We start from the raw sequence: 210,763 nt of genomic DNA on the forward strand, positions 1-210,763 counted from the left end.
TTTATTTATTCCTCAGTTGTTCCCTTTTAAAGTTGAGTTTAGAATAGATCTTTCTGCTATTCAAAGAGATCCTGGAATATGTCTTTTTCCAAAAGGCCTTATTCATGCTGATACTCAGCTTCCATGCTTCTGTCTTTAGTCACCTTAATAGTAAAGTTACCTACCACTGTGCTTGCATTTATTTTTATTAATTATTATTTTATCAAAACGTAAATTAATTTACATTTTGTTTTCTGTCCCTTTACACCTCTGTAGTCCATTTTAGATGAGAATCTCCTGCTAATAAATACTGACACAAACTCACTTTTACCCAGTGCTTGATATATATAAGGTGTTGTAAATTATACAAAGGAATAATTTCTTTGTTCTGAAAGAAAAGAATGAAATACTTTCATCTGGTCCATCTTTTTTTCTTATAATGTCTCTAAAAGTTGAGAAGTGTAGATATTTTTCACATCTTTTAGCTGAGAAAAATTGGTACAGAAAGACAGAAATTACATGGTGGTAAAAATTGGTCTAAAAAACAGGATTATTGTCAGTTTCAAGTCTACTCAGTAGACAATGTGATTTTATATGAAGGACTCAAATATTCCAGCTATAACAGCTGTCAAAATATTACTTAGGTGTGCTTCAGTTCAGGAATATTAAAATATTTTTTATCTTTATTATAAAAGAATAATGCAATAAAAAATTCTCCATTTCCAGGTGGTTTCCAAATATAGATTACCCTTCATGTTGTCGCTATACAGCTGTGTAATTACAGTTTTCTAAAAGTATCTTGGGCCACTATGCCATTTTAATTGCTGTTCCCTCAGCTTGAAATTACTTTCCATTATTGCTTTTCTCATACCCATTTTCCTTCCAACACCTGCCCAGTTGCTATTTATTCTTGAAGACTCAGTTAGGATAATGAACTTGATATCCTGCTCTGCTCTCCCCAAAAAATGACTTATATACCCTCCTCTGCATTCCCCAGATTATGGGTAGCACTATATTATATGTTTGTACTATATTATGTCATATTATATGGTAGTATTTTTCATACTACACTATACATTTTGGCTTATTTGTTTCCAATCATCCTCTTCAACACTCTCCTAAACAGACTATGAGTTCCTTGAGAGCAAGTACTCTACTTTTTTATATCCTTTTCTTTGTTACTTAACACAATGCCTGGCAGGGAGTAGGTATTCAATAAGTATCTGTTATGCATAGGATGGTATTGTGTCACTATGTATAAACTGGCGTATCATTTACCTCTTTCATTTAGAAAGCCAGTAATGAGAAAAGCTTTGCCATCTAATACCAGAGTTAGAACAAGAATCTACTCTATTTTTAGAGGGTAAGCAAATTTACTTCACCTCACCAATAGTAATAACTTGTGGGAACCTATACTTAAGTGCAAAGTATTAACTATAACCTTTCAATATTACCATTCATACTGCTATACACATTGTCAGAAGTGAGAATGTGTCATCCATTCAGATGACTAAATATTCTTAAACGCTTGTAAATGCCCATTATTTACCAGGGGATTTCATTGGGAAAGGACAGATGTGAAGCAGATAAGGTCAGGTATTGGAGATACGCTCTGCTTCTCTCAGGAAGGATCGTGGGATAATCTGTTTAATCATATGCACACATGCTTTCTGCTCTAGGGCTTTGTGACTAAGCAACAGACCTTTTTTTTCCTACACAAACTTTGTTAGTGTGACACTGTCAGACTATGGGATCCCCTAAGCTAAAGGGAAAAATACATTGTTGTTTTTTCCATGAGACCTTAGCATCTGTTGCTGATTATAAGCAAGCAGTTAGACAATTCACTTATACAATTTCTCATTCTATCTTCTAAAATTTGGTACATGTGAGTAACTATGTCCCAATCTATGCAGGATTAGGTTAAGATAAGAAGAATTATATTTTTGATTTAATATACTATTTTTTTATTTTTTGAAAATATTTACTTGAACTTACATTAAATTTTTGCTGTTTGTTTAGCATTATTTAATGCTAACACAATAAGATAGGAAACATGCATAGACGATATGTCTAAGTCTAGAGGGTGTAATCCTTTATAAGCTTGTTTTGTAAGATATATTTTTATTTAGTTTATCTGTTTTAAGAAGTGAATTTAGCTGAAAAAAATAACTCCTCGCAGTTTGAAAGTTCACTTTATTAGTGGGGAAAAGAAACTAGAGTTATTTTTTAGTCAAACTAATCACAATTGAAATTATTGTGTTTATATTTCAGAAAATAACTAAGTTTACAAAGATAAATAGGTTAATGAAACTTTCCAATGTGCTGTGGGCAGAAAGAAGGGTCACTGAAAACAATGTGAAGGTCAGGGGGTGTGGGAGGAACTGGGAGATGCTCATGAAGGAGAAACTGCAAAGGAAGCAAGGAGCTGCATTCTTAAGGTACTCCATCTACTAGAAAGAAGCCAAGAGGAAAGGCAGGGAGAAAAATGACGTGTTATTGTTGTAAATCTGGGAAAAAGATGATGATATGCATAAGTCAATAGAAGTGGAGATAGATAAAAGTATACAGATTTGAAATATATTATAAAACTTACATTGTATATATGAATCTTAGTCTATATGCAGGTGTATGAAAACCTAAATTGATAGTAATTTCAACTTCAGTAAGTAATTACTAAGGCACCTCCACTAATCAAAATTCCAGACTCTTGTATAGGATCAAGGCAGAAGGTAGAGGTGAAGAGTTCAAGGATTCATTTATTCAACAATATTACTGAGCATCTGCTGTTTGCCAGGAAATGTTCTTGAAACATATCAATCAGTAAACAAAATGAAGATCTCCACTTCATGAAGCTTATATTTTTAGCCATGGAGAAGATATAGGCATTAAACAATTATCATAACAAATTAGTAAATTATAATATGTTAGAAGATGATTAGTGCTAAGTAAAGTAGTTAAAATTAAAATACAGCAGAAAGGATTAAAATGTTGATAGGGTGGTTGCTTGTAGTTTTGAGTTGGGTGTTTTCTCAGAGTCCCTTGTACATCCTCTTCTTTCTCTAGCCTGATGTTTACCTGGGCCAGGTTTCCCTCCTTTGGACTTAGAAGCAAACACCACAATATTCAAGGTGTGGGAATCTACTTTCCTGAATGGCTGCTGAGTGGCTAGATGATGCAACCCAGAAATGCAGGGAGTTAGCTCTCCATGGCATCAACCTTGACTATATGAGTAAGTCTAATTGAGAGTCCACAACCTAGGCAACCTAGGCATTCAGGAAATACCACATTTCCTTACATTCTACAAACCTATTTAGATTTTGATGCCCCATCCCACTGAAGTGGCAGGAAATTCAAACTCTTATTTTCAGGACTTATTTCCTCCTTCCCCCATCACCAGAACTGAAGTTTCCAAGGTCTTACCCAACATTATTAGTCTTCTATCCAAACAGTTTACTTCTCAGTTTTTCATTGGTTTGTCTATCTGTCCTTTCACCTCTCTGATATTTTGGCATACAAATATATAACCATAAAAATGTAATGGCTTATATTTAGTGGGCACAGTAATTGTTACTATATTAAGTGCTTCACATGGATTTTTTTTCATTTGGTTCTCACAACTTTATGAGTTAAGCGTTGGTGTTGTCCTCATTTTAAAGATGTAGAAATTGAGGTTTCAAGAGGTCCAGTAACTCGACCAAGATCATATATCTGGTGAATTTAGGATGGGAATGTCAGTGGTTACTGAGCTTTTATTCTTACAGTAGAGGATTTAGTGGAAGAGCTGATTTGCTCTCTTTTTAGCACTTATTATGTGTAAACATGTAGCATGATTGTTAAATATCTTAGATCACCTAGTAGATTGTAGGTTTCATGAAAGCTTAAATATTTTGCTTATCCTTGTAATCTCTAAATTTTCTGATGTGGTCTTTTGTACACAATAGTTTATGTTTGAAATAACTATGGAAAAAATTGGACAAAACCATATAATAAATTACAATAAAATATCTCAGAGAAATGATTATCTCTTTGGTAACAAAAGAGGCAATGCATTTTGTAATGCTGCAGCATTTCTAATCTGAGACCTAATTAAGCAACTTGAAAAAAAGTGCTTAAATTAAGAACCACAGACAGCAGGAGTGCTCATATCAGAAATTTTTAATTGCTAAGTGTGGAGACAAATAATAAACAAAATGGTGGATACACACTTATGAATAATGATTCTCAAAATTGACCCAAATGAAAAAGGGAGGAATGGTACAATTGTTGAGAGTACAAGTCCCATAGGGAAATGCTAATTGTGATATAGTGTTTAAGTCTAGAGAATGGAAAAACAGAGAGGTAACTTTAAGCATACAGAGTTTGGTTCTGTGTAAGAAAACTATAATTTACCATAGATCTACTCAGTTGTATGGATGTATCTAAACAATTTTTATCTTGCCCTTGCTAAGTACCATTAAGCATCCTTTTAAAAAAAATTTTATTGAGGTATAGTTGATACACAATATTATATGTTTCAAGTGTACAACATAGTGATTCACAATTTTTAAAGGTTATATTCCATTTATAGTTATTATAAAATTTTGGCTATATTCCCTGTATTGTACAATATATCCTTGTAGCTTATTTTTAAAAATTTCTTTATTTTATTTTTGACTGCATTGGGTCTTCGTTGCTGCTCACGGGCTTTCTCTAGTTGTGGCGAGCAGGGGCTACTCTTTGTTGCTGTGAGTGGACTTCTCATTGCGGTGGCTTCTCTTGTTGCGGAGCATGGGCTCTAGGTGCTGGGATTCAGTAGTGTGGCATGTGGCCTCAGTAGTTGTGGCCCACGGGCTCTAGAGCACAGGCTCAGTAGTTGTGGCACACGGGCTTAGTTGCTCCATGGCATGTGGGATCTTCCCGGACCAGGGCCTAAACCTGTGTGCCCCCTGCATTGGCAGGCAGATTCTTAACCACTGCACCACCAGGGAAGCCCTGTAGCTTATTTTATACACAGTAGTTTGTACCTCTTAACCCCTCACCCCTATCTTGCCTCTCCCCCCTCCCTCTCCCCACTGGTAACCACAAGTTTCTCTCTATATCTGTGAGTCTGTTTCTTTTTTGTTACATTCACCAGTTTGTTTTATTTTTTTTAGATTCCACATATAAGTGATATCTTTCTCTGTTTGACTTATTTCACTTAGCATAATATCCTTCAAGTCCATCTACATTGTTGCAAATGGCAAAATTTCATTCATTTTTATGGCCGAATATTATCCCACTGTATATATATGCCACATCTTCTTTATCCATTCATCTGTTGATAGACACTTAGGTTGCTTCCCTATCTTGGCAAGTGTAAATAATGCTGTTTTATTTTTAGTTTTTTGGGAACCTCTGTACTGTTTTCCACATTGGCTGTACCACTTTACATTTCCACCAACAGTGTTCCTTTTTCTCCACATCCTAGTCAAAAATTTGTTATTTGTGGTCTTTTTGATGTTAGCCATTCTGACAGGTGTGAAGGGATATCTCATTGTGATTTTGATTTGTGTTTCTCTGTTGATTAACAATGTTGAGCATCATTTCATGTGCTGTTGGCCTTCTGTATGTCTTCTTTGGAAAAATGTCTCTTCAGGTCTTCTGAGCATTTTTTATTCAGGTTGTTTGTTTTTTTGCTGTTGAGTTGTAGGAGCTGTTTATATATTTTGGATATTAACCCCTTATTGGTCATATCATTTGCAAATATTTTCTCCCATATTAGTAGGTTGTCTTTGCATTTTGTTGGTGGTTTCCTTTGCTTTGCAAAAGCATTTAAGTTTAATTAGATCCCATTTATTTATTGTTGCTTTTATTGCCTTTGCTTTAGGAGACAGGTCCAAAAAATATTGCTACAATTTATGTCAAAGAGTGTTCTACCTATGTTTTCTTCTAGGAGTTTTATAGTTTCTGGTCTTACATTTAGGTCTTTAATCCATTTTGAGTTCATTTTTGTATATGGTGGTTAACTAACACTAAGTATCTTTTAAAGTCTTTTGGAGGGCAACTGCATTCTTATTTTTCTTGCAATAGGTTATCTCTAGCAACACAAGTTGTTGTTGTTGTTATCTCTATCTGGGAAAGAATAGTACCTTTACTTCCCTTGCAAAATGTTCCTCCAGCTAGAGATGTTAATTTGCCCCAAACTGGCAATGTGTAGTCTTGTAGAAAAATCTTTCCCTCTGGGCTTCCCTGGTGGCGCAGTGGTTGAGAGTCCGCCTGCCGATGCAGGGGACACGGGTTCGTGCCCCGGTCTGGGAAGATCCCACATGTCGCGGAGGGGCTGGGCCCGTGAGCCATGGCCGCTGAGCCTGCGCCTCCAGAGCCTGTGCTCCACAACGGGAGAGGCCATAACAGTGAGAGGCCCGCGTACCGCAACAACAACAAAAAAAATCTTTCCCTCTGCTAACCAGCAAAACAGGTGGCCTTGGCTTTGTTCCCTGTTGCTGTGGGTCACTGCACACCTGGACCCATTTGTTCAGCTTCAAGTGGAGCAGGTGTGATGAGAATTGGCTATCCTGTGGGACAAAAATGGACTCTGCACAGTGCTTTGCTCCTGTGACAGGCAGCCTTGCTGAGTGAGTGGGCTGGAACGGGCTATGGTAGGCTCAGGAGGGAGCCGAATAGAAGGGCTGATAATGCAAACACTGACTTTAGAATCTAAAATAATTTGTAGCAGTAAGTAGAGCCTGGCAGCTGTTCACACAGAAGTTAAATGCTGGTTAACACCATGGCAGGTGCTCTGCATGGGCTGGACAATTGTAAGCACTTGGATAAATATTGGCTGTTGATTTATTCTCACTGTTTCAAGAGTGTCAGTTTCCCAGCCTTCAGATAGATACTACTAATTTACTTCATCTAGCCCCTTTATTTATTATTTAATTTATATTTAAGAACACAGCAGAGGAAGTCACAGTCATGTTAGAGCAAGGCTGCAAGTCCCTTGGTCTGGGTAGGTTTGTAAACATAAATAAATAAAAGTGTACAGCCTGATTAGCTCTATCTCTTAGAGGTAGAAGCTTCAAGGTAAGAATTATGTCATTCATCTTGGTAACTGATTATTATGATGGATCAGAGACATGCTCAGTGTGTTTTATGTGAAAATCATGTAATATCACTGTTAAAGGAACATTGAGATGGGGAAACTCACCTTCAAAGTTCAAGGAATTATTTGTGACAGTAATTTTGATGTATTTAAATATTGAAGTTTGAGTTATTCGTTTGCTTAACAAGTGTTCATTGAAAAGTGGTTGGCGGGACATGAGTAAATAAAACACAGTCCCTGACCTCAAGGAGTTTATGGACTAGGGAGGGAAACTGACAACACAACAGTTTCAACACGATGCACATCTACAGATGGATGTACACATGGGCTGTAGAAAACCTGACTGAAACTGCTCATCAGAGAAAAATTATTCCTCCATTTTTATGTGAAATAGAAAAAAACAGCTTCAAAAATGGGATAGCTGGGTTTACAATGTGTAAATGTTTTGATGTCACTCACCTCACACAGAATGGTCTCAGTGAAGTATATTAACGAGTGTTTCTAGAAAACTATTTCAGAAGAAATCATGTGGCTATATTGACACCATGTGCATTTTAGAGCTCTCTCGATTGTAAGTGGCAGAATCCTGATTCAAAAATACTCAAGACAAAAGGAGCAATAACAGGCTCACAAATCAAAACTTGTGGGAGCTAGAGGTGCTTTGGACACATCTGGGTTCACGTCCTGAAGTAATGGCATCTGGAAGCTTTCCCTCCATCTTTAGTTTTCTTCTCTGTGGCCTTCGTTCTTAGGCAGGCTGTCTGCACATGGTGTACTCCTGCAGGACTGGTTCCATCCAGCCAGGTTCAAGAATAGTGAGAATGAGAACACTTCATTACCAAGTGCATCAGCAAAAATCCCAGGTTCAGCTCTGATGACCTTTGATTGGGTCAGGTGCCCAACCCTGAACAGTCACAGAGACCAAGAGGATAAGTTGCTCCAAAAGGTCAAACTTGGGCCACGTGCCACCTTTAGAGAAGGGGATAGAGGCAGCTCACCCAAATCAGGTGGGCTGAGAGCAGGTGAGAGGTAGTTACCTGTGGAAAATTGAGGAGTTCTTATTAGAAGTGAGACTGGTTAGGCAAATCAGCCACCAAAACCCATGGATTTCTGTTTAATTAAACTTTTTATTTTGAGACAATTGTAGACCCACATGTTTTTAAGTGTTAAACATTTAAAGATTAAAAAAAAATAATGTCTATTTGCTCAAACTTCCTAAGCTACTCTTTCAAAACCCTTTGTTTTAATAAGTTATTAAAGAAAATTTCCAATTTGCATTTGTAATCAACATCTCTATTTTAGAACAGGGAAAGAACCCTAGGTTCCAGGCCTAGCTTTGCTAATAAAAATCTCTGTGGTATTAGGCAAAACACCTGAACTTTTTCAGGCTCCATGTTCTCAACTGTAAATGTAGTAATTTTTGTGGCCTCACTTCCCTCACGGGATTGTTGGCAAGATAAATAAAATGACAATATGGTTTTAAACTGTAAAATATTACTATATTTCTTCACAAAGTTTATTTTTGAAACACATATTTTTACTTGATTTTGTATACAGATTTCTTTCCACTGTATTATTTCTATCTCCTATATACACATGAAAACTTTAGAAAAATTAATGTCTAACGTGATAATTTAGCTTCCTATATTTTCCAGAAAATTAAGACTTGGATTTTTTTCATACTTCTCTAGATTCTTCCAGTGGCTTTTTAGTGCTTGTTTGTTAGTCATCTATAAGTTAGCCATACTTATTTGATTGTTTGGAAGCCTTTGAAATAAGGTAATCTTTCTGTTCGTAGCTAAGTGGCTACTAAAATGCCTGAACAAATTAGATGCAACAACTCTCATTCAGGAGCTTTAGAAATAAGTATCCTCATAGGAATTGTGACCATGTAAATACTGGGCCATCAATTTGTGTACAGACTATTCACAGTCAAATAATACATTGAACTGGCCTGGGCTCACAGAGTATGATATCAAAGGCAACTCTATTTTTATCTTCACTGTTTTCAAAAAGGAATACAGTGGAAGAATTTCTTCTTCTGCTCATGGTTAAAACCTTGGGCATGCTCAGTATTTTTTCTTGTCACTCTTAAGTAATACAAAGTCTTACAGTCTCATTTTGTCACAAACTTAATCTCAATTTACTAGCTGTATAAATAACCCATTTAGAAAATAAAAATTTGAACTTGATTTAAACTTAAAATTTTCTCTTTCTGGTGCAAATAAAAATGCAGTCCTCTCTCTCCCCTCCTTAAGATTCTACCTCTCCTCTCCCAGCATGCCACTCTTGGGTCCTGACCCTTGCAGGATTAAAGATGGGAGGAGATGGAAAGTGGAAGAAGGAAAGTTCTTACTTGGCTGGTAAGGCTGTAAGACAACTTCATCATCTTGACGTCTTAGGAACTGCCAAATGTTTAGAGGCAATTCTTCTTTCAATAGTGATTCTTAGAGGGAGTATTTGACTACTTTTCCTTTCACAAGGACAGTGCATTTTTATTCCCCTTGAAAAATGATCCTCCCTAGGCTTATGGTTTTCTGGAGACCCACTTCATCCAGGTTATTTGTCCACATCTTATTGCCTTTTCAGATGGACAATTGAAAAGGTTTAAAACTGGTTCCAGATTGATTCTGTCTTCCATGTGGAAACTTGCATTTTTCTGCCTAAATTTTACCAAAATTTCTGGAGATGGACTCCAATCCCAGTACAGAAACCACCTCTCTTTTGTTTTGCAAAAGCAGCATGTTAGATTTTCTTGTGTCCTATGCCTGATTAAATGCTGGGGACTTTTATTAAGCTCCATGGTTGATGCCTTTGAAAATCTTATTACAATACTTGAGGTGAAGATGGGGCTACCTCCACTCTTCTCTCTTGGTGGAAGGTGTTTTGGGGATTAATTAGTAGAAGTTTCAAAACAATTCCTCTTCAAAAATCCCCTCTAATTTCCACAGACCAAGTTTTGTCCCCTTGAGGTGGGTGCAGGGTTGTGAGAATAATGAAACTTCATTCAGGTATGCATGTCTGGAACCTTCTTTGGAATACAGCATTGCATTTATTAATTCTTGGTTCTTTGGTTGAAATTTCCAATTTAAATATTGTGATTCACCTACTGTTTAATCCACACTCACACTCATTTTCACCTCCCGAAATCCTTTGTAGTATGCTGTTGCATCTGTATAAGGCCCCACTGATTCATTTACTTTCCAACATCTCTGTAATCTACTGAATTTTCTACCAACAGAAATGATCAGGCACTACAATGATTTTGTCCTTGCTGGGTTCTTCTGTTTGAAGAGTGTCCTTGTAGATTAATTGAACTAGCATTGTTAATATCATCATTGACAAGCAACATGATGATAACTGTCAAAAATGTAATTTGGGTTTTTTTTCTTTAAAATTGAGTGGCATGAACAATTCTTCTTCACTATTTAGAAATCTGTTCTACAAATTCCAACACTTTTGATAGTAACTTTAAGAACAATTGAAGATTAAGGAAGTAGCTTTTATTTCTTAAATTAGTTGCTAATTATCAGTACTGCATGGTAAAGAGCCTTGAACAACAAATAGGTAACTCGGCAAGCAAGAAACAGCCATAATAATAAACCAGAGTTCTCATCTCCTAAAGTATCACACCCAGAATCTAGAGTCGGACATAACTAAAACCACATAATCAATTAAACTTTTGATCACCCCTAATGATCTAGACAGAGATGATCTGCCAGAAAAAAATATATCTTCTAATTATGATGGGTTGGTGATGTGGAGAAAGATGAATGATTCAAGGTATAAACAATCTCTGGTCGAATACACATACACAATTTTAACTAGAGAGGAATACTTAAATAATCTCTAGAAACTTCAGTCCTACAGTTCTATGCATCACTACACAATGGCAAGCTAGCTGCTGAAGAAAAAAACATTGAAAAACTCCATTGTATAGGTCATAAATTTGGAGGAAATAAATGAGGTGACAAAGCAAGGTTGCCTGCCATGTCTCTTTTACAAGTTGGAAGCATTGCATTTAGGGAACATGTTATGTCTGTTGGACAACCTTCATGCCATTTTTAATATGGAGGTCAATTGCAGGAAGCATTGATGGTATTTTACTGAGGGTTTAATTCACAGGGAGTGTCCTAAGCATTAGCAAAAGCAAAGCCCAGGGCGTGGTAAGAGCAAATAAAATGAGATTGCCATTTAATAAAACAGGCTTGTAATTGAGTACAAGAATTTCAAGTGCTAGAACTAAAACTGCTTTCTGAGAGCTATCACATACCTGATAATGTTTTCCCTGAGCACTGCAAATGAAAAGGTTTCTTTAATATAGTGCTATTCCATTTATGTTTTATGCAGACTTAGATCAATCACATTAATAATCAACATCATTTGGAAAGAAAAGATGTTTACTAAGCGAGCCTTAATTTATTGATTTATTCTTATGTAGGGCCCTTAGCTGCCTATGAAAAAGACTGCCCAGTTGTGTTTTGCCTGCCACGAAGCAGGCATTTTAGAAGCAGCGATGTAAAAATTAGTTGGGATTATTTGACTTCAAGTGACAGAATATTCAACCATAATTGGCTTAAGCGGAAAGAGAGTGTATTGGCTTATAGGATTGGGAAGTCCAGAATGTGATATGGCTTCGGACAAGCCTGCACCTGGAGATCAAATGAAATCATCTGGACCTGATCTCTCTTCCAGCTGTCGCCTTTTCTTTTCTCACTATTTGCTTTATTCATAGATATTCTCTCCTCTCTTATGCCAAGATAGCCTCTAGGAATTAAATGTTTATATGCTCACAATTCTAGTCCAGTTCCAAAGTTTTGATATTTTGATCCGTTGGTTCTAATTGAGACTAATGTCCAATCTTGGACCAGGCTTGGTGGCCAGAGAAATACAGAAGCCAACGGCAGTGACAGAGTTACATGGACTACAGGTACCAACAGTTTGATCAAGAAGGATCTCTAAAGAGAAATTGGGGTGTGAGTATAAGCAGATGAGGAGAGTGTGCAGAGTTGCAAGTACAGCAAGTATCCACTATAGATTTCTCCCGCTGGTCACTTCTAGAAGAGATTAGTGAAGCAAAAGGATAGTGTCTTGTGGTGACATCTAAAGGCCACTAAAATTGCTTTCCCCAGAAATGGTTCCTTTAAAGATTCTGTCTTGTAAGGAATATGTCTGTGGCAACTGAACACCCAAATAAGTGGACAACCCTTCTTTCTAGCCCAAATTCAGATAAATGTTTAGTTAACAGTCACTCAAAGACAATCTCACTGTTGGGCAGTGTCTTCTTAAGTCTTGCTCTACCTCTGATTAAAAACAATAAAACTTAACTTGCAATTTTAAGGTGTTTTCCTATTTATCATGTCATTTGAAATATCCCCCAAGTGTTTTATATTTCATTAGCTAAACTAAATTTGCTTTGCAGAAAAGTGATATACAGAGAGCCAAAGAGAATGATCTCTACAGCGTTTTAGTTTAAAATTTATTCTAAGCAGCCAGAACTCTACATTTTTATTTTTCAGATACAGTTTTATTAAGCCTGATTCACCTTATCCTAAACTTATACTTTTTATATCCAAACCAGAGCTTTATATTTATCTCTATTAACCATTCTGTTTTTGTAATATTTAACTTATTTTTCCAACATACTGAGATAGTTTGTGGTCTAATTTCTCATGTAATAAACTCATTATAACCTCTTCATTCTCCTCTCCTTATTTCTCTGCCCATCCCATCTTCCATGGCTTGGGGTTAAAGAGAAGCTTCAATGGTTTCTTCATCCTATGCCATAGTCCTCTCTACTCTGTTGGTTTCCCCAATGCCAGACTTGAGTGGCATGTACCCCAGCAATTCTGGAGCCAAGATTTATGATCCAGTTTTAAGTTGAAGATGGTGAGTGCAAACTGGGAAAGAACATAGGAAAAAGGCCTGTAAATATTTAACATCTGGGTACAGTGTGACAGAGGAAGGGAAACAAAGATATTAAGTTTGGATAAGAAGGGAAGAAGATTAAGGGTCATCTATATGTTGCACTTGGCCTGTGTATAGTCTACTACCAGAGACAGTAAAAAAAAAAAAAAAAGTGATAAATTCCTTGTTTAATCCTTGACTACTGCAGTTTGAGGCTACTGCTACTATCCCTCAGAAATCAATTTCCCTGCGGTTACCAGTGTCCTAAAATTACCAGATACAAGGACTGTTCTTCCATTACTTGATGTCTCTGTATTGTTTTGTACTCTTGACTTCTCTTGCCACATAATTCTACTCACTGTTGTCTTTGGTGAGATCATTCATCTTAAAGACGATTCTTCTACTTTGGTAGTCTTTGGTTTCAGTCGTTAGTCATCCAAGCCAGAAACTGATAGACTAAACTTAGACCTCATGTATATTCCTTTCCCAAAGCATTTAATTTAACTTTTAAACAACTTTATTGAGAAATAATTTGAATGTTATACAATTCATCCATTTAAAGTATACAGTGCTATGAGTTTTAGTATATTAACAGAACTGTGCAAGTATCATCACTATCAGTTTCAGAACATTTAATCATCCCAAAAAGAAATCCCATATTCATCAATAGTCACTTTCCATTTCCCCTACCTCTTCATCCCTGCATCCCCAGCCCTAGGTAACCACTAATCTATCTCTGTCTCTATCGATCTACCTATTCTGGATGTTTCATGTAATACAGTCATACATTATGTGGTCTTTTGTGACTGACTTCTTTCACTTGGCATAATGATTTCAAGATTCATCCATCCTGTGGCATGTGTCAATATTTCATTCATTTTAGTTGTCAAATACCATTTCCTTGTAGAGATAAACTACATTTTATTTATTTAACAGCTGATAGACTGGTTTGTTTCCACTTTTTGGCAATTCTGAATAATCTTGCTGTGAGCATTCATGTACAACGTTTTGTGTGAATGTATTGCTTTTTTCTTCTCTTTAGCATATATGTAGGAGTGAAATTACTGTGTCATATGGTAACTCTCCGTTTAACTTTTTGCGGAACTGCCAGATTGTTTTCCAAGATGGCTGAACCAGTTTACACTCCCATCAACATGCAAAAGGTTACAATTTCTCCATATCCTCAACAACACTTGTCTTTTTAACCTGTTGCTATTGTTGTTATTATAATTATTATCATTGCCTTCCTAGTGAATGTGAAGTGATATCTCATTGTGGTTTTGATTTGCATATACCTAATGATTAATGATGTTAAGCATCTTTTCCAGCACTTATTGGCTATTTGTATATTTTCTTTGAAGAAATGTCTATTGAAATCCTTTGCTGGTTTTTAAATTACGTTATTTGTTTTTTAGTTATTTACGTGTGAAAGTTCTTTTCCTTTTTTTAACATCTTTATTGGAGTATAATTGCTTTACAATGGTGTGTTAGTTTCTGCTGTATAACAAAGTGAATCAGCTGTAAGTGTACATATACCCCCATATCCCTTCCCTCTTACATCTCCCTCACTCACTCCCTATCCCACACCTCTAGGTGGTCACAAAGCACTGAGCTGATCTCCCTGTGCGATGCAGCTGCTTCGCACTAGCTATCTATTTTACATTTGGTAGCGTATATTTGTCAGTGCCACTCTCTCATTTCTCTCATTTTGTCCCAGCTTACCCTTCCCCCTCCCCGTGTCCTCAAGTCCATTCTCTATGTATGCATCTTTATTCCTGTCAGAACCATTTTCTGTTTTAGATTCCATATATATATGTTAGCATATGGTATTTTTCTCTTTATAACTTACTTCACTCTGTATGACAGACTCTAGGTCCATCCACCTCACTACAAATAACTCAATTTCATTTCTTTTTATGGCTGAGTAATATTCAATTGTATATATGTGCCACATCTTCTTTATCCATCAATCTGTCGATGGACACTTAAGTTGCTTCCATGTCCTGGCTATTGTAAATAGTGCTGCAATGAACATTGTGGTACATGACTATTTTTGAATTATGGTTTTCTCAGGATATACGCCCAGTAGTGGGACTGCTGGGTCATATGGTAGTTCTATTTTTAGTTTTTTAAGGAACCTCCATACAGTTCTCCATAGGGGCTGTATCAATTTACATTCCCACCAACAGTGCAAGAGGGTTCGCTTTTCTCCACACCCTCTCCAGCATTTATAGTTTGTAGATGTTTTGATGATGGCCATTCTGACTGGTGTGAGGTGATACCTCATTGTAGTTTTGCTTTACATTTCTCTAATGATTAGTGATGTTGAGCATCCTTTCATGTGTTTGTTGGCAATCTATATATCTTCTTTACAGAAATGTCTATTTAGGTCATCTGCCCATTTTTGCATTGGGTTGTTTGTTTTTTCGATATTGAGATGCATGAGCTGCTTGTATATTTTGGAGATTATCCTTTGTCAGTTGCTTTGTTTGCAAATATTTTCTCCCATTTTGAGGGTTGTCTTTTCGTCTTGTTTATGGTTCCCTTTGCATGCAAAAGCTTTTAAGTTTCATTAGGTCCCATTTATTTGTTTTTGTTTCCACTTCTCTAGGAGGTGGGTCAAAAAGGATCTTGCTGTGATTTATGTCATAGAGTGTTCTACCTATGTTTTCCTCTAAGAGTTTTACAGTGTCTGGCCTTACATTTAGGTCTTTAATCCATTTTGAGTTTATTTTTGGGTGTAGTATTTGGGAGTGTTCTAATTTCATTCTCTAGCATGTAGCTGTCCTGTTTTCCCAGCACCGCTTATTGAAGAGGCTGTCTTTTCTCCATTGTATATTCTTGCCTCCTTTATCAAAGATAAGGTGACCATATGTGCGCAGGTTTATCTCTGGGCTTTCTATCCGGTTCCATTGATCTATATTTCTGTTTTTGTACCAGTACCATACTGTCTTGATTACTGTAGCTTTGGAGTATAGTCTTTAGTCAGGGAGCCTGATTCCTCCAGCTCCATTTTTCGTTCTCAAGATTGCTTTGGCTATTCGGAATCTCTTGTGTTTCCCTACAAATTGTGAAATTTTTTGGTTCTAGTTCTGTGAAAAATGCCAGTGGTAGTTTGATAGGGATTGCATTGAATCTGTAGATTGCTTTGGGTAGTATAGTCATTTTCACAATGTTGATTCTTCCAATCCAAGAACATGGTTTATCTCTCCATTTGTTTGTATCATCTTTAATTTATTTCATCAGTGTCTTATAATTTTCTGCATACAGGTCTTTTGTCTCCTTAGGTAAGTTTATTCCTAGGTATTTTATTCTTTTTGTTGCAATAGTAAATGGGAATGTTTTCTTAATTTCTCTTTCAGGTTTTTCATCATTAGTGTATAGGAATGCAAGAGATTTCTGTGCATTAATTTTGTATCCTGCTACTTTACCAAATTCATTGATTCACTCTAGTAGTTTTCTGATAGCATCTTTAGGATTCTCAATGTATAGTATCATGTCATCTTCAAACAGTGACACTTTTACTTCTTCTTTTCTGCTTTGGATTCCTTTTATTTCTTTTTCTTCTCTGATTTCTGTGGCTAAAACTTTCAAAACTATGTTGAATAATTATGGTGAGATTGGGCAACCTTGTCTTTTACCTGATCTTAGTGGAAATGGTTTCAGTTTTTCACCATTGAGAATGATTTTGGCTGTGGGTTTGTGATATGTGGCCTTTATTATGTTGAGGTAAGTTCCCTCTATGCCTACTTTCTTGGAAAGTTTTTTATCATAAATTCGTGTTGAATTTTGTCAAAAGACTTTTCTGCATCTATTAAGATTATCATATGGTTTTTATCCTTTAATTTGTTAATATGGTGTATCACGTTGATTGATTTGTGTATATTGAAGAATCCTTGCATTCCTGGGATAAACCCCACTTGGTCATGGTGTATGATTCTTTTAATGTGCTGTTGGATTCTGTTTGCTAGTATTTTGTTGAGGATTTTTGCATCTATGTTCATCAGTGATATTGGCCTGTAGTTTTCTTTTTCTGTGACATCTTTGTCTGGTTTTGGTTTCAAGGTGATGGTGGCCTTGTGGAATGAGTTTGGGAGTGTTCCTCCCTCTGCTGTTTTTTGGAAGAGTTTGAGAAGGATAGGTGTTAGCTCTTCTCTAGATCTTTGATAGAATGTACCTGTGAAGCTGTGTGGTATGGGACTTTTGTTTGTTGGAAGATTTTAAATCACAGTTTCAATTTCAGTGCTTGTGATTGGTCTGTTTTTATTTTCTCTTTCTTCCTGGGTCAGTCTTGGAAGGTTGTGCTTTTCTAACAATTTGTCCATTTCTTCCAGGTTGTCCATTTTATTGGCATGTAGTTGCTTGTGGTAATCTCTCATGATCCTTTGTATTTCTGCAGTGTCACTTTTTACTTCTCCTTTTTCATTTATAATTTGTCGATTTGAGTCATTTCCCTCTTTTTCTTGATGAGTCTGGTTAATGGTTTCTCAATTTTGTTTATCTTCTCTAACAACCATCTTTTAGTTTTATTGATCTTTGCTATTGTGTCCTTCATTTCTTTTTCATTTATTTCTGATCTGATTTTTATGATTTCTGCTAACTTTGGGGATTTTTTTGTTCTTCTTTCTCTAATTGCTTTAGGTTTAAGGTTAGGTTGTTTATTTGAGATTTTCCTTATTTATTGAGGTAGGATTGTATTGCTATAAACTTTCCTCTTAGAACTGCTTTTGCTGTACCCCATAGGGTTTGGGTCTTTGTGTTTTCATTGTGATTTGTTTCTAGGTATTTTCTCATTTCCTCTGATTTCTTCAGTGATCCTTGGTTATTTAGTAGCATATTGTTTAGCCTCCATTTGTTTGTGTGTTTTACAGTTTTTTCCCTTTAATTGATATCTAGTCTCATAGCACTGTGGTTTGAAAAAATATTTGATACGATTTCAATTTTCTTAAATTTACCAAGGCTTGACTTGTGACCAAGATATATCTATCCTGGAGAATGTTCCATGAGCACTTGAGAAGAATGTGTATTCTGTTGTTTTTGTATGGAATGTCCTATAAATACCAATTAAGTCCAACTTGTTTAATGTATCATTTAAAGCTTGTGTTTCCTTATTTATTTTCATTTTTCATGATCTGTCCGTTGGTGAAAGTGGGGTGTTAAAGTCCCCTACTCTGATTGTGTTACTGTTGATTTCCCCTTTTATGGCTGTTAGCATTTGCCTTAGGCACTGAGGTGCTCCTATGTTGGGTGCATAAATATTTACAATTGTTATATCTTCTTCTTGGATTGACCCCTTGATCATTATATAGTGTCCTTCCTTGTCTCTTGTGATAGTCTTTATTTTAAAGTCTATTTTGTCTGATACGAGAATTGCTTCTGCAGCTTTCTTTTCATTTCCATTTGCATAGAATATCTTTTTCCATCCCCTCACTTTCAGTCCCTATGTGTCCCTAGGTCTGAAGTGGGTCTCTTGTACACAGCATATATATGAGTCTTGTTTTTGTATCCATTCAGCCGGTCTATGTCTTTTGGTTGGAGCATTTAATCGATTTATATTTAAGGTAATTAGCAATATGTATGTTCCTATTACCATTTTCTTAGTTGTTTTGGGTTTGTTTTTGTAGGTCTTTTCCTTCTCTTGTGTTTTCTGCCTAGAGAAGTTCCTTTAGCATTTGTTTTAAAGCTGGTTTTGTGGTGCTGAATTCTCTTAACTTTTGCTTGTCTGTAAAGGTTTTAATTTCTCCGTTGAATCTGAATGAGATCGTTACTGGGTAGAGTAGTCTTGGTTGTAGGTTTTTGCCTTTCATCACTTTAAATATGTCCTACCATTCGCTTCTGGCTTGTAGAGTTTCTGCTGAAATATCAGCTGTTAACCTCATGGGGGTTCCCTTGTATGTTATTTGTTGCTTTTCCCTTGCTGCTTTTAATATTTTTTCTTTGAACTTAATTTTTGTTAGTTTGATTAATATGTGTCTTGGTGTGTTTTTCCTAAGGGTTATCCTGTATGGGACTCTCTGTGCTTCCTGGGGTTGGGTGACCCTTTCCCACATTAAGGAAGTTTTCAACTATAATCTCTTCAAATATTTTCTCAGTCCCTTTCTTTTTCTCTTCTTCTGGGACCTCTATAATTTGAATATTGGTTCATTTAATGTTGTCCCAGAGGTCTCTGATACTTTCCTCAATTCTTTTTATTCTTTTTCTTTATTCTGCTCTGCAGTAGTTATTTCCACTATTTTATATTCCAGGTCTCTTATCCATTCTTTGCCTCAGTTATTCTGCTATTGATTGCTTCTAGAGAATTTTTAATTTCATTTATTGTGTTGTTCATCGTTGCTTGTTTCATCTTTAGTTCTTATAGGTCCTTATTAAATGTTTCTTGTATTTTCTCCATTCCATTTCCAAGATTTTGCATCATCTTTACTCTCATTACTCTGATTTCTTTTTCAGGTAGACTGCTTATTTCCTCTTCATTTGTTTGGTCAGGTTGGTTTTTATTTTGCTCCTTCATGTGCTGCATATTCCTCTGTCTTGTCATTTTGCTTAACTTACTATGTTTGTGGTCTCGTTTTTGCAGGCTGCAGCTTCACAGTTCCCATTGTTTTTGGTGTCTGCTCACAGTGGGTAAGGTTGGTTCAGTGGGTTGTGTAGGCTTCCTGGTGGAGGGGACTGGTGCCTGTGTTCTGGTGGATGAGGCTGGATCTTGTCTTTCTGGTGGGCAGGACCACGTCCAGTGGTGTGTTTTGGGGCATCTGTGAACTTATTATGATTTTAGGCAGCCTAAAATCATATGGGGATGGGGTTGTATTCCTTTCTTGCTAGTTTCTTGGCATGGGGTGTCCAGCACTGGAGCTTGCTGGTCGTTGTGTGGAGCTGGGTCTTTGTGCTGAGATGGAGATCTCTGGGAGAGCTCTCGCTAATTGATATTATTTGGGGCCAGGAGGTCTCTGGTGGTCCAATGTCCTGAACTTGGCTCTCCCACCTCAGAGGCTCAGGCCTGACACCTGGCTGGAGCACCAAGTCCCTGTCAGCCACACAGCTCAGAAGAAAAGGGAGAAAAAAAAAGAAAGAAAAATAAAATAAATAAAGTTATTAAAATAAAAAAATTATTAAAATAAAAAAATTAATTAAAAAAGAAGAGAGCAATAAACAAATCCACCAATGATAACAAGCTCTAAAAACTATACTAAAATAAACATAAAAATCAGAAACTAGTCTGTTGCAGACAGCAAACCCCAAGTCTATAAGTTGCTCCCAAAGTCCACTGCCTCAATTTTAGGATGATTCATTGTCTATTCAGGTATTCCACAGATGCAGGATACATTAAGTTGATTGTGGATATTTAATCTGCTCCTGATGCTGCACGGAGAAGTTTCCTTTTCTCTTCTTTGTTCACACAGCTCCTGGGGTTCAGCTTTGCATTTGGCCCTGCCTCTGCATGTAGGTCACTCTCTGACATCTGCTCTTTGCCCAGACAGGACAGGGTTAAAGGAGCAGCTGATTAGGGGGCTCTGGCTCACTCAGGCTGGGGGGAGGAAGGGGTACGGAATGTGGGGCAAGCCTGCAGCAGCAGAGGCCAACGCGACGTTGCAACAGCTGGAGGCGTGCCGTGTGTTCTGTGGAAGTTGTCTCTGGATCACGGGACCCTGGCAGTGGCGGGCTGCACAGGCTCCCCTGATAGCCACAGCTCGCGCCCCTCTCTGCAGCTCGTTTTGGTGGCGTTTTGAATCTCCTCTCCTGGCACATCCGGAAACAATGGTCTCTTGCCTCTTAGACAGGTCCAGAGTTTTTCCCGGACTCCCTCCCGGCTAGCTGTGGTGCACTATCCCCCTTCAGGCTGTCTTCACGCAGCCAACCCCAGTCCCCTTCCTGGGATCTGACCTCGGAAACCCGAGCCTCAGCTCCCAGCCCCTACCCGCCCCAGCGGGTGAGCAGAGAAGCCTCTCAGGCTAGTGAGTGCTGGTCGGCACCTATCCTCTGTGCGGGAATCTCTACGTTTTGCCCTCTGCACCCCTGTTGCTTCGCTCTCCTCCATGGCTCTGAAACTTCACCCCTGCCCACCCACCGTTTCCACCAGTGAAGGGGCTTCCTGGTGTGTGGAAACTTTCTTCCTTCACAACTCCCTCCCAGAGGTGCAGGTCCCATCCCTATTCTTTTGTCTGTTTTTTCTTTTTTCTTTTGCCCTACCCAGGTACGTGGAGAGTTTCTTGCCTTTTGGGAAGTCTGAGGTCTTCTGCCAGCATTCAGTAGGTGTTCTGTAGGGGTTGTTCCACATGTAGATGTATTTTTGATGTATTTGTGGGGTGGAAGGTGATCTCCACATCTTTCTCCTCTGCCATCTTGAAGGTCCTCCATAAAAATTCTTTACTTATACTAGATACAAATTCCTTGTTAGATCTATGACTTTCAAATATTTTCCATTCTGTGGGTTGTGTTTTCATTTTCTTGATGGTATTCTTTGAAGAACAAAGGTTTTTAACTCTGATAAATTTGAATTTATTTGTATTCCTTTGTCACATGGTTTTTTGTGTCATATCTAAGAAATTATTGCCTAACTCAAGGTAATGAAGGTTTACTTCTATGATTTTTTTCTAAGAGTTTTATAATTTTAGTTCTTAAATTTAGGTTTATAATCCATTTTGACTTAATTCTTCTATGTAGTGTAAGGAAGGGGTCCAACCTCATTCTTGTATGTGGATATCATCATTTTGTATGTGGATAGCATCATTTGTTGAAAAGACCAGTGAATTTTCTTGGCACCCTTACCTTGTTTTTAAATATTGTACATTATAAAATTTTAATGTCTCTTTTCTACTTTTGTTTCCATTCTGTTGCCTCTGCCTTAGTAGGACCTTATTAGTTCTCATTGGGATTACAGAATATATATAGTTTATTTGTGATTGTATGTATGTGTATGTAACTTCATCCATATATATCACCATGTTTTGTGTGTGGTTCCTAAATTTTTTATTCATGAAACAGACAACTTTATTCCATAAAGATTTATCTGTTATAAAAGAAGGCAGTCTGAAGAACAATTCTTCAGTTGTTCACAAACTGTGAGACTGAATTCTTAGAAACCATCTTCTATATTTGTTCTTTAGGAAACAAGTAAATGATTAGGAGAGGACTGAATATCTGAAATGAGGAAAGTGATCTTATTAAAGGGAAAGAGAGAATCTGGGATATGGAAATGAAATTGTATGAAGCAATGAAGAGTGAGGATGTGGCAAACTTTGATTTTCCTGTATGTATTTTGTTTTCGTTTTAAAGCATTAGATAGTCTTTTGAGTAAGAGGCAAGTACAGTTGACCCTTGAATAGCATGGGGTGGGGTGGGGGGCAGTAGGGGTGCCAATCCTCCCTGCAGTCAAAACTTCCCACATAACTTTACAGTCAGTCCTCCTGCCCTCTGTATTCCCAATTCCACATTTGTGGATTCGACCAACCAGGGACTGTGCGGTATTGCAGTACATATTTGTTGAAAAATTCTGTTCCTAAGTGGACCCATGCAGTTCAAACCCGTGTTGTTCAAGGGTCAACTGTAAATGAATCTGTTAATATTTCAGAAGGGTCTATTTGGGAATATTTAGGATGTAGTCTTGCTGGAGAACTCAGAAATGAATAGATTTTGATCCCAGTTTTGCTAAAAATGTATTTCTTTCTCTAGCCAAAAATATAGTTAATGTGAATAGACCTTCTTTATCATAGTCTATGTATCATTTGTATGAATACCATAATAACATTTATAGAATGTCTACACTGTGCTAAGCATACTACTTTTTTTTTTTAGCTAAATACTCACAATCTTACTAGGTAGTTACAGGTGGATATCACAGAGGAGCTAAATGATAGTAGAAAGGTTAAGTAAATATTTGAACTGAGATTTCACCCAAGGCTTGTCTTGCACCAAAGCCCACACTTTTCCTAGCCTAGGCATACATCAAAATATTGACCATATACTTGTTCTACTATTAAGTGTCAGAATCAATGCAAAAAATGCACTGTTTATAAAAAAGAGGCGATGTGGGCTGAGGTAGTCAGGACAGGTTCAGAAAAAGGTAACTGTGGAGTCGACCCTTAGGAGGAGGATGGAAGAGAAAAGATGAAAAGAAAGGATGAAAGAGAGATGGTGAAGGTGTTCTACCATAAAGAATAGCATGGCATAAGAAAATAGTCTCTTAAAACATTCGGTCTGAGCTTTATAAAAAATTTCTTTTTTGATTCATCTCTTTGGGACAAATGTTCTTGCCTGATTTAATAGAAATGGTATTTTCTCTGCAGATACCTTTGAGCCATACTCTGAGATGCAGAGATATTTCTTGTTGGAACCAGCTCTGCCAGCATGCTTGAATAAGCAGAATTATCCCTCTAAGCTATCTGAAATGGAGCTGAGACACCAATAAGCAAATAACAACACACAAGAATGGAAAAGACAAACACTTATTCCATCCAACTAGTGCTTACATTAATCTGACTAATTAAAGCATGAGTTAGAACTATTTACTTGTGCTTGTTATAAAAGAGAAGATATTAAATCAGCTCTTTACCCTTGGAGACACACTGTGATTGTTGGCATTCATTCTGTTTTTAACCTCATTGCTTTCTTCTTTAAAAGCAATGGCTTACTATGTTTTCTCATGTTTCCTACTAGTTGAAGCCAGTCTAGTGCATAGCCAAAGAGGTTTTGTTCATTTCATTGATGACCAAACTCAAACAAAAGCAGGGTTTTAATATTGAAATTAATCATGAAATTTGCTATCAGACAACCTTATATGCATGCACATAAGACAGCTATCCAAATGACAGCAGCAACATGAGGATCATCCTTTACTTTTTTGAGGACTTTTTTCTGGGGATTTTGGTTTCCATTTGGGTTTTATCTAATCAACTTTCCCCTTAAAATTTTCATAAGCATGAGGTTTATTTCCAGTTTCCTATCTGTTTGCTATGGGTTTCAGTGGAGATAAATCATTTTTATCGAATTAGTTCTAAAGAAGGATGCTTCAGGATTCCTTGAAATACATAAGAAGCTTAAGAATCTAGTCAAAATTGCTCATAAAATAGACTTTTGTTCAAGGTCTGATCCTGGCTTAGTTCTGGCTTTGACCTTGCAATGTCTATCTGGAACGGACTTACTGAATTTATGAGTGGGACTTAACATGATCCTCTGTGTTCATAAGTGAGTCTCCAGCCTGTTCAAAGGACTAAAAAGTGTTAATAGTTTTATAGATGCAGAAATGAAAGAAATAGAGTATATAGTAACTTAAAATTGAAATCAGCGTAAAATGAAATTTAACTTGTAAAAAATTGATTATGACATTGAGTGCTATAAAGTTGAAAATGTTTGACTAGAAAAGAAATTCTTAGTAAGAAAACAAATATGCAGAGTAGTAGTTTAAATATAACATCAGGTTATGCTTAAATAAACATCAAGTTTATCGAAAATTCAGACTGGATGGAAAGCAAGAGAGAAAAGTGCTTTAACTGGTAATTTAAAATATAGGTTATAGAAGCTATTTTAATTTAGAAGCTATTTGACCAAGTGATAAATTCATAGAGCGTATACTCTAACGGGCTGGGCAAAAAAACCAAAATAGGTCTTGGTGGAAAGTTGTATAAGTATACTGGTAAATATATTTTGTTGGTTTTTCACCTGAGAAATCTTTCTTGATCTCCTTCTTGCTTCCAACCTGGGAAGATTTATTAGCTATGTCATCTGTTATGCTTGCCTGTATTATGAAATGTATCCCACTCTGTGCTAATTTTGGTTTCATTTTTCTCTCATCTATTAGAAGGTGAGCTACTTGAGGCAGAGTTTTTGCCTTGTTCATCTTTGTGTCCCTAGCACCTAACATGGGGCCTGCTAATAAATGTTTGTCCAATTGAATGGGTCTACACAATGGTCTGGATATGCTCAGACATTTGGTATTACCTTTATTTAAAGAGACAGGGTAGGTCTGAATTTTTTATCCTGTCTTTTTAAGTCCACATGAATAACATACCTAGAGGTGCAAAGGAGGTGGAGGAGAGCCCAGGGAGCTATTTCTAGAAAGAAAGCATTTCTCTGATCCTTTGCTTCTGCCCACAGTGTTAATAACACTTTGTTCAGCACCCACACTGTCAATTTCATTCCAGCTGGGACTCTTCTGATTAGCAGTCTGCCTTTGTGTTCCCAGAGACAGACTAAGGGGAGGGACCGAAATGACAAAATTAAATAAATATGATATTACTGTGTGACAGCACCTTATGGCAGTGCCAAGGGAGAAAAACAAAGAAGCTCAAAGGTTCTCCTGGGATTGTTATCCAGCACTGCCTACTGATAATTTCAAAGTAATTTTGTAGCAGTTTGTTGTTTCAGAAGTAATTTCCCAACTTCATTTGATTGGTCTTTATATATAACAACCATGTGAATTGGGTGATAGAGCTATAATACTGTATCTAAGACAAGGGAGAAGGGAGTGATGAATCTACTTTAGATGGTTGGCCAGGTCTGCACAGAACCTGAGCTTTACAAGATTAGTAGATTACCAGGCAGATGATGGAAAACAAAGAAAGTTCTCAGTGGAGGTAACAATGTGCAGGAGGGAACAGAGACATGAAAATGTATATTGTTATTGGGAATATCCAGTAATATAGAAGCTAATGGTACATGGCAGAGAAGAGGAGGCGGTAAGGCTGCAGAGGTAAGGCAGGCATAAATCCCATCATAAAAAGATCTTGCTTGCCATCCTTAGGGGCTGGAACTTCATCCCTGGACAGTAGTGAGCCACTGAATATTTTCTAGCAAGGGACAGTTATGATTAGTTCTGTGCTTAGTAAAAATTATTGAGAAACACAATTGCTTATGATTAGAACAGAGGCATGCAGTATTTTTCTGCTTCAAAATAATGCTGTTCACACCTGAGGCCCAATCCCATAATTCTATTACCAACATGCTAACTGTAAATCTAACTTTCTTCCCTCTTAAGAAAGGCTCTCTGAATGAAAGTTAATGGGACTCATACTATTATGGAGACAATCTCAGATTCACATTAAATTATATAAAAAAGTAACCATTTGTGGACTTCCCTGGTGGCACAGTGGTTGAGAGTCCGCCTGCCGATGCAGGGGACACGGGTTCGTGCCCCGGTCCGGGAAGATCCCACCTGCCGCGGAGCGGCTGGGCCCGTGAGCCATGGCCGCTGAGCCTGCGCGTCCGGAGCCTGTGCTCCGCAACGGGAGAGGCCACAGCAGTGAGAGGCCCGCGTACCGCAAAAAAAAAAAAAAAAAAGTAACCATTTGCAACTTTTAGCCCATTATCATTATTCACAAATTAACCATAATTCTCTTTACAGTTAAAATACTGTGTCTGATCAGACAGTAGGAGGAAAGCAAAAGAGCAATCAGAGTGCTAGATGGAGAACCAGGAGAGAAACCTGGAATTATTGGCACATGGCAGAAAACCTGAGCTTTGTTGGTGTAGCCACAACTGCCATTAAATTTGTCCCGATAGCAAATCTCCCACTCTTATATTTTAAGCCTTCTTTGCTGGTACTGTGTTCTAAACTTATAAGGCTGGATGACTCCTAGCTAACAAGTGTTAAAAATACAGACTGTAGTCTGTGGATAATTTTTTAATGTGTGGCTAAAACATTTTTCTCCTTCAAAAAATTCAGTTGAAGAAAACCTTTTATGCTATTTCCAAGCACATACACAAATTTGAGAGATGTGAGATAAATTATCTGCAGTTATTCTGATTTGTGTTTTTCTTTCTTTTGGAATCTATGGGTAAAAACTATTATGTTAGGTTCCACATCATTAGTTTATTCCAATAGAACTTTAGAAGTGAGGATGGAGGATTAGAGTAGTAGTCTCTTGCAGAGATCTTTTTATCCCTTCAGGGCAAGTGAGCTAGATTGGTCCCTGCTTTTATAGCTAGAGGAGCTTGATAGGCAAATGTTTCTGATTGTATGTTCTATAGAATACTATCCCCAGAGATGGTCCAAGGAAAAATGGGTTTTGTAGTCCAATGTTATGGCAAATTCTTATTAAAATCTCTATTAAAGAATCATAATGGACATTACTGTTTTAAGTATCTTGAGAAATACTTTAGTAAAGAAATAATTTCTTTAATATTTTTAATCCAGTGTGATAGACTGCTAGTTTCCCCTCCCCCACAAATATGTTCTTGCCTTTTGCCATAATAATAGAGTTTAACCTGGGAATGTGGCCACCCAACACCTTCCATTGAAATTAGACATGGCGATGCAATTGAGTTCTTGCCAGTGGATTGTAACTGAGGGATATATGTACAACTTCTGCATTTGCTCATTCTCCACTTCCTCACTTCTTCCCATGGGCCAGAATGTGGACATGAGTGTCAACCAACCTCAACATGAGGATGAGGACAATACCCTAGGGGAGAACAGAACAGCAGAATGGGTCCCTGATGACCTTACAATGTAGAGCCTGCTTTCATACTCTAGATTCTTATGGGAGAGACAATTTTCTGTCCTGTTTGAACCAGCATATAACTTTGTTATACTATCTCAGCTTATACCTTATTATACTCAACATTACTTAAACTATTTTTGACCCTAGAAACTACCTTCCCTTTTGGGGGGGGAAATCTATTAGCATCTTGAAAAACTAAAATTCTAGGAAACACACTTCAAGCAACACTGGACCATGCCAACAGATTCTTTGATACTGATTTCTTAGTCAATACCACATGCTTTGAGGCATGTCTTGCTCTATGATTTTCCTCACCATTCTCTATTTCCTGATTGGCACTACTCTAATTGATGGCCCAAGACCAAATTCCATCTATCTAATGGCTCTTCAGAATCCTCCACTGGATCCTCTGGACCTGGCCAGGATACAAGGAATAAAAGAGTTTGTCAAGGATCACATGACAAGATTGAGGGGCCAGGCCTGCAAGAGATGAACATCACTCTTGCTTACTTTGTTTTGGTTATAATCACATTGTGCTATAAACTGCCAGGGAACTGAGAACTGTAGCTTAGTTGTGTGTTAAAGAAGAAAATGAAATGGTTTGGTGAACACAGAATTGTCTCTGCTACCCTGGAGTTTGAAAAATGTCAGAGACTCACTTCCTAAATTCAGCTCTTCGTAGTTGCATTCTCTTTTGGAAATACATAGAATGCTTCCACATGGAGCAGCAAAAAGAAATGAGACCACTTTTGCTATAATTCTCATGAGGAACTGCACATCCTTTCCATGGTGAAGGACTGTTTGGTTTAGTGGAAAGGAAACTGGTTGGGGGATGAGGTAGGTGAGAGGGCTTCTAGTTCTCTCTTGAAGTGATATCTTTGTTTAGTCATCTGTCTTTTCTGAAATGTAAATCTGAGGTATAAATTGGTTTCCTGATCTCTAAAACGAGAGGTGTTTAGATATATGCCCTGGTAACAACATCTTGTTATTTAAGAGCCAAAGTGGGTTATAGAAACCAGCTATTCCTACATCAGTACAAAAATCCATTTGACAACATTTCTGACAGATGTTCAAATTCTGTGGAACTCAGAGAAATTCCTGTCTCCAAGAAGCTCTTTCCATTGTCATATAGCTATTATTAAGTTCTCTATTATATTGACCAAAAGCATAATGGTAAAAGCAGGTAGAACTTAGAGATTTGAGTCCTTCCTCTTCACCCGAGTTACTTGTGAATCTATTGACAATTCCTCTGCATTATTCACCTTTCCATATCACCTGCCTTCTTCATAATTGTTTAAATACTATATATCACCACTAGACTCTCTCATCTGCAAGTGTTTGTTCTTCTTTTTGTCCACTTCTCTAATAACCCTGCCCACCATTCCTGGGGAACATAAAGAATCTGAGCATTTGATATCCTCTGACAGCTTTTTCTTCCTCATGTATAGGTTCACTTTGTATCTCCACATTCATATCTTTTACTTTTGGTTCACCATCCTCATCTGCTCCCTTTGTTCATGATAATGTGAATTCAATCTTTGCTATAAAAATGGTTTAATATGCTGTATCTGACAATTTTGCCCCTTCATGTTCATAGCCGTATATGGAAACTTCTCCTTGTTCAGTCCCTATTCGCCTTTTATCTAAGAAGGAGAAGTGTTAAATGTCTCCAAATATGCAGACATTTTTCTCCCACATCTTCTATAGACCTCAGTGGGTGAAAAGGTAATGATCAAGATGAGAATTTCACGCCAATCCTGGCAGTACAATAGGACCCTCTTGTGTACATGACCACAAAACATGGAGAAGGCTAGATGAAGTATTTGCTCTGAAAGATCCTGGTTAAATCAATATATCCTGGTCATTTCTAGGGTTTTCTAGTTACCGATGATGGGTTAACTGCTAATTTTCCCACTGTTTGTCACAATTACTGATCTTAAGAAGCCAGAGTTTCCTATAGCCTTGACTAGAACCAAAACCTTCCTTACCTAAAGATCCTCTTGACTTCTGCTCTACAGGCTGGCTTGGAAGTACTGATGACTCCAATAGGCTAAGAGGATTTTACTCCCCCAGGAAAAATTCTTTCCATTCATGTTTTTCCAGGTAACTGATCCTGCTTAAGTAGTAAGATCAACTAACTGGTGAAACTCCTTTGAAGCCTGAGAACTTTCCTTTGAGATCATTTTCTTGAACGCAGCCTGTGTCACTAACTGACCCTAGCTGGTTTGAAGAACAGTTATGACATTATACCCACGCAGTTGCTGAGCATACCTGACTGGCCTATTCAAGGGCCTCTATACCCCTTCCTCCAACACTGACCTTACACTGTTTATCTCGGATTTTGGTGGTGTTGCTTGACTCCTTCAAAGGACAGTTTAAACTACTACTCTGATTTTAATACTCCTTTCTACTTTAGCATCTGAGTGACAGACTACATGTCTAAAACAATGTTTGTCTTCCCAGAGAACTCTGTTGCCAGTTAATTTTTAGAACAAAGAGATACGCACTGTAGACAAATACAAGGAAAGAACGTGCTGGCTGTCTACTGGGTTTATGTGCATTATCCAATGATGCAGGATGCTGGAGGAACACAATGTGTTGCTTAGGTGTCAAAGTTGTTAATTCTGTAGCGTTTAATTTCTAGATGTTCTTTCTATTCCTGACATCTCTTATCTTCTATGAGTCAGTGATTTGCCTGACTCAAGAAAGCACCTTCCCAGTGAAATACAATGTGATAGAGGTAACTTTAGAAGTAATTGGTACATTACACTGTGATGAGCATGGGTCAAGGGAAAAGATGTGCAGTACATCTCTCATCTCCAGAATCTTACCAGACAGTACTTATCCCCACTGTAAGGTGAACCTGGAAACACTCAGAAATTTCTCCAGACTTCATCATCTTCTGCCCACTCCATCCATAAAACAATTAGCATCTTTTAGGCCCCATCACTCTGAGTTCACTTTTCTTACTTGCCGTGCTGGAATTTTCTTATTTGACTCTGGTCACTGTAACTTGTTGCAGTGTAGTACATTCAGTAAGGGAGAGGGCTGTTTCTAGTAATTAAAGCTTCTCTTGCCTGCCCTTCCCTAGTTGAGTCTTCATGCTTTATACAGATGAGTAGCAGGGCTCTCTGCCCAACGAAGCCTGCAGAATTCTAATCATCTCTGATCTCTCCACTCTGTCCCATCATCCATCCAAGTGAGTTCTTTCTAAAATTTGTTATTGGACTTAATTAATTGTAGTTCTCTACCTTGTGTTATTTGCCCCACTGAGAGGTGAATTTGTCAGAAAATAAAACTAAGAATTTATCAAATGCAGTTTTTAATAAAAATTTTATGCTGATAATTACCATTATTAGTAGTAATAATAATGATAAGCTTGGGGGAAAAAGCACTGTGAAATGGCTACTATAAGAACCACAAAGAAGGATTTGGAGTTTATGGTCAGTCTTCTGCCTATCAGGGCATTTTTGTAGGCGCCAAGTAACCATGCTTTGGCTTAGGGTTTGGAGAGTGTCATCATATCTAAATGGTTCTTCATCGTGTTGGCTGAGTTTTTGCTTCAGGACAAAAGCACACCTTCTGATTAGGGAAGTCAGGACAACCTGATTATACTTTCCTTACTGTCAGCAGGGAGCCACCCACCAGAATTTATGTATTTCTAGTGTCAGTAACAGGATCATGTGAGGCTTTTAGCACATATGAAAACTTCTCGTTCAGTGGATCATGGAAAGCTGCACTCTTTCAGAGAACTATCTTCTAGGAAGAGATGAGTCTTTCACAGAATTCCAGGGGTCCTGTACTTTTCTTCTTTTACCACTCTGCCCTCTTCTCCTGCTCACTAATCTCTTGATGATTTATTTTCTTTATCATTCTTGCTTCTGTTTCTTTTCCTGTCTTTCTGTATTAGTCCTTCCATCTATTATAAACCCATTACTGGCTCTAAAATACAGTAGTAAGGAGAAACACAGCTGAAGATTATCCTTCTTTCCCACTTCCATCTTGCTTTTTTGGCTTGCGTAACTGATGAGACCTAGAGCTGAGAACAAAAAGCACATAAATTCTAAAGGTTGCTGGAATAATTTCCTCAGGGTTTCTATCTCCTGAGTCTCAAGAAGGATTCAAATAGAACCCAAACATTGAGAATTGAGGTCTGAGTTGGAGTTCAAGAAACATCTTTTGCCAGCTGAGAGATTTTTAGCTTTATTTTCTTCATCTTTATTAGGGAAAAAAAGAAAACCTAGTTCACAGGCCTGCTGTGGTAATTTAATGAGATAATCTATGCAAAGTGCTTGGCACACTGCTTGGCACATAAAAAGTACTCAATAAACTTTAGCTATTGCTAAATTATTTGTAATACCCCCTTTTTCAAAAGTTTATGGCAAATATTCTATCAGATTTTGTTTATGGAAATTATACGCTTTTGCTAGCCTAATTTTTATCTCCCCTTTATTTATTCATCTATCATTTGATAACATACTAGTAAATGTCAGTTCACACTAATTGAGATTAGTGTGATAAGCTACCCTTTTCATCAGTATTAGAAGTCTTTGAACATGGTGTGAAAAAGTTTCTACCTTTTCTAGCTTGAAGGTCTGTGATGCCCTAATGGTAATGCTACAAGAGAAACCTTAGATATGGAGCTCAACTTTTTAAAACTGTCCTGACTAAAACTATATAAAGTAAATTGTTTTTTTCAATAGTCTGCTTGGTTGCATTTCTTCAAAGTGGATATTTTACATGGGAAAAAGTGATGGGAGAAAAATATAAAATATTCTGTACAAACTAGACTCTTAGTCTTCTTAGTCTTCCTTTACTTCTTGAATTGGACAGATGTTTAAAAAAATTGAGTGAGTGAGAAGTGGTAAAGAGTGCCAAAATTAAATCTTAATAGATGTCTGCAACTTAACGGAGTGAAATAAGACTTACCTACTGTATTAGGGTTTTTCTGAGAAACAGAACATGTATGTGTACATATATATACGATATTATAACATATTATTAAAACAATATTATATATAGGAGCTACATAATATATCATATATAATACATATAATTATATAGTATAAGTATAATATATAAATATTTTATATACAATGTACTATATATTTAAATATAAAATATATAATATATAAATGTAAAAAATATTATACACACATGTAAAGCTGGAGACCCAGAAAAGCCAGTGAAGTACTTCAGTCTGAGTCCTAAGGCCTAAGAACCAAAGGAGCCAAAAGTGAAAATCTCAGTTGAGAGCAGAAAAAGATGAGAAAAGCTGTCTTAGCTCAAGCAGGGAGGCATTTTTAAAAAAGGGAGGAATTCCTTCTTCCTTCACCTTTTGTTCTATTTAGACTCTCAACAGATTGAATGTTGCCCACCCATTGTCTGAGGAGGACAATCTGCTTTACTGAGTCCACCAATTCAAATGCTAATTTCATCCAGAACCCTAACAGATACACCCATAAATAATGTTCAATCTGGGCTCCTTGTGGCCAGTTAAACTGACACATAAAATTAACCTCCACACTTGTTTTATCCCATAAAATTTAAAGTAATTTTGAACATCAAGCCGCCAAAATAAAACTCTAGATTTTATGATTAAAGCAGTGCCAGAGAGATATATCATTAAGAAATTATGTGTTGTTTCTTTGTTGTTGTTAGCCAAATGAACATCAACTCAAGTTGATTTTAGAATATACATGTGTATATATTCTCTCAGACAGATAGGTATAGATACACACACACACACACACACACACACACACACACACACACACATACACACCATGGGAAACATTGCTTATATTTTTACAACTTATTTTTAAGTAGCTAAAACTATTCTAGATGAGAATAAACATTTTTTAATAAAAAATAAAGTTATAATAGTCTTTTCAAAGTCAGTTCAAGGTCTCCTTCAAAGTCTGGGAAAGCATGCTAACATGAAATGAGTTGTTCAATGATATTTTAGCAAGATTTTTTTCAGAGCTTATGGAAAATAATTCAAAAGCTTAGTGGTCTAATTTCAACATTTATGTAATTAACTCAATTTATTTATTGAATACCCACTATATTTCCAACTTTCTGTTTAGATCCTGGTTGATAGTTTAATCAAAGAACATGCTATTTACCTCATTGATTTCACACTCTGTGACAGACATATTCATAAGAACATAGAAATTCACACATAAATATAAATAACATTTCCATGATGTATTAATAAAAATGCATATTCATTCATTATTTGGGCAGCTTTTATGTTCCAAGTACTGTTTTATGAACCAGGTTTATAGCAGTGAATGAAACAAACATCTCTGCCTTCATGGAGTTTACGTTTTCCATAGAAGAGGCAACAGTAAACAAAATGTATAGTATATCAGCTGCAGGGAAAAATAAAAACAGAAGAAGGGTTAGGGTGTACTGTTAGGGGTCAGGGCTAGCCTCACTGAGGAAGTAGCTCTGAGTCTTGACCCAGAATGAGAGGGAGTGAGCTATGAGGAGCCCATGTAAGAGTATTCCAGGCAAGGAGATCAAAAGATGGGAATTTCCTGAAGAAGGAGAATTGCTGCCATGTTTAACTGCAACAAAACCAGAAAGGTTGGAGTAGAGTGAGTGAAAGCAAGGGTAACTAGAAAATAAATCAGAGTAGTAAAGAGGCCCATTAGACTGTCCTTGGCTTTATTCTGAGGGAGAATGGTGGCCACTGGAAAATTTTGAGAAGAGTACATTGTACGACTTACAGTTTAGTAGGATTACTCTAGTTTCTGTGTTAAGAAGAGATTGTAGCAAAGGCAAAAGAAGAGGTAGAGAAAGAAATAAGTTAAGAAGAATTTCATAAATACAAAATAGAAATGATGCTAACTTATGTCAAGATAAACTAGTGAAGTAGTGAATTAGATTCCGGATACATTTTGAAGTTAACAGTACTCACAAACTGATAACGTGGAATATGAAAGTAAGAGTCAAAGGTGACATAAAGTTTTGGTCTAAGTAATTGAAAAGATGGAATTGCTATTAACTGGAGATGGAGAAGCTCATTTTTGACATGTTAAGTTAAAAGGGCATGAAAATGATGAATGGCATTTGAATATACTAAGTTTGGAGTTCAGGAGCCAAGCTAGAACAATAATTTGGGAGTTGTCAGAGATTGTTTTCTGGAGCCTGTCAATGTTCAGAGCTAGGAAAATGGAGGGAAAATCAGCAAAGGACAAAGAGAAGAAGCAGCCATATATAGATGAACTGCATTATAGGATGCTGCCAAGCAAAAGCAAGGGGAGAAAGTATTTCAAGAAGAAGGAAGTAAGCAAATGTTTCAAATGCTTTTTAATACTATAATTGCAAATGCACCATTGGATTGAACATGAAGAAATTGGATCTAATGCAAACAAACATTTAGTTAGTTCATCATTTTTTTGGTTTGGCTGACCCTGGCTAGACTCAATTGATCTTAGGCTGGATTTGCTAGTTCACTTGCATCAGCTGCCAGGTCAGCTTGGGACTAGCTGTTCTTAGAAATTCACAACTGGGAAACTGTCTCTGCTCCATGTCGTCTCATGTCCTCCGCTAGGCAGGTGCAGACTTGTTCATATGGTGGTCAGAGAGGGCGCCAAGAGAGGAAGCAGAAGTATGAAAGAAATTTCGAAGATTACACTAGAACAATGTCACTTTCATTACATTTTATTGCCAAATCATGAGATCAGCTCAGATAAAAGAAAAAATTTTGGAGATTAATCCTTTGTCAGTTGCAAATATTTTCTCCCACTCTGAGGGTTGTCTTTTCATCTTGTTTATGGTTTCCTTTGCTCTGCAAAAGCTTTTAACTTTCATTAGGTCCCATTTGTTTATTTTTGTTTTTATTTCCATTTCTCTAGGAGGTGGGTCAAAAAGGATCTTGCTGTGATTTATGTCACAGAGTGTTCTGCCTATGTTTTCGGCTAAGAGTTTGATAGTGTCTGGCCTTACATTTAGGTCTTTAATCCATTTTGAGTTTATTTTTGTGTATGGTGTTAGGGAGTGTTCTAATTTCATACTTTTACATGTACCTGTCCAGTTTTCTCAGCCCCACTTATTGAAGAGGCTGTCTTTTCTCCACTGTATATTCTTGCCTCCTTTATCAAAGATAAGGTGACCATATGTCCGTGGGTTTATCTCTGGGCTTTCTATCCTGTTCCATTGATCTATCTTTCTGTTTTTGTGCAAGTACCATACTGCCTTGATTACTGTAGCTTTGTAGTATAGTCTGAAGTCAGGGAGCCTGATTCCTCCATCTCCGTTTTTCTTTCTCAAGATCGCTTTGGCTATTCGAGGTCTTTTGTGTTTCCATATAAATTGTGAAATTTTTTTGTTCTAGTTCTGTGAAAAATGCCATTGGTAGTTTGATAGGGATTGCACTCAATCTGTAGATTGCTTTGGGTAGTATAGTCGTTTTCACAATGTTGATTCTTCCAATCTAAGAACATGGTATATCTCTCTATCTATTTGTATCACCTTTAATTTCTTTCATCAGTGTCTTATAATTTTCTGCATACAGGTCTTTTGTCTCAGGTAGGTTTATTCCTAGATATTTTATTCTTTTTGTTGCAATGGTAAATGGGAGTGTTTCCTTAATTTCACTTTCAGATTTTTCATCATTAGTGTATAGGAATCCAAACATGGGCAGAAGACCTAAATAGACATTTCTCCAAAGACAATACGCAGATTGCCAACAAACACATGAAAGGATGCTCAACATCATTAATCATTAGAGAAATGCAAATCAAAACTACAGTGAGATATCTCACACCGGTCAGAATGGCCATCATCAAAAAATCTACAAGCAATAAATGCTGGAGAGGGTGTGGAGAAGAGGGAACCCTCTTGCACTGTTGGTGGTAATGTAAATTGATACAGCCACTATGGAGAAAGTATGGAGGTTCCTTTAAAAACTAAAAATAGAACTACCATATGACCCAGCAATCCCACTTCTGGGCATATACCCTGAGAAAACCATAATTCAAAAAGAGTCATGTACCACAATGTTCATTGCAGCTCTGTTTACAATAGCCAGGACATGGAAGCAACCTAAGTGTCCATCAACAGATGAATGGATAAAGAAGATGTGGCACATATATACAATGGAATATTACTCAGCTATAAAAAGGAACGAAATTGAGTTATTTGTAGTGAGGTTGATGGACCTGGAGTCTGTCATATGGAGTGAAGTAAGTCAGAAAGAGAGAAACAAATACCGTATGCTAACCCATATATATGGAATCTAAGAGAAAAAAAAAAAAAGGTCATGAAGCACCTAGGGGCAAGATGGGAATAAAGACACAGACCTACTAAAGAATGGACTTGAGGATATGGGGAGGGGGAAGGGTAAGCTGGGACAAAGTGAGAGTGGCATGGACATATATACACTACCAAACGTAAAATAGATAGCTAGTGGGAAGCAGCCGCATAGCACAGGGAGATCGGTTTAGTGCTTTGTGACCACCTAGAGAGGTGGGATAGGGAGGGTGGGAGGGAGGGAGATGCAAGAGGGAAGAGATATGGGAACATATGTATATGTATTAGTGATTCACTTTGTTATAAAGCAGAAACTAACACACCATTGTAAAGCAATTATACTCCAATAAAGATGTTAATAAAAAAAAGATGAAAAAATAGTCTCCATCTCTTAATGGTACTCACATTGCAAAAGACATGAACATGAGGAGGAGAAAAGGATTGTGACAATATTTACAATTTGCCACAGTGACTTTTACAGAGCACACTAAAAATGAAGAATGCAAATATATTTTATAATTTTTTAAGGTATCAATTATTAATATTGAACTCCTAGTTTTGGGATTAGTCAAACCTGAAATTTTATGCTGGAAAGGAATACATGAAAAAAAACTTTTAAGTAATTACCTATTTGCCGAGATAAATTGATTTTATGTCCCATAATCTCATAGTCCTCACACTGGGGGTATTGTGTCCCCAGGAGCATGTGGTGGCATGCCTGGAGGTCCATAAAATCCCGAGATAAGTTAGGCACATCTTCCTAAAGGGTAAAATTTACATTCAAAATAATGGGATAATAATTAATGTTTAAGAAAAGTGTTTAAATGTTACATAAATTATTATAAAGTTTCCATGATTTTAAAGATAAAGTGAAGCTTCAGTGATATTTCATGTTTGTGGCATCTCAGATTCTAATCTTATGAGTTCAATCTTTTTTGACCATTAGTAGTGCTTTGCTGAAAAATTTAAGAGAAATTATCATAACTTATGTGCCCTGAGGGATTATAACAGTATCCTGTTTTTGCAGGAAACTTATGAGTGGGAATAGTTTGAGTGTACATATTTAAATAATTTGATCTGCCAAGTCACTTTAATTTTTTAGTTGTGCAATGTTATTATGTATTTTTAAAATAATACAAATATATCTTAATGATATTATAGAAATAGAAGTAAGGTAAAATTTAGAGAACCAGGTTTGTTCTTCTGACTTGCTTATTAATTAACTCTGAGCGAATTACTGAAGAGTAGACTTAAGTAACTTCATCTATTCAATGTGGGAACTTATGCTGGAACAGTATGCATAATATAACATCATCAAGAATAAAATGAAATATTATGTGGAGGATCCAAAGAAAGTGTGACTTATAATCATATCTTTATTGAATAGATTCATCTGCATTATGGCTTCTGGTCAATATGTATACTATATATTCTGTGGATAAAATATTACTTAGACATTTGTATCTTAGATACTGTCACTTATTCTGAATTATATAGTACTGTTAAAATAAAATTTATGTGAAATATTACAAAGACAACATTTCAGACCAGTTTAAGACCTAGAACCTTTGAGTTCTGAAAGTGGTTTTCAGCACCTCGGACAGCGTCACAGTGTTTCTGCGGTGGCAGCGAGTGAAAGGCTTCGGAATATCAGACTAGTAGGGAGAACTTTAGTTCATACATATGTCTTCAAGTTTAAATGGTATTGTGAAAATGTTGAAGAAGGACAATCTATATGTTTATTTCAAAATTTAACAATTAACCAGGACTTCACAATTAACCATAGAAAAAATAAACGAATACATATCGAGCACATAATATGCTCAGTATAACTGATATTATTTACTAAATGCATTCTTATAATAATTTAATTTTTCTCTTATCCTTCTAATAAGATATAACTACACACTATAGGGTACTACAATTATCAAATTTCATGTAGCATGTAATTTGATATTTGTATATTTTGAAATATCTTAAAAAGCTTGAGTCAACTAAAGATCTTCTAGTTTGCCTTTTATTAATTTCATTGTCCTGCGTTAACTTCAATCCTTTAACACCCCCAAATAACATTAATAACAACAACATAATGCCGAATTTCTCTAGTAGCAAAAATTTATATATCTCCACAAAGTGGTGTTCAAGAAATATAAATTTGACATCCAAAATTATTTTGTAGGAGATATATATTATTTTTTGCAGATGGCAAATAAAGTTAAATAAGTTTTTAGGTAAGCAGTAAATTTTTAATAATGCTATGACAAGGTTCCATTTAATTTAAATACAATGTAAGTAAATTGAAGTAAATCCCAAAGTAGGACTACAAATTAAAAAAAAATCATACGCTAATCCTTCTGAAATGTTTACTTTACAGTTAATTAAGGTAGTTGATTTCAAATACAGTGAAATTATGGGCTATAACCACATCAAACTTACTAGATGTGGCATTGCCAAGGGATCATTAATGAAAATGATTCCACTTTTGGCCAGGAGATGGAGCTGTCATGTAAGATGCCTTATATTTATTTATTTATTTTTTAAATTTAGCATGCTGCTTTCTAACAGACAGTGGGTACCATTGAGTATGTGTCAGAACAGAAAGCTAAGGCAGAAACAGAGAGGATGCTGTGGTCGTTCTTTCTTGTTTTTTCTCCTTCAGTGAGGATGGAACACGTGAGATTTTACTTTCTGCTCTAGTGGGAATTCTGAATAACTGTGTTGGAGAATATTGTATTTAACACATACGTGGATTCTGATCTATGATTTACAATTCCCTTTATTTCAGGTAAGCCAACATGATTCTATCTTTGACCTTTCAATGAATTGTTATTTATGTTAATGATGACATTTAAAATGTGTGCTTTGTGAGCTTAGATTTGGATCTAAGAGATTAAAAAGCTGTAATTCTGGCTGTTCTGCATCCTTAAATCTTCTTAGACTGAAATGAGCTCTGACTCTGACATGCTGTATTTTAATATTTCTTTGGCTTTCTGGCCTTTAGTGTCTATCTGTGGCCATATTTGTATACCTTTTGAAGGTAAAGCTTTCAAAGTGAAGGATAGATCTTCCTTTCACAAGGCAAACACTGCTCCTTAATGGGGTGAACAAATTGTAGAAATGTAATGAAGCAGATTAACATGGCAGTTCCTTTGCCAAAGCCCAGGGCTGAGCCTTCTGATAGCAGCCTCCGAGGCACGCCAACATCTTGAGCCCAAAGGCCTTCTGAACAATTCCTGCCAGTAATGATGGTACAGATTATTTATGCTTTTTTCCCTTTTAGGAAAAATATGTAAGTCATTTCTCCCACATGAGTGGAAGATTTATGTAATGTGCTTAGTAGACTTGGAATGATGGTACAGACCCTGCCTCCTCCCTCCAGTATGGATGTGAGGAGTAAACTGAAAACAAATTAATTGCTGAGAAAATGAATTTTTCTTAGATTGTGGTGGATTTGTGATGATAGGACTGCGGCCATTTAAAATAGTTGATGTTGTATAAGATGCTCACATTTAAAATTATTTTTCATCATGTGACATTAGCTGTGCTAAAGAGTGGAATGACTCAGGAGCTGGAAATTGCATGCAACCGCCTTGCTTTTCTGCTGCTTCTCATGCTTTCCCCTAAATTCTCTTTTTGTTATTATAAAATTAACAGGAAGAAAGCAATATAGAAATCCTGTATTTAAAAGTCCCTACTGTCATTTAGATGAATTTATAATGAAATTTAAAAATATTTAAAAATTATTTTGGTAAGATTGTTTTTAAATATCTCATTCCTTCCTCTTTCGAAAAAGCAGTGTGTCTGTATGGATGTGTGTGGTGCCGGTGGTGGAGGTGGCAGGTGGAGGGTGCAGAAGGATGTTTCTATCTTACTCATCATTTTTTCTGTAAACTGGTAGTTGTGCTGTGTCAGAGGTTGTGAAAGCTATCGAGAATGATTTTACAGAATGGTTCAAACCACCGAGAAAAAAAAAAATCGTTCTTTGACATTTGGAATCTATAAAGAGATTTAAGTTCCATACGATTCTATATACATGAAAAAATTTTAGGAACACAGATTATTAGCATTTATCTATCTCATTATTTAACTAAAAACACTTATGGCCGAGAGATTAAGTGGAATTCCCAGAGCCACATAACTAGAATCATAGGCAAGACTAGAACGCTGATTGGCAGACAGTGTTCAATCTTTCATAGCAGTAACACAATTTACCTCTAGTGTGAACATATCCAAATGGCATATACCAGGTGTGCTGATATTGACTCTGTGTATGTGTGTGTGTGTGTGTGTGTGTCTGGGCAAATTTTGTGCTCAATGGTATATTATATACAGTGTTCAATTTTCTCAGGGCTCTTGACAAGGCATCCAAGAAAACTAAAACAACAACTATGGAGATTCTCTGTTTCTTAGTATTTTTCTTTCCCCATTCAATGAGGTATGTTATTCTACTCTATGCCCATGAATGATATGGGTGGTCACATACTAGCTCCCAACTCTATTCCTCCTACCTAATAGAACAGACTATAAGTATGGTCGACCGACCCCTACAAGAACATCCTCTCATGCCCTCGCCTTCCTTTTTTTTTTTAACCTCCTGTGCACAGGCTGCACCCTACTTCTTCAATATCTTGAGGGGAAAAAAGGAGATTAAAATATGTCACTTTTACATACAACATTTACAGAGTACCACAGACCTGCCAAGAACTGTCCATGGTACAGATTGAGATATAAACAAAGGTACATAGTTTATCTCATGGAGTTTAACATGGAAATGTGCATGTACAGATAGTACTATAGCTCAAAATATTATAAACATCAGAATGAAAATGAAGAAGGGTGGGAAAGTGAATGGGACAGGTATATGAGCACCTATCTGGTGCCAGGCACTGTGTACATCCTTAGATTCAGAATAAGCCAACAGTCACAATTTCTATCCATGAGGAAGTTAGAGCCCAGAGAAAATGATGTTAAGGGGATATGATAGTTAAATTATATCTTTAAGAGTGAGTTGGGTATAATTTAATAAAAATATAAAGTTGTTCTTTCCAGGCACAAAGGTGAGGCAGGCAAATACAAAGAAATAGTGAACTATTGGACATTATATAGGGAAATCATAAAGAATGGTAAATAATCCAATCTGTTGAAGTGTGAGGGTGTTGTATTTTTTTCCCTTGGAGCAGTAAAAGTAAGGATAATGAATCTGGCTTTTGATGTTATGCTTTTACATACTAACACATACTCTCACATAGAGATGTTCTGGAAGAAGGTGAAAATTTTACATCCAAGTGTCAGATTAGAAGGTAAAGCTGAATATATGGATGTATGAAGCTCTGGCAAGAATTAGGTCACACATAAATGAACATCAATAGGGAATAAAAGTGGAGTGAAGATGACTGGGATATAACTTCAAGGGTAGGTGGAGTAAAACAAGTTCAGAGAGAATATTAATTGATTGTAAAAAATAATGGGATAAATTAGAGTAATAACAGTGTCATAGGAGACAAAGCAGTTAAACTGACTACCAATAGCAAACCCATAAAGTGATTAATAAGAGAATAAGGTAGGAGTTGATGGACTTTGTTATTATTAGGTCATGGATGGATTTTAAAAGAAGAGGTTTAGTAGATTTGCATAGACATGGGCTTGGACAGAGGACTAAATGGGAAACAGAAAGCTGAAGAGTGATTTTAGATTTTAAGACATTTATCAGTGAAAGGAAATAAAGATAACATTTTTTAATCTTGAGGGGTAAAGTTCGATTTTAGTTAGGGTTAGAGAAACCTCAGCCCCTTCACAGAGTAAGGATATAAAGTCAGTAGAGAGAAAGTGAAGAAAAAAGAAACAAAAAAATAAAATTCCTACAGGAGACAAGACAGGGAAGGTTCAAGAATGTTTTTTTCTTTGAGACCGGAAGAAGGGGTAGGAGATGATATAAAGGAAAGCTAATATAGCTCACTTTAGATGCCCTGTTCTTGGAAATTAAATCCTTGTCTGTAGGATAAAATATCTCTTCTATTTAAATCAGTTGGTTCCTCAGAAAAGGCTATTTGTGGCATATGGACTTTCTGGAAGAAATAATTAATCCTCAGTATCAAAACACTTTCCATCAGAGAATATTTTAGTCACATTAATTCTTGATTTGGCAACTAATAACATTGTTTCACAGTAAGCTTATTGTACCCGCTTCAGTTATCTGTTTCTTAGTCGGAATGACCTGTTTAAAAACAGGTTCTGGGCTTCCCTGGTGGCGCCTGGTTGAGAGTCCGCCTGCCCATGCAGGGGACACGGGTTCGTGCCCCGGTCCGGGAGGATCTCACATGCCGCGGAGCAGCTGGGCCCGTGAGCCATGGCCGCTGAGCCTGCGTGTCCGGAGCCTGTGCTTCGCAACGGGAGAAGCCACAACAGTGAGAGGCCTGCGTACCGCAAAAACAAAAAAACAAACAAGAAACAACAGGTTCTATTTTGAACATGCATAAGATTATACCAACACATATCTATTATACGTATCTAGTTAGTTTGATTAGTAAGGGCTGGTTTGCCAGCATCTGCATTAAATATTCAAACTCTTGCCTTTTCCTTCCTCCATTTCATAAGTACTCTCACAAGGGTGTGTGTAAAGAGAAAAGAAAGTCAATTTAATTACGTTTCCTTCCCTTAGGGCGAACTAACCTCCTTTATAAAGAAGTTCTTTCTTTCTCCCTTTCTATTGACAGTTCCAGAATCCTCTCACATCTTTCCTAGAGCCCATCTCTTCTAGGCATTCCATTGCAATCACATGCCATGGGACAGGAATGTGAAGCCTTGAAGAAGGCACAGGCATGATGAAGAATCCCATCCTTCACACTGAAGCCTCTGAAAGAGCTGCTTTCTCGGGTCAGATTAATTCAGTTCAGTTTAGAATTGCTTGGGTAGAATATTACTTCCTTGTTTTAAGACCTGACTCTATTGAGTTATATGGTGAGCCTGACAGGCCATACTGAGAACAGAAGCAGACATTTAGGTGGCAGTACAGACACAGATGACTTACCTTCCCTCAGGGCTGACCTTGGGCAACACTGTAAAGCAGATTTCACCCCTGCCCCTCCTGTGTTCTTTTCTTCCCTCCTGTCTTCTTCTTTCAGGGCTCACCTTTAGATATGTTCCTAACTACCTCATTCAGCTTCTAAGCTTTATAAATGAGAGTATCATTGTCTAGCCTCAAATTTGCAATTATTAAAATATTAAGACAGAATTAAATTTTATTTGTGTTTGCTTTTATTCTTTTGTTACTAAAAAAATTGGGGTTACTATTGCCAGCTGTGGAACTCTTAACCCTTATCCATTTCAGAACTTGATGTTTATTTGTCTCCATATTTTCTTGACCAGCAGCATGGGCAGTTTGGGGGGCACAGATGGGATAATTGGTGATTTGAAATGGGAACCCTAATTCAAGTTCAATTCCATTAACACCCATTGTCATGGACAATGCTTGGCAGTAGAGGTTCTGAGGAAAGTGCTAACTATGCAGCAGCAAACCTAGTGTAACCAAACTCAGGTTGGGCTGCTTGTCGCTGAAGAATTCAATACTGAGAGACAAGTATTGGGTAAAATGAAAGATAACTATTGAGGAAACCTTCAATTCTGGGGAGAAGGTGGACTCTTGTCTCAGAAAACCAATTCCCCAACTCCCCAGGTTTTGTTCAGAGATTATATAGGGAAAAGAGGAAAGGGTTACCTCCTGGGAAGGGGGTAATCTCTTATTTGTAGAGATGATTGTCTTGATCATGTGGTTCCAAGTAGCCATCATGTCTTGCTTGTGATCTCAGCCACAAATTTCTGGTCAGCTAGTCCTTCTGGTTCCAACTGGTCTGGGGTCTATGGGGTTGTGGTCAGCAAACAGTCAACTTCTTCCACCTGGTGGGGTTTTCAGTATCTGCAAAACAGCTCAAAGGACATGGCTCGGAATATTATCTCTAGCCCTTGAGGAAGAACTAAAGGTCCTTCCTTGACTTTGTTTAATGGCTAAACTGATATTATTTTGTCTTGCTTGACAGTTTTCCTCTCTTTCTGCATTTTCTTACTTCTCTGATTAAATTTATTCTTTGGCTGAAGTTTTTCTACAGACAAGAGGCAGGTGTAAGACATCATAAGGGGCAGTGGTAGTCTGTCCCGGGAAGGCCCCATAGGATCCTGCACAGTTACACTAGGTCATCACTTCTCAACTCAGTGTACTTTCAAGGGATTGAATTCTCTCTTTTGTTTGTTGTTAATTCCCTTTGAAAAATACTTATTTTATAATGTTGTAATTTTATAATAAGTCATAGGAAACACAAGGCAGGTCTTAGAATAATATTTTTCAGATTTCTGTTCTAAGCAAACATGCTAAAAGGTACACATCAAGATCTTCTAAAATTTCTATTGAAAAAAACTTTTCTAACAAAGTTCACAAATACTTTTAATATCAACTTCATATCACTTTCAGATGCTTCCAATAGAAAAAAAAAGAAAAACCCACTACTTTTCCTATTTGTATCACCTTTTGCTCTATAAATTATTAATGCAATTTGCTCAGTGTGCTTTAAATACTGATGATGGTTACAAACAAGCTTATTTCAAAGGGAAACCAATTTGGAAAATAATTCAAGTGATTTTAATATAAATTTTGTATTTTAAAATACTGTGGATTTGGATTTTGCTGGTACCTACTTCACATGTCTTATGTCTAGAATACAAGTTTAACATGCTTTTCTCTAATGTTTAAATATAACAAAGTAAGATATATGAAAACAATTATTTGCTGTGTTGGGAAAAGTTCTTGCTTTAGGATTCAAAAAAGAAGAAAGGTCATCATTCCAATGAAGGCAACTAAGCTTTTTTTTTTTTTTTTTGCGGTACGCTGGCCCCTCACTGTTGTGGCCTCTCTCGTTGCGGAGCACAGGCTCCGGACGCGCAGGCTCAGCGGCCATGGCTCACGGGCCCAGCCGCTCCGCGGCATGTGGGATCCTCCCAGACCAGGGCACGAACCCGTGTCCCCTGCATCGGCAGGTGGATTCTCAACCACTGCGCCACCAGGGAAGCCCGGCAACTAAGCTTTTAATCATCAAAATGTAATTTCATATTATACTGATTTTAAGAGCATTAGAATTTTATATATATTTTAATGGTAATGATGAATACCGTTAGCTATATAGTAGTGCCTACCAAAATATTATTTCTATGTAGGAAAAGATGGCCTGCATCAAGAACATGAAGTGAAATCATATTAAAACTCAAAAGTAAAAGCTGTTCGCTTATCTCCCTGTAATATTAACATATTAGTGTGTTCTTTGCCTTATTGCATTTGGGTTTAGAGAAATTCGAGTGGGTGGAAGCAGAGGTGGAGGTGACTTTGCAAATCAAAAGTATAAATTTTTCCTGGTGATATTACATTAAACTGTAAACTAGGAATGTATCACAAATGATTAACAATTCCATAGCAATGGATATTTAGGGTTATTAACACTTTTTTTTTCACTATTATAAAGAATGCTGCCCTGAACATCTGGATATATTTGTCTTTATCTACACATGAGTTTGTGTAGGTAGGTCAAACATCCTGTTTGACATTTCCACCCCTTTGATCATATTGGGTTGGCCAAAAAGTTCATTTGGTTAGTGAATACATTGTTCAATAAAGTTCTTGGTGAAAACAAAAAGTGTCTTTTATTTTTACTTAAAACCAAATGAATTTTTTGGCCAACCCAATAGTCCAGATAGTCAGTAGTCCACATTTCTACCACAAACATTGTAATAGCTGTAATCTACTTTCTTTTACAGAAGGTAGACCCACTATAAAATTTTGAAGAAAAGTAAATAGAAAAGTTCTAGCACTAGAACAAGATGTTCCAGGCTCATCTTGTATTCCCTGCCCTAGTCTTATAATCAGCCATATCTGTAAGGAGCACTGTTGCTTTTTATTGGAGAGTGGTGTTGGAAACCAAGATCTGGGCACTGGGTGGATTCAACCTTTTTTACACAATTAGAGTAAACTGAAAATTGGAAAAACACCGAATGTTTTATAATAGAATTGTGGAAGTGGCTTCAAATTTGCTGGGAAGTTTGGTAATTCTTTTCATCTCTCTTTGTTAAAGGCAATTTCCTATAATTTATATGTCTCCAGTGAATCACCTGCTCTTTTCCAGGCAAAGATCTAGAGACTTGAGATATAATGGAGAACTACACAATACTCCTGTCATCAAATTCCAGTTGATACAGAAAATAAATTATTTTAAAATGTAAATGAACAAGGTAATTTCTGAGTAATAAATGCAATGAACACCAGTAAATAGAACAATATGAAAAAAGGACATGGTTGCAAGAGGGGAGGACAATTAGCTTTAGCTGGTTAAGGAAGGCATCAGTGAGGAGGTGGCATTTGAGTTGAAATAAATTTTCAGCCAGGAGAAGATCCAGGGCTGTGTGTTTCAAAGAGAAGGAACTGTGAGTGCAAATACCCTAAGGAAAGAGAGGCCAAACCTTATAGGAATTTGTAAATTATTATAAAGGTTTAATTATTATTTGAAGTGCAACTAGAAGCCATCAGTAGGATTTAAGTAGAAACTGACATAATCTGATTTGTGATCATTCTGGCTCTTTGTGGAGAATGGATTATAGGGAAACAGGAATGAAATTAGAGAAATCCTTAATGAGATAGTTTACTCTCCAGGTGAGAGGCAGTGCTGGTTTAGACTAGCTGGTAGCAGTGATGATGGAGATGTATGAGCAGAGTTCACGGAATCTTGTGAATATACATAGTAAACCTGACTCTGGGTGATGGAGCTAGAGATGAAAGAGCCAGGGTTAAATTTTTCTGTGGGATTTCAGTGAGAGTGGAAGAAGCCTTCAGGGGAAATTCCCATTTCATGAGCAGTCCCAAGTCGACAAAAGACTCAAGGACTCAAACTTTTTGTTTCTTAAAACTATCGATGCAGCACTAATTGCACAGTTTCAGTTTTTGAGTGTGGTTTCAGTGAAACTTCTGCTGGACCACAGTGTCCATTTCTTCCTCCCATTAAATTTAAACTAATTTGAATTTTCCTTTGCCAGTAAGCGAACATATGCTCATTAGAGTCCATTTAGAAAACACACATGAAAAAACTAAAGGACATATATATTCCTACATTTTATACCATAAATATTTTTATTTGTTACTTGGTTAGTTCTTTTATAAACATGTGCTCATGCTGTACTCCCTTTTTAAAAAACTGCTTTTTGTTTTCTTTGTTCTCATATGCAGTCATTTTTATGCCTGCATATTATTCTATCATATGACAACACCAAATTTTCTTTAGCAAAAATCCTGTTGTTGAGCACTTGGATTTTTTCAATATTCCATTGTGACAAATATTTCAACAAGCAGTATGTAAGCTAAAATTTTATATACATTTTTAGTGTGTTCTTGTGATAAATTTTTAGATATTGAACTGCTTGATTAAATGATATGCACATTTTCAAGGTTCTATTTGTGTAATTGCCACATAGAAAATTTGTGTGATTTACATTTTCCATAAGCGTTGCATACAAATGCCAGTTTCTTTGTAAGCATGCTAATACTAGGTTGAAGCATTAATTTTTTTCAAATTTGGTAGTTGAAAATATAATGCCTTTGCTAAATTGAGAGTGAAGTTAAAATTTTTGCCTGATTTTTAAAAAAATGAGACTTTGTGTCTTTCTTTTATGAATTTTCTCATATCTGTCACCCAGTTTGTCTTTCTTTCTTTTTTTTTTTTTTTGGCCATACCACATGACTTGTGGGATTTTAGTTACCCAGCCAGAGATTGAACCCGGGCCCTTGGCAGTGAGAGTGCAAAGTCCTAACCACTGGACTGCCAGGGAATTCCTGTCCAGTTTGTCTTATTGTGATCATATTTACTGATTTATATGAGGATTTTTAATGTGTTTTAAATACAGCGTTTAAAAACAAATTCTCTATCATAGCAATTGTTTTCCAATTCATAGTGCCTTTTATTTATTTTTATTGGGGTATAGTTGCTTTACAATGTTGTGTTAGTTTCTGCTGTACAACGAAGAGAGTCAGCTGTATACATATATCTCTTCTCTCTTGGGCCTCCCTCCCACCACCACCACCCCCATCCCACCCTTCTAGGTCATCAAACAGCACCAAGCTGAGGTCCCTGCACCATACAGCAGGTTCCCACTAGCTATCTGTTTTACACATGGTAGTGTATATATGTCAGTCCCAATCTTCCAATTCATTCTCCTTACCCCCTGTGTCCACATGTCCATTCTCTACGTCTGCATCTCTATTTGTGCCCTGCCAATAGCTTCATCTGTACCGTTTATTCTAGATTCCACATATATGCGTTAATATACAATATTTGTTTTTCTCTTTCTGGCTTACTTCACTCTTATGACAGACTCTAGGTCCATCCACATCTCTATAAATGACCCAATTTCATTCCTTTTTATGGCTGAGTAATATTCCATTGTATTTATGTACCACATCTTTATCCATTCATCGTCGATGGACATTTAGGTTGCTTCCATGCCCTGGCTATTGTAAATACTGCTGCAATGAACATTGTGGCTCATGTATCATTTTGAATTATGGTTTTTCTCAGGGTATATGCCCAGTAGTGGGATTGCTGGGTCATATGGTAGTTCTATTTTTAGTTTTTTAAAGGGCATCCATACTGTTCTGCATAGTGGCTGTATCAATTTACAGTCCCACCAACAGTGCAAGAGGGTTCCCTTTTCTCCACACCCTCTCCAGCACTTACTGTTTGTGGATTTTTTGATGGCCATTCTGACTGGTGTGAGGTGATACCTCATTGTAGTTTTGATTTGCATTTCTCTAATAATTAGTGATGTTGAGCATCTTTTCATGTAACTCTTGGCCATCTGTATGTCTTCTTTGGACAAATGTTTATTTAGGTCTTCTGCCCATTTTTTAATTGGGTCCTTGTTTGTTTGTTTTTGATATTGAGCTGCATGAGCTCCTTGTATATTTTGGAGATTAATCCTTTCTCAGTTGCTTCATTTGCAAATATTTTCTCCCATTCTGAGGGTTGTCTTTTTGTCTTGTTTATGGTTTTCTTTGCTGTGCAGAAGCTTTTAAGTTTCATTAGGTCCCATTTGTTTATGGTTGTTTTTATTTTCATTGTGCTATTAGGTGGATCAAAAAAGAGCTTACTGTGATTTATGTCGAAGAGTGTTCTTCCTATGTTTTCCTCTAAGAGTTTTATAGTGTCCAGTCTTACATTTAGGTCTTTAATCCATTTGGAGCTTATTTTTGGGTATGGTGTTAGCGAGTGTTCTAATTTCATTCTTTTACATGTAGCTGTCCAGTTTTCCCAGCACCGCTTACTGAAGAGACTGTCTTTTCTCCATTGTATATTCTTGCCTCCTTTGTCATAGATTAGGTGACCATAGATGTGTGGGTTTATCTCTGGGCTTTCTATCCTGTACCATTGATCTATATTTCTGTTTTTGTGCCAGTACCATACTGTCTTGACTACTGCAGCTTTGTAGTATAGTCTGAAGACAGGGAGCCTGATTCCTCCATCTCCATTTTTCTTTCTCAAGATTGCATTGGCTATTCGGGGTCTGTTGTGTTTCCATACAAATTGTGAAATTTTTTGTTCTACTTCTGTGAAAAATACCATTGGTAGTTTGATAGGGATTGCATTGAATCTGTAGATTGCTTTGGATAGTATAATCATTTTCACAATGTTGATTCTTCTGATCAAAGAACATGGTATATCTCTCCATCTGTTTGTATCATCTTTGATTTCTTTCATCATTATCTTATAGTTTTCTGCATACAGGTCTTTTGTCTCCTTAGGTAGGATTATTCCTAAGTATTTTATTCTTTTTGTTGCAGTGGTAAATGGGATTGTTTCCTTAATTTCTCTTTCTGATCTTTCATTGTTAGTGTATAGGAATGCAAGAGATTTCTGTGCATTAATCTTGTATCCTGCAACTTTACCAAATTCATTGATTAGCTCTAGTAGTTTTCTGGTAGCATCTTTAGTATTCTCTATGTACAGTATCATGTCATCTGCAAACAGTGACAGTTTTACTTCTTTTCCAATTTGGATTCCTTTTATTTCTTTTTCTTCTCTGATTGCTATGGCTAGGACTTCCAAAACCATGTTGAATAACAGTAGTGAAGGTGGGCATCCTTGTTTTATTCCTGATCTTAGAGGAAATGCTTTCAGTTTTTCACCATTGAGAATGTTTGCTGTGAGTTTGTTGTATATGGCCTTTATTATGTTGAGGTAGGTTCCCTCTATGCCTACTTTCTGGAGAGTTTTTATGATAAATGGCTGTTGAATTTTGTCAAAAGCTTTTTCTGTGTCTATTGAGATGATCATATGGTTTTTCTTCTTTAATTTGTTAATATGGTATATTACATTGATTGATTTGTGTATATTGAAGAATCCTTGCATCCCTGGGATAAAGGCCACTTGATCATGGTGTATGATCCTTTTAATATGTTGTTGGATTCTGTTTGCTAGTATTTTCTTGAGGATTTTTGCGTCTGATGGGTCTGTACTTTTCTTTTTTTGTGATTTCTTTGTCTGGTTTTGGTATCAGGGTGATGGTGGCCTCGTAGAATGAGCCTTGGAAGTGTGCCTTCCTCTGCAATTTTTTGGAAGAGTTTGAGAAGGATAGGTGTTAGTTCTTCTCTAAATGTTTGATAGAATTCACCTGTGAAGCCATCTGGTCCTGTACTCTTGTTTGTTGGAAGATTTTTCATCACAGTTTCAATTGCATTACTTGATAGGTCTGGCTATATTTTCTATTTCTTCCTGGTTCAGTCTTGGAAGGTTGTACCTTTTTAAGAATTTGTCCATTTTTTCCAGGTTGTCCTTTTTATTGGCATGTAGCTGCTTGTAGTAGTCTCTTATGATCCTTTGTATTTCTGCAGTGCCAGTTGTAATTTCTCCTTTTTCATTTGTAATTTTATTGATTTGAATCCTTTCCCTTTTTTTCTTGATGAGTCTGGCTACAGGTTTATCAGTTTTGTTTATCTTCTCAAAGAACCAGCTTTTAGTTTCATTGATTTTTGCTATTGTATTTTTCATTTCTATTTCATTTATTTCTGCTTTGATTTTTATGATTTGCTTCCTTCTAAATTTGGATTTTGTTTGTTCTTCTTTCTCTAGTTGCTTAAGGTGTAAGTTTAGGTTATTTATTTGAGATTTTTCTTGTTTCTTGAGGTACAATTGAATTGCTATAAAATTCCCTCTTTGCACTAATTTTGCTGCATCCCATAGGTTTTGGGTCATCGTGTTTTCGTTGTCATTTATTTCTATGTATTTTTTGATTTCCTCTTTGATTTTTTCAGTAATATTTTGGTTATTTAGTAGCGTATTGTTTAGCCTCTGTGTGTGTGTTTTTTACAGCTTTCTTCCTGTAATTGATTTCTAATCTCATAGCGTTGTGGCTGGAAAAGATGCTTGATACGATTTCAGTTTTCCTAAATTTATCGAGTCTTGATTTGTGACCCCATGTGTGATCTATAATAGAGAATATTCCGTATGTACTTGAGAAGAAAGTGTATTCTGCTGCTTTCAGGTGGAATGTCCTATAAATTAAGTCTATCTGGTGTATTGTGTCATTTAAAGCTGTGTTTCCTTATTTATTTTCTGTCTGGATGATCTGTCCACTAGTGTAAGTGGGGTGTTAAAGCCTCCCACTATTATTGTGTTACTATCAATTTCCCCTTTTATGACTGTTAGCATTCACCTTATGTATTGAGGTGCTCCTATGTTGGGTGCATAAATATTTATAATTGTTATGTCTTCTTCTTGGATTGATCCCTTGATCATTATGTAGTGTCCCTCCTTGTCTCTTGCAACAGTCTTTATTTTAAAGTCTGGTTTATCTGATATGATTATCGCTACTCCAGCTTTCTTTTGATTTCCATTTGCATGGAATATCTTTTTCCATCCCCTCACTTTCAGTCTCTATGTGTCTCTAGGTCTGAAGTGGTCTCTTGTAGATAGCATATATATGGGTCTTTTTGTATCCTTTCAGCCAGTCTGTGCCTTTTAGTTGGAGCATTTAATCCATTTACATTTAAGGTAATTATTGATATGTATGTTACTATTACCATTTTCTTTATTGTTTTGGGTTTGTTATTGTAGGTCTTTCCCTTCTCTTGTGTTTCCTGCCTAGAGAAGTTCATTTATCGTTTGTTGTAAAGCTGGTTTGGTGGTGCTGAATTCTCTTAGCTTTTGCTTGTCTGTAAAGCTTTTGATTTCTCTATTGAATCTGAATGAAATTCTTGCTAGGTAGAGTAATCTTGGTTGTAGGTTTTCCCCTTTCATTATGTTAAATATATCCTGCCACTCGCTTCTGGCCTGTGGAGTTTCTGCTGAAAAATCAGCTGATAACCTTATGGGGATTCCCTTGTATGTTATTTTTTGCTTTTCCCTTGCTGTTTTTAATATTTTTTCTTTGAATTTATTTTTTTGTTAGTTTGATTAATATGTGTCTTTGAATGTTTCTCCTTGGGTTTATCCTGTATGGGACTCTCTGCACTTCCTGGACTTCGGTGACTATTTCCTTTCCCATGTTAGGGAAGTTTTCATCTATAATCTCTTCAAATATTTTCTCAGACCCTTTCTTTTTCTCTTCTTCTTCTGGGACCCCTATAATTTGAATGTTGGTGTGTTTAGTGTTTTCCCAGTGGTCTCTGAGACTGTCCTCATTTCTTTTCATTCTTTATTTTTTATTCTGTTCTGTGGCAGTTATTTCCCCATTCTGTCTTCCAGCTCACTTATTCATTCTTCTGCCTTAGTTATTCTGCTATTGATTCCTTTTAGTGTATTTTTCATTTCAGTTATTGTGTTGTTCATCACTGTTTGTGTGTTCTTTAGTTCTTCTCGATCCTTGTTAAACATTTCTTGTATTTTGTCTGTCCATGCCTCCATTCTATTTCTGAGATTTTGTATCATCTTTACTATCATTACTCTGCATTCTTTTTCAGGAAGGTTGGCTATTTCCTCTTCATATATTTAGTCTTGTAGGTTTTTACCTTGCTCCTTTGCCTGTAACATATTTTTCTGTCATCTAATTTTTTTGATGCGTGGGGCTGTGTTCCTGTCTTGCTGGTTGTTTGGCCTGAGGCATCCAGCACTGGAGTTTTCAGGCAGTTGGGTGAAGCCAGGTCATGGTACTGAGATGAGGAGCTGGTCTCACGGGATTTCTCCCTTCCCCTGAGGTGTCCAAGGTCCCCCACCTGCACCTAGTAGGTGCCCTAGTTGTGAGGAGATGTGAACTCTATGTCCTCATACTCTGCCATCTTGACTCTGCCCCTCTGTAGTGTCTTTTAATATTTTATGTATGCAGAAGTTATACATATGCTTTATTTATATATGTTATATATATACTTACTTATATTACACATTATTTATATATGTGTAAAATTTTGATGCTCTCCCATAGTTGAGTAACAGAAATACTACTTATCTGAAGGTTATGTAAATATTCAGCATTTTAAGTGTTTTATTTTTTTAAGTTTTAGCTTATCTAGTGTCTTATGACAATAAATAGTGTGAGCTAGGGATCCAACTTTTTGTTCTTTCATAATCTTTATATTTTTCTTTCAGTTTTATTGAGATATAATTGACGTACAGCACAGTATAAGTTTAAGGTGTACAGCATAATGATTTGACTTACATACATCATTCAATGATTACCACAGTAAGTTTAAAGAACCTCTATCATCTAATATAGATACAAAATTAAAGAATAGAAATAAAATATTTTCCCTGGGATTAAAATTCTTAGAATTTACTTTCTTAACAACTTTAATCTATAAGGTACATCTGTGTTAATTATATTTATCAGGTTGTACATCACACCTCTAGTACTTATTTATCTTATAACTGGAAGTTCATACCTTTTTTTTTTTCTTTCTGTGGTACGCGGGCCTCTCACTGTTGTGGCCTCTCCCGTTGCAGAGCACGGGCTCCAGATGCACAGGCTCAACGGCCATGGCTCACGGGCCTAGCTGCTCCGCGGCATGTGGGATCTTCCCGGACCAGGCACGAACACGTGTCCCCTGCATCGGCAGGCGGACTCTCAACCACTGCGCCACCAGGGAAGCCCAGAAGTTCATTAATACCTTTTGACTACCTTTATCCACTTTCACTTCCCTCCACCCCCTGCCTCTGGTAGCCACAAATCTGACCTCTTTTTCTCTGAGTTTTCTTGTTTGTTGTTTTGGTTGGTTTTGAAGTATAATTGACCTAGAACACTATTTTCGTTCCTGGTACACAACATAGTGATTTGTTATTTGTGTATATTTCAGAATGATCACCATGATAAATCTAGTTACCATCTGTCAGCATACAAAGATATTACATAATTATTGACTATATTCCCCATGCTGTAGATTTCATACCTGTGACTCATTTATTTTGTAACTGAAAGTTTATACCTCTTAGTCTCCCTTGCCTATTTCTCTCTTCCCCCCAGCCCCTCTGGCAACCACCTGTTTGTTTTCTGTATCTATGACTCTGTTTCTATTTAATTATGTTTTTTCAGTTGTTTTGTTTTTAAGATTTCACATATAAATGAAATCATACAGTATTTGTCTTTCTTTGTCTGACTTATTTCACTAAACATAAACCCCTCTAGGTCCATCCATGTTGTTGCAAATGGCAAGATTTCATTCTTTATATGGCTTAGTAATATATATATATATATATATATATATATATATATATATATATGGCACATATTCTTTATCCATTCATCTATTGAGTGAAACCTAGGTTGCTTCCATATTTTGGCTATTGTGAATTATGCTGTAGTGAACATAGGGGTGCACATATCTTTTCAAGTTAGTGTTTTTGTTTTCTTTGGATAGATTCCCAGGAATGAAATTGCTGGATCATATGGTAGTTTTATTTTTAGTTATTTGAGGAACCTCCATACTGTTTGCTACAGTGGCTATACCAATTTAGATTCTCACCAATGGTGCACAAGTGTTCCCTTTTCTTCACATCCTCACCAACACTTGTTATTTGTTGTATTTTTGATAATAGCCCATCTGATAGGTATGAGATGACATCTTGTTTTGGCTTTGATTTGTATTTTCCTGTTGATTAGTGATGTTGAGCATCTTTTCATGTGCCTGTTGGCCATTTGTATGTCTTCTTGGGAAAAATGTTTATTCAGGTCCTCTGTCCACTTTTTAATTGGGTAGTTTGGGTTTTTTTGATGTTTAGTTGTATGAGTTCTTTGTATATTTTGATATTAACCTCCTACTGAATGTGTCATTTGCAAATATCTTCTTTCATTCAGCAAGTAGCCTTTTCATTTTGTTGATAGTTTTCTTCACTGTGCAACAGCTTTTTAGTCTTATGTTATGCCTCATTTGTTTATTTTTGCTTTTGTTTCCCTTGTCAGAGGAGACATAACCCCCCCAAATATTGCTAAGACTGATGTCAAATAACATACTATGTTTTCTTGTAAAAGTTTTATGGTTTCAAATCCTACATTTAAGTCTTTAATCCATTTTGAGTTTGTTTTCATATATGGTGTGTGAAAGTAGTTCAGTTTTATTCCTTTGCAGGTAGCTGTCCAGTTTTCACAACACCAGTTTTTGAAGAGATTGTCTTTTCCCCCATTGTATATTCTTGTCTTCTTTATCATAGACTAATTGCTCATATAAGTGTAGGTTCATTCCTGGACTCTGTATTCTGTTCCATTGATCTATGTGTCTGTTTTTCTGCCAGTACCATACTGTTTTGATGATTGTAGTTTTGTAGTATAGTTTGAAAACAGGGCACATGATAATTCCAGCTTTGTTCTTCTTTCTCAGGAATGTTTTGACTATTTGGGGTCTTTTGTGTTTCCTAAAAATTTTAGAATTATTTGTTCTAGTTCTGTTAAAAATAACATTGGTATTTTGATAAGGATTGCATTGAATCAATAGATCACCTTTGGGTAGTATGGTCATTTTAACAATATTAATTTTTTCAATCCATGAGCATGGTATATCTTTCCAACTGTTTGTGCTGTCTTCAGTTTCTTTCATCAGTATTGAATAGTTTTCTGAGTACAGGTCTTTTACCTCCTTAGTTTTATTCTTTTTGATGTGATCGTAAATGGGATTGTTTTCTTAATTTCTTTTTCTGATACTTTGTTGTTAGTATATAGAAACACAACAGATTTCTGTGTATTAATTTTGTATCTTGCAGCTTTACTAAATTTATTAATGAGTTCCAGTAGTTTTTTGGTGGCATCTTTAGCATTTTCTATTTATAGTATTATGTCATCTGCAAGCAGTGATAGTTTTACCTTTTCCTTTCCAATTTGGAGTCCATTTATTTGTTTCCTGTCCAATTGCTGTGGCTAGTGGTGAGAGCAGGCATCCTTGTCTTTTTTCTGATCTCAGAGGGAAATGCTTTCAACTTTTCATCCTTGAGTATGATGTTAGTTGTGGGCTAGTCATATATGGTCCTTATTATGTTGAGATATTTTCCCTCTATACCTACTTTGTTGAGAGATTTTATCACAGATGTTGAATTTTGTAAAAGCTTTTTCTGCATCTTTTGAGATGATGATATTATCTTTAGTCTCATTTGTTAATTTGGTGTATGACAATGATTGATTTGTGGATATTGGACCATCTCTGCATCCCTGGGATAAATCCTACTTGATATGGTGTATGGGGATCCTACTTTTTAAATTAATGATTAGTCAGTAGTTCCATGACAATCTTTTCCAGTAAGATAACTTTTATCTTTATTTTAAAAAGCCATTGTTATTTTATGTTAGTTTTTAATATCTAGTCTTGAGCCTTGTCATGGGCATTTGATTCCATATCAATGACTAATTTATTTAATTTTACTTAAATATGAAACTTTAAAATATATTTTAATATATAATGAGAATGGGTCCCCTGTTATACTTTTTTTCTCAAAATAGTCTTTGTAAGAAATCATCTTTTATATTATTATATCAGTAAAGATTATAAAGTTTACTAGTACCCAGTGTTAGTAAGAGTGCAGAGAAATGAGCACTTTTTGGAAGAAAACTTGACAGTATTTACCAACATTTAAAAGATGCTTATCGGGCTTCCCTGGTGGCACAGTGGTTAAGAATCTGCCTGCCAATGCAGGGGACATGGCTTCGAGCCCTGGCCTGGGAAGATCCCACATGCCGCAGAGCAAGTAAGCCCATGCGCCACAACTACTGAAGCCCGCACGCCTAGAGCCCGTGCTCTGCAACAAGAGAAGTCACGACAGTGAGAAGTCTGCGCACTGCAATGAAGAGTAGCCCCTGCTCGCCACAACTAGAGAAAACCCGCGCACAGCAATGAAGACCCAACACAGCCAAAAATAAAAACAAATAAATTTATAAAGAAAAAAAAAAGATCCTTATCTATTTTTTTTTTTTTTTTGCGGTGCACGGGCCTCTCACTGTTGTGGCCTCTCCCCTTGCGGAGCACAGGCTCCGGATGCACAGGCTCAGCGGCCATGGCTCACGGGCCTAGCCGCTCCACGGCATGTAGGATCTTCCTGGACCAGGGCACGAACCCGTGTCCCCTGCATGGCAGGTGGACTCTCAACCACTGCGCCACCAGGGAAGCCCCAGATGCTTATCTTTTGATCCAACATTTCTACTTCTAAGAATTGGTTTTATAGATATTCTCACACATGGTATTCATTACAGCAATGTTTGTAAAAAGCAAAACCTGGGAATGACCTAAATATCCATTAAGAGGAACACAATCAGTTTTAGTGCATCTATATAATAAGTATTCCATAGATATTTAAAATAATTTTAGGGCTTCCCTGGTGGTGCAGTGGTTGAGAGTTCGCCTGCTGGTTATTTTGAGGGAAGACTTGTATGGGAAGATTGGTATGTAGGATATTTATTTTTACTTTATTTTCCTTTATTCAGTTTGCATTTTTAATAGTAATCATGCATTTCTTTTGTAGGTTAAAAATACAAATAAAATATTCTTCACTATTTGCATCTGACAAGAAGATAATATTTCACCTTTGATGTATAAATGTTACAATTCATACAAAAGTATTTTTCGTTGTGCCTCTGTACTGACTGGATATAGATTAATAATCTTTATCCTAAGTGAGGTTCTTCAGAGGTTTTTATTTTGTGTATGCTTTATTCTTTCTCTCTCTTTTTAGCATCATAAATCTATTCAAAACTAAAAGCCAATACAGGATAAAATATTGATTCAAAATATTTCTACATGTGGATATACATCTTCTTAGGAGTTTGCACAAGTATATAATCCTTTGAAAATAGGAAATTAGCTCCATCCTCACTGGCACACTTTCCAGCATGACCTCTGCCTAAAATTTTGGTAATTTCAGTTTGCCTACAGATAGCCTTTCAACACATTATCTAGATGCAAACCTAATTACCAACTTGGGTCTCTAAGCTTCTTAAATTCCTTTCCTCCAATGGTTGTGTTCTTTACCCTCCCTCAGGGCCTCACCACTGTGGTTTTATCTTAGATCTCTTCTTTGCCAGTATCTATGACCTGCCTATAATCTCTACTACATGCATCCTGTACCATTTATCTTTCTGGCTTGTTTCATCTTTAACCCCAGCTTGAACCATCCTTTAACCCAACCGGGACCCCAACTCATTGATCTTATTACACTTTCACTGTTCACTTATTTAATGTCCTCTTTCCTTTTATTAAATAGATTAAATTCCATGGTCATTCATAATAATCACTCCTTACATACACATGTAACAAACTCCCCCTCCCTCTTTTTTTAACTGTCTGGCAAAATCCCCATCCTATTTATATCCAACTCTCCCCTTACTCCATGCTACAACCATGTAGCTGGACACAAGCACCCACTTCAAGGGGGCCTTGATGCTGCCTAGCAATCATACCACAATTCCCTGGACCACTCACTGTCCCAGTTTCCTGGACTTGGATTTCATACCGTCTCTTCTCTCCTCAAACCACCAATACTTCCTACTTCATCTTCACTCTCAGTTGACCATGTTTTTTTTCCTACATTACTAAGAAATTTGAAACAATCAGAAGATATTTTTTCCTTCAAGACTTTCATCACTAAATGCACCTCCCTACCAAGTTCTGCACCCACATACTCTGACTTCTCACCTGTTCCCTTAAATCAGCTATTCCTGCTTCTACCTAAGATAATCCCTGCATCTGTGCGCTAGATCCTATTCCTTCTTACACTACGCAAGGGCATCACTTCAGCAATTTTTTTCTCTCTCCCCTACACCAGTAATTTTAGCTCCTTACTATATCATCATGCAAGCTTTCATTATTGCTCCTATACTAAAAATTTTTTTCTTCATCAGCTACTTCTCTATTTCTGTCCTCCCCTTTGCAAAAGTACTTATCGAAAGTGTTTCTGTATTCTGTGTCCATTTTTCTCCTCCCATTCCCTTCTAAATCCACTTTAGTCAAGTTTTCACTCTCACCATTTTACCAAAACAATTCTTGATAGGAATCCAATAACCATCACATTGTCCAATAGTCCATTCTCAGTCTTTGTCTTAGTTGGTCACATCGCAGTATTGGACACAGTGCATCACTGCATTCCCCTTGATACACTTCTTTCCCTTGGATTCCAGGACACACACGATCTTGGTTCTTCCCGTCTCATTGTTTACTCCTCCACATCACTTTGCTGTTTACTCTGCCTTTCCAAAGTTCATTATTTGCGAGTATCCCTGATTCAGTCACTGATTCTCTCTTTTTCTCTACCTTCCTCACTTTCTTGTGATTCATTGAGTCCCACAGCTTTAAACACTATGTAGATAGTCATAACTTCCAAATGTTTACCTCCAGTTTTCTGCTGAACTAAAAACTTATGTGTCCCACTGCATATTTGACATATAGATTTGGATATTTCTTGGATATCTCAAAGTTAACGTGCCCTAAACTACGTTTCTGAACTTCCCTCTCCTTGACCAACCTGCTCTACCGCCAGCCTTCCCTATCTTACTTCTTAGGGAGGTAATGCCAGTCTTACTTATCCTCAGGTTAAAAACTTTAGGGTTACCTTTGAGTATTCTCTTTCTCTCATATCCCATATCCAGTCCCTAAGGAATTCTTGTTGATTTCATCTTCAGAATATATCCAGAGACTGACTACATCCTGGCATCTCCACTGCTACTACCCTGGTCCAAGCCATCACCATATCTCTCCTGGATTTCTGTCTTACTATCTTCAAACTGGACTTTTTTTTTTAAAGATTTTTATTTTTTTTATTTAAATATTTTAATTTTTTTACATCTTTATTGGAGTATAATTGCTTTACAATGTTGTGTTAGTTTCTGCTGTATAGCAAAGTGAGTCAGCTCTATGTATACATATATCCCCATATCCCCTCCCTCTTGCATCTCCCTCCCAACCCTCCCTATCCCATCCCTCTAGGTGGCCACAAAGCACCGAGCTGATCTCCCTGTGCTATGTGGCTGCTTCCCACTAGCTACCTATTTTACATTTAGTAGTGTATATATGTCAGTGCCACTCTTTCACTTCGTCCCAGCTTACCCTTCCCCCTCCCCGTGTCCTCAAGTCCATTCTCTACATCTGCGTTTTTATTCCTGTCCTGACCTTAGGTTCTTCAGAACATTTTTTTTTTCAAACTGGACTTTATTCTTCTACTCCTTCTACTCCTTCTCCTTCTATTCTCAGCACAGCAGACAGGAGTAAGCTTATGCCACATCTCTGCTCAAAATCCTCTAAGTAATGCCAATTGCTCTCAGACTAAAAACTACCGTATAATTTCCGATTGAATCTGGTCTCCATTCCATTATTTTTCTGACCTCATCTCTAATTTCTCTTCCCCTTATTCACGTTTACTCTTTCTTGAATATTGCAGGAACATTCACATCTTTATTGAAGGCTTTTGCCTCAGATATTTGCATGACTAACTCCCTCACCTGGTTCAGATCTGTGCTCAAATGGCATCTCTAAATGATGCCTATTCTGATTATACAATTTAATATCTCTTCTCCCTTCCCCTACTCCATTCTTCTGATCCTCCATACTCGGCTGCACTTCCTTTTTGCTTTACTTTTTCCTTTCATTTCCTTTCCTTGCTTCCTTTCCCTTCTTAAAACTTACAACTTCTAGCACCCTATATAATTTCTATCTCCTTTGTCAATAATGTAAGCTTCAAATGGGCAAAGATTATTATCTGTTTGGTGCAGTTTATCACAAGTGCTCAGAATGGTTGCTGACATAGAGAAGTAACAAAAATAGTAACTGTTGAGTAAATGAATGAACCTTAGAAACTTAAATTGTATTCCTTTAAGCATGCTGAAAGGGTAGTGTGTTTCCTCTTTTACTTTTATTGAGCTGATTCACACAAATGCCCAGAACAATCTGCCTGATTTTTCATTCAGTATTTATGTCAGTAAGAGTGAAATGTATATTAATGTTATAAAATCAGGCCTTCCAGGAGAGTAAACATACCATAAATACTGGCTGATGGACTTTTCCTGATTTATGTAACATTTAATATGTTTCTCATGGGGCTTTATTCTCTGTTTATTTGCCACTGTTCTAGATTGTGAGCTTCTCAAAGTCAGGAACTTAATCTTCATTTCCATCTCTCAAGCACATAGTCCAGTGCCTGGCACATAAGACATTTTTAAAACATACTAGATTAATCATAGACTGAAAATACTCAAAATTTAATAATGATCCAGTGTATGCTATGTGTCCTGAACTTTCTTCATGTGGATTCCTTTAATTTTTGCAACAATCCTGAAGAGGAAAGTTTAAGTTTCATTTTTACAGATGAGATAAAACTGTTGTTTGTCCCAGGACTCCATTCTTTCTCAACTATTGCAGTATCCTCATTGTGTAATCTTTAGTGACCATATCATAGAAAGTTAAATATATTCCCTTGTTTAGAGATGACTAGAAGTAATGGTTGCAATGTCAAATGTATTGGGAATGTTTTGTTTTTGTTTTCAGTTGGAAACAAATCTGTAGCTTTGGATAACATATAGTTAATTTTATTTTGCTCTTTTAATAAGTTAGGAAAATTGACTTTATATTTTGTCCTTTTAATTCTGTAACCGTTACAAAATTATTTACTATCTTAATTTATATAAACCACCAGGATTTTTTCCCATCTTATTGTGATATAACTGATATATAACATTGTGTAACTTTAAGGTATACAACATGTCGATTTGATACACACATATATTGCAAAATATTACTAATGTAGTGTTAGCTAACACCTCCATCATGCCACATAATTGCCATTATTATTTTGTGGTGAGAACATTTAAGATGTACTCCCTTAACAATTTTTGACTATATAATACCTTATTGTTAACTGTAATTACAATGCTGTACATTAGATCCCCAGAACTTGTTCATCTTCTAAATGGAAGTTTATACTCTTTGACCAACATCTCTCCATTTTCTTCACCCTCCAGGCCCTGGTAACCACCATTCTACTCTCTGTTTCTAAGAATTTGGCTTTTTTAGATTCCACATATAAGTGATATCATACAGTATTTGTCTTCCTCTGTCTGACTTACTTCACTTAACAGAATCCCCCAAGCCATTCATGTTGTCTCAGATGGCTGGATTTCCTTCTTTCTCATGGCTGAATAATATTCAGTTATATATATGATATATGCAACATCTCCTTTATCCATTCATTCACTATGGACACTTAAGTTGTTTCTGTGTCTTGGCTATTGTGAACAGTGCTGCAATAAACAAGAGAATGCACATATCTCTACAATATTCTATTTTCATGTCCTTGGATATATACCCAGAAGTGGGATTGCTAGATTATATAATAGTTCTATTTTTAGTTGTTTGAGGAACCTCCATATTGTTTTCTATTGTGGCTGCACCAATTTACATTCCCATGGATGGTGCATGAGGGTTCCTTTTCTCCACATCCTCACCTATACTTATCTCTTGTCTTTTTGATGATAGCTATTCTAACAGGTGTGAGTGTTATCCCATTGTGGTTTTGATTTACATTTCCCTGACGATCAGTGATGTCAAGCACCTTTTCATGTACCTGTTAGCCATTTGGATGTCTTCCTTGGAAAAATTCCTATTCATGTCCTTTGACATTTTAAAGTCAGATTGTTTGATTTTTCGCTATTGAATTGTATGTGTTCTTTATATTATTTTGAATATTAACCCTTTATCCAATATATGGTTTGCAAATACTTTCTCTCATTCTGAAGGTTCCTGTTTCATTTCGTTGATTGTTTCTCTTGCTATGCAGAAGCTTTTTAGTTTGATGTAGTCCCACTTATTAATGTTTGCTTTTGTTGCTTGTGCTTTTAGTGTCATACTGCCTAAAAATTGTTGCCAAGATGACTATCAGAAAGATTTTTCCTATTTTTTTCTAGGAATTTTACAGTTTCAGATCTTTTTAAAAATTTATTTATTTAATTTATTTATTTTTGGCTGCATTGGGTCTGTGGTGCTGCACACAGTCTTTCTCTAGTTGCAGCAAGCAGGGGCTCCTGTTCATTGCGGTGTGTGGGCTTCTCATTGTGGTGGCTTCTCTTGTTGCAGAGCACGGGCTCTATGCATGCTGGCTTCAGTAGTTGTGGCACACAGGCTGAGTAGTTGTGGCTCGCAGGCTCTAGAGCGCAGGCTCAGTAGTTGTGGCTCACGGGCTAAGTTGCTCTGCGGCATGTGGGACCTTCCCGGACCAGGGCTTGAACTTGTGTCTCCTGCATTGGAAGGTGGATTCTTAACCACTGCACCACCAGGGAAGCCCACAGTTTCAGATCTTATGTTTAACTCTTCAGTCCATTTCAAGTTAATTTTTGTGTGTGGTGTAAGATAGGGGTTCAATATCTTCTTCTGCATCTGATCATCCAGTTTTCCCAGCACCATTTATTGAAGAGACTATCCTTTTCTCACTGAGTGTTCTTGAGTTTTTTGTCAAATATTAGTTGGCCTTATATGTGAAAGCTTATTCCTGGGCTCTCAATTCTGTTACAGTGGTCTGGTGTGTATTTTTATGCCAGTGTCATACTGTTTTGACCATTGTAGCTTTGTAGTATAGTTTGAAATCAGGAGATGTAATTCTTCCAGCTTTATTCTTCTTTCTCAGGGTTGTTTTAGCTATTCTGGGTCTTTGGCATATGATGCTTCCAGAGAGGTACTTTTGTTTTTGGATAGATGCAAAATTATTTTTGTTGTGGGGGAAGGGAAATACAAGGGACATCTTATGCTGACATGTTGCTGATGGGGCTTCATTAAACCAGTAGGATTTAATTGAAATTACCCAGTTTAGCTCTCCTAAAGTGTCTTCATGCATGTATTCTAAATCTCAGCTTAGGTATTTGTTTTTGTTAAATGCCTAGTATATGTCTTTATTACTTTATTTATAGAAAATTCTAACATAAATATGCCAAATTTCTATTAGAAAATGTATGTTTTTCCACTTAATCATACTGAAAAATATTTCCACTGAATATATTTCTGTCCTCAATAGATTCCAGGTTTCCATTGAAAAAAACAAATTTATAATATTCCATGCTTCAGAAGATATATGTGAACTCTTGTCCTAATTAGATCTAACTCAAATGTCACTTCCTTTATAATGCTCTCTCTGATGTTTTCACATACAGCGTCACATTTTCTTCTGTACTTCCACTGCATCCTGCAGCTATCTTTACACTTGTCATAATGTGGACTAGCCAGATATATGTGCACGTGGGTCATCTCTCATGTAAAATTGTTTACTGTTTAAGGACAGACATGTGTATTATTGATCTTCCTCACACCATGAGGGGTTCCTGCTATCAGCATGACTTGTTACTGATGATGGAAACCTTGATCACTTGGATAAGGTTCAGCCAATAAATTTAATCTCTGGTTCCATGTGGTTCATCGTTTTTCCATGAGCTTCTGCTTTCTCAGATTCCTGACCTTGGTTAAGTCTTCAGGAAAATTCTGGTCATTACTAAAGACCAGAAAGAGTTATAAATGAAATAAAATATGATTTAATAAATCAATATAATACATTTTACAACTCGAAACATTCTAAGAAGATTTGAGTTGATTTAGGCTATATTTCAGTAAATACCATCTTAGTTTTTATGACAGTGTTTCTAGCAAATCAAGTGTTCTTTACAACAAGTAACAGAAAAAGACTAACAAAAATGTTAGCGAGGGGAAAAAAGGGAATGTATTGGCTAAGTATAGGGTAGTTCACAGACATAGCATAAGAAAGGACACATACTGGGATGTTCCAATATATAGATGGTAAGAATCAGTGGAACATTAGTAATTCTGGAAGGGGGTAGCAGAAAACAAAATAAAACAAGCTATAACAAGAATAAAAGAAAAAAGCCAATGGGATGTGTATTCTTTTTTTTTTTTTTTTTTTTTTTTTTTTGCGGTACGCAGGCCTCTCACTGTTGTGGCCACTCCCATTGCGGAGCAATGGCTCCGGATGCCCAGGCTTAGCGGCCATGGCTCACGGGCGCAGCCGCTCCGCGGCATGTGGGATCCTCCCGGACCGGGGCACGAACCCGTGTCCCCTGCATCGGCAGGCGGACTCTCAACCACTGCGCCACCAGGGAAGCCCGGGATGTGTATTTTTACATTTAGATTTTCAAAGAAAGCATGACATTTTGTCTCAGGAATTTTATGCAAAGTGCTGCATGTGTTGGAATGTTTGGTGTCTTCCACCCCAGTGATTCTCTTACCTTGCATTGCGTAAATTAATCCATGACCTCATAGCTTAGGAAATGAAAATTGATCTAGATTGAATAGAGAGATTAACTTCTCTAATGCATTTTTTGAGTTATAATATAAATTAATATGTTATTTTTACACTTAGTGGTTCCTGGAGAAAAGAGGGCAGATTAAAAGGAGAGAGAGAGAGACAACTTGAAAAGTCCATGGTTTCTAGTATGTGATTTTCAGTTTGTAAGCTACAAACTTTCATAGCCTTTTATGGTACACTGTATAATGACTCCAAAGGTATCCATGTCCTAATCTCAGGATTCTATAAATGTTACCTTATATGGCAAAAGGGATTGCGGATGTGATTAAATTAAGGATCTTGAGGTGGGAAGATTATCCTGAATTTTCTGGATGGACCCTAAATATAATCACAAGAGTTCTTATAAGAGAGAGGCAAAGGGAGATTTGCGTACAGAAGAAGTAGGAGATGTGGGAATAATGCAAGGTAGAGTTCATAGAACCAGGAATGTAGGTGGCCTCCAGAATCTAGAAAAACCTCTGGAGAAAGTGTGGCCCTCCCAGCACCTTGGTGTCAGCCAGGTAAAACTCATACCTGACTTCTGACCTTTAGAACAGTAAAGGTGTAAATTTATGTTGTTTCAAGCCACCAAGTTTGTGGTAATTTGTTACAGCAGCCATAGAAAACTAATACACTTTGTTATTAAGTATGAAATGACTAGGGCATTCAGTAGATTAGAATCCTTAATGCCAATAACCTGTATTTTTTTTTTTCTATGTGAGTCAATTTTTGATGATTTAAAGGAGGGGAATACATCAAATATTACCAGTGAGCATCTGTTATTTATTCCTTAAGGGCTAATTTGAGACGCATGTTGTCAACTTTATAGACAAAGAAAGACTAATTTTCAACTTTATCAATGGCTATCAGGTGAACTGAAGGCATAGGTTGGGTTATTCATATTCGACTTTCTTATTGTCAGGAAGTAAATTTGGGGCATTTGTGGTTTGCAGTGGCAAATAGACATGGTAATGATAAGTCATAGTCACACTTCTAAACAAAAAAGATTGCTTGAAAAATGATGATGGGATAGTTGCTGTGCTGGATACATATCATTTGTTCCTCTACTCTTCTAAACCATGCTTTGAGACCTGGGAGGTTCTTTGTTGGCACTGTATCAAGAGGCACACTTGCCCTGTGGCTTCTGGCGGGGATGGCCAAAGATGGGCACCAGCAGGTATTGGAGAGTTGGAAGAAAATGAAGTTAGGGTGTTTATTTCTCACATATCTCCCTGTCAGATTGCCATGGTAGAATATGAAGGCCATAGCTCTTGCCAAGAGGCCCCTACTCCCTCTTGATTGCAGGAATCACTTCCTTCTCTTGCTTCCTACTGCCACTAGCCCTGCGGTGGTGACCATTGCTTTGTTGTTTTTCCTTAACCCTAACATGCCTTTGTGAATAGTCATTTTTTGTTTTAATCTCTTCAATTAAATTCTCTTATGCCATCTATTATTCTGTCAAGAACACAGGCATACCTCAGAGATATTGTGACTTCGGTTCCAGACCACCATAATAAAGTGAACATTGCAGTAAGGAAGTCACATGAATTGTTTGGTTTCCCAGTGCACTTAAAAGTTATGTTTACACTACATTGCATTCTACTAAGTCTACAATAGCATTATGTCTAAAAAATGTACATAATTAAAAGCAACTTTATTGCTGAAGAATGCTAACCATCATCTGAGCCTTCAGTGAGTCAAAATGTTTTTGCTGGTTTAGGTCTTGCCTCAGTATTAATGGCTGCTGACTGATCAGGGTGGTTGTTGCTGAAGGCTGGGGTGCCTGTGGCAATTTTTAAAAATAGAGACAAGTTTGCCACAGTGATTGACTCTTCCTTTCACAGCTGACTTCTCTGTAGTAGGCAATGCTGTGTGATAGCTTTTTATTCACAGTAGAACTTCTTTCAAAATGGGAGTCAGTCCTTTCAAACCTTGTTGCTGCTTTATCAATTAAGTTTATGTGATACTCTAAATCCTTTGTTGTCATTGCAACAGTCTTCATAACATCTTTACCAGGAGTAAATTCCATCTCAAGCAACCACTTTCTTTGCTCATCCATAAGAAGCAGCTCCTCGTCCACTAAAGTTTTATCATGAGACTGAAGCAATACAGTCACATCTTCAAGCTCCACTTTTATTTCTAGTTCTCTGGCTATTTTCACCACACCAGCAGTTATTTTCTCCACTGAAGTGTTGAATCTCTCCAAGTCATCATGTGGCGTGAAATCAACTTCTTCCAAACTCTTGGTTATGTTGATATTTTGGCCTCTTCCCATGAATCAGGAATGTTCTTAATGGTATCTAGAATAGTGAATCCTTTCCAGGTTTTCAATTTACTTTGCTCAGATCCATCAAAGGAATCACTATCTATGGAAGCTGTAGCCTTACAAAATGTATTTCTTAAATAATACGACTTGAAAGTCTAAATTACTCCTTGAGCCATAGGCTGCAGAATGGATTTTGTGTTAGCAGCATGAAAACAACATTAATCTTATTGTATATCTCCATCAGAGCTCCTGGGTCACCAGATACATTGTCAAAGAGCAGTAATATTTTGAAAATAATCTTTTTTTCTGAGCAGTAATTCTCAAAAGTGGACTTAAAATATTCAGTAAACCATGTTGTAAGCAGATGTGCTGTCATCCAGGCTTTATTGTTCCATTTCTGGAGCACAGACAGTAAATTTGGCATAATTTTTAAGGGCCCTAGAATTTTTTAAATGGTGAATGAGCATTGGCTTAAAGTCACCAGCTGTATTAGCCCGTAACAAGAGAGTCAGCCTGTCCTTTGAAGCTTTGAAGCCAGGCATTGACTTCTCTTCTCTAACTATGAAAGTCTTAGATGTCCTCTTCTTCCAACAGAAGGCTGTTTCGTCCACTTTGAAAATCTGTTGTTTAGTGTAGCCACCTTCATTAATAATCTTAGCTAGATCTTCGGGATAACTTTCTGCTTCATCTTGTAATTTGATGTTGTGATTATAACTTCTTTCCTTAAACCTCATGAACCAACCTTTGCTACCTTCAGACTTCTCTTCAGCAGCTTTCTCACCTCTCTGAGCCTTCATAGAATTGAAGAGAGTTAGGACCTTGCTCTGGATTAGGCTTTGGTTTAAGGGACTATTGTGACTGGTTTGATCTATTCAGACCACTAAAACTTTCATCATATCAGAAATAAGGCTGTTTCACTTTCTTGTCATTTGTATATTCACTGAAAAAGAAAACCTTTTAATTTCCTTCAAGAACTTTTCTTCTGCATTTGCGACTTGGCTGGTTGGCACAAGAGGCCTAGCTTTTGGCCTGTCCTGGCTATCAACATGCCTTCCTCACTAAGCTTACTTATTTTTAGCTTTTGTTTAAAGTGAGAAACGTGATTCTTCCCTTCACTTGAACACTTAGAAGCCATTGTAGAGTTATGAACTGGCTTCATCTCAATATTGTTCTGTCCCAGGGAATAAGGAGGCCTGAGGAGAGGGAGAGAGACAGGGAACCATCGATTGGTGGAGCAGTCAGAATACACACAACATTTATCGATTTAATTCATCATCCTATATGGGCGTGTTTCTTGGTGCCCCTAAAAAATTACAATAATAACATCAAAGATCTCTCATCACAGATCACCTTAACAAATATAATAATAAGGAGACAATTTGAAATATTGCAAGAATTACCAAAATGTGACACAGTGGCACAAAGTGCTGTTGGAAAAATGGTGTCAATAGACTTGTTCAACACAGGGTTGCCACAAACATTCAATTTTTGTAAAAAATGCAATATTTGTGAAGCTCAACACAGCAAAGCATAATAAAATGGGGTATGCTGTATTTACTATAATATAGGCACTAGTGAAACAATTCACATAAATCAGATTATTTTATTCTCACAATGATCCTGTGAGTTAGGCACTATTATGACCACATTTAAAATATGAGGATTCTGAAAAACATAAGAGTTTAAATAACTTGATGGTCACATAGATAAGAAATGTGTAAATCAAAATTGAATCTAGGAAATTTGACTCCATAGTTGAACTTGGATGTGGTAGTAAATTAGTATGCTTTAAAAGATAATCTCGTATATTTGGTATCTATATAAATCCCATAAACAAGACTAAGTACAGAAAAAAAATAGAATAAGTAGAAACAAGACAGGAGATTTAGTTCATAGCTAATAAAACTAAACACATAAGACACAAAGATATGGATTTAGAAATAGTCTGAACATGCTCTGCATATCTGAATGCTTCAGGATGTTATTCAGTATCTTAATTTTTTTGAAGAATGGAACTGAGAAGGACAGCCTTTTTTACAGTACACAAAGAAAACCTTTTATTAATATAAGTGTATCATAAAATTAATTGAAATAATGTATTTGCTGTCTGATTATTTTTTCAGTGATCAAAAACAGATGAATTAAAGGTGAAAAAAACTACTTAAGTCCCTAAATATTTGTAAATGTAAAATCAGTAAATGCATTTAACTTATTATCTCCCCAAATTCACATTCCCTGTTTATATATACATATACATTTATTTATTTTATTTTATTTTTAATTTTTTTTAATTGACATAGCCTCTGACAGTGCTGTCTGATCCGCATAATACTTATCTGAGTGATTTGTGGTAATACCACTGATAGTCCACTTATAACCTATATCAGGGGTCAGCAAACTATGGCCTTTTATAGCCTCTTTTGTTTAAAACAGTTGGGAAATAAAGAAGAATATTTTGTGATATGTAAAAATGATATGAAATTTGAAGTTTAGTGTCCATTAATAAAATTTTATTGGAATGTCCATGCTTATTTCTTTATATATTTTCCATGGCTGTTTTTCATGCTACAAAGACAGAGTTGCATAGTTGCAGCAGAGACCACATGACCCACAAAGCCTGAAGCATTTACTAAATGGCCCTTATAGGATCTGAGTTGCAGACCTCTTGGCCTATATACTCACATTGCTGTCCAATTGCAAAGTGTAGGAGTTTGATAGTATTTAAACTTTTGGATGAATGATCTTATGCAGTGAAATGTGTTGGTATACCTGTATTACAGATATAACCTACTAATTTTACCATTTTTACAGTTGCTTCTTTTAGCCTAAGTATATAATTTTGTCTGTAAATAATTATGATAATTATATCTACTCTTTTCCAATACTTCTAATCAATGGTTGCTCTATTTAATTCTAAATATTGTTTTCTTCTAATTACTATTGGCAGATTATCCTGGCAAAAATTAATAGTGAAAATTTCTAGCTTTTTCCTTACTTTGAAATAAATATTTATAATATTTCATCACTAAAATATATTGACATCAGTATCCATAGTGATGTAATTGTATTGATGCAATTTTGATTTGAGACAGATAGACATTATCATGTAAGGATGTTTATTTCTCTGACAAAAAGAATTTATAATAATTTACAAGTAAATGTGAGACATTAAATGCCATTTTAGCATCTGGATATAGTTCATATTCTTTATTGATCCCCTGACATAATATATTTCGTGAATATATTTTCTTATATTATTTTTAATTGCTATTTTTGATGTTGTTTTTTGGTGTGTTATTAAGTAGCTGATGAATTTTATTTAAGATTTTTATATCTGTATTCATTAGTGGTGTTGGTTGTAGATTGCATTTTTGGTAAAGTTTTACTATCAAGCTTATATTTGTTTCTTAAATCTTTTGAGTAATTTACTGCTTTTCTATGCTTTGAGTCAATTTAAAAATGTGGAAATAAAATGTTTCTAGATAATGTCAATATTTATTTTCTAGAGGATATCAATAACTCTTCTGTAAAACAACACCTTAATTGTTATTTTACAGTAGTTTTACATATCTGTTCAATTAATTCCTTTACAATTTGCCTGGTCAAGTTTTCTACTTCTTACCTTATACTATTTTGACAATTTCATTTTCACACATGATAAACATTTTATAGAGGATTTTAACTATTTATAAATTTTAAAATAAGTTTTATAAGTTTAATGTACTGTAGTCAAGGAATGTGGGTTAGGTCCACAAATTCTACCTTCTACAGTTTGTTAAGGTCAGATATTTTGGCTTGTATAGTTGCTTGTTTGTTTTTTGTTGCTTTGTTGCTGTGCAACTGATCAGTTTAGGAAATTATAAAAGAAATTTTTCTCTGTACAGTACAAGGTTTGGTACCTAGTTATTAAAATAACAGTAATAATTATTTTATTCAAATCTTCAATGCCTTTATCTTGCTTTTATACTTGATCTCTCAAAAACTGAGAAATGAATTGATGTCTTCTAAAATTGTGTTGAGTTATGTTGAATTTCTAACAGTTCTGCATAATAACGTACTACTATTAACTTTACAAATTTATGACTAGTATAACTTTATTGGAAGATTTACCTTTATAAATATAAAATTACCTTATTTAGCCATTTAAGTTATTTTTGCCTTGAAATATATTTTGTCTCAAATAACATTGTAAAACCTACATTTTTGTTTGTATTTGCCTGATATATTTTTGCCTATTTTTTAGTTTTAATTTTGGCAATTTCTTCTATGCTTCTTTTAAATAAATAGCATCTGTTCAATTTTTGCTTTGTGATCTAATTTTGTTCTTTTTGTTATTTAATATGAATAAAACAATTCACAATTTATTATCAAAAGTTTTAGGTATATTTGGTCTTCTGATAACTTGTTTTGTGATTTCTACTCTTATTCTTTAATATTTTTCCCGATTTGTCTATTGGACTGTATCAGCTATCATTTTTACTTTTTTTCTCCCTCTTGTTTTTTTTCTAGTTATTTCGAATGCATACATGGCCTTGTTTTCATTACATTATTTTAAAAGAAATTGCCAGCATCATGAATGAAACAGTATCTATTAGTTACTTCCCTGTATGATAAAAATATTTATTTTTCCTTCCCTGTACAACTATTTCCTAGTGTTTTTTTTAAAGTTAATCTGGTATTTTATACAAATTTACAGAAACATTTTTAATAAGTGTATTGTTTTATATCCATGTTGACATGGATATACATATAGTGATTTACATATAGCCCTGTGGTTTAACTCTGTGTCCTAACTGAGAGTTCTTTTATACACAATTTTGACATTTTTTTTCACATCATCTTCTGTAGAGCTGAAGTGTATCTTAAAATCATCTTTTCTTGAAGGATACATTGATGATATATTTTCTTACCTCTCGACGTGTGAGACTCTTTCTCATATAGGCATGACAATTTCAGTTGGTATGCAAATATTTTTCCCTATAATATCTTGTTCTTTTATTCTCTGACATCTAATGTGGGGAAGATAAGATACAGCCAGAATTTTGCTAGTGTTTTTCCTCTTCTTGCAAATTAACCATTTTTTCCTACCAGAAATTTGAAAGATTTGTATCTGTATCTTTTAACCTTCTCTAGCCTAACAGAATATGTCTAAATTTGGGTTTATTTTCATTAATGTATATGTTATTTGCTAGTCCCTTTTAATGTTCAGACGCTTTTTGATATAAAATTTTCATTCTTTCTTGAGATTAGAAATTGTTGCAACTACCATGTTTGCTTTAGTTTCTCCTTCTGAATTGCTAGCTTTAATTATATCATCTTCTGGGCTTTTGTCTTATACATTTTTTATATTTTTAATAATCATTTCTATCTCATTTTCTCCTCGCTCTTAAATCTGTGGAAATAATTTGAGTTTGTCTTTTATTTAGTGGATTTAATTTTCAGCATTTTCAAATCTCTTGTTTATTGTTCATATTATACATATAAATTTAGCTATTTTTGGAAGTATCCTTGCAGTCTCCAATTGGACTCTCTTGTGGGCTTTACTTTCATATTTAAATTGTCCTCTTAATTATGGCTAATATTCCATTGTATATATGTACCACATCTTCTTTATCCATTCATCTATTATTGGACATTTAGGTTGTTTCCATGTCCTGGCTATTGTAAATAGTTCTGCAATGAACATTGGGGTACATGTGTCCTTTTGAATTATTGTTTTCTCAGGGTATGTGCCCAGTAGTGGGATTGCTGGGTCATATGTTAATTCTGTTTTTAGTTTTTTAAGGAACCTCCGTACTGTTCTCCATAGTGGCTGTTTCAATTTACATTCCCACCAACAGCGCAAGAGGGTCCCCTTTTCTCCACACCCTCTCCAGCATTTATTGTTTGTAGATTTTTTGGTGATGGCCATTCTGACTGGTGTGAGGTGATACCCCATTGTAGTTTTGATTTGCATTTCTCTAATGATTAGTGATGTTGAGCATCCTTTCATGTGTTTGTTGGCCATCTGTACATCTTCTTTGGAGAAATGTCTATTCATATATTCTGTCCATTTTTAGATTGGGTTGTTTGTTTTTTTGATATTGAGCTGCATGAGCTGCTTGTGTATTTTGGAGATTAACCCTTTGTCAGTTGCTTCATTTGAAAATATTTTCTCCCAGTCTGAGGGTTGTCTTTTCATCTTGTTTACGGTTTCCTTTGCTGTGCAAAAGCTTTTAAATTTCATTAGGTCCCATTTGTTTATTTTTGTTTTTGTTTCCATTTCTCTAGGAGATGGGTTAAAAAGGATCTTGCTGTGATTTATGTCACAGAGTGTTTTTCCTATATTTTCCACTAAGAGTTTTATAGTGTCCGGTCTTACATTTAGGTCTTTAATCCATTTTGAGTTTATTTTTGTGTATGGTGTTAGGAAGGGTTCTAATTTCATTCTTTGACATGTAGCTGTCCATTTCTCCCAGCACCACTTATTGAAGAGGCTCTCTTTTCTCCATTGTACATTCTTGCCTCCTTTATCAAAGATAAGGTAACCATATGTGCGTGGGTTTATCTCTGGGCTTTCTATTCTGTTCCATTGATCTATATTTCTGTTTTTGTGCCTGTACTATACTGTCTTGATTACTGTAGCTTTGTAGTATAGTCTGAAGTCAGGGAACCTGATTCCTCCAGCTCCGTTTTTCTTTCTCAAGATTACATTGGCTATACAGGGTCTTTTGTGTTTCCATACAAATTGTGACATTTTTTGTTCTAGTTCTGTGAAAAATGGCATTGGTAATTTGATAGGGATTGTATTGAATCTATAGATTGCTGTGGGTAGTAGAGTCATTTTCACAATGTTCATTCTTCCAATCCAAGAACATGGTATATCTCTCCATCTATTTGTATCATCTTTAATTTCTTTCATCAGTGTCTTATAGTTTTCTGCATACAGTTCTTTTTTCTTCTTAGGTAGGTTTATTCCTAGGTATTTTATTCTTTTTGTTGCAATGGTAAATGGGAGTGTTTCCTTAATTTCACTTTCAGATTTTTCATCATTAGTGTGTAGGAATGCAAGAGATTTCTGTGCATTAATTTTGTATCCTGCTACTTTACCAGATTCGTTGATTAGCTCTAGTAGTTTTCTGGTGGCATCTTTAGGGTTCTCTATGTACAGTATCATGTCATCTGCCAACAGTGACAGTTTTACTTCTTTTCCAATTTGGATTCCTTTTATTTCTTTGTCTCCTCTGATTGTCATGGCTAGGACTTCCAAAACTGTGCTGAATAAGAGTGGCAAGAATGGGCATCCTTGTCTTGTTCCTGATCTTGATGGAATATTACTCAGCCATGAAAAGGAATGAGCTTGGGTCATTTATAGAGATGTGGATGGACCTAGAGTCTGTCATACAGAGTGAAGTAAGCCAGAAAGAGAAAAACAAATATTGTATATTAACGCACATATGTGGAAACTTGAAAAATGATACAGATGAACTTATTTGTAGGGCAGGAATAGAGACGTAGACATAGAGAACAGACATGTGGACACAGCAGGGGAAGGGGAATGTGGGGCGAATTGGGAGATTAGGTTTGACATAAATACACTACAATGTGTAAAATAGATAGCTAGTGGGAACCTACTGTATGGCACAGGGAGCTCAGCTCGATGCTCTATGATGACCTAGATGGGTGGGATGGGGGTGGGGTGGGAGGGATGTCCAAGAGGGAGGGGATATAGGTTTACATGTAGCTGATTCACTTCATCGTACAGCAGAAACTAACACAACATTGTAAAGCAATTTTACTCCAATAAAAAAAAATTTGTCCTCTTAATCTTAGAGTATATTTCAACATTAGCATATCCTCTTTTGTAGTAATTTTGTTTCATAAGGAGGTATCTGCACCGATTATTACAAACATACACCTTACTTTAAACAATTATATGTCTGGAGATTTTTCTCTGTTCATTCATCCTTACAGAGAAAATTCTATGCTGTATAGTATTGGAATTTGTGATGGTTCTATCAAGTATTATTGGTTTCCTCTAATTATCTAGAGATCCTTTAGGCAGAAGAGAAAGCTTTAAATTCCCAGTTGTTATAACTTTGCCATTTGAACGGTCCAGTGGCCCAAGGAAAACAAGAGCTAATCACAGCAGGGACAGTGTAAGCTTGGCAGCCAGGATCGAATCTTGGGAAATAAAGTATTATTTCCTGAATTCAGTTGTCTTCATGGGGAGTAGTATTTCTGTTATTTGTCTGGCTGGCTGCCTGCACCTGTTGTAAGCTGTGCAGAGACTTTGCCATCCAGTGAACATCCCAGAAATATTGGTGAAATCTGCAGTGTCCTATGATTGCTACAAAACATACTCTTCCTCCAACCTTTGCCACAGGCTCCAGCAGTGATGATGCTGTTCTATGGGCACATTTTTCATTTATTTCTGAGTGAAAACTGATCTATCTTATGCCCGCAGTTCTGCATATGTTTGGCTTTCCTTCAGTCTGCTGCTGGTGGTCTATATCTAGAAAGACACTTATGGCATGTGCAGATCTGTCTTCCTAGTTTCCAGAAATGATACACATTTTCCCTCCTCAACTCGTCTCAGAGTGTGCAACGCTCTTTTCACTTGCATCTGACATTTGAGAGGGTGGTGCATTGAAAGGAGAGGAATTCTTTGTCTGTGATTGAGAGACTGTTTCACCCGAAGTTAGTGCCTTCAAAACCTAAGATTAGTCATGAATAAAGGAAAGAGATATAGTAGAAGTATTCACTGACTCTAATAAATATGTATAGTTTTATTTACTTAACAGAAAACAATTCCCATTTTTATTATTCAGTTCAAATAACTTTTGTTCCTTTTCTTTTTAAAAATCTCATAGCTTGTTTCTCTTCTTTAGAGATAACAAATCATTACCAGTGAAAAGAGGACTGGACTGGGAATCAGAAAAACAGAGCTCTGGGCCAGATCTGATACTAACTACCTATACTCTTAAATTCTATAAGCTTCAATTTTACCAGCATTAAAGTGAAAAAAAAAAGGACTACATTCTCTCTGAAGTGCTCCATAGTTCTTCTAGTTCATATTAATAGAACCATTGATGATGACATGTTTAAAAAACTATAGAGTTATAGGTGGACAAGGTTATTTCTTGTTTAGAAGACACGAGGTTCCTCTCACTCCACGTCTGGAATACTAGTAAAACAGAAGTTATGCAGTAGGTAAACAGAGTGCTGTAAATGATTTATACTTGGCTTTCCCCTACTAACTTTCTTGGTCCTATTGATTTTGTATCACTTGCAAAAATAAAGTATGCTGAATTACCTGAAGTAGGGGTACATCTCTGAGGTGAGAGTGATTCGGGGGATACCTCATATGGACCTTTTTTTTTGGCTGAAAATTATCCTTAATAGAGAATATTGCTATGGTTCCTTCTTCACATGCTTGAGCATCCCATCATTTTATCACTCTACGTCACTGCGTATGATGTTGAATGTGTTTTAGCTGTTTGAAAAAGAAAAAAGTTATGATCTTTCCATCTTACTAAAGTGTTGATTTGTAATAAATTGTAATTTACTATCACTAATACTGTTTCTTTGGGTATTGCTTAATCTGTACAATGAAAAGTGGCTTTTGAGTACTATAGTTATCTCTCAAATGGAATGGCTTCTGTTTTTTTTTTTTGCGGTACGTGGGCCTCTCACTGTTGTGGCCTCTTCCGTTGCGGAGCACAGGCTCCGGACACGCAGGCTCAGCGGCCATGGCTCACGGGCCCAGCCGCTCCACGGCATGTGGGATCTTCCCGGATCGGGGCATGAACCCGTGTCCCCTGCATCGGCAGGCGGACTCTCAACCACTGCACCACCAGGGAACCCCGGCTTCTATTTTTTTTAACTGATAACGAAAAATATTGCAAGCGAAAAAAAAATGTTGCAGTTCAAAGTCTTAAAGTCAACTAGTGTTTTATCCAGATGGCTATCCTGTTTGGAAATGGTAAAAATGTACAGACTACGGTTCACAAAATACTGAGGTCTGGATGTTTTGCTTTTCTGTGTGTATGTCTTTTATGTTCATCTCTAATAATGATTGGTACTCTTTTAGCATGCTCTTCCACCTTATCCCTTAATGATGAAGCTGCATTTTGTTGAATTTTTAAGTATTGGTGGCTTTTTTTTGTTTCATTATTGGCCTCTTTGGTGAAGCTTTAACTCAACTTTCCTTTAAATGAAAATTCCTTTATTCACTTTTTATATTGATTGACTGTTTAAAATATTCTTTCTTAATTCTTTCTTAATATTCTTTCTTAATACTATTTTCATGTTCAGCCAGGCTAACAAAATTCAAATAAAGGAAAAGGTTATTTTTTTACTTTTTTGTTACATTTCATTCTACTATAATATTTTTTTCAATATTTTATATTAGTAAAAGATAAATCTAATTTTTCAACTCCTTTTTCTGGAAGACTATTATTTTTTTCCTTATTATAGAAAAAACAGTCTATGATAATCTAATGAACTGTGGAAATATCCACTTACTCTTAAAAAACATATGTATCTTATATTAATAAAGGTTATGTTTATTAATCATTCAAACTTCACTCAGTTTTTTTTCTTTTATGAAATAATAAGAAATATTCATTCTTCACAGTTCAATATCCAGCTGACTTGGATTTCTTCCTGCAAAAGATTCCGCACTAGTATCCTTGATTTTACTCTTCCTCTTTCTCCAATATCTCAAAGCTGAATAATTTTTCTTTAATAAAGCTTCCATTCTTTTTCCTCTATAAATTTGGGATGGCTTCACGTGCAATTAGACTTTAAAGATGAAGATTAGTGAGGGCTGGGAAAACCAGAGAAGTTGTCTACCTCCTGTGCATCAAGTCCCCTGGACAAGAACCCTGGAGTCATTTTGAGCTTCTGCAGTTCTCCTCCACCAATGTGAAAACTTAAAGCTTTGCTGAAGCAACCTCAGAAATGCTCAGATCATCTCCTCCTGATCCCATCGCTTCTGCCTCATTTTGACATTCGTTTTCTTTCATCTGGGCGCTTACAATAGGCTTTTGTCTTACCTTGCGCCCTAAAAGGCTTCACACTCCAGACCTCTTCCACACTATCAGAATAGTATCTAAGAAACAAACCTGGTTGGGTTGCTTTTCTGAATAATGTTCCCCAAGAATTCCTGTGCCCTTAGTATAAAGTCCAGATTGCTTAACTTGCACTTGAACTCCACCCCATGGACTTTATACTCCAGTCCATATACATCCAGTTCTACTGGATACAAAGCCTGGGGAGATGGCAATGGTCACAGTCTGACCTGGTATAGGAGACCTAAAATAAAATTTTGAAATCTTAACACTGTAGCAGGAAATAGAGCCATGGCTAACATTTTACAGTTTATATAGATGATTTTAGTCAGCGTGCATGGTTAAGAACTTGGACTCAGACATTAGGTTGCCCCAGTCTAAATTCTGACTTTTCTAGTTAGTCATCTGTTCTTGGGCAAGAAATAAACCTCTTTGGACTTCCTTGTGTGAAAGAGTTGTTCCTACCCCATAGGTTATTGTGAAGATTGAATTAAATAATACAGTGAACATGTAAAACATTTAGAACAGTACTTGTCCTTAGTAAGATTTCAACAAGTATTAGCCTTTTTTGACTAATTTTTTTAAATGTTGGTTATTATGATGTTCTATTGTGTTACATTTCTGGAGAAATCAGATAGTAAATTTTTCCTAATTTTAAGCTTAAATTCATCTCACACAAGGACATCATATCCTCTTTTATTCAAATGGGGAAAAATGCTAATATAATAATGACACTATATATGTATGAATTATTATCTAAATTTATGTTTTTTTAAAAGTCTCCTCCATTTCTCTATTTTTATTATTATATCTTATTTCTTTTGTAAACAACCAAAAAATCTGCTTCTTATCAGTGATAATTTAAATGACCTTATTATTCTTCCCTGTATTTTCCAATCCAAATCTTTTCTTCTTTTTTTAAAATCAATATCTGCACAGGACTTTACTCAGAAGATTGAGGTGATCAGATGAATTTGATCTTCTCTGTTGTCAATCTTAATTTAACTGTATTTTCATCCATTTAATTGGACTTTTCCCCATACTTAATGTTATTCTTCTTGATTTCAAAGCTTAATGATTTATTCTTTGTTCTTGACCCTGTCCTATCCTCATATTCCAAGAGAAAGTCCCCTTAAGCAAGTACTCTCTCCATATCTTTAATTTCCTATTCTTCATTAACTCCTTTTGTTCTGCCTTCGAGCAAGCATAGCTCTCTCTTACATTGAAAAATGATGTGCTCTTTGGTTCTATTTTGTCCCTGTTTTTCTTCCCTTGAAAGTGAATTTCTTAAACAAGTTTTGTGTACCAATTTCCTTTATTTCTTTATAACATACTTGTTGCTTATCTACTCTCACTACTGTACTAAAATTGTAATCTTACATGTGTATTAGTTTAGTATTTTCATATTAATATTTTATAATATTTAAGATATTTTATAATACACACTTTTCTTCTTAATATTTCATTTTCCTTCTTAAAAACTTCAGCAAATTGCACTGACCTTTGACATTCTATTTGACACCTTCCCTGCTGTCGCCTCTAATATCCTTCCCTGATTAGATCTGCAATTTGATCTAGGCAAGACCTTCCACTTCAGTTCAATTGATCTTTTCATTTGCTATTGCCCTGACCTGTCTTGTTTTCTCTTGTAGGTCAGAGCCAAGCCCTGCTTAGGGCAGAGCCTTTGATTATGATTTCCCTTCCCATAGGAATGTCCTCTTCTTCTGGTACAGCTTTTAAAGCTTAGCCTAAGTTCCACCTCATCTAAGAAGCTTTTGTTGATCACTTCAGCCCTCAATGTCTTTAACCTCTTATAAACAGAGAGGGATATAAAATGAATTCTTTTGGGGGGAGAGTCAAAATATGTAAGTTGCACTCTTGCATCTGTTGTGTATTTGCTGTGGCCAGTGACATAGCTGACTAAAAACTTTAGCTTCTTCATCTATTAGATGAAGTTATTCATACGTCCCTGATCTACCACCTAGGGTTGTTGTAAGTGATAAATACATAACATATATACAAACATTTTGTTAAATTAAAAAAAATCTGTCACAAACAAATCAACTTGTTAGCTGTATTGTTTTTGTACATTTTTCTCTTATACTGTTACTGTACTCAGTACTGTCATTTAAATTTCCATGTGTTTATTTGGACTAAATTAGGTTTCAAATTCTTTGGGCGGGGCTGGGGGGGCAAGGAAGATTGATAGTGATATGATCAAAGACCAAAAAGAGCCAACTCCCAATGATCTTAGAGCTAATTATCTTAGGTGCATAATTGGCTTGTACTTCCCTTTAAAGTGTGAATCCATGTCAGAGGAGCTTATAGTCTTATCTCGACCACATGGAGAGAGTAAATTGAAGATACCTGATAGAAACACTCTATCAACTGAAAGAGGGTCAACAAGAGAGTGAACAAAGATGGTTAGCTTGCCTCAGCTCACCCAGGTCTGGCTTGGTGTAGTCACACAGACTTACTGGAAAACAGGAGGTAGAAGAAAGGCAGTAGAGCTTGGGCTCATCCCATTTTCTTTAGTTGAAGTATAATTTGCATAAAATAAGATATGAATTAGTTTAAGTCTTGACAGATGTATTCCTTGTGTAACCACCATCTTGATCAAGATGTAGAACATCTCTATGCCCAGAACATCCCCAATGCCCTTTCCTGGTCAATTCCTTCTGCCTCCAGAGACAAACACTGTTCTGATTTCTATCACCATATCTTAGTTTTGCCTGCTCAAAAACTTTACATAAATGAAACCGTGAATTATGTGGTGTTTTTTTCTTGGCTTCTTTCACGCAACACAGTGTTTTTTTTAGATTCAGACGTTTTGTTGCATATATAAGTAGTTCATAACATTTTGTCAAGTGGTACTCCATTGGATAAATACACCTTTATTTTTCATTAACCTATTGATGGACATTTGAGTTGTTTCTTAGTTTTAGCTATTATGAAAAAGGTGCTATGAACATTCCTGTATAGGTTTTTTTCACTTCTCTTGAGATTCTCAGCAGACTGGATAAAAAACAAGATCCAATGATATGCTGTTTTTAAGAGACACATTTTAAGTATAAAAATACAGACGGGTTGAAAGTAAAAGAATGGCAAAAGATATAGCCTTTAAACACTAAGCAAAAGAAAGCTGAAATGCCTATATTAATATCAAATAAAGTAGACTTCAAGACAAGGAATATTAATACAGATAAAAATGGTCATTTCATTGGGATAAAAGGTCAGATTTGTAATGAGACATAGCATTCTTAAATGTGTATGACAAAATCATAACATTCTAAAACAGAAGAAAAAAATGACAGAACTAAAGTGAGAAATAGACAAATGCACAATTATTTTTAGAGATTTTAACAGTCTTCTTTCAGTAGTTGATAAAGCAAGTAGAAAAAAACCTGTAAGGACATAGGAGACAAATAGTATTATCAATTACCAAACATGAGGCTCAAATTGACAGTTATAGAATATTACAGTCAACTACAGAATATACATTCTTTTCAAGTGCACATGGAACTTTCACCAAAGATCATATGCTGGGCCATAAAATAAGTCTCAATCTATTCGATTATTTGGCTACAGTGGAATTAAGTTAGAAACCAATAACAATAAGACATCTAGAAAAAGTCCTTTTTTTTGAAAAATTAATCAACTCACTTTTAAGTCAATCCATGAATCAAAGAAATCATAAGGAAAATTAGGAAGTGTTCTATACTGAATGACAGACTACAACATGTTAAAAGTTGTTAACTATAACTATAACTAACTATTAACTATAATGTTGTCTCAGGAACTGATTAATCAAATTTACATTTTCTTCAGAAGAATTGGGGAAGAGAATGGGCAGAAAAGCAGACTAAAGGCTTAGAATTATAGGGATCAACCCACCATCAGCCAGTGTTTTTTTTTTTACTACAGTTGTTATTGAGTCACTGTACCTTGATTGAACTAATAGGTAATATCCTTTCAATGTCAATAAAAGGAATGCTAAATAAATGTTTTGGCAATTTCACCCTGATAAATCCCATACTGAGATGTGTATGGTGCTTCCATTTCCATCCAATGAAACACTAGCAGAAATAGTCTGGATAGCGTTAATATTAACAGATTATAACTAAAGAGTAAGTTAGATGGTGATTAAAGAGTTGAATAGACAACCAAGGAAAATTGAGAAATCTCTGTTCTGAGATCTGAGACAAAGCCATCTGTCTCTGATTTTAGTTCAATCCTTAATGAATATAAGTAGTCTGACTAAATGATCTCTTGGGAGGCCCCCTTCCAAACACAAAACCTATGATTTTAATTAGCATTGGTTATGGTGTCAATACAAGGAAAAGAATTTGCTCAGTGCCATAAAGAAAGTAGGGGTTTAATTCTAAATATAAATCATATCTTCTAATTTGCAAATTCTTTTATTTGGAAGAACATTTTCTTTATAGAACTCAAACCATTCTCTCTCTCTCTCTCTCTCTCTGTATCTTTTATGAGAAACCAAAAGAACATTCAGTTTGCAATTTGTGATCATGATTCGAACTTTTAAAAAAATGTGTGTCATTTCTTGCCCTTTGATAATTTCCAAGTGATGAGACTGCTTTTACAGATCGGTCCTTGCTTTTAATGATTTCAGTATATTTTGGTTGGGAGTGAGAAAAATAAATGGGAAATGTCATTCATGAATATGAGCCTGGAAGTGAATATGTAGAAGGCAAATGATCACTTTATTGGGGAGAGGCGGTATGTTTTCCTGAGGCTTTTGCCCTTTTCCCTTTTTAAGCCTGCTATTTTTCCTGTTTTAGTTTGCAGATGAAACTGGTACAGCAATATGGTGGGAGGGAAATCATGTGACCTGACATATGTGGGCTTCTGCATCTATGTGCATGGATAGAGAGCTGTTCAAAATCTAACCATCTTATGAGTTCTAACCATACTTTTATAATTCACATACATGGAGTTATGTAGGGAAACTTTTAAACATAGAACGTAAGTGGTCATTTCTTTTTGTTTAAAATACCCTTTCTCCATTCATTTCTACAGGCAAATTTAATGTTTTAATAATATGAAGAAAAATAATAAAATGAGTAAACAATGTTATAGGGCTCTATAGTTCAAAAAATGGTTTACTTTAAATAATCTAATTTCATCCCAACAGCAACCTTATGGATTTGATCAGGACAGGAATTATCCTTGTTCTAAAGAGAGGGGGAAAAGAAAGAAGAAATAGAAATAAAGAAAGAGAGAGAGAGAAGGGAGGGAGGGAGAGAGGCAGGAAGGAGCCCTTAAGGCTTGAGGGAAGAGTGACTAATTCTCTATTTGTTTTCTCTAAAATGTATTAGGAGTGATTAGAAGCCAGGGAATATGCTAGTGAAGATAGCTGCCACCATGTTGAATAGACAAATGCATTAGCAGCACACTTTTCATACATAAAAACAAACAAACAAAAAGTTTTGTAAGCAATACCTGTTTCACAGCTGTGATTTTAATTGGTGCTATATCTTTTCATTGGTCTATTTTAAAACTGCATCACGGTCCCAAAGGAATATCCCTTTTCTAATCTTTTAAAATTTCAACAAATATTTCTAGGCATTAAGGATAGGCAGCATTTTGCTTTGCCTGCTTCTCTGATGTTGAGCTGTTTCTAGCTGCTAAATTTGGCTCCTGTATACTCCGTATCTATCCATAAGGTGGTTCTTGGGTCCACTCTGCAGACGGCCATCCAGGTTTAGATTTTTCTGAGGCACCGGGCGTGGCTATCCTGCTTTTAACATCCCCATTTTGTGCTCAGGCTAAGGACATTGAGTGGCAGTGAGCTTTCCTTCATTTCTGGTATGATTGTTGCTTCTCAGATTCTGGCTTGGGCTCTGATCTTGACATTTATGTCACAGGTGTCCCCGGTGAAACTGCTGGGAAAGCAGATGGCAGGCCTAACTGAGGTTGGCAGCATCTGCTGCTATGTTCACTGTCCCTGCTACCTGCTCCACTTTCTTCTTCCTGTTGATATGTGTTGCTTTGCATGGTCATTTCATTCTTTCAATGTTATTTACCTTTCTTTAGGCCTTTCCAAACCTGAATACCTTTTTGCAACTCTCGATGCGTTTGCTTTGCTTGCGACCCTGTCATCCAGGAAGGCTCATGACATGGCTGGCTTCTGTGAGTCCTTCAGGGATTTTGCTTGAATGTTACTTCCTCAGCAAGACTTTCCTTGACCACTCTATTTCAAGTTACAACACACCCTTCTTCTCCCTCACTCTCTACCCTGTCTTTTTTTTTCTCTCTCTCTCTTTCCTACATTATCTTTTTCCATAGCAATTACCACCACCTGCTATATTCTATAATTAATTTTCTTGTACATAATCTGTAGTACTAGGATACATAAAATATAAGCTTCATGAGGGCAGAGATTTGTCTGTAAGCATCTGGAAGAATGCTGGGTTTTAGTGAGCGCTTAAAAATTTTTTTGGTAAATGATAAACTGGATTGTAAATTGCAAAAGATCAGACTTCTAGCTTTATATTTAGTCTTATTTATTCTGCTTCATATGGTGTTATTTGTAAGAACTTGAAGGGGTCCTAGCGTCTGTCATACAGAGTGAAGTAAGTCAGAAAGAGAAAAACAAATACCATATGCTAACACATACATATGGAATCTAAAAAAAAAAAATGGTTCTGAAGAACATAGGGGTAGGACAGGAATAAGGACGCAGACGTAGGGAATGGACTTGAGGACACGGGGAGGGGAAAGAGTAAGCTGGGACAAAGTGAGAGAGTGGCATGGACATATATACACTACCAAATGTAAAAGAGTTAGCTAGTGGGAAGCAGCAGCATAGCACAGGGAGATCAGCTTCGTGCTTTGTGACCACCTAGAGGGGTGGGATAGGGAGGGTGGGAGGGAGATGCAAGAGGGCAGGGATATGGGGATATATGTACACATATAGCTGATTCACTTTGTTATACAGCAGAAACTAATACAACATTGTAAAGCAATTATACTCCAATAAAGATGCTTAAAAAAAAAAAAGAACTTGAAGCGTATAGGGAAAAAATGGAATAAGTAGCATCTTGTGTGTGTGCTGGGTAATTTACTTATCATCTTCAATCCTCATTATAATTCAAGTACTTTGTTCAAAGAACCACAGCTAGAAAGTAGCAGAGTAAGGATGCAAACTAGTTCTGTCTGGCTCCAAAGTTACTGCCTTTTCTTCAGAAGCCTGGTATACACCAAATAATAGTAAGTCAGTTAGAGCTCCTCAGAATGAGTGATGTTGCATAAATCAAGAAGATGAGTGCCAGAAAAGTTTGGTGGGAAAAAGAAGAACCTGAAATTAGCTCCCTAGAAAATAAGCAACAACCCCAAAAGAAGGAAATCCCAAACTATTTAGAGCCATAACCCTCTTGGCTTAAGTGCCTGGACCTCCAAGGTAACTAATTTTTAAAAGGAAGACATGTATCTGGACACATATTTGCTGAAAATGTATTTTTTACCATGTGAACTCAACAAAGACAAATAGATTCATTCTTTATCCTAAAAAGAGGCAAGAAAAACTTCTACCATTGCTTTTCAGTGTTTTCTTATTGCATTCCAAGAAGCAGTAATTGATTGTATTTTTAAAACAAGCCAGATTTTATGTTAAGATCCTTTTTTACTGTGTCTTCTTTCTGACCTCTTTTGGTCTAGTTATGCAAATGCAAATTAAGTCTCATTTTTAATTCAGTTCCACATATTTATGAAGAAACCACATGATGCAATAAGCACTGGAGAAGAAGGTGGTTAGCAGGTCCAGACAAACTCCCTGCCCTCATGCTGCTCATTACCAAGCAGCGGCAACCACTGATCGGGGAGACAAAATGTTTTTATCACCATCTTCTGGATGTTGTTATCTCTAATCCAGAATTTATGTAAAATACCATAATAACTAATTTAATTTTGTCTCCATTTTTCTTACTTTAGTAAAAGATAATTTGATGCTCTGGTTTTTAGGCAATCATACAATCTGGAGGTTGGAAATATTTTTGGAATTGTTTATTCCAATTATTTGCCCAGACAAGCATCCTTTCTACAGTATGAGCTTGAATATCTCTGGTAACTGAGAATTACTGCTTATTAAAGAGTAGCTGTTTTGCTTTATGCAGGTCTAAGAATTTGAACATTATTATTTATATCGAATCAGTTTTTTTCCTATGACATTCACATGCATCTTAGATCTGTTCTCTTGAGTCACAAGAGCCTGTTGTACATCCAGGCCCCCTTCAACATCACAGCTTGTTCAATACTGTCTCTTTGAGATCTTTTGTTATTCATTTCTTTTATTGGGTATCTACTTTGTGCAAGGTATTGCTTTATGAACTTCAAGAGTTACAAAGAGGAGAACATCATCCACTTATCTCAAGGCAGTTACATAAACTTAACAAATAGTGTGTAAAAACCAAGTGTTATTTAGCTCAAAAAAGTGAAGGACATAACAGGATGGAAGGATGTGGAAGTATTTATGGAAAATGCAGTATCTGAGATTTAAAACTGCTATTGTCTCATCAGGTTGAATTGGTAATATAGTGAATGTCAGGTCGTGAAAACGGCGTAATCAATTGCTTGGAAGTGAAGGTTCAGAGATCACAGTGCAAGTTTAGGAAAACTTGAACAAATTATTTTGTCTTTATGACAGGTAGGGGTAGGGGTTGACAGGATGTAAGACTGGAAAGAAAATTCGGAGCGTCCTTTAAATGTCAGGCAGGGGAATTTGTACTTTATGTGGATGGTAATGGAGAACCCTTGACGATACTTGGATGAGGATGACAAATGTAAGGCTCTAGTTTCATTAAAACTGACCTAGAAATAGTAATTTAGGGACAAATTAAAGCAAAGGAAAATGTATATAGAGGTATGCATTAAGAAGTAAATACCGCACTGTTTTTCTACCATAAATATAATGGAAATTCAGAAAATGAAGAAGAAATTTCTTAACGTTTTCCAGAACAATGGCTCGTGAAGAATTGATAAGATTGTGAAAAGCAAATACATAAATGTTGAACTTCCTGGGCTGATGAAATAAGCTAGAGAAACAGAAACAAACATATCTGTGTATATGTGCACAAGTGTGTGGTGTGTGCATGTGTGATGGAGAGGAGAGGCAGTGACGATAGTAGTCTGACTTTAGGTTAAGGGCACGTATTAGGAAAGGTGAGGTCAGCTCAAACTATAGAGGTGCCATAAATGTATGTGGTCACGTATAAAGTTCTATATAACTGAAACAACGACCACAAAATCAGAAACCTAGAATTAGTTGGTGTCATGACACATGAATTATCCCCAAAAGGAAAGAAAGTGTACTCAGTAAAAAGACCAAGAAAGCTCCTGAATAAATATAGGGTTACAACTGTTAATTCGTCAGTGATTTACTGAACGGTTTATCTCAGGTGAGTACTATGCTGGACACTGGAAACCACAAACAAAAATGGGATAAGATAAGGAAGATGGGATAATGGAGAGAGAAGCTTTACAGAAATAACTTTAATAAAAATTTCAAATGACAAACAACAGCACTAAGGTATCTCTGAAAAAAGGAAAAGAAGCCAGCATTTACTAAGCATCTGCTATGTCCCAGTCATAGTGCTTAGTTTGTTCTTATAAATTTATTTCATAAAACTCAAAATGAGCCTTCATGTCTACTGATGAGAACACTGAGGTTCAGAGTTTAAAGCTTATTCCCGCGGAAGTCAAGCGAACCCCACAATAGCAAGATTATGAAGGGGAAACTGAATTACCCTAGTGGGTCACCGGTTTGTTTAATAGCAGTGAGCTTAGTGTACCCTACAAACATCTTAGCTATAGATGGGGATCCAGTGACTTAAAAAAATCAGACTTATTTCACATTATCCTTTTCAATTTGTGTATCAATGGTACATTTCTCACTCCTGAGGCAAAATGGGACAATGAAGTATATTTGAATTTGAAATCAGACACATGTGAGTTTAAATGCTGGCTCTGTGTGACCATGTCAGGTTACACAGCCTATGTAAGCCTGGATCACCATCACATTAGAAAAGTGACCACAATACTACTTCCTTAACAAAATATTACAAGAATTAAATGTGGCAACTAATAGCAAGAACCAGGTAGAGTGCCAGAATTTAGGTCATGCTAACATGATGTGAAGAAACAAATCCATGGTCTCTTACGCACTCATTCTCATTTCCAGTTCTTTGTCTCTCTGAGGCACACACATGTGCGCGCACACACACACACACACACACACACACAGGCATGCACAAATTTTGTATCTAGGACACTTTGGAATGTAGCTATCTTTTGAGTATCGTTTTTCATTCCAAAGACCTGCTCCTGGATCTGCCTGATTGTTCTCTCCTGGGGAAGATGCCCAGACATTCAGATTTACTATCCCACTTACGAGGTTAGAGGCCACTTTTTTCTCCCCTATAAAAAAGGATGAGGGCTGAGGGGGACAGTTTTAGGTAGCAATCCTCAGTGAAACAGAAGGAAGGAAGAAAACTGAGCTGGAAATATTCAAGCCTATGGAGAACATGGAACTGTCTCACTCTCATGGGGAGGACCATACCTTAGGAAATTTCCTTCCTTAGTTGACTCTTAAGATCCAGAAGTAGAATTCAATGATTCTAGTATGATCGATCCATCAAAAACAAACTAGTATGTAATCAGATTAGAGGTGAACTTCCAGTTGATAAGTCATTTTGGCAGGGTTGAAGTATTTCACGGATGTGAACATGCATTTAATATATGTGAAGATAAAGAAAGGATGTAGAAACAAGTTGCCACCCTACCTGCAATAAAATGAAAATGCTTGTATAAAAATGGAGGCATGTTTTCATATATAATTTATTTTTTCCCAGGAAATTTGATGAAAGTGATTATTGTTACCTTGAATGATATTTCCCAGGGATCACGATAGCACTGGAGTACATCTCTGTTAAAGAAAAACAAAATGTGTTTAAAAAGATAACAGTCATTTAAAGGAATATCTATACTTCTATAAAGAGTGTTGCTCAACAAATATCATATGATTATAAAATATTGAAAATAAGGTTTTTAAAAAGTGTTGTAACTAAAACTAGCATTTAAAGAAAAATGACATTTTATCTGAACAGTACGTACTGAGCATATGTCTTTTATTTTCTGTTATGCTCTTTTTCTAATCTGTAGTGAGAAAACATGTAAGTCTGGTAGTTCAGAACTTTCTCACTCTTACGGAAATTGTTAGTTATGGAAATGAGCTAGTGGATCAAGGTTAAAGGAAGAAGGATATGCAAAAACACAGTAAGTGACAATCAAAAAGTTCATGAGAAAATAGAGTCAAACCTATAGATTAAGGAAACTAGAAAATACAGAAAATTAATCTCCAGGTAATACTTAGCAAATCTTTCCTTAGCTTATGTTTCCAGTATTACTTTAATGTGCTGAAGAAAATTAAAAATTACAATTGTAAAATAGGATTAAAAGATCACTTTCAGAAAAAGATATTCCTTAGTCTTTCTCAACTTTCTTAACTCTTAGGTACAAAATCGTCTAAGGTTTTTGAGCACTTATCCACAATCATCAATTATAAACTATTTTATAGTTATTTCCTTATCCATAAAATGTAATAAGCCACTAATTTTCTTAGTATAAATTTAATTTTAGAGTACTTATTAATATAAATGTGAATCTTTGTGGAAAGGAATTGAGTCATATACTATTATTTCTTTGTTTTGTTATTGCTCTTTCATATCACTGTAATACAACTTTTTGTAGATATCAGCATGTGTAATAATATCGTTAATTTTTCTTTTATATTTTAATTTAGAAAATTAATGTTCCTCTTTTATAAGTGAGACAAATTTTAAAAACAAGACATCGAAAGGAAAACAGAAATGTCATTGGAATTTAGAAATCCAATTCTTAATATTCTTTCTAACCACTTAAAATTATATTGCTTGCCTTTCCCATTATTTATGGGTCTTCCAAATATAGTGTCTGGCCTTAAAAGTTGTAATACAAAATCTTCTGTCTGAAAAGTAGTACAACTGAATGAAATTTAAAAACCATGTAACATATGTCATTTAGCATTCTCATAAAATGTCAGCATGATGTTAACAAGGGTCAGGGCAAATGCAAGAAAAACTAATATGTTGACTTCTGAAAATGTCATCCTGGGAAATCAGAAACAAGAGACCGTGATTCTTATCTATATTTTACAAAAGACATTTTGAGACGGAAAAAATAGTCAGGTGTTGTTCATCGTATGTCTTGGATGTTTTGGTAAAATATTTTGTGTTCACCATTTTAAATATCCTAAGACACATTCACTGGCTAGGATCAATGGGAGAGAAAAGGGTAACCCTACAATTAATGTAAATGCACATAGCTTGGTGTGTTCCTGTTACTGAGTGATTCCATGATTCCAAAACCCTGACTGTTCATAGGTTTCAAGTAGGATTTCCTCCCTAGTCCAGGATGAGGCATTGACTTAGGAGAAGCCAATCAAAGCACAAAGCATTGCATCACCCTGCACAGCCTGATTACTTCAGAATGAGCATGTGACCCAACTGAAGCCAGTGAGATGCGCTGAGAGTTTTTCTGGGTCTTTGTTCCGATTGGATTTAAATCTGGGAGATTGGGAGGCCAGAGATGCTATAGCATCTTACTACAATGAGGAATGAAAAGCTATCACCATAGAAGTCAGAGCCAAAGGATGCAGTATGATTAGGTGCTGGTAACATCAATTGGACATGCCTATAGCTAGCCCTAAACAATAAACCTTGACAATGAATTCCCACGTTGCTTTCCTTTCTTTCTTTTTTTTTTTTCTTCCTCCCTTCCTCCTTTTCTTTTTCTTTCTTTCTTCCTTTCTTTTCTTCCTTTCTTCCTTCCTTCCTTTCTTCCTTCCCTCCTTCCTTCCTTCCTTCCTTCCTTCCTTTCTTTCTTTCTCTCTCTCTCTTTCTTTCTTTCTTTCTTCCTTTCTTCCTTTCTTTCTTTCTCTTACCTAAGCCACTGTGGATCATTCTTTTGCTTCTATAACCAAAACAGACATGCTAGAATGAATTAAAAAATTCTTTTTGGCTATATCTTATTCTTGCTTGTTTCAATCAAATGCCTTTTCTAATGAAAATGGTGAAGCTAGAAAATATGTAATAAATATATTGACTTAATCATTATGACTGTTTCTGATTATAATTGATGCCACTTACTGATTTTTATTTAATCTTTATTTTAGGATTTAGTTCCATGAGGTGTTTTCATTCTTTGTTTTTGTTTTTATTTTGTTTATGGCTGAATAAAGCTCACAGATTTTAAGTTTGAATCCTGCCTGTGTGATCTTAGGTAACTTTTCCTAACCTCAGTGTACTTCCTTTCTTCAGTTTTCAAATAAGGATCGTGAAAGCCTTTATCTGATGGAGTTACAGGGAGGATTAAATGATATAGTGCATACAGACTCAGCCCGGTCAGTGACAGGCACATAGTTAGCCTGCAAATCTTAACTATGTTATTAAACTAAGTATTGGCATCTAGTATCTCACTGGCTTTCATTTTTTTCTGGTTTCTTTTCAGCCGCTTAAATTAGAGATAAAATAATATTGGTGTCCCATTAGTTTAGTTTTATTTCTAGAGAAAGTTAACTTAGATAGCACAAAGGCCACCTCTTTGTTGAACTATCAAAGCCCTTTATTGGATTTCAGATACTCTGGGACTGAGGCTAATGTTAAAGCTCATGTATGTAAGACTTTCATTAATATAATTGCTGTGTTATGAGTTTTTATTTTTAACCCTTCTTTATTTACTTTCTTTTTACTTTGAGTTATTTGTGTCGATTCAATTTGGCTTAGCAAATAAAAAGCATGAATGGAAGCATTATCAGTTAACAAAATTAGTAATTCAAACCAGCTAAGTCTTAATGTTCTGTTCTAAGAAAAGCTTGTAGAAGATTAGAGCTCCATTACTGAGAGCTTTGGGCTGCTTCAAACATGCTTCTGTGTGTACACTGAGGGGTTTCTCTTCACAGTTCCCCGCCCTCTAGTGGTAGTTATAATAATGCCATTTTGTAGTCCCCGCACAGGAAATGCCTGTTCTTACTTCAGTTACCAGAATCCTTTCACAGGAAGTTAGGTGTGGTCTTTGAAGGAGAATTAAAAAAAAATGAAAAAAAGAAAAAAAGCATGATGGAATTTTAGCTGCAGTCTTCATGGTGCCAGCTTATCAATCCTAAACTCTGGGTGTAAAAGATTCTGCAGGGGTAATGTTTTAATATTCTTATTATGCTTATTCTCTGTGATGCTTCTTTACCTTTACAGTAGAATCCTTGGGGGAATCTGCAGAGGACCACTTTCATTTTGAAGCTGCTGTCTGCATGTTTTAGCATGTCTCTTCTATTAGAGCATCCAGGCATGGCAGGTTCCTCCTTGAAATGTGCAGGGACCTTCTTCATGCCTATGCCTGTCACTAGGCCTAAGGGTCTCTGGGGATGGGTGAGGAAAATGAGGGAGGTATTGGAGGCTCTGTGATACTGAGAGGGCAGTCTTCTAGCTGGTGGCTGAAAGGTCCTGGTCTACTTCGAAAAAAAAATGTGGAAATGGTACAATAACATGTTATTTTAGATTTCCCTGTTTGATCTAGCATATCTACAGAAATGATCTGGATGTGAATGAATTTTACTTTTAGAAAATGCACCTCATGTAATTAAATGGTAATTCTCATTCCTGTAGGGTAAGGGTTAAAATGGATTGATATTTTAAAAGAAGGAAAAACAGATAAGTGATTGTATATAGATGGCATTCTGGAGTCAAGATTTTGGTTGTATTATTTCAAAAAGCATAGAAACTCTTGCCACTGATTCAGAGATAACGTTTGAAATGATTGGTGTGCTCTCTTGAGCTATATATGTTAGCCCAGTAAAATATGATTAGAATACAGTAAAACTCCATTTATGTTATCACAAAGACCAGCATAATAGGAGTTCATGTAAAAGATAAACTATCTTAAACTTACTATTTTTTTCAAGTCCAAATCTGCTACGTGGATTCTTAAGAAATGGGCACTGTTTGAGAAAATGAGCTATCTCTACAGTATTTCCTAAGGTACTGCAAATTTGTTAATCTAAGAAGCAATTACACTAGCTAGCAGCAGGTTGCTAAACCAGGGGGTCCAAGCTCCAGACCTCTTGACGTGGGTGACTTCCTGCCTGGTTTGGCAGGAGCTGGGTCCCTTCCTGTGCAGCTTCCGAGCAGTTCCAAATGCAATCCGGCATTCCCTGCTCCTTCCCGCTCCCTTGCTTTCAAGCAGTATCTACCTATGTTTCCACAGCCTGGCATTTCAGGATTTCCAGAGCTCTTTACCAGGTGCGTTGATTTTGAATAAGCTCTTTGAGGTGGAAAAGTAGGCCAAAGGGAACATGGAAAAAAATGGAGAGATACATGCAAGATCTTTGCACAGCCCAGGTTCTGCAATTTTTGATAATTATTCGTCTCTTGTTATGGATCTCGGATATTTTTTTCAGAAGGGATGCTGAAAAAGATGGCTGCCAAAATATTCACACAAGTGAAACAGCAAGCACAAACCAGTATTCTCCATTTCTGAGCTCTGAGTTGGATATTTTCACTTAAAACATTTTGGGAGTGGGAGATTCGATTACCTCATAGACACCTACTGAATGTGAAAGATAGATCTCCATGCAAGCAGATGAATGCATGCAGGAGAATCCCCCGAGTGCCAAGTGCAGCTTCCTTAGTAAAATATTACAGATAGCTTGGTTTATATATTTTATCTCAGTATCATGTAATTGGCCACAGTCACATTTTATCCTAATGACCGTTGCTTTTTTTCCCTCTCTCTGTCTCTCTCTCTGTCTCTCTCTCTCTGTCTCTCTCTCTCTCCCTCTCTCTCTGTCTCTGTCTCTCTCTCTCTCTCTCTCTCTCTCTCGTTTCCATAGCACTTTCTTATGCAAGGAGCTAAACAGTGATTAAAGGAGCAGGATGAAAAGATGGCACAATCAGTGCTGGTACCGCCAGGACCTGACAGCTTCCGCTTCTTTACCAGGGAATCCCTTGCTGCTATTGAGCAACGCATTGCAGAAGAGAAAGCTAAGAGACCCAAACAAGAACGCAAGGATGAAGATGATGAAAATGGCCCAAAGCCAAATAGTGACTTGGAAGCAGGAAAATCCCTTCCATTTATTTATGGAGACATTCCTCCAGAGATGGTGTCAGAGCCCCTGGAGGACCTGGACCCCTACTATATCAATAAGAAAGTGAGTTCTTAGTCAAGTTGCCTTTACTTCCCCTACTTCCTAATTGCTTCCGGGCTAGGGCCAGGGATGTCAGGTGAAGAATGTTGCGCCTCCTCCCCTCTGTCTGAAGTATCATTAGGGTACTAGGTAGGCTTGACCATGTAATGGCCCCATTACCCTAGAAGCCTTTTGGAAGCACTCATTTGAACCCATGTCCAGGACAGGCAGAGAACTGAAGGGGCATCCTGCAGTGGGGGAAATGAGGAAGGGCAAAAGTCTGTTTACCTTACAGTGTGGTGAAGCAGAAAGTTAAGACAAGGAGTATATTTTTTTATGCATTAAAAATATTTCCAGGAGTAGTATCCAAATTCCTCTTTACAATATCTAGCTCTACATAAGGTACTTTGATCTTCAGCAGGTTTATTCCTTCACACCATAAACTTTGCCCATTCCATGGCTCCCCCCAGAAGAAATAAAAGCAGGTGGCTTTTAAGTGCCCAAAAAAGAGTGTGATCAAACAACACCTCTGGAAAACCCTGAAGTTCCTCTGAGAAAATATTTATCTAACTGAAAAACGAATCAAAGCCTCATTTTTGAGCTCTTTGTGGATTATAATTACAGTTTTAAAATACTGATATTAAAACTTGATAAGGATGCTAAGTATTCCTATGGCAGTGACTACAGATTTTCTTTATGTTCTTAAATCCTCGTATCACTTATGAAATTTAGGAGAGTTTATAGAGAAAGTACACAGCATCATGTCATATGTTGGTAATTAGTATATTATTATATTATTTTATAAGACAATATTTCTAAAAAGTTGTCTCACTTTTTTCTTAAAATATTCTTAATTTTAATACTAAGATTCTAAATTCTGTTTTATGTGTTTGTTTTCTTTTTCAGACGTTTATAGTATTGAATAAAGGGAAAGCAATCTCCCGATTCAGTGCCACCCCTGCCCTGTACATTTTAACTCCCTTCAACCCTATTAGAAAATTAGCTATTAAGATTTTGGTACATTCATATCCTTTTTTCAAATAGTCATTTAATATGATTTTGCTCTTTGACTGACTTATTGAGTTGGGAATTTTTCAGAAATATGCGTGGTTGGCAATGTTATGTGCTCTTTCTTTCTTTTTCCCTCTTACTCAACAGTTCGCATTATTGCAAAATGGGATCATAGGTAAGTGAAACACTTTGCCCCATCTTCCAAGTATTTCTTCTTTCCCTGACTTACTACTTCTTTCTTTCTTCTTTCCTCCTCTTCTCCCTCTGAATTACCTACTACATCCAAGACTTCTTCATTAATTTTGACAGTATTACCAGGCTCTCCTTTTATAAGTCTTCAAATTTTACAAGGTTATCTATATAATGGGTAAATTCTGTGAGTTAATTTTCTTCACTACTTTACATTTGGAAAATATATGCATAATCTGAATTATACAATTTTATATCTTTTTCATCTGAATTTTACTACTTTCTGCTTTTCATTTTAGCATTTGAAAGCTTTGAGTTATAAATGTTTATAATTGTGATGGAATGCACATTAGCCTTTCAAATGTCACTTTTTTGGGTCACTTGTTCCTATGTTTTATTCAAGTCTCAGGTCCTGCTACAATTATCTCTTTCCAAAGGTTTAATTTCTATTTATACATATACATCCTCATTTCATGCTTCATTCTCCTCATGAAGTATCTACTTCCTAGAGATGGGATTGATGACGCCTTGGTGGGAGATGGTGATTTGATTTACTCCTGAAGGTAAATAGAGTAGTTGTGAATGAGAAGTTTTATTCCAGGCCAGGGACAGTGATCTGGCTGACAGCCAGCCCTGCAACAACCAAGGAAGCAAAGGTTTGCAAGACTGGCTGTGCTACGCAGAGGCATTTACAGGAAGCGCACAGAAGCCTTGGGATGAGGAACTGATATATATCAGGACCTAGAGGTAAGGAAGGGGAAACTGAAAGTTAAGCAAAGTCTCAGGTAGGACAACTTTAAATTTTGTTTCCTAATTAGAAAGAGTCATTGCCTGCAATTTACAACATGGTCAGCCCAGGGCTTGGCTTTAAGGCTTACAAAGTAAAAACTTAACTTCCTCTAGCAGGCCCAGAAAATATTTGAATTAGATATGGTAGGGAATTAGAAAAGATAAGGAATTCAAGAGATGGGATAAGCTTGGTACAGGGAAGTCATCTAATTTCTGGGTGGAGGGGCTGTAAAGCATGTCCCCAGACTTGCCTGGCATTGTGGCAAATGATGTCTTTAGAAGCGTGGCATTCTGGAATTAAGTTTCCTTTTAACCTCTAGGTCATTCCTTTTCCACCCCCGCCCCCAGTTTTGCATAGACATCAACATATTTTAATTTCATACGTTAATTTCATGTTTTAACATTTAATAATTTCTTGTGAGTTTTTTTTAAGCAATAATGATTCCTTACTTCTGTTTTTCAAGTAAGAGAACCCAGTTGTACAGGGAGAAAAAATGCTTTGAGTTAGCTTTAGGAATGAATAATGAAATTGAGATTCAGATTTGAGTCTCTTGAACTATAAATTATGGTCCATTATTATGTTTGAGTATTTATAATCTGGGCACTGAATAAATCTTTCCATAAATTATTTATTATATTTGAAAATAATTGTACATCCCTATATAATCACAATTTATACATGAAATTATGTGGAAAATTCAGACTTAGCCCAATGCTCTGTTCATAGTAAATACTGAGAGAGTACATATTGAATAAATAAGTGACAAATGAGTCAAGAGGTTGAATAATTAGATGCAAAACAAGTGACAAAATGGAAGGTTTGAAGAGGTCAGAAAAATCTGTTTTTCTTGAAACTGAATGATGAAATAAAATTAAGAATGCCCAATGTTAAAGGAAAAGGCAGGATTTTTTGTTGTTTTTGTTGTTTTAAAACTTTTGTGGAGAGATAGTATTTTTTTTGAAAATCTATAATCTCCACTCCAAAAAATTCTATATTAGGAGACCCAGGAGCCCTAACTTAATGCCGTTTGGGAAAAGAGACTTCCAGTGGTAGAGGATGAGAGCAGTTTTAGAAGTTCTGATCAGAGACTCTGGGCATTGAGGACCGAGTTTATGGTGGGGGCTATTCAGGAATCAAGATACAATTTAATTTGAAGGTTTGCACTTGCTTCCCAGTAAAAAAGAAAACCTCCAAGGGGCAAAGTTGTTAGGAGGCCTGCAGTGGTGCAAGTTGAAATGTGAAGGCAGCCAGGTAAATCTAAGATTTGCCAAACTGAACGGTTGACTCTCCCAGAACCTTACAAATGGCATATAGTTACAGATTTCTTCCAACGTAGAAAAAGTAGATTCTTAAAAATCTCTGATTGCCTGAATTAAAATACTATATTTCAGATATCTCACCTTGGAGTAGAGATATGAGAAAAGGCAGGTAGACTGATAGACACATTCTTCAGTCTTTTGGTGATAAGGCACATTTGCCTAGAGATCCTAGTAAACTTTGATGTAAATAATACTGTACAGTTTGCAGGTGATTTTCCCAGTGATTTTGTCTTATTCCTCACAACGCAAATCCTAAGCTCAAATCCTGGTTTTCTGACTTCAAGTGTCTTTTGCTATAAGATAACAATGCTTGGGGTTGGTAATGGTGGGTCTTGGGCACAGTTAAGAGGTTGTTGTGTATTTATTATCATTAGTTTATAATCCAGAATATGGCCAGTCACAATCAAGAAATTTGTATTTTAAACCTAGATTGGTATCTCTATTTCCACCGAAAATCCTGACTTATTTCTTAAAGAGTTGTTATCTTCATTAGGAGCTGTTGCATATCAAATTAGCTTTGTTTCTTGATTTTGGCAGAAAAATCTTAGCTTACTATATTTTTGTCAGGGTATATTTTGAAAACTGAAAATGCTGTTGATGTGCCCATTACCTTGTTTCAATAGTTAAATAAAATATGGTTATATTTTCTAGATAGTAAACAAGTAAAAAATAATCCATATTCCTAAAATTCCCTATCAGAATTTTCTATGTGTTTCATGTCAGTTTTTATTATTTTACTTTAATAAGCACACTTTCCTTTGCATTTGTTACTCATTCATTTGTTCATTTGCAAATATTTACTAAGTACCTACTGTGTGGCAGATGTTCTTCTAGACACTGGGGTGCAACATAGAGCCACACCTAGTCTCTGCTCGCATGTGGTTACATTCATGTGTATGTGTGTGTTTGAGAGGAGAGAGATAATAAAAATAAATCAGCTAGTGATAAGTGCTATTAAGAAAAATAAAGCAGTGTAAAAAGAGAAGAGTGGCAAGGTCCTGTTTTAAATCATATGATCAGGGAAGTCCTCTCTGAAAAAAATAGCATTTGAATAGAGAGCCAAAGGAAGTGAGGGAGTGAGACATGGAAATCTGAGGGGAAAAGGGAATAGCAAATATGAAGGCAAAGGATAAAAGTGGAAGTGTACCTGGTGTGCTCTAGAATCAGCCATGAGCCCAGAGTGCCTGGAGGAGAGTGGGAAAGGCAGAGAGTAGGAGAGGATGAGGTCAGTGAGAGTGAAGGTCGGAGCTGAAGTTGTAGGCTGTGGTGAAGACACCAAATTTATGCTGCATGAGATGGGGAGAGATGACTGGAGGGTTTTCAGCAGAAGAGTGTCATCACCTGACTCAAATTTGAGAAAGATCACTCTGGCTGCTGCGTGGAGAACAGGCTGCCTGGGGGGAAAGAATGGAAGCAAGAAGATAGATTGGGGGCTTACTGCCATTATGAAGGCAGGGGACACCAGTGGCTTGGCCTTTGGTGGAAACAATGAGGGTAGCAGATGTCATCAAATTCAGATGTGTTTTTCAGAAGAGCTGAACGGGATATGCTGAGCAGCTGGACATGGGGTGTGAGGGAATGAGCAGAGCTAAGGAAGACTCCAAGTGTTTAGTCTGGTCAAGAAAGAAAAATGTAGTTACTTGAGCTTGGGACAACATTAGGTGGAGGGATATGCTGGGTAAAATCAAAAGTGTGGATTTGAACATATATATTTTTTTTTGAGGGGTCTATTAGACATTCAGTGGAGGAGTTGAGAAGTTAAATGGAAATACAAGTCTGGAGTTCAGAAAAGGGTTGGGCTGGAGGTATAACTAGAGATGTCAGTGTATGGATGGTATTTAAAGTGATGGCAAAGACCTGAAACACTCCAAATCACACAATAATGCAGAACTACCTATCATTCATAAGGGGTAGGAAAATACACAGCTTTTGGTTTCAGAAAACCTGGATTCAACCCCCACCTGTGAGATTTACTTACTGGCTCCATGACCTTGGGCCAAGTTACTCCAACTGTTTTGAATCTCAGTTTCTCCATCTATAAAACTGCAATCGTTATTTATACATCAGTAATAATAACTACATAAGTACCTGACACCATGACTAACACTTGGTAGGAACATGATAACTGGTAGCCAGGACAGCTATTGTTGGTAGTAGTAGCTACAATTCTAGGAGCAGCTGCTGCAAGATTAGCAAAGGAGCACTCTCATATTGTTTAAGGAATTCCACAAAGAATTCTGTACAAATCTCTACTGTCTTGAGGCTTGATTTTGCAAACAAAATGTTTATACAGCACCAGAGTTAGGAGCTGTTAATCGACCAAAACATAATGGGGTCAGTTCCAGCCTTCTCATTTTGCAGATGAGTTCATTGAAGCCCACACATGTTTAGTCTTTTTCTAAGACTACATTTTATATAAGTGGCAGAGCTAAAATTTCAGGTTAGGTCTTTTGCAATTTCCATCTAACAGAAGAAAACTGATTTCTGAACCCTCGGGTATAAATAATGTACTAGGGGCATTGCCAGTATCTCTGTCTCTGTGTATTTCAAAGGTTATTTTCAGTGGCTCCAACTTACTATTTCATTAAATAGGAAGCGAGCTTTTTAGCTCATCCCCAAATTATATGGTATCTATGTAGAAATTAAAAAATCACGGTTTTCATCTATGTAGAAATCAAAACCCCAAAATTATATAGGTCTAAGGGAAAGGAGGGTAAACAGCTTATGATTTCTATTTTTCCTGCTTTAATGCTCAAAAGTTATCACATAGTTAGGAATTTGTTAATAACAAAATTAAACAACTCAAGAGTTAACATTATGTGTGTATCACATATATATGTGACATTTAGTCAATATTTCTGCTGTCTCACAAATACGCATCAATATGTAGAAAGGCCTGTCTTACTTTGCTTTGAATTCTCCATTTTTATGTTAGAAAACCTCTTACATAAAACTATCTTCTACCTCTAGTTCGTATATATTTTAAGTTGAAAATTTCTCTGCAACTTCTCTGGATATTATGTATTATTACAAAGCCCCTGGACAGAACAAACGATGTCTTCTCCTTAAGAATAACAAAGAAAAAAAAGAATAACAAAGAAACGCCCTACATTTTTATGTTAAATAAACAAATGATTAATAGTAATAAAAATGACTGTATCCTCTAAGAAAAGTATTAGTACTCTTATCTGCATTTACACAAGAAAAATGAGCCTTAAAGAATTAACTTGCTGAAGCCCATGTGTTTGGTAAAGGATGCATCTGATCCACAGTTCATCACTTTAAAACTCATGCTGCTTCATCCTACCTACATGGATATAGGGGTAGACATCTAGTTTCCATGTCAAAAGTTACATAAACCATTTTCAGTATAAACTTGAAGTCTTTCCTCATCTTACACACATAGGAAATATTTTAGACTTGCCAACTGACGGGTTAGTATCAATCAAAAGGTTAACACATTTTTATTAATACCTGGTATAGAGAAATTAATAGATTTTAAAATCCTTTATTTCCTGATATTATATGAGGTTAACTACCTCTATTTTATTTTATATACAAAGTCTCTTAAGGAAATACTATTCTAGGATTCATTGTTCTTTCGAAAAATGTACTTTAGTTGATGTCATGGAATATATATTTAGAAAATAAATATATGCATTTTGTTACTAGTTCTAACCCCTTGAAATCTACCTTGACATGGAGTTTCTATACTTTTTCAATGTATGGTATCACCAATACCATGTCTACATTTTTTTCCATATTTGTATATTTGTTATCATTATCTGAAATCCTACTATTTCAATCACTCACAAACTCGGAGAATCTTAAATATATGTGACTGATAAAATACATTTATAGTGATTTTAAAAAGTAATGGGTTTTGAAACTCTCTATTTAGAGATTATCTATTAAACTAATAGCATAAAAACCTGACTCTAGTTATCTCTTATTTGGTTTAAAAGCAAAATAGTTTTATTTGCTTTCCTTTTTGAGCATCTGTCAGGATCTTTAACTTAAGCATATTTTTATTATTAAAATGATAGTCATACAATGTGAAAAACATGAGTTTGAGTGTAATGATTTATTAATTTTGACTTACTGGGTAATATTCACTCTTTCTATTATTTATTAATATTTGAATATATTTTTTACGTTATTATATGTACTTAATTTTTACCATTATAAGGAGTAAATATTTTTAAGGGTCATAAAACCATGGCTTAGTCTGTTATGTGACATAAATCTCATGAGGCTATCAATTTCCACTTTATATTTATCCAGTGTTCTCTCTTTCAAAAAAAGTGTAGAAACTTGTGAACTTGATATATGTGAAAACAAATTTCATGCTGTATTTCTGATCCATATTAATAAATATATCATTAAAAAGGGAAAATTTACTTCACTTAGTAATAAACAATCTTCCGAACTGACATCATTCAATAGTCAACGGACACTGCAAAATGGCAAGGGTATGGTGGTGAACAATAGAGACATGGCCCTCGTGAAGTTGACTGCCTAGCAGAAAAAAAATCAGTGTTAAAATTAGTCATTGGAGGAATGGTATCAGGTGCTACAAGTATGTATTACTGATAGACCTAATCAGGAAATGTGCTATTGTGCACAGCATTTTACTGAAAATAACTTTTAATCTGAGTGCTGGAGAAAAAGTTGGAATTGGCTAGGTGAAGTAGAGAGCATGTCCAGGGAAAAGAGGTGATATTTGCTAAGATCCTGACTTGAAAAAGAGCTTATTTAATTCCATGACCTAAAACAATTGCAATAATATTGGACTGGGGAGAGTGGAATGAAGAGTAAAGAAGCTGAAATTGGAGAAGTAGAGAGGAGTTAGATCTCCTAGACCCTTCACTCTTTGTAAGATATTTGATCGCCATCCTAAGGTAGTGGAAAGCTATTGAAATTACATTTACAAAGGTCATTTGGTACAGTATGCAGAAAGGATTGAAAGGAGTCAAACATGGATTCAGAAAGACCAGTTTAGATGAAATTGCAGTAATCTAGGTTAGATTTGATCGACACCTGGGCTATGTAGTGATATGAGGATTGGGGGAAAAGTTCACTGAATCCAGGCATAGCAGGTAGAATTGACAATATTTGGTGTTAAGTTGAATGTGGAGGTTTAAGGAAGAGAAAAATGCAAGATCACTCCTAGGTTCCTGGCTGGATCGTGAGCCATTTTCTGTGATACAGAGATGTCAAAGGGGCAGTATTTTAGAGGAGCAGAGGAATAGGATGAAAAGATTTTTAGTTTAGTTTTAGAACTGAAAAAATTTGAAGTGTCAATGAAATGAGTAAACATAAATGCAGATGTAATATGTACAATTGGGTACCATGGACAGTTGAGTTCAGAAGAGAGGGCTAGTCTGGAGAGAAATACTTGAGATCAGTGGGCATGTAAATGTACTTGGAGCTATGTATGTTGATGAGCTTTACTAGGATAAATATAGCAGGAGAGGGAAAAATGGCTTGGATATCCGATGTCCTTTTCAAAAAGGGAAATATAACATTTCAAAGGTTACAAAAAAATTGTCCATGAGACATGAAAAATCAAGGGATTGGGACTTCATGAAAGCAAAAATAGGAGAACATAATGAAAGGGGGAAGAACCATGCTTGTCAAATGCTGCTGAGAGAGCAAGTCAAATAAGAGCTCAAAATTATCCTTTTGTTTTCAGGGACAAAACATGAAGATGTTTGTCTTATTTAGAAAGAAAACTGGTAGGCTAAGGAAGTGATAGATAAATGAGGGAAAGTAAAGATAAACATCTCTTCCAAGAAGTTTGGCTGTGAAATGGAAAAGAGAAGTAGTTAGTAGTAAGTAGTTAGAGGATTGTGGGTTATAGGAAAGTATTTTCTTTTTTTCCTCCAAGATGAGAGAGACTTAAGCAAGTTTGTGCTGATAGGAAGAGGTAGATAGAGTGGGAAGTGTTAAAGGTAAGAGAAGGAAGAGATAAGAGATTTCTGAAGTGTTCTGGAAAGGTAGAAGGTGTCCAGAGTATGAGTAGAGGGATTGAAAACTCCCCCCATTGAAACAAGAAGGAGGAAAGGATCTTATTACAGAGAGGTTTGTCAATTTGGGGGTGGGAAGTAAAGATATGGCATTCTGATCCTATCTCTTCTCTCAGTGAAGTAGGAAATAAGGTCATGAGTTTGAAACGGGGAGGGAAGGAAGAAGATTGGAGATCAGAGAAGAGTGGAGAATATTTGGAATTGTCTTTGCAGAGTAGGAGGTGCAGTGAAGTGGAGAAATATTTAGACTGTGTTGAGTGTGGGTGAGGCTGGGAACCATGTATTTTGAATGGCGCCAACCGACCAAGGGGAGTCATTTTCTCCAGTAGAGCCTAGCAGCCTAACAGACACAGAGGATCCTCTAGTTTTATATACTAATAGCAAGTCATCTTTAATTTTGTCTTACTCTTTGTTTCTTTGTAGCAATAAAGGAAAAATGTTTCTTCTTTGAAATGGTGTTTTTCTGTGTTCTCTAGGTTGTAGTGCCCTCATGTGGCTGATCCACACCATTCACTTATGACTGTTTTCATGTGGATGCATTTTAACAAGCTGAGAATCAAGCATGTGCCTTGCATCACTGCCAGTCAAAATGAAAACTCAATGATTGCTTTGACTAAAGTCAGTTGCGGGTGCAAAGAAGCTTCCTTTATAGATTAACACATAATACATAACACAACATATAGATAACACAACACTATTCTATTTTACTACACTTAAAATCGTGCTGATATTTTACTATGTGTAAGTAATGTGAAGATTTATAATAAAAATAAAGAGTGAGGGCTTCCCTGGTGGCGCAGTGGTTGAGAGTCCGCCTGCCGATGCAGGGGACACAGGTTCGTGCTCCGGTCCGGGAGGATCCCACATGCCGCGGAGCGGCTGTGCCCGTGAGCCGTGGCCACTGAGCCTGCGCGTCCGGAGCCTGTTGCTCCGCAACGGGAGAGGCCACAACAGTGAGAGGCCCGCGTACCACAAAAAAAATAAATAAAAATAAAAATAAAGAGTGAGAAGTGATATTAATAGCATTTATTCACTGGAATTTTTATACAGTTTCTAAATCTATATTGATAAAGCTCTTGTTTTGCATAAGTACAGCTGAATCCTTCTTGTGCTTTTTATTAACTATGAAAGAAAGTTATTTCAAGTATTACTACTGAAAGTTTTCTTAAAGAGCTTTTGTTGCTGTTTTTCAGTATAAAGGAGAGTGAACTGCATTGGCTATGTCTACACAGGCAAAGTGGGGTAGAGTGAAACAAACCACATGTTTCTTATAAGTAGTGTTCTCTATGATTTAGGAAATTAAGAAAGTAATTTATTGAGTATCTACTATGTACAAGGCACATTAAGTTGTAGGAGGTTTAATATATATATATATATTTTTTTAACATCTTTATTGGAGTATAATTGCTTTACAATGGTATGTTAGTTTCAGCTTCACAACAAAATGAATCAGTTATATATATACATATATTCCCATATCTCTTCCCGCTTGCGTCTCCCTCCCTCCCACCCTCCCTATCCCACCCCTCCAGGCGGTCACAAAGCACCGAGCTGATCTCCCTGTGCTATGCGGCTGCTTCCCACTAGCTAACTACCTTACTTTTGGTAGTGTATACATGTCCATGCCTCTTTATCGCTTTGTCACCGTTTACCCTTCCCCGTCCCCATAGTCTCAAGTCCATTCTCTAGTAAGTCTGTGTCTTTATTCCTGTTTCACCCCTAGGTTTTTCATGACTTTTTTTTTTTTTTAAATTCCATATATATGTGTTAGCATACGGTATTTGTCTCTCTCTTTCTGACTTACTTCACTCTGTATGACAGACTCTAGGTCTATCCACCTCATTACAAACAGCTCAATTTCGTCTCTTTTTATGGCTGAGTAATATCCCATTGTATATATGTGCCACATCTTCTTTATCCATTCATCCGATGATGGACACTTAGGTTGTTTCCATCTCTGGGCTATTGTAAATAGAGCTGCAATGAACATTTTGGTACATGACTCTTTTTGAATTATGGTTTTCTCAGGGTATATGCCCAGTAGTGGGATTGCTGGGTCATATGGTAGTTCTATTTGTAGCTTTTTAAGGAACCTCCATACTGTTCTCCACAGTGGCTGTATGAATTTACATTCCCACCAACAGTGTAAGAGGGTTCCCTTTTCTCCACACCCTCTCCAGCATTTATTGTTTGTAGATTTTTTGATGATAGCCATTCTGACTGGTGTGAGATGATATCTCATTGTAGTTTTGATTTGCATTTCTCTAATGATTAGTGATGTTGAGCATTCTTTCATGTGTTTGTTGGCACTCTGTATATCTTCTTTGGAGAAATGTCTTTTTAGGTCTTCTGCCCATTTTTGGATTGGGTTGTTTGTTTTTTTGTTATTAAGCTGCATGAGCTGCTTATAAATTTTGGAGATTAATCCTTTGTCCGTTGCTTCATTTGCAAATATTTTCTCCCATTCTGAGGGTTGTCTTTTGGTCTTGTTTATGGTTTCCTTTGCTGCGCAAAAGCTTTTAAGTTTCATTAGGTCCCATTTGTTTACTTTTGTTTTTATTTCCATTTCTCTAGGAGGTGGGTCAAAAAGGACCTTGCTGTGATTTATGTCATAGAGTGTTCTGCCTATGTTTTCCTCTAAGAGTTTGATAGTTTCTGGCCTTACATTTAGGTCTTTAATCCATTTTGAGCTTATTTTTGTGTATGGTGTTAGGGAGTGATCTAATCTCATACTTTTACATGTAGCTGTCCAGTTTTCCCAGCACCACTTATTGAATAGGCTGTCCTTTCTCCACTGTACATTTCTGCCTCCTTTGTCAAAGATAAGGTGACCATATGTACGTGGGTTTATCTCTGGGCTTTCTATCCTGTTCCATTGATCTATCTTTCTGTTTTTGTGCCAGTACCATACCGTCTTGATAACTGTAGCTTTGTAGTATAGTCTGAAGTCTGGGAGCCTGATTCCTCCAGTTCCTTCTTTCGTTCTCAAGATTGTTTTGGCTATTCGGGGTCTTTTGTGTTTCCATACAAATTGCAAAATTTTTTGTTCTAGTTCTGTGAAAAATGCCAGTGGTAGTTTGATAGGGATTGCATTGAATCTATAGATTGCTTTGGGTAGTAGAGTCATTTTCACAATGTTGATTCTTCCAATCCAAGAACATGGTATATCTCTCCATCTATTTGTATCATCTTTAATTTCTTTCATCAGTGTCTTATAATTTTCTGCATACAGATCTTTTGTCTCCTTAGGTAGGTTTATTCCTAGATATTTTATTCTTTTTGTTGCAATGGTAAATGGGAGTGTTTTCTTGATTTCACTTTCAGATTTTTCATCATTAGTATATAGGAATGCCAGAGATTTCTGTGCATTAATTTTGTATCCTGCTACTTTACCAAATTCATTGATTAGCTCTAGTAGTTTTCTGGTAGCATCTTTAGGGTTCTCTATGTATAGGATCATGTCATCTGCAAACAGTGACAGCTTTACTTCTTCTTTTCCGATTTGGATTCCTTTTATTTCCTTTTCTTCTCTGATTGCTGTGGCTAAAACTTCCAAAACTATGTTGAATAAGAGTGGTGAGAGTGGGCAACCTTGTCTTGTTCCTGATCTTAGTGGAAATGCTTTCAGTTTTTCACCATTGAGGATGATGTTTGCTGTGGGCTTGTCATATATGGCCCTTATTATGCTGAGGAAAGTTCCCTCTATGCCTACTTTCTGCAGGGTTTTTATCATAAATGGGTGTTGAATTTTGTCAAAAGCTTTCTCTGCATCTATTGAGATGATCATATGGTTTTTCTCCTTCAGTTTGTTAATATGGTTTATCACATTGATAGATTTGCGTATATTGAAGAATCCTTGCATTCCTGGAATAAACCCCACTTGATCATGGTGTATGATCCTTTTAATGTGCTGTTGGATTCTGTTTGCTAGTATTTTGTTGAGGATTTTTGCATCTATGTTCATCAGTGATATTGGCCTGTAGTTTTCTTTCTTTGTGACATCCTTGTCTGGTTTTGGTATCAAGGTGATGGTGGCCTCGTAGAAGGAGTTTGGGAGTGTTCCTCCCTCTGCTATATTTTGGAAGAGTTTGAGAAGGATAGGTGTTAGCTCTTCTCTAAATGTTTGATAGAATTCGCCTGTGAAGCCATCTGGTCCTGGGCTTTTCTTTGTTGGAAGATTTTTAATCACAGTTTCAATTTCAGTGCTTGTGATTGGTCTGTTCATATTTTCTATTTCTTCCTGATTCAGTCTTGGCAGGTTGTGCATTTCTAAGAATTTGTCCATTTCTTCCAGATTGTCCATTTTATTGGCATAGAGTTGCTTGTAGTAATCTCTCATGATCTCTTTTATTTCTGCAGTGTCAGTTGTTACCTCTCCTTTTTCATTTCTAATTCTATTGATTTGAGTCTTCTCCCTTTTTTTCTTGATGAGTCTGGCTAGTGGTTTATCTATTTTGTTTATCTTCTCAAAGAACCAGCTTTTAGTTTTATTGATCTTTGCTATTGTTTCCTTCATTTCTTTTTCATTTATTTCTGATCTGATTTTTATGATTTCTTTCCTTCTGCTAGCTTTGGGGTTTTTTTGTTCTTCTTTCTCTAATTGCTTGAGGTGCAAGGTTAGGTTGTTTATTCGAGATGTTTCCTGTTTCTTAAGGTGGGCTTGTATTGCTATAAACTTCCCCCTTAGAACTGCTTTTGCTGCATCCCACAGGTTTTGGGTCGTTGTGTCTCCATTGTCATTTGTTTCTAGGTATTTTTTGATTTCCTCTTTGATTTCTTCAGTGATCACTTCATTATTAAGTAGTGCATTGTTTAGCCTCCATGTGTTTGTATTTTTTACAGATCTTTTCCTGTAATTGATATCTAGTCTCATGGCGTTGTGGTCAGAAAAGATACTTGATACAATTTCAATTTTCTTAAATTTACCAAGGCTTGATTTGTGACCCAAGATATGATCTATCCTGGAGAATGTTCCATGAGCACTTGAGAAAAATGTGTATTCTGTTGTTTTTGGATGGAGTGTCCTATAAATATCAATTAAGCCCATCTCGTTTAATGTATCATTTAAAGCTTGTGTTTCCTTATTTATTTTCATTTTGGATGATCTGTCCATTGGTGAAAGTGGGGTGTTAAAGTCCCCTACTATGAATGTGTTACTGTCGATTTCCCCTTTTATGGTTGTCAGTATTTGCCTTATGTATTGAGGTGCACCTATGTTGGGTGCATAAATATTTACAATTGTTATATCTTCTTCTTGGATCGATCCCTTGATCATTATGTAGTGTCCTTCTTTGTCTCTTTTAATAGTCTTTGTTTTAAAGTCTATTTTGTCTGATATGAGAATTGCTACTCCAGCTTTCTTTTGGTTTCCACTTGCATGAAATACCTTTTTCCATCCCCTTACTTTCAGTCTGTATGTGTCTCTAGGTCTGAAGTGGGTCTTTTGTAGACAGCAAATATATGGGTCTTGTTTTTGTATCCATTCAGCCAATCTGTGTCTTTTGGTGGGAGCATTTAGTCCATTTACATTTAAGGTAATTATCGATATGTGTGTTCCTATTCCCATTTTCTTAATTGTTTTGGGTTCGTTATTGTAGGTCCTTTCCTTCTTTTGTGTTTCTTGCCTAGAGAAGTTCCTTTAGCAGTTGTTGTAGAGCTGGTTTGGTGGTGCTGAACTCTCTCAGCTTTTGCTTGTCTGTAAAGGTTTTAATTTCTCCATCAAATCTGAATGAGATCCTTGCTGGGTAGAGTAATCTTGGTTGCAGGTTTTTCTCCTTCAACACTTTCAATATGTCCTGCCACTCCCTTCTGGCTTGCAGAGTTTCTGCTGAAAGATCAGCTGTTAACCTTATGGGGATTCCCTTGTGTGTTATTTGTTGTTTTTCCCTTGCTGCTTTTAATATGTTTTCTTTGTATTTAATTTTTGACAGTTTGATTAATATGTGTCTTGGCGTATTTCTCCTTGGATTTATCCTGTATGGGACTCTCTGTGCTTCCTGGACTTGATTAACTATTTCCTTTCCCATATTAGGGAAGTTTTCAACTATAATCTCTTCAAATATTTTCTCAGTCCCTTTCTTTTTCTCTTCTTCTTCTGGAACCCCTATAATTCGAATGTTGGTGCGTTTAATGTTGTCCCAGAGGTCTCTGAGACTGTCCTCAGTTCTTTTCATTCTTTTTTCTTTATTCTGCTCTGCAGTAGTTATTTCCACTATTTTATCTTCCAGGTCACTTATCCGTTCTTCTGCCTCAGTTATTCTGCTATTGATCCCATCTAGAGTACTTTTAATTTCATTTATTGTGTTGTTCATCGTTGCTTGTTTCATCTTTAGTTCTTCTAGGTCCTTGTTAACTGATTCTTGCAATTTGTCCATTCTATTGTCCATTCTATCTCCAAGATTTCGGATCAACCTTACTATCATTATTCTGAATTCCTTTTCAGGTATACTGCCTATTTCCTCTTCATTTGTTAGGTCTGGTGGGTTTTTATCTTGCTCCTTCATCTGCTGTGTGTTTTTCTGTCTTTTCATTTTGCTTATCTTACTGTGTTTGGGGTCTCCTTTTTTGCAGGCTGAAGGTTCGTAGTTCCTGTTGTTTTTTGTGTCTGTCCCCAGTGGCTAAGGTTGGTTCAGTGGGTTGTGTAGGCTTCCTGGTGGAGGGGACTAGTGCCTGTGTTCTGGTGGATGAGGCTGGATCTTGTCTTTCTGGTGGGCAGGTCCACGTCTGGTGGTGTGTTTTGGGGTGTCTGTAGACTTATTATGATTTTGGGCAGCCTCTCTGCTAATGGGTGGGGTTGTGTTCCTGTCTTGCTAGTTGTTTGGCATAGGATGTCCAGCACTGTAGCTTGCTGGTCGTTGAGTGAAGCTGGGTGCTGGCGTTGAGATGGAGATCTCTCGGAGATTTTTGCTGTTTGATATTACGTGCAGCTGGGAGGCCTCTTGTGGCCCAGTGTCCTGAAGTTGGCTCTCCCACCTCAGAGGCACAGCACTGACTCCTGGCTGCAGCACCAAGAGCCTTTCATCCACAGGGCTCCTTAATTTGGGATGATTCGTTGTCTATTCAAGTATTCCACAGATGCAGGGTATATCAAGTTGATTGTGGAGCTTTAATCCGCTGCTTCTGAGGCTGCTGGGAGAGATTTCCCTTTCTCTTCTTTGTTCTCACAGTTCCCAGGGGCTCAGCTTTGGATTTGGCCCCGCCTGTGCGTGTAGGTCGCCGGAGGGCGTCTGTTCTTCGCTCAGACGGGACGGGGTCAAAGGAGCCGCTGATTCGGAGGCTCTGGCTCACCCAGGCCGGGGAACAGGGAGGGTCACGGAGTGCGGGGCGGGCCTGCAGCGGCAGAGGCCGGCGTGACGCTGCAGCCTGAGGCGCGCCGTGCGCTCTCCCGGGGGAGCCGTCCCTGGATCCCGGGACCCTGGCAGTGGCGGGCTGCACAGGCTCCCCGGAAGGGCGTGTGGCTAGTGACCTGTGTCCGCACACAGGCCTCCCGGCGGCGGCAGCAGCGGCCCTAGCGTCCCATGTCCGTCTCTGGGCTCCGCACTCCCAGCCGCGGCTCGCGCCCGTCCCTGGAGCTCTCTCAAGCAGCGCTCTCAATCCCCTCCCCTCGTGCACCAGGAAACAAAGAGGGACGTAAAAGTCTCTTGCCTCTTCGGCAGGTCCAGACCCCTCCCCGGACTCTCTCTCGGCCAGCCGCGGCGCACCAACGCCCTGCAGGCTGTGTTCACGCCGCCAACCCCAGTCCTCTCCCGGCGCTCCGACAAAAGCCGGAGCCTCAGCTCCCAGTCCCGCCCGCCCCGGCGGGCGAGCAGACAAGCCTCTCGGCTGGTGAGTGCCGGTCGGCCCGATCCTCTGCGCTGGAATCTGTCCGCTTTGCCCTCCGCACCCCTGTTGCTGTGCTCTCCTCCGCGGCTCCCAAGCTCCCCCACTCCGCCTCCTGAAGTCTCCACCCGCGAAGGGGCTTCCCAGTGTGTGGACACTTCCTCCTTCACAGCTCTCTCCCGCTGGTGCAGGACCCGTCCCTATCCTTTTGTCTCTGTTTAGTTTTTTCTTTTGCCCTAACCAGGTACGTGGGGGGTTCCTTGCCTTTTGGGAGGTCTGAGGTCTTCTGCCAGCGTTCAGTAGGTGCTCCGTAGGAGTTGTTCCACGCGTAGATGTATTCCTGGTGTATCTGTGGAGAGGAAGGTGATCTCCGCGTCTTACTCTTCCGCCATCTTCCCGGAAGTCAGATCGGTTTAATATATTTTAACTAATTTGATCCTGACAGCAATCCTGTGGAATGGTTATTCTTTCTCCCTTTTATAGCAAAGTGAACCAAGGCTTAGGGAAATTATAAGTAATTTGGCCACAGTTACAAACCCAAGAAATGTCAGTACTAACACCAGCCATCTTCTCTTACTATTCAGAATTTAATGAGCAATCACTGTATATTATATATTCCACTCAGATGACCCTTAGGATGGAGTTATAATGCATTCAGTTACAGTCGGCCCTCCCCATCCATGGGTTTCATATCCATGGGTTCTACATTCGCAGATTCAACCAACAGTAGGTGGTGTACAGTGTTCAGGATCCATGGTTCCTTGAATCTGAGGATGCAGAAACCATGGATACAGAGGGCCCACTATGGGACTTGAGCATCCGTGGATTCTGGTATCCGCTGCAGGTCCTGGAACCAATCCCCCACGCATACTGTGGGACGACTGTAATTATTGGTATTCTCTTGTTGAATTTTTGTCAGAGTTTTCATACATGCTGAGCTTGCACTTCAGTCGTTGAGTCTGTCATTAAAGAAAGAAAAAAACTTAAATTGATAAATTACTTACCAATGAGCTAATTTCTTTTCATTTAATCTTTTTCATTACTAAAATCACATAAGTAGCCTCCAAATAATTGATGGCTTGGCCTGACATGACTTGGTTATGGAGTTGTTAAAATTACAGAAATGGAAAAAGCAAACTCAATAATAAAATAATAAGGGCATAAAAGTTCTAAACTTCATGGTGGTGAAAGACATAATGGTGTATGAAAGTGAAATTTTCCACTGAATTTTGTCTTCCTTGACGGTATTCTTCTACTTTATTCAATGTGCTCATTATGTGCACTATTCTTACCAACTGTGTATTTATGACCATGAGTAATCCTCCAGACTGGACAAAGAATGTGGAGTAAGTAGAAGATTTTAAAAAAATCTTGCAATATTGTTGTCCCTTTATGTGCATTTAACATCTTGAGACCTCATCAGTTTCTTTAGCAAATCATACTAGCTACTACAAACCAGTTAGACAGTGATTCAAGTTCATTTCAACCACTGATTTTCTGTAGGACAAAGCTTGCACTGGCTCATTAAGTTGCTCCAATTACTGCACTGATTTGACTGCCAATATTTGTAGCTCTTTATCTTCTTTATGAGTCTCACACTCTTTCAAAGGTAATCAGTGATTACTAATATCTGATGATAAAAATTATACCTAGTTTGTATGTTCTTTTCCTCATGGCCATCACCTTTCTATGTTTTATTAGTATATATTTCATTGCTATTAATGATGCACATTTTATTAGACAAAAAAATCTTCATTTATTTTTGTTAATAACTATTTCCTTAAATTTGACCAAAACTAGTGTATTTCGGGTAATATTTTCATATAGAACCATATTATTTGGGCTTTCAGATGAATTAGTGTAGCAAGTACAATACTCATTTATAGTCAATGAGAATGTCTTTCAGAAGGTAATGTTTCTTTCTTCCTTAAGTACTACCTAAGGTCTACATTATAGGGAGACCAATATAGAACTATATGGAAGCCTCTAATTTGTATTTGTTGTTTTTCTCCTTTAAGATATGTACATGTAAATTACCTACTAGATCTTTAATGTGGGCTTGGCTATTTTCTCTCAGGTACACCTTTACAGGAATTTACACTTTTGAATCACTTATAAAAATACTTGCAAGGGGCTTTTGTTTAGAAGATTTCACATTTCTACGGGATCCGTGGAATTGGTTGGATTTCACAGTCATTACTTTTGCGTAAGTATCTTAATACATTTCCTATCCGGGAAGAGTAAATCATTAGTGGGAGCCTATACTGTATTTCTCCTTGGTGGTTTCCCTTAACAGATCAAGCATTTTTCTTGGTTATTATGTGAATTTAGGATATTTTTCTTCCAATCAGATTGTGCACTTTGGAGAAATTAGGGACTATCATAGTAAATTACATGGCTTTGATTTCAATTAGTGCTGTAAAGCAATAAAATAAATTTCCCAAGTAACAGAGATTATGATTGATGACAATGCCATTTTTCTCTTAATTGGGAAATCTGATGGCAACACTCATTGAAGCTGAAAGATCTTGATGAAAGACCAACTTAGACTTAGATTTCCCTAAATTCTGAATAACTCTGATTTAATTCTACAGGTATGTAACAGAATTTGTAAACCTAGGCAATGTTTCAGCTCTTCGAACTTTCAGAGTCTTGAGAGCTTTGAAAACTATTTCTGTAATTCCAGGTAAGAAGAAACTGGTATAAGGTGGTAGGCCCCTTATATCTCCAACTGTTTCTTGTGTTCTGTTATTGTGTTTGTGTGTGAACTCCCTATTACAGATATGTGACAGAGTTTGTGGACCTGGGCAATGTCTCAGCGTTGAGAACATTCAGAGTTCTCCGAGCACTGAAAACAATTTCAGTCATTCCAGGTGAGAGCTAGGTTAAACACCGAGGCTGACTTTAGCAGCATTGGTGCTACAATCACAGCTTTTGTGCGTAAGCCTTGTTGCTTCTCACCTATTGCAAATAAATTTGTAAAAAAGCAAGAATCAGTACATCATATTTTGGGTGGATTTGATTCTTTGCTTTTACTAGTTGCTTTCTTTAAAATGATCTGTTCTAAATCAGCCTTTGAGTTTAACAAGTTTTTGCATGAGGCATTTGCAGTAACAGGCTACATGGTTTGTGTCCTGTAACATCAAGCTTTCTGCATAGAAGCTAAACTGTAAGGCATTCAAACTGCTGCAGATTTGACCAGTTAGGTCTAAAACTGGTAATTTTCTTAACTTCAGATAAATGAAAGAGCAAGGGATAGCATGAGTGCTGCATGGGGCTCAGTTTTCAGATGTCTTCCTTTTTTAACCCATACTCAACTTGCAGAATTCACAAATATATAACCTCATAACTCAGTGACTTCAAGATTTCTTACTACTTTATTCATATAGATTTTTATAAAATCAATAAGAGGTTAGGGAGTAAGACATCTGCAAATAAAGGCAAAAAATTTATACAAGGTTGATGTTTAAGCATGAATAACAAAACCATTTCTTTTGCTCTAAGGAGTATTTGGAAATACACTTTTGGTTTATTTCCATTCACGGTTTTCTAATGAACGTACAAATTCTGCTTTCATTCATTTTCACCGGCTAGCAGGCTTTTCATGAAAATGTTATTCGATCACAAACATTAAACTAATATTGTTGGCATTCTGCATGACATCTTTATTTTCCAGGTCAAGCTCATGATGTTTTTGTCTGTGACGTAGCTGTCGAATAGTATATTTAAATTCCTCCCTTTGATTTTATGTGTAGGCCTGAAGACCATCGTGGGCGCCCTAATCCAGTCAGTGAAGAAGCTCTCAGATGTAATGATCCTGACTGTGTTCTGTCTGAGCGTGTTTGCACTAATAGGATTACAGCTGTTTATGGGCAACCTGCGAAACAAATGTTTGCAATGGCCCCCAGATAATTCTTCCTTTGAAATAAACATCACTTCCTTCTTTAATAACTCATTGGATGGGAATGGTACCACTTTCAATAGGACAGTGAGCATGTTTAACTGGGATGAATATATTGAAGATAAAAGTAAGATATACTCTTTTGACCATTAAGCTGTTTAGTCCTTTAAATATTAAAATATATATATAGTGAAAATTGTCTCAATTTTGATGTGAACCAAATTACTTAGACCAATTTAAGATAATATATATGATACAGAAATCAAATGGTATCTTACTCCTTTTTCCTTATCTTTCAATCAACGCGATAAAAGTTACCATTTGAAGATGTGTTCTTTTCCTAAACCAGTCTTGACAGCAATACAGTATAATGCTTTATAAACAAAAATATTCATTTGTTGGGGATTGATCAGGAGTTTTCAGTCATCTTAATAAATAAATCAGTAGTTTGAACTATTCAATGTATTTTGCTGAAATGGATTATTAAGAAGACTGAGGAAAAAATAATCTGGCCCTATTTGATTTGACTCAATGTATGTATTGAGTGCATATGATGTATCTGGAAATGGAGAAACTAAGATGAAATCTGAATTTGAGTACTCATCAGAAAGTTAAGCAACCTCAGTCCAGCAAGTTACTTATTGATGAGAAAGTGTAAACTCAAAGCCTACCTTTATAATATTCTTATTCCAGTTTATCTCTTTGGTATTAATCATTGTGTTAGAGTTGTTTATCAATACAGTTTGATTTTATTTTATAGATGGACATCAGAATATACTTATGATTTAGTATAACTTCTTATCATTGAAGCCTGCCCCTCTGTCATTGGAATGTCCAAGTCCCTCCCTCTCTTTTTTTTTTTTTTAATTAATTTATTTTATTTATTTATTTTTGGCTGCGTTGGGTCTTCGCCGCTGTGCGGGGCTTTCTCTAATTGTGGAGCACGGGCCCCAGGTATGTGGGCTTCAGTAGTTGTGGCACATAGGCTCAGTAGTTGTGGCTCACGGACTCCAGAGCACAGGCTCAGCAATTGTGGCGTATGGACTTAGTTGCTCCGCGGCATGTGGGATCTTCCCAGACCAGGGCCCGATCCCATGTCTCCTGCATTGGCAGGCGGACTCCCAACCACTGTGTCACCAGGAAAGCCCCCCTCCTTCTCCTTGTGCAATTAGCTAGCCTACTTCCATTGATCTCTTGATTATCAATACTCCATTGGGATACTTAGTCTGAGGTATCCTTCATGGTTTTTAGAACCATGTGAAATTTTATCACTTCTCACATTATATTAATGTTTTATGAATTAGTATTCTCATGAAGATTTTTACTGAAGAGATTAAGATTCTTTGGACAAGTGAATAAATAAAACAAATGATTTCATTATTTATGAAATTTCCCATTTATTAATGTTATAATAACAGCACAGTGACAATCTTTGCACATAAATCTTTTCTCTATTTCTGATTGTTTCCTTCAGATAGATTTCTATTAGTAGAATTTTGGGGGGTTAAAGGGTATGACGACATTAAGGCTAGGGAGACATAGTGTCATATTGCTCTCCAAAGAGGTCAGACCACTATATACCTCCTATAGCAGTGGCCATCTTACTGAATTCTCATTAATATTGATTATTACCATATTTTAACATCTTCTGATAGAAGGAAAAGTGTATCCTCTTTTTAATTATTAATGTAGTAGAATCTAAAATTGTTTATTAGTATCATTAGCAAGTTATATATTTAATGTAATGTGAATTATCTGTTGACATTTTTACCTGTTATTCTATCAGGTGATAGTATATTTTGGGAAATTCATAAGATCTCTATAATTTATCAAGTATGTTAACATTTTGACTTTTTTTGGCGAATATATTCTCCAGCTTGTTTTTTCTTCTTATTGTTTGTTTTTGATCCCTAAGTGATTCTAATTTTTAGGCAATCAAGTCATCAAATTTGTTTTCTTTTTTTCTATAGTTAATATTATAAAATGCTTCTGGATTCAGAAATAATAAAAATTTTCACCTAGATATTCTGCATGTAAAACAGCCACCTATATATTCTGCATTTAAACAGCCACCTGTATAGTCTAGATTGAAAAGAAAACCTACATATTTTTATATTATATTAATGGACTTGTCTTTAAATCTTTAATCCCTAAATATCTAGAATGATTTTTTGATATATGTTATGAGGTAAGGATCTAAAATTTTTTGTGAAACTATGACCCAGATTGACCTACATAATATATTAGGGTATTCCTTGAATATAGGCTTTTAAGTATTCCTGAAAACTATAGTAAAATTTTTTTGTGGGGGTTATGTGTGTGTGTGTTTTTTTAATATATATGTGTCTATATGTTTTTGTATGTGAATATGTAAATATGTATGTTTATATATGTGTATGTTTCCTGAGATCATCTTTGCAACTTATTAAATTTATATATAAGGTATTCCTTAAGAATAAAAAAAAGTATACTTAGAAAATACATATCTCCAAAGAAGCAAATTTATCTTGAAAGACAGTATTCAAGCCAAAACTCAAAGCAAAACACTTACTTACAGTATCATGGAAAGAGCAAACAGCTCAGTCCACTTTTCACAAGAAATTAAGTTAAAATTGGTAGGGAAAACAAAGGTCTGAATCTAGTTTGGGTCCAGGCAAAGCATAGTTGTAAAATAAAATGTTATTTCATGGCAGCATTTAGAAGCAACAGGGCTTTCCTATCTCTCACTTTTTGTGCCAAACAGCCTTAATTTGACAGCTATTTTTTGAATTATCCCAAGCAATTTGAGTTTATATTTGCAATAAATTCTGATAGAGAATGCTATAATAGTTATTCCTTACCAAAAAATTTCTTTCTAAATCAATTTTCTAAACATTTGTTTAATCAAAAATGTTTTTTGATATTTGTTTAATATTCAATTATTATTAAAATATTTTCATTTAGCCCTATATGCATTTATCATTTTATCAATTTCATCATGGTTTAAGAAAAGGTAAGCTTTGTTACCTAGGCACAATGGCTGAAGTGTTTTGAGGTTTTTTTTTTTAATGATTCTTTCTATTCTTTGCTCTTTTAAATAGGTCACTTCTATTTTTTGGAAGGGCAAAATGATGCTCTGCTTTGTGGCAACAGCTCAGATGCAGGGTAAGTGATGTTTTGTGTTGAGTCTCAGTCCACACTGTTGCATCGGCCTTAATAACCTGCTACCTTCCACCCATCCAGCCCCCGCTTGCTCCTCATTCAAAGCCCTGCGTAAATTCCACTTCACGCTGACTCTCATAATAGCTGGGATAAGTGTGGATTCTCACCTCCTTCACACACTCACTCATACGCAGCAATTATTTTTCCATACTAGGTCACAGCTAATCTTGCAAATTAGTTCAATGGAAAATATAGGGAAAAGCAGTACATATACATAAGAAGCTTAAGTTAATAGAATTCATAAGCATGTTCTTTTATAAGTGTGATATTCTATATAAGCTAATGTGGTCTCCATGGCATAAAATGTAAGATATCTGAAGATAATGTCAATATCTGAGGTGTGGTGAGTACATGTTTAGCATATTTCAGCAAAGCGGTTAACAGCATAGACTGGAGAGTTTACATGAATTCAAACCCAGACTTCACCATATAATGTCACCTCTCCTTGCCTTGATTTCCCCATGTGATAAATAGGAATAATTATAGGGTGGCTGTGAGAATTAAATGGATTAATGAATGTTTAGCTATTACAGCATTCAATAAGTACTTTTAATTATTATGATTGGCATCATGTGAATGCTTATTATTAAGAAGTATTGTACCTGGAGCTAAAGCAAGGAGGAAAATTCAGAGAAATAGTTACCTTTCTCTAGTTGACAAGATTTTAGAATCATAGACAGAAATCTAATGTTCTTTCTGTGGAAGATGATATTGTGGACATTAGTAGCTAATACCTGTAGCAAAATTCCCAATGGTATCAGCATCAGGCTTTTTATTTGGCTCATGTGATAAAGATTGTGCTGCCTTTATCTCCAGATCTTATAAGTAAAACAGACTGATTTTAACTCTTTCTCTGTACTATATTAAATGTTTTACATATGATATCGTATTCAATGATTGCAAGTTTGGGAGGCAGGTTCTGTTATTAGCCCTTTCTTACATATGAGGGTTCTCCAAGACTAGCAAGTGTGGGAAACTTGCCCAAAGTCTCACAGCCCAGAAGTGTCAGGCACAATATTGAGGCCAGGTCAGCTTGATCATTAAGGTCATACTATGAAATCTTCACTCTGCAGACTCATTCATTCCTCTCAATGTGCCCCCACCATCTTTTCTTTAGCCCTCTTGCCTACCTCCACATTCAGCACACTTCTGCCTCTAGATATCTTCAGTGAAAATCAAATTTTTCCCTGTAGACTTATTTTTCTGCTCATGTTCACAAATCCCAGAAGATAGTAATCATAATATGATTGCTTTTATATGGAGACATGATAAATATAATAATGACAATCATGAATCACAGAGGAATCCACAAATAGATTTAGCGGATTCTGTTGTTATGTAAATCAGTCCACTTAAGTGCTGGGTTGAGCACTGGCTAAAGTGAGAGAAATCTGCTCTCCCTGGTGTCTCATAAAATGGATATTGGCGTCTATAAAAACAGGAAAGCCAGCCATCCAACTTATAGTTACTGACTTCCTCTCTTTCCTTTAACCTAATAACAGCCAGTGTCCAGAAGGATACATCTGTGTGAAGGCTGGTAGAAACCCCAACTATGGCTACACAAGCTTCGACACCTTTAGCTGGGCTTTCTTGTCCTTATTTCGTCTTATGACTCAAGACTTCTGGGAAAACCTTTATCAACTGGTGAGAACAGATAAAATGATTCTTCTGGGAAGCATGAAATACTGAGATCAAGAGAATTGCTATAATATACTTTATTACTTAGAGTGTGAGCTCATAACATCCTGTATAAAATTTAACAAAATATCTCTTCCATTTTTGCAGACATTACGTGCCGCTGGGAAAACATACATGATATTTTTTGTGCTAGTCATTTTCTTGGGCTCATTCTACCTTATAAATTTAATCCTGGCTGTGGTGGCCATGGCCTATGAGGAACAGAATCAGGCAACGCTGGAAGAGGCTGAACAGAAGGAAGCTGAATTTCAGCAGATGCTTGAACAATTAAAAAAGCAACAAGAAGAAGCTCAGGTATAGTAGCAAACTTCGAGCCTTTTTGTGTTTGTTTATCTCAGCTCTCTGACCACACTGTCAAGATCAGAGTCATTTAACACACAAAATCAGCAGTGGTAACTGATGTTCGAAACAAGTCATATGTATTTGGTAAGTGTTAGGAGCCTGTTTGGTTATTAGGAGATTATTATTTTGTTTTGATGATTATTTACGGTCAATAGTAATGGCATCCAAACATGATGAATTATAATGAACTTTGTTGACCTTTTTTTCTCCCTTGTGACCTTTTATTCACTCAAGCTCACAAAGTAGTTATACCTACATGCCTTCAGTCGAAGTATTAATCTTCTGAGGAAGCAGAATTCAGTTATAATTGCTTCTTCGTTAGTGTTGCTAGAGGTGGGAAAGGTCAGAAAACCAGGGTCAAACTGAGAAGATTATTTCATAGAGTCTGGAAGAAAGACAAAGACCTATTTAATATTTATTTTCTATTTCAAGTGTTTAAATGCAAGTTTGTGGATTGCATAAGGAAAACACTGGTACATAAACATACTAAATCATTACATTCTTTGCCTACCACTCTGTAAATCCTATAATTTGGACTGTTGAGGCTTCAAAATAAGGCAAGAATTTCTCTAGTTATGTTTGTTTGACTTAATGTCACTAATCCAATTGCCTATATTCGTCTTTTCTTGAATGTAGAGTACAGTTCCCTTTTAACACAGAATATCCTGAATATCAATATGTAATAAAGATCAGATAAATAAAATATACGGGGCTAGCAGCAACAATACTGAGCACTTTATCTTTCCAATAACTGAACTGTTGAAATTTACAATATCAATATGTAATAAAGATCAGATAAAATATACTGGGGTAGCAGCAACAACATTGAGCACTTTTTCTGTCCAGTAACTGTATTGTTGAAATTTACAAATTCATTCAGATGCCATGATCTGGGATTTTCTTATATACAATCTATAATCTGCTTTTGTTGTGCATTTCTTAGTGAAATAATCATTTTAAGTCAAAGAGAAAAAAAGGTTTATTGAAACGAAATACTTGACTGAATTAAATTTAATAATTTAGACTGGCACTAAAAGTCATTGTCAAGTGGAAGTGTGATGGATCAGGTTAAAATAGGAAACCTTTAGGGCTTCCCTGGTGGTGCAGTGGTTGAGAATCCGCCTGCCAATGCAGGAGACACGGGTTCGAGCCCTGATCTGGGAAGATCGCACATGCCGCGGAGCAACTGGCCCCGTGTGCCACAACTACTGAGCCTGCGCTCTAGAGCCTGCGCTCTAGAGCCTGTGCTCCGCAACAAGAGAGGCCGCGATAGTGAGGCCCGCACACCGCGACGAAGAGTGGCCCCCGCTCGCCGCAACTATAGAAAGCCCTCGCACAGAAACGAAGAGCCAACACAGCCATAGATAAATAAATTAATAAATAAATACAATTAAAAAAAAAAGGAAACCTTTAGTTCTTAAATTCTTTCCTTCTTATGATATTGTTTAAATCACAGAAAAAATCATTATGATATTTGAGTATCGTATTTATCTTATTAGATAATTAGAAAGTGCAGTGTGAGGCTACAGGTTGAAGATCTTCATTAAAGTCACATGTATCATCTTCCACTTTTCTTTTCATTTTAATTCTTTAATCGGTCTAACGACAATGCATTGTTTTACAAATACATACTAGAATGGAGAATCATTTTTCAAAATCACATATTCATGATACCAAAATTAAAGTAAGCAGTAACATAGATAGAGTTTTTCAAAGTGTATATACAACTACCATCTCCCTTGAACCCTTCTAGGCAGCAGCTGCAGCAGCATCTGCTGAATCAAGAGACTTCAGTGGTGCTGGTGGGATAGGGGTTTTCTCAGAAAGTTCTTCAGTAGCATCAAAGTTGAGCTCCAAGAGTGAAAAAGAGCTGAAAAACAGACGGAAGAAAAAGAAACAGAAAGAACAGTCTGGAGAAGAAGAGAAGGAAGATGGTGTCCACAAATCTGAATCTGAAGACAGCATAAGAAGAAAAGGTTTCCGTTTTTCCTTAGAAGGAAGCAGGCTGACATATGAAAAGAGGTTTTCCTCTCCACACCAGGTAAAAATATTAGATTATGTAAATTGCATTGTCATAACAAACACAATTCTTTTAAGATTTGCCAGAATTTGTTTAGATAAAACTGCCTTCTTCCTGGATGGCACAATGCTTTCAGAATGGTAATGATCATTGAGTGTTTTGGTTATTACCTCAAGGAATTTGTGAGTTTTACGACTTTTTGGAATTCAGGAACGCATTTTTAGAGCATAGATCCCACTGGGCTTGGGAAGGCTTGTGATTCTGAGACTTCTCAGGGCAGTTTTCTACATGAGGAATAATCAGCAGATGATTACTGTCCCTTCTTAGCTGTGGTGCCTGGACCCAGTGAATTGTAGGTTTTCTGAGTGACAGGTTCCTAAAAGTGAAGAGTGGATTCTTTCAGACCATCTGTGCAGTTGTTCCCCTGCATGTGTGAACTTCATATGAGGAGTGTATTCTTCGTGTCCTTGTTTCAAGGGAAACCGAAGCAAAATTTTTCTAAAAATGTAATCAAAAATTTTAGGTAGACATGCACTGAAGAAGATTTATGACACTAAGTAAACAGTTGTGCTTAATTGCTCTTGATTATCTTTGTCTCATGTTTAATGAGACTTGCATGAAAAGAATATCTTGGCTTACATAGTGTAGAAAATGATATCTAGATGCTTCTGGCTTATGTACCAACACAAGCTGCTGAAACTTTGAAATTTAGGATCCTTAATTGTCTTTGAAATTACCAAGAGAATTACCAGAAATACAGTTTTTCAGTAGTGAAAGCTTAATATCCATACAGTTAACAGTCACAGTTTGAACAACACCGATAACAGTGATAATAGCTAACACCTAGGTGGTGCATTTCTACTTGAAGCCACTCACTGCAGCCCTAGGGTGGTACTATAATCTTCATCCCCAATCTGCAGATGTGAAGACAGGGGAAGGCTGGTATTCTTCGCTGAGTGCCTGTTTTGTGCTTGGCATTCTTCTTACTCTACCATAATTAATGTTAACAGCCCTGCATAGTACTACTTTCACTATTTTTTAGGCTCAGTGAAGTTAAATAATTGCCCAATGTCATCTGGTTATTAAAGGTTGAAGTGGCATTCAGATTTGGCCTGACACTGATACCCTTGAACTTTCCACTGTATCAGGCTGACTAGAAAGAATATCTTTAAAAAAAAATCTTTTTTTTCCCTGGCAGTCCAGTGGTTAAGACTTCACCTTCCAATGCAGCCAGGTGCAGGTCCGATCCCTGGTCAAGGGACTAAGACACCGCATGCCATGTGGCATGGCCAAAAAATTTTTTTTAAATAATAATAATAAAAGAAATTAAAATATTTTTAAAAATCTTAAGAAACTGTTGAGGAAATTTACAATTTGATTTCATTTAAAAGATACGTATATTTAGGATTATACATGCTCTTTGTACATTTTTTAGTATACACAGTCTCACATAGCCTTATGTTTAATACATATAAATTTTTATGTCAGCCTGATTCATTCCAAGTCCAGGTAACATTATAAGATAGGATAAATTAAAGGCTTAGTGAGGTTGAATTCAAATTTGAAGTAGAATTTGTTTTTAAATAAATATCAACATTTACTTACCCCTATTCATGTTGTTGTCACAATCATTATGATTACATTAGTGGAGATACTAATCTTAATAAATGTGAATTTTTAAAAATCAAATCCCCTTTTTAGAGCATTGTTTATTTTGAAGGAAGGGAAAAGGAGAAGGAGGGAAGGAGGAAAGAAGGAAAGTAACTTACCTGAGGAAAAACTACCTAAATCTGAACTGCAAACCAACAGATACCACAGAGTTATTCCAATTTGCTTCATTTCAAGTCCTATAGAACTAATTCTAGGCAAAATAGTAAAGTCTGAAAATGTTAGGCTCTATCCCATCTGTTTCTGTAAATTTTGTCCAAAGACGTAACATTTTCCCCATACTGTCTTCTTAAAACCTCTGCTTCCTAGTTGGGCATTATAGGTGATCACTCATACAACATGTAATATCTGGCTCAAATTGATATTTGTTTCTGAAGTGGTGTGTGTATAAAAATAGAACTAAAGATTTTTATCTGATAAAGAAGTAGACAAGTAACTAAGAAGATGGAGAGGGCAATGGAGAGGCACAGAGAGAGAGAGGGATAAAGGAAGAAGAAGAAAGGGAGGGATGCTGAAATCATATTAATCCCACTTTGCAAGACCCTGTAAGTACTACTGAAAATAGTGAACCAGGTTCTTAACCTGGGTACAGTGATGAAGGGTCCATAGCTTTTGTTAGATTTTTCAAGGGCCTAAGGCCCCAAAGTATTAAAAACTATTGTTTTGTAGTGACATGATAGGCAACTGTGTTGGTAACCATTTCTACTTTCATATTGAAAAAAATATAATGTATACTTTTATCATAGGATTATAATTTTCTCAGTAGAGTAGGTGGATTGTATGAAATATTTTTTAGACTTCAATATGACTTGTTAGTGTGGGAGAAGGGAAAGAAGAAAGTCAAGATTGCAATCTCTAATGACGTCTCAGGACAACCTGAATATTTTATTTTGAAGCCTTTATAAGATACTGTTGACTTTCTGAAGTTATTATTTCCCTCCATATTTGTGATAAACGAGGAGTTTTTAGAGATCCATTTGGTATGGCAGATTTTTTTCTTACTGTCCATCCTCTATTTGTGGCATAGCATTTGATTGCTATGGATTTATGTAATCAATGTAAACAGTGGAAGTTGATGCTAACGGATGGGAAACAATCATTTTTCATATAGCTGCCATATGTAAACTATGCTCTTGTGTGGCATAATTCACCTTTGAACTTTGAGAAACACTGTGTGCAATTTAATAACATTTCTCTCCAGCCCTTCTATTGGCTCTAATTGAGGGGAGTACTTGTAGTTAAAATAAAAACTCTTACTAAGAGTGGTACATATACATAATTTCTACTTTATTTCTTATTGCCAAGCATTTCTTATCTGGCTTCTTTTTGAGGTAATGATAACAGTAGGTCAGAAATTCTGTAACTGTTATGTCCTTATAGCTAATTTAAAGTCCCTTGTGAAGGGAGAGAAAGGAGACATGAAAGAAATTGGATAGTGTAGGAGAAGTTTAAAAAATACTCGTATTGGGGACTTCCCTGGTGGTCCAGTGGTTAAGACTCCACACTCCCAATGCACAGGGCCCGGGTTTGATCCCTGGTCAGGGATACTGTGTGCTGCAACTAAGACCCAGCACAGCCAAATAAATAAATAAATATTAAAAAATAGAAAAAAAAATAATACTCATATGGAAACAATAAAAGAAAAGAATAATGAAGTTGATAACAGGATGATAAAACATGGGTATAGGAAAAGAAGAAATAAGTTCTGCTGTGGGAGCAGATCCGTATTCTTAGATGTGTTTCTGTAAATAATGAATAAGATCATATAACATAAGATAGTGTTTAAAGATCATAGACATTTTATAGATGTTTATAGATGTTATTGAGAAAATAATTCTTTAGCTGAAAATAAAATTAAATGTATACTTATTAGTCAGGGAATGTTAAAAATATATAGGTACAAAATAATAATTTTAGTTAGCTTTAAATCCTTTGGAGATAAAAAGATGAAACTAGTAATGGTTAAATGATAAAGTTGGTATTCTATTAATAATCATAGAAATCCAACTTAAGCCAGCTTAAGCAAAAAAGAGGATTAAATTATATAAATGATATCAATGAGTAGCTTTAGGCACAGCTAGATGCAAAGGCTCAAAACATGTTATCAGGGCCAAGTATTACTCCACATCTCCAGGTTCCTCCAATATGCTGATAAGATGCCCACCATGGCTCCAAACTTACATTCAATATTTTTTAGCAACCTCAATCGAAAATGCACCTCTTTCTCAACAATTGTACAAGAAATTGGTGGCTGTCAAGGGACCATGCAGGGTCTCCTTCCCATTTTCAAACCAGGCTCTATGGCCAGAGGCATGGAATACACTCATTGACTAGACCTGGGCCGTGGTCTTGCCTGGGGGGCAGTTCTTGGAGATAATCGGGGTACTGTCAACAGAAAAAGAACAAATGGGTATTGGACAAACAGAAACAAGTGCTCACTAGAGTGAGGTTGTAAAAATAGACTAGTAATAAACAGGAAATGATTCGTTGTGCTCAATGGTACTATGTTTGAGAATCAAAGTAAACTGAATGATAACAGTGACATTGTAGTCATCTAGAAAATTGTCAAATGGTTTTGACCAGATACTTAGTGAAGACCAGGTTTGTAAATATGGTGCTCTTTAGATTTCTTGAGACAGAAGAGTGAAAATCAGGGAATGAATCGTACAGTTCTTTCAGCTAGATTTGTTTAAATTATTCATGAGGACTGTTATAAAATATGCAAAGGGAAGGAGAGAAGTTGCTCCTTGTACTATAATTAAACAGACCTACTAGCAAGATTGGTTTTATTTTCCTTTGTGGTGAGATCTGCATCTGGGTGTGGGCACTAGTGAACTCTTACTGGTGTAGTTTTGGCTTCAAAGGATCAAAACTTAGTTGTGTACTTAATTGCTTTCCACTGGATTGTTAAATAAGAATAGTTTCTAGAGAAGGGTCTAGCAAAGATTTCAGTTCTAGGTGCCAGAAATGAGACAAAACAGTCTTTGGGGGGGGTACTTATGACTATCTGAAGTCATGGGTAAAGTAGAAGAAAATGGTAGAAAATGAGAGCTCAGAAGATGAAAATCAAGGAAAGGAGGAAAAGGGAGAGCAAAACAAAAGACCTGTACCTTGTAGAAAGTGCCAGAACCCCACCAGCAGTTGCCACAGGAGCCCTTGCTTCCACCTGTCCAATGCCTTACCTTTGGTGAGTCAACAGCTATGAAATGAAGAGTCCAGGCTCATATTGTTCAGGACACCAGCACTTAATTCTGTTCATCTGTTTTTTGTTTGTTTCCTTTCTTGTTATTGATAGTCTTTATTGAGCATCCGTGGCTCCCTTTTCTCTCCAAGACGCAACAGTAGGGCGAGCCTTTTCAGCTTCAGAGGTCGAGCCAAGGATATTGGCTCTGAGAATGACTTTGCCGATGATGAGCACAGCACCTTCGAAGACAATGACAGCAGAAGAGACTCTCTGTTTGTGCCGCACAGACACGGGGAGCGGCGCCCCAGCAACGTCAGCCAGGCCAGCCGCGCCTCCAGGGTGCTCCCCGTTCTGCCCGTGAACGGGAAGATGCACAGTGCTGTGGATTGCAACGGCGTGGTCTCCCTCGTCGGGGGCCCTTCTGCTCTCACATCTCCCGCTGGACAGCTCCTGCCAGAGGTGAGGCCAGTGAAACCTGCAGCTGTTGGCGAGGGAGCTGTGGCTGGTTGCAGGCAGGAATGGGTTTCGATATCCACACGTGTGAATTTTACGGAGTCTAACGTTCAAAGGCCGAAATAAGTTATGAACTTATTTTGTCAAATTGTTCAATTCAGACTTTTCTCAAATGAATTAAAAACGTAGGTTGGGTCTCATAGACTATAATTAGAAGTATTCCTTCATCATTATTACTACAGAATGAAACTTGCCAAAAAGTATAGCAACAATTTATCATGCATTATGATTAGTTAATATAAGCAAAGTAAATGCAAGAAGTGATATAAATACTTATCTTAAGGATCTTGTTATCTCTGTTCCTTTAAAAGAAGAACTTGATACTTCCACTTGAAGTAGATAGTATTACTAAATACATCTAAATCCTGCAATGCAACATTCTTCCTCTTGGAAGGTCAGAGTGCTGTAACATTTTTCGCACCCAGATGACCATTGTACATCTGTGTGGTAAAGAAGCCACTCGAAGTACCTGGTAAAGTCATGTGTTGTAATTGTTAGGGCAGATTTCAATTTTTATATTACCGTCATGAATTTTTTAATTAACATAGTGGCCCTAAATCATGCATATGAAAAAGGGTTTCAACTAAATACCAGACACTTACAGGGATATGTTATTGACATTTCCTTTGTAAAACATAGGTGCTTTTTAAGTTTGGTATTAAATAAGATTTCATTTGCCAATATAAAAATATTCTAGCAATGTCATTAGTTATACTTTATAGCTTACAGAGTCATATTAAAATCTTCTCAGTATGATTTTTTTTTTTTTTACACAATTCTACTCATTATAGTTGGACGAGCTCTTTAAGCTACATTAAAATCATATGGAGTCAGCTTTCAGTCACCTAATAGAGGAGATTCTTACCTTGGATTATAGACATAGCCACTGATCTTCACTTTTTTCACATAGCCTCTCCCCACCACTTTCTCCCAGAGAAATGTCCAGGTATCCTGGAGTCAGGTCAAATCATGAAAAAAGTAGAACTCTGTTGTGAAAGAAACTGGACAAATGCAAAGGGAATGTCAACTTCTCTTAAAAAATAATCATGGCTAACTATGTACTAGATACTGTCCAGAACACTTTACGTGCATTAATTCATTTAGTCCTCACAACAGCCCTTTATTGTAGTTACTAATATTATCCTCATTTTATAAGGAGGAAACTGAGGCCTGTGCATGGTGGAGCTAGGGTTTGACCCCAGGTATGCTGACTACTGAACCTACATTCTATGCGTATTACAATATTACCTCCCATTAATTTTCTTAAATGGAAAAGAAGACATGGCCAAGGAAACAAAAACTTTCATTTTAACCCAGTGTATCTCAAAATATATTTCATCCTCAGACTACTTACATCAGAATTCCGTGGGATACTTTTCAAAGTGGAAATTCCTCATTTCCCCCTCCCTCCACCCCTGGCAACCACCATTCTACTCTCTGCTTCTCTGAGTTTGATGACCACAGAGTCCAAAATTTCATTTATGCAAGATAAATAAATTCTGGATATGTTACTATATAGTATAGGAACTAGAGCTAACAATACTGAATTGTAAATTTAAAATTTGCTAAGAAGGTAGATCTCATGTTAAGTGTTCTTACCCCAAATAGCAACAACAACAATAATACGAGGAGTGGAAGGAAACTTTAGAAGGTGATGGAAATGTTTATGACCTGACGGTGGTGATGGTTCATGGGTGTATACTTATCCCCAAACTCATCAAGTTGCGTACCTGAAATATATACAGCTTTTTACATGTTGATAATACCTCAATAAAGTGGTTTAAAGAAAAAAATGGAGATTTCTGGGCCCACACTTACTCAGACCAAAAGGCCGAGGAGAGCAAGATCAGAAATTTCTTCTTCCTTGAAAAGTATCTCACATGGTTCTTACACATAATAAAGTATGAGTATCACTGATCTTGATAAAGGTTAATTGAACAAACAAAAATAAATCCACAACTTCTTTGCATAAATACAAAGAGAATGTAAGTCTGTCAGAAGATATTTAGCATTTATCAATAATTACCAATCAGAGAGGGTGCGATAAATCTCTGAAGACAAATTGGGGCAGTTTGAAACAAAGCCTAGTGTGATCTCTATTTCCTGCTGCCTTGTGTCCATCCTTCAGTGCTACAGTCAGGTGTGAGGCAGGGCACTGCAACATGAGCTGCAACATATGGTGTCACATGAGCTGAAAGTGCAGGCCAAAGAAGGGACTTTGCAAGACTGCAGAGAGGAAAAGAGAACAGAAAATAAAGAGCTGCAAACAAATGCCACCCTCCAAAGCACACAATATCCTACACTTTACACATAAATTCAACTGAAGCAATGTAACTTAAGAAAGAATTTCCTTGGTAATATCATTAGAGATTTTGGAATCTAGCACTAAAAATTAGACAGATATAGGATTACACATATAATTTTATATAGAGCAGAAGTGACTAGATGACCTTTAAGCGACCCTATTTTTTCTTTCTTTCTTTCTTCCTTCCTTCCTTTCTTTCTTTCTTTTCGTTTTAACATCTTTATTGGAGTATATTTGCTTTACAATGGTGTGTTAGTTTCTGCTTTATAACAAAGTGAATCAGTTATACATATACATATATTCCCATATCTCTTCCCTCTTGCGTCTCCCTCCCTCTCACCCTCCCTATCCCACCCCTCTAGGTGGTCACAAAGCACAGAGCTGATCTCCATGTGCTATGCGGCTGCTTCCCACTAGCTATCTATTTTACATTTGGTAGTGTATATATGTCCATGCCACTCTCTCACTTTGTCCCAGCTTACCCTTCCCCCTCCCCATATCCTCCAGTAGGTCTGCATCTTTATTCCTATCTTGCCCCTAGGGTCTTCATGACCATTTTTTTTTTTTAGATTCCATATATATGTGTTAGCATACAGTGTTTGTTTTTCTCTTTCTGACTTACTTCACTCTGTATGACAGACTCTAGGTGCATCCACCTCACTACAAATAACTCAACTTTGTTTCTTTTTATGGCTGAGTAATATTCCATTGTATATATGGGCCACATCTTCTTTATCCATTCATCTGTCAGAGGACACTTAGCTTGCTTCCATGTCCTGGCTATTGTAAATAGAGCTGCAATGAACATTGTGGTACATGACTCTTTTTGAATTATGGTTTTATCAGGGTATATGCCCAGTAGTGGGATTGCTGGGTTGTATGATAGTTCTATTTTTAGTTGTTTAAGGAACCTCCATATGGTTCTCCATAGTGGCTCTATCAATTTACATTCCCACCAACAGTGCAAGATGGTTCCCTTTTCTCCACACCCTCTCAAGCATTTATTGTTTGTAGATTTTTTGATGATGGCCATTCTGACCGGTGTGAGGTGATATCTCATTGTAGTTTTGATTTGCATTTCTCTAATGATTAATGATGTTGAGCATTCTTTCATGTGTTTGTTGGCAATCTGTATGTCTTCTTTGGAGAAATGTCTATTTAGGTCTTCTGCCCATTTTTGGATTGGGTTGTTTGTTTTTTTTGATATTGAGCTGAATGAGCTGCTTGTAAATTTTGGAGATTAATCCTTTGTCAGTTGCTTCATTTGCAAATATTTTCTCCCATTCTGAGGGTTGTCTTTTCATCTTGTTTATGGTTTCCTTTGCTGTGCAAAAGCTTTTAAGTTTCATTAGGTCCCATTTGTTTATTTTTGTTTTTATTTCCATTTCTCTAGGAGGTGGGTCAGAAAGGATCTTGCTGTGATTTATGTCATAGAGTGTTCTGCCTATGTTTTCCTCTAAGAGTTTGATAGTGTCTGGTCTTACATTTAGGTCTTTAATCCATTTTGAGTTTATTTTTGTGTATGGTGTTAGGGAGTGTTCTAATTTCATACTTTGACATGTAGCTGTCCAGTTTTCCCAGCACCACTTATTGAAGAGGCTGTCTTTTCTCCACTGTATATTCTTGCCTCCTTTATCAAAAATAAGGTGACCATATGTACGTGGGTTTATCTCTGAGCTTTCTATCCTGTTCCAGTTATGGATATTTCTGTTTTTGTGCCAGTACCATACTGTCTTGATTACTGTAGCTTTGTAGTATAGTCTGATTCCTATAAGTCAGGGAGCCTGATTCCTCCAGCTCCGTTTTTCTTTCTCAAGTTTGCTTTGGCTATTTGGGGTCTTCTGTGTTTCCGTACAAATTGTGAATTTTTTTGTTCTAGTTCTGTGAAAAATGCCAGTGGTAGTTTGATAGGGATTGCATTGAATCTGTAGATTGCTTTGGGAAGTATAGTCATTTTCACAATGTTGAGTCTTCCAGTCCAAGAACATGGTATATCTCTCCATCTATTTGTATCATCTTTAATTGCTTTCATCAGTGTCTTATAATTTTCTGCATACAGGTCTTTTGTCTCCTTAGGTAGGTTTATTCCTAGATATTGTGTTCTTTTTGTTGCAATGGTAAATGGGAGTGTTTTCTTAATTTCACTTTCAGATTTTTCATAATTAGTATACAGGAATGAGAGATTTCTGTGCATTAATTTCATATCCTGCTACTTTACCAAATTCATAAGTGACCCTATTTTTTCCTTCCAACTTTGCCTTTCTCTGACAATGCAAAATATTTTAAATTCTGAGAGGCAATTTTTGATTTAAAGAGCTTTAGTTTCAGAGAGGGGTTATTTCTTTTCTCATTAATTTTACTTTTCTTTCACAGTAAAATTAATTTTAGAGCAACCTAAATGAATGTTTATTCCCATTAATGACAGTCCTATCAATTGAGTGGAAAGTCTGCTTTTGATATGTATGCATTAGAGGCATGCAGGTTAATAAAATAATGTTAAATATTCATAGCACAATAAAATAGATGAACAGGACTCATATTACTGTTTTAGAAATAAGGAAACTCCTCAGAGAACTAAAAGTGACTTCTTATTTATTATTAGCACTCAGACCCACATTAAGAATGCTTGAGTTTTGCCCTTTTTTCCTGTGACCATTAACTTCATTATTTGAGCTCCTAACGTAGGAATAAATGTCTGCCCATATTGAAATTCTGTTGAGTTTATTTTGGAATAGAAACATGTCAAGTCATTACAACATTGCTAAAAATCAAAGACCCTCCCCCCCCAATTTGATGTTTTGCCTTAAATTAGAGTTTCAATGCCAAGGATGGGTTGTCTTGTAAGTGTAAGACAAAGTTATAGATAGTTCTAAAAATTAGTTTTATTATTAAGGATGTTGGGAAATGTTACCTGTCTATAATGAACAGAAGCATTTTAAAGTGGAATTCTCATTTTAGGAGAACATATTAGGGAAGCCTTTAAAGTTCTTTTCATACATTAAACCACATGAATGTATATAAATAAAGATCTAATAGCTCAACCTGTGAGTAAATCAAGGAGTGATATGCTTCAGTATGAAGTCCTAGATAGGACTGGCTGAAATGCTAAAAGGTTATCTATCCTGTAATAGGCATGATCCCTCCAGCCCAAAGCTCCAGGATGGAAGAATTAGAAAAGTCCATCTTGATCACAAACCCAGGCATCCCTGAAAGCTGAGAATATCATGGGCTTTTAAACACTTCCAAGAATGGTGATTCCAGCAATGTCTTAATGAGCTGTTTACATCTGAGAAAGCATGGTGAATACTTAGTTAAGTAACACCTATTACAGGAACACTTTGGATTTTGCTACCCTTAAAAATAATAGTTATTCCATATGAAATTTTTTTTAGGGCACGACTACTGAAACGGAAATAAGAAAGAGACGGTCCAGTTCTTATCATGTTTCCATGGATCTATTGGAAGATCCTACAGCAAAGCAAAGAGCAACGAGTATGGCTAGTATTTTGACCAACACCATGGAAGGTATGTCAAAAGTCTTACAGCACAATTACTTTGCGGTGCTCTGGTAATGATGAAAAAGCTCTCATAAGTTCCAAGAAAATTCTTCCTGACTTGACACCAAATCATCATTATGTCTTTTACTAAATAAAAGTAAAATCCATGTACAACACATGGATTCTATTGTCTCATACAGATTTTTACATTTAGCCTCCAGGAATCTACTGCAAATTCGAGGTATACTTGGAATACCACTTTGGTAGATTAAGTTCTAAGTTGTTGAAGCTTCTTATGTGCATGACATAAAAAGGAATGTAATGATAAATGTTTATTTTTATGGTGATGCTAACCCATTTAAATTGTATTAACTGCTTGAGACTCAAGCTATAAACTCTTTTGATTTAACCAGATGTATAAATGAAAAAATGAGAATTAGGTTTTGATATTAACGTCTTTGAAGCAAAGTTTTCAAAATTTTGTAAAACTACTTTTGTCTCTCTCTGATCAGATATTACAATATCTCAGCTTTCTCTTTAGTTGCAGATTATACGTGAGTAGTGAATATATTGTTTAGAGGTTTGGATCTTATAATTCCAAAATAAAGACTTTGAGGACAGCTTGATTTGCGATCAATCATTGGCTCTGTGTGTCAGCTTGAGACTCTACACTTGTTTCTTCATCAGTAAAGTGTGGATAATGACGTTTAGATTAAAGTTGTTGTAAAGATTAAATAACGCCTCATATATAAAGTACTTATGTATGTAGAAGCACCTGGCATGTAGAAGACAGTCAATAAATATTATTATTGGTTGTTTTATTGTTGTTTTGTTAATTCACATGTTTGTGCCTTTCCATACTGTAAGTGAATTCAAACATCATCCACTTCAGCTACTTGGAAAATACTTCCATGTAAAATATATTCTATCCTCCTCCCTTGCTGTCCTTTCCCCTTCTCTCCTTTTCTCTTTTATAACCCCTCCCTTTTCTTCCCCTCCGAAGTGTGTGTGTGTGTGTGTGTGTTTGTGTGTGTGTGTAGATGTGTCAAAGGAAAAAGAAAGATGGAGAATGAAGGAGAGAGCGCGAACATGTGCTTATGCCTTTCTTCCTGTTAGTTATAGTTTCTCTTGACACTGGATAGATTCTTGCAATAATTATTTTCCAGTCTGAAGGCAAAGATCCCGTGATACTAATATCAGTACCAAAAGCCTAAAAGTCACAGCTAGGAAAATCTCACAGTGTAGATGGCCTTACATATCACAGCCATGTCAGTTACTGCAGGACCCAATTTTAATAATGTCCTAATGCAATATCAGAAATCTTTTCACTGATTTCTATGGAATATTAAACTCAGTACGTTCTTCCCCAACCTCGCCTGCGTTAGCTTGCACTCCCTCTCCCCCCCCAGCTGCCAGTAGCTTGCTCCTCCCTGTCCCTCCAGGTAAATCTTTTGAAGATTCTCTGGTCTTCTGCTCCTTGCCATAGCAAAACCACTGAGAGGAAGCTGCCAGTGGTTCTGCTACCGATGTCAGCAGCATGTCTGCTCCCTAAAGCGAGAAGTAGAGAAGGAGACAGGGTAAGTCTAAATTAACAGTCCTACTTTGAACTTCTGATAGCATTAAGTTTGGGCTAACTTAAGAAATTACTTAAAAAACATCAATCCACCACCACAAGATTGGACTTGTCCACTAATTAAGGTACGGAGTTAAAAATGAGTGCACCCACGTCGCCCTCCATGCAAATGTGTCTCATGGACTTGCTTAGAATGAAAAGGATGTCCTAGAGATAAGTGTAACTTAGGAAGCAGGAGACTGAGTGTTTGGTTTTAATATCTGCAGAGCTTTTAACTTTATATTTATGTGGGAAAAAATGGCTGAGTTTTCATTCTGTTTTTCATTGGTTGTGTAGAATGCAAAGCCTACTTTTTTTTATTCGATTATATCTAAACATTTTGAATCTGACATTAATCAAGGCTTGTTGTTAGCAGTACATAGCATATACATGCAACTAGAGCTGTCTTTAATATAATCCTTTTTTGTTCCTAATAACAGTGGAAAGGTGTCTTAGGTTGACATAATCTGTTTATTTGGAGATCCTTCCTTCTATGTCTAATCATGGTTTAGTTCACCTTTCCTTTTTGGAACCAGGCTTGTTGATCCAGGCTGGCAACTTTTGTTTTCCTTCTTTTGAATGACAGCTAAGTCTCCATTGTCCAGGCAATGAATGAATGGCCTCCTACTTAATGACACTGTAGGAGATAAGGAAAAATGAATTGTTTGCTTTTCAAGTTTTTTTAATGCAAAAACCATATGGAAATGTTTCCAGGTCAAATCCTTGGGAAGGTGGTGGGAGGGTGAGGTACAAGCACTGAGGAATTGAGGGGAGCCAGCAAAAGATCTAAACTGGGCTGTAAATGATTTTCAGTGTGGATAACCCACCCAGGAAAAATGGAGACGTGGCTGTAGTTCTCCCTGAGTGCTTTGTTTTGTTTCAAAGTGTGATATTCTTTTTTATTTTTTAGCATGAATAATTGAATGATTTTATTTTAGACTTTAACAACTCCGCTCCACTTTTTCCTGGTGTCAAGACGAGCAACACTGGCTGCATTTTGAACTTTTCTCTGATTTACTTTTTTCCACACAGTTTCTATTTGCTTCTCTTTATCTGCTAAATTACAAGTAACATTTTAAAAAATACTTATTCTGACTGTACACAGGCAAAGAGCTTTTTCAATTCTCTTTTGTTATTTACTGTAAGTAGTAAAGCCTTTTTACCTTCAGTATAAATATGAGTTTATTCGGGAGTCTTAAAAGCTTCTACAAAACAGTGCATAATAACTATATTTATATTTTTCTTCTGATTTACAATTCAACTATTGTTTACTGTTTACAAAATTACATTTAAGAGAAAAGGAAATAAGCTGGGTGCTTGAAGAATTTCAGTATATAAAGAGACAATTGAAGAATCTACATCTCATGGAATTCTGTTAAAAATAATAAGGAAATTAATTTACTTTAGGGAAATAGTAAACTTTATAATATTGGTAGTGAATGTTTATCAGCAAAGCAAAAATCACTACCTATGGTCATGTTTGTCCATTGCATAAACTCTCTTGAAAAGTTTAATTCTTAGTAAACTGTACCAGGTTTGGAGGGATAGTCCAGTTGCCACAGTAGTAATACTAAAGTGACCAACCAGAGTCATGCTATGGATGAACAAAGAATCTTTTCCTCTATTTTAGTGCTAATCGGTGATGGTCTTACATTTGGCAGAGCAGGTAACAGAGTGCAGCAATGATATTGGCAGAAAACAACAACTTCTGAATTCTTTTCTCACTCAAGAGTTGATTAAGAGAGAAATATACCAAAGGAAAAGAGCAGATAATTACCCACTTCCTAATTCTCCCAAATTCTTTGCCATTATTTACTAAGTTTCAGTATTTACAGTATCACCTTATAGATCTGTGCATTTCTGTCTTTTCTCTCCTATTATTTAGTTGAAATTCTTTTTGAAATCATTGTATTTTTTAAAAATAAATGTATTTTTATATGAAATCTTATATCATAGGTTTGGTGTGATAGTTACACATTTTAATATATTAAAATAAATGCATACCATTAAAATTTATGAATTCTACATATGTTCTACCTAAGCTCCTCTTGTATTTTACCAGTAGTACATAAGTCCCATTTTGTGAAACAGTGAAGTTCTCAGTTTCTTAGGTTTGATATTTCCTCTTTTGTGCCATCTAGTTAAATTAAGAATACTGCTGAGTTTAATATACAGGCCTATATCTAATTAGGCTTAACTAGAAACTTTTTAACTAAGACTGGTGACACTGACAAAACTATCTCATTAAAATACACAAAGAACATATCTAATCCAAGAAACTGAGATTCAGCATGACTGATAAAGGTTTTAAAGACATCTCCTGAGAGGTGTTCTTTGATAATATATGTCTTGCTCTATCTGGAACATAGATGAGCTTTAAGTATACTTAACACAAGTTCTACCCATTAATTTCTGATAGCCTTAAAGATAATTAGCAGACTATTTAATATTGTAGATAGAATCTTGGAAACCATGTTTAACCAAGATAAATTTGGAAAGTTTACTAGCCTTTCTGTGCCCACACTTTTTATGACAGCTAATCCATTGTAAGTGCTTTCCTGCTCAACCATCAGATTAACCCATAATGCCTTTTAACAACTTTAGATTTTTTAAAAATCACTTTCAGTTTAAACCAAAGGCTGCTTGATAGGAAGGAAGCAGTTTTCATAAGTATTCTAACCTTTTTCTTCCAGAACTTGAAGAATCCAGACAGAAATGCCCACCCTGCTGGTATAAATTTGCTAACATGTGCTTGATTTGGGACTGCTGTAAGCCATGGTTAAAGGTGAAACATCTCGTCAACTTGGTTGTGATGGACCCTTTTGTTGACCTGGCCATCACCATCTGCATTGTCTTAAATACCCTCTTCATGGCCATGGAGCACTATCCCATGACGGAGCAGTTTAGCAGTGTGCTGTCAGTCGGGAACCTGGTAAGGCTCACTGAGGGTTACTCTACCCATTGAAAGAGTTCATGATTGCCTTAATGAATTTCACATATCAGTCTCAAATTAAATATGAATTAATTGTCGTATATACCTGGATAGCAAAAGTTCAGCATCACTTTTTTATAACAAAAATATACTGCTACACTTTAGCAGTGGAAGAGATTCAAAGATTTTATGTATAGTTTGATTTAGAATTAAATATAAATTGCCCATTCATTACAAAGATTATTATGAATTATGGAGGATATTGATTTATGATAAAATCCTGATGTGTTTCTCAGGTATTTAGAATAGATTCCTTCAGACATGTCTACATTTGCCAAACAAATTATAAAATATGCCAAGTCAGATAATTTTGAAATATCATCTGTTCATAACTGAAGATGGATTTTTAAGAGAGGAAACATCATAGAGGTTATTATTTCTGTTTGAATTTGTCCTATAAATTTAAGAATTTATAAATGATTAATTTTTGCATACATTTTTACTTAAAATTTTGTATTAACATTCATGGATACATGGTAGAATGATAGAAATGAAAGTAAAGTGGTCTTTTACAGAGAAACAAAATGAATAAATTCAGGCAACAAAAGTATATTAATATCAATATGAGGCTTATTAAGTTCTCATGAACCTCCCAACTTGATAAATGAACATATAAACAGGTTCTATATAGATAGTAAATGATATATTCTGAAGTATAATACACAATATTTTTAGGCTCTGAAGTAACCACTATTTTTTTATTATAATCCAGATAGCTCTTAACTGATAAAGTTAACATATATATGCTGACCACTTATTTTGTACCAGGCATTGTATTAAATGGTTTATGTAAAATCCCTCTCTCTAGGTTCCCACAAAGTCAGTCCTCAGGTAGATACTATGAATGTCTGCATTTTACAGTGGGAGAAACTATACCCATGAGAAATTCACAGAGCAATGGAAGCTCTGAATACTGTATCAGAGACTCTAAAAGATATTTCAGAGACTATTTTAAGCTCTGGCCCAAAATCACAAAACTTTAGGAAAGAACAATAACATTACCTAGTCCAAATTTTTTCACATATATAGGAATCACTTCAACATTATCTATAAAAAGTGAGCAAGAGATCAAAGAAGCGTTATGGAGGTGGATATTAGGAAACAACTCAAATGGGCTTAAGCAAAAATAAAGATAATTCATTACTTCAAGTAACTAAAGTCCATTTGGGCATAGATCCACATTTTAATCTGGCTAGATTCAGGTTCTCAGTCAATGTCATTGGGAGTTAGCTTCTTGCCAACTTTTTCCCAGTATGTTTTTTCATCTCTGGCTGGGTATTCTATTGATGGCAACAGTCTACCAAGTTTTATCCTGACACAGCTCTTTAAGCAGAAGGATTGTGCCTCCTAACTAGTGGTTCCAACAAAAGCCCAAGAATTGAATATCATTGGCCTGGTTGGAGTTACATGACCATTTCTAAGTCAGTCAGTTAATCTGATTCTAGGGTTAGAATGCCCTATTTGGCCAAACCAGAACCATGTCTTATCACTGGAAACAGAGTAAATGAATACAATTATGAAGAAGAAAATTAGGTCTACCATTATCAGAAGAAGAGAGAGTGGATGCTGGAAAGACGTAAACAACAAATGGACAGTTCAAAATAGGACTTGTCTTATGTGTTAAGGAAGATAATGAAATAGTAGAAAATATATAGACAGGATTCACATTCTTCTCAAGTACATATGGAATATTCCCCAGCATAAGCGATAGGTAGGTCATACAACAAGCCTCATTAAACTTAAAAAGATTGAAATCAAAGTATTTTTTCTCACAAAAATAGAATGAAATTAGAAATCAATAAACAGGAATTTGGAAAATTTATAAATATATGGAAATTAAAAGCAGACTTGTAAATAACCGATAGGTTAAAAAAGAAATCACAAGAAAAATCAGAAAATACTTTAAGATGAATGAAAATGAAAACACACCAAACTGAAATAGTGCCTATAGGGAAATTTATGCTGTAAATGCCTATAGTAAAAAAATAATACTTCAAATCCATAATCTATATTTTCATCTTAGGAAACTAGAAAAAAGAAGAGCAAACTAAATCTTAAACTAGCATAAGAAAGGAAATAATAAAGAATAGAGTGGAAATGAATGAAATAGTGAATAGGAAAACATCAGAAAAAAATCAACAAACCCAAAAGTTGATTTTTTGAAAAGAGCAATAGAAATGACAAATCTTGAGCTATACTTACCAAGAAAAAGAGAGAAAATTCAAATTACTAAAAGCAGGAATGAAGAGGGGACATCACTATTGATCTTACAGAAATAGAAAGGAGTATACAGAGTACTATAAATAATTGTACCAACAAATTAGATAACCTAGAGGAAATGGAAAAATTCCTAGAAAGTAACAAACCACTGAAACTGACTCAAGAAGAAATAGAAAATACGAAAAAACTTATAACAAGTAAAAATTGAATTAGTAATCAAAAAATGTTCCCACAAAGGAAAGCCTAGGCCCAGATGATTTCTTTGGTGAATCCTACCAAATATTTAAAGAATTAACACCAATCCTTCACAAATTGTTCCAAAAAAAAAAAAAAAGAGTAGAAGGAAATACTTCCCAAGAGTTTGGAATTTAAAGCTGACCAAGATGGAGAAATTGAACAAAGACTTTGGGCTTTCCTTTAAAACCCCAAAGGGGTTACACTTAAGGAGTGAAGGCTATGTCAGAGAACCAGAAGATTCAACTAGGACAAAGAGCAAACCAAAATAGCTGTGCCCTACTTAAGTATTAAACCTAACTACCATAAGTTCAAAGTGGCCAACCTATAATTTAACTTCCTGCTAGGACAAAAATCAGTACTTTTTAGAGGAAAATAATTGAATCAAAACTCTCTACAATACATTATTCACATCACATAAAAAATTACATGATATATGAAGAAATAGGAAACTGTAACTTGAGAGAAAAAAATACTCAATAGAAATAGATCCAGAGATGGCTGAATTACTAAAATTAGCATTAAAGGACTTTAGAGGACCTATTATAAATACATTTAACAAATTGAAGGAAAAAAATGGTCATCAAGAATAAACAGATGGAGAATATGAGCAGAAAAAATGGAAACTATATAAAAGAATTATCTAGACATTTTAGAACTGAAAAGTACAAATTCTAAAATGAAAAATTCACTGGATGAGTTTAAAAGAAAATTGCAGATGTCAGAAGAAAGTGTCAAACTTGAAGCAAACCAGTAGAAATTATCCAATTTGAACAGCAGAGAAAAACTTACAGGAAAAATGAACTAAGTCACACTAATCTGCAGAATAACATCAAGTGGTCTAATATTTACATAAGGGAGACTCAGAAGGACAAAAGAGAGAATGGAACAAAACAAATATTTGGAGAAATAATGGCCAAAATGTTCTCAAATTTGATGAAAGATATTAACTTAGACACCTTAATATTAAATTGTAAAATTTCAGTGAACATCAACAAGGATAAATATAAAATTAACTACATTGGGCACATCTTAGCCAAGCTGTGAAAGCAAAAGAAACTTTTAGAAGCAGCCAGAAGAAAAATATATATTATATACAAGGGATTAACATCTCGTCAGAAACAGTTCAGGCCATAAGAAAGTGGCCTGATGAAAAAAAGAAGTTAAAACATTATTCTATGGTGAAACTATCTATCAAAAACTAGTGTGAAATAAAGAATTTTAATATAAACAAAACCTTAAAAAAGTTGTTACACCTGAATTATGCTGCAAGAAATGCTAAAGGAAGTTCTTCAGGCTGAACGGGAAGAACGTATTAGATGGAAATTTGAGAATGATGGTCACTAGAAATGAATAAATGTGGGTGAATAGAAAATACTGTTTTTTTTCCCTTATCTTTATTTCTTGAAAAGACAACTGATTATTTAAAGCAAGCATTTATAGCATATGTAAGTATAAAATATATGAAAATATTAGCACATGTGATTGGGGTGGCCAAGATTTCTTGGAAAATAGACAAAAAGTGCTATACATTATTTAAATATTTATAGAATATTCAAACAATAGAATTCTACTCAACAATAAAAGGAGGAAAAACTGGTAATACATGCATGGGTGAATGTCAACTTTAAGTATTCAAGAGATATTTGGAAAAGTTAGCAAGACTCTCATGTTTCTGAGCTGGCCACCAAGGTAGAGTCATTCCATTTACTGAGTTAACAAATATCAGAAGAGAAGCAAGGTTGTGCGGAGAAAGTGATGAAATGAATTTTGGACCTGTTGAATTTGAGGTACCTGTGAGACAGTTATCCAGTGGAGATGTTGAATAAGGAAATAAGGATGTAGTTCTGGAATTCAGGGGATATGCTTGAATGGGAAAATAGATCTCAAAATGTAAAGTTATTGTAAAAAGAAAATTAGATTAAGAAGGTTGAGGACAGAAAGACCTCTGAAAAAATCCAGTGTTGAATGATTTGTTGGAGGAGGAAAAGCAACTGAGAAGTATCCAGGGAGATGTGGATCACTGAAGCCAGGACAGAAACTATTTTAAGGAACAAGGAACAGAAAACGTTGTGAAAAACTCCTAAAGAGGCAAGCAAGATAACTATTAAAAGTTCAATTGAATTTATCAATGGCAGTTTCGGTTATGTTGGTGAAATTGGTTAAAGCAGTTTGTGCTGCTGGCAGGTCAGGGGTAAGTTAAAGAAATGGAACTAGTGAGTACAGACAAGTACACAAACTCTTAACGAAGTTGGGCTATGAAGAGAAGACAGATGGTGGTAGCTAATGGGGGAAGTAAAATGCAAAGAGAGTTTCTTTTATGATGCTGGTGGTAGTTTTAAGGTGGAGAGGGACTGAGTATCTGTTGATACTTGTAAAATCCCAAAATGAAGCAGTCAGTAGCAGGAAGAGGTTGAAACTACAGGTTAATTGAGAAAGTGAATTCTTCAAGAAGTCCAAAGAAGATACATAATTGCAGCTGCAGAAATTAGAGCAAAGCAGTGACATGTCTTTAATTTTTAACAGGAAAAGAAAAAGCAAAGTATGGTGTGGATGTAAGTAGTTTGGTAGATACAAGGAAACTGAGTAAGTTCAGGTTGACTGACTTCCATTACCTCTGAGATGCAGAAGTACTGAGAGTGGAGAATAAAGAAAAATCGTTGAAGACACGTGGAAAATTTAAAATAGTTGTAGAGGAAGAAAATGGAGAATAGAGAATGCTGCTTCTCTTTGGCCAGGAAAATAATTTTTTTTTTTAAAAGCATCCTTAACATCTATAGGGCTAGTGGTGACCTTGTTTATTACAGCCAATATGAAGCCTTTTTAGCACCAGCCTTGCCTGCAGGGCCAAGGGAGGGAACCAAACTATTAGGTAATTATTTGGTGAATTTTTTGAGGGCTAGGGAGAAGAATATTAATTTTATTGTCTTAATTCTTTATCACTTGATAAACCTTAAATATAGTAAACAATTAAATATTGATTTGAATACAAACCATTTGAGGATACTAATTTCCTGGACCCAAACCAATTTTTTTGTGTGTGTGTATGGTACGTGGGCCTCTCACTGTTGTGGCCTCTCCCGTTGCGGAGCACAGGCTCCGGACGCGCAGGCTCAGCGGCCATGGCTCGCGGGCCCAGCCACTCCGCGGCAGGTGGGATCTTCCCGGACCGGGGCACGATCCCGTGTCCCCTGCATCGGCAGGCGGACTCTCAACCACTGTGCCACTAGGGAAGCCCCCAAACCAATTTTTAAAACTCAGAATTGAATTGTGATTTGTTGGGACTAAATTAAATTGCTCAATAGTTATTTATGTTTTCAAGAGTCTTCACTTGTGTAATAAACATTTCTCCCTTAGGTCTTCACTGGGATCTTCACAGCAGAAATGTTTCTAAAGATAATTGCCATGGATCCATATTATTACTTTCAAGAAGGCTGGAATATTTTTGATGGTTTAATTGTGAGCCTTAGTTTAATGGAACTTGGTTTGGCAAACGTGGAAGGATTGTCAGTTCTCCGATCATTTCGACTGGTAAATTAACTGAGAGTAAACATAATGTTTTTATAAATAATTTAATTAGTAGTCACTCCTTTCTAGAAAAAAATTACAAGATTTCCCATAGCTTTAATATTATTTGAATATACTTCTAACAAAGCAGGTGGTAATTTCTTCTTCCTCATAGTTTTAATGCATAGATTAAGTTTATTCAAATGAACAGGCAATAGTTCTGTCCTTAGTAATTGAATGGCAAGGCTAATGGAGAGAGAGAAAATGGAGGTCATAGATAAACGCATATCAAATTAAACAACACAATATGTACCTCTCAGCTATATAGGGTTTGCTTACCCATGATAAGGCTTGGTTGGGGCTTTGGGTGGGCTCATCTTTCTACCAGAGGCTAAGGGATCATGGAGTTGCCCACTTTGGCCCCGTAGAAGCCAAGACCCGGGACTGGGTAGAGTGTACAGGGAAAGAAGACAGAGCTCCTATACATCTGCTTCTTCAGCCAGGTCAGGAAGTCACCAAATACACTCTCTGAGAAGAGTTGCCTGTGTTATACTTTAATTTTAAAGAAAGGGTCTTTCATTTGATCTTTATATTTCAAAGTTTATGGATCTTTTACAGATGAGACAAAATATCACTTGACACATTGCCATTTGAAGTTTGGTATGTTTTATTGTGCTGTTTATTTGAGTTGGCTCTAACTTTTTGTGATTTATTTTGAAACAACAGAGATTGTATATAGTTAGTAAAGACAGATTCTTATAGGCAACTTATCTTAACAGTGATTAGTTTCAAGACTTTGTTGTGAAGTCTGTTTAGAAACTCCCTTACCACTTTCAAATTTGTGTTAAGATCCTTAGAGCTGTGATTTCCTTTCCTAGTCTTCATGGATAGCTGTAGATCTTAATTTGAAGCTAGAAGGATGCAAAAAAAAAAACCAAAAAAAAAATTAGCAATGATTATATAACAAGTAAATATGGGCAACTACTTTTAAGAAGCTTAGTAAATCTTTGTGATAATGTGATGCAGTTTGGGGAGATAGAAGGCATAATATCATCAGTGTCTTGCTTAGTGTATCAGGCCCTTTTGCATTAATTATTCTCTGGGAATAAATTAAAATTTTTGGTTCTTATATCTGCTCCTTTGGGTCACTTAGTTGCCATTAAATAATGCACTACTCTTGACCTGACATTTACTGAAGCATCGGAAATAAAATGCTGCTGCTATTTAATGGTAAATGGTACTCTAGAGGCTTCTAATACAACCAATGTGTCAGGCACAGTAGTGGAGAGCCATTCACACTATAATGAGTTGATTAATTAAATCACTGAAGACATAAAGGTTGACAAAATACAGCTTTTTACTCAAGTCCAAGTATTTCTTCCTTGAATATAATAAATCTCCTTTAAAATACAGCCTAATATTACAACAAGCTACAGATATAGCAGTCCAGAGATTTAAAGAAATTAGTTGGTTTTTCTCTTGTACCTTATATAAGTGTTGTTTGCACTTGTGCATTTCAGCATTATATTTCAAGTACACTGAAAAATATATCCACTTTGGGCTTTTAAATAATGAGAGCCTCTACGTTTCTGAAAGAGTCTTTTCTAATTAATCACCACTAATGTTAGGTATCTCAGTTCCTTAGAGAAAAACAAAAAGAATAGTATAAATGCTTATGTAAGACTCAGGAATATTTGGTGAATCTTATTCTTTGAATGCTGATGAAAAACTGTATAATTATTTTATTTACAATATAAACTATTTCAAAATGAAAAATATCCCATGGTAACAAACTAATACATTTGCCAGATAATAGTTTGGCACATGAATAATCCATCACCTAAAATTGAGACACTGTAGACTTTTCCTACAAACAAATATGCAGATTCTTCAGAATGCAGAGCAGTAATGGCCTTCTTGCTTTTGTTTCCAGCTCAGAGTTTTCAAATTGGCAAAATCTTGGCCGACTCTGAACATGCTGATAAAGATCATTGGCAATTCAGTGGGGGCTCTGGGTAACCTCACCTTGGTGTTGGCCATCATCGTCTTCATTTTTGCCGTGGTCGGCATGCAGCTCTTTGGTAAGAGCTACAAAGAATGTGTCTGCAAGATTTCCAATGATTGTGAACTCCCGCGCTGGCACATGCATGACTTCTTCCACTCCTTCCTGATTGTGTTCCGAGTGCTGTGTGGAGAGTGGATAGAGACCATGTGGGACTGCATGGAGGTCGCCGGTCAAACCATGTGCCTTACTGTCTTCATGATGGTCATGGTCATTGGAAACCTGGTGGTATGTGGTAAAACATTTTTCTCATTTTCAGTAAAAGACAATGTAACCATGAAAAAGTATGTTCAACTGAGGAATGTTTTGAATGTTTTTTTTTTAAATCATTCTCAATTTTCATGATGGCAGGAGTCAGGTGTAGCTCAGACTATTGAAATCCACATGAACTCTTTTAAAATATTTCCTTATTCATTATTTTTATTTTTTCCAGCAACATAAACTCTTAAAATGTCTTTTGAACCAAAGCTGTTCTTCATCTCTGTACCTCTTATTGATCATGGAGAGGGCCAGTTTTGGCTTTTATATTTCAGTTCTTGTACTAAAGCATGGAAGTGCCATGAAGAGCAGTCATTCATTTTATTTATAAGTACTAATAATAGTATCACTTGAAAATGTTTCAAATTTGGGTTCTCTACAAGTTGGAGTTTAAAAAAAATAGTGATAATCTCAGTCCATTAAAAGCACATAAGGTAATTGTTGCCTAGAAACTACAGTATGAACAAGTAACACTGACTCAAGAATCACTTGTTTATCATTTCTGTGTAAAATGAACCATGTCCAACACATCTCTGCTGAGTCCTGGAGGCATGGGAAAGATGATAGGAAGATATATATGGCATTGTGATATGACATTTACCTAAACAGGAGTAAAAATAGGAACTAGTAAGTGAAAAAATGTGAAAGTGAAGTGTTATATGTCAAGTTCACAAGATGGAAACTTTGCTTTACAGTGGCAAGGATGATCGGGCAAGGCTTTGTCAAGGAGTTCAGACCTGAAATATCTTTACTGAGATGTAAGATTTAGCTCGGTAAGAAGAAAGGTAGACTGTCCCAAGCCAGGGAACAGTGGACCCAGTGGTTGGGGAAGAAAGGACAGTAGATTCTCTAAGAGGGATCAGGCTCTTATACTTTAAATATAAAGTTATTATACTAAGGTGCTTGATTAGGCCCCAGTCCAGTGGAATAGTCATAACCAATATTTTAAAGTATACAATTTATAGACTTAATTTCCTTTCACATCAAAGCAACTTCCAATTCCCCAGAGGAAAAGAAAAGGGAGGGGGGGAAAAAAGCAAAAGATTATCATTTATTTCTATTTATCCCAAGATTTCAACCTCCTCAGTATTAGCTTAGATAATTCTGACCTCTTCTTAAAATAACAACAAACATGAACAGTGTACAATCCAGAAATATGAACAGTGGCCTAAAACAATAAACATTTATTAATTGTTTCATAGTTTCTGTGGGTCTGAAATTTGGGGGCACCTTATCTGGGTGCTTCTGGCTTTGGGTCTGTCATAAGGTTCCTGTCAAGATGTTGGCAGGGAACTCAGTTATCTTGACTAAGACAGGAGGATCAGCTTCTAAGAAGGCTCACTCTCATGGCTATTGGCAGGAGGTCCCAATTCCTCTTTGTTGGCTGTTAGTAGAAGGCTTCAGTTTTTCTCCACATGTATCTCACCATAGGGTTGTTGATTATTTCATGACATGGCAACTGGCTTCTCCCAGAGCAGGTGACACAAAACAAAGGGCAAGGAGAAAGCCCTCTTTATGTTCTAATCCTGAAGTCACGTACTGTCACTTCTGCCATATTGTATTCATTAGAAGCTAGTCACTAAAAAGAACTCACACTTAAGAAAAAGGGATTAGGCTTTCACTTTTGAAGAGAAGAGTATCAAATAATTTATATACATAAATATATATATTTTGGTTTTGACCATGCTGCATGGCATGCAGGATTTTAGTTCCCCAACCAGAGATCAAACCCGTGCCCCCTGCAATGGAAGTGTGGAGTCCTAACCACTGGACTGCCAGGGAATTTCCCTGTAGATTTACTTTAAAGCCACCACAATTCCGAATACAACTTGCTTGCTTTCAGAAAAGTGCAATATTGCATAGAACAGAAAGAAATGGTCATAGGGTTAATAGAAAAGAAACAAAGAAAAGGTCATAGGTTTGATTTTAGATTTGATTTGATTTCATTTGTATATTTGGCATACATTGGAAGAAAAGAATAAAAGGCAGAGAACAGAACCCTTTATGACAACAATGAGTGAGCAGATCAGACACAAGCAACAGGGAATTCATAGTGGGAGTAGTAGAAAGTAAATTTGGGGCCAAACTGTGTAGAGTTTAATTTATGAAAAGGCTGACTTTGCATAACAAAATTGGAGTTTTTCTGTAGGCAATTCAGAGCTACAGATGGCTTTTTATCAGGAAAGTGACAAAGAACAAGTGGGATTTTGGTAGAATTCATGTAGCCAGAAAACACAGAGTGAACTTAAAGAGAAGGAAACACAACATATCACATGTCATCTATTAGTTTACTGAAATAAGACACATGTCTCTAACTGTACGGAAGATTCAAGTTGAAAGACAATTTCAGGAAGTATCCATACCTATGGATGACATTTAATATTAATTTGGATGGCTGTATATGCATAAAAAGATATAGCCTATAAAATAATAATTTCCATCTATTGGCATAAATTTAAATTCTGTACCTTTAAAAAATTTTTTTTTTATTTTTGGATGCATTGGGTCTTTGTTGCTGTGCACGGGCTTTCTCTGGTTGCGGCGAGCCGGGGCTACTCTTCGTTGCAGTGCACGGGCTTCTCATTGTGATGGCTTCTCTTGTTGCGGAGCGCGGGCTCTAGGCACACGGGCTTCAGTAATTGTGGCACGTGGGCTCAGTAGTTGTGGCTTGCAAGCTCTAGAGCACAGGCTTAGTAGTTGTGGCGCATGGGCTTAGTTGCTCCACGGCATGTGGGATCTTCCCAGACCAGGGCTCAAACCCATGTTCCCTGCATTGGCAGGTGGATTCTCAACCACTGTGCCACCAGGGAAGCCCTAAGTTCTATACATTTTTTTAAAAATTAAAGAATCTCCCTTTTTTTTTTTTTTACTATAAGTTAAAAAATAGTCCTCCTTTTGTGATATCTTGGATATTTTTTCTGGAGTAACTAGGTAGTAATAGTATCTGTCATGTTTACCACTATTAAGGAAATGTGTTCATATCACATTTGCTTAAATAAGACTGACTGAAACTGATGCAGTGCCTCCTACAATCCTTCCTTCTCATCCTCACCAGAAAGGATAATGTCCGCCAAAGACAAGCTGACATAACTTCCTGTTAACACATGTAAACTTCTGTATGGTGCTCCACCACGAGAAGTGTGAGTAACCACTGCCTAGTCCACAGACAAGACAGAGGTTTGGCCACAGACTGCTTTTCCCCAGGCTATTATTCTTGGTTTGCTAACACTGTGGCCAGAAATCCTTTTATAGGTTCAAGGCAAGTGCTGCAGAAGGAAAATACGATTTTTTGAAGATTACCACTTCTAGAAGTAGCCACCGCAGTCTCGTTTGTGTCTAAGAGAAGGTGGAGCATTAGCATACAGGAGGGATGTGAAAGTTTTGGGTTCTTCTCACCAATTAGGAATCAGGATGGAGGGACTTCCCTGGCGGTCCAGTAGTTAGGACTCCACATTTCCACTGCAGGGGGCACAATCCCTGGTTGGGAACTAAGATCCTGCGTGCCCGTGGTGCGGCCAAAAAAAAAAAAAAAAAGAATCAGGATGGAGACAGTATTGATACGTGCAATATATTTCAATCCTGAACCCCAAATAGAAATTATTATTCCAAGAGACTGGGGGACGTGTGAGTCATTTTCACTCAATGAGCTATTAGGTCTGCCCATAACCACGTGTGAGACAGGTTTCCAGGTTTCAGTCCCTGAGTAAGCTAGTTGAACTGTATTCTCTTAAATTGCCTTTGATCACAACCAACACCTTGGCCAGTTGTTATGCAGATCAATCCCCTGTGGTAACAAAGGAGCCCTAGAAATGTTTGCTCACACAAACATTTCCAAGAAAAAAGATAAATTGAAAGATAGTATAACAGAGGGTAGGTTGTATCGTAGTATTAATAACATTGATAATAATAGCTAAACTTTCTCAAGGGTTTACTATGTGCCAGTAGCTTTGTGAGAGCCACATGGATTTTCTAATTGAATCCTTACAACAATCTTGTAAGCTTAGCACTGGGAAAATTGACAGAAACTGGATTCTTACCCAACATTATAATTCTAATGAGAAAGGGGAGCAGGCCATATAGATATAACAGTAAATGACACAAGTAGATACCTGTTCCAATGCTTTGAAGAGGAACTATAAGTTGGATCTCACTCTGGGAAGGTTGATTGATATTTGTCAAGAAAAAGTTCCTACTAGAAAAGTTCATTAATAAACCTTAGGAAATCAAATCTAGAAAAAAATTATGGTACCAAAATTGTTTTACAATGGATAAAACACAAACGTAGCATTTAATTTTTTTCTCTTGCATCTGTTTTTTCATCCAAAAAGTAAATTCAAGGCAAATCACAGTAAAATATAACTTTATTGGTAAATTTCTGATGTGAAGGAGCAGGTCTTAGTATGAATACTAGCAGACGTGGTATAGCAATTGAAAGATGTCAATATAGACTCACAGAATTATGTGCAGTCCTTGTTGGGTCTTATAGGTTTTTACCTTTCTTACCACAATTGGTTAGACTAACTCGTACTGGTTAGACAAAGGAACTCTGAGCCTCATTAGCTTATTGGAAAGATAGGAATATAGCAAGAATGCAGCATCCTTTTCATTGGAGTTTTACTTAAAATTTTTTCTAGGATTCCTCTTCTGTACTATTTACTTTTTGTCTTTGGATCCCTTCAGGGCCATATCCTTCTTTTTTGTTCTGTATGCTTGAATAGTCAGGGACTCATGAACATTATCAATCAAATTCTGAAAAAAAATTATATTACTTGGTCTTGTGCCTATGGGAGTACTCTGTTCCTTAGTAAATTACCTCTTTTTGAGTGTACACAGTGGGTTTATGGTCACTAATCTTTTCACTCACTCATATCAGTGGGTCCTATTTTTGGAGACCCAAGTTATAGACTAATTAGTGGTCTCTAACCATTTCTTTATAGTATTTCCAACCACTGTATAAATCTAGTGGCCATTATTTTCTGAACCAAAAACTGGGAACTTTGATCTAGCAGTAGGTATATATATTTTTTAAATAGACAAGTTATCCAAAGTGCAAAAATTGGTACAAACACATAAAAATAAAATCGTATTTAAATATATTGGGATCATCTTTGGCTTCAGGAATAAAACTATAATAAATTATCAGTGTCCTGGAAAACCCAAGTTACATGGGGAAAATTCTTAACATCCCAATAAAAGGTTTGTTTCTTTTTCACTGTATAGATATCTAGATAGCTAAAATTTTAAATTTGGAATTGAACTTAATATAGAAGTTTTACGCAACAGTGGTTTCAGTAATTTTGCAATGACTAAAAAGGAATTAGTGTTAATAGTATTGTTTTATATTGGCCAGGTGTTTATTTCATTCACCTTTTTTTTTTTTCCAGGATAGTTTACCATAAACTAGAAAGAAAACCTATCAGCAAAAAGTGAGGTGTAAGAACAGTTTTGGAAAATTTGTAGTTCGGAGCAATAGAAACAACAGAATGTTTTGATCACCAATTTTCCTATTGTGTTTTAGGTTCTGAACCTCTTCCTGGCCTTACTCTTGAGTTCATTCAGTTCTGACAATCTTGCCGCCACTGATGATGATAATGAAATGAATAATCTCCAGATTGCTGTGGGAAGGATGCAGAAAGGAATTGATTATGTTAAAAGAAAAATACGTGAATTTATTCAGAAAGCCTTTGTTAGAAAGCAGAAAGCTTTAGATGAAATTAAACCTCTTGAAGATCTAAATAACAAAAAAGACAGCTGTATTTCCAACCATACCACCATAGAAATAGGCAAAGACCTCAATTATCTCAAAGATGGAAATGGAACGACCAGTGGCATAGGCAGCAGTGTAGAAAAATATGTTGTGGATGAAAGTGATTACATGTCCTTTATAAACAACCCCAGCCTCACTGTGACTGTACCAATTGCTGTCGGAGAATCTGACTTTGAAAATTTAAATACTGAAGAATTCAGCAGCGAGTCAGATATGGAGGAAAGCAAAGAGGTAGGAATTTCTACGTCAGAAGATATTTTGGTGTTATGTATGCTTTAAACTATCAGATTTTTAAAAATTATATTTTCTTTCTGTAAGAAAATAGGAAATATCTATTGACACAATTTCTATGGCAAAATTGGCGATAAATTGACAGTACCTTAATATATAACTAGACAAATGATATGTTGACTCATTTTTTCAAATATTCACCATTTTGAATTATTGATAATATGAATATTCTGATTAATATTTTTGCGGATTTTAAATAATTTTTGATTTGTGAACAGTGCCTCAGTTTATACACTTTCTTCCTTATAATTCTCCCACAATGGTGTTTTTTTGTATGTACTAGAACAATACTTGGTGAGAGGGCAGTTCCAATTCTCATTTTGCTACATTCTTGGCTCTTATGGAATAATTTATAAACTGTGATCTTATTTAGTTTTCACAGGCATATTTATTAATGGAAGTATGATTGGGATATTGACTTGATATTTACATATAGTTTCATGTTTCCTGAAGTAAATAATTTTTTAAAGGAAGTGAAGGTAGTGATGCAGAATCAGGTTGAAAATGTTTTTAACCCTACTGAACCTGGTACATGCTCTCTAAACAAACAAAAAGCCTTGATACATTATAGAATGTAAAATTCTAAATTTACCAACTACAGTTAAGAGTCTTGGTAGTTTAAAGAATTCTTTGATGTACTAGAAGAGTATAAATACCAGGATATGTTCCTGGTTTGTTTATAGGTTAATAAGCACAGAGTTGGGAATAAAGAGAAGGAATTAAAACCTTGATGTTTAACTACACAAAAATGAAGACAGAATTCCCAACAATTAAAGCTTGCATAAACAAATAAAAATAACAACGAAAAACAAAGATTCATTCTTTTTTTGTCATTTGAAGTGATTGGCAGGGAACAAAAATACCTCTATTATTATTCTCATCCTAAGAAAGATGATTTGGGGGAGTTTGGGATGCTGAAGGGTACAGTTTAAGTAATGCAACAAAGTCACAAAAATTAGGGATCAGTTAATAAAATTATGAGCAAAAATATATTTCTAAGAAAGGAACCTTAGATATTTCAATCAGTATTACTATATTTATTCTATAAAATTACTGAAGAAGATGCTATTTCCATTTGTTCTTGTTTGTAAGATAGGTAGTATTGCTAATTCAGTGATTACACAGAAGTAGATGTTAAATGTAAAATTCAGAGAAAGTTTAAATATAGGTACTAAAATTAGCATATAGGTAACAAGGCCATAGCTACTAGTTTCACAAAATAACAGATGAGATTAAAGGGGAAAATTTTAAAACCTTATAGCCTGGGGCAAATAATTGCTGTAATTAGTTGAACTCAATTGTTCACTAATAAGATCATTATTTTAAAACTGACTAATATCTTAAGATCTAGTTAATAAAATGTTGGATAATAAGCATATTTGATTGGGCTATGCTGAAAGGGTGGGGACTAACTTCTGGCATTGTATATTACTAGAAACTAAAGTCAGCATTTGGAAGATAGAATTTGGTCATTAAATTTTAATATATATTCCCCTCTCATTATTTTGACATTATACCTAATAGCAAATATCTCCCTTACAGTACGGAAGTCAATTTTTATTTTTAGCTAGTAAAAAATGTATTAACTAAGAATGAATTATGGAGAATCAAATGTTGAAGCCATCAGTCAATTTAAACTTCCGGCTGAGGATCTTTTGAGGTATGGTTAACTCATCATCCAGTCTTCCTAATTTTCAGAAATTTTAAAGCCTCAGACTTCTCCAAAGGAGCATGTATTTTGCCTCATCTCAAACCATTGTGTTTGACATTAGAGAATTATCTAGTTAAGGTGGGGCTTATAGAAGGAAAAATCCAAACTCTTCCCAGTTTCTCTTGTTACCATTGAGCTTTTTCATCTGTTTTCTGTTTGAGTTAGGTACTCCAAAGTAATATATGTGAAGTCAGTACTTTGGAATTGGAGGCAGAGAACTGATCTGCCAGTTGAAAGTAGACAGCATTATTTTATTGCTTTAGCTGTAGAGTCCTTTCAATACTTTCCCATCATAGTGATTGTTACTTGTGTGCTAAAATTTATTATTTGGTGAAATTTTTAATTATGGCTTTATATCAGACTTCCTAACTATAAGCTCATAGACAAATAAAGCATTAGAGCAATAGTCTAGGAAGGGACTATGTGCATGTTTTAATTTTTTGGTATTTTACCTTGTAACTCTACACTAGAAAACAAAAGAGAACTGACATAATTATTCAAGAATTGCAAATATTCCCACCTCAGATATCTTTTTAGTGTTCTGCCTTCAAGTTAGTTTTGTCTGGTCATTTTCTTAACTGGTAGGTTTGGATTGTGCTGTTAAATATCACATGTGGAGTATTAATAAATGGAATAAGGCTAATTGACATTCTTTTCTAAATGATTTGAAAAATTAAAGGAAAAAAACGGAGCACCTTTTAATTTTTGGAATGCCTAATGAATTCCTTTTTATAGGGCAGACTAACCAAGTGGACCCAGAGGTTGTTTAGGTGTTTGAACTAAATCCTCTTCTATTTTATCTTTGCCAAATTTGTGTGATTCTTTGACAGCTTTCTGTAGATTCTCTAGAGTATATTATTTTAAATTCATATCTTAATTATATGTTTTAACTCATGTTATTTTGACTATATATAATGTAATTCCTTTCATACTTTGTGATTTTGAATGATTGATTTTTCTTATAGAGTTTTAATAATGTTGAAGCCGCAATGATTATTTTTCAAAGTGAAATTTACTAGTGCAATATGGTGACCTTCACTGCTTACCGTTCTTACTTCTCACAGGGGTAAAATCAAGCTGGAGCCATCAAGAATGCAGCTCTGGTGTTTTTTAACCAGCCAGAGGCTCGTGCCACCACTTTTATCCAGGTTACCTAAGCAAGTTGTACATATATAAATATAATTAGTTTCTAAATGAATTTTGACTGGCCTGCATGTTACTCAGCTACATTCCTTGCCCATCCATTGGCAGTAAAATAAAAACATGCACAGCTGCTCTTATGCTGAGTCATAAAGCATGGTCAGGCAAGTCTGGCAACCCTAACTTTTTTTAAAAAATGAGTTAGCTGCTAATTTTCTTACATAGATTTTTATAGAAATTACATTCAGTGAAAAGTAAAAGTGCATGCCTTTATGAATTATTTAGTTACCATTTAACATTACAGAGTTTTGAACGTGCTAAGGGTCTAAAAGGAGAAATATAAGATACTCTTTGAAAAACTCTTGCAGAAAGCTTTCTCTCCCCTGCCCTTTCCTTAAATAAACAAAGCCCCAATGAGTGTACTTTGTTGGTATTTTTTTGTTCAGTGTCATATTAAATTTTTCTGAAGGGTAATCTGCAAATTAAAGCAATCCCTTATTCATGTGCAAACTTCCTAAAGGATGTTTTAATGTGATTAGAATGTAAATGAATTGGAATGTTATGTTTTGGCTGCTACCAGCATGGGTACAATTTTTATCTGCTTCATTTCAGAGAAAATGCCATCTCCCTATTTAGCAATTTACCAAAAGTTCTTTGTATTTAGAATACAATTCCCTTGGAAAATCTGTTGATATTTACCCCTAAAACTCTTGAGAATGAAAGAAAAGGAAATACATTTTATACACCAAAAGAAAGGAAGGAAGCAAGGAAGGAAGGAAGGAAGGAAGGAAATAAGTGTTATAGGTGGTATATTCATTCTGAAAAGAAATCTGGAATCCACTTTCTTCATCGTGTTGCTCCTCTGTACTTGGTGTTTTTGTCTCTCTTTTATTTCATCCAGACCTGCTGGGAAACTTTCTCTTGAAGAATATTATTTAAATATATCATGCACTGCAAGTTCATATAGGAAGAGAATCAGTGTGAGCTTTTGCTCCTTTCGTGTTTATTAAATGAAGGGACCTCCTAGTCACGCAACTAAGGCGGTGAATGTAACACCTTTCTTTGGGCTCCATTTGGAGGACCTTTCATTTCCTGATGTTGAAATCACAGTTTTGTGCTAAAATATGTTAACCAAATTGCTCAACCCAACTTAGTTATTTTCAAGAAATGTTAATTAAGTGTTTTGTCACTTAGATGCAGTTTCCTCTCCTTCTACCATTAAAATCATAAAACAACCCTAACATAAGCATATTTGCCTCTTTGGAAGGAGCAATAATCATGCCATTTTGGGAACATTCTTTTATATCTTAGAACAAAATATTCAGTCACTGGCACTCTACATTCATGAAAGATAATGCCTTATATTGGAGGAATGAAACCAATATCATTGGTCATATAAAGTGAGACCCAAGGTAAAAAATGCTCACAACTAAACACAGATACATACTAAAAACATATACACAGGGACTAGAGAGAATTATTTTTTCCTATTATTTGTTAATTCTTCAGAAAAGTGTGAGATTTGACTCCTTAGGATAATGGCTTGTTTTTCCTAGTTTCTTAGAAAGAGGTAAGTTAGTTTTCTTATTCTCTGAGTATCATTTTCCAAGTTCCTGTGTAGAGAGGTGTATGAGGGAAAGTGACAATCAGGAATATCAACTACCAGTATTTAAGAGATTTAGCTGGAGTAAGTGTGGTGGAACACAAACTAAGTAGAACTGATGCAAGTGACTTCATTTATTCTCACCCTCACATTATTACACTTTCCAACTTCCTTGAATATGTCTCTGGCCAGAAAACATTGTCTGCTCCCTAAAAGAGTAGTATACTGAATTCCAACACAAGGGGTAGGAAGGGAGAGAAGGATGTGTAGAGATGGTTTGGGTAAGCAGTGGCAGAGTGGTTTCAATAGAAACCCATCTATAATTTTATACTGGAGAATGTGTAGTCTTCAAGGGAAAGTTTTCCAGTGGGATAGTGATTAAAGGATAAAAAAAGCTCTAAATATCCTTAATGTAAGAACAAAATTGACCAAACATGTGTCTTTGGGGCACTGTTAATATGCTGAGGGGTAGGTCAGCATGACATAAGGGTTCCTTTTGCCATCCCAAGACATATTTAAGACCCTGCTATTTATGGATTATAGAATTTTATAATGTATCTATTATAGAGACAAAAATGATTATCTGATAATATAGTATGATGATAATGATAGTTTTGATTTTGCCTTCTTCCTTATTAAGAAGAGCAGTTCCTTTCTAGTATTAATGTATCACTTTGGCCTTAGGCCTATCCCAAAGTAAGCATAACCATCACTTTCATTGTTTCGATGTTAAGATTTTTCATGTAAAATGACCTAGAGTTCTTTAAGTACAGATTAGGATCCATGTGGAACAAAAGATTGCCATTTGTGGTGACCAAAATAGTTAGATATGGAATATTTGATTTAATCTATATTTGAATTATCTCTTTTTAAAAAAAATTCCAATTTCTTTTATTAAGTTTAGAATATACATTTCCCCCAAAATATATACAATATTTACTAATTACGTTTTCTCAAAAATATATCTTAACTTCATAATGAGAAAAAAAAGTTGCCTTTGAAAAACTTAACAAGAAGTGACGATTTCTCTCCCTTTTTCTGTTGTGATTAATTATTTTCAAAAATACTTTTACTTTCTGAAAGAAGGACTATGAGTCTGGCATGTAGATGTTTAACAATAGTTTGGAAAGTAAAAGTTAGAAGTATAATGTTTAAAAACGTGAAGTGAAATACTGTGTGTCTTGAAATTTATTTATTACATCATTAAGCAAAATATGATTCTGCCCTGTTTAACTCCTATGATTATAATTCCCCAGCACTTAGAGGAATCCAGCAGATTTTCAATAGTAAGAGCCCTGTAACATGAAGCTTTCACTAAAAAAAAAAGTTCAGCTAATATTTTCATCTGAAAATAAATGATTGTCAATGCCAGGCATAGCAAATAACAGTTTGTTATTCCTGTTTGATCTCTTGACTATCCTGACATTGAGGGAACATCCATATTTTCTTAAAGGTTGAGTAAGGAAGGGCTGTTCTAACAACATCATTCAGTCCACTTGTCTTCCAGCAAATAAGCACAAATAATAAAAAAGGAACCTAAAAATCTAAATTTTACCAAAGGGAAGAATAGAACTTGAAAATAAAAAACTGGTTCTATTTCTAAGTAGTTAATATATTGGTCTCTTACTCATGTGGCATTTTACAGTGAATGGTGCCTAGATTGGAGAATTTACAAATAATCTTTATTTGAAAATTCTTCTTTTAAGTATATGAGTACTAATAATTCCATAAAATGATGTGTATTTGATAATTCTAATTGGTGAATTTGCACTGTAGTTAAAATTAATCATAATTATAACCTTATCTGAAGCTGAAGAGTTTTATATTCTTAATTTGATTCATTTGGTTTTTATTGGCTCTTTATACATTTTAACTCTTTTCGTCAACATATTTTATGATATTTGCCTCTTATGTGATTTTAAGGAAGTCATTGAATTGATGTTATCAAGAAAGATTTTATAAATCAGAATTTCTTGCCTATATCTCAGGCTTATTGTTTAAAGTAAACTTTTGTTTATAAAATATCCCAACATATGTTTAGCTTCATTCTACATTAATACATATAAAGATATGAATATAAGAAACCAATACTAAGTTCATGGGCATGAAACATGGGAATCAACAGTATCCCAACACTATCTTGAACCTACGATGTTTAATTACATATCACATCTACTAAATGTTTTAAATTGATAAAGATTGGCTTAACTTATGGATCATCAAAGAAATTCTCTAGGGAATCCTAGCAAAGTGGGGTACAGAAGACCTAGAGTCCAGCTACTGACTCAGTATGACTTTTGACAAGATGATTAAAGCCACATTTCCTTCTCTAACTAGACACTGGATTGGTTGGTGTTGAGGATTAATGTGTACCCTAGATTTTTTATTTGTAGACCAAATAAAGTTATTCAAGTAATAAATGTGACAGGTAGATCCTGTGCTGTTCCACATCAGGGAAAAGATGGAGGAGGATGAGATATTGCCTTTCCTTAGAGAGGTTTCATTCTTTGCTGGGATTGTAGATCCATGTACATAGAGTAGAAACAGGAAAAACATTGTCAAAATGAGTCAGTTTTAGTTTTCCTGACTCCAGAGTTAAAGTACAGTTTACTTCGTAGTTTCATCATAGGTCTGGTTAATTGGAAGCCTGATGTTTAGACAGCAGTTCAGATTCTAAGGGTTGTTGGTCATTACCTACACAATTTAGAATCTTGAAGGATTTGTGTTTCTCTGTACTTACATGAGAATATTATATGTATTCCCTTGAATGTAAAAGTAAGTATTAGATAGGAGGTGTTAGAAGTAGTTAGTGGTAGAATAAAATAGTGCATGCATTGGTCATTCATTCCTTTACCCAATAAACATCTATTAAACACAAACATTGTGATGGGTCCTAGGGATGCAGAGGTGGCAAAAGCATGATCTTTGCTTTGAAAGATTGTCTGGTGAGATACATCTTCTAGAAAAGCAGAATACTTTTATGTTGTACTTCTGAAAAAGTAATGATTTGACCTTTAAATATATAAATGTTTGGCTTCAATTAAAAAGATATCTATTAATTCTATGTCAGTACTAAGGCACTGTACTAAATGAAAGGCATTGTAGTTGATGTTACAGAGATCCTCTGGAAACTTTTGAACCAAGATTCCCTGGAATGTGTTGTCTGGTGACTTCTCCCAATCACTGTCAAGGACTAGCCTTCATTCTGTTATGAAGAAGTTCATTCATTCATTCATTTTTTAAAAATTGTTGAGTACCTGACGTGTAATATAGCCAGCACTGATGCAGGCTCTGATGCAGTCATTTGCCAATGTGGACACCTGAATATGGATTCTCATTTATCCCCAGGTCATCCCCCAATCTGTAATTGCAGTATTATCCTTTTTCCTAAAAGGAATGTTTTCCATTTGTTATTGTGGGCTGTTTGTAGTTAGATTATATATGACCAAGCTTCACTTATTCTGATTACCTATGTCATGTTTCAATATCCAGTAAATGATAAGATCAGTATTTTCAGGTCCCTAATGTGTAACAGCTTTATGTGAATCAGATGGATGGGATTGGTAGGTTAATTTAGCCATTTCTTAGTCAATTACATGTTTATAAACACAGCTACACTTATCAAAGAAAGAGTCTAATCAAAAGATGAAGGACAGGAAATGAGAAAAAGTCATATAATATTTCATTTAAAACAAAATATATTCAAATTTTAACAGTAAAGATATTATAATTGAGTGTCTAGTATTGTGATATACTTGGTGAGTAGAAAAAGAAATCAAAAAACTTCAGGCACCTTATAATATATAATCCTTGATTTAAGTAGTTTGGTTAGATTTAAAAATAATTCTGAACGAGTTCTAAATGAGGATACATATATATTTATGCTTCTATCATTGGTATTGTTTAATTACACACACAAAAGCATTTTCAGTCTTATCTATAGCTTATATAAATATTTTTACTTTATCAGCACCACTATGCCAAGGAAATATTTTATATAAAGAAAATTATTTTCGGGAAATAAGGGAACCAGCTTCTTCTGGAAATCCATAGAATCCTTAGCCCAAATATAATGTTTCCAGTACTGACTACAACATCTATTTTAGAGTGGGTTCAACATATTTCAGTGTGCATTTTATCATATGCTTACCTCATCCCCTCTATAAAGTAGCTCCTATCAGCTCAGCCATTTCCTAATGTTATGCACTAATGGTAATAACATTGTAACAGGTCCGAGAATGCTGTGGCCCAAACTACTCTGATTCCATGTGGCACTCATACCTGGCCCTGTGTCATTCCTGCAGCATTTGAAGACCAGGTTAAAGACTGGATCCCTTCATTTATACTGATCCCATGAACGACCTGACCTGGCTAAAGTTTGTTGTATTTCAAGATTTAAAACAACTTCTTTCTATTATATTTTTCTTTTGGTGGTATTTGATTTAACCTAAAGGAAAACAAAACAACAACCAAAGATTCATTTCTGCCTTTATTAACCGGAGAGGTAAGAGTGCCAGAGTAACAAGTAGTTTCCAAATGCACAATGAAACACAGGAGTGCATTGGCCAAAGAGAATGCAAAATATCAGCTCTTGCTATAAAGCTAACAATGTGCTGCTCTCTTCAGAATTAGAAAACTATAGAATATATTTAATAACAACAAGTGGTATATGTTTTCATGTCAATGAAAAGTGGGTAAATTTAGATTGTTGCTGTTTATGTGCATCTGATCAAATCTTTTCTGCATTTGACATGAAAATACACTACAGCTTTTGTTGGTTGGGTCACAATTTTAGAATAAAACAAACTAGACCATTTGCAAACTAATTTACAAAAGCAAGATCACAGACCACAATACTACTCTGGCAGCTTACGTAAGCTCTCTGCATGATTTTATTTCAGAATCTCTCTCTATGCAGGAGCTTAATCAAAAATTATTTAAGTTGTTAGCACCATATTTTTAAAGGAAAAAATTTTGTGGTGCTGTATCTAATCTTGTGACCCCCACTTCTACTAAAGCGGACTGGCATTATGTTTAAGGTATTCTTAAATTACAGATCAAGGAAATGAATACAGAAGACTTAAGGGCACGCCTTTGAAATTTTTATATTGTAGATTAAAGAAAATATTTTAAAAGCTTTTCTGTGGAATTGATTTTCAGAAGCTAAATGCAACTAGTTCATCTGAAGGCAGCACTGTTGACATAGGAGCTCCCGCTGAGGGAGAACAACCTGAGGTTGAACCTGAAGAATCTCTGGAACCTGAAGCCTGTTTTACGGAAGGTGAGGAAACAATGTGTGTACGCTCATTAGACTTCTCTGATCTAGCCATCTATTCTCTCCCTCCCGGGCTCGCTCTAATCGTCCATATCTATCCAACAACTTTACTTGTCTGTTCATTGCTTTTTCTACATCAAAACACAGATGATTTTTGAAAAGGTAAGATTTAATTTATGTAATCAGATATTCTATTTTTGTGAATCCTGTTCCACTTTAAGAAATGCTGTTAACTATCTGGGTTTTTTGGTGGCCTTCTAGAATCTTTGATAGGAGAGAAAGCCAAATCATACATCTCTCTAGCTTTAAAAAAAAAAGAAAAAAATTTTAAATCAAAGAAGTAATTTATTATTTACTGTTTTGTCAGGTCATAATGGGTATGAATTGATTAATGTATATTTCAAACTGTCCATGAATAACAATTACCTGTATCTGTCAAGGTCAAATATTTTTTATTAGCTCCGAATGATACTAGATTGTAGATAATGAAATGCCAAAATATACTGAGCCATATAATACAGGACTCCATGCCATTGGAGTAATACTAAGAGGATTTTGTGAAGAAAACTAAAATTATGTTATTTGACGTATGCATCAGTTATCTCTTGAACAATAATGTTGTGTATCAAACCACCCAGAACTTCTTATCATATAACAAAAAACGTATATTTTTGCTCACAAGCCCATGGCTGGCTAGGTGGTTTTGCTGATCTTGGTTAAGATTAGTCATACGGCTGAGGTCTTAGATGAGACTGCTGCCTGACTCAGCTCCATCCACACACTGGCCCAGGCTTGTTCTCATAGCGAAAGCAAAGGAGCAGGAGAGGAAGCCTAAATGCCAAGCACTTAATCCTCCACTTACATCAGGTTTGCTTCTGTCCTGTTCACCAAAGCAGAGTCACCAATCCAGATTCAATGTGGGAATGCGCTACATACAAAGAGGCGTAAAAAATTAATGCAATATTACAGAGTATGAAATTCCTTATATTTCTTGTATAAATCACTATTGTAGGTACAGAACTTTTTCTCTAAAGCTCTAGGAATCACTTCATTCTTAACTCATTTTTTTAGTTAACAGCTATTTAACAATTCATACTATGTCTTAGACCCAGATTCAAAAGTAATTGCTTAAGCAAAAGTTTATTTTAATAACAATGACTGTAGTAATGCTATTTAATTACAACTAATTCTAAAAGTGTTTCATTCATTTTCATTTTATTTAAGAACGTTAAAGCAGTTTTAATTTAGACTTAAGCTAACTTTAAAAATATGTGATTATACAAATGTTAGAAATCAAAATTGAGGTCAATAGATTCAAGGCTTTTGCAGATGATTATGTTACATACACCTATTGCTTTTGGACTTAAATGCATTGGAGAAAACAAATATTTATATGTTAATTGTCAATTTTTAAATTATTTCAGAGAAAGAGCTATTTGTTCAGCATAAGTTATGAGGGAAGCCACTTTTCTTATTTCCTCCAAAATTCTGCACACATTTCAGTGACGTTGATTATGAAAAAAATTATGACTTTACAAAACATTTAAGTGGTATATCACAAAAATAATTTCTGTAGCATTAGTTATTACTCCTTCCCAGACCATTAGCTTATTTTTAGGGTCACAATATATGCATAATAATATTTATGGTAGTATCAGCATTTGTCTTTTATGAAGTTAAAAAAAAGCATTTAAGTATGAAATGTCACCAACATAACATTATAGAAAACAAAAATAATACATAGACACCCACCAACCAACTTTAACAATTTGAATATTTTTGTAATATTTGCTTCAGACTTTTTATTTAGGAATAAAACAGATACAGATTTGGCCCCTTTTGTACCCTTTCAGTATCCCATTCCCTTGCTTTTCTCTCAGAAGTGAATCAGTATCCCAAATTTGGCATTTATCCTTCCCACTAATGTTGGTCTTTTTATGTTAAACAGTGTTTTGTCATCCCATATCCTCTTTAGGGGAAAAAAAACCCCTTAAATCCAGTTCCATTTAATTCATTACAACAAATATTTTCAGGGCATGTAATTCTTCTTAATCCTTTGGGAGTCAGAAACGTGAGAAAGATCTTGCCTCAAAGAAACAAGAAATACAATGCTATTTCTTTCTTGAGACACTAATAACATTTAAGGGGACTTCATTAATCATGAAACAAAGGATATGATCTGGCTGACATTATTAAGTAGCATCTGTTAAATATTTATGCATTAAAATATTAAGCTCCTTCAAAATGAGGTTTCCATTTTTCTATTCATTGAAGGAGAGCTCTCTGTCATGGTTAAAACTCTATGTCATGACTCCTCTCTCACACCCCAGCTCCCCAATATACTGTGTGCTGCCAGGTCCTGTCAACTCAGCAGTATCTTTTGATTCCTGACCACTATCACTAGCATTACCCTTGCTTTCACTTTCTTTAATGTTAAGTTGACTGAATCTCATAGACTCTGGACTCCTTTTCCATCTTCTCTCTTCTAGTCATCCACTGCCTTGTGCAGGTAAAGATCATTCTAAATCAGTATTCTTATTAGGTAAATCTCCATAACTCCCAAATAAATCCTTCAATGTTTTCCCCATTAGATAGCACATAAAATCTAAGTTCTCTAACTGAATCATTCGAGTCCTTTTGAGATTGGCTTTAGAGTGTCTTTTCTAGTCTTGACTCCCAATTCTCTGCTTCATACAATTTCTAGACTTTTCCATCACCAAGGTTTATTAATATCACTTTTTCTGCATTCCTTTACAGCTCCATGTACTAGACCTGATTCTTACACATCCTTCAAAGTCTAGCCCCAAGTCCACTTTTTCTGTAAAGCTCAGTATTAGAAATTTATTTTTTAACATCTTTATTGGAGTATAATGGTTTTACAATGGTGTGTTAGTTTCTGCTCTATAACAAAGTGAATCACCTATACGTATACATATATCTCCATATCTCCTCCCTCTTGCGTCTCCCTCCCAACCTCCCTATCCCACCCCTCTAGGTGGTCACAAAGCACCAAACTGAGCTCCCTGCGCTATGCATCTTCTCCCCACTAGCTGTCTGTTTTACATTTGGTAGTGTATATATGTGCATGCCATTCTCTTACTTCATCCCAGCTAACCCTTCCCCCTCCCCGTGTCCTCAAGTCTGTTCTCTACGTGTGCATCTTTATTCCTGTCCTGCCCCTAAGTTCTTCAGAACTTTTTTTTTTTTAGACTCTCTCTCTCTATATGTTACAATACAGTATTTGTTTTTCTCTTTCTGAGTTACTTCACTGTGTATGACAGATTCTAGGTCTGTCCACCTCACTACAAATAACTCAATTTCGTTTCTTTTTATGGCTGAGTAATATTCCATTATATATATGTGCCACATCTTCTTTACCCTTTCATCTGTTGATGGACACTTAGGTTGCTTCCATATCCTGGCTATTGTAAATAGAGATGCGATGAACGTTGTGGTACATGACTCTTTTTGAATTATGGTTTTCTCTGGGTATATGCCCAGTAGTGGGATTGCTGGGTTGTATGGTAGTTCTATTTTTAGTTATTTAAGGACCCTCCACACTGTTCTCCATAGTGGCTGTATCAATTTACATTCCTACCAACAGTGCAGGAGTGTTCCCTTTTCTCCATACCCTCTCCAGAATTTATTGTTTGTAGATTTTTTGATGATGGTCATTCTGACCAGTGTGAGGTGATACCTTATTGAAGTTTTGATTTGCATTTCTCTAATGATTACTGATGTTGAGCATCCTTTCATGTGTTGGTTGACAATCTGTATATCTTCTTTGGAGAAATGTCTATTTAGGTCTTCTGCCCATTTTTGGATTGGATTGTTTGTTTTTTTGATATTGAGCTGCATGAGCTGTTTATATATTTTGGAGATTAATCCTTTTTCCATTGATTCATTTGCAAATATCTTCTCCCATTCTGAGGGTTGCCTTTTTGTCTTGTTTATGGTTTCCTTTGCTGTGCAAAAGCTTTTAAGTTTCATTAGGTCCCATTTGATTATTTTTGTTTTTATTTCCATTTCTCTAGGAGGTGGGTCAAAAAGGATCTTGCTGTGATTTATGTCATAGAGTGTTCTGCCCATGTTTTCCTCTAAGAGTTTTATAGTGTCTGGCCTTACATTTAGGTCTTTAATCCATTTTAAGTTTATTTTTGCACATGGTGTTAGGAAGTGTTCTAATTTCATTCTTTGACATGTAGCTGTCCAGTTTTCCCAGCACCACTTATTGAAGACGCTGTCGTTTCTCCATTGTATATTCTTGCCTCCTTTATCAAAGGTAAGGTGACCATATGTGCATGGGTTAATTTCTGGGCTTTCTATCCTGGTTCATTTATCTATATTTCTGGGTTTTTTGCCAGTACCATACTATCTTGATTATTGTAGCTTTGTAGTATAGTTTGAAGTCAGGGAACCTGATTCCTCCAGCTCTGTTTTTCTTTCATAAGATTGCTTTTGCTATTTGGGGTCTTTTGTTTTCCCATACAAATTGTGAAACTTTTTGTTCTAGTTCTGTGGAAAATGCCATTGGTAGTGTGATAGGGATTGCATTGAATCTGTAGATTGCTTTGGGTAGAATAGTCATTTTCACATTATTGATTCTTCCAATCCAAGAACATGGTATATCTCTCCATCTATTTGTATCATCTTTATTTTCTTTCATCAGTGTCTTATAGTTTCCTACATACAGGTCTTTTGTCTCCTTAGGTAGGTTTATTCCTAGGTATTTTATTCTTTTTGTTGCAATGGTAAATGCACGTGTTTCCATAATTTCTCTTTCAGATTTTTCATCATTAGTGTATAGGAATGCAAGAGATTTCTGTGCATTAATTTTGTATCCTGCTACTTTACCAAATTCATTGATTCGCTCTAGTAGTTTTCTGGTAGCATGTTTAGGATTCTCTATATATGGGATCATGTCATCTGCAAACAGGGACAGTTTTACTTCTTCTTTAACGTTTTCGATTCCTTTTATATCTTTTTCCTCTCTGATTGCTGTTTGAAAACTTCTAAAACTATGTTGAATAACAGTGGTGAGAGTGGGCAACCTTGTCTTGTTCCTGATCTTAGTGGAAATGATTTCAGCTTTTCACCATTGAGAACAATGTTGGCTGTGGGTTTGTCATATATGGCCTTTATTATGTTGAGGTAAGTTCCCTCTATGCCTACTTTCTGGAGGGTTTTTATCATAAATGGGTGTTGAATTTTGTCAAAAGCTTTTTCTGCATCTATTGAGATGATCGTGTGGTTTTTCTCGTTCAATTCGTTAATATAGTTTATCACATTGATTGATTAGTGTATATTGAAGAATCCTTGCATTCCTGGGATAAAACCCACATGATCCTTTTAATGTGCTGTTGGAGTCTGTTTGCTAGTATTTTATTGAGGATTTTTGCATCTATATTCACCAGCGGTATTGGCCTGTAGTTTTCTTTCTTTGTGACATCTTTATCTGGTTTCGGTATCAGGGTGATGTTGGCCTTGTAGAATGTGTTTGGGAGTGTTCCTATATTTTGGAAGAGTTTGAGAAGGATACGTGTTAGCTCTTCTCTTAATGTTTGATAGAATTCACCTCTGAAGCCATCTGGTCCTGGGCTTTTGTTTGTTGGAAGATTTTTAATCACAGTTTCAGTTTCAGTGCTTGTGATTTGTCTGTTTATATTTTCTGCTTCTTCCTGGTTCAGTCTCAGAATGTTGTGCTTTTCTAAGCATTTGTCCAGTTCTTCCAGGTTGTCCATTTTATTGGCATATTGTTGCTTGTAGTAATCTCTCATGATCCTTTGTATGTCTGCAGTGTCAGTTGTAACTTCTTCTTTTTCATTTCTAATTCTATTGAGTCTTCTCCCTTTTATTCTTGGTGATTCTGGCTAATGGTTTGTTGATTTTGTTTATCTTCTCAAGGAACCATCCTTGAGTTTTATTGATCTTTGCTATCGTTTCCTTCATTTCTTTTTCATTTATTTCTGATCTGATCTTTACGATTTCTTTCCTTGTGCTAACTTTGGGGTTTTTTGTTCTTCTTTGTCTAATTGCTTCAGGTGTAAGGTTAGGTTGTTTATTTGAGATTTTTCTTGTTTCTTGAGGTAGGATCGTATTGCTATAAACTTCCTCTTAGAACTTCTTTTGCTGCATCCCATAGATTTTGGGTCATCGTGTTTTCATTGTGATTTGTTTCTAGGTATTTTTTTATTTCCCCTTTGATTTCTTCAGTGATCTCTTGGTTATCTAGTAGCATATTGTTTAGCCTTCATGTGTTTGTATTTTTTACAGATTTTTTCCAGTGACTGATATCTAGTCTCATAGCGTTGTGGTCGGAAAAGATACTTGATAAGATTTCAGTTTTCTTAAATTTACCAAGGCTTGATTTGTGACCCAAGATATGATCTATCCTGGAGAATGTTCCATGAGCACTTGAGAAGAAAGTGTATTCTGTTGATTTTTGATGGAATGTCCTATAAATATCAATTAAGCCCATCTTGTTTAATGTATCATTTAAAGCTTGTGTTTCCTTATTTATTTTCATTTTGGATGATCTGTCCATAGGTGAAAGTGGGGTGTTAAAGTCCCCTACTATGATTGTGTTACTGCCGATGTCCCTTTTTATGGCTGTTAGTATTTGCCTTATGTATTGAGGTGCTCCTATGTTGGGTGCATAAATATTTACAATTGTTATATCTTCTTCTTGGATTGATCCCTTGATCATTATGTAGTGTCCTTCTTTGTCTCTTGTAATAGTCTTTGTATTAAAGTGTATTTTGTCTAATATGAGAATTACTACTCCAGCTTTCTTTTGATTTCCATTTGCATGGAATATCTTTTTCCATCCCCTCACTTTCAGTCTGTATGTGTCCCTAGGTCTGAGGTGGGTCTCTTGTAGACAGCATATATACGGGTCTTATTTTTGTATCCATTCAGCCAGTCTGTGTCTTTTGGTGGGAGCATTTAATCCATTTACATTTAAGGTAATTATCAATATGTATGTTCCTATTACCATTTTCTTAATTTTGCGGGTTTATTATTGTAGGTCTTTTCCTTCTCTTGTGTTTCTTGCCTAGAGAAGTTCCTTTAGCATTTGTTGTAAAGCTGGTGTCATGGTGCTGAATTCTCTTAGCTTTTGCTTGTCTCTAACGGTTTTAATTTCTCCGTTGAATCTGAATGATATCCTTGCTGGGTAGAGTAATCTTGGTTGTATGTTTTTCCTTTTCATCACTTTCAATATGTCCTGCCACTCCTTCTGGCTTGCAGAGTTTCTCTGAAAGATCAGCTGTTAACCTTATGGGGATTCCCTTGTAAAAAATATGGAACACTTCATGAATTTGCCTGTCATCCTTGTGCAGGGGCCATGCTAATCTTCTCTGTATCATTCCAGTGTTTTATATGTGTTGCCAAAGTGAGCGCAGTATTAGAAATTAATCTGCTAGTAAACTCTCACAATACCTATTTTGCTGTCTATAACTGTAATATCCGTGGGCAAATCTCCCCTACTCAAAATACACATTCTTTTTAGAACAAGGCTGTGTTTCACACATTCTAGTTTTATAATTTGTCCAATATAATTCCTTGAATAAACAGTTATTCAATAAATATTTTTTGACAAGCCTTTGATATAGTAGACTGCAAAGGTGTCTATTACATTATTGCTGATAATAGCTAGAGTTAAAGAAACATAAATATTCAATAATAGGTGCTGTGATGAATTGGGAGACTGGGATTGACATATGTACACTAATACGTACAAAATGGATAACTAATAAGAACCTACTGTATAAAAAATTAAATAAAATACAAAAAATATTCAATAATAGTGGAATCTTTATATAAATTTTGTTTATGTCTGGTAATCTTATTTAGAGAAGCATGTGAAACCTTTCAAAATTCTATTTACTTGTAACAAAAAGGGAAATGTTTATATTATGCCATTAAGTTAACTAATTAGAAATCAAATATATATAAAGTCTGTATATGAGTGGAATCATACTCATAGGATAAGGATAGGATGGAAATATCAACTTTTGGTGATTTTACTTCTTTCTGTTGTTCTATAATATGTTTTTAATAATGCAATATAATTCATTATAATAGTCCCATAAACACTAAAAAATGTTGTTGAATGAATGAGTAAAAGAAGTATAGATGATTTCTATTTCTACAAGTGAAAGCCATATTAAAAACTAGTTATATACAATATATCAGGTAATAATGTAGATGAATCTCACACCAACACAAATATACATAATCAAAGAGTAATTTTTTTCTTCATTTACTTTGACATATTTTAGACTGTGTGCGGAAGTTTAAGTGTTGTCAGATAAGCATAGAAGAAGGCAAAGGGAAACTCTGGTGGAACTTGAGAAAAACTTGCTATAAGATAGTGGAGCATAACTGGTTCGAAACCTTCATTGTCTTCATGATTCTACTCAGCAGTGGGGCACTGGTAGGTGAAATACGATTTGCTCTTTTACTTTTACCTGAAATCCTTCACCTTTCCCCTTAATGAACCTCCTCTTACATGTTTTTACAGCAAGGTGTTTGTGAATATGAGAGACATTGTATGATATTTTTAGCACACTACTTAAATAGCAATTTTCATTGTTCTGGAATAGGCCTCAAATTGAATCAAATTTAGATCAGTATGATTTTTTGTGAATATTTAAGGAAGGATCTTTCTTTTAGTCATCAGAACCAGTTCCTGTTAAGAATGAGTATGTAGACATGATATGGGATTATCAGCTAAATATCAAACTGTTTAACATAAGCTCCATTGCTACATAAAACCCACCTGTCTTGTTCATGCTGATTCACTAGTGCCAATCACATTGAATGGCAAATAGTAAACTAACTTAATTACCAATGAGTAGCAAAGTGAAAGCATTACAAACTTATTTTATATCTGATTTCATTCCACAGAATGGTCAATTTGGTCAAAATATTGATTAATATAATGAAAACAGTGTGTCCCGTTTTCCATTTGGTAATGTAAATGTGGTTACATTTCTTTTATTTGTTTATTTTTCTATTAGTTGCTAGTGTTTGGTGAGTTGATTTTAGTAGGAGGATCATGGCATTATATCTGGAGGCCTCAAAGCCCACCTCTGATTTGATTAAGGATTCTGCAGCCTGTCATGTACTTGGAGCAAAGAAGGTCAGCTCTGTGTTTTAATGCCAAGTAGAGAGGGAACTGTGACATCTTGTCGGTGACTAGTGCCCTTGCTGTAGCAGCTCACTGTTATCAATTACACCCAGTCAGAGATCACCAAAATGCACCAACATGCACAAAGGCTGGCTTCTGAGGGGCTTCTAGCTTCAGCTATAGATAGAGTTGAAAAGCATTTAGGCCCTTGTATTGAGCCCCACTTACAAGCCCAGATCCCCCTTTTCTCCAAAAAAAAAATTAAATTCTCCTTTCTCCTTGATCCAGACCACCAGGTTACCCTGATAGTTTTTCTTGTAAGAGGACTGAATTAGATAAATGCTCTTTTCATTCCAGAAGGCCTAGGGACTCCTGCAAATGAAGTCCCCCTCCCTTTCCAAAGAGCTCTGCAAAATAATGGCAAAGGGAGGTTATAGATATACACCACACACATGCCCAGATTGAGCAAGAGAGATAGAGGAGAAAACTAGACATCATAATCCATTCCCCTTTCCCAGGCTAAGGGGGCTCCTTGCCTTACATTTGCATTACTGAAAGGCTACAGTCCACACCTCTGCACTGAACAAAGCAGATCTGCTTGCAGATGATTTTCTGCTTCCTGCTGTAGAGAGAAGCAGCTGGCAGTGTCTCAAAAATTTTAAGCTCTTTTGGGGTACCCTGATACAAAAATTTTAAAATTATTTGAATTAATTGGTTGATAAATGCTCAGTCAACAGTCATTTGCATATAGATAACTATAAAGCAAAGTGCAGCTCTGGGAAGCACAAAGTGTTCCACCCTTAAGCACCTGAGAACAGGCTTGCAGCATGTTTTTCTCTAATAAAATACCAATTAGAGACAGTTTATGAAAATGAAATTCAGTGAAGCTTTTTCACTTACAGGCCTTTGAAGATATATATATTGAACAGCGAAAAACCATTAAGACCATGTTAGAATATGCTGACAAAGTTTTCACTTATATATTCATCCTGGAAATGCTTCTCAAGTGGGTTGCATACGGCTTTCAAGTGTATTTTACCAATGCCTGGTGCTGGCTAGATTTCCTGATTGTCGATGTGAGTATTCTGCACATTCTTGATTCATTCTGTTGGCATGTGAATGATATGTGCTAGCAATGGTGCCTGGCGCATAAAAGGCACTCAGTAAGTACTGCATGGCCCCAAATATACATGATGGTTCCCATCTTCCCAATAAGAAAATGCCCCAAAACAATTTTTTTGCTGGTTTAAATGTATATACTTTCAGAGATGAAACAGTCAAATGGAACTTATTGTATGTATTGATTTAGTTTAAATTAATATTTAAGATTCCAAGTTATACAAAATAATATATTACCATAGAAGTTTTGCTTTTATCACTCTCACATTTCATACAATAACTGTATTTAAATTCTTCAAGGGCATCTTTGATGTTACTATATTCATCATCTCCAGAGCCTGTTGCAAAGTGTTTGCCCCACAGGTGGATTACTAATTCCAAAAAATTTGAAAGTCCAAATAGCAAGAGACACTTCTTGATTTGTATGATGGCAGAAACAGATTGGCTATTGGACCAATTATTTAAAAGTTTAGTGAAACCACGATGGTGTTGAAAATAAAGATGCAGTATCAGAATATGAAGCTTTAAAAATATGAATATGAGGTTATTCCCTGATTTTTGAGGGAAAATTCTGAGGAAGATCTCACCTTTTTTAATGCATATAATATCTTAACTAAAAAAAAAAAAATTTAAATCACTTTCATTTAGTTTTGGAGATTTACTTCTTAAACCCCTTTTAAATTAATAGTCCATTTTCAAAGACTAGAAAGGAACTTAAAGGCCTTTTGTCTAGAAAAGACTAGGCGAGCCAGTGAGAATAGGGGACAGAACACCTGCGGGGAGGGGACGGGTGATGCTCAGAGCTAAGGGAGGAGGAGGGCTCTGGAATTTTCAGGAAAGCACAATGTGTTAAGTAGTGTACTTTAAAGATAATATTCTGTTGATTTTAATAATTCCTTGGCAATTAAAGATGTATTTTGAAATATAAAATTTACATATGTTGCTAGCAAAGAAAAAAATGGACCCTTTCATGGAGAAAATTATTTTTTACAACTTCAGGTGAAAAATATATCAACTTTTAATTTAGTAGGAGTTTTCTGATCACCAAACAGAAGAAAAAATTTGTAAGAGACAGAGAATTCTTTGAATTTAAGAGACAAAAATATCTTTTTTCCCTTGAATCTGCCTAAAGCAAATCTATTCTTTAATAACATATAGAGCTACATGAAGAATTATATCAAAAGTTTACTGGCAATGAAATAAGACAATAACTAATACTTAAAACCACATCTGTGTGGACATTACAAACAAAGGAAAAATATACCAAGACAGTACCAGTTATTTTATTTGTGTAATGAGATTATGGATGATACTTTTCTTTATTTTCTGTATGTGATTATGATTTTTAATAAAAATATCTGGCATTTAATATATCTATGTGATAATAAAGGCATTAAGTCAACACTACCTAAATATGAAGAAATTCTTAAGAGAAATCTAGTTGAAGTCTATAAGCTGCTACTCATATTACCTAGCATACCCTGATATTTACCTTCTTAGATTTAAGAAAACTATTATGATAATGTATTAAACTAATCCATACTTTGCTTTATGTCAAATATATTTATTGAGCATCTATTTTGTTATGGAAGAGACAAATATGAATGCCATTTTTCTGGGCCTATGGGAGCTTACAGACAACTAGTGAGGACAGATAGTATACAGCGAGAAGATGACATCTATATTAAAAGTGCCATCTGCTTCACTGAGGAAGGAGCAAAGGCTTCATGAGGCCAGGGCAGTGTGAGCTGGCTTTTGAGGGATGACATGTCAGCAGGTACAGATGAGGGGAAGGACACCAAAGCCTTAAAGACACTGATGCGTGCCAAGCAGGGCTTGTTCACAAAACAAGTGAGGGAAAGCGTTCTGTAATTGGATGATAAGGTAAGAAAGGTAAGTTGGAGAAGAGGTTGAAGGACCTGAGATGCCATACAAAGAGATTTAGATTTACGATTTAGTAATGAAGCCGCTCAATTGTCTATGGAAAGTGACAAGAAAAGCTCGCTCTTTCAGGGAGAGAAATTTGGTGGAGGTGTCAGTGATGGAATAGAAGCAGATTACTATTTACAGGCCAAAGACCAATAAAGATCAAAAAGAGAAGAGGGGGCTTCCCAGGTGGCACAGTGGTTGAGAGTCCGCCTGCCGATGCAGGGGACACGAGTTCGTGCCCCGGTCCAGGAGGACCCCACATGCCGCGGAGCGGCTAGGCCCGTGAGCCATGGCTGCTGAGCCTGCGCATCCAGAGTCTGTGCTCCACAAAGGGAGAGGCCACAACAGTGAGAGGTCCACGTACCGCAAAAAAAAAAAAAAAGAAAAAAAAAAAGAAACAGGTATCTCCTTTTCATATTCAGCTACACAAGGCATGTAAATTTGAATATTTTACTACTTCTTTAGCCAATAAATACTGCCCCGGTTCAGAATTTTTTTTATGTCTAACTTTTATCTTTCCTCCTTTAATTTATGCCTATCTCTTTTTCATTTTGTCTTTAGAGAAGATAAAGTACTATAGGTCCTCTTGTTTTATATGTAGAAGATCTTCACAACAAATGATAATTCAGTAACTATTTTTCAGTTATCTGTGAAGAGGAGACTTACAAAGCCTAAAAGTTTAGATTTTAGGAAAAATATAAAAACCACCTCAGAAATTTTTGTAGATTAATTTTTTCTAAATTTAAAGGTTTTTCTATCTCAGAGGACATGTGCAAAATTAGTTCGAATAAGTCAAGTTTTGTTGTAAAAATTTTCTCTGTGCTTCACTTATTTTTCTTAAAAAATGTATTTTTTAAATATACACTAACACCATATTCTTAAAACCTACATTACACATCTGTTTTCAGTTTTCTACTTTTGAAATTCAGGTGCACTTTAGGAGAAAATATCTTTTTTTAGTTTATATGGCTTTAATGAGTTTTCTATGTATTTTCAAAGGAAATCAGACATTTCTGTGCCACCTATGGCAGTTGTTCTTTTCCTTTTTAGCTGAGATTTTAGAACTTCTATCAACTGCATTAGTCATCTGTGTAAATGACTAAAGAAAACATTTTTCTGACAATTTCTAATTAGTTATACTAAAATCTCAACATTTTTTTAATGAATTATTTTAATTTTCCCTAATTAATGATCTTATGCCCTCACACTGACATTTACAGGAAGACTAAGCCACTGTTTAGAAACCTAGATCTTTCTGAATGTGTTTATATTCAGAGTCAATAGTGGTTTGCGTAGTTTACTTGCATACTTGTACTAAGTTTTAATTTCTCTTTCAGGTCTGCTCAGTAATATGAGGAATGATAAAGTTTTACAGATCTAGAGATGAAATTTCATTTCGGTGTCATTCTTTTTCTTGCTTTACATTTAATTTTTAAAAATTTTCTTGTCAGGAATCTTGAAAAAAAACACATATAGCTTCTTCTTTTTCATAAGTTTATAGCAGTGGTTTTCAAAGTGTGGCTCACAGGCCAGTATCATTAGCTTCACCTGGGAACTCGAAGAAATGCAAATTCTCAGGCCCTACCTCAAACCTTGGCCAGCGCTTTGTGTTTACAGCAAGCTCTCCAGGTGATTCTGATAGTCACTAAAGTTTGAGAACTACTGGTTTATTACATAGAGCAAGGTTGAATTGTATAAGCATTTTTATTTGTAAATGAGAAAACTGTGTTGCTTTTTCTGTATAGGTCTCATTGGTTAGCTTAACTGCAAATGCTTTGGGTTACTCAGAACTTGGTGCCATCAAATCCCTCAGAACACTAAGAGCTCTGAGGCCATTGAGAGCCTTATCCCGGTTTGAAGGAATGAGGGTAAGACCAAATGCTTTAGAATTTGTTGGAATTAGAATTGAGAACAAACTGCTGCTTTGAACCTTAGACATGACAAATCCATGCTGAATTTGTGTCTTCTACATTCAGACTCACATAGCCAATCAATCAGTAATATTTGTCAGACATCCATAAACTTGACATTGTTGGAGGCACTCACAGAACATAATGCCTGAATGGTTGCTTCTAATTAGAAACAATTAGATTGCTTCTAATTAGATTTGTTCACTCTGTGGGAAATTTCTAGCATGTTGTATAGGCTTCTGATGTGAGTCAAGATTAGTTATATTCCTTCCATTTATAAACGTGCACAAAATCCCACTCAATGTAATTTGAAACCACCACATCGTTCCTCATCATTTTTCTTCCCTGTTCCATATGATGTATTTTGAGCCTTTTAAAGTTCAAATCTGGCCTTTTAGCTTTCAAACGAAGGCTGAGATGGCTAAAAAGTAGGTCAGCTGTGGAAATCTAACACTCATTTAGAAAGGTGGTACAAAAGAACTCAGAGGAATTTGTGCTGCCATTTGTCATCCCCTGGGGCACAAAACCTGAGACCACATACCCTCAGCACTGAGGAAATGGTGATGCCCTGTCTCCCTACATTTAGCTATTCAAAAAAGAACTTTTAGATGCTTTTTTTTGGTGATATTTTAAAATAGTTACTTAGGACTTTCTCTGAATGTTGCAAAAACAACCAGAAACAGATGATGTGTGTAGGTGTGTGTGCTCCTATGTTTGTATGCACATGATTGCATAGAAAGGAATGGCTAGCTCTTAAATTCTTTTCACTTTACCAATTTAAAATCTACTGTTTTTGAAGTAGCTGTTTTAATTTTTTAAAAAGAGAATCAAACTTTCAGTACTAGAATGATTTTCATATTTTCTATATCAAGTTTGCATATATAATGACCTAAATTCCTAGTCCTTCCATAGATCTGACTCTCTTCACTTCTTTTTCCATCTCATTTCTGTGCCAGGTTGTTGTCAATGCTCTTTTAGGAGCCATTCCATCCATAATGAATGTACTTCTGGTTTGTCTGATCTTTTGGTTAATATTCAGTATCATGGGAGTGAATCTCTTTGCTGGCAAGTTTTATCACTGTATTAACTACACCACTGGAGAAATGTTTGATGTCAGCGTGGTCAACAACTACAGTGAGTGTAAGGCCCTCATAGAGAGCAACCAAACTGCCCGGTGGAAGAACGTGAAAGTCAATTTTGATAATGTGGGACTCGGGTATCTTTCTCTACTTCAAGTAGTAAGTAACCACCTTATTATTCACTGTGATGTATTATGAAAAGGAGTCCAAAATTCTTCTTTCTCAGTGTTTGCAAATACATACTTCCTCAAGCCCATCTGCCTAGATTCTTCCTCAGTCACGGCCGAACTGTCTTTTCTGCGCCATGTTGAAAACTGGACAGCTCTACAAAGTTTATAGTCTCTCAGACTAAGCCTTAGGTTCCCAGCACAGGTCTTTGTTACTGAGATTTCTGTGTAGGTTCCTACTGTTTTCCCCCATCCCTAATCTGAGCAAAGTAGAGGCAGTGGCCTGAGGGTGGGGTTGGAAAGGTGGTGGGGAGAGGCGTGGTAGATTTCTGTCCTCCTTCTCAGGTACCAGACAGTCTCTAAACCCTCGCCAAGTCTCCACCCGCCCAACCTTCACCAACACCGTAACCAAATGTACCCTCACACGAACTCTACCTTGATTCCCCTCTTCCTTCCTGCTGCTTGAATGCTTTCAGATAGGGAGATTGCTCTCTTGCAAATGAAAACCTTCCTATCAAGTCTACTATGTCTGCTATAATTTCCTAAAAATCCATTCAACTTCTCAACTGACCACTCTAAGTCATGTCCACATGCTCCCTGAGATGATCCACCTACACAGTACCCAACACTAGGTAAATATTGCAGGGTCCTGTAGCACTAAGGAACTGAAAAAAAATGTACAAGACTTGTCTTCAGGATTACTATGCCCACACAAACACACAAAACCAAAATATTTTAAAAAGTAAATTGCAATTAAATATAATGTTTGCTTCAGATTATAATGCTGCTTTTTCTAGAATAACTGCCTCAAAATAGTATATTTAGCAATACTGAGGAGAGTTTCAAGAACAAACCATCATGATTGATGGTTAGTGATAATACCACTTAGAAAGGGATGAGCAGAAAAGAAAGCATTAAGATCAAACAACACAGCATATGTTTTCATTTGTCTGAAGGTAGTACTATATACGTGAAATTATTTCATGTTATATTCTTTAGATACAGCAGAGTCAAAAGTTATTGATAATTGCTTTTATGATAGCATATTGTTGTAATCCATCATGATTTCATTATAGATGTTAAAGTTGCATAAAAAGATGTTATAGAAGAATGCAAAGGAAGAGTTTTCAATGCATATGTTATTAAACTTTGCCCAAAGAGTTTAAATATTAATTCAAAACTATTTTATATACCCGTTTTGAATGAATCTTGGTCAATCTGATATTTAATCTCTTTTCTAGAATTATAATTTGTGAGGGAAAAAATTAAATGATGTGACTTTTTTTACAGGCCACATTTAAGGGATGGATGGATATCATGTATGCAGCTGTTGATTCACGAAATGTAAGTCTGTTTAGAGAGAAAATTGTTTAATTTGATCCAGTGAATATTTCTGAAGTGTTGTTATTTAGTGATATTGTCAATAAAGTGAAATCATAGGTAAATTTATAGATTACATCTATATTAGAAAAATAAAATATTCAACCTTATATTACACTTTCCAAAGTTTGATTTAAATGTATTTCTCTACTCACTGTGAATCTTTTAACATATCTTTCCTAGTATCTAGCATGGTACCTGGCACTTAAAAATTTGTTGACTCTATTTGTAAAATGAGACATCTTATTTTTGGTTCTGATAGTTCTGGCCATGAATTAAAAGCCTGCACAGGCACTTTCTTCATCTGTCACAGATTTCTTCCAGCTTTTGATCTTTCCTCTGATAGGAAGGATCTGACTAATGGTAAAAAAAGCAAACAGAAAGCAAAATAAACATGTAAAAAAATCCTAATGGTGTTTCTCTCTGGGAAGTGAGATTTTTGTGGTAGAAAAAGGGGCTTTCATAATCTACCTTATACACATCAGCACTTTTGAAATTTTTTGTATAATCTCCATTAATTTCTCACTAACAATAAGGGAGGAAATCACATTTTGAAAAAGAGATTGGCTTCTGATATATTGCCAGAGTATAGTAATTAAGCTCAAAATATTATATCCCTGACACCAAAAACCAGGTGGTAACTTAGAAAGAATTCCTGATTTTTTTTTCACCTTATTTAAAAAAAAAAAAAAAGAATGAAAGCGCTTAACACCCTGCATTGTATCTATTACTATCAGGAATCCCAGTTATGGGTTTTTTTGAATAATAGTTACAATTTATTATGTATTACCACTCACTGTGCTGGCTTTCTTACATTATCTCATTTTTTGCAGTGGTTTCCTACCTATTTGATTAATTCATTTAAAATTCTCTACACCTTTCTTATCAATAACCTACATGACACACAACTTGCTTTCAGTTTCTTCCTTAGTAACCTAGCATACACTATCTGCTATGTAACCCCTCAGCATTCAAGCACTTCACAAAAGATGGAGTCCAATTGGCCACTATAATTATGACAAGTTATTCACTCTTACTCTCATTAGTTAATAGAGAAATGCAAATTTAAACCAAAATTAGATATTACTTACAAACCTTCCTGATTGGCAATATTAAAAAGTTTGACAGTACCAAGTGCTGCTAAGAATAAACAGCAGCAAGAACTCTAGTATGCTGGTTGGGGGGAAATGGATAAATATTCCTTTAAAAAAGTTGAGTATTACCAACATTATTCATTAAAGTTCAAGATATTCTTTAACCCCACAATTCCATTTTTAGCAATGTATTCTATAGAAACTTGTGTACATATATAGGAGAATCTATGTATAAGAATGAGCATAACTTTTTTTTCATTAGTGAAAAACTGGAAACAACTCAAAAGTAGTAGAAATAGGCAAATATTGAATATTAAACAGTATTGAAAATGATATATGAATCCAGTATACATAATAATGCAGATGAATCTTAAAATGTAACTGTTATAACAAATGTGTCTACTAGACAAAATGTAGACACAACTAACCTTATTGTTCAAGAATGCATACTTAGGTTCTAACTCTAGAGAAAAAGCAAGGAAATAATTACTGTAAAAGTCAGGATAATGATTACCTCTAGCAGGGATGGTAGAATTTATGTTTGGGAAGGATATACCAAGGGTTTCTGACATCTTGGGTTGTAAAGTTCACTTTAAAAGAGTTTATTACATCTAACACTTCTGTACTGTGCACTTTTGTGTTTACATAGTATTTAATTTTAAGACATTTAAAAATATTTTATATCACTGTCCACTACACACATGCATAAATAAAATAGAAGTCTTATCAAAGAATAGGCAGTTTTACAATATTTCCAATATTTTCTATTTTACCCTATTTCATTAGGAAAAAAAATTCCATGTTGGCCATTACCCTCTAAATTGATTTCATGACACAATGGGTCATTACCTGCATTCATTGTCACCTGTGACTAGTTAACTGAGTTGGTTAGAACAATGTCCTGTGAGACCTGAACTACAGATTACAGCCAAAGCTTAAACCAGCCATCATACTTTTTTCATCAGAACTGTGCTGGATGAGAGAGGGCATCATTGTTACAAAAACAATGCCTAAGGCCTGCAGAATAGGATGAATCAATAGACTCATTTTCAGAATGGAAAGATCCTACTGATGTACCTATGTCCACACGTACAGTAATAATTCTAGTCTATCAACAGAAATATGTAATAGAAATCAAACCTTTACTCTTAACCTTTTACTATTGACCAGGTGCTGTTCTAACACCTCTCATATACAATAGTAACATTTAACCTTCCCAACTACCATATGAGGAGTAGGTTCTATATTTTTCCATTTTACAGATGAAGAAGCTGAGTCAGAGAGGGTAAAATTTGAAAGTTTTTAACATAAAACAGTGTGACTACAACACCTCTTCTGTAGGAAGAGGAAATCCTCACTTTGCATGCCCCATTGGGGTCTTGAAACTGCATTGCAAGTGCATTCATAATCTAGGCATTTATTGGGTGAAATTAATTTTAATTATTCAGACTTTTCTATGAGTTGTTTCATTTTCTCAAGTCAGTGAACCTTATTAGAGTCTCTTCAATAGGTGTTAGATTTGATGTTTCATAAAATCTGTTTAATTTTTTTTAATTTCCAGTGATAGAGACATGCTTTGAGAATCAAAAATTCACTGATGTCTTTTTTATGAAACATGGAGTAGGTCTAATAGTTATCATTTTTCATATTTTGTAGGTAGAATTACAACCCAAGTATGAAGACAATCTGTACATGTATCTTTATTTTGTCATCTTTATTATTTTTGGTTCATTCTTTACTCTGAATCTTTTCATTGGTGTCATCATAGATAACTTCAACCAACAGAAAAAGAAGATAAGTATACTAAAACTTCATCTTTGCTCTAAAATGTGAACTAAACATATCACACCGTTTCCTTTTGGCTCCAAATGCAGTCAACAAAAAGAAAGAATATAAAATTCAGAAATTGTTTTGAGAGACTTAATCATCTATGAGTTTTTAAGTGATTAATAATTCAGATAGCATGTACTGATATTTCCAGTATAGAAATCTGACTAATATGGCATAATTTATGCATTGAATATATGCATCTCTAAAATACGTATATTAATTAGTAGCATTAGAATAGAATGTGGAGCCATTTTTCACACAATTACTAAGATGAATTTTGTAGCTAGCAAAGAACGTGATTTTTACAAGTTTTTCTTTCATTTCTTTACTTTGGAGGTCAAGACATTTTTATGACAGAAGAACAGAAGAAATACTACAATGCAATGAAAAAACTGGGTTCAAAGAAACCACAAAAGCCCATACCTCGACCTGCTGTAAGAATAACATACTTTCATCATCAATAAAAGCTATGCTATCTATCACTTTTACAGCCCAAATTGCTAGATACTAATTTTTGTGCATTTGCAAAACAAAGTTTTTGCCTTAGCAATGTGACTAGCTAGCCTAAATAGCCTAAGTATTTGTAATTTATATATACATACTATGTAGAAATTATGTAATATATTTTATATACAGACATAAAATACATATTAATAATAATGTTCAGACTTATATGCCAATATTATTCCATAGGATTGATGTCATTGAGGAGCTTCTAATAATGCAGAGAAGAAAACATATTCATATATACATAGTGTGGGAATATTGAATGTTCTCAGAGTGCAGTGGGGACCAATTGGGATAATTGGTACCTCTTGGATATGCCCCATATTCTGTCCAACTTTGCAGATTGAATGGAATCATTAATGGAAAAAGTCACAGGTCTTGTTTTTTCCTGGTTTTTAAGAAAAATCTATTTCCTCCTAGCATCTTGCCCCTAAATCAGATGACATCATTCTTTAAGACTTTTCATGGCTATTCCAATTGTATATTTGCGAATGGCTACTGGTTCTGTTTGGTTGCTTCAAGGAATTGTTGTCAGGAGAGTTCCTGAGTTTTTCTATGTTTCAGAAGTCCTCCCCCAAGGTATACATGGTACAAGGCAATCCAGTGTTCCCAAGGAATCATGACTCTATGACTCCATTAGTGACGATGTAAAACTGGCCAAGCTAAAACTGGCCATGCCCATGTTTTGTTTGTAAGTTAGCCAAAAGCTCAAAGAAAGTGGACAGTTATATTGGACAAAACATTAGGAATGGACAATTTGAGCCTACTCTTTGAGAAATAATACAACTTGAATGGATGGGGAGTAAAGCAGAGTAATGCCCTATGTAAAAAAACATATACTCCAAAGCCATGGAAATAAATATTGCAGTGGAGAATAGTGATATATTTGAAATAGTGAGTAGTAAACACAAGGTTTTCTGGGTTAAATGAGTCAAGGTTACCACTATGAGTCTGAAGAAATCGATCTTAATTAAGCCAAATGAAAATATAATATAGTTAAGTGAACAGCATAGTAATGTGAAGAAAAAGAATTTTAGAGACTGGTGTGAGAAGATGTTAGAGACAAAATAGTGCTGGGCCTTGGACAAGAAGATGAACCCTTATATACAAGAAGATGAGTCCACAGTATGGGGTCATGCCAGTAGGACTGGAACATAGGAAATAAATGAGCCAACAAGAAGACTCAGTGGGATGAGGCAGCTATAAAATATAGGAAAAGAGGGAGGATTATTATTATCTACATTTCATTATGTAGATAATGAAAAATGTAAAACAGTTAATGTTTTGTGAAATTACTGATTGCACTAACATAAAGTCTTATAAAGGCATTTGGAAAAATTAGGTCTTATGAATATGAGACAAAGATTTTAGAGTTGTCATTGTCAGACATAATTCAGTTGAGCTCTGAAGCTTAGATTCATTTTTGAAAGATAATTAGAATATATATTAAAAAAAAAAGACCCAAAAAGTTCTGAGCATGAAGCCTTGGGCACTTCACCATTATAGGAAGAGGTAAATCAGTGAAGGAGTGAGATTTATCAATAGGCAACATATATATGTAGATAAATGATTGAGAAATTTTTAAATGGCTGTTTAATTACATCAAATGACATAGGTTTACCTGGACAGGGACAGGGATGCACAGGAAATGATCAGTGCACTTAACTAGACTATTATTGGCAGCAATTTGGCAAATTAAGAAATGATTTGGTAAAATCCATCCTTTCAGTCATTCATTAACAATGTACTATGCTAAACATTTGGATTTAAATATCGAGCAATAAAGAGTCTATTTGGTAATCAAATAGTCACCCCAACAAATACAGAAATATCCAAGAAGGAAAGATCCATTTGGCTATGAGAGCTGATAAGAAAGAGGGGACTGATGAATCAGGGAAGTTAGGGAAGGCTTCACTGAAGCATGAGCTGAGGCATGGAGAAGAATGAGGAAGCGTCAGTAGGCAATGTGGGAAGAGAAGAGGAATGTATATGTGAAGGCCCTGAGGTAGGAAAGCCCGTGAATTGGAGTGCAGAGGGTAGGGGTTCATTTGGGACATGGGGAGAATGAAGAGGTTAGGATGGTCCACACTTTTCTGGGCTTCATAGGCCATGTTCAAGAGTAGTCTTTGTCCTTAGAGCAATGGGAAGTCATTGAAGGGGACCTGGTCCGTTTGGGTTTTGTGAATATCACTCAACCAGCACTGACAGAGGCAGTATGTGCATTGTAGACTCGTTTTGGAACTATTTCAGAGATGATAGGTAGAGTGGTGTGGAGATGAATAAAATGGATGGATTTGTAAGCTATCACAGGAATGAAATTAAAAGGTTTATTAATTGGATATGAAAGGTGAAGAAGGAAGCAACAAAGATGACTTATGAGTTTCCGCCTCACACAACTGGATGAATAATGGTGTCATGCAGAATATGAAGTAGGGACATGAATGGAGAAAAAATTGGGGATGCTAGTTTACAGAATTTTACAATCAAAAAGGGAGTCTGAAAGAGAATGAATGTTTAGAAGAAGTAGTAAAATAAAGTTTCTAAAGATTGAGAGATTAGGTGCAGAGCAAAGCAGGAGTTCTGAAGAAGAAGAGATTGAAGAGAAAGGGAATAAATATAGAATAAAGTTGCGCAGGATGTGGCTCAAGAACAGTGTAGTCTAGGTTAGAGAGCAAAAGGGACTGAGTCCTCCAATGAATTTGGAGTAATATATAAAAAAGATAGGTGTGGGAGACAAGATAATATGAAATGAAAAAGGAAGTAGAAGAGTTTCTTTACACCAGTTGACTTTGGTGTTCTGAAAAAAGAAGAATAGAGGGCAAGAGAATGGGAAATTTCTGAGAAGTTTGAAATTATCCTGGGACCAAGTGAGGGACAAAGGATTGCTAATCATTGTCAAGGGCCAAGGTAAAGTGAGAGAACATAAATCTTTGGTGAACAAGGCCTCCAAGGTTATATAGCTTCCTCCAGCATATTCTGGGATTTAAATTGGAGACAGTGATCTATAACTGGGAATTAGAGTTGTATGTTGAGGTAATCCACTGGAAAACTAAATGGACAGGGAATCTAAGGAGCTTTTTATTGATCATGCTGATACGAAAATAAACACCAAGTTTCTGATTTTATGCAATTTTGAATCTACTACACTGTAGGTGCTATATCTGTGGAAGAGAAAAAGGTTTTAATTAAATAAGAGCAATTGATGTCATAAAATGTCATCACTTTTATGACAAATGTAAGCACAAAGTTTTCTGAGATCACAGAGTGCTTAAAACTTAAAACTGAGTTAGGATTCACCAGACTGAGAAGGGCTGTCTGATAATATCCCTTGACAGTAGTGTTAGGACAGAGGAGACAGATAAACAAGATAAAATGATATGGTACAAGAGTGGTAGGAAGTATCAGAAGGGTAGAAATAAGGGGACCATAACTAGCCTTGGAAAAGTAAACTTCAGGACACAAGAGCTAAGAACGAAGTGTTTAGAACTGGAATTAGGTGCATTTCTTAGGTTGAAGAAAGCCCTAGAAGGACAGACCCAGCTGAAACAATGTAAGTCCAACCCAGCAGGCTAAATATGTATTCAGAGAAAATAGCAAAATATAACAAACAGGTGGTGTTTGATGTCCCAGAATTTCAATAGGGAGTAATGGATGCTTCTACTCGGGAGAGGACAAAACACTAACGTAGAGAATCCAGACCAATAAATGTGTCGATCTGGGAAAGCAGACTATGAGCATAGAGGTAGCAGAACGTCTGTAGTTCTAGTTGAGAAGGTAGAGGACAACCTAGCAGAGGTAAGCCAAGGCCCAAGCTCTAGAGTGCCTCAATACCAAGCAGATACGGGCAAAAAGGAAGAAAATAGGGTCCAATGGGCTTAATTGGTTTACAAGATGAGGACTTAATTTCATAAACAAGACGTAAGGCCAGTTAGTGCTTGGAATAAGGTCCAAATTGAATAGGGCAGAGTTTGAACATTTGAATTGTGAACTGTAATTTTTTAAAGATAATTTTATTCTTATAGAAGAATTACCTCACAAAATCCTCACCCTACTTTCCTTTATTTTAACCTCTTACATAACCATAGATTGGTTAGCAAAACTAAGAAATTAATCTTGCTGTAATACCATAAAATAAAATGTAGAATTTAACTGGATTTCACCAACTATTCCACTAATGTCCTTTTTCTTGAACTATAATTCTAGAAACATCTTCTCAACTGAACCTTGAGGTAGAATTAAGGTAGAATTTAAGACGCTTTGGCTTTGCCGGGGGTTGGGGGGTATATAAAGGGAGAAACTAGGGGGGGAAATGACAGGAAAAGCAAGAGAAGTACTTATTCATTAGTTCTTCAAAGTTAATTTTGATGCTCACCCCCAACACAGGCAATAACAAAGACTCATTATAGTGGCAAATATTTACTAACTGTCCATCGTACACATGGTGATGTTCTGGGCACTGAGAACTTAACAGGTGGTTCTTAACATAAAATCAGTTTATAAAATCTGGTATCATGAACAGTATAAATAAAACAAATACATTTGGAAAGAGCTGGATATTCCAATATACACATTTTCTTCCAAGTGTAAAACAAATGTAGTGTTTTTTAATAAAAGCTACATTTTCATATTGCTATATTAAAATCAGATAAGTTGAACTTGATTTTTTTTTTTCAGTTTCTAAGTGAACTTTACATACTCTTTGTTTCAGAACAAATTTCAAGGGATGGTCTTTGATTTTGTAACCAAACAAGTCTTTGATATCAGCATCATGATCCTCATCTGCCTCAACATGGTCACCATGATGGTAGAAACTGATGACCAGAGTCAAGAAATGACAAACATTCTGTACTGGATTAATCTGGTGTTTATTGTTCTGTTCACTGGAGAATGTGTGCTGAAACTAATTTCTCTTCGTTATTACTATTTCACCATTGGATGGAATATTTTTGATTTTGTGGTGGTCATTCTCTCCATTGTAGGTAAGAAGAGCTGCTTTTACTCAGTTAAGGAATTTAGTAGTGAAAATTTGTGTTTTAAAGCTTTAAAGTTTTTTTCGCTAATCTTACTCATTCACCCCGAAATTTCAAATAAAAGTCTAATTATTAGTCCATTTTCAGCTTGTCATTTCTCTAATTGCATGCTGTGTATGAAATGATGTATAAAAAAAGGAATTTATATTCTGCAGGTTTCATTTATCATCTTGCCTCATTTCAGAAGAAAATAACTGCAACTTTAGCATAATACTCCTGTCCTCAGTCATACTCCTGTAGTATAGACAAGTATTGTTTTGAATAAACAATTCACACACACGTATACATATAAATCCTTACAAGTAGTCAAATAGTCCATAAATAATTGTCCTTGATAATTGGAATATCATGTTGTGTGTTTATATATATTCACACTCATACAAGCTTCATGTTATCTTTGGGTTCAGATAGTTTTCTATGGTGTGTAATATTCTTTTTCACAAGTACATATTTTGTTCAAAAATTCAAAGCAAATTCATTTCATCAATACATATTAAGTGTTTGTGTGTAGGACATTAAATCAGGTGCTAGAAGTAAGGTTCTGCTTGTTTGAGGAAAGAGAACATATACATAGAGAGACAAATAGTATTCCACTATTTATACACTTCTGCTGGTTAAATAGAAAGACAAGGTAGCATTCCATTTGATCCTGACGACTGTGGTATGCAGGATAATACAGTGATTAAGGGATGAGACTCCTGGGTCATACAGACCTGACCGAGCGCTTCCCTATTTTCACTACTTACCAGCTCTGTGACCTATGGCAAGTACCTCATCTTTCCAATCCTTAGTTTTCCAAGGAACATTTTTGTGAAGTGGTGTTATGAAGATTAAATGAGATTATGAAAGTAAATGCACTTAGCACTGTGCCTAGCACAAAGAAAAGACTTAGTAAATGTTAAGCCTAACAACGACAACAAAAGTAGCTGTTATCATCATTTAGCAATGCATAAATCATTGCCAGGATTCAGTCCCAAGTATGTCTGTCTTGAAAGCCTGGATTGTCTCCAGTACATTGTGCTGCCGCCTCCCAAATAAGATGGATCAAACCCATCTCAGAAGAATAAGAACTCTCATATTCCTGATCCAAAAATCATATGCTTTATCCATTAAATCTTATGCAAACACTAGAACTAGTATTTAAGAAACATAAATTTCTTGGGCTTCCCTGGTGGCGCAGTGGTTGAGAGTCCGCCTGCCGATGCAGGAGACACGGGTTCGTGCCCCGGTCCGGGAAGATCCCACATGCCGCGGAGCAGCTGGGCCCGTGAGCCATGGCCGCTGAGCCTGCGCGTCCGGAGCCTGTGCTCCGCAACGGGAGAGGCCACAACAGTGAGAGGCCCGCGTACCGCAAAAAAAAAAAAAAAAAAGAAACATAAATTTCTGTGCTTGGCTGCCATATACATTGTGTCCTTTATGGATGCTTTTCTTGAACCAGAAAAAATGACCATTAGTACCTTCAGTTAGTATAAAGGTGTTAATGTTATAACACTAAACATACCAGTTTCACTTTGCTAAACAAATATTACAGATTGTGTGTATGTAAATGTGTGTGTGTGTGTATGTGTATACCTAATTCTCATGTCCACATTTTGTAAAACTAGTTAGTGCTTATCTTAGAAATGTAAATTTTCATTTGCTGCCATTAAGTATAACCTTATTTTTGTTTTATCTTGGCTTTCCATAGGTATGTTTCTGGCTGAGCTGATAGAGAAATATTTTGTGTCCCCTACCCTGTTCCGAGTGATCCGTCTTGCCAGGATTGGCCGAATCCTGCGTCTGATCAAAGGGGCCAAGGGGATCCGCACGCTGCTCTTTGCTTTGATGATGTCCCTTCCTGCGTTGTTTAACATCGGCCTCCTGCTCTTCCTGGTCATGTTCATCTACGCCATCTTTGGGATGTCCAACTTCGCCTATGTTAAGAGGGAGGTTGGCATTGATGACATGTTCAACTTCGAGACCTTTGGCAACAGCATGATCTGCCTGTTCCAGATTACCACCTCTGCTGGCTGGGATGGATTGCTAGCACCTATTCTTAATAGTGGACCTCCAGACTGTGACCCTGAAAAAGATCACCCTGGCAGCTCAGTTAAGGGAGATTGTGGGAACCCATCTGTGGGGATCTTCTTTTTTGTCAGTTACATCATTATATCATTTCTGGTCGTGGTGAACATGTACATTGCTGTCATCCTGGAGAACTTCAGTGTTGCTACTGAAGAAAGTGCAGAGCCCCTGAGTGAGGACGACTTTGAGATGTTCTATGAGGTTTGGGAGAAGTTTGATCCTGATGCCACCCAGTTCATAGAGTTCTCCAAGCTCTCTGATTTTGCGGCTGCCCTGGATCCTCCTCTTCTCATAGCAAAACCAAACAAAGTCCAGCTCATTGCCATGGATCTGCCCATGGTCAGTGGGGACAGGATCCACTGCCTCGACATTTTATTTGCCTTTACAAAGCGTGTTTTGGGTGAGAGTGGAGAGATGGATGCCCTTCGAATACAGATGGAAGAGAGATTCATGGCATCCAACCCCTCCAAAGTCTCCTATGAGCCCATTACAACCACTTTGAAACGCAAACAAGAGGAGGTGTCTGCTATTGTTATCCAGAGGGCTTATAGACGCTACCTCTTGAAGCAAAAAGTTAAAAAAGTTTCATGTATATATAAGAAGGACAAAGGTAAAGAAGCTGATGGAACACCCATCAAAGAAGATATCCTCACTGATAAACTAAATGAAAATTCAACTCCAGAGAAAACCGATGTGACACCTTCTACCACGTCTCCACCTTCCTATGACAGTGTGACCAAACCAGAAAAAGAAAAATTTGAAAAAGACAAATCAGAAAAGGAAGACAAAGGGAAAGATATCAGGGAAAGTAAAAAGTAAAAAGAAACAAAAAATATTCCATTTTGTGATCAATTGTTTACAGCCTGTGATGGTGATGTGTTTGTGTCAACAGGACTCCCACAGGAGGTCAATGCCAAACTGACTGTTTTTACAACTGTATACTTAAGGTCAGTGCCTATAACAAGACAGGGGCCTCTGGTCAGCAAACTGAGACTCAACAAACCAGAGAAACAACATCGACAGGAGGTTTCTGTGTTCACAACCAGCTGACACTGCTGAAGAGCAGAGAGTAATGGCTACTCAGACTCTAGGAACCAATTTAAAGGGGGGAGGGAAGTTAAATTTTTATGTAAATTCAACACGTGACACTTGATAACAGTAATTGTCACCACTGTTTATGTTCTAACTGCCACACCTGCCATATTTTTATGAAATGTATGCTGTGAATTTATCACTTTCTTTTTAATTCACAGGTTGTTTACTATTATATGTGACTATTTTTGTAAATGGGTTTATGTTTGGGGAGAGGGAGTAAAGGTAAGAAATTCTATGTTTCTCTACTGTATAACTGGATATATTTTAAATGAAGGCATGCTGCACTTCTCATTCTCACATGAAAAGAAATCACATCACAAAAGGAAAGAGTTTACTTCTTGTGTCAGGATGTTTTCAGATTTTTGAGGTGCTTAAATAGCTATTCATGTTTTTAAGGTGTCTCATCCAGAAAACTTTTACTGTGCCTGTAAATGTTTCATAGAATTCACAAGCATTAAAAAGTTGTTTTTATTTTTTCATAATCCATTACATGTACCTGTATATATGTATATATGTATATGTGCGTGTATATACATATATATGTATACACACACCACACACACACACACACACACACACACACACACCCCATTACATAGTCATTCAGAGTCCTGGCAGCATGACTTTAACATTTTTGATAAGTGTCCTTTGGCATAAAATAAAAAATATCCTATCAGTCCTTTCTAAAACCTGAATTGACCAAAAAGCATCCCCTCCCATCACTTTATAAAGTTGATTCTGCTTTTTCCTGCAGTATTGTTTAGCCATCTTCTGCTCTTGGTAAGGTTGACATAGTACATGTCAATTTAAAAAATAAAAGTCTGCTTTGTAAATAGTAATTTTACCCAGTGGTGCATGTTTGAGCAAACAAAAATGATGACTTAAGCACAGTATTTATTGCATCAAATATGTACCACAGTAAGTATAGTTTGCAAGCTTTCAACAGGTAATATGATGTAATTGGTTCCATTATAGTTTGAAGCTGTCACTGCTGCATGTTTATCTTGCCTCTGCTGCTGCATCTTATTCCTTCCACTGTTCAGAAGTCTAATATGGGAAGCCATATATGTCAGTGGTAAAGTGAAGCAAATTGCTCTATCAAGACCTCATTCTTTGTGTCATTAAGCAATAGGTTGCAGCAAACAATAAAGAGCTTCTTGGTTTTTATCCTTCCAATCTTAATTGAATACTCTACGGTAAAAAGTCCGATGTACAAACACGTTGCAAGCTGCTTAATTCTGTTGAAAATATATGGTTAGAGTTTTCTAAGAAAATATAAATACTGTACAAAGTTCATTTTATTTTATTTTTCAGCTTTTTGTACATAAAATGAGAAATTAAAAGTATCTTCAGGTTGATGTCACAGTCACTACTGTTAGTTTCTGTTCCTAGCACTTTTAAATTAAAGCACTTCACAAAATAAGAAACAAAGACTAACATGCAGTGTAGGTTCCTGCTTTTTTTTATTAGTACAGTAAACTTTGCACACATTTCAATGTGAAACAAATCTCAGACTGAGTCCAGCATTTATTTGCTTTCAAACAGTGATGCCTTATTATCAAAAGAGGCTTAAGGAACGATCAGTTGTTATTCTTGGCATCGCTTGAATCAGATGTTTCCACCTAGTCTTTTTATTCAGTAAATCATCAGTCTTTTCAAGTGTTTGTTCACACAGGTAGATCTTATTCTTACTGACCCATATGGCATTAGAACTTTATCAGATATGATATGAGGTCCAAGCTTTTCTTTTGAACAAAAATTATATAAGTGAAATTATATTACCAGTTACAGCAAAACACTTTGTGTTTCTTTCACAAGCAACATTAAATGTAGATTCTTTACACTAAGGCTATTGACTTGTAGTATGTTGGTGAAATGCATGCAGGAAAATGCTATTACCATAAAGAACGGTAAACCACATTACAATCAAGCCAAAAGAATAAAGTTTTTGCTTTTGTTTTTGTATTTAATTGTTCTGTCGTTGTTTCTATCTTTGAAATGCCATTTAAAGGTAAATTTCTATCATGTAAAATGATCTGTCAGAAAAAATGTAAAAATACACATTGAATATAATAATTCATCTTTAAATTTTTTCGTTTAATGGAAATTAATTAAGAAGAGTGTACTGGATATCTAGTTTTAATATTGGCCCAAAACCTAGATATGGTATTGGATAGAGTAGTGGAAAATTACAAAAATTAATAAAAGATTGACTAGCATTTTAAGTTGTGCATCCTTTCTCCTTCCCGTCTACCTACTGCTTTGTTTTGTTTTGTTATTCTCTTTTCCATTTTGGTTCCTTCCCTATGTATTCTTGAGGTACTTTCTATATACTTTTCCATCACTTCCTTGGGCTCTCAGTATTTTTCATTAAGGGTATTCTCATTTTTTCTTTTCTGTTCACCAAATCTCTTGCTTATTATAGTCTGTAGACAACAGATCTGTACACTTAGGCCCCTAATAATCTGCTGCACTAGAAAAAGTTCATATAATATCTTCATATTCATTTCTATAATTTTGGAAGCAAAAATTCCAAGTGAGCTTAGATCTCACTCTTTATAATATATAAACAAAATTCCCCAAATGACACAGATTTGGTTTTTCCATTTAATTATGAGAAGTTTGAAATGTTTTTGAGTTCTGATTACCTATTAGAAATACCTGAGAAGCTTTAATAAATGCCAATGTTTGAACCAAAAGCAGACCAATTGAATTCATATCTCTGGGGATGAAACTTAAGCATCTAATTTTTTTAAGGCTCCCCATTGATTTTGATTTATACTTAGGGTCGAGGACCAATGAGTTAGGGTATCCTTGCTCAATATGAAAAAATGTTCTGCAGAAAATGCACCTGTTCCCTTCAGCACTTCATTGTATAAGTCATCATATACAAGTTCCCGATATGATGGCTTTGGGGGTGTTTATCTTGCAGTGAGAGAGGTGTTTATCTTTTTTTTTAATTTTGTTGAAGTATAGTTGATTTACAATCTTGTGTTTAATTTTTGCCATACAGCAAAGCGACTCAGTTATACATATATATTCTTTTTCATACCTTTTTCATCATGGTTTATCACAGGATATTGAATATTGTTCCCTGTGCTATACAGTAGGAGAGAGGTGTTTATCTTTTTTTTTAAGCTTTTTTTTAAAAAAATATTTATTTATTTATTTATTTGGTTGTGCCGGGTCTTAGTTGTAGCAGGCGGGCTCCTTAGTTGCAGCTCCAGGGCTCCTTAGTGGTAGCTCACGGGTTCCTTAGTTGTGGCATGCAAACTCTTAGTTGTGGCACGCATGTGGGATCTAGTTCCCTGACCAGGGATCAAACCCAGACCCCCTGCATTGGGAGTGTGGAGTCTTACCCACTGCGCCACCAGGGAAGTCCCAAGAGGTGTTTATCTTGAAGTGTGACATTGACCCATTTGTATCAGGGGTTCTTTTCTAGGACTGTAGTTGGTGGAAAGGGAATTCTATCAGAATAGTTTAGAGATCTTCAAATTATACATACACACACATACAAAATGGCACCCCAACTATCCCTAGTGCATATGGGGGTGGTTTAAGAAACAGTATGGATTCATAGAAATAGTCCTCCAGATGCCCTGTTGGGTAAGAACCATTAAATCTGGACAATGGGAGGCAGCTTATATAAAACGTTCATTCGATTTGTCATTGTCAAGTCACATCTAAACAGGAAAGGCTTCCATTCTTATCTTGGGCACTCCTCATCATCACTTGTTTTCCTAAGCTCTGATATAATACAGATCAATGTACAAAGAGAAGGGAGGAGTGAAAAAAAGAAGGGAGAGTATGAAAAGGGAGAGGAGAAGGAAGACGAGGGAAGAAAAATGGGAAAGTCGAGGAAAGGAAGGGAGTATAAGAAATAGGAGGGGGTGCTTCATGAATTATCCTCTGAAAAAAAAGTCTTTTGTTGTTAATATGTACAGCAATAGTGGGGGAAGAGGGAAGGAAGAGGTGTGGGTGAAAGAAATTTTGCTTGGTTGTCAATATGTCAGATCCACAATATAAATGTGATTCTCCTCTCTCTTTTTAAAAGAAAAAACACCTACGAAAAAGTTGAAGAGGACATTATGCAAGTAAATGTTATGATTGCATGAATCGTGAGTTTTATTTATTTATTTATTTTTGGCTGCGTTGGGTCTTCATTGCTGCACGTGGGCTTTCTCTAGTTGCGGTGAGTGGGGGCTAGTCTTCGTTGCAGTGCACGGGCTTCTCATTGTGGTGGCTTCTCTTGTTGTGGAGCACGGGACCTAGGCACACAGGCTTCAGTAGTTGTGGCGCATGGGATTAGTGCTCCGCGGCATGTTGGATCTTCCTGGACCAGGGCTCAAGCCCGTGTCCCCTGCATTGGCAGGCGGATTCTTAACCACTGCGCCACCAGGGAAGTCCCTCGTGAGTTTTTTTATTTCATCTGAACTAAATAAATATTTGAGTGTCTACTACATATCAGCTTTATGATAGGAGCTGAGAGATCAAACATGAACTTAACTGTCCAAAGGAGGGTTGTAGCCAAAGGTGAAGAAGCTTGAAAGTTATGCTAAAGAGTCTGGAATTTATTCTGTTGGCAATGAGGAGTGACTGATTGCTCCAAGCAGTAGAATGAGCAGTGAAATCAGATACATCTGTACCTATTTAAGCTGATAGTAATAAGGGTAACTTGCCAGTTTTTTGCTAATATTTTACAGAGATCTCATTTTCCCATCTCTTTTTTTTTTAAAGGTGTCTGTGTTTTTATCTTTTTAGTACATATTTTTAAAAGAATATACCTAGCTTTTATTTTATAAAACCCAATTTGATATTTTCTATTAATAGCCTATCTTAATCTACTTACATTTACTTTAGGTACAGATGTATTTTATTTTATTTTTATCACTATTTTGTGCTTTCTATTTTTCAAACTTTTTTCTTTGTTTCTTCCTTCTTTGCTTTGTCCTCTTTTGCATTAGTTTTGTTATCATCATTTTCCCCCCACCTCTACTATTGTGAAGATGCACATTATCTTCCTTCCTTCCTTCTTCCTTATTTCTTTTTATAAGTGATTACTTTTAAATTTTAACATGTATACTTAATTAGTGAAATATAATCAATAGTTGCACCCTTATCTGGAGCAATGAAGTTCCAAGACTGATTTCATATCATTGCTCACTTCTTGTGTTATTTTCGTCTACTATTTTAATTCTACCTTGTCTGGCACCCAATGAATTAAACATTATTATTGTGGATTTATGTAGGCAGTGCTTTTTTTTTTTTTTTTTTTAGATGTTGGGGGTAGGAGTTTATTAATTAATTTATTTATTTTTGCTGTGTGGGGTCTTCGTTTCTGTGCGAGGGCTTTCTCTAGTTGTGGCAAGCGGGGGCCACTCTTCATCGCGGTGCGCGGGCCTCTCACTATCGCGGTCTCTCTTCTTGCGGAGCACATGCTCCAGACGTGCAGGCTCAGTAGTTGTGGCTCACGGGCCTAGTTGCTCCGCGGCATGTGGGATCCTCCCAGACCAGGGCTCGAACCCGTGTCCCCTGCATTAGCAGGCAGATTCTCAACCACTGCGCCACCAGGGAAGCCCGGCAGTGCTTATTTAGACTTATTTAGATGTTAATTCATTTCTTTCTTTAAATTTGCTTCTTTTGCTTACTTCTTCATTTTGTGTTCTATTTCCTTCTTGAAATAGATGAGGAATTCTGTTAGCAAAGTTTGTAGATAGCAAACTCACTCAGTTTTTCTTTTCCTGAAAATGACTAGTCAGCCACATTTTTAATACATTAGCTTATATTATAATTATTTTTGATGTTTTTTAATTTTTTTGCATCATTATAAAATTACTTTTATTAATCTGACTTAGAATTTATGCTAATGTAATTTGAAGATATTTATTAGTATCTTTAATTAAGACAATTTCAGGAAAACTCTTAGATTTTAGCATTAGAAATATTTTCTCATCCCATACTTTTCTATTCTCTCCATCTGGAACTTTTGAGGATTACATGTTGAAATTTCTAAATCTTTCTCCCATGTCTCTTAATGTCTCTCTCTTATTTTTAGTGCTTTTTCTGGATAATTTGTCAGATTTTTTGTATCAGGATAATGCTGTCTTCATAAAACAAGTTAGGAAGTGTTCATTCATTCCTGAAAGAATTTCTGCAAGAGTGGAATTATTTCTCACTTAAATATTGATAGAATTCACTAGTAAAGCCATCTGTAACTTGAATCTTCCTTGTGCAAAATTTTAACTTAAAGATATTAATTTCTTTAACAGATATGGGGCTACTGAGATTTTTTCCTTTTTTTTTTTTTCGTTTTGATAAGTTGCATTTTTCTAAGAATTTCCTCATCTAAGTTATTGCATTTACTGCATAAATTATTCAAATCACTCCCTTTTTATTCTTGTAATGTCTGTGGCCTCTCTAGTCATATCCCTTTTTTCATTTCTGATATTGAAAATTTGTAATTTATCTCTTTTTCTTGATTAGCTTATCTAGGGATTTCCTCAATTTTATTAATGTATTCAAAAATACTAACTTTTGGTTTACTGATTTTCTCTACAGTTTTTCAGTTTTCTGTTCCATTGATTTCTGCTCTTTTCAATTCCTCTACCATCATTTTCATTTTCTTTCCTTACTGGACTGACTAGACATCCATTATAACATTTAAGAGGTATGATGATAATGGTTAGCTTGTTTACTTTTGATCTGAGTATGGGGAAGATTTTAATAATTCACTATTAAGTATGCTGTTTGGTGTAGGTTTTTAAAATAGCTATCCTTTATCATCTTAAAGAGGATCCCTTCAGTTCCTAATTTTCTAAGAAGTTTTAAAACCACTTATAATACTGAATTTTATTAAATTTTTATTGTATTATATTTAGGTATTCATAGTGTTTTTCTCCTTTATTTTTATATTGCAGTAAATAACATTCATTGATTTTAGAATGTTAGATCTAATTATTTTCCTGGAATTGAATTCAGTTTGGTCACTTTCATTATCAATTTCATATATTGCTGTGTTTCTTTTTTTTCTTATTTTGTTTCATATTCTTACATCTATTTTTGTGAAAGAGTTTGGCTTGTAATTTTTCTTTCTTTTAATGTACTGGTTAGATTTTGATTTTAAAGTTATGCTAACCTCTTAAAACAAGATGAAAAAGGTTTTCACCTTTTTGTTCTCTGGTAGAGATTAAGATTGGTATTAATTTTCCCTTAACTGTTTGGATAATTTACTAGTGAAGGCTTCTGGGGCTGAGTTGGTTTTGTGTACAAGTTTTTAGTTTTTTTCTTTAATAGAGAACCATTCAGATTTGCTGTTTCTTGTTTCAGTTTCTGTAACAAATTTTTCAAGGAATTTGTCCATTTCAAATGAAATTTCAAATTTATTCACATAAAGTTGTTTATAACTTTGTTATCTTCTACAAATCTGTAGAATCTGTATTAATGACCCTTTTTTGATTCTTGATATTGGTATTTTGTGACTTTTTTCTTCTTATTATTCAATCTTTCAAAGAACCAACTTCTGGCTTTTGACATCTTTTCTACTGTATATCCTTTTTATTTCATTGGGTTTTTTTTTTTTTGCATTTATATTTATAACTTACTTTCTTCTATTTCTATGATTTTTATTTTCCATTATTTTCTAAATTATTGAAATTGATTTGTAGCCTTTATTGTTTTTTTAGTAAATGCATTTAGGCTATGTATTTCTCTCTAAGCATGACTTTAATAACATCTACAAATTTTGTTATATTTTATTTTGTTACCGTTCAGTTAAAAATATTTTCTAAGTTCTATTGTGATTTCATCTTATCTTATTGGAAGTTTAGAAGAGTACTGCTAAATTTCCAATACTTCAGGAATATCTAGATATATTTGTTTTGACTTCCAATTTAATTTCTGTTTATTCAGATAATATACCCTGAATAATTTTAAGCATTTAACATTTGAGAGGAATTGCTTTTCAGCTCAGCATCTATCAAATGTAACATAAGTTTCACGTGTAGTTGAAAATGAAATGCATTCTTTATTTATTAGATGCAGTGTTTTATATGTTTAAAAGATCAAGTTTATTGGCCTTCTCATTCAGAATACATCTTTATTGATTTCTTCTGTCTGTTTCTTCAATCATTTACCAAACGGGATGTAAAAATCTCCCAATGTATTTATGAATTTGTTTGTTTCACTGTTAAGTCCTGTTAACTTCTGCTATATATCTTTTGATTTTTATTTGGTTATTTGATATTTATTAGCACCTAAAATTTATAATTGCTACATTTTTGTAGTAGATAGACCCTTTTATCATTATGAAATAGGCTCCTTAATTTCTAGTAATAATAGTCATAATAATTGCTAGTAATAATCTCTAGTAATTGCCCTAAATTCACTTTGTCTGATATTACTATATCTACAGTGGCTTTCACTTAGATGGCGGTTGCATGGTATATCTTTTTTCATTGTTGTATCTTTAATGTTTCTGTAACTTCATATTCAATATTGAATATGGATGTTTTATTTTGTATCCAGTCTGACAATCCTCATCTAACAATCTTTCACACACACACACACACACACACACACACACACACAATACATTTGGATTTAAATTGATGACTTCTTTTGGATTCATTATTGGTATTTTTTTTTATTTTATACATTTTGTTATTATATTGTTTTTAGCTACCCCACCAACTGCCACATGCTTCTGTGACTTATTAAATTCTAAAATAAATTAGGGGGGTACCTTCAAGATGGCAGAGGAGTAAGATGTGGAGATCACCTTCCTCCCCACAAGAACATCAAAAATACATCTACATGTGGAACAACTCCTACAGAACACCTACTGAACGCTGGCAGAAGACCTCAGACCTCCCAAAAGGCAAGAAACTCCCCACGTACCTGGGTAGGGCAAAAGAAAAAAGAAAACATAGAGACAAAAGAATAGGGACTGGACCTGCACGTCTGAGAGGTAGCTGTGAAGGAGGAAAAATTTCCACACACTAGGAAGCCCCTTCGCGGCCAGAGACATGGGCTAGGTGGGGGTTGGAATCTTTGGAGACTCGGAAGAGAGCACAGCAACAGGGGTGCAGAGGGCAAAGTGGAGAGATTCCCACACTGAGGATCTGTGCCGACCGGCACTCACCAGCCCGAGAGGTTTGTCTGCTCACCCGCCGGGGCGGGCGGGGGCTGGGAGCTGAGGATCGGACTTCGGAGGTCGGATCCCAGGGAGAGGACTGGGGTTGGCAGCCTGAAGGGGGCTAGTGCACCACAGCTAGCCGGGAGGGAGTCCGGAAAAAAGTCTGCGCCTGCTTAAGAGGCAAGAGACCATTGTTTCCTGGTGCGCGAGGAGAGGGGATTCAAATCACTGTCTAAATGAGCTCCAGAGACAGGCACGAGCCGAGGCTGTCAGCCTGGACACCAGAGACAGGCATGAGACGCTAATGCTGCTGCAGCAGCCAAGAAGCCTGGGTGCAAGCACAGGTCTCTATCCATACACCCACCCTGGAATCCTGTGCAACACGCCACTGCCAGGGTCCCGTGATCCAGGGACAAATTCCCCGGGAGAACACACGGCATGCCTCAGGCTGTTGCAACGTCACACCAGCCTCTGCTGCCACAGGCTTGCCTCGCATTCCAATTATAACTACCATACCCCTCCTTTCCCCTGGCCTGAGTGAGCCAGAGCCCCCTAATCAGCCGCTGCTTTAACCCCATCCTGTCTGGGCAGGAACAGAAGCAACCTACATGCAGAGGCGGGGCCAAATCCAAAGCTGAACCCCAAGAACAAAGAAGAGAAAGGGAAATATCTCCCAGCAGCCTCAGGAGCCCTGGATTGTATCCCCAAAATCAACTTAGTGTACCCTGAATCTGTGGTATACCTGAATAGACAACGAATCAACCCAAAATTGAGGCGGTGGACTTTGGGAGCAACAGTAGACTTGGAGTTTGCTGTCTGCAACTGACTTGTATCTGATTTTTATGTTTATCTTAGTATAGTTTTTAGCGCTTGTTATCATTGGTAGATTTATTTATTGGTTTTGTTGCTCTCTTTTTTATTATTATTACTTTTTAAATTGTTATTTTAATAATTTTTTTATACTTTTATTTTATTTATTTATTTTTCTTTCTTCTTTTTCTCCCTTTTCTTCTGAGCTGTGTGGCTGACAGGGTCTTGATACTCCAGCTTAGTGTCAGGCCTGAGCCTCTGAGGTGGGAGAGCCAAGTTCAGAACATTGGACCACCAGAGACCTCCTGGCCCCATGTAATATCAACTGGTGAGAGCTCTCCCAGAGATATCTGTCTCAACATTAAGACCCAGCTCCACTCAATGGCCAGGAAGCTCCAGTGCTGGATGCCCCAGGCCAAACAAGTAGCAAGACAGCAGCACAACCCCACCCATTAACAGAGAGGCTGCCTAAAATCAAATAAGTTCACAGACACCCCAAAACACACCACTGGACATGGCCCTGCCCACCAGAAAGACAAGATCCAGCCACACCTACCAGAACACAGGCACCAGTCCCCTCCACCAGGAAGCGTACACAACCCACTGAACCAACCTTACCCACTGTGAGCAAACACCAAAAACAACAGGAACTATGAACCTGCAGCCTGCGAAAACGAGACCACCAACATAGTAAGTTAAGCAAAATGACAAGACAGAGGAATACGCAGCACATGAAGGAGCAAAATAAAAACCCACCTGACTAAACAAATGAAGAGGAAATAAGCAGTCTATCTGAAAGAGAATTCAGAGTAATGATAGTAAAGATGATCCTAAATCTTGGAAATAGAATGGAGAAAATAAAAGAAACGTTTAAACAAGGACCTAAAAGAATTAAAGAGCGAACAAACTATGATGAACAACACAATAAATGAAATTAGAAATTCTCTAGAAGGAATCAATAGCAGAACAACTGAGGCAGAAGAACAGATAAGTGACCTGGAAGATAAAATAGTGGAAATAACTACCACAGAGCAGAATAAAGAAAAAAGAATGAAAAGAATTGAGGACAGTCTCAGAGACATCTGGGAAAACATTAAATGCACCAACATTCGAATTATAGGGGTCCCAGAAGAAGAGAAAAAGAAAGGGTCTGAGAAAATGTTTGAAGAGATTATAGTTGAAAACTTCCCTAATATGGGAAAGGAAATAGTTAAGTCCAGGAAGTGCAGAGAGTCCCATACAGGATAAATCCAAGGAAAAACAGGCCAAGACACATATTAATCAAACTATCAAAAATTAAATACAAAGTAAAAATATTAAAAGCTGCAAGGGAAAAGCAACAAATAACATACAAGGGAATCCCCATAAGATTAACAGCAGATCTTTCAGCAGAAACTCTGCAAGCCAGAAGGGAGTGGCAGGACATATTTAACGTGATGAAAGGGAATAACCTACAACCAAGATTACTCTACCCAGCAAGGATCTCATTCAGGTTTGACAGAGAAATTTAAACTTTTACAGACAAGCAAAATTTAAGAGAATTCAGCACCACAAAACCAGCTTTAAAACAAATGCTAAAGGAACTTCTCCAGGCAGGAAACACAAGAGAAGGAAATGACCTACAAAAAAAACCCCCAGGACTTCCCTGGTGGCGCAGTGGTTGAGAGTCCGCCTGCTGATGCAGCGGACACGGGTTCATGCCCCGGTCCGGGAAGATCCCACATGCCACGCAGCGACTAGGCCCGTGAGTCATGGCTACTGAGCCTGCGCGTCCGGAGCCTGTGCTCCGCAACAGGAGAGGCCACAACAGTGAGAGGCCCGCGTACCGCCAAAAAAAAAAAAAGAAAAACCCAAACAATTAAGAAAATGGTAATAGGAACATACATATTGATAATTACCTTAAATGTAAATGAATTAAAAGCTCCAACCAAAAGACACAGACTGACTGAAAAGATACAAAAATGAGACCCGTAAATATGCTATCTACAAGAGATCCACTTCAGACCTAGGGACACCTACAGACTGAAAGTGAAAGGATGGAAAAAGATATTCCATGCAAATGTAAATCAAAAGAAAGCTGGAGTAGCCATTCTCATATCAGACAAAATAGACTTTAAAATAAAGACAATTACAAGGGGCAAAAAAGGACACTACCTAATGATCAAGGGATCAATCCAAGAAGAAGCTATAACAATTGAAAATATTTATGGACCCAACATAGGAGAACCTCAATACATAAGGCAAATGCTAACAGCCATAAGAGGGGAAATTGACAGTAACACAGTAATAGTAGGGGACTTTAACACCTCAATTTCACCAATGGACAGATCATCCAAAATGAAAATAAATAAGGAAACACAAGCTTTAAATGACACATTAAACAAGACGGACTTAACTGATATTTATAGGACATTCCATCCAAAAACAACAGAATACACTTTCTTCTCAAGTGCTTGTGGAACATTCTCCAGGATATATCATATCTTGGGTCACAAATCAAGCCTTGGTAAATTTAAGGAAATTGAAATCGTATCAAGTATCTTTTCTGACCACAAGACTATGAGACAAGATATCAATTAGAGGAAAAAACTGTGAAAAATACAAATACATGGAGGCTAAACAATATGCTACTAAATAACCAAGAGATCACTGAATAAATCAAAGAAGAACTCAAAAAATACCTAGAAACAAATGACAGTGAAAACAAGACAACCCAAAACCTATGGAATGCAGCAAAAGCAGTTCTAAGAGGGAAGTTTATAGCAATACAATCCTACCTCAGTAAACAAGAAAAATCTCAAATAAACAACCTAACCTTGCACCCTAAGCAATTAGAGAAAGAAGAACAAAAACCCCCAAAGTTAGCAGAAGGAAAGAAATCATAAAGAACAGATCAGAAATGAATGAATAAGAAATGAAGGAAACAATAGCAAAGATCAATAAAACTAAAAGTTGGTTCTTTGAGAAGATAAACAAAATCGATAAAACACTAGCCAGACTAATGAAGAAAAAAAGAAAATTCAAATCAATAGAATTAGAAATGAAAAAGGAGAAGTAACAACTGACTGCAGAAATATAAAGGACCGTGAGTGATTACTACAAGCAACTATATGCCAATAAAATGGACAACCTGGAAGAAATGGACAAATCTTAGAAAAACACAACCTTCCGAGACTGAACCAGGAAGAAATTAAAAATATACAGACCAATCACAAGCACTGAAATGGAAACTGTGATTTAAAATCTTCTGGCAAACAAAAGCCCAGGACCTGATGGCTTCACAGGTGAACTCTATCAACCATTTAGAGAAGAGCTAACACCAATCCTTCTCAAACTTTTCCAAAATACAGCAGAGGGAGGAACACTCCCAAACTCCTTCTACAAGGTCCCCATCACCCTGATACCAAAACCAAAGATGTCACCAAAAAAAAAAACAAAAAAAACCCTACAGACCAATATCTCAGATGAACATAGATGCAAAAATCCTCAACAAAATACTAGCAAACAGAATCCAACAGCACATTAAAAGGATCATACACCATGATCAAGTGGGGTTTATCCCAGGAACGCAAGGATTCTTCAATATACACAAATCAATCAATGTGATAAACTGTATTAACAAACTGAAGGATAATAACCACATGATAATCTCAATAGATGCCAAAAAAGCTTTCGACAAAATTCAACACCCATTTATGATAAAACTCTCCAGACCATAGGCATAGAGGGAAGTTACATCAACATAATAACGACCATATATGAGAAACCCACAGCCAACATCATTCTCAGTGGTGAAAAACTGAAACCATTTCCTCTAAAATCAGGAACAAGACAAGGATGTCCACTCTCACCATTATTATTCAACATAATTTTGGAAGTTTTAGCGACAGCAATCAGACAAGAAAAAGAAATTAAAGGAATCCAAATCAGAAAAGAAGTAAAGCTGTCACTGTTTGCAGATGACATGATACTATACATAGAGAATCCTAAACAAGCTACCAGAAAACTACTAGAGCTAACCAATGAATTTCATAAAGTAGCAGGATACAAATTTAATGCACAGAAATCTCTGGCATTCCTATACACTAATGATGAAAAATCTGAAAGAGAAATTAAGGAAACACTCCCATTTATCACTGCAAGAAAAAGAATAAAATACCTAGGAATAAACCTACCTAAGGAGACAGAAGACTTTATGCAGAAAACTATAAGACACTGATGATAGAAATTAAAGATGATATAAACAGATGGAGAGATATACCATGTTCTTGGACTGGAAGACTCAACATTGTGAAAATGACTATACTACCCAAAGCCATCTACAGATTCAGTGCAATCCCTATCAAACTACCAATGGCATTTTTCCCAGACTGGAAAGAAAAAATTCACAACTTCTATGGAAACACAAAAGATCCCGAATAGCAAAAGCAATCTTGAGAACGAAAGACAGAGCTGGAGGAATCAGGCTCCCTGACTTCAGACTATACTACAAAGCTACAGTAATCAAGGCAGTATGGTACTGGCACAAAAACAGAAATATAGATCAATGGAACAGAATAGAAAGCCCAGAGATAAACCCACACACATATGGTTACCTTATCTTTGATAAAGGAGGCAAGCATACACAATAGAGAAAAGACAGCCTCTTCAATAAGTGGTGCTGGGAAAGCTACATGTAAAAGAATGAAATTAGAATACTTCCTAACACCATACACAAAAAGTAAACTCAAAATGGATTAAAGACCTAAATGTAAGGCCAGACACTGTTAAACTCTTAGAGGAAAACTTAGGAAGAACACTCCTTGACATAAATCACAGCAAGATCCTTTTTGACCCACCTCATAGAGAAATGGAAATAAAAACAAAAATAAACAAATGGGACCTAATGAAACTTAAAAGCTTTTGCACAGCAAAGGAAACCATAAATAAGATAAAAATGCAACCCTCAGAATGGGAGAAATGTTTGCAAATGAAGCAACTAACAAAGGATTAGTCTCCAAAATATACGAGCAGCTCATGCAGCTCATTATCAAAAAAACAAACAATCCAATCCAAAAATGAGCAGATCTAAATAGACATTTCTCCATAGAAGATATACAGATTGCCAACAAACACATGAAAGGATGCTCAACATCACTAATCATTAGAGAAATGCAAATCAAAACCACAACGAGGTGTCACCTCACAATGGTCAGAATGGCCATCATCAAAAAATCTCCAAACAATAAATGCTGAAGAGGGTGTGGAGAAAAGGGACCCTCTTGCACTGTTGATGGGAATGTAAATTGATACAGCCACTGTGGAGAACAGTATGGAGGTTCCTTAAAAAACTACAAATAGAACTACCATATGACCCAGTAATCCCACTACTGGGCATATACCCTGAGAAAACCATAATTCAAAAAAAGTCATGTACCAAAATGTTCATTGCAGCTCTATTTACAATAGCCAGGACATGGAAGCAACCTAAGTGTCCACTGACAGATGAAAGGATAAAGAAGATGTGACATATATATACAATGGAATATTACTTAGCCATAAAAAGAAACAAACTTGAGTTATTTGCAGTGAGGTGGATTGACCTGGAGTCTGTCATACCGAGTGAAGTAAGTCAAAGAGAAAAACAAATACCATACGCTAACACACATATATGAAGTCAAAAAAAAAAAAGAAAAAAATGCTTCTGAAGAATCTAGGGATAGGACAGGAATAAAGACACAGATGTAGAGAATGGACTGGAGGACACAGGGAGGGGTGAGGGTAAGCGGGGATGAAGTGAGAGAGTGGCATGGACATATATACACTACCAAATGTAAAATAGATAGCTAGTGGGAAGCAGCCGCATGGCACGGGGAGATCAGCTCAGTGCTTTTTGACCACCTAGAGGGGTGGGATAGGGAGGGTGGGAGGGAGGGAGATGCAAGAGGGAGGGGATGTGGGGATATATGTATACATACAGCTGATTCACTTTGTTATACAGCAGCAAACAACACAACATTTTAAAGCAATTATACTCCAATAAAGGTGTTAAAAAAATAAAATAGAATAAATTAGTACCTTTACCAGCTTCTATACTTTGCTAGGACATGAGAATACTTTTTTTCTACTTCACCGCTGTCATCTGTTGTGCTATTATTGTCTTATATTTTCATTTTACCTATATTTAAACTCTGGAAGGCATTACTGTTACAGCCAATACTCACTTATATTTCCCATAATATTAATGCTTTTTATTCCTTCTTGAATTTCCTTACTTATGAATCATTTGTCTTCTGCCTGAAAAAAACCTCCCTTTAGTATTTTCTTTATTGTAGGTCCACTCTTATTGAGTCTCTGAAGTTTAATTTGCCAAAAAGTGTTTCTTTTTTATTTTCAATTTTGAAGGATATTTTCACTAGATATAGATTTCTAAGGTAATATTTTTTTTTCTATTTTAGTATTTTGAGGGTGACATTATTTTCTGTAAAATGATGATTTCCCCCCAAAACACCTAAAACCATGTCTCTCATACAAATTTTTTAAAAGTCCAAGATTTCATTTAACTCCTTAATTAATGAGAAAAACCATAAGAACCCAAACAGCAGGATCAAGTGAGGACTGACTTACAGAGATCTATGATCTCTATCTGACAACACTGATTTGCTTTGCTATGAACAGGAATCATTTGCTGGCCGCAGATGGATTTCACATGAACAGAGACACTGCAGTTTCTTGATTCAAATTCCCTCTTTTCCACATAGTGCCTCCAGATATCTCTGATCCACTGTGCTTTTGGCTCTTTCATACTTCGCTTTCTACCTCTCCCATGCCAGAGCTCCAATGAAATTCTGGATCCTCGTACCTGTTAGGAGCAGACCATGTGACATTGTAACCACCCTCTCGATTCTTCCTGTACCTACAGGACAGCACCACATTGCTCCCAGGATTTGCCAAATGGGGTCATCTCTAAACATCTTTCAAATGTCTTAGGCTATGTCCTGAAAAGTGCAGAATATGCCCTCTGCTTGAGAGCCACTTAAATCTATCTTTGAATGGTAATGGTCTACCACCACCACCTCCAATATTAGTTTCAACTATGAGGTGGGAGAGAGAATCAGGTCACTCATATCTAATCCCCTTCTCTTAATTTTTTCTCTTCTTTTGCTCCACTGACCAGTAACAGGAAATGTTTTCCCTTTCCTGTGAGACAAGAACTTCCCTTATATAATAAACTATTCTTCCCATTCTAGAGCCTATACTGTATTCAATTCTCTGAACTTTGAGTCTTAATATGCAAAAACTCAACATTACTATAAATTTATAAATATCAAATTTGGAGAGGAGCAATGTTTTTTCCCCTCCAAATTGTTGTAATTGATATATGAATTCCTGTTATTTGAAACAAGAAAATGTCATGTTTTTCAGATAGAAAGGATTCAAGAAAAGGAGAAAAACTTATTTAGAAGACAAAATGCAACAGGAGATAACTCAAACATCTTGGTATACATAAATAATCATATATATTTTAATTGATAACTCTTATAGCATATCATTGAACTCAGTCTTCATGGGGTAAGAGGGATTATAACCACATGCTCAATTCTAGAAAGGCTTTCTATAAAAGATTGGCATTATTAGAGGGAAATATAAGTAGCTATAACTATTGCCATTATTTTCCCCACTAGCAAGCATTCTCTTGCAAAACATGCCAATATTTTAGGAAACCATATTCTGATGTGTCTTTGTTGGCCCTTTTTTTTTTTCTTTTTGTGGTTCCTCAAAAAGTTAAACATGGACTTACCATATGACCCAACAATTCCACTCCAAGGTATTTAGCCACAAGAAATGGAAATATATATTCACACAGAAACTTGTACACAAATGTTTTTAACAGGATTACTCATAACGGAAAAAACGTGGAAACAATCCAAATTTCATCATTGAATGAACAGGTAAACGAATTGTGGTATATACATACAATGAAATATTATTCTACAATAAAAAGGAATGAAGTACTGATATAAACCTCGAAAACAATATGCTAAACGAAAGAAACCAGACACAAAAGTTCGCATATTGTATGTTTCCCTTTATGTGATATATTCAAAATAAGCAAATCCATAGAGACAGAAAGCATAATAGAGCTTACAAGGGGATGGGAGGGCAGAATAGGGAGTGATTACTCAATGGTTATGAGTTATTTATGGAGCGATTAAAAAGTTTTGAAACTAGCGAGAGCTGGTGGTTGCACAACATTGTGAGTACACGAAATACCACTGAATCATACACTTTAAAATGGTTATATTATGTGAATTTCACCTCAAAGAAAATTTGTTTTTTAAAAAAGTTTGCATTATTGAAACTCTATCCACTAGAGGACGCTGCTTCCATTGAGAAGCATGAC

The 210,763-nt window shown here is 36.0% G+C and overlaps 1 protein-coding gene and 1 non-coding gene across 8 annotated transcripts; one reads left to right on the plus strand and one right to left on the minus strand.

Annotated features, from left to right (window-relative positions):
* The first annotated feature begins 39,216 nt into the window (after positions 1-39,216).
* On the plus strand, positions 39,217-194,656 carry SCN2A (sodium voltage-gated channel alpha subunit 2). 7 transcript variants are annotated; one of them, XM_049712044.1, is made up of 28 exons: positions 93,877-93,957; positions 94,723-94,798; positions 95,650-95,967; positions 96,850-96,967; positions 114,355-114,445; positions 115,177-115,305; positions 115,881-115,972; positions 116,855-117,127; positions 120,081-120,144; positions 121,704-121,845; positions 121,987-122,193; positions 123,995-124,282; positions 129,225-129,572; positions 135,324-135,456; positions 139,734-139,972; positions 145,844-146,017; positions 147,927-148,283; positions 153,832-154,311; positions 163,986-164,106; positions 172,383-172,537; positions 174,136-174,309; positions 178,027-178,149; positions 179,148-179,429; positions 180,728-180,781; positions 183,568-183,705; positions 184,071-184,175; positions 188,957-189,227; positions 190,966-194,656. In XM_049712044.1, exons 3-28 carry the CDS (start codon positions 95,701-95,703, stop codon positions 192,159-192,161), a joined length of 6,021 nt encoding a protein of 2,006 aa, XP_049568001.1. In that variant the 5' UTR covers positions 93,877-93,957; positions 94,723-94,798; positions 95,650-95,700; the 3' UTR covers positions 192,162-194,656. The 7 variants fall into 7 exon arrangements, with proteins under 7 accessions (XP_049568000.1, XP_049568002.1, XP_049568005.1 ...); XM_049712043.1 differs by lacking the exons at positions 93,877-93,957; positions 94,723-94,798 and adding an exon at positions 39,217-39,427; XM_049712045.1 differs by lacking the exons at positions 93,877-93,957; positions 94,723-94,798 and adding an exon at positions 39,217-39,427 and having other exon boundaries at positions 95,757-95,967.
* Positions 171,396-171,501, minus strand: LOC117198071 (U6 spliceosomal RNA). Its single transcript, XR_004479011.1, has one exon. It is a non-coding gene; the product is annotated as a U6 spliceosomal RNA (small nuclear RNA).
* Positions 194,657-210,763: the final 16,107 nt, after the last annotated feature.

This window comes from Orcinus orca, chromosome 7, assembly GCF_937001465.1.
Source record: "Orcinus orca chromosome 7, mOrcOrc1.1, whole genome shotgun sequence".
Classification (NCBI taxonomy): Eukaryota; Metazoa; Chordata; class Mammalia; order Artiodactyla; family Delphinidae; genus Orcinus; species Orcinus orca.

Excerpts from the sequence above, each read along its gene's own strand:
- SCN2A (XM_049712043.1), top strand. The coding sequence starts at position 95,701 with ATGGCACAATCAGTGCTGGTACCGCCAGGACCTGACAGCTTCCGCTTC. Across the intron at positions 179,430-180,727 it reads ATCTTTCTCTACTTCAAGTA|GCCACATTTAAGGGATGGAT; the intron begins GTAAGTAACCAC and ends CTTTTTTTACAG. Across the intron at positions 189,228-190,965 it reads GGTCATTCTCTCCATTGTAG|GTATGTTTCTGGCTGAGCTG; the intron begins GTAAGAAGAGCT and ends GGCTTTCCATAG.